This window comes from Pinus tabuliformis, chromosome 5_1 (genome assembly GCF_031772625.1).
Source record: "Pinus tabuliformis cultivar Carrire ecotype Pingquan chromosome 5_1, CPIR1, whole genome shotgun sequence".
NCBI classification, from domain to species: Eukaryota; Viridiplantae; Streptophyta; class Pinopsida; order Pinales; family Pinaceae; genus Pinus; species Pinus tabuliformis.
This window is the reverse complement of record NC_142305.1, coordinates 710294336-710582693: the sequence shown is the minus strand read 5'-3', so window position 1 is coordinate 710582693 and position 288358 is coordinate 710294336. Positions and strand designations below refer to the sequence as shown.

General features: G+C 36.6%; 2 pseudogenes; both read left to right on the top strand.

Moving 5' to 3' along the window:
• The first annotated feature begins 204955 nt into the window (after window positions 1-204955).
• On the top strand, window positions 204956-205954 carry LOC149166904 (uncharacterized; annotated as a pseudogene).
• A 3870-nt stretch (window positions 205955-209824) lies between these two features.
• On the top strand, window positions 209825-210863 carry LOC149166903 (uncharacterized; annotated as a pseudogene).
• The last annotated feature ends 77495 nt before the right edge of the window (window positions 210864-288358 follow it).

Here is a 288358-nt window from a genome sequence, read left to right as displayed (position 1 = left end):
GCCACAAGGCTTCCTTACTAGCTTCCACGGCACCACGATACTCTGCTTCTGCTGACGAAAGAGAAATGGCAGCCTGTTTCTTACAAGCCCATGTAATAGGTCCTGAACCAAGAGTGAAGACATAACCGGCAGTAGACTTCCGATCATCAAGGTCACCAGCCCAATCAGAATCAGTGAAACCAACTAACAGAGGAGCTGCTTTGGCACTGTAATGAATCCCAAACTGTATTGTACCTCGAACATAACGAAGTATTCTTTTAGCTGCTTTCCAATGACTTTCACGGGGGTTTTGCATAAAACGAGCAACAAGGCCAACAACAAAGGAAAGATCAGGACGAGTATGGGTTAAATACAAGAGTTTTCCGACAAGTTGACGGTATAAGGTAGCATCAACTTCAGGAGAAGTACAAGAGACTGAAAGTTTGACTCCAGACTGAAAGGGAGAAGGGGCTGGCTTACAGTCTTCCATGTGAAAATGACGAAGAATATCACAAGCATACTTGGACTGGGAAAGGAAAATACCCTCTTGGGATTGCAAGACTTGAAGACCGAGAAAATAGTGTAAGTGTCCTAAGTCTGTCATTTCAAATTTCTTTTTAAGGCTGGACTTCACATGGTTTATAAGGTTGGGATCACTACCAGTAAGAATAAGATCATCAACATAAAGAACAAGGATGATGAGAGAGTTGCCCACTTTCTTGGTGTAGACAGTATTGTCAGAATGACACCTAGAAAAGCCAGATTCTAAAAGAAAGCTATCCATTTTGGCATACCAAGCTCGAGGAGCTTGCTTGAGGCCATAAAGGGATTTCTTAAGTCGACAAACAAGGCTGGAGTCTGTTTGTATGAAGCCAATGGGTTGTTCCATATAGATTTCTTCCTGCAAGTCCCCATGCAAGAAGGCAGATTTAACATCCATTTGATGGACTTCCCATTTTAAAGAGGCAGCAAGGGAAAGAACAAGGCGGATAGAGTTCATTTTGGCAACTGGAGAGAAGGTTTCAGTGTAGTCAATGCCTTCAACCTGTGAAAAGCCCTTAGCAACTAGACGAGCTTTATGTTTATCAACTTTCCCATCTGGTCCATACTTGGTTCTGTAAACCCATTTGCATCTAACAAGTTTGCGTCCCTTTGGTAGAGGAACAAGATCCCATGTATCATTTGTCATCAATGAATGATATTCTTCATTCATAGCTGTTTCCCAATGTGGATGGCCTGAAGCTTCTGCAAAAGTGTCAGGATCATGATTTACTGGAGCTTGAGCCAGTAAAGAAGAGGCTCTTTCAAACTGAGAACGTGTACGTCGCTGATCTGTAGGATCACCGGCAAGATCACCTGCTGCATCCCGAGTAGCACGGACCCATCTTGGAAGTTGAGGATCCTGAGAAGGTGGGGAAGGATTATCATCCTCGCTTTCATCATCAGAAGAAGAAATGTTCTCAAAGATAGAAGAGATGGGAAGAGGTGGCACATCCGCCGGACTAGGCTCGCAGGCCGATTTATTTTCATCAAATTTTACATCTCTTCTAATGATAACATTTTTGGACTTAAATGGAATAAGTCTATAGCCTTTTACATCTTCAGAATATCCAACAAAAGTACATTTCTCACTCTTAGGTTCTAAGGCTTTATGCTTTTCATCTGGAATATGGGCCCATGCTTCACTTCCAAACACACGAAAGTGACTTACATCTGGTTTAATGGAACTCCAAGCTTCTTCTGGAGTGATATTCTCTAGAACCTTAGTAGGAGTGCGATTGATTATATAATTTGCACAATTAATTGCTTCGGCCCAAAAACTAAGACTGAGTCCTTTAGATTGCAGCATACAATTAGCCATTTCCTTTAAAGTGCGATTTTTCCTTTCAGCTACACCATTTTGTTGTGGAGTGTATGGAACAGTATGTTGCATTTGAATTCCATTTTCGGTGCAAAAGGTGATGAATGCATTTTTAACATATTCTCCACCATTATCAGTTCTTAGCTTAAGAATTTGATGTCCAGATTGTTTTTCAACGAATGCTTTGAAGGCCAAAAAGGTGGTAAATACTTCGCTCTTGAGTTTTAAGAAGTATACCCAAGTGCGTCTAGAGAAATCATCAATGAAAGTTAAGAAGTACTTGCAGCCAGAGAATGAAGCAACAGGAAGAGGACCACATAAATCACTGTGCACAAGCTGTAAAGGGGCTGAGGCGTGCCAAGAGGCACGTTTGTCAAAACTGTCCCGATGATGTTTTCCGAGTACACATCCGGAACAAACACCATCTTTGCAAGATACCATAGGAAGACCTGTCACCATGTTTTCTTTACATAGATGCTGAAGGGAGCGATAGTTTAAGTGACCATACCGCTCATGCCAAAGTTTGCTCACTTCATCATTATGAGCAACAAATACTGAGGGAAGATGGGATGACCCAAAGTTGTGAAACTTATACAACCTTTTGGAATCATCAGCAAGACCAGTAGCTAGAATCTGTTTAGGATCTTTTAGATCCTTGATTACAACATCATGAGGTGAAAATTCAACGATTTTACCTTCACCTGAATGAGTTATCTGATAGACAGATAGAAGGTTGCAGGATAAGTTTGGAACACATAATACATCATTGAACTGACCATTGTCTAGATGAACAGTTCCAGTCCCTACAACATTAAGAGATCTATCATCACCAACATATATATTTTTGGTGTTACAATCATTTAAAGAAGAAAACATGGCTTGGTTTTTGGCCATGTGACAAGAGGCTCCAGAATCAATGAGCCACTCATGAGAATGAGAAGAAGAAGAAGATACATTTAATGCATAACCAGACTGAGATGATTGACGATGACATGCAGAAAATGCCGTTCCGGAAGTTGAAGTTGAAGTAGGCTCCAGATGGATGTTATGTTTCTTCATTGCGGCTTCCAAGGCTTCCATCTTCTTAAAGCATTTAGATTCTAAGTGGCCATCTCGATTACAAAAGTTACAATGTCTATCAGTCTTCTTCCATTTGTTTTTATTGGGCTTATCATATTGCTGAAATGATCTTTCATCTTGAGGCTGAGTTGGTTTAGGACCATTCCTTTGAGGATAAGACTTCTTAGGATTCTTTGAATTTGGATACTGCTGGGCGGCTAACGCTTTTGTGGAAGAGTTTCCAAGATTAAGAAGACCAAGGTGTAAGAGTTTTTCTTGTTCTCTTATTAAGGAATCACAAAAGGAGTCAAAGGAAGGGGGCTTGTAGTCTTTGCCTTGACAAATGAAAGCTTCCCTGGTAGAATGGAAAGTGGAAACAAACACAGAGTAGGCTGGTCCTAACTTAGTAAGGATGGAATAAATAAGGTTACCATCATCTTTCTTAACTTTAACACCTTCCAAGAGATATCTAAGGTTCTTGAATTTTGACAAGAAATCTTCAATGCAAGAAAAATTATTAGGATCCAAAGTAAGCAGCTCATTTTCAAGTTGATGGGATCTAATTTCATTTTTAATCCCAAAAACTTTAGCAAGTTTTTCTAATGCTTCATGAGGAGTTTCAATTTCTGCAATGTGGAATCTAAGATCAGGAGAAACAGACATTCCTATCAAGCCTCGTGCTTGATCTTGTCGATTTTCCCATTTTTCGGCCTTGTCTTCATCTTTGGGTTTCTTCTCTTGGTCTGTGGCTATTCTGAAGAGACCTTTACTTCTAAGTAAATCTCCCATGTAGGCTACCCATTGGAAGTAGTTAGTGCTGTCAAGAATGACTTGGCATGGACTTTCCATTTTTGAAAAACAACTGAAGCTGAAGATGCTGAAAGTAAGTGGTCCAATGGATAGATCTCGAAAAAATAGGCGGTTTTAAAAAAAACGGCTCTGAAAAAGGCTTCCGGATGAAGAAGTTATGGCTTTTTGAAAAAAATTTGTTGACGTTGCCGGCAAAGTGCGCGAATGTGCGGGAATGAAAAAATCCGCCCCCACAAAATGGAGACTTGAACCCAAGACCTCTACTCTCTTAAAAGGTCTTTGAACCAATTGATCTATACAAAATATTTGAGAGAGAGAGAGAGAGAGAGAGAGAGAGAGAGAGAGAGAGAGAGAGAGGGGGGGGGGGGGGGGGGGGGCCGCGATTTGCGTGCTTGCCTTGGGAAGACTCTTTTCCCCTACAAAACACAAAACACAAAACCCAACACGAATATCCAAAGAAAAACGAACCTTACGGCTCGAAGTTAGCTTTAGCCAAAAAACTAGAAATTTAAAAAAAATCTCAAAGTTAGCTTTTAGCCGAAAAACTAAATATTTTCCTCAATGTTTCTGATTTTCCGAGATCACACTAAGGTGCAGGGAAAAGAGCATACGCATGAGAAAAATCCTTTCTTTCTGTTTCTGATTTGCCCAGATCGCACAGAGTCGCAGGGCAAAGAGCATACGCAGAAATGAAAGGTATAGATCCGGGAAAAAAAAGGTTAAATAAACCGAAACCGAAATAAGCAGAGAGAAAATGACAGTAAACTGCAAAAAAAAACACTGTATACCTCCCGATCTGAAAAATGACGCAGCTAGGGCTACCGGAAACCTTTTCGCGTGAAACGAAAGGGGTTCCTCACTGAAACAGATGCTCCGAATGCAACAGAGCAGTCCTCTCGGCCCGAAAGCAGTCAGAAACAGCAGATCTAGGAAACGACAGCCGCATGCAGTTCTACCGGCTTCAGATTTGGATCACCAACGGACGCGGCCCTCAAATAGCTCTGATACCATGTAGGAATTTACAGGGTAAGTTCCACAGAAGAATACCAAAAGGACACCGCTCACAACCAGATCTCAAATCAATACACCAGTATTTTTGACGTGGTTAAAACCCTCAGAGTGCAAGGAGGGAAACAGTCCACGGCCTGTCCCAACGTGGGTACAGACAATTTATTAATCAAAGAATGAAAATTTACATAAGCTTCTCTCATGCACGGATTACCCGAACAATGACCCTCCATGCGCTTTAAATAGAACTCATGGACCAATCGGGTGTCAAGCCACGGATCAAGTGTCGGTAATACCGAGGTGAGAGTGAACCGTCGGATCACTACATATCGTGACCGTCGGATTGTAAGTTACAAAATGTACAACGGTAAAGAAACACACTTTACCTAACTCTAACCTAACTCTATACTAGACCAAGTTGAACTTAACTATATCCTATGTGTCGGAATATCCTAACAGCCAGAAGGGCCTACTCAACTGTCTTCACCACTCCAAGCATAGCTTTCAGTTATGAAAATTTCTTTTCAGTGAAAGACTTGGTGAAGATGTCTGCAACTTGCTGCTCAGTGGGGTAGTACTGCAATGATATGACTCAGTCACGGATAAGCTCGCGGAAGTAATTCATATGAATCTCGATGTGCTTGGTCCTCTACCTCTGAACTAGATCAATTGATATCTCAATGGAGCCCCGATTGTCACAAAATATGATAGTTGGAAGTGGATACTGAATACCAAACTCGAAGAGAAGCCCCTGCAACCAAACAGCCTGTGTAGCTGCATTCGCTACACCTCTATACTCTGCCTCGGCTGTAGATAAAGAAATCATGGATTGATTCTTGCCAGACCAGCAAAAATTCCCTGAATGAAAGCTAAAAACATAACCAAAGGTGGACTTGCAGTCTGTACCATCTCCAGCCCAATTAGAATCTGTGTACCCAATCAATGAAAGTGGGCAATCTGCAGCATGAAAGATACCAAAACTGGAAGTACCTTTCACATAGCTAAGGATTCTATTTGTAGCTTTCCAGTGAAGTTCATCGGCTCCTGCATATATCTAGAACAAAATCCTACTGCAAAAGATATATCAGGTCGGGTGTGAGTAAGATACAAGAAACTCCCAACCAATTGTCGATACAATGTACTGTCCACCAAAGTTGTAGTACCCGCATCCTCAAATATGATCCCAGAAAGAAAGGGAGATGCTGCTGGCTTGCATTCTGTCATTTGAAAGTGGACAAGTAGATCTGATGCATAGTTAGACTGTGCCATCTTGATCCCTAAAGTAGACTGAGAAACTTCAAGACCAAGAAAGTAGTGCAACAGTCCCAAATCTGTCATGGAAAATCAATCATGTAATGTTGATTTTTCCGAATCAATAGTTGAGGTAAGGTTCCCTGTCATCAGTAAATTATCTACATAAATTACTATAAACAAAATGGAATCATCATGTTGCATAAAATAAACATTCGGATAAGATTTACATCGAATGAATCTAATGGAAAGCAGGAAATAATCCATCTTTGCATACCAGGCTCTGGGAGCTTGTTTTAGGCCATACAAAGATTTCTTTAATCTGCAAACGAGGGAAGAGTTCTGAATGTATCCCTGTGTCTACTCCATATATATATCTTCCTTGAGATCTCCATGAAGAAATGTACTCTTCACATCCATGTGATGAACTTCCCATCTGCGAGAAGCAGCAATGGCTAAAACTAGTCGAATGGAGTCCATTTTTGCAACAGGTGCAAATCTCTCTGTATAGTCTATGCCATGTACCTGTGAGTATCCTTTTGCAACAAGTATAGCTTTGTACTTTCTGATCTCAACATCTACAGCAATATTTTTTCGATAGATCCATCGGCATCGAACAAGATTTCTTCCTTTCGGAAGTGAAACTAAGTCCCATGTGTTGTTTTCCAAGAGAGCAGAGTACTCTTCATCCATGGCAGCCTCCCAAAGCAGGTTTCCAGCAGCCTCAAAGTGTGACTATGGATTTTAACCTAGTGTCATATAGAAATGTATGGAAAGCAATGGTTCGGTGGCAGCCAAGGCTTGAGGAGCCTCAAAAAACTGTGATCTAGTCCTTCCCGCATCCGCAGGATCATCGACTAGTTCACCTGCATCTTGCAGGGTTTTCTTTGGCCAAGATGGCAGCTGAGTTGGGAGCAGCCATGAATTACTCCTCATCCTTTGAATTAGACCCAAGAGGATTCTTTGATGGCTGCTCTGAAGTTCTTGAAGAAGTTTCAGACTCCTCCTCATCAGTGGCAACAAGCAGTTCCTCGGCAAGGTCTGCTGAAAAATCATGCAATGATTCTTCTTCAAACTTCACACTTCGAGCTACAAGGAACTTTTTAGTGTGAGAGTCTAGCAATATATATCCTTTGACACTATTAGGATATCCAAAAAAGATACATTCAACACTTTGAGGCTCCAAAGCCTTCCTCTTATATGTCAGAATGTGAGCCCATGCTCGTGAACCAAAAATGCGAAAGTGCGACACTTTCGGTTTCTTACCAGTCCAACATTCAAATGGAGTGGTGCCTTTGAGTGCTTTGTAAGGAGTGCAGTTCTAAATGTATGCTACATAATTAATAGCTTCATCCCATAGCTTAGGAGCTAATGATTTGGACTGTAGCATACAATTGGCCATCTCTTTTAACAACCGGTTTTTCCTCTCCGCGACACCATTCTGCTGTGGTGTATATGACACGGTGTGTTGTAGCTGTATACCTGCATCAATACAAAGTTGTTGCACATCTTTGTTGACATAATCCTCCCCATTATCAGTACAAAGTATCTTAATATTACACCCAGACTCATTCTTAGCAAGTGATTTAAATTCTGTAAGGAATTCAAATACTTCCGATTTTAATTTAAAAAAAATACCCAAGTAAAGCAAGAGAAATTATCTATGAAGATGAGTACATATCGAGCCTTACTAATTGAAGGTTGCGGGAATGGGCCCATGATGTCACTGTGAATCAGCCCAAGAGGTGAAGAAGCTCTCTGTGCCTTCCAATTGTCAAACTTTTGCTCTGGATGCTTGCCAAGAATGCATCCTTGACATACACCGCTTGTGAATTTAATAGCGGGCAATCCTTCTACCATGTTTTCCTTGATGAGTTGATGCAAGTACTTATAGTTTATATGGAAAAATATTTCATGCCATAACCTACTGATATCATTATATTGTGACAGAAATATAATGCTAATAGATTTAGGAACAAAGTTGGAGAAGAAATACAAACGAGAACTGTGATCTGCAATTCCATGTGCAAGCTGTGAACCCATGGAAATGTCGGTAATCACTGCGGAGTTCGGAGTGAACTACACCTTCCTTCCAGAGCCGGAATGAGTGATATGATATATCAAGAGAAGATTTGCGGATAGCGAGGGAACATGAAGCACATTTGTGAAGCAGCCCCCTTCAAGGTCTACAATTCCTTCTCCACACACCTTTGCGAGTGTGGCATCTCCCAAGTAAATTGGGGATCTGGTGCTTTCTTCGATGGAGGAAAATTCATCTTTTGATGCAACCATATGGTTTGATGCACCTGAATCAAGGATCCAAGCTGATGGAGTAGATGTGATAGCCATTAAAGCATGACCATCTCGTGCTCTCCCTCTCCCATCTCCCATTTTGTTATAATCCTTCTTCTTTGCATTCTCGGGCATGGTGAGATTGTGCTGCTGCAATTTCTTATCCATCTCATCGATTGTTTTCCTCATGCAATTTTATTCGGGATGAAAACCTTTGGAAAAGTAGCTGCAAAGTGTTCTTTCCTTCTTCTTCTTACCCTTATGCAAAGAATATCTCTCTGAAGATTGTACGGGTCTCTCCTTCTTCGATTCATTAAATTTACCCTTCCCTTTTTGCTTGTCTCTTCCACTGCTCTTTGGAGCATCAATAGCCATAAGTGCTTGGTTCTTTGAATGCTTGATAGCACCCATTTGGACTAACTTAGCTTGCTCTTGAGTCAATTCTGCAATGAAGTCATTCAATGGAGGAACTTTCCATTTTTCCTAAGTCAATTTAGATGCTTGAAAAGACAATACAATTACAGAATATTCAAGGCATAATTTTGAGATAATTGAAAGGATGAGTTGATCTTCCTCTTCCTTGACTCCACATGCATCAAGTTAAACAAGGAGGGATTTAAAATTGGTGAAGTATTCTTGCAGGTTTCTGAAATAAGTTGGACTGAGGGATATGAGTTCATTCTCAAGCTCATGCACTCTCATTTCATCTTGCTTGCCGAATAGTCCTTCCAATGTGGTCCAGACCGCATCGGGAGTAGTGGCTCTGCTGACAACAAAGAGGAGTTCTCTAGAAATTGATAGGCATATCAGCTCAATTGCTTCATCTAATTTATTGAAATACTTGATTTTCTTTGCTGCAGAAGTCGGTTCAGTCTCCGTTCCCATTGTTACCTTGTAAAGCCCTTTGCTTCAGAGGAGCAGAGTAATCTCTATCTTCCATTCGAAGTAATTGAAAGAATTTAGAACGATTTTTATGGGCTGAGAGAGATGATCCATTGCTGCTTGTTGCACCTCTTGATGATCTATACTTGCAAATAAAACTGTGTATAATCCACTAGATTCTAACTAGCTCTGAGAATTCTTGCAGAAACTCCGATAGATCTAGAATTCTAGTTAAATTAAACGCAAGTAATTTGTTGATATTCAAGAGAGGAGAGAAAGAATTTGCTCCATAAAAATCAATGTATTAAATTAATGAACAATAGTAATCCATGAGAAACCAAACCTCTAATCCCAAAGGGAGGTAGTTATATAGAAATTGCCGAATCTAGAAAACTAGGAAAAAACTAGTAAAAAACTAGAAAAGGCTAAGAAAAGCTAAAGGGAGGCCTAAAATAGCAAAAATGACTCAAGGCAACCTATGCTAACTATTAGCCATGAGGAAAGCATGAGGAGGGGCGCATTTACCAAGGAAGGCAACTTTAAAACATTCTAAAATGGTCCGGGGGACCAAATCCCTTGATTTAAGGGGGAATCTTCATGTGGGGCGCCAATCCTCAAATAACTCAAGTGGATGAGGTGTGAACATGCACTTAGATGTCTAAATGGTTTAGGAAATTGGTTGGACCAATATTTCCATAATATTAAGCCTTTAAAGGCCAAAAACAAGGGAAAGTTGGTACACCGAGCTAGTTTACCAAAAACCAAGTGTGAACATGATTTTTAGTGCATGTGGCTAAGTCAAGGATACTTAGGCTAAAAAATAAAAGTAGATGTTAGGATTATATTCCAACACATATAAGTTCGCTCAACAAATAAACAGTAAATTTTCAAATTATACCCAATAATACATAAAGCAAGAAAAGATACACAAAAATATGGTAAAACTTCTCTTTATTAATTCTTCCCACAGTTACAGACTCAACCTGCCCTGCACACTCAGCTGCAGGGGTCTACGCACTTATCTGCAGACTACTAGGCCTATGCGTACTCAGCTGCAGAGCCTTCTCCTACTCTACGACCCAAAGACACACTTTATACTTCCACTCAATCTCTTAGACTCATCATGCTTCTATTATATTCCTTCATTAATGTTTTCTACACTTAGAGCCTCGCTCTATTTATACAATCCCATGGTCCACAGACCATGGGTAGATCTTTCAAGCCGACATTACAATGCAAAAACAAGGGCAGACAACCCTGTGACTCTATTATGACTTCGCGCTCCACACCCACAAATAGCGGAGTCTTTACAAAGGACTTGGTCAAAACTTGGGCTTTAAGCCCCAAAACATGCCTTGGGGGGGATTCCACACCCAAAATCATCCTAGGGGCCATCCAGAATGGTCTGCAGGAGTTGCAGACCATGCGTCACAAGCTGGTACGCTGTCTACCAACTTGGCTATCGGCATGTCAGAGGCTGTCGATATGCTGTGCATGAACGCTTCCAGTACGATTATGCTACCAGATGGAGCACTGACCACGGAAAATGAGGTTGATAGCCCACTCTCAGCACCTTGAAGGGAATTGGACTGAACCTAGCAGCGCTTCTGCACGAAGCACTCCACCTCTTGCAGGATGGAGTAATTGCAGATTTGAGGGCCCGTGAGCACCGCACCCTCCAGGTGATCAACAAACAAAGGATAAACAATGAATAGATGGCCCTACAGCGAAACGCTGCCTTCACTGCTGAGGCTGAGGTGACCAGCCAGAGCAAGAAGTTCATACAGGTCATGGAGGAGGCATGCAGGATGGTCCCAGAGTTGGTCATTTTGGAGGAGGAGCCAGTTGAGGTCCGCATCGAAAATTGGCCACAGGGGTGCGTGACACTTGGAAAAAGATGGCGTAGGTTTAGTTGGAGCTGAACGTATCGATTATAGAGCTCCAATTGAGGGCCCAACCTTCAACACCGCCAGAGGTAAAGGAATAGTGGGCGACCGTTGTCACAGAAGCAGTCACGGCGGTGGCGAGTGCAATAGCAGACTGCACATAGTTATTCAAACAATCGTTTGAGGTCCTGACCAGCTTGCAGGGGGACCCAAACATCCAGAGGCTTGAGACGGAAGCACGCGAACTCTAACAATGCTCTGACAAAGTTAAGAGCACAGTGCGAACCGTTGCACTGACACAGAGGTTAGCCAAGTTGTAGGAAGCCAAGCAACTAAAGGAACAGGTGGATGTAGCACTGCACAAGGAAGCAGTGCTGAAGGCGTGACTAAAGCCCTGGCTGGAGGAAGCTTACGCAGTAACAGGAAACATTGAAGGCAAGCTTGCAACTCTACAAGCGACACAACAACGTCTTCAGGCTGACAGCGTAGGAGCAGTAACCAAGAAGATAGTTGAAGATGCGAAGCAGGTAGCAGCTGAGTGCACAACCGAAGTTGCGGTCATTCGGGTCGTGCTAGACAGGCTTCGCGCAAAGATCTTTACACCTACCGAGTGACTCAAGGGCGAGTCACGATGTTTGTGTTGGGGGCATATTGCGAGCGAGATCCCCCAAGGGCAATTTTGGGGCTAAAAGCCCATATTAAGTCAATTTTTGTAATATAATTGTAAAGACTCTGCATTTTGTGGTTGCGAAGCACGAAGATGTTATGTGTCAAAAAGGGTAGTCCGCCCTTAGTTTTGTAAAGTAAATTCAGCTGTAAGAGACCTACCCATGGTCCGCGAACCATGGGATTGCATAAAAAGAGTTAAGCCCTAAGTAGTTTAGGGAGAGAAATAGAATGGCCGATCATGTAATAGAGTGATAGCTTTGAAGAAGAAGTCTAAGTCTTAGGTCGTAGCGTAGATAGAGCTTTTGTAGCTGGGTGCACAGAGGCCTAGGGTAGAAGTCTGCAGTTGAGTGCACGGATCCTTGCAGCTGTGTGCGCAAGGTGGACAAAGACTTTAAACACTTGGAAGATATTAATAAAAGGAGTTATTCTGTAATTTCTGTATCTTTGTTCTGTTGATGTGTTTGGATATTTTATGTATGAATTTCCTTTATTATGCTTATATGATATGCGAATGAATGCAATTACATGGAATAATCGAACGCAATTACGAATATCTGCTTACGCAGTGTTAACTTTAAGTATTTGACGAGATAAGAAAATCACTTAGGATAATTAAGGAATCTACACGGCATGCTACCATAGTAGCGCAAAAGTACCTGAGCCACAGGTTAGGGCTACGCGAAGGTCGATCGTATACTTTCGCGAAGGTATTGAAGGCCGGAATAGAGGGTTTGTCTTGCAAGCCCCAGAGCAAAGCCACTTGCGCAAAGATAGGGATAGAAGAAATCAAACGACATCACAACCATCTCAGGGCACAGAAACTTGGTTCCAGCATCCCCCCATACTGCTTCGAGTGAGAATTTGCTCCGCGTTCCGCGCGCTGATGCCGAAAGGTCTAGTAGTGTAGGGATTTGTTTGGGTAATTAACATTGAACCTGGGTCAGCCCCCCTCAAGCAAAAACTTTGAAAGGATCAAGCATAGTTGAGGAAGAGAGTGATGCTGCAACTTAGTGACTGTCTGGAACCATATTTCAATATAGTTGTGATGCCTCTGGTCCACTTGCTAATTTAGATCATCTTATATGTATTCTTCTACCATGACCTTCAAGTCTTCCTCTTTTTGTTGATTGATCTCTTGAATACATGGAATATTTGATGGTAACCATGAGGGAGCTTTCTCACTCTCCAATTTTGTTGTCTGCTCTTCATCAAATGCAGCCCATGGTTCTTTGATCTTCTCTTTTGAGTCTTCTTCTTCTGGATGTGGTGCTTCAATGATATCAATATAATCTCTTTTTTGTAATACTCTTCATGAGCTATGGTGAATACCATTGAGCTCAAGAGGAGTTTTTTAGAAGTGTTGTACCTTAGTATTGTAAGTGGGTTGAGCTACTTCAATTTGTGGGTTTGGAAATGGTGGTACAAGTCATTGAGTGGAAGTGTATATTTGAGATGGATGTGGACGGGGTTGTGTTTGTGGTGGAGGTGAATGGTAAGGATAACATGGAGTTTGGTATGGAGGATACTGAGGAAAATACTGAGGATATTGTTGATGGCTCCCATAAGTTCCTTGCCAACCTTGTTGCCAAGATTGGTTTTTGGGTTGAGATGGCCAATGTTGCCAAGGAAAGGGTGTGTTTCGATTACTGTGAGGTGGATGTGCATAAGCTTGAAATTGTGAATTAGGCTCTTGCATCATATCAGGTTGAATAGGCTGCCATGGTCCTCTTGGAGCTCCATAACATAGCTGCATTAGTGATTGAATTTTTCCATTGTCCACTTGGTAAACTTCCTTCAACCTTGGTAATGAGGAGCAACATTTAACATCATGTTATTCTGCAACACAAAGTTCAGCATATTGTTTTTCTTCATTTTGCATTCTTAACATTTCTACTTGTTTGGTTAGTTTGCTAAGAATTTTTGTTTTAAAATCATCAAACAAATTTCCAAGTTTAGCTTGACTTACCGATCTGGATGTTGATTTACCTACTCTTTCCTTTCCTCTTGATATGTGTTTGTATGTTTCACAAATTTCCTAAAATGATAATTGATATACATCACCTCTACTTATGACATTAAGGAGATCAATCCACTCATCCCTAATTGTTCTAAGTAAGAGGGTTTTTAGTGTGCCAGATCCTAAATGATGGAGTTTTTCCAACTTAACATTATACCTGAACCTCTCTATTAGATCCTCAAGGCTCTCATCTTCTCTTTGATTCATTCTAAAGATTTCTTCCTTAAGATAATGATATTTATATTTTTCTAGAAATATATTTTGCATATCATTCCATGATCTTATTGAATTAGTCCATAAAACCATGAACCAATTAAGAGCTCTATCCTTCAAAGTTGCCGGAAATAATCTCAGTTTTTGAGTTTTTAATAAGTAACCATAAGATCTACAAACAATCTCAAATTCAAAGAGAAAGGTTTCCGGATCCTCTGACCTTAGACCATGAAATTTTGGAAGAAAAGAGGGAGGGATGTTCCTCACGTGCACTCTACCATCAGTATATTGAATGGGAAATCCGAGAGGATCTTCCTCATTATCATCATCTCCATCCATTTCTTCTACATTCTTTGCCATTTCTTATTCCTCTTCTACCTGCAAAAGTGGATGGTGATATGGCTCTTACCGTGCCATGTGATCAAATGGGGGGGGGGTGGGTTGGTGTTGGATAATTTTTTGTTTTTGTTTTTATGATTGAATGAAAACTATAATGCAATGCAATTTTCTACTTTTGAAATTAAATATGCCTAATGCAAATATTTTTTGTTTTTGCAAAAAGTAAAAATAAATGAATCAACTAGGGAAGAAAAAAATGCATACTTTGACACCTCCTTGGAAATGGCGCCAAAAAGTGATGAGCCTTGGTATTGCAACAAGAATGCTACAACTCCCAAGGCTACCGACTTTAATTATCAACCTGGGGTTCGTACAAACTTAAGAGGTGTCGACACTATATGTGCGGCATACAATGTGTCCTTCCTTTGCTGTCATGATGTAATGGAGTGCATGTACTGAAGTCAAATCCTAAACTAATTACAGAAAATGAAATGTTCAAAATGGAACCTTAACCTATTGCAAGAAAGAAAGTACAAGGAAAGAGACATAAATTCAATGCTAAATCACACCATTTCCTAATTAACTGCCAAGAAACTATGCTTTGCAATAATGCTAAATTATCATGAACCAAATTCTACTATCTAAGCATGGAAGTAAGAAGCATCAAACATCACTAATGTGCAAGTAAAGGGACTGAAATAAATCTATTTTTGTCTTTTTGCCTTTTCATGCAAAATCAAGTATGCAAACTAATTTCCTTTGGTGATGTGGCAGGTGAATTAAGGATGTTGGAGGTTGGATGGAAGGGTTAGGAGATGGTTGGATGGTGTGGGAGACCCTTGGGAGGCTTTTGGTGACTTCCTAGAGGTTTTCCATCAATTCGGCCTCAAAACAGGCCATTTCAGGAAAACCTATAGGATGTACTAGAAACCTACAGGATGATCCTGTAGGAATTACAGTGAACCTACAGGATACAACCGAGAGAAAAATGTGAGGTGTTGGAGGTGATGGAAGGCCTAGGAAAGGTGTGTGATGGGTGGAATGGACTGGGAAAATTCCTAGGATCACTTATAACTCAAAACCAAAGTTGGGAGATGGAGGGATTTGCTCAAGAAGTTTGGAGAATTTTCCTTGTGAAATGATGAAATTGGTGAGGGTTTAATGACCAAGAAAATCAAATCCAAATTGGATGGTACAAATTTTTTTATTAATAGGATTTCTTAGGTCCCCATTCCAAGTGGAATCACTCAAAAAGACCTATGTTAACCCATGCAAAAAAAAATAAAAAAAAACATTTCTAGTCGAAAATCTAGAAATTCGAGAACTAGTGAGCTAGTAAATCTAAAAAATGCCTAACCAAATCAAGTGAAAATGTAATAGGGTAATTTTTTCTATGAAATAGAATGTTTTTTTGATCTAATGCAACTAGAATCAATTCGATTGAAGCTCATTAGCATTTAAAAAATAGAAGAAATTTATTGTTCTTTGCTAAAAAGGAGGTCTAACAATCTAGATTTGGGAATAAGAAGAGTAATCCAAGAAACTCAATGATTCCTATGAACTTCCAAAGATTTTCCAAGGATGAAATAATTCTTGTGATCCTGCAAAATAACTTACATCAGCCATTTAACTCAATCCTACAACAAGAAATCATTAATTCTAAATGCAGAAATAGAAAGAAATAAAAACTAGAGATGCATGTGAATAAGCAGTGGAAAGAAGGAAATAAAATGATACAAAAGGGCTTTGAGGTTCCTAGGATGGCCAAGCCCAAGGAAAATCAAAGACCTATGGAGGAGAACAAGGTTTAGAAGTTGAACATGACACCAATATTCATTATTTTCATCAATAGAATTACATCCCTGCAAGAAAATATAATGGAGCTGCAAGAATACAAGCTCTCTTTACAATAACACTAATGAAAATCTCCCTCTAAAGGAAAATTTGACTTGTTACTTATACAAAATGATTAGGAATCATTCCCCATGAATGGAAGAAGCTTTCCCCACCAAAATCCCTTGATTAGTGGATCTAGTCCCCAATACTAGGAATTTGCATTAAATGGCAAGGAACACATTCCTAGATTTTCTCAATCATTCCCTAGAGGAAAATTCGACTTGGTAATTATAAAAAATGATTAAGAATCAAGCTTTCCCCACCAAAATACCTTGATTGGTGGATCTGTTCCCTTGATTGGTGGATCTGCGCCCTTGATTAATGGAACACATTCCTAGATTTTCTAAATCATTGGAGTTCCACAATTTGTGCCATAATTCCATAATATCTTGTTGAATTATTATTTATTATTGATCCTCTAGTAGTAGGGAACAAGTCCCTAAATCATCTCCTCCTCCAACTCTTCATAATCTTTCCAATATTCTCATAATATTCCACAAAAAATAAATAATATTAGGCACAAATATTCAATTATTCATAAACCTTCCTAATGAATATATTAAAGTTAAAAATAAATTATCTAATGCAAAAAAGGAGGTTTAATGTGCTGAAGGATGGTCATAGGCCTTAATTTATGTTTTAAATTAAAGGCATGGGCCTTAATTTATGTCTAGTTTAGAGGCCCATCACACATACCCTGCCCAATCAGTGCCATGTCAGCAGTGAAAACTGCTAAATGGGCTGTCCTTTTTTTGAAAATTCCCCTGTTTGGGAAAGTGAAAAAAACTTGTTTCTATAGTCATACAGAGTCTGTTTTGTGTGAAACGAGTTGTGCCAGATTCAGGATGACGAGCACTACGTAGTCGTCCAAGGTCCACACCAATTTGACAAGAATTTTGAGCTATCGTTTGAGCACCTGATCATTCCTCCCCACTAGAAGCCTTTTAGACCTCAAAAGATCACTTTTAGTTGTCCAGCAGGTGAGGGTACAGTTCCCTCACCTTTCCAATCTCGATCCATTCATCACTGACCTCGAACTTGTGATCTACATGATGCTTGTTGTGCCTTTCTTTGTACTTTCATTTTCTCTTTTCAAGCTGATCTTGCACTGTTTGATGTACCATTTGGAGTCGTTCAATAAACTCTTTGGCTTTTTCCATGTTACTATCAATAACAACATCCTTCTTACCAAGATGATACAATGCATTATTATGCAAATGGTAAACAAATTCCTCCACTTGATTCCTTTGATTCAAGCTTGAATGTACATCTTGAAAGTATGTATTTTGCTGAACATAACTTTCATGTAAAATAAAATGATGCTTGAGAAAAGTAGTTATACAAACTATAAGCCTAGAAAGTACATCATAAAATTGTCTCTTATACCTTTCTTATTCCTTTTAACTAAGTGGAATAGTAGAGTAAAAACTATCCAATTAAAGTGCCTTTGTCGCTGCAAATTAATCACCACACCATTGAAAATTTCTGAATGAAATGAAATGGGCTTTCCATGTTTCATAAGCACTGCGCCCATGGCATAGTCGCATACATCAACCTGAAACTCAAATTAATTTTTCAAGTATATAAGAGAAAGTATAAAGGTTGAATTGATATTTTGTCTCAAAGCATCAAATGCCTCTTGTTGTTTGCCTCCCCACTGAAATACCTTTTGCATATCTGCCAAAGAATGCAAATTAACTACAATCGAAGAAAACTTAACAAAATCTTTCTTCCAACATTGGGTTGCTCCCAGAAAACCTCTTATCCAAATGACTATCTTGAGCATTGACCAATCCATAATTGCATCAATCTTGGAGAGGTCTAACTTCAGCTCACCTTATACAATATTATGGCCCAAGTACATCAAAGAAGTTTTATCCAACAGATACTTAGACATATTCAATAACAAATGTTCTTGACATATGACATCAAGTTATTTTTCTCGCACATGACATGTTCGTAATGAATTTTTCTGAAAATGAAAATGTCATCCAAGTAGACTATCATGTCTAGAAATGGCTTCAATACATCTTTCTTCATATGCATGAAAGTAGTAGGAGCATGGAAAAGACCAAAAATCATAACAAGCCATTCAAACAAAACTTTCTTGGTTTTGAATGTCATCTTCCATATGTCTCCTTTAACAACTCTACTTTGATGATAGCCACTTCTTGAATTCCATTCAATGAAATTTTCTCCATTCTTCTTGGACACCAAAACAATAGGTGCACCACATGGTGAAGGAGATGGTTGGATGATTCTTTTGTTCAACAATCCTTGGATTTGTTTTGTTATTTCTGCACTTTCCCTTCTTAACATCCTGTGCATGTCAATGTTAGAAAGGAGACACTTTTACTGCAATGGTATTTCGTGTTGGATTCTCCTCTTGGGAGGAAATCCCTTTGCTTTCTGAAACACCTCATCATCATGGTTAAATACATCAACCAAATCAGATTTCAATTTTGAATTACAGCCATCAAACACTTCATAATCAACATCAACATTGGGCTTGATCATAAGAAGCACTAAATAATTGCTTGAATTCACTAGTCTTTTCATTTGCCCTGCATTAACTAATGAAATATTTAGTTTTTTGTGATGATCTCTCACAATATACTCCACACCATCTTTGAACAAGTGGTACTTGTTTTCATGATGATAGAATATTGCTTTTCTATCATAGAGGTAAGGACTACCCAAAACAATTCTTGATATATCAAGCGGTACAACATCTAATTCAACTTCATCAATGAAGTTTGTTGTGATTGCAAACCGAAGAATACATTTTCTTGTAACCTGTAAGTTTGTGTCCTTGCATATCCAACCCAATGGATATGGCTTGGGATGTAAAATGGTTTCAAGATTAAGTTTCTTGACTAAATCATCAGATATCAAGCTGGCTTGACACCCACTATTAAATAGTGTGTCGATTTTTGTATAGATTACCCTCACATGAAATAATTCAATCCTTGTTTCTTCATTTGGAGTACTAGTGTGACAATTTGATATACTAGTGTTAGCAATGAGTTCTTTTCCTTTTATAACCATGGTTGTAATTTTAGTTTCATCACCTGAATTGGATCCCAAATCCTCTTGAATGACGAAAACTGTGTTTCTTTTCCTTTATTGTTGAATTTATTTAGTTTCATCTCGGGATGAAGCTTCCAACAATTAGCTTCATCGTGACCCTCTTTGCAACAATGCTTACATATTGTTTTCTCTGCTTCCTTTTACCCTTCCTGGGTTACGAAGGTACTAATCAAATAGCTGATCTAGTTTATAACTCATTTGCTCTGGGTATGGAGGATCATCTTCTAGATATTTTTTGTGGTCATGATACGAAGGAAATAATGACTAAATCCTTATCCACGGATATTAGTCCAATTTGGGATCCTGAAAGTCGGCAAGAATTGGGTAAAATCCCCCGTTTTGAGTTCCTCTCCTTATCAGTCGAGCTGATGGCGGCCTTATTAGTCGAGCGTGCTTACACACCCTGCCGGTCCTCTCCTTATCAGTCGAGCCTACTTAAGCATCCTCAAATGGCAAGAATAGGAGAGAAAGATGTTCAAACCTCCGCCTCCTCGTAGGGCAAGAATAGTAGGGAAAGATGTGAAAACCTCCGCCAAGGATGCGTAATAGGGATCTCCTTAAGGTTCCATGAGTTTAGGTACTTATATGATTTCTTTTTATGCAACCATTACACCCTCAATTGACAAGTGTTTTCTTTCCTTTGAACCCATTTTCTTTTTATTTACCCTTAAATGGATTTTTACTACCCTCTTCTAGAGTGTTTTTCCATCTTTCCTCAAGATGAGTGGCTTGCACACAAACCTCATCTAGATTATTGGGATTAAACATAAGGATAATATACCTAAGGTAACTGTGTAAACCCCCTATGTATTTCAACAGCATGTCTTGTGATTGCAAATCTACTGTAGAAATTTCACCTGTAGAACAAACTGATATATGCAATGTCCTAAAGCATAATACTTGTTCTACTTCTACAAAACATTAAGCAAAAGCATAATCGAATTCATGAGTAACATCAAGTAGAAACATGCATAACTAATCAAGAGAAATAATCACACATGACACAAGATATATCTAGGGGAAAGCACCAGCATAAAAGCCCAACCATGTATTATCAATCAAGTGGAAATCCTCTTCACAATACAAAAAGAATTAGCTCTCAGGCTATTCAGTTCTAAATGAACTATGAAGATATGAAGATATGTCTCATGAACCAACCAAGCCCTATTTATATAGGCTTTACCTATGGTCCTTGCATAGTTTGCTTAGGAAATAACAACAAAAGCATATGCTATTAATTCCAAACATACCAAATTAACCAATGGTCTAACTACACAATCCTTGAGGACACTAGTTCCTCAACCATGCAAAAACTACTTACTAGGAATAGTCAAGCATATGATAGTACACTGTCCCACATCTAATCTCAACTGGGTCTCTAACATAATTGACATGCAACAGTTATCCATGAGTGAATCCTTAGTTATCTAAAATAATAGTTGTCCCATGCATGCAAGCATTAACAAACTATATTTTATTATTTTAACAACTTGTTAAAATAATCTAACTGGACTTGACTAGTTAGAACTAAGTCAACTGATTCTCTCATTATAGAACTCATACTTATTCCCTCAATCAGTGGGACAGCTCATGTGCATGCTCACAAAGATTTCAAATTCGAATTTCCTTAACTAATCAACTCAACTGAATTAATTAATTAATATTTCCAACTGTTGTTAAGACCAAAATTAATTTTTTTTCCTATAGATAGACTAGGGACTGCTATAAATAAGAAGGGACCCAGAAATGCTATTTTTTGAACTTTCTATTTTTAGCAGTTTCACCTCTCACCCAATGTGGCCAATGACCTCACTGGCCAAACTGCTATTTTTATACATGCTATTTTTAGCAGGTCTATTTTTAGCACATTCTAAATTTAGCATTTTTTGTTGCACACTCTTCAACACTCCCTCTCAACAAGAAAGGCTTCCTCTCGAACTCGATCCTGTAACTCTGGAATGTTCTGCATGCAACACATCTACCTGATCCACTTGCTCCAAGAACACTTGGAACAAAAACACTCCGAACTGACCACTCTGTTGGGTTAGGAAAATACTCTGATGTTGAAGCTCTACCTGCTGCTGACAAGTGCTCCCTCTCTGACATCTGCGCTATTGCAACATCTCCATGCATATCGCACCATTGCACACCTCTCTGTGCCACCTAGCATTGTGAAAAACACTTTTGCCTCTCGCATTGCTGCAACCTGCTAGCTATGCGTTATCCTAGGATTCCCTGCACTGTCGCTCTGTCTGTAGCTCCATCCGCATTTCTCTCTACCTAATCAGTCAGTTCCTGCTACTCCACATCGGGGCTCCCGTAGCAAGCTCTCATCCAAGAGGTTGGGTACCTCAAGGATCCTGCCCCTCCTCCTTGGAACAATCACTCTATATCACCCCACCTCCTACCTGGAGGTATGGCTGCATGTGATCCCTAAGCCCACCTAGCTCGAAGTTTCCCCCTACTAGAGGTCTCTGCATGAGTATATGTCTCTACTCGATCTCCACTTAGCTTCCCTTGTTGTGGCTGCTCCACAACCTCCTGAAGCTGCTGCACCAATTGTGGCTCCTCCACAATCATCCGAGACTTCTTCTGGCTCTGCATGTTGAGAGGTAATATACCCTCCCTCTCAACCACCAAGTCTCCATCAGTTGCCTTGATGCTCAAGGCTTTGCATGCATCTTGAACCTCAAGAGCATACAGGTTCTTGACCCATGAACCAATCTGCTTCACCCATCTAGTGATGACGTGTCTAAAGAAAACCTTTCCCTTACTGAAGACTACATCGTAGCCTCTATCTTACAGCATCGCGATCGACACCAAGTTTCTCTTCAGTCCTGGTACATACTTAACATCGGTCAAGGTGAGGCGAGATCCATGCCCCCTCTGAAAAATAACCGTGCCTACACCTAAGACACTATACTTCTCATCATTACCCATTGCTATGATTATCTACAGATCTTTCTCCTCCAAAGTACTGAACAAACTCTTGTCGTCGGTCATGTGGAAAGAAGCTCCCCTATCAAGAAACCAACCACTTCCCACCATGGATGAAACCATGCATGCGAAGAGTGTGAAATCCAACTCAAACTGTGAAGCAAGTGCCTCACCTTCAGATCCTTCCCTGGATCCCTTCTTGGATTTCCTCTGTGGACAATTTGCAGCATAATGGCCCACCTCATGACAATGAAAGCATCACACTTTCGATTTGTCAACCTTCTTCCCATCAGGGAAAATTTTAAGGACCCCACCTAAATTTATAAATATAATAAATGGGCGAATCTCCATGGTATATAGGAAAAATGGAAGGCGATTTTATCAATAATATAATATGTATATATAATTTTTTGGCGAATCTCTCACCAGGCATGGCGAATATTTTACTCAATTATAAAATCTTGTAATATCTTGGCGAGTCTTTCACTAAATAATAAAACTTTGTAAAGTCCTAGTGAATCTTAGCATAGGCTACATGCTGGTTTAATTCCCCCATTTAAATAGGCTACATTCTAGGTGAATACCATGGGTCAATACCATGTGCCATTTTGGTGAATACCATGGGTCAATACCATGTGCCATTTTTGTTTTTATTAATTCTAATATTAGGGTTAATAATGGTTTTTTGCATGGTATTAATAACAATCTAGTCCATGGTATTTGTCCCATAGTATTTTGGCCATAGGTTTCACCTAAATATAACCCATTTTTTGAGTGTTCGTAAATATAAGGTGACTTATGGAGTAAATATGAAAAAATGTTTTATTTGTTTACCATACCTCTCGTTTATTTATATTTTTATTAATTTACCATACCTCTTTTACAAATATGGTATTTGGCCCATAGGATTCACTTAAATAAAACCTCTTTCTTGAGCCTTCATAAATAGAACGAGGGTTATGGACTAAATATAAAAAGAGGTTTTATTTATTTACGATACGTCTAGTTTATTTATATTTTTATTTATTTACCATACCTTTTGAGTAAGTATAAAAAGACGTTTTATTTATTTACCATACCTCCACTTTACTTATATTTTTATTTGTTTACACCCTTACATGTATATAAGGTGACTTATGGAGTAAATATAAAAAACGTTTTATTTATTTACCATACCTCCACTTTACTTATATTTTTATTTGTTTACACCCTTACATGTATATAAGGTGACTTATGGAGTAAATATAAAAAATGTTTATTTATTTACCATACCTCTCATTTATTTATATTTTTATTAATTTACCATACCTCTTTTATAAATATGGTATTTGGCCCATAGGATTCACTTAAATAAAACCTATTCTTGAAAATGGGCGAATGGATTCACTTAAATAAAACCTATTCTTGAAAATGGGCGAATGGAAGGTTGTAAGTCCTAATTTCAAGGGCTAAATTTACCTTTTTTACCCTCTCCCTTAAAATAAGGTGGGCTATTTGAGGTGATTTGTAAAAATGTACTATGATACAAAATATTCGCCCACTAAAAATTTAAAACCCCTTAATTTCGCTAAAGGGCGAACATTTGCCCCTAAAATTATCCTTGCTTCCCATCATTGGAAGAACTGGATTCGGAAAGAGAAACCTTCTCCTTCCCCTTCTTCGCCTTACTCGCTAAGGCACAATTCTCCTCATCCTCCATGGATGAAGAACTGTCTCTAGTGCTTTGTCTGATCTCCTTCTGCATCAAATCTGACCATAGTCATACCCAATCTGGCAGTTTCTCCCTTCCATTCATCGAGTCCTAGTAGCTATGCCAGCTCTTAGGAAGGCCAAGGAGTGCTAGACTCACCATATCCTCATCCGATGTCATGACCCGTACACTTGCAAGTTCATCCCTTGCATGTGATGAGCTTGGTAAGATACATAGAGATCGTCTCATCCCTTTCACACTTGATCTTTCGAAGTCTGTCCTTCAATGCCAGCTTCCTCTGATCACTGCTATTCTGATATAAATCTTTCAATGTTTTCCACATTGCATGCAGAGTCTCCTTCCCATGGAGGCTCGAGACAATGTGATTTCGCACTCCCTCCAAGAGAATTCTCCTAGCTCTAGCCACACACTTCCTCCATTCCACCTGCTTCGTCTTGTCAGTAGGCTTAGGGATTTCTTGATCAATGAAATCCTTAAGGCCATTATCTTCCAAAACTACCTCCATGCTATCCTTCCAAGATATATAGTTTGAGCTACCATCAAGGGCATACTCAAGCTTCAAGCCATAGAATGCCATCGATGAAATAGATGTGATAAGAACTTGAGATCTATATCCCGAATAATAAACTTCGAATTTCTCCTACTAGTATACTGTTCTTGCTTGATCACCTGTGCACGGATACCATGTAGAAATTTCACCTGTAGAACAAACCGATATATGCAATGTCCTAAAGCATAATACTTGTTCTACTTCTACAAAACATTAAGCGGAAGCATAATCGAATTCATGAGCAACATCAAGTAGAAACATGCATAACCGATCAAGAGAAATGATCACACATAACACAAGATATATCCAGGGGAAAGCATTAGCATAAAACCCCAACCCTGTATTATCAATCATGTGGTAATCCTCTTCACAATACAAAAAGAATTAGCTCTCAAGCTATTTAGTTCTCAATGAACTATGCAGATATGAAGATATGTCTCATGAACCAACCAAGCCCTGTTTATATAGGCTTTACCTATGGTCCTTGCGTAGTTTGCTTAGGAAATAACAACAAAAGCATATGGTATTAATTCCAAACATACCAAATTAACTAATTGTACAACTACGCAATCCTTGAGGACACTAGTTCCTCAACCATGCAAAAATTACTTACTAGAAATAGTCAAGCATATGATAGTACACTGTCCCACATTTGATCTCAACTGGGTCTCTGACAGAACTGACATGCAACAGTTATCCATGAGTGAATCCTCAGTTATCTAAAATAATAGTTGTCACATGCATGCAAGCATTAACAAACTATATTTTATTATTTTAACAACTTGTTAAAATAATCTAACTGGACTTGACTAGTTAGAACTAAGTCAACTGATTCTCTCATTATAGAACTCATACTTATTCCCTCAATCAGTGGGACAACTCATGTGCATGCTCACAAAGACTTCAAATTCGAATTTCCTTAACTAATTAACTCAACTGAATTAATTAATTAATATTTCCAACTGCTGTTAAGACCAAAATTAATTTTACTTCCTATAGATAGACTAGGGACTGCTATAAATAAGAAGGGACCCAGAAATGCTATTTTTTGAACTTTCTATTTTTAGCAGTTTCACCTCTCACCCAATGTGGCCAGTGACCTCACTGGCCAAACAGCTATTTTTAGACATGTTATTTTTAGTAGGTCTATTTTTAGCACATTCTAAATTTAGCATTTCTTGTTGCACACTCTTCAACATCTACACCTAACATTAGAGACATTTTTTCTGAATTCTTGGGTGTAATCTTGCACATTTTGACCTTTACGTAGTCTAAAGTTTTGCCAATTCATGATGCCTTTCTACATATAAGCTAGAGGGTATATTTGTCTTTTAACTGCAACAATGAAATCAGACCAAGAAATTGAGATCTTACCGTGTTTTTTTATCTCCTCTTGTGTCTTTGATTCCCACCATACTAATGCTGCACCCTCCATCCTCAAGGAAGCTAATTGAATCTTTATGTCATCCTCTTGAAGGTTTTGAATTCTGCAATAGACCTCCAACTGACGAATCCAATTGTCAAGCTTCCCTACATTCACTTCACCATTATACATGGGTAGTTCAAATTTAACATCAAGTTTTAATAAGGGTGATTTACCAGTTCCTTTTGAGGTATGTTGATGAGTATGACTAAGGGTTGTGTTAGTGGAAGAGGGTGAAGATGCCCGTGAAGAAGAAGATGAAGAAGATGGTAGAGAGGGTGGAGGTTTACCTCCGTTTCCATTACCTCCTCCTCCTGAAGAAACTTCTCCTTTGGGAGGTTTGGAGCTTTCACCCTGCAGTCTGGTATTCCTCTCTTCATAGAGGACCTTTGCCATCTCTGTCATATGAAAGAAAGCCTTCCTGAAGACCTTTTCATCTTTTGTCATGTTTTTAGGTTCTCCTTCATGAGAGATACTCACTGGAGCCTCAACTGCAACTTGAGGAATAAATGGTGGTGGAGATTGTGGAAACCTTTCCCTCATTCCCCTTGACCCAACTTCAGGGCTTTCAACTAGCTTCCCTTCTCCTCTTTTGAGTTTTAACCTTGTAGGCATGACATAAAATTTAAACAGTTAAATCCTTCTTACACAAATAAAACCAAGAGCTCTGATACCAAACTTGATATGATTAAGAAAATTAGTTTTGTTGTGCTAAAATTCCTTTTCAGATTATATTAAATATGCTTGAGGATTTGTGATATTGTTTGCAAGTTTAAACATGGGTTTTTGAGTGTTTTTATGTAATTTTTATGTGCAAATTAACATAAACAAATGACTGAACAACAACAAATGATAGACATAAACATCACCATAAACAATATCACAACAACACATGATGAAGGAGTTCACCCCTCTTGGGCTACGTCTCCTTGGTCCAACTTCCAATGGCTTGGCCCTCTCTATTATTCTAAAAAATGTGAATACATCAGTTTAAAATGCTCATAATGCTTTGAAACATGTTCCAATGTCTCCAGGATGCCCAAAAATTCCTGTGTAGCATCTTTCTGCTCTTGATTTGGTTAAGAATAAAAGAAGTTATGGCCTTTCCCAATCTTCTACTAATCGCACTGCAAATTCCCCAAAATCCGACATCATCCTACAATTTTAGCCACAAAGCGCACTAACAGAGTGACAATTTTGCCGAAAACCAGGGGAAATTGTCGAATAGTTAAAAAGCTTGCTAATGTTTAAGGTCCGAAAATTGAGGTCACATGAGGGGCCACGTGCCCAGGGGCTAAGGCCAATGGCCTACCCCCGCTGGTCGGGCCCCCACTTCACCTCTGCAGTGATCACATGAGCGGTTATTAATTGTGGCTAGCCCATTCTCCGAACTTCGTGCCAACGTAATTCAAATATACTGTGTGATCATAGGAGTTAAGAAACACCCCAATGGTGTATTGGTAATTGATATTATTGTGTGTTGGGAGGTCATAGGTTTGACCCCAACTGCCTCTGCCCAGACTATAAAAAAGTTTTTGGTGGCCTCCCAAGCTGCCACGTGGCGGCCTCCAGTTGGGCCACATGTTAGCCCATGGTTGGCCACCCCACCAACTAATAAAAACCACATAGTTTCAACCAATAGATGAATGCCACTTGTCACCTGGTGATTTATTGAGGAGCTTGTTGACCAAGTCAATGTCCACATACCGTACCCAGTCAGCGCCACGTCAGTAGTACGGACTGCTAATTGGGTTGTCCTTTTTGTTGAAAATTCCTCTGTTTGGGAAAGTGAACAGAACTCGTTTATGGAGTCATATGGAGTCTGTCTCACGCGAAGTGAGTTGCACTAGATTCAGGATGACAAGCACTACGCAGTCGTCCATGTCCCACACCAATCCAGAAACTTTGAATTTTGAGCTATTTTTTGAGCACCTGATCATCTAGGGAGTTGTTGGTAGCTCCAGTTTTGTATAAATAAGAGAGACAAGGGACTCATTAGGATTCGATTTTTTGTTGTAGCCAAGAGGCCATTTGAGTTGAAACATTGTGACTATTATTGTTATGTTATACTTGACATTTTGATGATAATGAAGAATTCTACCTTGATCCAACATTGAGTTGACTCAGAGGGCTGAAGCTCTTAGGTTAGGCTCAACCCTAGGAACAAAAGTTCCTCTTTTTGTAGCTGTATTCTTAGCTTAGAATGATAGTTAGCTGCTGAAGTTTATTTAAGTTTTTAGATTAGATTAACAAGTACTTAAATTGTTGTTCAACCTTGTTTCCATTGGTTTGAAGAGGTAGATTAGTATTGCAGTTTAGTGGAGAAATTATACCAGAAAAGCTGGTGATAATGGCCCCTACATCATCTCCCTCATGGGATCATGAATAGATGACCCCACTCTCATAGCCCCAAAAATAGAGTTGTATTTTGATCATTGCATAGATTAGGTTTCATTATGAGCTAGATCACTTTTTATGATTTCTTGGAAGCACTTGCATTTTTTATCTTGTTTTCTTAAGTTTGCTGTAGCTTAAAAGCATTCCATATCATAGATCTAGTCCTTAATAGTAGATAGATCAACTTCCTCAAATTCAATTCATCTTTTCCATGTGGACATGTAGTGATGCATAAATGAAAAGAGAAATAGGTTTTGTTGCAGGGATTGTTGATCTACAGGAAGGGACTCATCCAACTAGCTTCACCTAAGTCTTCTCCACCTTCTACTGAGACATACCAGCCCATAGTCTGAACCTCTGTTTTCCAGCCACCGTGAGCAACCACCTTAGGAAAATCTAACCTCCTTGGAGTGCTGGGTTTAACCTTGGGAAATTTTCACCTTCCCTACACCTTCTACAACTATCATACACCACTCCAACACCTCATCTCACTATTCTTGCCCTCCAAAACCCTTCAACTAACTTCCTGTAGCAGTTTAGGACATCTTGCAGCAAATTAGGATATCCTGTAGTAGTTTCATGTAGCAGCCTGTTTTGACCAGAAATGATAGGATAACCTAGTATAGGAGTAGGTTAACCCCTCAGCTTGGAGTCCATACCCATGAGTGCCACCTAGACTAGCCTTCCCATTCCTTTCCCTCTTGCAAGAACATATAACGTTGGCATTTATATTTATGAAGTTAGCACTTAAAGACTCTTCTTCTTTGTAGATGTAAATGAGATAGTTAATGCATGCATATGTGAATTTTGAGATGATAGAGTAACTTTCCATTTCTAAGCAGTCCTAATTGTTAGATGATCAATTGCAAGCTTAGCATAGTTTCCTTTCTGCAAAGTGATTTGTGTCATTCCATAGCTAGATGATTTATGGCATTACATAGCATTTACCATTTGGCAGCTTTCATTCCATGAATAGAAAAGCATTTACTTTCCTGCATTAGAACTAACTTTACATTCACTGTCAGTAGTCAGACTCCTTTTAGTCAATAGAGGACTGGTTTGGAACCCTAATGGTCAAGCGCCCCAGTTGAGAAGTGACATGAGTAGAATGATGCATCTGTTGTGTATATAGCATTGTCACCTCCAAGTTTGTATGAAACCCCAGGTTGATAAAGTAAAGTTGGTAGCCCTAGGAGTTGCAACATGCTTGCTACAATATTGAGGCTCATTGGGGAGGTCGCTTCATTAATTGTTGCAAGATGATAATGAATACATGATGTGTTTTTTTTGTCAATAAAAGGAATAACTCCGTTAACTAGAGTGGAATGTCTCTCCATGATACATTCTTCTATAAGAACTCTTAATCATATAAGATATCCTTTAACATGAAAAAATATGAAACTCTCACATGCAGTGGCATACAAGGATCCTCCAACAAAATGGAAAACAAAGATCTCAACATCAAATCATCATCTTAGAAAAAAAAGAAAAAAAGAAAAAAAAGACATGCCATCAATGCATCTTATACCTCCACTTCCGGGGATGGCCTAAAATGCATAACTCTGTTGAAGAAACGGATAACACTTGTTGAATTCCAAGTGAAAAATCGTGAAATTTGACTATAAACTTGACCTATTTTTGACTCGGTCAAATTTTGGCTCCCAGGGGATCTCAAAGATTCTCTTCTACGGGTTAATTGAAATTCAACTACTCAGATGAAGAAACTGATCATGCCATCGCATTCCTTGCGAAAAGCTAGTTCAAATTAGTATAAACTCAACATATTTCCAACACCTTCAAAATTATGCCCCTAAGGATTCTTAAATATTCCTCAAATATTCCTCATAGAGAATATTATTCCAAATATTCCCTAACATATGCTCTAACAATATTCCTAGAATATTCTTGAAATTTGTCTCTTCATTGGCCTGTCTGTGCTCTCACCTCTCGTGTATTCTCCATTGTTCCCTTTGAACCATTTAAATGGTATTTTATAATAAAGTGTGAGGGTGAATAAGACAAAGTCCGTGGTTGGCATAGTCATATTAAGTTACTTGTTGTTGGAGAGGTTTTGGGTTCAAAACCCATGGACTCTTAATTTTTCTTTAATATGGTTTTAAAGCCCAATTTTGGTTTTAATATAGTTTTCAAACCATATAGTATATGGTAAATGTATGTCCATGTTGTAACGACTCCCCAAACCATGAGAATAAGACAAAAATGGAGGTTGCACCATGTCAAGGCCACTTAGGCCTAATTTGAGGTGCCATGTGGCACCATGTGATTGGTCCATGTGGTAGTCTCTCATTGGTCCACATCATCTACCACCTACTTGTCATTTGTCGACTTGTGGTGTTGCCATGTCTCCTACTTGTGGGTCCACCTGGTTTTTTGACTGGGCTACTACATCAGCATTGTGGGTCCACTAGGCTTGGTGAACTTTTTGCCATGTTGCAGCTTGGGGATTGCCATGTGGCACCTTGGGTTGACTTTCACTTTGACTTTTGACTAATTTGACCAAAACTTTGACTGGTCATAAATTTTTCATATGAACTTGGATTGAGGTGTTGTTTACATCGTTGGAAAGATTACGGCAAGCTCTTAGAAATGGTTATGGTTTCATTACAATCTAAGGAATTTTCCATTTGAGCATTTCCTGAGCCCTCTTTGACTTTTGAGCGTTTCTGGAGCCACCTGGATCATTCCTCCCCATTGAGGAGCTCTTGGTCCTCCAAAAGTATGAACAAAATCTGCAATATGTTGTACTCTCTTGTCTACACAACAAGTGCCCTAATAGGCCACACTTCCTTCTCCTCCACCTTTGTTATTTGGAGCCATAAGTGATGAAATTACACCTATAGTACATCTTTTCAAAATACATGTTCAGTTACATGACCTATGATGACCCAAGAAAGCCCCATACTTTCCAAGAGTTTATAACACCCTCTTTGGTCATGTTTACATCAAAATCACAACATAAATCAATACCCCATCTATCAACAAAAAAAAAGGACAAAAAATCGCCATCTTGCTTTTCTTACAATCATCTCACACATATGATTTGCAAAATGCGGCCGTGAAAAGCTACTATATCTAATAAAACCATCTCTCACTCAACAAAGTGAATGGGTCATCTCCCTGTAGTCGTTTTTCTTGTTGAAAAACTTCACCAACTAGTTCCTTCATATGTGATTTTTGGTCATGGAGTACCTAACATGTGGCTCCCCGATGTCCATCCTTGCTGTAGTGATTGCAATGATTCTTTATTTTCCAAAATTTCTGGACCATCTTGGAATGCTTGTTCCTAGTTCATCCCTGATGAGGAGAACTTCCTGTAGAATCTTCACTATCATTGGAATGTGGTGATGTACTCCCTTCATCCGTTGTTGGTTGGTCATTTTATTTTCTTGGAGCATCCTCAAACTTCCTTTTTGACATAATCAAGTCCTACATAGTGAGGAAATTCCTCCACTTTGAAGGGATTCATAATGCCTCGACCATTAATGCTGAGGCCCTTTTCTTGATACCCCATTTTCTTCAACAATTTTCATCCAATTCCTATAGTATGTTTCTCAAAAGAAACAAAATAATCATTATAAGAAGAACATGAAATTGAAGAATTCCTTTTTACCTTAGGGTTGTTATGCTACAACTTTTCCAAGGCCTCCTCCTTGGCTTGTAATTGATATCATAAACTTTCTTTCTCCTCCTCTGCTTCTTGTAGGAGTCTCTTCGATTTCTTGGAGCCATGTAGTCTTTGGTGCCCTTTTCATCTTTAGCAAAACATCTGCTGAAATATTTGACCTGAATCGGACCCCAAGTCAATAGGTCCATCACCCACAATTCCGAGGGCTGCAATCTTCATCTCATCACCTAAGTCAGGTACCAGGTCAATTGGTACAACACCTGCAAATACTACAGTTGTGATCTTCTCCTCATCCTTTGATTCAAAATCTTGGTCTTGTTGCATGTGATCCAGGTGGATGTTGGTGGCCACCCACCTATCCCATTAGGACCCCCACAACTATCTCTTTCAGTTTTTCAGTTTCCATAATTGTAGCACAATTTACTATTTTTAGCAGTTTTTCGAGTCCTAAACTTCCGAAGCCATTTTGAGGCCCTAAACGACGTTTTTCGAGAAAATCGGGAACAATATGGTTTATAGACCGATGTTGCTCTTTCCAAAGTTGTAGTTCTCGGATAGATATTTCTAACAAGATATTTTGCGCGTCAAACGAATATCGTATGCCAAAGTTACGACCCTAGGAAGTTGATGTACCAATTTACCCAAATGGGGCCCACAATTTTGCGTTTCATCTTCTAGGGTTAGGTTTTTGGATGTTTATGGTTTTCCATTATTTCTCAACAATAAATAGGCCTTCGAGTCTCATTGTGAGAGAGTTCAGAGACATGTAGCCGCCACATCTCTTCTCAGAGATAATCTACCATCGCCCTAGCTGGTTTATTTCCATTTCTGTTTGTAAGCATATTTCAGTATTTTACATTAATGAAATGAAGTATTATTTCTGCTGCATCTCTATATCTATGGTTATTTCTGTAATTTGTTGTGTTCATGTTTAAATCCGGATCAGTGGTATCAGAGTGGTCTACTTTTTTCTCTGTTTTTCTTTGCATGTCCCAACGAGGTCGGGATATAAGGAGTTAGGGCTTGAACTGGTCGAACCTTTGCAAGACCAGCCTCACAAATCTCGATGGCCTCCCATGGCGGATGAAAAGAAAGACGAGGTGCTGGAGATCCTATCAAAATCTTTCTTGAAGAAGCCCTTGAGCGGCAAAGGAATGCGATGATGGACAACTTTTCCCATATCCTTCAGCGGCTACCTAGAGGCAACGCATCAACTTCCAACAGCTACTTTGGAAATGCCACACCATTTAAGGTACAAGTTAATTTTGAAATCCCCATATTCGAGGGTCAAATAGATGCAGATGCCATAGATAAATGGTTAAATCTTCTAGAAGGATATTTTTATGTTCATAATTTTTCCAGTTGGGAAATGATTATTTTCGCTCTTCTCAAAGTAGCCCCCCACGTCAAGGACTGGTGGGAAACCTACTGTGAGTAGAAGGATGAAAGTACGAGCTCACTATTTTCAGCCACACCCACTTGGAATTCCTTCCGGGATGCCATCAAGGAGCAGTACTACCCTGTCAAAAGCTATGAGGACAAATACATAAAGTGGACCACGCTGCGACAAGGAAGGGACCAAGATGTGCCAGAGTTCACAAACGTTTTTCATACCCTTCGCACACAGTTGGGTATCAAGGACTCTGAGCTACATTTGGTACTCAAATACCATGGCTATCTACACAGATACATCCAAGAAGAGATGGAGTTCCTTAACATCTCCTCGCTTGGCACAGCGTACCGATATGCTGTCAAAATCGAGCAGAAGTTCAAACAAAAGAAGTGAGACTTTGGATCTGCGAATCTGAAGCAAGGGAAAGGCTTCCCCAAATTGCAGAACCAAGGACAAACCCAAGACAGGGCAACCCAAGATAGCTCGTCGCAGTCGCAAGAAAAGAACAACACCACGAAGTTGAAGAAGGACATAGGAAAGTGGTGTGAGTTCCATAAGAGCCCCACTCACAACACAAGTGAGTGTCGGACTAAGTAGTCACTGGTGGCCAAGTTGAAGGCTTCAGAATCAGATGCATGTTCCAACCCTGAATCATAACCGACAAGAGGAGTGGTAAAGGGAAGCAGATCATTGACGTGGAGTCCAGCGCTACTATTGCCACCACCAAGATCCAAAGAATGAGCCCGAAGATCCAGAGGAGGGGGAGCGTCTTTTCCACTCACAAATGTGGGTGAAGGGTTCGCCGCTGTAATTCATTGTCGACAGTCGCAGCCAAAAGAACATCATTTCAGTAGAGGTCGTGAAGCGGTTGGGCCTACTGACTACACCACACCTGCAGCTGCACAGTATCGGGTGGCTTTACTAAGGACAAGATCTCCGAGTTCGCCAACAGTGTCGCCTTCCCTACATCATCAAGCCCTTCACAGATGAGGTATTGTGTGATGTTGCACCTCTTGATGTTTGTGATGTACTATTAGGCCAACCATACTTATGGAGGTGAAATGCTATGTATGAGTCAAGGCCTCATGCTGTTATTATTACTTTGGGTAATTCATTATACAGGATACCAGAGGTAGCCCCATCTACCGCTACCTCTTTGATCGCTTCTAAGAAAGGTAGCAAGCTCATCTCCCAGACTAGGAAATTCATTTTCTATTTGGTTCACTCTCAAAGTAAGGGGAAGAACATCGCCACATCCATGACCCCCGCGAAGTGTTCCTCCATGTAGTAGCAACAATAGATGGGTACGGTCATGAAAGCAGACAATAACATCTTCTCCTCACCCACAAGGACACTGTTGCACTGTCAGGTCAAGAATTCATTCGATCTGACTCCTAGAGCACCTCTACCTAATGGGCCGATATATCACCGCTTCATTATGAAAAATGACAAATACAAGAAGCGACGTGGTCCGTACACCAGTACCAAGGCTGTGGGGAACAATGATTTGGAGCACAACATTCCCCAATTCCTTCGCTTGCACCGAGTGTTCAATGTGGACCGCCCTCTACCATTCTTCCCACCATTACTAGACACATCAGAGATTGCAGAACAACTCACCAGGGACCAAGTTCAGTAGATGGAGGAACTCAATGCAATGGGGACCATTACTTCCTAAGGGGGGAGGAATGATCCAGGTGGATGTTGGTGGCCACCCACCTATCCCACTTGGACCCCCACAACTGTCTCTTTCAGTTTTTCAGTTTTTTGTAATTGTAGCACAATTTACTATTTTTAGCAGTTTTTTGGGTCCTGAACTTCCGAAGCTGTTTTGAGGCCCTAAACGACGTTTTTTGGGAAAACCGAGAGCAACATGGGTTGAAGACCGATGTTGCTCTTCCCAAAGTTGTATTTCTCGGATAGATCTTTCTAATAAGATATTGTGCATGTCAAACGAAGATTGTATGCCAAAGTTACAACCCCGGAAAGTTGATGTACCAATTTACCCAAACGGGGCCCACAGTTTGGCGTTTCATCTTCTAGGGTTAGGTTTTTGGATGTTTATGGTTTTCCATTGTTTCTCAACAATAAATAGGCTTTTGAGCCTCATTGTAAGAGATTTCAGAGGCATGTAGCCGCCACATCTCTTCTTAGAGATAAACTACCATCGCCCTAGCTGGTTTATTTCCATTTCTGTTTATAAGCATATTTCAGTATTTTACATTAATGAAATGAAGTATTATTTCCACTGCATCTCTGTATCTATGGTTATTTTTGTAATTTGTTGCGTTCCTGTTTAAATTCAGGTCAACATGGTAGCGACCATCTTCTGCATCTCTTTTCTACCATTCTTCCTTGGCCTTAATTTTGGATGCAATTTCCAGCAATGCTCCTCATCATGCCCTTCTTTCTCACAATGAGTACAAGAGGGCTTTGCTTTTTTTCTCTTAGTTGTTGTTGTCCTCTTTGGGTAGTCATATTGCTTATGCTTCCCCCTTCTTTCAAGATGTACAACTTTCACACTAGCTTCATCAAGAGTTTTAGGTTCAAATAATAAAAAAGAATGGCACAAATAACTATGCAAAAAGCTAATGTATTTCATCAACGTCTCAAGAGAGTCTAATGGAACATTCAATGCTAATGATTGTTTTCTAAAATCCTCTGTAAAATTATGAATATTTTGACCTTTACTTTGTTTCAAATGTTTCCATTCCATCATGGCCTTCTTCCTGTAGCCCAATGGGTAAAATTTTCCTCTTAAAGAAGAAACAAACTCATACCAAGATGAAAGAATTTCAAAATTACTCTTACCACCTTTCTACAACTTGCTTTCCCACCATATGAGAGCAGTGACACTCAATCGAAGGGATGCTAACTGGATTTTTGTCTCATCCTCTTTGATTCATTGTATGCAACAATATACTTCTACATGTCTGATCCAATTATCTATCTTTTCTACATTAGAGTCTCCACTAAACATAGGTAAATCGAATTTGACATCCAACTTGAAAAAGGGTTTTTTATGAGCTTTTCTACCTTTAGAATGATGAGAAGAGGAAGAAGAACAAATTTCAATAGAAGATGGAGAGGTAGGTTCAAGAGATGGCTCTTCTCCTTCACTTTCATGATTTACCGAGGCATGATCATCTGGTCCTTCTTTCTTCTATGGTTTTGCCATTGTTTTCTCATATTCTGCAAACAATTAGTCCACTTTTTCTACCATGATGTAGAATATCTTGTGATAATTTCACTCTTCCTCCAACCGAGCATCCTCATTTTCCATTTCTCTTCTTTGTGTTGCACACCCCACTTCTAGATCAAAGGACTTAAGTGTTCCTTCACCTATTTGGAGATTTGCCTTGGTTATCATACACTTGCAATCCACATCAACATAATACCTTCTCTGGTACCAAACTTGATCCAAATATTCTCACTTCAAAGATGCATACATAATTTCATATAAAAGAGCATGTAACCATAAAAAGGTATCACATAAAAGAAGCGGAAATAAAATGCATCCATGAGAAGCAGAGACACAAACAAGTTTATAATGGAGTTCATCTAGGGTGGACTATGTGTTCGGGCCAGTTTTAAGAGTGGGGAGGCTGTTCCATTAATTGCTGCAAGATGATGATGAATACATGATGTGTTTTTTTTGTCAATGCAAGGAAGAACTCCCTTAAATAGAGTGACATGTCTCTCCATGAGACGTTCTTATATAAGAAATATCACTCATATAAGCTATCCTTTAGCATGAAAAAATATCAAACTCTCACATGAAGTGGCATACAAGGATCCTCCAACAAAATGGCAAACAAGAATCTCAACATAAAATCATCATCTCAACAAAAAACAAAAGAAGACATGACATCAATGCATATTATACCTCCACTTCTGGGGATGGCCTCAAAATGCAGAACTCTGCTGAAGAAACATACAACACTGTTGAATTCCTAGAGAAAAATAGTGAAATCTAATTGTAAACTTGACCCCTTTTTGACTCGGTCAAATTTGGGCTCCCTAGGAATCTCAAAGATTCCTCAAGGATTCTCTTCGATGGGTTCACTGAAATTCAGCTACTCAGATGAAGAAACTGATCATGCCATCACATTCACTAGTTCATTTGAGTATAAACTCGACATATTTATGACACCTTCAAAATTTTGCTCCAAGGGACTCGTAAATATTCCTCAATGATTCCTCATAGAGAATATTCTTTGAAATATTCCCTAACATATGGTCTAACAATATTCCTAGAATTTTCTTGAGATTCATGTATTTATTGGTATACCTACACCCTCATCTCTCATATATTATCCATGGTTCCATTTGAACCATTTGAATGGAATTTTATAACAAAGTGTCATGTGGTAGGCTCTCATTTGTCCACATTATCTGCCACCTACTTGCCATGTGTCGACTTGTGGTGTTGCCATGTCACCTGCTTGTAGGTCTACCTGGTTTGTTGACTGGGCTACTACATCAAATTTGTGGGTCCCACCAGGCCTTTTGACTTTTCTTCCATGTGGAAGCCTAGGGATTTCCACGTGGCACATTGGGTTGACTTTGACTTTGACTTTTGCCTAGTTTGACCAAAACTTTGATTGGCCATAACTTTTGCATACGAACTCGGATTGAGGTTTCGTTTGCACCATTGGAAAGCTTGAGACAAAATATTTGATATGGTTATGGTTTAATTATAATCCAAAGACTTTTATTTTTGAGAATTTCCTGAGCCCTCTTTGGCTTTTGAGCGTTTCTGAGGCCACTTGGATCACCCCTTTTCTGTATTATTCCTTTCATATAAACACTCCCATCATCATCTCTAATCTCTTTGACTGCCTCAGTTCCAGATAGTAATGGTTCTTCCACTCTTGTTGTTCTTTGTATAACTATATCTTTATAGGTAGCACTAACTTCTCCTCCCAAAATTTCTCTAGATCCATCTTGTAGAAGGGTGTCTCCATTAGTTGAATTTTGGGATCCTCATAGTTGTTGCCCAATTCCTTGATGAAGATAAAGGGGTAGTACCATTCACCAACTATAAAAATAGGGGATCTTTTCTTCAAGAAAGATGAATTGGAAGGGGCTAATTGTGCCCTCAAGTAAGCATTCTCGCCTCAAACATATGTAAGTTTGTCATGTTTACCATGTAAATATTTGGGGCTAATTGACCAACCATCCCTACATAGAAACATTGGAGGAAAATCATCAGAAGTGATGCACTTTGAAGTGAATCCACATCTCTTTCGAATTACTTGGATTTGTTGGTATGGATTGTTGGGTTCCAAAGATCTAGGACATAAGTCTTTGATACATCTACAAATACAAAACTTAGTCATGTATTCTTCTATGGAGTAAGTTTCCACCAATCTACACACAAGTTGAAATGCTTAACAACCACCCTTCTCATTCTTTTTCAGTTACCCAATTGTATAAATTTTTTATAAACAACAAAGGTCAACTGTTGATTGAGGAACACTTTATTTAATTATGATATATGCTAAATACTTTTGTTATGACTGGTATGCCTTTGAGCCAAAATAAAACTATCCCTTGAGTTACAAACACTAAAGGAAAGTTCCATTCTCTTCTATAAGAAACACAACTTGCTTATTTTAAAGATTGGAAACACTATTACAATCATAATGTTATCCAAATATTCTCCCCTTTAACAAAATAAAATTTCTCTCAAAATATTTCTTCCCTGTGGAGGGAAATAACCTAATCTCACTACAAAAAAATGATTTTATAGCTCACATTCCATAGGGTTTATCAATCTCTAATTTCTCATCTGAAACCACTATTGTTCTGAAAAGAGATGTCAAGGTTGATTAATCATTGGGAGGAATTTGATTGTGAAATGAAATTCCATAATTAGGCATAATGGTAGAGCCTTTTCCAACATTATATTATATAAGTATGATGACAAATGATATGGCATGGCCTTTATTTTGTCTGCCATATTTTTATAGGTCTATTGAATTTCCTGGGATGGAAGAGTGGCTTCCATGGCATGGTTGAGGTTCAAATTTTCCATTTCATCTAATGGCTTCACTACTTGAAACAACAACCTGGCTACTTCAAGCGTGCTTATGATTTGTCTATGTGATAACAAAGATTTTGTGGAGGTCGCTGAGTTTTGTTAAAATCTTTGAAACTTTCGTTGTCTCCAATCCTGAAGCAAGAGATGAAGAAGTTGACACATTTCCATTTTATGTTTGCTTAGAAAAAAGGCTGATAGTCAAAAAGGCTGATAGTAAAAAAGGCCAAGGAATGTATACATTAGTTAACATTTTAGCTCGTGATAAGAAGTTTTGTCAATTTCTTCGAATATTATGAAAATTAAACAAATATTCAATATATTTCTTTAACAAACTTTCGAATTCCTCAAAGATGATACAACTACCAATCTGTTACATGTCAACATATAACAAGTTTTTTAACTTATGGATCTATTTCCTCAACCAAAGGCTAGATTGAACATGTTTCCTTCCCAAAAAATAGGGAAGTACCAATATCATAGTTTTTTTGCATTCCAATGAGAAAAACATAGCCAAACTATGAAACAATGATCCACAATTAGGTCGGTGAAAAGTAAGGGAACCTTTCTTTCTTGCAGTGTCATGAAGTCTAGACAGTCCTCTAGTTATGATACACAATTAGGCCACTGAAAAGTGAAGGAACCTTTCTTTCTCAAAGGGTTATGAAGTCTAGGCACTCCTACACAATATTCAATCTGACCACATTGTGGACAAGTATCAGTAGGAAGCCCTAGAGGGTAAGCCCTCAATTCAGGATGGAAAAAAAAATCTTGCAAAACACTCAGATTCCAACGTAGGATGACATGGTGCAGACTGAAATAATGTTGGCCCATATGCATTCTAGTTTCAATTTACTAATTTTTTGTATTTTTCCACCTTTTTTTTTTGTATTTGACTTATACAACAAAGAAACAAAGTTCTTAATATTTTGTATGCTTTCACAATGTTTCAAATTGTTGAATTGGTTTTGAGTATTAACAGTATCAATGATTTTTGCTCTAGATATTGCATGTGACACTTTCACTGTTGTCATGGAAGAGTAAGAGTTTAATGCTACTCTTTCCCAAGCTACTGCCTTACTGTATTTCCTTTATAACATGTGATGCAATTGCTAATATATTTTCAATCATACAAAATACCATTAATATAAAACATTCTTCCCTTAAACATCTACAATTCATAAATAAAAACAATCATACAACAATAATTTTAAAATAAAACATTCTTCCGAAAGATTCAATGGACATCTACAATTCATAAATGGAAAAATTATTGATTCAGATAAAGCGTATCTATTTTCAACTTAGGATGGATGTGGGTTTGTAGAATCTAAACTTTTTATATTGAATAGATGGTTGAGATTTTATGGCGAGAAAATATTCTTCGTTTGATATGGGCATGGACTACAGTGATTTCATTTAGCGCTCTTGCCTGTTATAAAAGAATTTAACATATTTTTTAATAGTGAAATTAAAACACCCACTGATCGTTTACTCGTCCTCCCTTCGTCCCTTCATTTCAGAAATCAACCGTTTCAATTTCTCGTCCAAATTTTTGAGAATTTAACAAACATAGAAGGAAAAGGACTTTGGAGTGCATGATTGCATCAAAATACGTCACCTCCTTGGAAGTGGTCATCATATTTCTTTTGCACTATAGGCCCTCGATTAATAGTTGGAACCTAAAAAGAGTGGAATAATAAGGTATGAACTTTTTAGTAATTATAAAAGTGATTTGGACAGAGCATACTCCCTATACCTAAAAGATTTTTTGGAAGTCTGACCTTAACAGAGATGGGACTTTTTGTCCTCCCCACTTAGAAAGCTCACGAGAGAATTTTATCTTACCTGTCATGAATATTAATGTCAAAGATGTTTGAACAATATGATTAAATAATACAGATAAATAAATCCCACTTGTCAATAAACCTCAATGGACCAAACTCTCAACACATATTGATAAAAAAATATTTAACATTATGATATTCATCTAACATTTGGGTGCAAAATGGTACATCCTTTTACCCAAGGTCTCTTTTTATAAGTTCGATGGCCCATTTCACTGGTTCAACCTATGCAAAAATTTCATACACACTATAATCAACACATTAATAATTTCATAATTCAACATAAAAATATAACACAAACACTTAAATTTTAGGGTTTTTTAACTCAATTTAGAGACCAATATAATGTTGACCCAATCCTTTACATCAATACACCCACATGGTTTCCTATTACACTAAGAAAAACATTAATGGAATTTGTAATTAATGTATCCAACATTCTCCTTTCAATTTATCTAATCATATAAATTAGTACTACTAATTGTGTCATATCAATGCATATTCTATTTATTTTTCAATGCTAATTAACCAAGCATAGTTTTCTGTTACTAATAATTACTTCTAATGAAATTTAACACATTCTAGATTGTTCATTAACCAATTACATTTCAGAAAAATTCAACAATAAATGCATTAGAGTACTAGAGATCAAAGTAGGATAATAATGCATAGTAACACTAAAAATTTACCTTGGGAAAACCTTGACTAGGGAAAACCCAACAATCTTTTCTTAGGAGAAATTGTTCAATTCAAAAAAGGAGAATATCATTTTTCTAGTCAATATTTGGTTAAACTGACCACAATAACCCAACAAGTCAAAGTTGGTTAAATAAACTAATTTTGGCCTTCCTATTGCTGCCTCAAAAATTTGGTCAACAAGGTTGAATTTTAGCCTCTTGCAGTTCCTTCGAATTTTGCTCAACCTATGGTCAATTGCCCAAAAGAAATGTCGAGGAAAACTCAATCAAAAAATCAAAATATGCTACCACACATGTAATCTAGTCTGTTGGTTAATGCTGATCAAATTCAAGATAAATTCGACTGCCACAAAATATTATCTTCTACAGAAAAAAATGGCTTCTTTCCTCAACTCCTTCGCATATGCGAATAAAATATTATATGTTATGAGATGATCTGAATTACTCTCTGGTAAGTGGTGAGATAAAATGGAAATATATAGTGATAGTTTTCTCCCTTAATGGTGTGCCTTTAAGTGGGTTGACTTAACCTTTTGAGGGGCTAACTTGACTAATTTGAAATTTCAATGCTCGTTTAATTTCCCTCCATTTATTTAGCCAAATTTTAGCTGAGAATATCGACTGTAGTTACCTCAAATTTCAACACTCCCTCTTATCTAGGGAGGTATTCACTTTGACTTCTTCAGATGTCCACTTTGTTGAAAAAATTCTCCTTCTCTAGAAAAGATTAAATTAACTTGCTATGTTAATGTGTCCATCCACTTCATGTGGAAAACATCTTTCATCAACGCCATGCAAAGGAATCTAGTTTCCTACTATTTAAATCTCCTTTGCTAATGGATCTAATCACCCCCCGACCAAAGGCCTTCTAGGGTCCCACTGGCCAAATACCTTTTGGCCTTATGGGTCATCAAGACTAGTCCTATGTCACTAGCTCAACAAGTCGTCACTTAGAGCAAGGTAAATATCTTTGAATGAGAAATAGTGAACCCATGGGAAATTACCATTCCTGCATGCCAATTGAATGGTAATACACTTTCCCAATGATAAAGGCACTCACTCTACCCACTAGCCACGTACCTTTTGGCAATATGGTAAGAACCTTCTGATCTGTGGAGCACTCTTGGTCTTAATGCTCTCTAGGCCATTCTCTCTAGCTACATTACATGGCCCTTAGTCAATACCTTTAACCTATCAATATATATACTTAGGGAGAATGTCTACCTCTTGATGCTACAACATCAACACTCCCTCTAATTGAGGGAAGCATTCTCAACTACTGTAAGCTTGTCCCTAAAGTATACAAACTTCAACCTGGTACAGAGGTTTTGTGAGAATTTCAATATTCTCCTCATTCGTAGAAATGCGTTGGAGCCTCAATGATCCCTTCTATATCATGTCTCATATATAATGGTACTTAATGTGCTTTGACCTGTCGTCACGATCATCTCTTGCATATGATTAAACAATCCTATGAGTAGCTTCTGAAGCCACACTGATTCACAACTTGCTAAACTTGTTGCAATATACTCGACTTCTGTAGTGCTGAGTGTGACAAAGTTTTATTTCCTACTCATCCAGAATATCATAATATAACACAAAACTGAGGCATCATCCTGATGTGCTCTTCTTGTCTCCATCACTCTCTGCCCAAATTGAATATGTTTATCCCTACAACCGTACTTCATCATTTCAATTCTTATTTATATCATGCTAGTACCTCAACACATGTTGTGTTTCATGCCTCAACTAAACCATAAATTGACTGACTTCCTTCACTGGATCCATCACAACGACTGCTTTATGGTCACCCTGATTGGGTGCTCCCTTTGAAACTAAAACAAATCCTACTGTGGAAATCTTGGTTACTCGCTCTGCCACTACTACTTCCTAGTCACTGAAACATATCTGTTGTTTGGTATGGTCCACTCATAGAAAGGTCTACTGCTCTTAGAGACCTCTAGTATATGAGCATATAGTTTGATAATCTTGTAGTCCATCATATGAAGGATATTAATAGTATACTTCCCTTGAAAAAGGAAGTAATGCATCAAATCTAGATCCTTCATCTCAAACTCAGAGGTTAACTCCCTCTGACACTAAAGTAGGGCTTGATTGCTCCATTTATCATGAAAGCAATTCCTCCTGCCACTATTTCTCCCTCTATCATGTGATTCCTTCTAATCCTGTCAGAAGCAAGTTATATAATAATAATATCAACCAAGACTCAACACATATCCATCAATCTTAGAATACCATGCTTTAGGTCTTTACAAAGCTTTCTTCAATCTACAGACATGAGACTCTTTCTCATGTACCTCAAATCCCTGAGATATCTTTGTGTACACTTATTCTTCCTGAATTACTCTATTGAGAAAAGTGGTCTTTAAATCCATCTAATGTAACCTACAACCCATAACGTAAGAAATATTAATAACAAATCTAATAGAAGTGTACCTGGAAAATAGAGAAAATGTCTCTTCATAGTCCTATATCTATTTTTTGGAGAACCCTCTTGCCATGATTCTTGCTTTGTATTTGTCTATGCTATAATCTACCACATGGTTGATCATGCAAATACACTTAGAAATCACCATTGACTTCCTTTTAGGTCTCGCACAATTTCACACATATAATTCTTCATGGCATCCTTCCAAAACTATCTAACTAGGGGCTCTTCATGTGGCATGGTTTTAGATGTTTGTACGAATTTATCCCTCTCGAACACAAATCAATCAATCCTAGGAGAATCCTCTTGTCACAAACTTTGCTTCATTCTTCTCAATGCTTCCATCTGCTGCCAGAATCATAGGCTTGAAAGTATTCGTGATGTACTTGAAAACCTCACTAGGAGGCCATGGAAATAATGATTATAACTAAGAAAGATAAACAAAGGCAAGAGTTTGACTCATAATAAAGTAATAATAATCAAGGAAGAAAGATATAAAGTACTTATATTTTGATTTGAGGATTGTAGGGAATTCTCATCTCCGTCTTGATCCTGGATTTCTTGCAAAAATAAATGCAATCCGTCTGCAATCTCATCAAGCTAGAAGCGATCATCCTTGTCCTCATCATAAGATATTAATACATGTACCTTTCCTTTCCTTTCTTGCATGTATTGTATGAGCTAAGGTTTCTTTATCCTTGATTTATCTAGCCACACTTAGAGCTCAACAACAGGATAACATAAACACGAGATCTACCCTTAGATCTCTTACTTGTATTCAATGCTCCAAATATTTATATAGGGTTTACAAACCTTAAGCCTTCTAGTTATTGTACCAAGTCACCCTTTCCCTTGTAATACATATTCTTATTTATGCAATAGTCATATTCGAACTTATCATATTCATCAGAAAATGAATCAACAATAACACATGGTCCTGTCATACTATTAACTCTAGACCCTGACATTAGCATTCATGTTGATGATCTGAGCATCAATCCTTGAGTTAAAACTCATATTTAAATATGACAGAGATTTGATGAAACACTTAAACGTTGGCACAAACAAAAACTTCAAGAATATAACGTGGTGAAATTAATCTGAAAACCATAATTTCAAAATAGAAGACTTTTGGTCATTGATTTTTCCCTGTAAGAAGGTAATTTGATGACCTTTCATACTTTTTCCCTACAACTAATTCAATAGGTCTCATTCTAGGGTTTCACAAACCCTAAGGACTTTAATACAAGTTGTAGCTTCCAATTTCTCTTCTAGGTCTACCATATTTTATAAAAACTTCGTACCTTAAGATATATCCTTTTCTTACTTGATATGAAGGATCCTTTCTCCTCAACTCCCACTAGCCCTAGAGAAATTTTAAATAGAATATGCCTTTCAGGATGATAATACCTTGACTTTGTCTTAAAACTTGGTTTACCTTAATCAGTCTATCAACTTTGTAGCCAGAACATGTCTACAATGATGTCCTTCTCTTCATCAACTTTGAAATAGGTCTTGACTACCATTTCTTTTCGACCTTAGGTGTGTGGCCAAAATAGGCTAACCTTGGTTCCCTATTTACCAAACCCTTGTATTCTTGAGTGGATGAGAAGAATGCATGTATGTTCTCATGACCAATATCTTCTACACTTGGAGCTACAATACACTCTTCAACAAACTCATTACCCTTTTTAAAATTTAAAATATCATTGGCTCATGAGATGAAGGTTTATCTTCTGGGAAACCTTCATCACAAATATCATGAAAACTATATGGATAATAGCCATTCCCCCAATGCATGCAAAATACACTGATTAGTCTTGCCGAGGGTCTCTATTTAAAATTTGGTACTAATCTTAGTTTTCCTTCGCTAGCCTCTTCCTTGGCTTGAGGTAACTTTGCACCTTCTAGCCACCTTCTAAGGTTTCTCAACCTCTGTTCCTATCATACTAAGGCCTTTTGGCCCTCCCGAGTTCACCCCTGAGGCATTTTTTCCTTCTCATTTCAAACATGAGGCCTCATGGCCTCTTCTTGTGATAGATTTGAGGCTTCTTTCCTCCTTCTAGGGCATCAACCCTCCCTTCTTGAACATAATATATTACAAGGGTAACCAAGCCTACATCCTTCTTCGATAACATGATCGACCTTTCAAGATAGAATTATAGAGGTCAACTTCTAACTTGTCTCCTCTTATTGGAATTTTGTATTTAGGGAATTTACTCTTCGACAGTCCAAACTTATTTCTCCTTGTAGGGCACTACTAGCAAGTTGGCTCTAATACCTTGTTGATTTTTCAATGCTAATTAACGAAGCACAATTTTTTGCTACCAATAATCACTTCTAATGAAATTTAGCACATTCTAGATTGTTCATTAAGAAATTATACTTCAAAAAAATTCAACAATAAATGCAATAGAGCAGTAGAGACCATAGTAGGATAATAATGCACAATAGACACCAGAAATTTACCTTGGGAAAACATTAACTAGGGAAAAGTAAGCAATCTTTTCTTAGAAAAAAATGTTTAATTAAACAAAAGGACAATATGTTTTTTATTCAAGATTTAGTCAAATTTACCACAATAACCCAACAAGTCAAACCTGGTCAAACATGCCAATTTCGGTCTTCCTAATGCTGCTCAGAAATTCAGTCAACCCTAGTTAATAGGGTCAAATGTTGACTTCCTACAACTCCTCTAAAATTCGATCAACTTGTGGTCAAATTCCCAAAAGAAATTCCCCAAAAAACTTGATCAAACAATTAAACTTTGTAGCCACATGAGCAAGCTAGTCTACTAGTCAGCATTGATCAAATGCAAGATAAATGTGACTGCCATAAAAGATTATCTTCCTGAGAATTTTTTTTTGGCTTCTTTCCTCAGCTCCTTCGCATGTGTGAAGAAAATATTATATGTTATGAGATGATCCAAATTTCTCTCCAAGTGGTGAGATTGAATGGAAATTTATAGTGATAGGATCCCCAAGTGACATGTCTTTAAGTGGGCCGACTTGATGAATTTGAAATTTGAAATTTTATTTAATTTCCCTCCACTTATTTAACTAACTTGTAGCTGGTAGCCACCTCAAAAATAAACATATTTAATTCATCTAAGTTATCCTTTGAATTTTGAACTAAACTCATTCATTTATTATCATTTAACAAAGTTATCAAATTAACAAGAACTTTACCCACGACTAATTTTTTAAGAGGTTACATTTAGTACTAATTTTTATGCTCATTTCAAAAAGTGGTGATGTAACAATGCCCATTTTTAATTTCAATATTAAACCATTGTATTAAAAACTACATATCATGACTACAAAACCTAATAAAGCACTTTGAAATGGAAAAGTAATGATGCAACACACCCTTTTTTTGGGTTAAAATTTCAACATTTTTCAACCATGACATTAAAGTCCAAATATTATTAATACAAAAAATCCTTAAAAAATAACATTTTGGGTTAAAATTTCAACATTTTTCAACCATGACATTAAAGTCCAAATATTATAAATACAAAAAATCCTTAAAAAATAGCATCTAAAGTTTCTCTACTATTTTTTTTTCAAATGTTCATTTTTTAATTGTTTTAGTTTGTTTACTTTTTATTTTATTTTAGGGATTAAAATTACAAATTAATTGATATTATGATATTGATCATTGGTACCCTTAGAAATAAAAAAACATAAAATATACACTAAATATAAAAGTAGCATTACATATTTAAAAAATAAATAAATATATTAATTGTTTTTAAAAATAATTTAGGTTAAAAAAAATATAAATATAATTTTTCTAGGAAAGATTAAATTGAAAAATAAATAAATAAAACAACCACATTATTATTTTTTATTTATTATTTTATTTATTTATTTATTATTATTATTATTTTTTTTTTTTTAATTTTTTATTTATTTATTTATTTATTTTTTCTGTATATCTTAAGGAAAATAAGTGTAATATGCAACATTAGTTTCTGATTTTTATGCAAAAAGTAGAGAACTCTTATGGAGTGAATGGGATCATATAACTTAGTTATATCAAGTGCATGATTTAAGCACCAAAGCCTCGTGGAGGGGGAATTAAATTGTTAGTAATATATTGGTACATGATAACATAGTTTTAAGAAAAAAGGATTGGCAACAATTAAATAATTAAACAATTAAAAACAAATGTTATGATTAATAAAATATAATAATGGAAAAATGTGAAAAACCATTGTTATTATAAATAATATAACAATTAATAAAAGCAAACAATGAAAATAAGTATGATAATGAATGGAAAGAAAATATTAATTATGGAAAAATCCATATATATATTTTTTTGGAAAATAAAATATTAATGATGGAAAAATACATATATTCGATTTTTTTAGATAATTAATTTATGAGGACACATGGAAATTAGAAGTTGCTTATTATTATTATTATTATTAACAATTTTTAATTATGAAAAAATTAATTTTAAACCACAAAAATGAGTCATCCACCAATAAAAAATCAGAAATTTAAATGTTAAAGATTCAAAAAATAATTTTCATTTTCTAAAAAATAAGTTTAATATTTAATTTTATCAAAATTTTGATAAATTTTGGAAATAGTTTATAAAATTTTGCAAATTAATTAAGAGTGAAAACATGTTGACCCAAACTAATTAAAATGTATTCCTTAGTAAGTATAAAAATATTCAAGTTGGAAAAAAATAAATAATAAAAAAAAAAAATAAAATGAATAGTTACATAATATTAGAATTAAAATAATTAAAATGATTATTATTATAATTTTAAAAACTTATAAAAATATAAATTAAAAATATTTATCTTCAAATAGGAATATAATAAAATAATTTAAAAAATTCTATAAACAAATAGAAATCTAAAGACATAAATGAATAGTTAAAAAATATAAAAACAAAATAACTAAATAATTATAAATAAAATTATTATTTTTTATATAAATATAAATTAAAAATTAAAATATTTTAATTTTTTTAATAAATAAATATAAATGAAACTTTAATTAAAAAATTACAACACATTTGAAAAGGATAAATAAATATTAAGCATTTTTTATTAAATACATTACAAAATAAATAACAGAATATTTATTAAAAAAAAAAATTAAAAAACAAATTAAAAAATGAAAAACAAAATTGAAAAATAATTAAAGGCCAATTGCAGGTTCAGGATGAGATCTTACGATGTGCCCTTTAATTATTTTTCAGTTTGGTTTTTTAATTTTGAGTTTTTATTTTTTAATTTTTTTTGTTATTCATATATATATACGGGTTTGGAGTATGTTCTAAAACTATTTTTGTTTGGCTAAGAGCTCATCAATGTGGCGTGGCTTTCCTTGAATAATAATGATGTGTGTGGCTTTCCTTAAATAACAATGATGTGTCAGTCTGTATTCATTGAATAACAATGATGAGTTAGTCTAATCTACTTTTGTTTAGCTAAGAGCTCGTCGAGGTGGCGTGGCTTTCCTTGAATAACAATGATGTGTGTGGCTTTCCTCGAATAACAATGATGAGTCATGGTTTTCCTTGAATAACAATGATGTGTGCGAATTTTCTTGAATAACACAGATGTGTCAGTCTGTATTCCTTGAATCACAATAGCGGATAACAGTCAGTAATGGTTTTCCCCACTACTGAGTTATGATATATGTTTTTTAATTTTCTTATATATATATCCCAATCATTTTAAATTTTTGTTTTTTAATCGTTCTTTTAAGGAGAATGATTAGAGCTTGTATTAAGTTTGTCTCTACACAACAAATACTTGTATTATATTGTGATCTCCTTCTTGCATATGCCTATGGATGGTATTATCTACTATCACTCATTTTTATTGTTTTTGTTTCTTCAAAAAATTGTTTTTTTTTTTTTTAATTTTTTAAATTGGATGGTGAGACATGTCCAAGGTTTTGAACTTCCGATCACTTGGATACACAAGGGCTTGCCAACATGTTTTTTGCCAACTACCACCTACAAAACTTTGAAAAAATATTTTGTTTTAAATATTTAATTTTTTTCTTAAAATTTATTATTATTATTATTTATAAATCTGTGTTATGCTATTATTTTTTTGGAATAAATAATGTTTTTTTTTATAATTTTATTTACATTAGCATTGATTTTATAGACATCATTAAAAGGTTGTTGAGATTTTAATGCCTTATTGAAAAGGTGGTAAGTTGTCTTATGTTAGGATTCCAATTGGCTTATAATTTTGACAAAAAACAATTGCTCTTGTTAGAACCACTCTATAATTTAGAAGTTGAATTATAAGTTTTTTTTTTACTCAGAATATTTAGTCTTTAATGCCATGGTTAAAAAATATTAGAATCACCACTTTTTCATTTCAATGTGTTTTTTCATGTCTTTCATAATTATGCTATTTGTTTTTTAATGCCATGATTGAAAAATATTGGAATTTTAACCTAGAAATGAATAAGGGTGGTATTGTGTCACCATTTTTGCATTTTAGGATGTTTTTCATGTTTTTTACACAAAAAATTAGATTTTTAAGACCAACGTTCTCATTTCTAGACCACAATTCCCAATAAGTTAGTATCATTGTTCCTAGTTAAATAAGTTAAAAGTTTAAGTTTCAATAAACTAAGTTATTTATAAACAAATTCCCTCAAATAATAATTTCTAATTTGTTTTAATAGTCAAAATAAAAAGAGGGCAACACCTTCCTATTCTCTTAATAAATAATGTATATGTGTAAATTACAATAGAGGATGTGCATCCTTACCTCTAACTACCTTACCTCTTCTTCCATTTTTATCCATATTCACTTGGCACAAACCAACAATTCAACCTTAATTCTACCTTACCTCTTCTTCCATTTTTATCCATATTCACTTGGCACAAACCAACAATTCAACCTTAATTCATTTATGTTTTTAAATGAATATTAAATTTCAACATATAGAATAAGTAAATCGATCAAAGGCTTTAATATATTTATATTAGCTCTAAAATGACATGCAATATCCATCTTCATATTAGCCTCTCAATTTTATATATATAACACTTACACAATTTTCTTTCTTAACTTTTATTAAGCCAATAAGATTTTTTATTATGAGGTTCTTCCTCATGATACTATAGCAGATTCACCGTCCTAAAAGAATATGCCAATTCGACGATTGTCAACAATTTCACAGTCCTCAAAGAGTACATGCGCCACTTTACCCACTCCTAGAGAAGAGAAGTTCAATAGTTTCTAATTTCCTTCACTCAACGAATTCAAAGCTTAATGCCAATTTGGAACATGCTGGAACTTCATATCTTTCAAAACTTTTTTTTAATTTTCATCACGAGCATTGTAAATGCAACCACACACTACATTATCCTTCTCACATTCTCATCGAATCAGTACCTCCATCATCTGATAAATCCAATGCCTATGTTGTTTCTTCCTCCTGCTTGATTGAATTGGTACTCTTCTCACTCTGGAGAGAACCAGGGATGTCAAGTCGGATAGGAAGGACAAGTGACAAGTTGGTTTATGAAGATTAGAGGAAAATAAAGTAACTTTTCGAGTCTCATCAGAGAGTTCACTGTGTTCTTGGATTTAATGACAAAATCAATGTTTCAGATCATGTTGACATCATATTTGGCAAGGTTTTTCTGGTTGTTCTAGTCATAAAATTTTGGTTCACTACGACCATTGCAGGTCAATTGGATAGGAATCATGATCTTGTAAACCCGACTCTTTATCCCTATCATGAACAGTCAGTTCTCCACCGCGAATCCGAAATCCAAACAGGGTAAGGGGCATTGGGTGGGGGGTTCTTAGAGAATGTACACTGAGCCACTAGATAGACGTAATACCCAAACTTTGGATCCATTTCTCATCTATTGTAGTTGGGAATTAAGTCGGGTCACTTTCACAGTCATATGAACCATACTTTTGATCAATAAATAGATGGTCTATTTGCCCGCCCAGGATGGCCGGTGAAAGTCTTACCGACTTGAGTGAAGCCCTGTATTTTTTTTTTAATCTTGTTTTAAAAGGATGATGATGATTCTTGTGAAGATTACTAATTGTAGGCTGGATTGAAGATCTCGCCTCAGCGCATCTAAATTTGGTACCCAATGTCAATTACAATATTTTTTCCCAAAAAAAAAATTAATTCAATGAATAGACTTTAGTGATCATATATTTTGATACATGGCTGTCAGATTAGAGCCTAGCCTGTGACGATGCTATGCGCTAGCGGCTAGACACAAAATATAATCATGTGAATAGACAATTTCCAAGCCCGACTCTTAATGTTACAAGTATAATCATGTGAATAGACAATTTCCAAGCCCGACTCTTAATGTTACAAGTGGAGACACTCTCATAGTGGGAGTTCTTAACTATGCACGATACAATGTAACCATTCACTGGTTCATCTTTCTCCTCTCCATTGCTTCTCTTCGAGTTTCAAATTTGAATGGTTTGTGCAAATTTTCTATAGGCGAAGGGATCAATTTTAACAATATGCACGTATGTCTAAGGAATTTGGATTATAAAGATTGTTAAATATGGTATAATTTGACATGTCACCGTTAGAGTGAAAGCTTGGATTTTCCAGAGTGTTCATTCATTGTTGAGTGTTCATTTTTTGAATTTGAAAGAGGAACACATTTTTTGTTTTCATCATAAATTTTCTCTCTTTCTGATTTGAAATATAGACTCTCAACAATGCTAAAATCCAAAGTCTCACCCTCTTTTGGATTTGAAAGAGGATCCATCATGATCACAATTTTTTTGTCTTCCTAATAAATCCTCCTCTTCTTGATCCGAAATATGAAAACTCAACAATAAACATTCTGGAAAATCCAAACTCTCACTCTGACCATTAACGATTGACATGTCTTAGATAGAGGAGGAATGACGTGTTATAGAGTTTTGTGAACCCAACGTTTCGGACTATCAAGTGAGTCCATCATCACGGGATGCGACAATAGATATTCTTCAATCTTAATGATGTATCCATGAGCTATGTTTAGAGCGTATATATAGGTTATTAAAGAAGGATGTGAGAAATTAGCTCGGCCATTTTTTTTTATAATATCATATATTATTATTATTAATAATTAATTAATTAATTATTTTTAATTAATTATTTAATTAATTGATTTAATTATTATTGTGTTTAATTAGCTAATTAATAAATTAGATAGGTGGATTAATTAATTTCTTAAATAGGTTAAAGGGATAAATAGATTAATTAATTAATTTTATAATTTATAGGTTTAATTATTATGTTTACTAATTTATTTATATATAAAAATTAATTATTTTAAATAATGGTTCGCTTAATTTATTAATTTGTTTAAATTATTTATTTATTTTATTTATTATTATTATTAATTAATTATTTTATTTTGATTTTTAATTTTTTAATTTATTTATTTTTTTTATTAAAAGAGTCGATTAATTAATATTTTTTTATTTTTTTATTCTTTTATTAATATGTTTATTAATTTATTAATTTGATTAATTAAATAATTAATTGATGAGTTATAAATTAATTACTTAATTTTATTATTATATTTATTACTTTTATGTAAAAATTATTAATCACTTAACTACTTTATTTGATTTAATTAATTAAAAGTTAAATTAATCTTATAATTTATTAATATTTATTTATTTTCTTACTAATTAAAGTATTTATATTTGGTTAGTTAGTTTTATTTAATTTATTTATTCAATTAATTAATTAATCTTGTAGGATTGGTGAGATATTTTTTCTATAGTATTATCTATAATTCCTAGGGTTAATTTTTAATTGTTTAAATTTACAACTATATGTATTTTATTAGTTGTGTTTTAATATTATCAAGTTATATGTGAAGTAATCTATTACTGATTTATGTTTAAATTTGTCAAATGATTTAATGTTTAAGGAGGAAGATTAAGGCAAATTTTACACTGATTTTTAAGAGAGGAGGGAATAGGTTAATATAAGGGGTAAGAGCTAATTATTGTTTTTTTAAGATTTCAAGTAAAGGTTTCCAGGTGTTACTTAGTTTTAATCCATCATCGCGGTTAAAGTTGTTTTTCCTTTTTTCTATTTCAATGGCTTCTTTATTTTCTTTTTAAGATAATGTTCTTTTTTAACAAGTTTGGCTTCTTCCATGCAGATGTAATGAGAGGAAGAGTGAACATGTTCTGCTAAGGCTGATTTAGAAGTTCTTTTTCTTCTTAAGTCAGCAGTGTGTTATTTAATTCTAATATTAAGAGACCTACCTGTTTCACCTATCGTTAGTGTATCTTGTGAATCTATCATTTTTAAGTCTGTATAAGAATCAATATTTTACATCTAGAGTTTGACTTCTTGCTTCACATGTTTAACATGTCCCAAAAGAAAGCATAAATTGATCAATTCTAACATTATACAAACACGTTTAAGAGAATTTTGATGATTAAGATTGCTCATTTTAAAGCCAACGCTAATTATTCTAGAAATTCATCACATCCAGGCATGGAGTGTGCCAGATGCATGCAACATGGGCTGATGGACCCAAATTCATAACTCAATTGCCCATTCGCCTTGGAGGAAGTTACACGTACATATTCACCCTTGAAGACTAAGAATGCACTCTATAGTGGCATGTACACAACTCTTGGTTGAGAGATATAGTTTATGAAGCTTTGATTATTAATCCAAATCCAAGGATGACATATCCGTTTCCTCAGCCTTGCCACGAGGCTGAGCATATCATTCTCATTAGTCACATAATTGAATCAAGGGATTCATCATTTATATTCAAATTTCCACGTACTGCACTTATATCATAAATCTTATCTTTCAAAGTTTCTAAAGAGTAGATGACACCCTGCCTTATTATTTTTGATTGGATGTCCAACAAGATTGATTGGGACCATAAGTTTTTCTTTTCATGTTTGCATAGAAGGCTTTCTAGGAAAGAGGTATTTCATGGGTTAGTTAGATAATGTGTTCATAACCACAATCAAGTATAACCATCCAAAAAACATGGTTTGTTTCAAGTCAGATGTGATCAAAGATGGGTTGAATTTTTTTACTAGTTATTTATGATTACCCAAAGTGTTATACCATAGCAATTGTGGTTGGAAGTCTCTCCTAAACCCTTCTAAAAATTTATATTTTGCAAGATCATTCATGATCTATTTTTATTTTATTTAATGCCAACAAACACTCACACTCTTTAAGAAACAAACACTCACACTCTTTAAGAAATAGGAACTTCCTCCATATTGTAGTTAAGGTTACAATGTAAGATATATTGAGTTGTACATTTTTCTTTGGCTATGATAGATTTTGGAATATTATAGAAATTTGGTGGATAAGAATAAAGTTAATTGTTTGACTTAACTCTCATTTATTAATTTTTAGGATATTTCTAAATGGTTTTTTTTGTTCGATTGTAAATTTCAGAATATGATCATTTTTTATTTTCATTGTTTGAATAAAAAAGTAAAGTTAATTTTTGACTTCATTTCCATCCATCAAATTTTTATACTATTCCCAAATCTACAATCCAATTAAGTTAGGACATCCTTATCTTGGAAAAGAAATCCTATAGACAACAACAAAGCTATGTCAATTGACCTCTCTGCTACCAGTAATATTCATCAAAGTGAAGTCAATTGAACTTGACCTCTTTGCTATTAGGTAACTTCCATGATATTCCCATAATATGAAATTTGATAATTTCAACATTTCGAACCCGCCACTGTGGTTCATCATCAGGATGAGAATTATTCTCATCCTGATGATGAACCACAGTGGCGGGTTCGAAACGTCGATGCACTAAAACAACAGATGCGATGAATCCGGAAGATGCAACCACACAGAATGCAAGTCGCAGAAGTCTCAAATCCATAATTTCAACATTGTTTTTATCTTCCAACTATGTACAACATTGCATTTTTTGAATTAACAGGGGAATGGTGGAACAATAACCCTATCGATGTGGTGAATGAGGCAACACCCACGGGAGCTCCACCAAACATATCAAACACTTTTACCATAAATGCACAACCAAAAGATCTATATCCTTGTTCAAGTCAGGTATTCTAGGTTGTTTTAATCAATTTTTTTTATCAGGTTTTTGAAAGTGGGTATTGTGTTTTGGCTTTATCTTACAAAAGTGATTAAAGTGATTCATGAAGGTTGAAGAAAGTGCGTTAATTATTTTAGCTTCATCTCATAAATGTGACTCATCGAGCAAAGTGGCTAGCTCGCCCAGGAAAATAAACCATTATAACCTATATCTAATAACTTTGGAATTACTTTGAATTGTGAAATTCTCAATCAACCTTCTTAAATTATTAAATTTACATTAAAAAAAAATACTAATTCCATAAATTACTAAAATGAGAAAAAAATAATAATCTATAAAAAATACTTAAATTGTAATTTAAATTAAACATTCATAAACTTAATCACCTAATAAAATTATTATTTTATTTATTAAAATAAAACAGCTCAATAATTAGAGATGACACCGTTATTACATAATGGTACTATTTTCCTCGATGGACAATGGTTTTTTTACTATTCCATCCTCTAACGGGAATCATAATTTTATTGTGAGCTTTAATTTTGCTCTTTACAACTGTAATTTTTATTTATATTTTTTTTAAGTTTATGGGAGATGTTGTATGATTTAGTTTGAGAATAATAAAAAAATTACATTTACATTATCATTTCTTTTATTTTCTTAATTTTTAAAATATATATATATATATTTAATTTAAAAATAATTTTAATATAATTATTTTTTATTTTATTATTATTTTTAAATGTTTTAATTGAGAAGGAATTTTTAATTTAAAAAGTATTTTTAATATAAATATATTTTTTATTTGAGAAATTCAATAAGATAGATAAACTATTCAAATATTTTTATTTAATTGATTGTTGATCTAAAAAAAACTAACCTAAATTAACAAAATAAATGTTTTTAGATATTCTTCTTATAGTTGGTAAGTTGTTAGTGACAAATCCCCAAGAACAGTTGAAGTGAGGACTCAAAGAACCTCTATTGCTTCCCAATAAGTAGAGGTGAAGACTCCTTAGAGAATTACTCTTTGTTTTCAGGAAATGTAGTTATTCAAGTTAATTTCATTGATATTCTCTGGAAATGAAATTAGATTGTTGTAACATAACTTAAATGTAAAGTCATATGGAATACAAAGTAATATGGGTTCTTAGATATGTCAAATTCATGTTCCCTCAAAGAAATGCAAAACCTTACTGGAATGCTATTTGAGAACAAAAATATAAGAATTATATTATATCAAAGTTGGTAAGCAACTTGCCACAAAATTCTGAGAACAATTGGGGTGTATGGGTCTTTGGATTCTTCCAAGGGGTGTTTAGATCACTATTTTGTAGAAATTGAAGTGTTTTCTTTAGTATTTGGGTTATTTAGCAGGTATCTTGTTAGAAAATTCTTGGAACTTTGAGGTATATGGAATTGTTGGGAATTCATGTTGCGACTAGCCAACCTCCGAGCCCATTCGACTAATCGACCCCTAACCTCCAATGACATATTAGAAAACTTTCTATTTCCAATGTCTCCAATAACATATTATAAACCCTTTTATTTCCAATGTTATATATATATATATAAAACAAAATAACCAAAATACAAAATACTATCAGCGTGTCTTTAATACAAGTATATAACTTGTACAACTTTCTTTCACAATTAATATCAATACAACAGAGTCTTAAACACATTTGCTTATTCTAAGTATTGAACTTTATTATTCATTTAAAATAAATTATTTAAAATTAAATCATTTCCTCATGCTAAGTAAATATAGATAGAAATAGATGAAAAATAAAATAACTCAAAGGTAAGATGCACATCTTTTATATATTCTTCGCATATTATATAAATTATTTATATTATCATTTCAATAATAACATGCTATTTATTACTTTTATTTTGTATTATTAAATTCGGTGTAATTTGCATTTAGAAAAACAAAATATATTATAAACGATATATATATATATATATATATATATATATATATATATATATATATATATATATATAAAGGTTGCAACTATGGGCATATAGTTTGAATTTAAAATTTCCAATTAATATATTGCTTCTTACCTATTATATTATTATATAAAATTAGAGCATTTGTGTAATCTATTTATCACCAATACTTCTAAATGATCTGGTTAAAGACTTGTAATGATGATAATGAGTAACAATGATTATATGGAATATGTTGTGATTTACAATTGAGTTTGGATGATCAAATAAATTAAGGAATGGTATTATAATCTTAAAGGAATGTGTAAAATCCATCAACACCATTCTTACCCCTTAAGGTTTAAAACATAGAAAAAAAAATCAATATAAAATGAGCACAATATTTTAACACCTTAATTGGATTATGTTGGTAATTCTAGTAAACATTTCCCTATACTCATAAAGTTTACTTATTCGAAGTTTTGGAATCATTATAGTAAAATGCTTTTTAGCTCATATTTCAAGTTAAAATAATATATCACATATCATCTCCTTTACATGTTGGCGAAAAATTGTTGTGCACTCTGTTATAACCTAACTTAAGTGAAAACAACAACACAATCCTTAACCATCAGCCAATAGACCATAACATTTCGTCTCCCACCGTGAACATTTAAGGCTTAATCGAAGTTTCTCGAAGCACCTCTTGGCAATTTGTGTAATGGACACTTGAAATTCTCCTCACCGCCGATTGTGCTAATGATTTGACAACATCCATGGCTTGGGGAATGGTTAGGGTATTACCGCCCCCCCCCGCCCCCCACCCACCAAACCCTTGTTGGAGTCTTTCACTCAACCGTTCCTCAAATCGTGGCGCTACTCTGCAACTGGTTGTCGATCCTTCATATTCACGCACATAGATGCCTCTCCTCAAGTGAGGAATGCTCTACTACTTTCGATAGGTAGGGTTCTAAGTTATTCAGAACTTGTCTTGTGTCGAAACTACTAATCATTCTTATTTGTTGTCCACTAAGTTTATGTCTTAACATCACTAGTAGGTTTCAGATTTGGTTGTCAGAACGGTTGCAAGAATTTCTTGTCTTTTATCCACAGGTAATTAGCAACAACCCTGAGCGCATGTAACTATAATTTTCTTTGCTTTAAGTGAATTTTAAAGGGTTCTCCTCTCGTTATATAGGTTTTGGTTGGGTCAATGAGCAAGAAACTCTCTCACAGGTAATCTTGGTACCTCCAAAAGTTGAATTTTACACTAAATTTTTTCAAGGGTTTGATGATATATTTGCATGTTGATGAGACTCCCTTTGGTTTTATGGGTTTATAGGTATGAATTACCATTGCTCTAGTGGTTCAGTCCAATTCAAGTTCAGTTCTCCTCTGACGAGAGATTAATCGACAAGGGGTTATGTTGTAGTGGCTACAACCACCCTCCAAAATTTTTGCCTGCACCAATTTCAGAGCCTCCCTTGGAGAGTTTCACTTGATGATTGCACTCACTCGAGTTCACTCTGTGAGCTCGTGTGAGTCTTTACATTCACCTTGCTTTTTTATTACACTCAAGTCTCTGCATGTTGATGTTTAAGTCATGCTTGCGACCATGTTCTGGTTATGCTCAAAGTATTTGCTTTGTATGTGTTTGTTGTATTCACCATGAAGGCATCTGTCGCATTCACACACAGAGTCATATTCACTATAGCACAAGCATCGTCTCGATCATGAAAAATAAATCATGAGTGTCGTGCTTGTCGCTTGCACCGTCTATTAGTGATGTTGAACATGTGTGTTTGGATGGTTTGGTCGTTTCGTCGTCAAGTCATGCGAGTGTGTGTCTGTATGATCACCTATGCATCTTTTGACTAGTCACACACTTAGTCATTTTTGCTGAATTTCTAATGACCAAACTCCTCACTAACAGTCAAGCCATCACCTTGCTTTTGACTTGATCGACTGTTGACTAGAACAACATAGAAGCACTAAGCTAGTTCTTTCAAGCTGTGCTATCCACAAGGATTTCAATCAACACTCATGTTGGTCACCTGGACAGTTGACCAACTGTTCATCTAAGAAATTACGCACTGCTCATCAGTCATCTCAGCTCATAAATTGCGCAGAGATGATCAGCAGGGCTACCTCCCTACCTTAATCCAATTTTCCCAGCCAACAACTCCCAGCAGCAGACTGTCTGTTCCCTTCAGGAATTGCGCAGTTTCTGCTGCCAGTGACTGAGCAGCCAATTGGCAGTTTCCTCTGGGAATTGTGAAAGTTTGGCTACTAGTGACCCCAACAACCAACTGGAATTTCCCTCTAGGAATTGCGCAAGTCTGGTTGCCAGTGACCCCAGTAGCCAACTGGAAGTTCCCTCTGGGAATTGCCATCAGTCATCTCAGCTCAGAAATTGCGGAGAGATGATCAGCAGGGCTGCCTCCCTACCTTAATGCAATTTTCCCAGCCAACAACTCCCAGCAACATACTGTCTGTTCCCTTCAGGAATTGCGCAGTTTCTCCTGCCAGTGACTGAGCAGCCAACTGGCAGTTCCCTCTGGGAATTGCAAAAGTCTGGCTACTAGTGACCCCAACAGCCAAATGGAATTTCCCTCTGGGAATTGCGCAAGTTTGGTTGCGAGTGACCCCAGTAGCCAACTGGCAGTTCCCTTTGGGAATTGCGCAGATTTAGTTGCCAGTCTCTTGGCCATTTCCCTAAAAAAATTATGCAATCCCTGCCGTTGGCCCTTCATGCAGCCTAGCCCGTTCCTATGGATGATCGTGTAAATTTTGTTGTCCAATCCCTACTGACTGTTCATTCCAGAAAATGTGCAAAGCATGCCTGCCTTGCCCTTAAGCAACCCAGAATGTCCCTCCCAAAATTTGCACAATTTTGCCTCCCAACCGAGCCAGATCTTGCAGACAGTCACCATTGACTCAGAATGTTTGTCTCCATCCCTCAGTGACTCTTACATAGTTTTCATTAGTAGTTTCCTAGAGCCATCATCTTGCATCACAGCCCTGCTGCCTCTCCTAGTCACCTGCATCTGAACGATCATGTGTCATGTAGATTAGGAGGTTTTGGATTTGATGTCGTCTTGTCATGAGTGACTGCAGGTACAGGTACACCAACAAACATGTTAAGATGACGAATGGGATGAACGAAGGGAGCACATGCAAATGGACACGTTCACCAATAGATGAATGAACAAAGCATGTGAAGCAGACAAATGAGCGAAGCATGTGAAGCGAATGAACGCGACAAACATGCACCTTCACGAACAAGTGAGCCTATCAAGCCTTCCAACATGAAAGCAAGGAACAACATGCTAGAGCTTCATCGAGCGAACCAAGGACCATCGAAGACTCCGTGCACTTCACCGTGCGGAGGTGAAGCTATGATACACCATGAAGACATCCCTCACTCAGCAGCATTGTAGCTCGCCATGCACTCCAGTAGTAGCACGGATGTACCAACATTGTTATGTCAAGTCATGTTGAGTCAAGTCATGAGTCATGTTGCCCACATATCTACTATGGGCTTGTTGTCAATAAATGTGATGTGACGTGGAAGTCCAAGCGACCCATTTGTTGGAAATAGAGTCATGTAAGTCGGAAAGTCATGGAAGTCGAATGGTCATGAGGGTAGTCGAACAACCACAAGGGTTAGTTTCACCCTTGGCCATAAATACCCCCCTCATTTGTACATGAAAGGACTTTTCACCTCAGCTCCTCCAACATAGCCAAGAGAGTTTGTAATCCTTTTCTTTGAGGAGTTAGTAGTGGCTCCAACGCGCCATTGACGGGGTTAATGATGTATGGTGTAATGATGTGTCTTCGAACTTTCGCTTAATTTAGAAGCCTATCAATAGGCCAACATGTTTTCACACATGTATTGTATTTGTTGTAAGACTGATCTTTAACATTTGTAATGCATGTTGCTTTAACCGTGTGTTCAACATCTGAACTAATTCATTTGTTGTAATGCATAATCTATTAATGGAAATGTGTTGTATATGCTGTTAATGCTGTCCCATCCGTGTCGACTGCTCTATTGGACATTAGACAATCCTTTCACATGAAACTTGTTGTAACAACCGTTGCACTCGTCTCAGACTGATCCATGAGTGCTGTATGTGTTATCTTACCTTGTATGTTGTGATTGCCGCATCCGAGTGGACTGCTCTGCCAGAAGCTGTGTATGTCCTTTGTGTTGTGTGTTCCTAGCCGAGTTGGGATTGATCCCTTTAAACCTGGAGCTTGCCTTCACCATTTCCCCCTCACAATGAAAGAACCATTGACACAAGTACATTTACACTCGCTAGGCATGCAAACCTCACTTCTCGAAGACAAAGCGAACCACTCTCCTATGCTGAAAAGCAAGAGTTGAGGTAAATCCTTAAGACAATGGAAACCAGGCCATCATATCGGATGGGACTCCCACACAAAATGGTGTGAGTTCTAGTTGGGACTTCATACTGGGGTGATCCCTTGAATGTTGGTGGGTCTAGCATCGTCAACATTTCTGGTGCTAGAAGGAGGGCAATCAGTTGTACATGGCTGAAATTCCCCTCACACTCACTCATTAACCATCTGGTCAAGGCAGTAAGTCGCACTCCCTCTCTTATGACTCAGCAGTTGGTTACTCCTCACCTCCCAGAATTGAACAAGAGATTTCATATCAACAACTTTACTCCGTCCGTCCCAACACTCGCCAGTTCACGAAAGCAGTTGGACTGATCCTAGGCATACAATATCTTCCACACGCATCGAAGATGCCAAAAGCCACTCCCAGAGGGGTTGTTGTATCATCGGTGGAAGAAGAAGTCCTTGATACTCGTGAAGGATTGGAAGAAGTTATTGAAGATAGAGAGGAACCTCCAATATTCTTTGAAGAAGAAAAATGCACTCTTTTGGTCTTGGGATCAAACTTTGGTATAGGAGGCGGAGGGGAAGGCAACGAAGGAAGTGGAGGTAGAGACAATAGACAAACTCAGATCTAGAACCATTAGATTCCGAAGGAGGAAGAATACGAAGAGGACGAAGAGATGGCTGACCCAAATCTTGAATGGATGACTTAGGGACCATTGGCTCTCTTGGATTTTTTGCACAAGATGTCGAAGCGAGCGGAGAGAATGAACATCAAGTTTAACCCTAACAGCACAGTGAAGGCAAAAGACCACTTAGACAACTTCTACCTACAACTACAGACCCTTGAGGTACATTATGGCGGCGTAGCATGTAGATTGCTCCCATGTACCTTGGACAACTAGGCAACTGCTTGGTATCACAGCCTTCCACCAAAATCTATACAGAATTGGGGTTCTTTCAAACGTATGTTCCTTGAAAAGTTTACTATTGACAAGATTCCATCCATGCTACTTAAAGAATTGGGAAGCCTCAAGATGGAGGGAAAAGAGAAAGTGAAAGATTTCAATCAAAGGTTTACGCGTATCTTGAACAAGTTTGCAGCAGACACCAAACCTCATGACTCCATCACTATCGACTATTACACATCTGCACTGCCAACCACCATTGCACAATTTGTCAAGCAAAATGTGAAGCCAACACTATTAGAAAGATGTGAAGAGGCTATTGCTATTGAGAAAGACTTGTGTGCCATTGGAGTCATCAAGGATGATGAATCAATGAAAGACTCCAAGGATGCGAGCAAAAAGCCCCAAGCAATGACGAGCAAGGGCAGAGACAAGGGAGCAACTGATATTGAAACCCTCACTCGCTTGGTCAAGAACTTGACCACCGAAATGTTTGAACTCAAGCAATGGAAGATGAATACATTCGCTAATAGTCATTAGATAAAGACAGGGAAGTAGTTCATCAACCGACTCATCAAGCAATAGCTGGTTCAATTCCAAATTTGCGCAGAAGCCTATGTTCCAACTCGATCACTGCACTGATCCTAAGTAATGTTTCTTCCATGAAGAAATATTTCATCCCGAGAACTCTTGTTCAGATGGGAAGTGAGTTGTTACCTCTGTCTGTACCCATATACTCGATGTGGATGGCAACATAAAGGAGAAACCGAAGGACATTGATGATAACGAAGAGGTTGCACCAGATGAAGCACCAAATTCTTGGCATGTGGTGAATGCATATCAATGCTCGCAAGTAGTCTTGAAGACGAACACCGAGAAGCAGCTCCAAAAGAAAAATGATCACTACAATATTAGGGATAAAGGGGTTCCCCCGACACTTGAGGAGATGTAAGAGAGTGAGACGACTAATAAAGAAGGTCGATCCACACAGCGACAGATAAGAACACATCCGTGAGCAGCAAGTTGTAGAACAGTCTGCTAGACAACATGAGCATCCGTTCCACCCCGGACATCTCGGTGGGTCTACCACCTCTGGATTACAACACAGTCGATGAGATGAAGAAAAATCAAACGAACATCAGTTTGTTCGAGTTAGCCAAAGTCCAAATCCAGTGAGATATCTTGATGTGCACATTGGGACAAATGAAAACGGACAGCGTGACCTCTACCAGCAAGGGAACATGCACACCTCCCAGATCACTATCGACTATGCTCAATACACTCTAAATGGAAGAATAAAACTCAGGTTTCCCCCCATTCCTACTTTCATTCGAAGTTTTCAACTACAATGTCCACAACTATTTGGTTGATTCTGGCATGAAAACCAATGTCATGCTTCTCTCCATTGCTAAGAAGATCAATGCACGATGGAGCGAAACATTTGCGAGAATCATCCAACTTGATAGAACATCAGTACCAACCATTGGTGAACTACGAGACGTGATCATTCGACTATCCCATGACAGTCGAGTCCACCAGTGCATCAACATAATAGTTGTAGACATATCGGAAGCATATGGTCTACTGCTTAGCAGAGACTGGTCCAACAAGCTAGATGGATACTTTGCTATAGATTGGTCTCACTTATGGCTTCTGTACAAGGGCAAATGCAACCAAATCTGGGTGTTATCCGAGAGGTATATGAAACACAATGTCACTCCCCTTGACGGCGAGAATGAACCATTGGCCTTCACAGAACTCATGTTTGGCAACTGCTTCCTAGAAAAGACATTGGAGTGTTATCTCACATGGCCAACCCCAACCTCATCAGACAAGCAGTTGGGCATCCTTCCTCGCCCAACTGATGATAATGAAACTTGTACAGTTTGTTTTTTTTGTTAGTGTAGAAGTAGTAGCAACAACAGTAGTAGCAGCAGTACCAGTACACCAAACGGTCCATGTACAGACAAGTTATGGACCATGAGTCTTGATAAATCATGAACGCATAATGACTCAAGGACCAAGTGCATCTTAGTCATCCAAAATAATGAACTATGGATGATTTCAAGCTGTTTGAAGTTCATAGTCACAAACAATGATGCTGAAGCACTCATGTTGAGCACACGAAATACCAACACTATGAAAAAATAGAGCAACTTGGGGATCCACTATGATCCGAAGATGGCTAATCTTGATACAAGTTACACACTACAACAGTGACCAATTTTTGACTGCTTGATCAAACAATACCGGGATGGGCCTGCATGAGTAGATGATGACCTGAGTACCCACTACATGCGAAAAATCCAACATGAGATTCTAGGTAAACGAGAAGATAAACCATTACAACAAAGAACATGTAACACATACACGTTGTTTGTACTCCTTTTACCGAATATATTGATTAACATTTTAAGTGTTTGGATTACTTGCAAAGCTCGTCATCGCAATTGGTTTTCTGATTTAAATCCTCCACATAAGAAATTTGGCAAGATCTACTTACGCATTGAATTTAGAAACCTGAATCCTTCCCGGAGTAAAAATAATTACCCCGTGCCATCATCTGAGCCCATGTTGCACACAATACCTGAGATAGTGGCATTGTCTTCACTTGAAGGTTTTCTAGAATTCCACTAGGCTCCGGTAGCGGAGCCCGGTGGGTCGGCACTTGTCCACGAGAAACTTGACTCACATACCTATCATTTGCAACCACTTGGTGGGAGGATTGATAATCTTCCTATCAAATGGCCAAGTCCTCAAACATTAGTTTGGTAGGTTGGGCCATGCCTGTGCCTTGTACATAGTCTTCTTGCTGCTTGTTGTTTCATTTGGTTTTTTTTTCTTATTATCTTTGCTTTTTCTTTGTTTTATTCTGATTACTATTTTTGTTCACGTGCATTTTGTTTGTTTGATATATTACTATTTTTGTTTCCAGAAATAAGTGTTGCTAACTACTAAGTTCTGGCTTTTGAATAGAGTATGTGGCTGAAATTTTGTGACACTGCAGCACTTGGCTAGCCTTGTGTCCATTTTCTCTGTGCTTGGTTACAACCTTTGGCAGATGAAGTCCTGGTGGAAAATACGAACCGTTTGTAAGGGAAGCTTTGGTCCAACTGTGAACCTGTGCCCACATTGGGAAGCCACATGCTTGTACTCAACCTTCTACTTTGTGTGTTGAAGCTAATCCAATTAGTAGAGACATAGAAGGGGAAAAATCTAAACGAGCAAACCTATGTCAGAGGTCTTACATGCTTCTCTGAAGGAACAACCTCTTTTGCTCTCAATAAGTTGGGATCCCTCTTTCACCCCAAAAATAAATAAGTTTCTATGCACAATTCTCTTAAAAAATAAAAAGGTGAAAGAAGAGAAAGGCTTCCTGCACAGAGAGTTGAACCATGCAACTCCACCAGGGTATTGAGCAGGATCGCTGGCAGTGGAGCAATGCGTGTGTTCTTGCGTGACTCCACCGGGGTACTGTCCAGGCTTGCTGGCAGCGGAGCAACACCAGAGATGAAAACTTATACTCTGAAAATCTTCAACTCACGAACTAAACTACCCTTCCTAGATTCAAAACATTGAGATCTAAGCTGAACTTTTGATTGTGTTTAACTGAGTTGGAAAAGGGTGAACCATGTATGTCCATGGGATAAGTGGGGAAACTGAAGTAACCTGCACAACGATTCAATACTTCCTGAAAGACCAAGGCCCTATGCTAGCAATGAATTGAAACAAAGAAGCTGGAGTTCTACCAGTGTGTCGCCAAGTGTTGTAGCAGCTACAACCACCCTCCAAAATTTTGGCCTGCACCAATTTCGAAGCCTCCCTTGGAGAGTTTCACTTGATGACTGCACACACTCGGGTTCACTCTGTGAGCTCGTGTGAGTCTTTACATTCACCTTGCTTGTTTATTTCACTCAAGTCTCTGCATGTTGATGTCTAAGTCATGCTTGCAACTGTGTTCTGGTTATGCTCAAAGTCTTTGCTTCGTATGTGTTTGTTGTGTTCGCCATGAAGGCATCTGTCACACTCACACACAAAGTCATATTCACTGTCGCGCAAGCGTCGTCTCGATCATGAATGATCAATCACGAGTGTCGCACTTGTCGCTTGCACCGTCGATCAGTCATGTTGAACATGCGTGTCTGAATGGTTTGGTCGTTCATCATCAAGTCATGCGAGTGTGTGTCCGTATGATCACCTATGCATCTTTCAACTAGTCACACACTTAGTCATTTTTGTTGAAGTTCTGATGACCGAAATCCTCACTTACAACTGGACCATCACCTTGCTTTCAACTTGATCGACTGTCAACTAGAACAACGCAAAAGCACCAAGCTAGTTCTTTCAAGATGTGCTATCCACAAGCAATTCAATTAGCACTCATGCTGGCCACCTAGATAGTTGACCGACTATTCATATCAGAAATTGTGTAGTGCTCATGATAAGGCTTCCTACTGCCCATCAGTCAGCTCAGCTTAGAAATTGCGCAGAGATGATCAGCAGGCTGACCTCCTGACCTTAATGCAATTTTCCCAGCCAACAGCTCCCAGTAGTAGATTGCCTATTCCCTTCACGAATTGTGCAGTTTCTATTGCCAGTAACTAAGAAACCAACTAGTAGTTCCCTCTGGGAATTGTGCAAGTCTGGTTACCAGTGATCCCAACAGCCAACCAGTAGTTCCCTCTGGGAATTGTGCAAGTCTGGCTGTTAGTGACCCCAGCAGCCAACTGGAAGTTCCCTCTGGGAATTGCACAAGTCTGGCTGCTAGTGACCTCAACAGCCAACTAGTAGTTCCCTCTGGGAATTGCGTAGATCTGGCTGCCAGTCCCCCGGGCAGTTCCCTAAAAATATTTTGTAATCCCTGTCTACTGACCCTTCAAGTAGCCCAACCCGTTCCTCTGGAAAATTGTGCAAATTTTGCTATCCAACTCCTGCTGACTGTTCGTTCTAGAAAATGTGCAGAGCATGCCTGCCCTGCCCTCAAGCAGCCCGAACTGTCCCTCCTAAAATTTGTGCACTTTTGCCTCCCAGCCGAGCCAGATCTTGTAGACAGTCATTGTCAACTCAAAATATCTGTCTCCATCCCTAAGTGACTCTTGCACAGTTTTCATCAGAAGTTTCCCAAAGCCATCATCCTGCATCACAACCCTGCTACCTCTCCCAGTCAACCACATTTGAATGATCATGTGTCATGGTAGACGAGAAGGTTTTGGATTTGATGTCATCTCGTCATGAGTGACTATAGGTACAGGTACACCAACAAACATGTCAAGATGACGAACGAAGGGAGCACATGCAGATGGATAGGTTCACCAACGGAGGAATGAACAAAGCATGTGAAGTGGACGAATTAGCGAAGCATGCGAAGCGAATGAATGCAACAAACATGCACCTTCATGAACAAGTGAGCCTGTCAAGCCTTCCAACATGAAAGCAAGGAACAACATGCTAGAGCTTCATCAAGCGAACCAAGGACCATCGAAGACTCTGCGCACTTCGCCATGCGGAGGTGAAGCTATGATACACCATGAAGACATCCATCACTCAGCAACATTGTAGCTTGACATGCACTCCAGTAGCAACACGAATGTACCAACATTGTCATGTCAAGTCATGTTGAATCAAGTCATGAGTCATGTTGCCCACATATCTACTATGGGCTTGTTGTCAATCAATGTGATGTAACATGGAAGTCCAAGAGTCCCATTTGTTGAACATAGAGTCATGTAAGTGGGAAAGACATGGAATTCAAATAGTCATGAGGGTAGTCGAATAGCCACAAGGGTCAGTTTCACCCTTGGCCATAAATACCCCCCTCGTTTGTACATGAAATGAATTTTCGCCTCAGCTCCTCCAACATAGCCAAGAGAGTCTATAATCCTTTTCTTTGAGGAGTAAGTAGTGGCCCTAGCACCCCACTGACGGGGTTGGTGATGTTTGGTGTAACGATGTGTCTTGGAACTTTCACTCAATTCAGAAGCCTGTCAACAGGGCAAAAGTTTTTCACACATGTATTGTATTTATTTGTAAGAATGATCTTTAACACTTGTAATGCATCTTTCTTTAACCATGTGTTCTACATCGGAACTGATTCATTTGTTGTAATGCATAATCTATTAATGGAAACATGTTGTATATGCTATTAATTCTGTCCCATCTGTGTCAAATTCTCTGCCGTACATTCGACAGACCTTTCACATGAACCTTGCTGTAACAACCATTTCACTCGTCTCGGATTGTTTCGTGAGTGCTGTACATGTTATCTTACCTTATATGTTGTGACTGTCGCATTTGAGTGAACTGCTCCACTAGAAGCTGTGTATTTCCTTTGTGTTGTGTGTTCCTAGCCGAGTTGGGACTGATCCCTTTCAACCTGGAACTCACCTTCACCTTTTTCCCCTCACAGTGAAAGAACCATTGACACAAGTACACTTACACTCACCAGGCACGTGAACCTCACTTCTCGAAGACAAAGTGAACCACTCTCCTATGTTGACAAGCAAGAGTTGAGGCAAATCCTTAAGACAATGGCAACTGGGCCATCATATTGGATGGGACTCCCACACCAAATGGTGTGAGGTCTAGTTCGGACTTCATACCTAAGTGATCCCCTGAATGTTGGCGGGTCCAGCACCATTAGTAGATTACTATAATGGGTTTCCTACTCATGGACATGATTTCTACTCTACACCAAACTCCAGTCTTCCATAGATATGGTTTCCTCCTTGTCGAATGAATTTATCCTAGCTATATAGTTAGCAGGGTTGATGCTCACTGGAAAGTCATCGTGCTGCTTGTTTTTTATCATACAGGTTGGTTTTTAGATTACTCAAGTTATCGAGTTTTACTAAGGTCTTTATTTAATGGAAATAGCAGAGACCAAACACTGACCCCTACATGTAATTTCCTCTTACCAGGTGCCTAAAATCCTATATTATTCAAATATGAGAATCTAGTAGGGTTTATGCAATTTATGAAAAAATGGTTTCTTTTGTAGTTATGAATAGTTTTTAAGTCGATTTTTTTTGCGGGTCCTATTTGAAATGAGACATTTCCTCCTATGTTAACTTATCCTCAAGTTGTTATGAGCTATTACATGTCCTAAGATGATGTCAAGGCGTTATGCCTCTTTTATTTAATTTTCCCGTAATTATGGTTGTCCTGGAAAATTCTTCAACTATGATTAAAGTACTTTGTTTTTATTATAAGTTACTTGTTAGTCTTGGGTTCTATGGTGTAGTTAATATGTAAATGCATTGTGGCAAGCAAAATGAAAACATTATATCAAGATTTCAACCATAAAGACATAATGTCTACAAAAGATAGACCATTTTGAAAGTAATGGGGTTCCTTCTTAGAACGTTTTCCAGACAGTTATCCCCTAATATTAATTGGTGTATTTTTTTTTACTCTCATGAATATTTGATTTCTCTCTTTCGAGTAAAAGATACTCCTGTGGCTAGATTCATTCTCTAGTCAACAAAATGTGGTTCACAACTCCCCTTCTTGCAAGCAATGTGTCTTCCTTTCTTCTTGTTAGTATTACATATATATTTTGGGCATATTATCTTATGTTTTGTAGTTCTTGCTCAATCACTCGACATTTCTTCTTGGTCCATGCTAGAATTATAGGTTGAATTCATCACTATATTATGTAAACAATGCTTAGATTCTTGCACAGTTTCACATGCATTTCATTCTACTGAGCATTTGTCTTATGTACAACTTTGCCGATTAAATATTAATTTAGAAATATGTACAGTTCCAAAGTTTAAATACTAATTCAGAAATTTATGTAAATTTGTGGTAATATGACTTTCTTTCTCTTGTCTTGAGGAATGATGCTTACATATGTGGTTCTTAGATATAATTTTATTATATTAGCACTATAATAGTCTATTTTAACATGTACTAGGGGATGTTCCTAGGTTACTGTTGTCTCAACCCTGCCCAATAACTAACCCAACCTTCCTTTGAAATGTTATTCCAGTCTCATTCGTTATAGAATCCATCTATCACTATTATTATTATTGTTTCTCTGGATTTTTCAAAGTACATTATAGTCCCATGCTTAAACCCACACTCGTCTAAAGATGCCATGAATTCAACATGTTTCTCATCATGAATCAGGTTTTCAGTCTAGGATTTAATTTACATAACACGGTCATGATTCTTTAGTCAACCCTATGTGTTCTTCCTAAAAGAAATGATATTTAACATGAATAAAAAAATGTCATAATGCTCATGTTTTCCTATTCCATTGTCTTACAAAAAATTTCAGATACCATTTATATCAAGTCACCATTTACAATTCATATTCCATATAATTCCATCATCCATAATAACAGCTATGTTCTGAGAAGGTAAATGAAATAAACATTATAGAATATTTATTTGTTAAGTTAGACTATCAAGGAATCCAACTGGGAGAAAGACCACTCCTCCTAACCAACGATATTAGTTCTCTCCACCAAATCTCCCCCCAGAGCCTTTTCAACCTTAGAACAACGGATGGACAATGACCTTATGACCTAATAAGGTATGTTTCTCTGGCATCAAGAACCCTTAGTCCAACCAAGATTTTATAGACTCTTAAGTTTGTCCTAGGGTTTCCACTCGCTCTTAGTCCAGCTCGAAAGCACCCTAATTAACAAATTCCTGCCTTCCTTCAACAACATCCTATTGCAGGTCCATAAGTTTACAACTTCATTATCCTCACTTGGACATCCTCCAACCAGGTACCAAGTTTTCAAGGTTTCCTCAGGTTTCTCTCCTCTCACCCTCTTGGCTTCCTTCTCCCAACTAAAATTATTCATCTCTAGGGAGGAGAATAATTGTCCGCTAAGTTTCCGGTAAATGAAAATTTTGGTCTAAGGTCTTTTTCACGTGAATTCCAAGATTTTTCATATATTTATTTTATATAGAATTAGAAAAAATTTTAAATATTAAAGTTTCCCATTTAGCATTTCCTCATAACTCATGATTGCCAAGTATTTGCAGTAAAAGTAAATTAAATATTTACTTTTCACCGAGGGATGTTACATCTACCCCCTCCTCGAGCAAAACACCATCCTCGATGTTTCCGGTCTTCAAGATAAATTGGAATATAACTCGCAAATGAAATATTTATTTCTTATTTTCAGGTAACCTCTCCTGGCTAGAGTGCTTCCATGACACTTTGTGCATCATATTGCTTTCATAGCATAATTGATATTTGATTATGAGTATGCAAAGACTCCACCGGGAATATTCCGTCTAGTCGTCCTACATTCACAATCATTATCATTAGTTCGATCTATCATTATTTAAGAAACACATAAATACTCATTTTATCTTTATTAAAGACTTCTTTATACTTACCCAATAGCTAAGCCAACTAAGAAGGACCAGTTCCATTATACATTCCAAATCATGGAAGTACCAATTCTATCGGCACTATATACTTAGTGGTGATAACATTTCAGAAACCATTTACCGTTCCTTTTCTTTTATGATAGACCACAGTTAGTGTATTATTGTACTAGGTAATATTACTTATGCTTTTATCCCAACTTCAAATGATACATATGCATTATTTATACATGGAGTAGGGTTTAGGTTAACTTCTTTTTCTTGCCATATTCAAGGCGATTACATGGTTTCTACTTTGTTCAAGTAGACTTAGTTATGCCCTTCTGGAGCTGCTTTTCTTTACACAAAATCAAGAGTCCATATTGCAACATTTCTTCAGTTTTGGCCCTTTGTCATCCTGCGTTGCAGGTTCTTGATCAGGGTTATACATGGTTCTTGATCAGGGTTCCTGTATTTAGTTGTGGGGTTCTTCCCTTTATATTTATTTGCACATTGACTCAACTCATAAAACTAAGTTTGTATTTTTTTTTCAATTTATTTCCATGGTTATGGATCCACCACCCAACCACATTTTTTTTAATTACTTTTCACTAAGTTATTCCTAGTTACAACTCTTGCTAAGTTATTCTAGGGGACCTTATCAATATTTAATTGCTTATACTTGCAATATCAAATTAGTCAATATTTAATTGGCTTGTCACCACAATTTGTACCTCACACAACTCTAGTGACCATTGCCTTTTTGTTGTTGTTAATTTCAATAAATTTACCATACTGTCTTGATCTATGCGAATAAGGTCATACTGCCTTTTCTGATTAGTGATCACAATATAAGAATCCTTCTTAACATGTAGTATTCTTTTCCCATCCCATTCATAATTAGTCTCCTTTGGCTCCAATGACCCTTGTCAATCCTTTTTCCATTTCCATGGACTCGTCCATCCTACATGGTTGTCACATATTGTTTCCACTCTCAATTTAGCCTTAATCAATACCACCTTATCTATGTTCATACAAACTACTCTTTTACGAATTTCTTCAGTACTATTCTATGTGCCTTCTGCTTTCTACCTCAGAATATCATTATCTATATCACTTTAAATTTGGTAGTCTCACAATGTTTCATTCATTTGTGATCTCAAAATTTATTATGCTATCTTTCTTGGCTTCTAACATTCTGCAGGATTTTGGTAGAGTTCTTTATTAAACAACTAGATATTCTTCAATAACATATAGTTATATGCCTTCGCACATTTTTTTTTTCATATTTTATTTTGAAGGATGTCACTGACTATGTCTATGCCATTCTTCTTTAACTTATTCCGATATGTAGAAATGAAGTTTTAAACCATGAATAAGCCAATTGTGTAGAAATTCCTTATAGATTCAAATTGTGGATTGTAATATGCTAAAACAATTGACTTGAATCTACTCTACTCATCAGCGGAAACAATAAATGAACAATGAAATCATGAAGCGGAAAAAGGAAGAATTCAATCACACATAAAACAATAATTTTTTGGGGAAGGCCACAAATAAAAACCCTTGCTATTTGTATATTTGATTAATCAGAAAATATGAGAATATTACAATTCTTTTCTCAAGCTTGAGAAAACTCTGCACTATCACAATCTATCTCACTGCTTCACAAACAAGCTCCAGCAAATACTTAGCCAAATCTGCTACTTTCCAAGTTCCTATTTCCTTGTAGAGTTTCCTAGCGAATTAGCCCATATTTAATTGCGAAATTCCTCATCCATAACTGTGCAATCCATCATAGACCTTCCTCTGATTTCATGCACCACCTATATAATTCAGATGATTATACAACTAATAATACACTGTCCCTAAACTCTAATCTCAACTAGGTATTTCTTTGATCTAACCTGCATGAGTTAATTATGAGTGAATATTTAGTTTACTGACTGAGCAATGCTAGTTATACACCACTATTGTAGGTTACACCCAACCACTGGATCTCCCACTAATTCCTCCATCAGTGGGAACTAGTTTAACTGAATTAAATAATTACAACTCAAAAGAACTCAACCTAGCCCCTAAAATTTAGGAACCACTCTACATGACTCTAGATAGACTCCCAACTCGAATTAACTGAGCCAACTAACTCAAATTAACTTACTTAGCTATTACAAGTTTCTATGAGAATTAGAATTATACTTTAATTCCTAATTTAATTCAAGGACAAAATTAAATTAGGATTTTGTTGTTTCATTTTTCAAAACTCTCTCTCAACAAGAAAGGGATTATCTGCTACCCCGATCCTACCTCTGTGAAAACAAATTTTCATCTTGACAATGCCTTTGTTAAAATATCTTCATCTTGCTCCTCTGTAGGAATGTACTCCAGCAACATGATTCTCCCCTGCAGACAATCTCATAGATGGTGATACTTGATGTCGATATGCTTGGACTAATCATGAAAAACTGGATTCTTTGAGAGTTTGATACAACTCTGGCTGACACAGTAAACCACTGTAGGATCCATCTACTAACCATATAATACAACAATGATCTTATTGATCTGTAACTAAACGTTAGTTTTGCTGTGCTAATTTCATTTATAGATTTAAAAACACATGCTTGTCAATTGCTTCATGTGCAGGGTTCTCTTATGCTGTTTGTGATTGGAAACATGTAAATTTTATGTTAAGTTTATGTGAAATTAGGAGAAGAATAGCATGAAGTAAAGTACTAATTAATAATAGTAAGAAAATGAACAACAAACCATCAAGAAAAAAACTTAACACAATATTTTGATAAAGGAGTTCACCCCTCCTAGGCTACATCTCCTTGGTCCAACTTCCATGGCCTGGGCCTCAGTATTTGCTCAAAATGGAAAAAAGTATAGTTTACATTTCTCTATAGCTTCTAAAATTTGCTTCAATGGACTCAGAGCATTCCAAAACCCCTAAGCTGACTCTCCCTCACTCTGCAAATGGACCACAACTGTTTTGGGCATGACCTCCTCCCTAGTGGCCTTGAGCATCCTAAAAATTCAATGTGGAAAAATCACATACAGAAGTGTCCCATTGCCCCTAAAACCCATTCCATTGTGTTCAGAAAGTCGAAATTAGCTAGGAACACCTTTTCTTGAGCCCAATTTGGTCCAAAAATGCTCCAGTTATGGCTCAAACAATATTTTCCTAGAAAAGCTCCTCCAAAACTGGAATAACTCCAGTTACGACCGCTAAATTTGGTGGAAGGGCCGAAATTAGTGGACCGCCAAATTTATCGCCGAATTAAATGCGGGTTAATTAGAGTTAATTTGGGTTAATTAGTGATAATCCAGATTAGTTAAGCGCTAATCCAAAGTTAATCAATCATCGTGCGATTTTCCCGCTAACTGTTGGAGCTGACTGTTTTGGGTGGAAACATGTCACATGGTGGAATTAAAAGTTAATTGTCATGGTTTGAAGCCTTCGGTGGTTTAATAAAATTAACCACGTGGTAATGGGTGTGATTACATGGGGAGGGTTGGCCCTCCCTAACCGCCAACCCAAAACATTTAAAAACTTAAATATGTGTGAAATCCATTATGTGGTAAGAACTGTCGTGTAGCGGAGTTTCTAAGGAGATTTGGCCATGGAGGGGAGGTCACAGGGTTGAACCTCGATGCCTCCACAAAATTTTATTACACTAATGTAGGGGCACATGGTGGCCTCTAGGCTTGCCACATGTCGCCTTTTGATTGGACCAACTCAACCACTACTGCCCAATGATGTGCTACCACATGTCAACATATGACTCGCCCACTTGTACAAGAATATTCGAAGGAATATTTTGAGGAATATTCTCCTTGCTAACTGGGATATACGGATGTCCAGTGATCTTTTTTTTCAAAATTTTGCCTGTTTGGTGAAACAGTTAGCGAGCTCTAACTTCCTCATACGAACTCGGTTTTGAGTGAAATGAGTAGCGTGGGATCATATCAACGAGACAGACATGGCTATTTAGGTTTTGATTGATTCCAAGCACTTTTATTTTTGAGCTAATTTTTGCCCCTAATCTAGATTTCGATCACTCCTTCCCACTGACGGGCTTTTGGACCCACAAAAGCTAATTATCTGATGAGAGATGAATACTCTTCTCCTTCCCAAGTTATATCAATTTATTATACTTGAAAAGTATCCATGACAACCACTTGGGTACATTGACATGCCTTGTATTACAAATGGCTATGTCCCTAAACCACTATTCTCCTTTTGCTGCTGACCCAATCCAACACTTGTTGGACACTTTTTGGCTGCAAAATACCTTTGTTGTACCACATCGATCCCTTGGTTCTTGGAAAATTGATACAATCTGATAGCCTTCCCACTGAGAATCTTGGTGTCAACACATATAAATGGTCTACAATGGCTGCAATTTTTTGGCATCTCGTCCACTTTCGATTCTTGCCTCTATCATCCTACAGTTCAACATGCTACTCATGTCATGATTGAATAATGAAAGCTAAGCATGAGCATATTTCTCAAGAATGAACCTTCCAAAATCCTGTGACATCTTGTCACAAATACAACCATTAAATGGAAATACACATTATGCAAGAAATGCAAATCGACAACCATTTCTTTTTCTCCTTCAAAGAAACAATTTTCACATATTTTGGTGTGTTAGTCGATGGTTTACTAAACAAGTTGACAAAACATACTTCTTCAAGAAACTGACTTGACTTGAGAGCCAAACATAAGCATGTACATCAACTTGATGATTCTTTGCATAAAAAACAAGAATTTCACATCTCATAAAATAATATGTCAACATCTCCTTTTCATCTTTGAAGATAAAATCAACTCTTCCAAGTCGATATAACATACATGTGACAACAATCAACACAAGTCGACACTCATGCATGTATCCAAACACAATGAAACTAGCAACAATTCCACTGTTCACACACACACAAACTCTCATGCATGTGTACAATTCTTCAACTCTCCCTCAAGTACAAACACAAGTACAATAAGCCCAAAAACATGTATGGGTACATAAGAGCTGAATTGACAAATTTTCTGCAAATGAAGTGAGTAACATACCCCATTTTCACACACCTTCTTGGCGAATATATGCAACATCAAGAATGACAAATTTGCTGCAAATGAAGTGAGTAACATACTCAAATTTCACACACCTTCATGGCGAAAATATGCAACATCAAGAATGACAAATTTGCTGCAAATGAAGTGAGTAACATACTCAACTTTCACACACCTTCATGGCGAAAATATGCAACATCAAGAATGAAAAATTTGTTGCAAATTAAGTGAGTAACATACTCAACTTTGACACACCTTTATGGCGAAAATATGCAACATCATGAATTCTTTCAAAAGAAATGCATTCACATACAAACTTGTAACCACAAATTGCCTTCTTTGCTGCATTAAAGTGAGTCAAACATAACTCCACTTTCAACATCTTGCATCATACAAGTTGCAGCATACTTTCAACAGAAAAGTAATGCATTCATAAGGCAAAGAAATGCATTTTTAAGGCAAAGAATTTCATCTATCAACAAAATAAAAGCAAGCCTTATTTGGATAATAAATTAAACCACCTCTTACCAAACCATTTCAATGGCGATTCTTTCAGCTGCACATCATCTTGTGAATCATCTTGACCCACATCAATTATGGAATCTCCTTTTCCATCTTTTCCAAAGTCTCTCTCCACCTTCTTCAAATGTCATGGATGAGTTGTTGGATACAAGTTCCAACATTTTTCTATAAGATGACCTTGCTTATGGAAATCAGTGCAAAACAATTTCATCTTCTTTGCAACATGGTTTCCATTATCTAATGGACCTTTGGTTTTTTTTTTCGCTTTTGTTTTGAAAGTTTCCTATATGTGGCCATTTTCTTCCAACATATTGAAACGTTATGGTTATTCAAACCACAAAAAGAACATTTCGATTCGCTCCATTTCTTATGTGAATATTTACCATGTTTGTCATCATCAAAAGAAACTTGATTAAAGGCAGATTTATACCTTGCACATTCACTTTTGTCACCTTCTTGAGGAGGTGAATTTGATGAGGTAGTGTCTCTCTTTGGAATACCAACAATGGTTTCAATGACCTTAGAGCTTTCATCATCCTCTTGTTTTCCCTTTCCACTAGTTGCATGCTTATGAGCATCTTCTTGCAAAGAGGGTATCAAACTTTTGCATTCCTCATGACCACAAACTTCACCAGCTTGAGGGTATGAACATGTAAATAAATTCCCTCTTGGAACACCTTCATGAGCCTCATTGGCTTTGGAGATTTCTCCATCATGTTTTCCATAACCAAGACCCAAATACTTAGGCCTTTCCTCAACAACAATTGGCTCAACTATGCCTTGTGCATGTGTGCCTAACCCTTTACCTTCATAGCCCACTTTCATCAACAATTTGGACCCTATTTCTCTAGTGTGTCTTTCAAAAGCGCCAAAACATTAATTTTGAGAGGAAACTTAAGATAAACTTGAATTTCATAACTCATGTTCATGCACATACTTGGCTAGGGATTCCTTGGCGTCATAGAGTAAAATCTCCATCTCATGCATCTTTTCAAGAAGCTCTTGCTTCTCCTCCTTCATGGCCATCATCTCCTCTTGAAGTATAGTGTTCTCCTTCCTATTTTTAGTCATCTCTTTCACCATATCTCTCATGATGAAAAACTCCCACAACATCTCTTCATAAAAGAATATTGCTAAGGAAGAGAGATTAGAGACATCACTTATTGACGTTGCCATTACATAAACTTGCACACTGTTAATTCTCCTTGCAAAAATCTCAAGAAATAAAGCAAATAAACCTTTCCTCTGATACAAACTTGATCTATAACTGAATGTTATTTTTTCTGTGCTAATTTCATTTGCAGATTTAAAAACACATGCTTGTCAATTGCTTCATGTGCAGGGTTCTCTTATGCTGTTTGTGACTGGAAACAGGTAAATTTTATATCAAGTTTTATGTGAAATCATGAGTAGAATAACATGAAGTAAAGTACTGAACAACAGTAAGAAAATGAATAGAAAAACATCGAGAAAAACACTTAACACAATGTTTTGATAAAGGAGTTCACCCCTCCTAGGCTACATCTCCTTGGTCTAGCTTCCATGGATTGGGCCTTTGTATTTTCTCAAAATGGAAAAAAGTACAGTTTACATTGCTCTACAGATCCTAAAATCCATTTCAGTGGACTCAGAGCATTCCAAAACTCCTAAGCTAGCTCTCCCTCACTTTGCAAATGGACCATAGCTGTTCTGGGCATGACCTCCTCCGTGATGGCCCTAGACATCCTAAAACTTCAATGTGGAAAAATCACATATAGAAGTGTCCCATTTCTCCTGAAACCTATTCCATTTTGTTCAAAATGTTGAAATTAGCTAGGTGTGGTGAAGTAAAATTATGCATGCGGACACAAACAATTCCTCTAGCCTGATAATGGGTCTAGCCACAACTGATACATTCTATGGAAGATTTCCTTAGGTTAGGACCAATTAAGAGGGACTACCTCTTAGTACGCTTATCCTGTTTGATGATGTACTTGCTTGCTCGCTCCAACTATCTCTCGCTTCCTTCTTCAAAAACTTGAAACAAGTAAACAACAACAAACAACAATCGTGATAATAGACAAATTGTAATTCAACCTACTTAACAAGTCAAGAAACATTAAGTCAAGAAACATTAAGCCATGAACATGTAAGATGAAAAATCATGTAGGAAATCAATTGATAGTTGCATATATGTTGAATCAAGAAGATATTACAACCATTTTCTTGACGTTGCCATTCTCCTCCGACAAAACCAGGTTCCCACACACTTCTGTTAACATTCCATGATGGCCTCAACAATAATAGTTTTAAGGCTCTTCCCTTTAGGCTTCAGACTAAACCAGATTCATACTTCTCCCTCACACAACTAGAGAGCTACAACTATGAATAACTTACTAGTTACTCCAAACTTAATTAGCACTAGCACACCAATATTAACACTAGCTTTTGCTTGGGAAAAGGGGAGGTTTATATAGGATGAATGGAAGGGAGATGGATCATTTTCTCATGGGATAAGGCCTTATCTCTTGAGGTTGTTCCATCATTATAGAGGAAAGGAGCCTAAAATCACATCCTCGACCCCATCCGGCCAAACCATTTACCAAACTTCCGTTACGAAGCTTCTAGAACTGGAAGCTTCGGCTCTTTATTTAAAAAACTTTCCATAAGAAGACCGATATGACTAGAAAAAAGCTTAGTCGCTCCAGTTGGTGCTAGGGATAGTGTTAATCCCTGTATATCAGCACGAGGAGGAAAAAGGCCATTAGCACCGGTCTTGTAAACTGGGAAAAATAGAAGTTTTTGGGGAAATGGTGCAAAAGGGAATTGCTCTGCTCATGAAGAGGGACACAATGGGAGTTTCTTCATGAAGGGTAAGCATGTAGGGTTCACTATAGAGGTCCTCCAGGATTAAGGAACGAGGAGTACATGGACAATGACAAAATGCTGTGTAACAGATGGCCCCTAAAGTGTGAAGGCCGAACTAGAGTGGGATGAAATGCTTTATGAATCAGTGTTGGGAACTGTAGTCTGCCATCGAAAAACCTGCAAGAAAGTACAGATACATATACATAACTGAGAACTCTATCAAATGATACATGAATCATGGCACAGACGCATCCATCCAGAGAATGATCATGTAAATAGATCCAGGTATGGGAACATCCATTTGTCAAAGAGGATCATAATGAAACCAAGGTATGGTCGCAGCCATCCATCTGAAAGAGACATGCATATCAACATAACCATGTCACATCACTTCACAACTTGAACTTTTGTGATCTAAGCCCAGGGTATTGCGCTCCAACACGACCTGATCAAAGTACAAATTCCAACATGTGAATAGATGTGTTGATGTTGAACATGCTAGAAGGTCACTTGATTACCAGTCAATGATGTAAACTGTTAACAAGCGCGAGAAAAACCACCAATAATGACAATGGTCCTCAAGATACTATCAAGACAATCCATAGAATGTGAATAGAGGAACTAAAATTGAACACCCATGAAATCACTCGATCGAAAGCCAATGATGTGAACTTGCTATCGAGTGTGAAGAACTTGCCATTAGGGCATGCAATCTCTAAGGTACTGGAAGGGAGTCTCTCGGTTAACTTCCTGGATAATGAGTTGAAGTAAACTGGAAGTGACCATGTCGAAGGAGGGCCATAATGTATCCCACATCATCAACATGAGACAAAAGGATGCAAAATTATTTTGGATGATACAGAGAATAAGAGGTAAATGTAACTACAGAAGGAAAAATCTTGAACATATCGACGACATGACTGGAAGTTTGGTAGCTTTTGGATCCATAGGATCGGTGGTCATGACGATGTGGTAGAGATCAAATGGGAGGAAAAAATGAATGGCCCAACCCAGGAAGGTCAATGATACAAAGGAGGATACCCCAACTCGACACGAAGCAGAAAGTGTCATGTTCAAGAGTGAGCTACCGACACAACTGATTAGATTTCCAAATTTCTCCCCACCATTTCTGGCAGGTACCCTAATTATTTTTTAATCACAACCTTGAAAGGGATAGCATATGCTTGCGCTGTAAGTTCATCCTTCGGACGAATCTGACCTAGTAAGTTTAACGAGCCCTAGGAAGGAGAAGCTCATGTTCGTCATGATGACAAATCCGATGTCGTTTAATATTTTAACGAGTCTGACAAAGGTGCAACTCGGTATCTTTTTCATGTTTAGAGAGTTTGAAAAAGACATGGAAAATAAAACTCCACATGGTCCCTTTTCGTACGTTTGTGTCTCTTGAGCCCGAAAAGGTAGAAAACAATACTTGAGAGAACCGCTTGACTATTTCAGTCAAGGAGTACCTTTTTCGTAAATAGTGCATCCAAACCTGAAAAAGGGGTAAACTTATACTGGGTACACGACACTTCACATCCATTAACGAGTTCGAAACAACAGGGGCTCATCTATCTTTTCGCTTTTAAAGGGTCAGAAAAGAGCTTGAAAGCGGACCCCCCATTTTATTCTCTTTTACAAGTCAAAAGGGAAAAATACTAAGCAATCTTTTCATATGAGTTTAACGAGTCGAGAAAAGAGTTGAAACGTGACTCGTCATCATCGTCGAACATCCATCACCTGTCGCTGTGCAAAAAAGGTAAAGTGCATTACCCAATTCTTCAGGCAAAATAGGTTAAAATGTTTAAACAATCCAATAGTTTCATGAAAAACTGAATAAAAAGGAGGAAAAGTAAATATTTTTTATCTTTTACCATTTTACCTTGCTAGGAATACTTTTTACTCACTTTTTCCCTAATTGTTCCTGAGCCGATTGTGGGAGATCTGGGAGATCATCCACCGAGCCGCTAGTTACAAGTAAGAGTCAAGGCCCTGAGCTTCATTTTCATGCCTTTTACTCCCATTTTTAACCATTTTTAGGTTTTTTGAGGGAATATGTATCAAAATTTTTTCATCCTCGGTCGGCGTGACTTCCAAGCACGGAATCGCACTGGCCAAGGGTAATTAACATGGCCTATCGCACTGTCGGTGCAAATATTTTTAAAACAGGTGTGCTGGTGCCATGAATAGGGAAAAACACTAGTTCCTCATAAAACCATCATTGAAACTTGAAATTTATGGGCCAAGCATGATTGTTGACTCAAATCTATGGCTTTTATAGGAAAGAATCACGGTAGACTAGAAAGAACAGGAACATGAAGATGTGGACACCTAGGCAATGAATGATCCAAATTGCCTGGAAGCTTTGAGGGCTTGTGGGCTCCTCAAATTATTTCTCACGCCAGGGATGTGGGCCCATCCTGAGTTGCTTCGGTACCTGATTAGTCTCTGGGACATAAATTGAGAAATATTCATTATTGGTGACTAGGAGCTGGAGTTAGAAACTTCAGATATATATTCATTACAGGACTGTCTCAAAGAGGGGAACTAGTAGACTTATATGGGCCACGACCGATTGGGGCAAGCATATCCACGTTGCTCGTCGAACATTTCCCTGAGGCCCTCAAATCCAAGAATGGGAAGATTGAGATTTCCACTATTCAGGATCTGAAACTGAGTGCTACTATTGACCATCAACAGAGTGGTGAGGTCCCAGGTAGTGCACGAGACTAACAAGTCGAAGTTCTTGTATGCCATCGACTGCACAACACCGACGATCTTCAACTGGGCAGAGGCCATGAAGATCAACATAAAGCGCCAGCTGACCAAAGCTAAGGCGAGGAATCTGAAGTAATTTTGCTTCGGATTTGTACTAGTGACCTTTTTATTGGAATGGGTGCCACTGTTCCAATACCAATTGACTGAGATAGATCCTCCCATGCCACGTGGCTCGCAAATGGCCTGCTGGAGTCGTTTGATGTCCAGGATCACTGGGGGCCAGCAAATTTCATACATACCTACATTCTTTTCATGGCTATGATAATAGAAGATCATCGTGGAGGATTGGCCACACAGTGGCATTGACTTCCGTGGAGATCCAGATATGCCGCTACCAGATGGAGAGGATTTTGATGATGAAGGTAAATAAGCAATTGTTTAATTTTGAGATTTTTTATTTGTTTTTGGTATATATATGTGTTTATAAAATTTTGTTGTGTTAATGCAGACGTTGGACCAGAGTTCCCTACTGGGATGTCCCCAATAGCCAAGCACGTCGCCCGCCCGATTGATGTTGTCACTCCTTATCAGGAGGGGAGTGACAACGAGGAGGAGATCATGAGGAACCTTGAGGGGTTGACTTGTGGTATCCCAAAGTGTGTTCTGGTGGGAGACATTCCTCCCCAGTAACAGAGACACACGGTGGGAGTATCAGATCAGATCCACCGATTGCTGACTCGTGTTGCACGAGCTATATCATGTTACCATGATCAACATGCTGATTAGTTTCTAAGTCCAACACTTACACTTTTTAGGCTTGCATGTTACGGATATATGAGGCTTGTGAGCCGCTGATGTTATTTTGGACACACATATTATTTTTTGGGGTTTTGATGTATCAAAAATTATCACCATATATATATATATATATATATGCTATATTTTCTTGCTTACTATGGTACAAATGGTTTGTTTTATCTTTTTACATGTTTTGTAAATGTCTATCCAACACATAATTAGCTAATGCATCTGTCAATGTATTCATGCACATAAGAATATGCTACTAGGTAATGTAATCAAAATGTCTTTCTAGTAGACGAATATGGAGATACATTCTCAATATTTGAGGGTTTTTGACGGAATATTGCCCGTTGAGTTGAAGGATGACAAGTTGTGAATCCAGGTTGACAACCAACTCTCGAATGTCAAGAGCAATGGCTTCTGACAACAGTTCGATGACCACACTGTATTAAGCAATGTTGTTAGTTGTACGACCTAAATAGATACCTTGAAGGTCAATCAACTCACTGTTAGGGTCATAAATAACCCATGCCGCAGATGATAGGTTCTGGGTACTATGGCAAGCACCAATAATGAAACCAATGTGAGGAGTCGCAAACATCTGCAAAGCAAGGAAAACATAGTAAACAAGAAATCTATTTGAAGACTAACACACCAAACCACACTGCACAAAAATGAATGACACACCAATGTACATAAGTAACCATGCAATATGACCTAAGCATAGTACTTCTTGAGGTAAAGCTCATTCTATGGCTTATCCAGAGGATTTCCTTCATAATGAATAAGCTCATAGGCCCCTTTTTGCAAAACACGTTTCACAATGTAGGGCCCATGCCACATGGGTTCAAAATTGCTTGCCCCTAGCTTATCATTAGCTTGGTCATACAGTAAGACCAAATCATCCTCAGAGAATGCATGAGGGGAGACCGACTGATCGAAATGGGGTGACCCATTTCTTTTGTGCTTTGATGACCAATGCAGTGACACGACGAGTCTCATTTAGTCATTCTAAATATAAGAGGCATTCTTCCTGAGGTGATGTTTTGAGGAGAAGTTCAACAACTACTTTGAGTGAAGGAATATCGCATTCGATCAACAATGTTGCTTCCAAACCATAGACTAGGTGAAATGGTGTGAAACCAGTTCCGTCTTTGGTCGAGGTTTGGTAAGCCCACAGAGCTGAAAAGGGCATGAGATGCCAATTTGACTTGTGCATCCCAATAGTACACTGAAGCATTGTAACGAAAACCTTGTTCATGGCTTCAACTTGGCCGTTGGCCTGAGGATAATATGGGGTCAAGCCATCGTGGCACAAGCCCAACGTGGATGTCAGCTCAGCCATCATGTAATCTCTTAAATGGGAGCCATGGTTTGTGACAATGGCTTGAGGTACACCGAACCTGGAAATAACATGATTAAAAAGGAATTGAGCTGTTGTTTTACTGTCTGTAGAGTATGTAGCATCACTTTGGCCCATTTGGTGAAATCATCCACAAAAATGATAATATAGCCATGCCCCCTGGCTGAATGAGGGTTACATGTCATATAATCAATGCCCCATTTGGAAAAAGGACCAACGATAATGACAGGGTGTAGGTGAGCGGGTGGGGCACGCATCTTGCGTTGGTAAATTTGGCATTCATGGCACTTGCGAACAACAAGGATGCAGTCCTTGAAAATGGATGGCCATAAATAACTAGTGCAAAGGATTTTTTGAGTGGTAGCACAACTAGACATATGACCACCACATGCCCTAGAGTGGTAGTCATTGAAAACTCTTTCAACCTCCTCGATTGTAAGTCATCGACGAAGAACTGAATCAACACCGACACGGTATAAAGTATCACCAATAATACGGTAGGGTTGGGAGTGATGTCAAATTCTTCAGCGATCATCCTTAGTCAACGCGAACTGAAACATGGACGTCTGGAGATACATGATGATATCACCATACCATGGATCAAGAGTGCTAATCAAGAAGAGAGTCTCATCCAAGAGCTGTTCATCTGCACCAGTAGGGAGAGACTTAGAAGGAAAGGAACAAATCAATTTGACGAAAACGAGTGACTTCTTAGATTTGGTAGTAGCAAATACCAAATCGAATTCTTACAGGATGACAATCCATTTAAAATATTTTCCCCCCAGCAACTGACGAGTCAGGATGTAGGTCATGGGGTTCATTTGGAAATCACCGTAGTCATGCGTAATAGGATGTAGTGTTGAAAGCGTTGAACAGCCTGGACAACAGCCAAAGCCAACTTCTCGACATGGGCATAATGTGTTTCAGTGTCGAGGAGATTACGACTAAGGTAGTAGATAACATGTTTGTTGCCTTCGTTGTCGTCTTGGACCAAGACCATAGAAATGGTGCTAGGGGCTGCAACTAGGTAAAGGAAGTAATCTTGATAATAATCCAGGGGATGCAACAAATGAGCATTTATGAGTATGGCCTTAAGATCATCAAAAGATTTTTGGGCCACCTCATCCCATACAAAGGGTGTTCCTTGTTTTAGCAACTAGGTAAATCCTGTAGCTAGCCCAACACAATTGGGTATAAAACGATGGAGAAACTTTTCCTTTCCTTGCAGGCTTTGGAATTGGTGCAATGAAGATGGAGGAGGTAAATTTACAATGGCCTCGAATTTAAGCGGATCAAGGCGAATACAGTCCTTGGAAATGATAAAGTTGAGGATTCATACAGATTTTAGGCTGAAAACACATTTATACGGGTTTAACTGAACGTTGTAGTGTCTATGGCGCAGAAAAATCTACCAAAGATGGTTAGGGTGATCTTGGCACTTACGAGAATGAGCGGGAAGGTCATCCAAGTAAGGTTGGACAATGTTGCAAATATCATGAAACACATAGGACATTGCCCGCTAAAACGTAACTCCAACATTTTTGAGGCTGAAAGGGAGATTTTTGTACGTGAACGTACACCATGGACAGATAAAAGCTATCTTTTCTTGATCAACGGTGCAATGTTGATCTGGTTGTAACTATAAAAACCGTCCATAAAGGAAAAAATATCGCTCCTAGCACATTCATCAATGATTTGATCAATGAAGGGAGTAGGATAGTTATCTTTAGGACAAGCACGATTGAGATCTCGATAATCAATGCAAATACGAATCTTGCCTTGTTTTTTTGTCACTGGGAGAATATTTGACACCCAATCTGTGAGAGGGATGGGATAGATCAACCATATTTGAGAAGTTTTTCAAGTTCACCCTTGATAGCGGCGATCTTCCTAGGGTGCATTGGGCAGAGCCATTGGTGAACGGGCTTTGCATTCGGATAAGTTGGTATTTCATGCACAACAATGCTAGGATCAATGCCAAGCATTTCTTTGTAGCACCATGCAAACACATCACGAAATTCCTGAAACAAACAAGTATAAGTCTTGATCTCATCCGGAGAACAAGATACCCCAATATGGACATGTTTAACGATACCAGGCTTGATAGAAATATTAATCGGCATCGTTTGGGTAATATTAACCAGATTTCCTTCCAACCATATTTCATGAGTCATGATCAGTGGCGGAAGAAGGAGGGAAAGAAACAGAGAAGAGGACTCTTTGAAAGCGGTAGATGTGACTGCTGGGTGAGGTAGGATTGAGAAACGATGATGAGTATCGATCCAAGGTGGTTCCTCAAGAGACATGACTTCCATGATACCTTCATCAACAAGGAAGGTCTCAGCTAAGGGATCAAATGATTCCAAAGTGCTAAGCCATGGGGATTGAGAATATGTATCGAGAGAGGTCTTCGAAACAAAAGAATTAGAGGATGTAGAACTTGAAGCCGAAACAATTTCCACGTAATTGATTTTGGCAGGACTAAGCGGCATAACCTTGCCCCAGGTATCAACAAGATCTAGTGAAGGTATGACCCAAGGATCAGATTTGACTGAGACCATGTTGACAGAGGCAACATGAGGAGGTGGGAGCGGAAAAATTCCCATTAAGGTAGAATCTTTGAAAATACCTGCCCCCACACTCTCATAGGGAGCACCAGTGTGCTTGACATATGGAACATTTCCATCCAAGGAGGAAGAGGCAAAGAAAGATAGCCAGTCGACAGTGACAATCTTCCCTTGATGGGGAAAACAAATCATGTGAAATAGGGAGGAGGCTACAACATGCATAGCATGGGTCCAGCTCCAGTTGAGCAGAAGATTGTAATTGAGATTGGTGTCAACAATCACTACCTTGACTTGTAATGTCTTTCCTTCTAGAGTAATGGCAAGGTTAGGTAAGACACCGAAGGGTCATGAATGGCACCCATCAAAAGCTTCCAAAGTGTTTGAGGATTGGTTCAAAGCAGAAGAACTAATGGCCTTCCAGCATATGATTGACATGATGTAGGTGGAAGCACCTTCATCGATGACAGTCTTGTGGATGGTCTTATAATTGATGATTACCTAAATGAGAAAGGCAATCTAGTGAGGGAGACGCGAAACATGGTTCTCTAGATCAAAAGATATCAAATTGGAATTGGTGGGATTGATACCCTTGATCACTGGAAACAAAGATTTCTGCTACGATGAGCAGCTTTGGAGCACCTCGAGAGTTGACATAGCTGATAGTGCCTGAGCCAATTCCTCAACAATATTATAGTGCTGAGTGGCTCGGGCATTAGGATTGTACGAGGATTTCTGTAGCACACCTTGAGAGGGTGGCCGTATAACGGAATCAAGGTTAGGGCGCTTGATATGAAGAGGGCCAGAACTTGGGGCAGAAGAAGAAGGTGTGGCTTCTTTCTCTTTCCCAGCTGTTGAAGTAGGAGTTTGGTAATCTTTAAATCTAGTAGCCACATTAATAGGCGTACCCATCATGAACACTTGAGACCCTGAGGAAGCAGATGATTGAGGTTGGTCTACCATTTGGGTTTGCTGAGACAGAAATGGCTCTTTGAGGATAGTGGGGGTCCCTTTGAGAAAACGACTAACTTTGGATCGTTAGGGACAATCCTTAGTGTAGTGATCTTCCTTGCAAATGAGGTAGGGATACTTAGGTTTTCGTTGTGAAGATTCACCAGTAGACGATTTGGGAGGACCCTGTTTTTGGGCATCGACTTTACCCTTGCCTTTGCCTTTCTTCTTACCTTTCAAGGATTTGTCTACTGCGGTAGACTAGAAAATGTGGACCTCTGAGGTTTTAGCAGGTCCAGGAGGATTCTGGGAAGAACTATTGGGAACAGCATTCGAGACCGACTTTTGTTTGGAAGAAGAATTAGCAGGGGTTTGGGACACTGAACCAATAACTCCATGAATAGGAGGTACATCTTGTGACTTTGATGTCATGGGGTTGGATGATGGCTGGAGAGCATCAGGTAATAACTCATACAAAGTGCCAGAGTGAGAGTAAACTAGATCTAAGTACTAGGAATGAGCAATGGCTTGTTCTTCAGTAACACATCCACCCATAGCTATATCGTGAGCAATTGGGGCCACTAATGATTTAGTGAACCATTCGGTGAGCAACTGATCAACAATCTCAAATTTGAGTAGGCAACGTCTACATCTCCATTCATGGATGTGATCAAAGATGTGTCGGAGTATCTTACTTAAGCGATGTGAGAAAATAGGTGCCAGTTTCATAGTGAACTGGTAGATGAAAATGCGTGAAGAAAGCCATGGCTAAAGAGTTAAATTCATGGTAAGTACTTCGAGGAAGCTCGATGTACCAATTGGCTGCAACATTTATGAGGGTTTTTTGGAAAAGATAGAGATGAATGGAATCATCAACGTAAGAGTTCGAAGAGCACCAGAGGTGATATGTCATCACGTGGGCTTGAGGATCTTCTTTTTCTTTCCCATTGAACTTTGGACAATCACTTGGTATCTTGGACAACACTGGAGGCCAGTATGGCGAATGAAGGATTGGATCATTCGTAAGGCGAGACACATCTCGCAACTCTAGTGTGGCTAAGAATGGAAATTGAGTATTAAAAGGCATAGGAAGTCGGTAAGTGGGTCTGAGTGGAGGAGCCCATCCCTGCTGGTAAGGATTTCGGCCCCACAGTGGGGGATTTTGGTCATATGGCATTTGAGGTTGCCCCCATTGCAAGTTACCTTGTCCATAGGGAGGATTTTGACCTTGAATACATTGGAATTGTCCAGTCATATGTTGCTGATAAGAAATGTACGGGTGAAAAGGCTATTGAGCTTGTTGCCGTTGGACATATGGATATTGTACCTATTGTCCCTAAACATACAGGTGGTGAACCTGTTGTCCTTGAACAAGAGGATTTTCGCCTTGGTGTCCTTGGGCATAAGGTTGATACACTTGTTTCCCTTAGACATAGGGACTTTGTACATGCTGCCCTTGACCAAAAGGATTATGTACCTGTTGACCTAGGACATTATGGTTTTGTACCTGTTGCCCTTGGCCAGAAGGATTCTGGACCTATTGACCTTATACATTAGGATTTTGGGCCTACTGCTATAGGACTTGACCCTGGCCTTGCCCTTAGAAGGGTTGACCCTGGTGATATGCATACAAGGGTTGCTATTGCCTGGGTTGGTTTTGCTGCTGCAAGGGTTAGCCTTGCGGTTGCAAATTTTGTCCCTGGGGCTATAGAGGTTGGCCCTGCAAGGACATCGACTGGGAGGTTTACGGAGCATAGTGCATATCTGCTGCACAGTTTGCTGCAACTATTGCAAGGGCTTCCCTTGCGGTTATTGCAATTGACCTTGCTGCATGATCATTTGCCCTTGCAGTTGCACAGATAGCCCTTGCTGCAACAAAGTTTTCCCTTGCAGTAACAAAGGTTGACCTTGTTGTTGTAGAGGATGTCCTTGCTATTGTAAGGGTACTTGAATAGTGCCTGGAAAATTTCCAAACTGAATTTGGCCATAGCCACCTTGGAAAGTGGATGAGCCAGGCTAAATGTACTGTCGAGACTAAAGGGTGTAAGGTTGATTAACCATTCCTTGAGAACCATATTGAATGTAAGGAGTTTGGTATTGGACCTGAGCCTCATAGGGTTGCTGATACTGGACATGGCTTGACCCAGATGGACCAATGGGATTTTGAACCTATTGGTACTGGACATTACTTGATCCAGTAAGATTAGCAGGGTTGTGAATAATGCCAGAAGAAGGCTGGTTCATACCAAGCATGTGAGCATGTGAGCCACTCACATTGGTGGTGCCTAACACCATAGAAACATTCAGGTTTTCCCCCCAGGCGGTGGCACAGCTTGGCCACTGACTAGAGGGATGGAGGAACTGATAGAGACATTCCTCGAGACTACTGGTTGAACTGGACGGGTGACTGGGACTGACGATACAAGAGGGTTCGGAATGGTGGGTTGCACTGGGACTGAGGTAACAACCTGTTGGGAGGTTGATTTCACAATGAATGGACCTGAAGTAGGCATGGCACCTAACACCCAAATAGGGTTATGGTAAAGTGATGAGGCACTAGGTGTACTTGAAACTAACTGTGCCAAAGACACATAATTAGGTGGCACACTGGCAGGAATACCCCCTGTATAGGGGAAGCCTTTAGGAGGAAAAGGATGTTCTTCCTCTTTGACAGTGTGTGGAGTAGAAACTTTTGACTCCTCCAGAGAGGTGACTGGAGCATCACCTTTGGGTTCCATATCTGGGAACAAATGATGACGAACGTTCGAAGAAGTACGAGGGGATAATTCCAAAGGAACACCCGGTTGATCGTACGGACTGTAAGGACGCTGCAGTGATATCACAACAAGGTCAAACAAAGGATTCAGAGGATAGATAACCAGTTTGGACGGGATTGTCCAGAGATTCTGAGCCAAGATCAGTAGATGACCCAGTGTCTAAAGTAGGTGGAGGATGAGATGACAAAGGTTAAATGCTTAGAACAATTCCGAGTTCAACACCTTGGTCCTCGAGTGACTCTAGTAACTCAGGAAATGGCTCCTTAGGCAATCTTTCAGATGGAGGAGAGGAAGAGGAACTAGGTGACTAGATGGTTAAGCCATGATGACCTTGTCTTAGTTAATAGAAAAGAGATAGATAAATTTCAAGGCTTTAAAATGTTCTTTAAGGGAAACTCACAATTTGGTCTAGAAAATACTAACAGGATGTTATCAGATTGTGGGCAATCAATTATCAACATGCATAAATAGATTGGTGCTATTTCATTTTTTAAGAGTTGAGAAAGAAACAAATATGACTCTATCGCTTTCGATTGGAAACGAGCTCGAAAGGACAAGTGATCGGATGATCTTTTATGTTTAATGAGTCAAAAATATCAAATGACTACTTTGGATGTTCTAGGTAAACAAGATTACCAAGCAACTGTGAACTGTAGAATACCCCTCGATGAACTGAGAAGTATGAGCAGGCAATCTCCCCAAATGCTGTGTTCAGTGTATGACGTTTGCGAGGCAGCCGAATCATCTTCCTATGGATAAAGGATTGCAGCCTAGAGGGGTCTCCCATTATATACTCGACAGTACGAGGAGCAAAAATCCGTACTAGCGCTGTCTAATGCCGAAGCCAACGAAAACTACTACATTTAAAGACGTTGGAACACATCTCTAGCCTAGACCTTTTAGATATGATCGTTAGATGTAAAATGTGCCTTAGGTTAATTGAGTTCATTTTAAATTTTATCTTGAGCTATGTCTCAGTTTTCAGGCCTTAGCGATGTGACTCAAAAAACCTTAAATGCAACTAAATGAGACAAGATCCTTTCAATTCGGTGAATTGCCTACACTAGAGAGGGTATAAAATACATAATAAAATGCAAACAACCAAGCAACTGAAAGCAAAAATGATCTTTCACTACTTCACTTTTCGAGAAAACAAACTAATGAAAAATGCATTCCAATTCCTAATTTCCTGACAAGCACATTTCTAACATTCCTTTCAAAAGAAAAAAAGTTCTTTTTATTTTTCAAATGCCAATGCAATCCTAGTCTGTAATGATGCTGACTATCGTAGCATAATGATGCAACAAACTAGAATTTCACACTTTTTCATGAAACAATGAAATGAATTCTTCACATACAACACTTCAATGAAAAAGTTTTCGAGACAATTAGCTCTTCAAGAAAATGAAAACATGAAAAGAGAGACTCATTCAGAATAATGAAGCATTGACTTTACCAAAAACAAGACAAGCAATGTAATCCATGCTGGAAAAGAAATGTTTAGACAAGAAAACAAAAACTTTTCAAACTTGTGTAATGGAGGTCAAAGTCGTAAAAGGACTGCAAACGAAATGCAAGGAGTAAGTACACCAACAACTTGACTCACTGAGTTCACAATCAGATGAATGTATAATGATCTAGATTCCCTAGTGTCACTAGCCATCCAACGACCCAAGAAATCAAGTAGGAAGATGATAAGCCAATAAGCAAACAAAACCAAATGAAAAGCAACTTTCTAGTCAAGGAGAAAATGACCTAAAAGTCTTACGGGGTTGAAATCATGAGAGCAAAACAAACTGGCCAAGATTGGGGACAAACCCTAATCTTCACTTATAGGCATCGACGCGACTGTCTAACTGACAACAAGCACCAAAGTTCGGTCGGTGTGACTGTTTCTCAGCATATTGCGTTGATTGGCGCGACTGTCAGTGGATTAATTGTGCTGAACAAGGGAGATAAGAAAAATATATATATATTTTTAAGGCAGGGACTAGATCTGCTACTATGAATTTCAAACTCAGACTGGTAAGTGGAAGAAAAGAAATAAGACCAAAGGGAAAAAGTGGAACTAGAAAAGTTCACACAAAATCATGAAATCTAAAACAAGACAAACAAAAGGATTGGTTCCCCAGTATGGTTGCCAATTTGTGGTGAAGTAAAATTATGAGTGTGGACACAAACAATTCCTCTAGCCCGATAATGGGTCTAGCCACAACTGATACATTCTATGGAAGATTTCCTTAGGTTAGAACAAATTAAGAGGGCCTACCTCTTAGTATGCTTATCCCGTTTAATGATGTCCTTACTTGCTCGCTCCAGCTATCTCTCACTTCCTTCTTCAAATACCTGAAACAAGTAAATGAAAGCAAACAACAATCATGATAATAGACAAATTGTAATTCAACCTACTTAACAAGTCAAGAAACATTAAGCCATGAACATGTAAGATGACAAATCATGTAGGAAATCAATTGATAGTTTCATATATATTGAATCAAGAAGAGATTACAACCATTGTCTTAACGTTGTCGTTCTCCTCCGACAAAACCAAGTTCCCACACACTTCTGCTAGCATTCCATGATGGCCTCAACAATAATAGTTTTAAGGCTCTTCCCTTTAGGCTTCACAGTAAACCAAATTCACACTTCTCCCTCACACAACTAGAGAGCTACAACTATGAATAACTTACTAGTTACTCCAAACTTAATTAACACTAGCACACCAATATTAACACTAGCCTGTGCTTGGGAAAAAGGGAGGTTTATATAGGATGAATGGATGGGAGATGGATCCTCTTCTCATGGGAAAATGCCTTATCTTTTTAGGTAATTCCATAATTATAGGGCCAAACCATTTACCAGACTTCCGTTACGAAGCTTCTAGAATTGGAAGCTTTGGCTCTTTATTTAAAAAACTTTCCATAAGAGGACTGACGTGACTAGAAAAAAGCTCAGTCGCTCCGGTCGGTGCTAGGGACAATGTTAATCCCTGCATATCGATGTGAGGAGGACAAAGGCCATTAGCGCCAGTCTTGTAAACTGGGAAAAACAGAAGTTTTTGGGGAAATGGTGCAAAAGGGAATTACTTTGCTCATGAAGAGGGACACAATGGGAGTTTCTTCATGAAGGGTAAGCATGTAGGGTTCACTGTAGAGGTCCTCCAGGATCAAGGAATGAGGAGTATAGGGACAGTGACAAAATGCTGTGTAACACTAGGAACAACTTTTCCTGAGCCCAATTTGGTCAAAAAATTATCCAGTTATGGCTCAAACAATCTTATCCTATAAAAGCTCCTCCAAAACTGGATTAACTCCAGTTAGGGACACTAAATTTGGTGGAAGGGCCGAAATTGGTGGACCACTGAATTTACTGCCAAATTAAATGCGGGTTAATTCGCGTAATCCAGATTAGTTAAGCACTAATCCAAAGTTAATGCAAACACCGCACAATTTTCCCCTAACCATTGGAGCTGACTGTTTTGGGTGGACACATGTTGCATGGTGGCATTAAAATTTAACTGTCGTGGTTTGGAGCTGTCAGTGATTTTGTAAAATTAATCACGTGGCAATGGGTGTGATTACATGGGGAGGGATGGCCCTCCCTAACAGCCAACCCAAAACATCTAAAAACTTAAATATGCATGAAATCCGTTATGTGGTAAGAACCATCATGTAGCGGAGTTGGTAAGGAGCTTTGGCCGTGGAGGGGAGGTCGTGGGGTCAAACCCTGGCCCCTCCATAATTTTTTATCACACTAATGTAGGGGCACGTGGTGACCTCTGGGCTTGCCACATGTCGCCTTCTAATTGGATCAACTCAACCACTACTGTCCAATGATGCTTTGCCACATGTCAACATATGACTCATTGATTAAGGGAAAACTAGTGTTGATTCGAATTGCTAATCCCACTAAGATGGGTAGCTATCTTAGAAACAAACAATGAAAGCTTTTCAAGAGTTCCTTTAAGTGTCATAGATGGAAGAGAAGAAAAAAGGACTAACTTGGATCTTCCGTTTTGATCCTAGCTTGCTTTCTCCTTTCCTTGATATAATTTGCCAATCCTCTCCTACTTGTCCCACTTCAAAGAGTACCCGTAGAGTCAAAGTAACAGCAAACCATAAAAGCATCTCTATCTAAAACATCAGAAACAATGCAGAATTAGAAACACATTGACCATACAATTGCATTCATAAACAATAAGATTCACAAATACAAGATTATATGGAGGAAAACTCAAAGAATTTTATTAATAGTAATGTAAGAGGATTACAACCCAGCTGTCTGATCCAGCATCGTCCTCCCAGTTGTAGAAGCCCTCTTCACCTCATGAACAAGCAAATCACTCAACAATGCAATGTCTCTTCTCACCAACAAACCAATAACACTTCCTTACAAAATACAAAATCCTAGCCTCCAGATCTCTCAGATGAGGGATCCATTTATAGATGTCTTGCAAGGGTGTGAGTCAGCTCTGGGTTTTTGATTAGTGTCATTCCAACTATAGTTCTTGGTTCCACTTGGAGATTTCAATGATCTCTTACTCATCCCTGGGCGATTTCAGAGGGGCAAGTGTCACAAGATAAGTTTATGGAAGATTCCATGATCATCCACCTTGCAAACTGTCTCTACCATTTGTCTATTCTCACTCATCACACACCACAGAAAGCCATTTTAGTATGCATCGCACCTGGCCAGTTTGACAGTTAGTATGCATCGTACCTTGCCCATGGAGCAGTCTGTATGGTCCAGTTTTGGCTAGTTATGAGTAGTTTTTCAGGTGGAACTTCTGGGAAATGATGTAATCAGTTGACCATGATCCTTTAGGGTATGAAACAACACTTTTAGGGACTTAAAGAGCCCTTAGTTTATGGACATATGAGTTTGGGGTTGTCGTGCCCAAATATGTTTATAACAGCTGCCCCCTAAAGCATGAGGTCGTAAATCTTCTCATGTCGGGTGAAATGCTTTATCATGAGGATCCGAGGTATTCGAACTGGAAGGTGACCTGTATAAGATGCAATAAAATACATCATCATCATATATTTTCATGATCTAGCTGAGGCGGGCATTCCCATGCTCAGCCTTATAAATTCATTTTCATGTACATAGGACAGACAATTGTCTATTGTTGCAGACTGGTGATTCTTCACATGAAGAGTCATCTTACCTGGCTTAGATGACTATCTGTGTAGCTTCTGTGTACAATTGATGTCTTTATTTTCCTGAATATATCGCAGCCTGGATGGATGAAACCAGATTCAGGGTCTTCAAAACTCGTCCAATCTTCACCCAATGTATAAGTCGATCCATGTGAAAAGATGTTCTAAAGTCGAACATGGGAAGACATCGCCTGATTACCAGTCAATGATGTATGCTGTTAACAGGCGTGAGAGGAGTCACCGATAATGATGATGACCCTCAAGGTACTACAATACAATTTATGTGGTGTGAATATATGAGCCGATGTCGAACACCACACAAAGTCTTTTCGTCGAAGGTCATTAATGTAAACCTGTCGCCGAAAGTGAGAAAATTGACATTGAGGCATGCAAGCTTCAAAGTACTGAAAGGGTTGTTTCTAAGTCAACTTCTTGGATAATGAGCTGATGTTGACAAGAAGTGACCTGTCATAGGAGGGCCTTGATGTATCCCACATATACGATGCGAAAAGGAGAAAATGATTTTTGTGGAGGTGAAAACGATTTGATGATATAAGGTTTAGGAATGGCGGTCATGAAAAAGGAAGGGTGGATGTAATGTAGTGGATGAGGCGTTTGCTGGATGGTGAATTCTCTGAATGACATCTCTTGAACATATTGGCAACATTGATATGGAATGGTAGTTTTAACCCCATGGATGGCACGGCGGACCAATGGTGACGGTGAACGGAAAAACCCAACCCAACTCAATCATGGTGACAGAGTGAAAGTGTCATGTTCAAGAGCGACTTGCTACCAATAGAGTTCTTCAAGTTTTCTTCCAATTTTTCCCCAGTCATTGCTAACTAGTACCTCTTTATTTTTGACAAGCTTGAGGAGGATAACATATGTTTGGTCTATAATTTTCCCTTAGGGCAAACTTGTCGCTTTGTGTTTAGCGAGCCTAGCATTAGTGAGACTCGTTCTTGTCTAGGTGGACAAGTTTGTCACTATTGTTTTAATGAGTTTAATGACAAAGATAACTCAGTCATTTTCATGTTTAGAGAGTTTGAAAAGGGATGAAAAGGAGACTCCAATAGTCCTTTTTCGTGGCATAATCCCTTAAGTCCGAAAAAGTGTAAAATAATACGAAAGGGATGACTTTTCGATAGTTTTAACGAGCCGACGAAGACAAGTGCTCGATATTTTTGTTTGATAATCCCTCAAGTCCAGAAAGATTAAAATATATGAGAGGGATGGCATTCCCTTTACTTTAATGAGCTGGAAAGGCCAATAGCTCGACAATCCTTTTAGATTTAACGAGTCTAAAAAGAGTTTAAAAGAGACTCGTTTTTGGGGAACAAGTGGTATTTCTGGGTAGCAGCTGGTTCCAGGTAAGTTTGGAACTTTTCAAAACATGGCAGTGTGAAGAGGGTGGCAATCAGAATCACTCGTCGCAGATGTTCTCAAAAGGGTAAACAATCAAGTGGAAGCATATGGAGGTGACGGAAGGAACACAACCAAAGTTCAAAAGGGCTGATAGCAAAGCGATCACAAGGGTTATTTACCAAAGGCGGGTTTATTTTTTAATGAGCTTGAACCTTGTGCCAACATGTGCTCGTGTAGGGTGATTTTTTAACGAGCTTGAACCTTGTGGGAACATTGCTCTTACCAGTCTTTTGATAATGTCTCTTGGTAGATTTATTTTTTAATGAGCTTGAACAATACTATAACATGTGCTCATTACCTTTTTATGCAAGCTAGAAATGACCAAACTACAAGGTTAAAAGGGTTGAGAACCTACAACTAAGAAAATCAAAGGTCGCTTTTCACTTGCATGCAACGGTTTGCATGCCCCCAGGTCTTTCAATAAAAAGGAGAGTTTCCAGGTTACCAAATGGAAGTCCCTGCGTTTAGGCAGGATTGTTTCTGTCAGAAAACAAAAACTCTTCCTTTGCTTTGTCCATCAAAATAAACGAAGGTGATTGCTGCGAGCTTCCAATCACATAACGTATGAAGGTGAATGCTGTGAGCTTCCATTCACAATCATACAAAGGAAATAATTGTGTCAGACTGATAACATAACCTATATGGGAATGTTTTTTGGTCCAAGTATTATAACCTTTTAATAAAATCTCTCTTTTCCTCTGGGTTCGCCTGCCAAAGTAGACTAGGGTGCATGCCCCCTAAACTTCATCACACTCACTGAACTACTCACTGTAATTAGGTGGATGGAATGAAGGTTGAAGAGACATTGTTGATGTGAAGAGACCATTTAGGGATGATGGTTGATTTATAGCTGTGTTTGAACCAAGAAATGAAAGCTGGTTGACAAGTTGCACCAGTCCACCTTCATGTGGAAAACACATCACTTGGAAGAATGTGGAAACAATAGCTTCCATGCTATATATATAGTCACGTCCAAGGAGTAGATTGTAATCTAGTGGACCTTGGACTACCATCACATTCAAATGAACGATTTTCTTTCTCAAAGTTATTGGAAACTCTGGAAGGATCCATAACGGTCGACTGGTTCCTTTGTTGAAGCCTGACAAATTTTGTTTTTCAGGCAAAAGCGATGGCGAACCAAGCACTTTCCAAGAAGTTGAGGAAAGGATACTCACTAAAGCCCCTTCATCTATGATAGTGCCAGACATGATCATTTTGTAAACTTGTACTATGATTCAGAATGGTACATTAGATGGAAGGCGAGGTTTTGCTAGTTGATTCCAATCAAAGAAAACAACTAGACTGCTCAGAGGAGGTATCGGATAAATGTCCGGATAAGTTTCATGAACTGGGGGGGTCTCTTCCTGTTGTGAAGGAATGGGTGGATTTCCCCCAAGTTCATTAGACTCTGTATTGATAAAAAGAATTTGAACGGTGTCGTTCTCATTCTCCTTGGAAACTATATCATTTGAAGGTGGATTTTCTGAAGGCAAGACTGGATCAATTGCCATCTCGACCAGTTGACTTTGGTTCGGTATGGACTCAGAAGGTTCACTTTCAATGATAGGTGATTCGATTGACAATTGAGTTATGTCAATCGGGTTTTCAACTAGCGAAGGACTTGGCAAGAGTTTCTTGTATCCAGGTGGAAGTTGCTGCGGTGAAGCAGGATGGTTATCCAAAATGCTTTTGGATTCATCTAGAAAAGGACAATGGTGAAGAGTATGATCACCTTCACATAACCTACACAGAACTCTGACTTTTCCTTTTTGTCTATTGACTTCGTTTTCACTAGTTGATGGTGCGTTGTCAACCTGACTGTCAGGGGTTGATGACACTGAATGGTGCAAATAGGGAGACCATTCTCTCAAGATTCGCGGAATGTAAGGGAAATCTCGATGGTAATGTCTCTCCTTGCAAATTACGCATGGAGTCTTTGGTTTGGAATTTTTTGTGTGTGGATTTTCGCCAGATGATGTTTGGTTGTTCCTTTGTTTAGCTGGCTTCTTCTTCTTCTCCTTCCCTTTCTTTTTCTTCTCAACTACTTGGTTTTTAGTGTCACTAGTTTCACCAAGTGAAGAGAAAGAAGGGGAAGGAGAAACAAACGAAGTATAAGGTGAAGGGGTAACTTCAGTATCATCTGGTTGCTGATTAGATTGTTGAGGAATTATAGTGTTTTGAATGAAAGAGGTCGAGAAAAGCCATACTGGCAGGTTGATTGTGATTCCTAGAAGGGACAATGTAGCCATATATGGAGAACCAATATCTCCCCAAGAGGAGAAAGGACTAGGATTCCCTCCAAGGGGGATTCCTTGATTGGTAGACTCCATTATCTCAACCTCATATCAACAAAGGAATAGGGATGTTATTCCGATTAAAATAAATTTTAAAGACACTTTGACGCAACTTGCTTTTTCAATTTTTAAGAGTCGAGAAAAAGCTAAAGGTGACTCTAGTCACCTTCGATTTTTAATGAGCCTGAAGTGACAAGTGCTTAGATGGACCTTTTCTTTTAAGGAGTCGAAAAGGAATGAAAGTGACTACTCTAGAAGTCTAGACAGAGGGTTTACCAAACTGATCGTAAAACTGCAAAATACACCTTGGTGATAAATGATAGAGAAATTACCAAGGACTTATGTACGACAATCAATCTTCCCAAATGTTGTGTTCAGTGCATTATGATCGATAGGGTGGTAGACACGACTTCCTAAGGATAAAGGATATCAGATTATTGTGGTCTCCCAATGTATACTCGACGGTACGGGGAGCACAAGTCCATATTGGCACTTGTCGTATCAAAGAGGAGGAATCACCCAACCTTCGATGAAAATGATGGTTACCAGGTTTTACGACACCGGAACATGTCTCTAGCCTAGACTTCTAGATGTGTTGTGTTAGGTTCTAAAGCATTTTTATGTTCATTGAGGTTTATTTTAGAGTTGATCTTGCTTAGAAGTTTGTCTTTCAAGGTTCACCACGTGATGTAGATGTGAAATTCCTAAATATGCAATCTAAAATGATAAATAGTCATTTATGTTCTTTTAGCAATGAAAATTCTAGCTACAAAGGAAAGAAGATAATGATTTTATTTCAGCAGAGAGCATAGAGTACACACTAAATGCACTTTCCTAAATCAAATTTCGCATGCAGTCAAAATGCAGATGCACATGCATGTATTTTTTCTCTGCTTCCTTAATGTGTGAATGCCAAAAAAGAAAGCTAAGTATAGATCTGAACTATTTTCTTTCAAAGTGACATTTCTAACAATTTGTTTTCAAAGCAAAAGGAAGACTAAGACGACACTTTTCGATTTCGAATTGAAAACTATTTTTCGACACTTCAAATACTAATAATTTAAAATCAAGTACAATGACAAAAGTACAATCAACTATCTAGAAGAAAAAGACTTTACGACACTCTTCTTTTGATTTAAAAATGACAATTACGACACTTGCATCAAAAACGACAGTTCGATTAGACTACTTTCGACAAAGGAAGACTGTAAATGATTGACAAATACACAAAAACATTTACAATTCCTAACTGATGGAGGCTGGAATAATGCGAAGGAAGAAGGTTATAGCTAGAAGGTACTGATCATATACAGTAAAACTACTGAATAAAGCTGAAAACAATGAGGAAAAAACCAACTTTCAGAGAAGAAAGTAGCATCACTCAATCATCACACTTGCAACACAGGGAAACAGGGATGCATCTCACCTGCAACAAACGGGAGGTGCGATGCATCCAGGTTGTACAGTTACAGATAGTGCGATGGGCTAGGGAGTGAAACTGAGCTTGGTTTTTGCTCAAAATTTGCAGCTAAGTTCAGTGATTTAGGTTGAGTAATGATGGACAGTAATATCAAAGCATAAGGGTAAGATTTGATGAGGTTCTGAGCTACCACAAGGGCACTTAGAATGCTTTGTAAGTCAGATGTTCAATTCATCAACCAACCCAAAGATTGACTGAAGCAGTGTTTATCTACTTCGCAAATGCATAGCAAAGGCGTTTCAAAGGCTAGCTAGCTAACTTCAGGCTTCGTCTGTAGTTTATAAAGCAAACAATAAACAAACAAAACAAACTATTCATTCCCTAGTGGAGTCGCCATTTTGTTTCAGGGAAAACTAGTGTCGATTCAAACTAATAGTCCCACTGAGATGGGTAGCTATCTTAGAAACAAACAATGAAAGATTTTCAAGAGTTCCTTTAAGTGTGATAGATGGAAGAGAAGAAAAAAGGACTAACTTGGATCTTCCATTTTGATCCTAGCTTGATTTCTCCTTTCCTTGATATAATTTTCCAATCCTCTCCTACTTGTCCCACTTCAAAGAGTACCTATAGAGTCAAAATAACAACAAACCATCAAAGCATATCTATCTAAAACATCAGAAACAATGCAGAATTAGAAACACATTGACCATACAATTGCATTCATAAACAATAAGATTCACAAATACAAGATTATATGGAGGAAAACTCAAAGAACTTTATTAATAGTAATGTAAGAGGATTACAACCTAGCTGTCTGATCCAGCATCGTCCTCCCAGTTGTAGAAGGCCTCTTCACCTCATGAACAAGCAAATCACCCAACAATGTGATGTCTCTTCTCACCAACAAACCAATAACACTTCCTTACAAAATACAAAATCCTAGCCTCCAGATCTCTCAGATGAGGGATCCATTTATAGATGTCTTGCAAGGGTGTGAGTCAGCTCTAGGTTTTTGATTAGTGTCATTCCACTGATAGTTGTTGGTTCCACTTGGAGATTCCAATGATCTCTTACTCATCCTTGGGCGAGTTTAGAGGGGCAAGTGTCACAGGAGAAGTTTCTGGAAGATTCCATGATCATCCACCTTGCAAACTGTCTCTGCCATTTGTCTATTCTCACTCATCACACCCCATAGAAGGCCATTTCAGTATGCATCGCACCTGGCTAGTTTGGCAGTCAGTATGCATCGCACATTACCCATGGAGCAGTTTGTATGGTCCAGTTTTGGCAAGTTCTGAGTAGTTTTTCAGGTCAAACTTCTGGGAAATGATGTAATTAGCTGACCATGATCCTTTAGGGTATGAAATAACACTTTTAGGGACTTAAAGAGCCCTTAGTTTATGGACATATGAGTTTGGGGTTGTCGTGCCCAAATATGTCTATAACACTCGTCCACCTGTACAAGAATATTCTAAGGAATATTCTAGGGAATATTCCAAATAATATTCTAGGGAATATTTTGAGGAATATTCTCCTTGCTGACTGCGTTGTACGGATGCCCAGTTAATTTTTTTTTTAAAATTTTGCTTGTTTAGTGAAATGGTCAGCGGGCTCTAACTTCCTCATACTAACTCGGTTTTGAGTGAAATGAGTTGAGTTGGGATTGTATTTCCAAGATGAATGCGGTCGTTTAGGTTTTTATCAATTTTAATAACTTTGATTTTTGAGCTAATTTTTGCCCCTAATCCATATTCTGATCACTTATTCATCTAGATAGCCTCATAGGTTGCTTGACTAGAAAGGGCGTACTATGCTTCTGCTGAACTGAGTGCAATTGATCTCTACTTCCTGTTGTACCAAGAATCTGCTGCTGAACCAATACTAAAGATTCCCCCTGATGTCCTCTTCATGTCGAATGAGCTCCTTGCCCAATCTGCATCTGTGAAGCCTTGAAACTTCATTCTCTTTTTCCATTTGTACTAATGACCAAACTGAGTGGTGCCTCTGAGGTATCTCAACACATGTTTAGCTTCCTTCCAATAGAGTTTGGTTGGCTTAACCATGGATTATAAGCTGGTTAACTGTAAAACACATGTTCGGTCATGTGTTCACCAAATACATAAGTGAAACCACAAGCTGTCTATAAATAGTAGCCTCCATTACTTCACCTGAAGTAGGACCCTCTTTCCTCCAACTACCTACTAGAGGAGTATCCATGGGTTTGCTTCTCTCCATGTAGAACTTCTTCAGTATCTCATTGGCATACTTTCCCTAAGAGATAAACAGTTCCTCATCTCCTTGCCATGCTTCCATACCAAGAAATTCATGTATGAGCCCCAGGTCCTTCATATAAAATTCTCTTGAAATATACTCATTTCGAGATTTTATTAGCTTCTCATCACCTATTAGAATCAAATAATCGACATATAATACTATAATAAATAATTTACCTTCAACCACAATATGGTAAAGGTTCGCATCTTCTTCACTTTTGGTGAAGCCCAACTCGGGGAAATAGCTGTTAATTATTGTGTACTATGCATGGGGTGCTTGTTTTAGTCCATACAATGCTCACTTGAGTTTGCACACATGTGAATCTCTGTTGAAGGTCTCAAATCCTTCTGGCTACTTGATATACACCTCTTCCTCAATCATATCGTTGAGGAATGTTGTCTTCACATCCATTTGATGTATCTTCCATCCCATCTGCGCTGACAGTGCTAGAATAGATCTGATTGATGAATACCTTGATACTAGAGAAAAGGTCTCATTATAATCAATTCCCTCCACCTGAGAGAACCCTATGGCCACAAATTTGGCCTTGTGTTTCTCCACACTCCCATTTGATGCTTGCTTTACCTTGTAAAGCAATCTGGAACTCACCACTGACTTATCTTCTAGTCTTGGGACCACTTCCCAAACAATGTTTCTAATAATGGATTCATACTCCTCAACCATGGCGTCAACCCATACTAGTTCTTGCATTGCTTCCTTGAATTAGGATGGATTAATCTATACACTCTCACTCATAAGATCCATGTAGCCAGTGTACCGATCTGGTCACCTCCTCTACCTGCGCTGTGATGTGGGTGCTTCGACATTCTCTCTAGCATCATGAATAAAAATTTTAGCCTCTCTAGTGCGCTTCCTTCCATCTCTGGAAGTATCTGCATGAGTGGGTGCTTCCATTCTCTGTTCCTCTACATGTGGATTCTCCACATCATGCTAAGGTTCCTCCTTTGGAGCTAAAAGCTCTCTTATACATGTAACTTAAGCTCCCTCTTAAGGGAACATCTCATGGCATTCTCTTCATCAAACTTCACATCTCTACGAGCCACTGTCATCCTACTGGATGGAAGGTACACTCGATAGTTGTGAGGTGTATTAATGTGCCCCACAAATATGCCCAAATCAGTTGTTGGCTCTAACTTTTTCCGTGCATCCTTGGTAACATGAAAGTACAATGATGAACCAAAGATCCTGAAGTGTGCCACATCTGGCTTCTTACCTAAAATAGCTTCTTTTGGGGTGCTCATCCTGAGAATTTGATGAGGGCTTCTATTCTATAAATAAACAGTTGTGTTGCATGCTTCAGCCCACAATTGCAATGGTAGGCCCTGATCATGTAACATCGCCGTGCCGCTCCCATAATGTTTCTGTTCTTCATTTCAGCCACCTCATTTTGTTGTGGGTTATGAGGTGTTATTAACTCCCATCGAATTATTTTTGATGCACGAAAGTTCTTGAATTCATTTGACACATGTTCTTCGCCATTATCTCTTTTGAGAGCTTTAACTTTCCTGCCAGTATCTTTCTCGACAAGTGTTTTAAATTCACAAAATTTAGCGAACATCTGATCTTTCTTCTGCATGAAGAAAATCCAACACTTATGAGAAAAAACATCAAAAAATTACATAATACCTGTTCTTGGCCATGGAGGCTGTCGAGAATAGTCCACACAAATCTGAGTGAACTTGATCAAGGATCACTTGTGCTCGAATATCTTTATCATGAAATGAAGCTTTGGTGTAATTCCCTAATATACACCCTTTGCATGTGTCTCTTTTCTCTAGTGTACCCTTGGGAAGTCTTGTAGAAATTTGCTACATTATCTTCAAAGCTCCATGGTGCAAGTGACCCAATCTTCTATGCCACAAATCACCGATGTCTAGGCTTTGTACCTTATTTTCTTTAGTTCTTAAAGCAACGCATTCTTCTACATCCAATTTGTAGAGGCTCTTCACATGAACCCTGATCCTCTTCACTTGTCTTGAGGCTATTTGATGAAGGAAAGCCTTTCCCTTAATAAATATCACATCGTAGCCATGACTCTCCAACATGGAAATTGAAACCAAATTCTTCTTCAAACCCGAAACATACATGACATATTTTAATGTGAGAGGGGAACCAGACTTCCTCTAAAAGGTAATAATATCGATGTCAGTCGCGCTATACCTCCCATCATCTCTGATATTGATGTGCATTTGGAGGTCCTTCTTCTCCAAGTTACTGAAGAATTCTTTGTTGCCGGTCATATGGAATGAGGCTCCACTATCTAGGTACCACACACTACCCATCACCAATGTCAGCATGCAAGCGATGAGGGTGAAATCCAGTTCGAACTGTGAAGCAAAAGCTTCACCTGCTGATCCTCCTGAATGCTTATTCCCAATCTTCTTGTGCGGACACTTTGTGGCATAGTGTCCCAGCTTGTGATAATGAAAGCATTTAATCTTCGACATGTCCTTATTCTTGCCACCCTGACTAGAGTATGATTTGGAATGGAATGAATTCCCATTCCTTTTCTTCACCTTTCCAGCTAAGGTACAATTCTCCTCATCATCATGCTTGGATGAGGATCTGTCTCCGGTATTCCATCAGATCTCTTCTTGTACCAAGTTGGACCACAATCACTCCCACTCTAGTAGCTTCTCCCTCCCATTAATTGAGTCCTGGTAGTTGTGCCAACTCTTGGGAAGTCCTAGAAGTGTTAGGAACACCAGATCACCTTTAGCAACTGTAACACCGATACTTCCAAGGTCATCCTGAAATTGGGTGAACTTGGTTAAGTACTTTGGTATTTTATCACCCTTCTCCATCTTGATATTTCTGAGCATTTCCTTCAGTGCTAGCTTCCTATGGTCACTGCTATTTTGAAACAGATCCATCAACACCTTCCACATTGCAAATGGAGTTTCTTACTATGGAGATTCAAGGACAATATGTTCTCGAACTCCTTCTAGGATAATCCGTCTCGCCTTTGCCATACAATTTCTCCACTCTGCCAGATCTTGAGCATCAACTAGCTTAGGAATATATTTGTCTATGAATTCCTTAAGGCCATTGTCTTCCAACACTGACTCCATCCTATCCTTCCAAGAAATATAGTTCAAACTACCGTCAAGGGCATATTCAAGTCTTAATCCGTAGAATGACATCTTGTTGACTCTAAAGTATGATACTGCAAATTTGGTTTCTCCTACAAAATAAAGCTCATATTCTCCTCTTCTATAATGATTTTTGCTCTGATACCATGTAGAAATTCCTTGTAGATTCAAATTGCAGATTGTGATATGCTAAAATAATTGACTTGAATCTACTCTACTCATTAGCAGAAATAATAAATGATCGATGAAATCACGAAGCAGAAAAAGGAAGAATTCAATCACACATAACGCAATAATTATATGGGGAAACCCATAGCTAAAAACCCCTGCTATCTATATATTGTAGTAATAAGAAAATATGAGAAGATTAAAATGCTTTTCTCAAGCCTGAGAAAACTCTTCACTATCACAATCTATCTCACTGCTTCACAAACAAGCTCCATCCAATACCTAGCCAAATTTGTTGCCTGCCAAGATCCTATTTGCTTGCACGTTTTCCTAGGGAATTAGCCCATATTTAATTGGTAAATTCCTCATCCATAACTATGCAATCCATCATAGGCATTCATCTGATTGCATGTACCACATATACAATTTAGATGATTATACAACTGATAGTACACTATCCTTGAACTCTAATCTCAACTGGTCTTTGTCCGATATGACATGCATGAGCTAATTATGAGTGAATCTTTAGTTTGCTGGTTGAGCAGTGCTGGTTACACCCCACTACTAGATCTCCTACTAATTCCTCGATAAATTGGAACTAGTTTAACTGAATTTAACTCAGTTAAACATAATTAAATAATTACAACTCAAAAGACCTCAACTTGGGCCCCTAAAATTTAGGAACCACTCTGCATAACTCCAGATAGATTCAAAACTCAAAATAATTGAGCCAAATAAGTCAAATTACTTAGTTAATGTTATTGATATGACTTGAAAATATATGAAATGATACCAATATATCCAATAATTGTAAATAATCACAAAAAATAACAAGATCTGAATATAGATAAATGCCTCTTTATTGATCAAACCCTTAAGGTAGGGAAACACCATACATTCACTCCTTAAGGAAGGAGAACACTCCATAAGCCATATGCTTGTCCATACAATATTCCTTGACCTCTCTCAATGGGGAGTCTCTAGCCTCTATATAGGCCTCATACATACAATACCATGGGTCATTACCATGGTTCCCTCAATACCATCTATCTAATACCATGGGATTATTACATTATTGCTAACTACTTGTGGTCCCTTACATGATACACGTTAACCACCTTATTTATTACTATGGCCCATCCCATTATTACATTATTCCCTTGGGTACCTTCCTCTGTACCCCATATTATCCCCATAGGTATACTACATGACAGATAGAGAGGGGCGACAATCCACCTACTACACATCCACACAGAAGAGCTGCCAGGGTCAACTTCCATCTCAAGCGAGTGAGGCACCAGCTAGATCGAGGGTTCACCTTTCTCTGGGATGGCTAGATGCATGTGCATGGTACCAGTGGACTACTCTTTTGAGTAGATCTTATTATTTGTGTTCTTATTATGTTTCGGGGATGAAACATGTTTAAGAGGGGTGGAAGGTAGTATACCTAGGGCGATAATATGGGGTACAAAGGGAGGTACCCAAGGGAATAATGTAATAATGGGATGGGCCATAGTAATAAATAAGGTGGTTAACTTGTATCATGTAAGGGACCACAAGTAGTTAGCAATAATGTAATAAGCCCATGGTATTAGATAGATGGTATTGAGGGAACCATGGTAATGACCCATGGTATTGTATGTATGAGGCCTATATAGAGGCTAGAGACTTCCCATTGAGAAAGGTCAAGGAATATTGTGTGGACAATCATATGGCTTGTGGAGTGTTCTCCTTCCTTAAGGAGTGAATATATGGTGTTTCCCTACCTTAAGGGTTTGATCAATAAAGAGGCATTTATCTATATTCAGATCTTGTTATTTTTTGTGATTATTTACAGTTATTGGATATATTGGTATCATTTCATATATTAGCAGGTTAGATCAATAATAGTTAACTATTACAAGTTGCTATGATAATTATAATTACAATTTAATTCCTAATTTAATTCAAGGACAAAATTAAATTAGGATTTTCTTGTTGAATTTTTCAAATTACTGACAATCCACATTCAAGGAGATCATAGAATTTTTTGTTTTTGTTTTTCCTATCTCTTTCTAGGGAATTATATGATTAAATCCTCACTTTTGTCAATCTTGAAAACTAAATTTGCTCCCGATAGCCATGGAATTTTAGTCGCAATCATCAGTTATACTATTTAGCACACTTATATTTGATATGTATAAGTTATATTTCAAATTTAGTTGTAACAAGTGTTGTCATTTGGTATCCTCTGCATACGTAAATATATATATATATATATATATATATATATATATATTTTGTTTGTTTCACCCTCATCCCTTAGGGAAGTTTGCATTCAATTATATAATGTATTTATACTTTGAACTAGAGTATTCCTAGCTAAAAATTTCCCCCTTTTCCTACTCATAAGTGTATTGGCTAGGTGACACTCATTATGTTGCCCTAATCTATTTTTTTTTTCACAGCATATTACTTCTTTTTTCCTAATAGAGAATAATTAATTCTCTTATTATACCATTTCACACAGTAATCATACTTTTTATTTTATTTTCTCATTTATTTTGTTTTATTTTTGAGGAGGATTTCCTTACCTTATCCTCCGGACAACTCACAATCGGTGATCTGTCCTTTGGGTACAGTCCTAATTTCATGATATCAGTAAGCCGCAACCAAACATTGCAAATTCTTATTATTATTATTATTATTTCAACTCACCTCCTTCACGACGACCATGATTCTTGTCTCTTGATCAAGCGGACCTGGTTCTTTTCTACCTTAACTACCCATCAGTTGTTTAATTCCATTAGTTTTCTTATCTAATTCTTTTCCTTCCCCATGTAGGCCTTTGAAGCTTAGAAACAAAAAATAATATTAAAAGAAATCATTGTGATTACTCAAAGTATAACCTAGTGTGTTATGAGCATACTTAAAATCATCAAAGGTCACAAGAGATTTACATCACCAATTTTACCATATGACTTCTTGAAAATATTCACTCATAAGTTTTTATCAATTTTTTTTAAACTTAATTTTCATAATGATGAACTAATACTTTACTCTGACTCTTGAGCATACATACAAGAGTTTTTAGGATTCATAACTTATGTATCATGCATTGATCATTAGTTATTTTTTTTTTTTTGTTTAAATTATCTCATAACCAATATTACAATATCTTTTGGTTCTTCCAGAACCCTAAGAATGAAACCACTAATTCCTATGCATATGTAATGTTTATAAGATAATTTAATAATTTTTGTCACTAGTTCATCATTTAATTCACAGACGACATATTTTCTCTTATCCAAGGTTTTATCCACACGCTACCATTTTCTCACGGATTTTTAAACTTTCTTTCATGCACTACATGTTATTTATTTATCTACATAATTTACTTCAGCAATTACCAGAACTATTCCCCTTTTTTATTAACATTTCCTTTCACTAGGGGTACTACCAATTGTCCATATACCTTTCATGAGATGGAATTTCTATATAACCATATGTTTTTACTAATGCTACTGTTGCTAATACACTCCAGGCACCAAAAAGGGTTTTCTACTGATTCGTATATGGATTAATAAGAAAAGATAATCTATTTCATCACCCTCTTCCTCCTTGCCTATGATTATAATTTTCGACTAGATTAGTTTTTATTTTTATTTTTTATTATATATCATCTTTGTTGAGAAGCTACTCTATTGTTGGTTACCTCCAACAATTTTGCTACAAAAGACAATAGTGCCCCATATCTAGTCTCTTCTCTTAGGTGTTTAACAAGTGCCTCTGCCTTCCTATCGTCTTCATCTCTTTATGTAATATCGATAGTCATTTATTAAACTTTTCAACTCTACATTGGACCTTAGGCCTCCGAGTTGAACCTATAGCTTTGATACCACTTGTAACATCCATGAACACCATTCTTATCCCTTAAGGTTAAAAACATAGGAAAAAAAAATATAAAATCAGCACAATATTCTAACACTTTAATTGGATTATGTAGGCAACCCCGGAAAACATTCCCTCATACTTATAAACTTCACTTATTCGAATTTTTGGGATCATTATAGTAAAATACTCTTTAGCTCATATTTCAAGTTAAAAAATATCTTACATATATTCTCCTTTACATGTTGAATAAAAATTGTTATGCACTTCATTATAACCTAACTTAAGTGAAAAAAATAATACAATCCCTAACCGTTGGTCAACAGAGCATAACATTTTGGTTCCCACAATAAACATTTAACAATTAACCAAGGTTTAATCGAAGTTTCTCGAAGCACCTGTTGGCAATCTGTGCAATGGAAGCTTGAAATTCTCCTCACCGTCGATATGGTGGCCTTTATGGCTTAGGGAATGGTTAGGGTATGACCACCCCCCCCACAAAAAAAAACCCTTGTTGGAGTCTTTCACTTAGCCACTGCTCAAATCATGGAGGTGCTCTACAATTGGTTGTCCATCCTTCATCTTCATGCACACAGAGGTCTCTCCTCAAGTGTGGAACACTCTTCTACTTAACACAGGTAGGGTTCTAAGTTAGTAAGAACTTGTCTTGCGCTGAAACTAATAATCCTTGTTATTTTCTTTCCACTAAGTTTTTTTCTTGGCATCATTGGCAGGTTTCAGATTTGGTTGCCAGAATGGTTATAAGAATTTCTTGTCTTTTATCCAAAGGTAATTAGCAACAACCCTAAGTGCATGTAGCTATAATTTTCTTTGTTTTAAGTGAATTTTAAAGCTCTCTCACAGGTAATCATGGTACCTTAAGCAGTTGAATTTTACACTAATGTTTTTCAAGGGTTTGATTATACAATTGCATGTTGATGAGACTCAATTTAGTTTTCATGATTTGTAGGTATGGCATATCATTTCCTTGGTGGTTTGGTCCAATTCAAGTTCATTTCTTCTTTGACGAGAGATTAATCGACAAGGGGGTTACTATAATGGGTTTTCTACTCGTGGATGAGATTTCTTCTCCACACTAAACTCCAGTATTCCATATGTATGGCTTCCTCCTTGTAGAATGCATTTACCCTAGCTATATATTTAGCAATGTTGATGCTCACTAGAAAGTCATCGTACTACTTGTTTTTTATCATACATGTTGGTTTTCCGATTACTCCAGCTCTTGAGTTTTACTAAGGTGCCTAAAATCCTATAATATTCAAATACAGGAATCCAAAAGGGTTTATGTAGTTTGTGAAAGAATGGTTTCTTTTGCAGTTATGAACAATTTTTAAATCGATTTTGTCTACGGGTCCTATTTAGACTGAGAGGGTTCCTCCCCTGTTAACTTATCCTCAAGCTGTTATGAGTTATTCCATGTCTTAAGATGATGTCAAGGCGTTATGCCTCTTTTATTTCATTTTCCTGTAATTATGGTCATCCTAGACAATTCTTCAACTATGGTTGAAGTACTTTGTTTTTATTGCAAGTTACTTGTCAGTCTTGGGTTCTATGGTGTAGTTGATATATAAATGCACTATGGCAAGCAAGCCAAAAACATTATATCAATATTTCAACCATAAAGACATAATGCCAATAAAAAAATCCGGATAGACCATTCTGAAAGTAATGGGGTTCCTGCTTAGAACGTTTTCCTGATAGTTATCCCCTAAGATTAATTGGTGTATTTTTTTTTAATCGCCTGAATGTTTGATTTATCTCTTTCAAGTAAAAGATGCCCCCATGGCTAGATTCATTCTCTAGTCCACAGAATGTGGTTCACATCTCGTCTTCTTGTAAGTAACGTTTCTAACTTTATTTCTCTTAGTATTACATATATATTTTTTGCATATTATCTTTCATTCTATAGTTCTTCCTCAATCACTCAACATTTCTTCTTGGTCCATGCCTGAGTTATAGGTTGAATTCATTACTATTTTATGTAAACAATGCTCTTGCACAGTTTCACATGCATTTCATTCTACCGAGAATTTGTCTTATGTACAACTCTAAGTATTAACAATTAATTAAGAAATATGTACAGTTCCAAAGCTTAAATACTAATTCAGAAATTTATACAAATTTGTGGTAATATGGCTTTCTTTCTCTTGTCTTGAGGAATGATGCTTACATATGCAGTTCTTAGCTATGATTTTATTATATAGGCACTGTAGTAGTCTATTTTAATAGGTACCTGGGAAAGTTCCTAGGTTGTTGTTAACTCAGCTTGGCCGAGGAACTAACTTGACCTTCCTCTAAACTTTATTCCAGTCTCATTCGGTATAACATCCATCTATCACTATTATTATTATTGTTTCTCTGTATTTTTCACAGTACATTATAGTTCCATGACTAAACCCACACTCTTCTAAAGATGCCACGACTTCAACATGTTTCTCATCATTAATCAAGTTTTCAGTGCTAGGCTTTAATTTTACATAACATGCTCATCAACTCTTTAGTCAACCTAGGTGTTCTTCCTAAAATAAATGATAGCTAACAAGAATAGAAAATGTCGCAATGCTCATCTATTCCTATTCCATTGTCTTACAAAAAACTTCAGATACCATTTATATCAAGTCACCATTTACAATTTAGATTCCATATAATTCCATCATCCATAATAACAATTATGTTCTGAGAAGGAAAATGAAATAAACATTATAGAATACTTATCTATTAAGTTAAACTATCAAGGAATCCAACTAGTAGAAAGACCACTCCTCCCAACCAATGAGATTGATTCTCTCCACCAAATCCCCCCCGGAGCCTTTTCAATCCTAGAACAATAGATGGATAGTGACCTTATGTCCTAATAAGGTATGTTTCTTTGGCATCAAGACCCCTTAGTCCAACTAAGAGTTTACATACTCTCAAGTCTATCCTAGGGTTTCCACTGGCTCTCAGTCTAGCTCAAGAACACCCTAATTAGTAGCATCTTGCCTTCCTTCAACAATGTCCTGTTGCAGGTCCATAAGCTTACAACTTCATTATCCCCACATGGACCTCCTCCAACAAGTTACCAATTTTTCAAGATTGCCTCAGGTTTTTCTCCTATCACCCTCTTGGATTCCTTGTCTCAACTGAGATTATTTATCGCTAGGGAGGAGAATAACTGTCCTCTGACTCTCCGGTAAATGAAAATTTTCATCTAAGGGCTTTCCCATGAATTTCAGGACTTGTCATAACGTTCTTTCATATAAAATTAGAATAATCTTTTAAATATTAAAGTTTCCCACTTAGGATTTCCTCATACCCATGATTACCAAGTCTTTGCGGTAAAAGTAACTTAAATATTTACTTTTCACTGAGGGGTGTTACAAAATACCATCATAATTTATTTCTTTTTAAAGGAAGAAATGGTGAGATAACTTAAATTTATATACCATTCCCTTACTAGTTGGTTATTTAGAAGATTTGTTAATTTTTTTTATATAATTCTCATTCAAAATTCAGGATGAAAAAATTGAAATACAAAAGTAGTAATGTAACATAACCTTTTTTTGGGTTAAAATTCCAACATTTTTCAATAGTAGGATTAAAGTCCAAATATCAAGACTCTAAGAAAATCTTAAAAATCAACATCTAAAGTTTCTCTACTATTTGTTTTTAAAATATTTGTTTTCTAATATTTTTAGTTAGTTTATTTTTTATTTAATTTTAGGGATTATAATTACAAATCAATTGACATAATGATATTGATGATTGGTACCCTTGAAAATAAAAAATCATAAAATCCACACTAAATCTAAAAGTGGAATTATATATTTAAAAAAATTAGTAATTGTTATTTTTAAAATAATATACATTAAATAAATTAAATTGAAAAAAATTATAGACATTATTTTTTGGGGGGAAAGATGAATTTAGAAAAGAAAAAAGGAAAAATACAACCACATTATTGCTTTTGTTAGAAAAAATAGATTTTATTTATTTATTTTTCATTTCCAAAATGAAACGAAAATTATTTTTTGTTTTTTAAAGAAGATATTTTTATTGGAAAAAAAATATCCTTACCAACCTTGAAGAATGCATTAAAAAAAACAAACAAAAAACAAATCACCTTGAAAATGTAAAAAGGAAGAAGTGATAAACAAACAAGTGCTACATAGTAGCTAGTCCCTGTAGCTTAGTTTAAATATAGCTAAATTGAAGTCTAGACTATTGACAGTTGCGAGCTAATCAATTAAAAACTTGACAAAAAAATTGGGATGAAAGTGAAAACGTTGTTGCTAAAATGATGTTTTTTGGTGAGCACCTTAGGCTCTATAATTTTTTTCATTAGTAATATTTTAGAAATTAAATTTATTGATAATTTAACATTACAAATTAAATTTATTATTTTTTAGTATTATTTTGATTTACATATGTGTGTTTTATTTTTTTATTAATATATATAACTTTTTATGATTAATTGTATTAAAATTTGTTTTTAATATAACAAGGACTACATAGTAGTTAATACTTGCCTCTTAATTAAACTAAAAAATAATAAAGACGAAAATTTCATCACAAAAATAAAACAACTAATAAAATAGTATTTTGTTGAATGTCATTTCCAAAAATTAAGAAATATATTAACTAATATTGTTTATGTTAACATATATACACTTTAATATGTGTGTGTGTGTTATATTTTTTAATTAATATATATAATTTTTTATAATTAAATTTATTAAACTATAACATAATAATGATGATGATGATGATTAGCATCCATTAAGACCAATGTGGTCTATCAGACCTCAAGAAAAGAGAGACTAATTGTCATTCTTCAAAATCTTGTTTCTATGATTAAGGAACCGGGAAAGAAGCATTCCAAGATCACGATAGTTGGGATGGCTTAATAAGTCAAGAAGATTGGAGGTGTGGTTGATGATAGGGAATTGGGAGTGGATGTGGGCAAGAGCCAAGCAAACTAAGAGGAAGTGTTTTTCTTCCTCCACCTTCTTAGTATCACAAATCTGACAGATTCTATCATCCCAGGGAGTCTTGGGAGTAGACCACCACCCAGTCTCACTCCGAAGATAATGAAAGTTAGCGATGTTCATTTCTTCTTAGTGCTAGTCAACCTAGAGAGATAATTCTGGTTATCAAGGGTGGGGTTTATCGCCTCCTTATAGTACCTTAGCTTCCTTTTACCCCCTAGCTCCTTAGCATCCCACATATTGTCCTTAAACTTGGAGGTAATAGTATATTTGATACTGTCCTTGCTTCCTAGGATGGTCTCCTCCTTAATCCCCCAAAAGTTTAGCCAAGACTGAGCATCCTGATGCCACCCGTGCTTGAGGGGCAAGTGGGGGTTTTGACTAAAGTTAGAAGCAATTTTTGGGAGCCTTTTGGATAGAAAATATGGAGAAAAACTACAATTCATGAAGATGGAAATAATAGAAAAAAGGAAAAAAATAGAAAAAAAAAAAAAACTTAGTAACTTATAGAAATGGAAGTTACTAAACAACCCATAATAAGACCTCAACCAATCACCCTACAAATAAATAAATAAAAATAAAAATAAAATACTTTTTAAATATTTTTCTAACTAACCTAGCATCCTTTTGATATTTTATTTTATTCTGACATTATAATGCCCTTTATATAACTAATTAACTTATAATAATTCTTTTAAGTGAGATTATTTTATATTTATTCAATTTATTCATTTATTATAAGGTCCTTTATTTAACTAGATTTCCTTTAAATACTAATTAACTTATAAAAAATTTATATATTTTTAACTAAATACCCATTAGAATTTTATATATTTATATATTGATCCCAGAGATTACTTATTAATTTAATAAAATAATTTTGACCCTTGTCCTAGAGTCAAACTAGCCGTTGGTCAAGTTAGCCGTTGGAGGCTCTGCCCAGACTATTTAACTTGCTAGGCTGGATCTGTTTCTTCAACTTGTCCTGACGATGAACCACACTAGTTGGTTTGAAACGGGTCGACAAATGTTTTATCTTGTGATTTACGCCGAAGAATTTCTCTTAAACTTGATATGGATCACAGAAGCCTCAATTCAACAATAATTTGACTACTAATAGTATTAATATATTAACATCAAGACTATATTACTAATATAATATTAATTATATTTAATAAATAATTTAATTAAACAAAAAAATTACCTATATTAAGACTATATTATTAATATATAATAATAAATAATTTAATTAAATTAAATAAATTACCTTTTCTAACTAACCATTTAAATTATTTTATTTATTTATATTTTTAACCTTAACTTTATGATTTTAATATATATATATATATATTATTAATAAATAAATAAATAAATAACTTTTTAAGCTAACCATTGAAATTATTCTCGTCCTTAACAACCTATTTTATATATATATATATATATATATATATATATATATATATATATATATATATATTATATTAACAAGAATTATTAAATAATTTAAATAAATAATTAAATTATCTTCTTAAACTAACCGCTAAAAGTATTTTATTTATTTTTTAATCCTAACTTTTATCTTAATAACCTAATATTATAACTTTAATATATATATATATATATATATATATATATATTTATATTAATAATTATTAATAAATAAATTAATTAATTTTTAAAACTAACCATTAAAAATATTTTATGTATTAATATTAATAATAATAATAATATTAAATTAATGAATAATAATTTGACCGGAGTCCTAAGGTCAAAATTAGCCATTGGTCGATTTAGCCGTTGGAGTCTCTACTCAGACTATTTAACACGCTAAGCTGGATCTGTTTCTTTAACTTGTCCTGATGATGAACCACACTTGTTGGTTCGAAACGCGTGGACAAATGTTTTATCTTGTGATTTACGCGGAAGAATTTCTCTTAAAAATATGAAAAATTAAATTCTTAATGTTAATCTATGGGTAAGCGACAAAATTATTTGATAAAAAACATGCTAGCCAAAAAAATAAATGAATAAATAAAAAATAAAAAATAAAAATAATAAAAAACAAACCTAACAAAAATATAAATTAAAAATATTTATCTTTGAAGATGAAAAAAATGCTATAAACAAATGCAAAACTTAAAAAACAAATATTTAAAAAATATAAAAATTAAAATAATTAAAAATTTATTATTATTTTTTTTTATTATAAAAATTAAGATTTAAAATTTATATATATATATATATTTATAATAAAGAAATAAAAATAAAATTTAATTAAAAAGTTTACAAAATATAATTAGAAAGGATAAATATTGTTTACACTTTTTTTTTTTAATACAAATAACATATGATATGTAAAGTTTAAAATTGTAAGTATTTGATAGTTAAAATAAAAACAAATTTAATTGCTAATTACATTTCAATAGTTAATTAACAATAATTTAGATATTAATGATTTGGCGTATTGATTTGAAAAAACATTTTCACACTTACAATTGAAATTGTAATATTCTTATATTTATAATTTGGTAACTTAAAAATTAGCTTTTAATATGATTTAAATTTTCAATATTATAATTTAGATAATTATTACAAATATAATTTAAATAATAAATTTAAATACAAGAAAATTTATCAATTTGATTTTAATAAATATTCTAAATTTTTATATGAATAAGTGTAACTCAAAAATGTGAATTTGAAGTTGTTGAAAATGTATATTTTATAAAATTCACTTAAGAGTTAATTAACACAATTCCCTTGGGTATAATCATATCTATTAAAATCTCTCTCTCTCACACACATATATACAATTTTTTACTCCTAACTTAAGTTTGCACTCTCACACACACACATATATACAATTTTTTACTCCTAACTTAAATTTGCAATGTATATTTTTTTAATAATAAGAACATAAGGAAATCATAATTTTTATAACATTAGAATTTGAGTAATTTAGATTTAAATGTGTTTATAAAATAATTAAAAAAACAATATTATAAAATTTAGTTTAGTTTGGTTTGTTGTTTTTATTTATTATAATTTGATTTATTTTTATTGAAAAAATTTATAAAATGATTAAGTAAAAAAATATGTTATATTTAAAATCGAATCAATAAACAAATTATCATTTTTAAAAATTTAAAAAATGAAAAAATAAATTTATAATATTTTATAGAAAGCTATATATATTATTACAATTTTTTTTCTTGGTAAAATAAAATAAAATTAGTTTTTGTGGAGTAAATAAATTTTACAATTCGCTTAAAGGCAAGTATTAGAGTTTTTTTTTTTGATCTACCTGATCTACCCTTTATTTAACCACGTTAAGGACTTGATCGATGGTTTCTTAAAACCTAGTTTGAGTTATTTGAAATTTAAATTTAAAACACTCATCCCACTTTTTAAGCTCTCGATGGAGGGCCTAAAAAATAGAGTTTTAGCTTCTCTTTTGCAAATTTCTCTACAGCACAATTTTGTACCTGAGCGGACTCCAAGCAGAATTTGTCCTTAAGTGAGGGAGTTTATCATGTTGCTTAAGTGGTGGAGTTGATCATGTTCGATTCGGGAAGGAACCCTCTAGCCAATGGAATATCAGTTTGACATTTTTAAATTCATATGCTATTTTTTATCTAATTTATTTTAAACATGATGTTTGAAATTTTCTGTACAATTTCAAAAGGGTTGAATAAAAAATCAATAACATAAAATATATAGAACTAAATTTTTTCAAAAAGTACCATTATCCTCTTCAAAAGGGTACTCTTGGTTTCTCAATTTAATTAAAGAATTAAAAAAAATATTACAAGAACACATGTGTCTCCAAAATGCAATTGAAATGTTACTTCCCCAACTTCGAAAAAAATTACATAAAATCAAAATTAATATGAAAAACATAGTTCTCTCCGTGTAGATCATACTCATATAAATACTTTTACAATTACATATTTTAGACTAGGTTATGCTACATGAACACACCCATACCTCTTAAGTTTTGCAAAAATTTGCAAGGACATATTATTGCATTTAATTGCAAGTTTTGTAAAAAATATTATTAGGACAATATAACTCTCCACATAGTCTTTTTATTCCAAATCAAAGTTCACAATGCTTATATGAATGTTTAGGGCTGCAATTCTATAAACTAGGAAAAACTTGAAATTTCATCTCCACATTTGACTCAAAAATGTAACCCATCTTCACACACACACGCACATATTAAATTTTTGTTTTTAATTTTTTTTTTTTAACAAGACTGAGTAGAACTTGTATTAAATATGCGTATGAACCAAACAAATATACATGAAACTTTTTACATTGTGATATCCTTCTTGCATATGCCTATGGCTGGTATTATTTACTATCACTCATTTTTACTATTTTGTTTCTTTGAAAAAAATGTTTTATTTAACTATATCATTTTATTTTTTGAAAAACATAGTAATTTTTATAATTTTGTTTACATTAACAATGATTATATATAGACCATACTTAAAAGAATCTTGCTATTTTAATGTCTCATTTAAAATGTGGTACAATTAGTGCTTTTATAATTTTGTTTACATTAACAATGATTTTATGGACCATAATTAAAAGAATCTTGCTATTTTAATGCCTCATTTGAAATGTGGTCCAGTTGTCTTAGATTAGGATTCTGATTGAGTTATAGTTTTGTGGTCCAGTTGTCTTAGATTAGGATTCCGATTGAGTTATAGTTTTGACTTTAAAACAATTGCTTTTGTTAGAACCATTCTATAATTTATGATTTGAATTTTAAGTTTTTTTTAATCATAATATTTAGTTTTTAATGTTATGCTTGAAAAATATTGGAATTTTAACCCAAAAAATGATGCTACATCCCCACTTTCATTTCAAGGTATTTTTTTTTATGTCTTTCGTAATTATGATATTTGGTTTTTAATGCCATGGTTGGAAAATGTTGGAATTTTAACCAAAAAAAATGATGGGGCCAGCCCACGTGGTCCCACGCTTGCCCAACCTACGTGGACCTACACTAATACTTAGGCTCGGGTATAAAGTGATTGCAATTGATTTTGGTGGTTGATTGATAATCAATCCACGGTACCTTGCTTGGTCTCTCCTTATGACACCTGCCCTCCTCGGAGTTGACAAACCCTAATCCACTTAATTCACTTTTTCTCCGCCGGTTCGCGCCTATCCTATCATTTTTACTTGGTTACTTGCTCTGTGGTCTCGTTCTGGTTTTGGCTCTGCCTCTGGTTTCTCTGCCTGTGGTGAAACCCTGTTGAACTTCCGCTGATTTTATGGTAAAACAATGCTGCTCGACTCTGCTTAATCGTTACTGTGGGAGTCTATGTCTTCGCTTCAGGTCTTGTCGGTAAGTCACGGTTTCTCCACTGCGCATTCAACTCATTTCATGACTGTGTGAACATTTCTGGGTTTACTCTTGCAAATACTGTCCGTTCTGGTCCTTTTTGTAAATTCGTGGTGAATGCTGGTAATGAATGGTGTCTGGTCCGCTCAGTTATCAAATGCACAGTTCGATGGTATCTCAGCTTGGTTCTTCTCCGGCGCTCGGCTCTGTAAATCAGGTATGGTCTCGTTTCTTGCTATATTTCTTTGTCCTCCGTTTGTGCTGGGACTAATGTTCCGCAGCCCCTCTGTGGTCAGGGTCAATGCTTCGGTTCTGCTGGCTTGGGTCTCGGCTCACTACAGGTATGGCCTCTCCACTTCTACCATACACAGGTTTTGATATCTTTACAGCATCGTAACATAGTTTTCTTGTGCGAGGGTATTGTCTGGTTACAAACCCTAACCCTCCACCTTGTTTTGTGTTTGCAGGTGCGGCCGGTTCCCGTGGCTTCGCAAGGGTTACAGTCAATCCATCCCGGGTAGCTCTGTCCTTGTTTCACTTTCTTATAGTGGCTCTTCGGTCTTAGTTGTATTTGCTTTCGCCTGTTGTATGTAGGTTGTATGTCTGTCGAATCTGAGTGTGTTGGGTTATCTCCAACCCGTAGCCGTAACTTGGAGGGTTTCTGTGAGTCTTTGATAACTCGGTTCGATGAACCCTCGTTCCTCAGTTTTATGTAATTTGGATTATATAGGCATACAATGTAATATTCAGTGGCATATAAACTTATTTGTAGTTGGTTCTGGTGCTTACCCGGTTTCGACTGTGGTCTGGTACGTTCTTCTGTATTTGTTTGCTCCTTCCCGCCTTGTAATCACTCTCGGTCTTGGCTAGTCAATAGACTCTTGGGGATTGTAAAACTCTGTTATTGTATTTGCCTGAAATGAAATGAATACACAGTAATATACATGTAAATTCTGTTACAGAGGACATAAATATTGGAACTGTTTGTTTACTTGTGCGCTGAATTAGATGAAGGATAAATGTATGTATTTCTATTATTCTCATTCACATGCTCTGCTGCTGAACCCCTCTGGGTTATTTCGTTTGTCCTTTTGTACAATAGTTTGGGCAGTTAGTTAACTGCTTGGTAGTTATGCTATTACAGTTTGTTTGGCAGTTGCTATAGGCATATGTTTCTTTACTATTCATTTGTTCACTTGTCCCCTTTATACCATAAGGGTTTGCTGTTTACATGCTTATTGACACTAATCTACCTTTAACATCTCTAACTAAGACCTGTTACAATAGTTAAAATAAAATAAACAGAAATTAAGATAACAGAGTTTAATGCTGTAGTTGACCCTGAAAGAAATTAAACAAAAAACATAAAAACTCTGACAGGCTTGCTGTCCATTTTAATGAACTGTTCATCTTCCCCAATCTTCTTCAGAAACTGTGTTCGCCCTCTCTCGGTCTTCACCCTGTCGACCAGATGCTCCTGCATCAGGCTGCCGGGGTAAAAGAGAGATCTCATGGCTCCGTTCCATGAGTTCCTCCACCGAGTAGCCAGCTTTCCGAATCTGTGTCTCGTCGAGCCAGGAGCTGTCCTCCATTGGACGGTCCTTCCACTTGACGAGGTAACGCAGATACTCCTTCCTGCGCGTCTTCTTGGCTACCTGTGTGCTGAGGATTCCTTCGATTTCATGGGTCCGGACCGAAGGCAACTGTTTCTTCCAAAGACTGCTCTCGAACTGGGTGTCCCGTTGTGGCTGTACCATTCTATCATCTTCCGCCTGGGCATGATATGGGAACAGGTCTGCCACGTTGAATATGGGTGATATACCTATATCAGGTGGCAACTGAATTTCATATGCATTCGCTGAAAATTTGCGCAGAATTTTGCATGGGCCGATTTTCTTGAATTTCAGTTTGTTATACGTACCCTTAGGAAACCGTTCCCGGCGCAAATGCGCAAGGACTTCGTCCCCAATCTCAAAATTTACCTCTCGCCGCTTTATGTCTGCATGCTGCTTATATTTCTGCGTGCTGTCCTGTAATCTTGACTTAACTTTTTCATGCAGTTCGCTCATTGCTTCGGCAAAATCTTCTCCGTCTGCACTTCTCCTTTCTAGCTGTCCCAAATCTCGTAATTCATGTACTCCTCGCGGATGCATACCATACAAGATTTGAAATGGGCTAAGACCGGTGCTCCGATTGGGCGAATCGTTATAAGCGAATTCTGCCTGGGCAAGAGCTCGATCCCATAATCGCGAGTTTTCTCCTGTCAAACTTCGTAACAAGTTGCCCAAACTCCTGTTCACCACCTCTGTCTGTCCATCAGTCTGCGGATGATACGCAGAACTGAAATTTAACTGTGTGCCCAGCTTTTTCCACAGGGTGCGCCAAAAATGCCCTGTAAATTTCACATCCCTGTCTGAAACTATAGTTTTAGGTAAGCCATGTAATCGAACTACTTCTGTAAAGAAGAGGTGTGCCACGTTTGTGGCGTCGCTAGTCTTCCGGCAAGGAATGAAATGAGCCATCTTTGAAAACCTATCCACCACCACCATTACTGAATCATATCCCCGCTGCGTTCTAGGCAATCCTAGGACAAAGTCAATGCTGACCGAATCCCACGGCCTGCTTGGAACAGGTAGGGGTGTGTACAGCCCAGTGTTCTGGCTGTGTCCTTTCGCCAGTTGGCAGATTTTACACCTGGTCACATACCTCTGTACGTCCCGGCTCATCTTTGGCCAGTAATAAAAATGCCCGAGCTGCTCCAATGTCTTATCGATGCCAAAATGTCCCGCTAGTCCGCCACTGTGTTTCTCTCTTACTAAGTTTTCCCTCATCGAACAGTCTGGAACACATAGCTGTCCTCCTCGAAACAATAATCCTTCCTGTAAATTGAAATCTAGCCATGGGCTTGTATTCCTCAATACGGGATTCTGGCATGCTTCAAAAGCTTCTTTGAAATCCGCGTCCATCTGGTACAAATCCTTCAAGTACTCAAATCCCATCACCTGTATGCCACTTTCTTGTAAGAGCAGGGCTCTTCTGCTTAAAGCATCCGCCACTTTGTTGGCTTGCCCACTTATGTGCTTCAACACAAAAGTAAAACTTTGCAGGTACTCCACCCACTTGGCATGTTTATGGTTCAGTTTGTGCTGCTGTGTTATGTACTGTAACGCAGAATTATCAGAGAACAAGACGAACTCATTGCCTAATAAGTAGTGCCTCCAATGCTTCAAGGCTTGAACCACTGCATAGAATTCTTTGTCATATGACGAATACTTCTGCCGACTTTCATTTAGTTTCTCACTAAAGAACGCCACTGGTCTGTCCTCTTGACTGAGTACAGCGCCAATAGCTGTCCCGCTTGCATCACACCGAACCTGAAAAGGTTTGCTAAAATCGGGCAGTCTCAAGATTGGCCTCTCCGTTATTTTCCGCTTCAGAAGTTGGAAGCTGTTTTCTGCCGCCTTAGTCCAACAAAAAGGTTGGCTGGCCTTTTTGATGGTCTCTAGCATTGGTGCGCAGATTTCACTAAAATTCTTAATGAACTTTCGATAAAAACTTGCTAAACCGTGAAAGCTACGTACCTCGAATAAATTCTTAGGTGACGGCCAACTTAGGATCGCTGCAATCTTTTCTGGGTCCATCTTTAACTCATTCTCTGCCACTACAAATCCCAGATAAATTAACTCCTTCTGCAAGAAAGTGCATTTCTTCAAGTTTATCAGCAGTTTGTTCTGCTGCAGCTTCTCGAATACCCTTCGAATATGCTGAAGGTGCTCTCTTTTCGTCCTGCTAAAAATTAAAATATCGTCCAGATAGACTATCACGAACTTTCCAATAAATTCCTTTAACATTTCGTTCATTAGTCTCATAAAAGTACTCGGAGCGTTACTCAACCCAAATGGCATGACCAGCCATTCGTACAGTCCTTCGTTAGTCTTGAAGGCTGTCTTCCATTCGTCTCCCTCTCTAATTCTGATCTGATGGTACCCACTTTTCAGATCTATTTTTGTAAAATATGCTGCCCCACTAAGACAGTCCATCATGTCATCCATTCTAGGCAAGGGAAACCTGTATCGAATGGTGATCTTGTTTATAGCCCGCGAATCTGTGCACATTCGCCATTCTCCACCTTTCTTGGGTGCAAGGACTGTAGGTACTGCACAGGGGCTTAAACTCTCTCTGATCAGTCCCTTATCTAACAACTCCTGCACTTGTTTGCGTACTTCTTCATTGTCCTTTGGACTCATTCTGTACGCTGCCTTGTTCGGCAAGCTTGCTCCTGGTATGAAATCAATGTGGTGGCTGATGCTCCTCTTGGGAGGCAGCTTATCAGGTAGCTCATCAGCCGCAATGTCTTGAAATTCTTCTAACAGCTCTTGTACTTCTTTGGGCAATTCTGATTTCTCTAAGTTCAGTAATACTGGCTTCATCCTCCTCACAACTGCAAAATTAATTTCATTTTCCTCAACCTGCTTTATGAACTGTTTTCCTCCCATTAATAGCGCCTTTGTTCCGCTTGATTCTGCTGAATCTTCCTCTTTGATGGGTACAAGTGTGTGTTTGACCCCATCCTTCGTAAACTTATAACAATTAGTTTTCCCATCGTGTGTCACCTTCCTGTCATACTGCCATGGTCTTCCGAGCAGTATGTGGCACACGTCCATTGGCATAATATCGCAGACCACTGTATCGTGGTACTTGCCAATGTGAAACTCTACCTCGCATTGTTCATCAACCAACAGCTGGTGGCCTTTCTGCAGCCACGACACCTTGTAAGGTGTGGGGTGCTTCAGCCGCTTCAACCCCAGTTTTTCCACCATCTCAGTGGCAACCAAGTTATCTGTACTCCCGCTGTCTATTATCACCTTGCAGCATTTTCCATGCGATTTACAGACTGTCCGGAACAGTGCCTTCCGCTGTGTTGGTTCAGCCACTTCCTTGGTTGGCTTTAACAGCACTTTATTCAAAATCAAAGCTTCTCCTGTCTCCGCCATGTCTTCCACCTCCCGGGGCTGTGCTTCAGCTTCTTCAGGCTGTGCCATCAGCGTTCCCCTCTGACCGGCCTGTTCAACTTCTGGACACTCAAAGGATCTGTGCCCCCATTTATGGCACCTGTAGCACTGGACTCCAGTCCCTCTTCCGCGGCCATTCCCTCGTCCTCTCTGGTATGACTGACCTCCTCTGGTGCTATCTCCTTTTTCTGCTGTCCCTGAAGTTTTTGAACTGCTGCCTTCTTCGCTGTTCGCAGCACTCTTTCCTCTACCGTAGGATTGTCCCCGTCCTCTGCTATTTCCTCTCCCTCTTCTGCTGTTCTGTTTTCTGTTAATCTTTTCCTCAGCCTTTACAGCGCTCTGAAAGGCTTCTTCAATATTCCGGGGAGAAAGAATACTGATTTCATCTAATATCTCCATCCTCAATCCATTTACGTACCTTGCTGTCTTTTCTGGGTTATCATCAGTATAACCAGCACGTAAATTTACTCGGTAAAATTCTTCCGTGTACTCCTTAACAGTCATTCCCCTCTGCTTTAAACTCTGCACTCGCCGATATAATTCCACCTGGTAGTCTTTTGGCAGAAACCTGCCCTTCAATTTCGCTATCATCCTTGACCATTGTCGTATCGGCGACTTATTCATTCTTTTTCTGTCCGCTTGGACACTGTCCCACCACAAGAGCGCGTGTCCCTTTAGCTTAGTGGCAGCGAACTTAACCCTTTTATCCTCACTGACTTCTTCGTTTTCAAAATATTTGTCCAGTTCGCTTATCCAGTCCAATAGGACTTCTGCGGACAGACTGCCATCATAATTAGAAATTTCTGTTTTTGGTTTGCTGCTGGCCAATAAAACCTGTCGCAGCAGTTTCAATTCCGGAGCTTCCTCATCAGACCCGTCTGCAGCAGTTACCACTTCCTCCTCACTGGTATCTCCAAGTTCTGGGTCTCTTCGTCTACCCGCTTCCACTGCTTCCAAGCGAGCTGTAAGAACTCTAATCTGTTCCCTCAATCCTTCATCTGCTCCCCTACGTGCACCTCTTCCACGTCCTCGTCTTGGCGCTTCCATCCTCTTCTATCTCAACAAAAAAAAACGGCTCTGATACCAATTGATGGGGCCAGCCCACGTGGTCCCACGCTTGCCCAACCTACGTGGACCTACACTAATACTTAGGCTCGGGTATAAAGTGATTGCAATTGATTTTGGTGGTTGATTGATAATCAATCCACGGTACCTTGCTTGGTCTCTCCTTATGACACCTGCCCTCCTCGGAGTTGACAAACCCTAATCCACTTAATTCACTTTTTCTCCGCCGGTTCGCGCCTATCCTGTCATTTTTACCTGGTTACTTGCTCTGTGGTCTCGTTCTGGTTTTGGCTCCGCCTCTGGTTTCTCTGCCTGTGGTGAAACCCTGTTGAACTTCCGCTGATTTTATGGTAAAACAATGCTGCTCGACTCTGCTTAATCGTTACTGTGGGAGTCTATGTCTTTGCTTCAGGTCTTGTCGGTAAGTCACGGTTTCTCCACTGCGCATTCAACTCATTTCATGACTGTGTGAACATTTCTGGGTTTACTCTTGCAAATACTGTCCGTTCTGGTCCTTTTTGTAAATTCGTGGTGAATGCTGGTAATGAATGGTGTCTGGTCCGCTCAGTTATCAAATGCACAGTTTGATGGTATCTCAGCTGGTTCTTCTCCGGCGCTCGGCTCTGTAAGTCAGGTTGGTCTCATTTCTTGCTATATTTCTTTGTCCTCCGTTTGTGTTGGGACTAATGTTCCGCAGCCCCTCTGTGGTCAGGGTCAATGCTTCGGTTCTGCTGGCTTGGGTCTCGGCTCACTACAGGTATGGCCTCTCCACTTCTACCATACACAGATTTTGATATCTTTACAGCATCGTAACATAGTTTTCTTGTGCGAGGGTATTGTCTGGTTACAAACCCTAACCCTCCACCTTGTTTTGTGTTTGCAGGTGCGGCCGGTTCCCGTGGCTTCGCAAGGGTTACAGTCAATCCATCCCGGGTAGCTCTGTCCTTGTTTCACTTTCTTACAGTGGCTCTTCGGTCTTAGTTGTATTTGCTTTCGCCTGTTGTATGTAGGTTGTATGTCTGTCGAATCTGAGTGTGTTGGGTTATCTCCAACCCGTAGCCGTAACTTGGAGGGTTTCTGTGAGTCTTTGATAACTCGGTTCGATGAACCCTCGTTCCTCAGTTTTATGTAATTTGGATTATATAGGCATACAATGTAATATTCAGTGGCATATAAACTTATTTGTAGTTGGTTCTGGTGCTTACCCGGTTTCGACTGTGGTCTGGTACGTTCTTCTGTATTTGTTTGCTCCTTCCCGCCTTGTAATCACTCTCGGTCTTGGCTAGTCAATAGACTCTTGGGGATTGTAAAACTCTGTTATTGTATTTGCCTGAAATGAAATGAATACACAGTAATATACATGTAAATTCTGTTACAGAGGACATAAATATTGGAACTGTTTGTTTACTTGTGCGCTGAATTAGATGAAGGATAAATGTATGTATTTCTATTATTCTCATTCACATGCTCTGCTGCTGAACCCCTCTGGGTTATTTCGTTTGTCTTTTTGTACAATAGTTTGGGCAGTTAGTTAACTGCTTGGTAGTTATGCTATTACAGTTTGTTTGGCAGTTGCTACAGGCATACGTTTCTTTACTATTCATTTGTTCACTTGTCCCCTTTATACCATAAGGGTTTGCTGTTTACATGCTTATTGACACTAATCTACCTTTAACATCTCTAACTAAGACCTGTTACAATAGTTAAAATAAAATAAACAGAAATTAAGATAACAGAGTTTAATGTTGTAGTTGACCCTGAAAGAAATTAAACAAAAAACATAAAAACTCTGACAGGCTTGCTGTCCATTTTAATGAACTGTTCATCTTCCCCAATCTTCTTCAGAAACTGTGTTCGCCCTCTCTCGGTCTTCACCTTGTCGACCAGATTCTCTTGCATCAAAAAATGATGTTACATCCCCACTTTTGCATTTCAAGGTGTTTTTTTATGTCTTTTGTAATTATGATATTTGGTTTTTAATGCCATGGTTGGAAAATGTTGGAATTTTAACCATAGAAAAAGATGATGCTACATCCCCACTTTTTCATTTCATGTGTTTCATAATTATGACATTTGTTTTTTATTTCCATGATTGGAAAATGTTGCATTTTAACCCTAAAATGAATAATGGTGGTGTTGTATCACCATTTTGCATTTTGGGGTGCTTTTCATGTTTTTACCACAAAATATAGATTTATATGACTAGAGTTCTCATTTTGAGGTCATAATTCTCGATAACTTGGTAACTTTGTCCCTAATTAGTGGATAAGTAAAAAATTTAAGTTTCTTCATCATAATATTAGTCAATAATACATTATTTGTAAACAAATACCCTCAAATAATGTCCAGTTTATATAAATTGTTATTTGTAAACAAATACCCTCAAATAATGTATAGCTTGTCTCAATAGTCAAAATAAAAAAATGGCACCATATTCCTATTCCCTCAATCGATAATGTATAGATATAGGCTACAATAGAGGATGTGCATATTGAGCTCTATCTACCTTACCATTTCTTCGATTTCTATCCATATTTACTTTGCATAAAGAAACAATTCAACTTTGATTACTTTAATTTGTAATGAATATTAAATTTCAATGTATAGAATAAGTAAATTGATCCAAGACCAATGTATTGATAATAGCTCTGATACGACATGATGCAGGGGCACTAGAGATTCCAAGCCATTAAGTCTTTAACGTCGAAAAGCTTCAAAAAGGGTCTTTATTTTTTAGAAGAATTTATATTCTTCTATAAAAATAAATTGTATTTTATGAGTTTGAGATATTTTATAATTTTTAGAACTAGAAGAGCCATATTTTTAGAAAATCTAAGGACAAGAAAGATTTTATCCATAAGGAAAAATCAAATATTTTTTATAAAGCAAATCTTGAAATATTTTTTTATAAAGCAAATCTTCCTATGGATAGATTGAGTGATTTTAGAATTTAGAAAAATACGATTTCTGGAGTGATTTTAAGATTTAGAAAAATCTGATTTATGGAGTGCTTTTAGGATTTAGAAAAGTTATTTCATTTCTTAATTCTACTTATTGTAAGCCTATGGGAAATGAAAGAATAACCAAATGAATGTAGAATCGGGCCAAGAGAGGAAGATAGTTTTTGAGTATTTGTGTATGCACATATTTTAATTAATGAAATAGATTTTCATATTTTCTGTATATGAATTATGTACATGCATGCTCGCTTGAAGAATTATAGTTTGTGTGCAAAATATGGAATTAATATGACATTGAGTATTTGAATGGGTTTGTTGTTTAAATACAATTGAATAGCAGAGCTAGCTAGAATTCCATTTTGAATTCTAGCTAGATCAAGCTTAAATTTGGGTAGAATCCATAGAGATCCCAAACTCTGTAAAAGTCTTTATGACATAGAAGTGGAGCTTGTAGGAAAAGTCATATTTTTCCTGCATCAAAGTGGTATTAGAGTAGGATATGCTATTTGAGAAACATAGATGTGAGTGAGAAGGCTTTTTGTAGGAACATAACAGATAAAAGCTTATGCCAAGGATGGAAGAGAAGATCTATTGAGCTTTGACAGGTTATTGGTCTTGTTTTTTTCTTTACAATTAATTAATGTGCGGGTAGCAACCATTACAATAGTAAAGTTATAACAAAGGGAGAAGGAGCATACAAAGATCTCAAGTGAAGAAATTTGTGATAGAACCCTAATAGTAAATTAACATTGCTGAAGAGGAAGAGAACAAATAGAAGTTCTCAGTAAGTGAGTAATGTATACGAAACACCTAAGACAACATGGAGTGCTAAAAAAGAAGGTCCAAGTTAAATGAACCATTGGCCAAGTTTAGAGGAGATAGCTTGGTGAGGTGGTTTCTAGATTGCAGCTCACAAGTGGGCAAGGAGAGTTCACAAAATGAGGAGGTGAAAATGATCATTGATAGGAATTTCAAGGGTTCATGGAGAAGTCACAAGAAGGTGAGAGAGAATGCCAAAGTAGTTGGCATGAAGGCAACAAAGGATGAGGAATTTGAGAAAGAGATGACTGAGATGAACACACAGTTGAATGTGCTTATAGAGCTACTACAAAAAGAAGCTAAAGATCATAGATGCAAATGGGTGCTACAGAAGAAACTGAAATGACACAAGTTGTAGGTGAAGCTAAAGAACAAGTTGAGCATGCAACAAAGGGAAGAATAGCACATGGTAGCAAATATAGAGGTTTTCATTTGCAAACCAGAGCAAGGACTAGTTCTTGGTGAAGATGAAGATGAAAGAGATGATGAGATCCAAGGATCTCATGATTTTAAAACTAATGAAATGTTTATAAATGTAGGTCATGCAAGCGTAGATGATGGAGAGTTTCCCCATGAAAGAAATATTGAGGAAATTCCAAGTAATGGAATTGTGGATGAAGTTTTTATGCTAAAGGAAAGAGATGTGGACTTTAAGGAAGAAGAATTTTTTTTGGAGGAATGGTTAACAAAGAACTCAAGTGATGGGTTTACAAATTCAGTTCAAGGTAATTATGATGGTTTGTGTGAAGAGTTGAAACTTCTTGAGGAGATATTATGTTAGGTTCCTATACTTCCAGCGTACCCCCTTATTCTTATTAGTGTAGCCCCTTATTGTATTGTTGTGCCCGTGTAGTCCCCATGTTGTTATTATTGTGCCCCATAGAGGCCCACTATTGTTATGGTTGTGCCCCTAGAATATTATTGTTATGTAGGCTCTGATTATATTGGACCCCTTAGACTCCTATATATTATAGAAAGAGGTCTTGTCATTTATATCATCCAAGAATTGTTCACTTGTGTAATGTAAAGGAGGTTTCCCCCTTGAAGAGGCTTATTTTGAAGTTGTTGATCTATTTCTTCTTCTATTTTGTGAGTTGGTTTCATAACATTTGGTTTGTTAAGCATGATTTCATAGAATCTAATGTTGGATTGAAGACCCACCATATTCCAAAGATAGATATGAGGAATTTTGATGGCAAGGATCCGATAACTTGGATACTACAAATGAAGCAATATTTTGATCTACATGATGTGCAACTGCCACAAAAGGTACATATTTCAACTTTATATTTAGAACCGAATTAGTTTGTATAGTATAGAGGGCTTTGTTCTCATAAACCACTTGTCACCTGGTCAATTTTCATGGAGGAAATGATAGCACATTATGAGGATACAAAGAGAAACACCTTATTTAGCCAATTGATAAATCTCAAACAAAAGGGTTCAATGGCAGAGCACATTGAGGATTTCCAAACATTGAATACAAGGGTAAATTATATTCCAAAGAAGAATAGGATTGAAGTCTTCATAGGGACTTTAAAGGATAACATCCAACATGAGGTTCGCCTTTGGGAACCTGATTCATTGGAGAAGGCATACAGGTTGGAAAGAAAAGTTGAAAGCAAAATTATGGCAATAAGTATACAATTCACAACTATAAAGACGAAAGTGTTGTTGTTCCTAGCCTTCCCCAGCCTACAAGGTTGACACCACAATAGTTGGAGGAAAAAAGAGCAAAAGGGCTTTGTTACAGCTGTGATAGAAAATACACTAAAGGCCATAAGTGTGTTGAGAAGAAATTATTTTACATAGATTGTGAAGAGGAGGAAGAAAAGGAACAAGAAACGTCAAAAGAAGAGGATATACATAAGGAACCAACCCTAGAGAAGGAAGAAATGAATCTGACCATATCTTGTAATGCATTGGTAGGAATTACCACTCCTCAAACTCTCAACATAGAAGGACATATCAAGAAGAAAAAGGTTCAAGCAGTGAAAGATCACATCGAGCATCAAAAACAAGTTCTCCAAATCTTAAAGGATAACCTCACTTTGGTGCAAAATCAAATTAAAAATAGGAAAATCAACATCGCACCGAAAGATGTTTTGATGTAGGGGACTCTGTAATTTTATGGCTACAACCATACAAACAAATGCCCCTCAAGGAAGCTAGGAAGGATAATAAATTATCACCAAAGTACTATGGTCATTACAAGGTGTTGCAAAATATTGGTACTATGGCATACAAATTGGAGTTTCCTGCATCTTCCTAAGTGCAACGAGTTCTCCATATTTCATGCTTAAAGAAGGTTATAAGTGACAAGCTCCCATTTCAAACAATATTATTGGAACTTCACGAGGAAGGAAAAATAATGTTGGGACCTGAAGCAGTCACGAAATCAAGAACCGACAGCTACGAAATCGATCAATTTCAGAGTATCTCATCAAGTGGAAGAACTTAACCGCTAAAGAATCCACATGAGAGGATGATAACTTTATACAGAAGCATCCAGAACTACTCAAGCATTGAGGACAACACTTTTTAGAGGAGAGGGGCATGTTAGGTCCCTATACTGCTGGTGTACCCCCTTATTGTTATTAGTGCAACTCCCTTATTGTATTGTTGTGCCCATGTAGTTCCAATGTTGTTATTATTGTGCCCCATAGAAGTCCATTATTGTTATGGTTGTGCCCCTACAATATTATTGTTATGTAGGCTTTGATTATATTATGACCCCTTAGACTCCTATATATAGAAAGGAGGTCTTGTCATTTGTATCATCCAAGAATTGTTCATTTGTGTAATGTAAAGGAGGTTTCCCCCTCGAAAAGGATTATTTTGAAGTCATTGATCTATTTCTTCTCCTATTTTGTGAGCTTGTTTCATAAAAAAATTAGTAAATCAGAAAATGCATATTCAACTTGTAAAGTTGAACATGCAAGAAGAGGAAATTGTCTCAAAAGGAAATAATGAGGAGGAAGTTGCAACGCTTGAGCCGTGGATAGTGAAGTGAATATATAAACTAGAATGTGACAAGAGTATTGAAACTCTTATGCACAAAGAATATGTGCAACAACAAGCGAGAGGTGATAGCATGTTTTAGTAGGCAAGGACAAACTTGGATGAAGAAATTGATAGGTTATGTATACTGATGAAGATGATGATCATGATAAGGCATAGTAAGAGGAAATGACATCCAATATAAAAGTACAACTGCCTGAGTATTTTTGCATCAACAAGGCAAGTGGAAGAGAACAACATATAGTTTGGAAGCTTGGAGAAGTTAAGGAAACATCAACAGTAGGATAACAACATGCTAAAATGGATGCACAACTACAACACAAAGTTTGGGATGCTAGAGGATTCGGAAATTGATGACACATGACCATGAGGTCATGAGATTTTTCTATCCTGGGAGTCTGATGAGGGGCATTAGAGCTTCCAAGCCATTAAGTCTTTAATTTGAAAAAGCTTAAAAAGGGGTCTTTATTTTTTAGAAGAATTTATTTTCTTCTATGTAAATAAATTGTATTTTATGAGTTGAGATATTTTATGTATTTTAGAGCTAGATGATTCATGGTTTTAGAAAATCTATGGATAGGAAAGATTTTATCTATAAGGGAACAACAAATGTTCCTTATAAATCATGAGGGATTCTAGGGATAGATTGAGTGATTTCAGAATTTAGAAAAATATGATTTATGGAGTGATTTTAAAATTTAGGAAAATCTTATTTATGGAGTGATTTATGGAGTGCTTTTAGGATTTATAAAAGTTATTGCATTTCTTAATTCTACCTATTGTAAGCCTATGGGAAATGAGAAAGTGACCAAATGAATGTAGAATCAGGCCAAGAGAGGAAGAGAGTTTTTGAGTATTTGTGTATGTACATATTTTAATTAATGAAATAGAGTTTCATACTTTCTATGTATGAATTATGTACATGCATGATCGCTTGAAGAATTCTAGTTTGTGTGTGAAATCTGGAATTAATATGAAATTGAGTCTTTGAATGAGTGTGTTGTTTAAATATAATTGAATAACAAAGCTAGGTAGAATTCCATTTGGAATTCTAGCTAGATCAAGCTTGAATTTGGGTAGAATCCATAGAGATTCCAAATTCTATAAAAGTATTTATGACATAGAAGTGGATCTTGCAGGAAAAGTCATATTTTTCCTGCATCAAAGTGGTCTCAATATGAAGAACTGTGGGTTATGGCCCACGAATTGGTTTAGATCTTTCAAATCCTCTATCATGCACAACTATATGTATAGTCTCACATCGGTCTAGGTGCTGTGTTAATTTCCATATCTCTTACATTGTGGCTTTGGTCATACTTTCACTTGTAAAGTGATTGTGCCCCCCCTAAAACAGATATGCAGTTCTCTTACTCTCAGAAAACATACTAACTAGGTCATGCAAACACAATTTATATATAATAAATAAATGCATGCAGAGATAAAGTATGCACACACATTTATATCATGCAAGAATCTAATTTCATTACATTAATTGCTAAACTGTTACATAACATTTATTGGTGCCTTGGCTGGCCAGATCTTCATTCTAATAGTTGTCCTTCATACATACACAACTTTACAATTTATATTAGAAAATTATAATATCGTAAATTATTTAATATCATAGACTATTCCAAAATCCACTATCTTCTCCCCAAACCTCTCAACATCCACAAAGCTCTCAACATAATCTTCTTCACAAAACTCTCAACCAATACAAAACTTTCAACCAATTCCTAAAATTTTATATATTTAACTTACACAATTTTATTTCCCAACTTTTATATATATATATAAATAACTCGTACAACTTTTTTATAACTAATATCAATACATTAGACTCTTAAATGCCTTATTCTAGGCATGGAAATTTATTATTCAATTAAAAAATATATATAAAATAAATTATTTAAAGTTGAATTATTTCCTCATGCGAAGTAAAAATATAAGAAAATATAAATTCAATAATTACATGCTATTTATTATTCTTATTCTTATTTTATATTATTAAATTCCGTCTGTTTTATATTTAGAAAAACAAAATATATTATAAACACTTTGTATACATAAGGACTGCGACTATTTACATCTAGTTTAAATTTAAAATTTCCAATTAACATACGACAATTAACGCAATTTGATATATTGTTTCTTACCTATTATATTAGTACATACAAATATAACATTTGTGTTATCTATTTATCACCGATACTTCTAACCGATCTAGTTAAATACTTGTAATGATGATAATCAGTGGCACAATGACTATATGGAATATTTTGTGATCTATAATTGAGTTTGGGATGACCAAGAAAATATTCAAGGAATGCTATCTGAGATCGCAATTTATTTCTTTAAAAAAAAGGAAAAGGTGAAATAACTTAAATTTATATATTTTATTATTAACCAGTCAGTAGAGAATATGAATGAAATTATTTGTAAATATATTTTATTATTAACCAGTCAGTAGAGAATATGAATGAAATTATTTGTAAATAGATTCTAAGCACTAAAATTTTAAATATTTGTTAATTTTTTTAATGTAATTTTTTTATTTAAATTTAATAATGAAAAATATATCAATATTCTACAATGGTATGCTATTTGGGAAACTAAATCAACACTAATGCAAATATTTCAGAAAAATTAAGCTACACCATTTATGTCTATTAGATCTTTTACAATTAATCAACCAAAAAAGGGTTTCCATCTCAAACAAGAAACCCAATGCTTCCCAAAAACATGACAACAAACCACAAAAGCTACCACTAAGGCACAAAAAACATCTGGAATATCATACATCTTCAGAAGGAGGCCCAGGGTCATTTCCTTCTGGGAGTTATTAACAGTCAAACCAGTCTCGAGTTAATGATAACTAAGCAAAACCTCAAGTGCTTTTGAACTCGCTGTATCTCATTAAATTGCACAATAATTTCGTTGCTAGCTTCATGTTTTTCCTCCATTGTATGTCTAGCATGGTCTTCCAGGGCTAGTAGAGTGAAATGGTATGATAATATTAGTTCTTTTTTCCCTAAAAAATTCCCTAGATTTGGAATCCAAGGCTCAATTTCGGCCTAGATTTCATCATTCCAATGGACCGACTTGTCACCATTCACCTATCTTTCTATTTCACGGAGAGCAGTCAGAATTTTAAGTTAAAAGTAATTTTTTTTTTTTTTTTTAAAGAAATAAGGAAACAACATATAATTCGAGAGGATATATATTTTTTAACAAATTTATTAGAGTAAAAACAAATAACATATAATTCGAGAAGATATATTTTTTAACAAATTTATTAGAAATAAAAATACAAATTAAATATTTTCATTTTCTTTTATAATTAAAATTTATATTCAAAATAATTTTATAAAAAATTATTATGGCTTGTTTTTTGATTTTTTGGATATTTTAGTTGGATGTCTAAATCTTTCATTTTTTTCATTTGCTAGTCTTTAGATAGTTTATTGATTGACTAGTTTCCCAACTTCAATAGGCATTCTCCTTCACCAAGGACTTCTGAGCCATATTGATGTTGTATGAAAGGTACCAATCTAATGAAATGAGAAGGGAGTGAAACTCAAAGACTGTGAGGAAGTCCCCACCAAACTTTTCAACATTCACTAATAGAAAGTATAACATCCCGCCAACCATCTAACGTTAGTGTGAAAAGGTATATGAATATTGTAGCTCAAGTCCTCCTTTATAATATTTATAAGTTAATCCACTTACCTATCTCCTCCTTTTATAATATTTATGGGTTAATACACTTACCTATCTCTTGTATAAATGCATTCATTTTTCTATTTTATTGTATTACCTATTATTCATTACCTTTATGTCCCTAATATAAGTGTATAAGTAATTCTTTATTTACAAATATATTATTGTGATTTATCCTCACGTGGTTACTCTAGATGTCCCCTCAATCTCCTCATCTTTTCCTATTTGATTGGGTGCACATATAGTTATGTTGTAGTGGCTGCAACACCCTCCAAAATTTTGGTCTGCATCCAATTTCGGAGCCTCCCTTGGGTTTTTACTTGATGTTTGCAAGCACTCGGGCTCACCCCGTGAGCTCGTGTTGAGTCTTTGCACCCTCCTCGCTTGATTGTTCAACGGACATCCTTTTGCATGTTGGTCACAATGTCACGCTTGCAGCCATGTTCTGGTCATGCACAAGGTCCCTCTTCATGTGTACAAATTGTATTTGCTATGTAAACATCCATTGTACTCACACACAAAGTTGTATGCATTGTCGCGCAAGTGTCGTCACGGTCGTTCAATGATCTATCACAAGCATTGCGCTTGTCGCTCGCACCATCGATCAGTCACACTGAGTATATGTTGTCTTGATGGTTTGAGGCGTCTTGTCATCGAGTCATGTTGAGTGTGTGTTCGCAAGATCATGTATGCACAAGTTCACTCACTCACACACTTAGTCATTTTGTTAAAATTCTGATGATATGATCACCCTCCAACAACTGGACCCTCGTTGAGCTGCATTGTGTAGTGTCAGCACTCATTGAACTCGTACTACTACCCATAATTGCATAGAGCTTGAGGTTGTCTCCCAGGAAGCCTGCACTACACAATCCTGGAATCGACCGAACCGACTATCACCCAGAATAACGTAGAAGTTTCTCAGCAAGCCATCTCAATCTTTGTTGCCCACAAGCAAATCAACCAACCCTCCAACTGGTCAACTGAAGAGTTTGACCGGGTAGTGACCCCGGGACTCACTCCCCCAAAAATTTGTGCAAAAGCTACAGACCTTGCTCACTCCTCTAATTGAAGAAATTGTGCTGACATGCCAAATAGATACCTTGTGTCTGTCCATGTCTCCCTCAAAAAATTGTGCAGTTTTTCCAGCCAGTCACCCAGATAGCCGACTTGCTGCTCACCTGGAAAACTGTGCAGTTTTCATGAGCAGTCACCCAGTTGCTCGACATCCTACTCAGCTCAAAAAACTGTGATGGGATGTCTAGCAACCCAGCATCCCCCTTAGCTCAAAAACTGCGATGGGATGTCCAACAGCCTAGCATCCCGCTTAGCTCAAAAAATACGATGGGATGTCTAGTAGGCCAACCTCCTAGCATTAGTGTAGTTTTCACTGGCAGCAATCCTGCAGCCCGCTGCCAGCCCCTTGAAAAAATGAGCATTTTTTCTCGGCAAGCCTCCTGCAGCCCGCTGCCAGCTCCCCGGAGGAACTACATAGTTTTTTCTGCCAAGTCCCTCTGCTGCCTGCACTGCTTCCTCCAAAAAAATTGTGCAGATCTGCTGGCCAGCACGAGCCAGATCCCACAAAAAGTCACTCCTGATCCAAATTTTCCATCTCAGTCTCTTAGTGACTTTTGCGCAACTTTCATCAGCAGTGCCTGGAGCCCACAACACAACTTGAAATTTGCCTTGCGCAATTTCATACCCTTGTCCTCTCTCTTGGTCACCTGCATCTGAAAGTGAACGATAATGCATAATGGTAGACTAGGAGGCTTATGGATTTGATGTCGTCTCATCATGAGTGATTGTAGATATAGATACATGGATAAGACATGATGCGACGGCGAAAGAGATGAACAAGGAGAGCACATGCAAGGAGATTTTCTTGTGAATGGGTGAACAAATGATGCATGTGAGGAGATTTTCTCGTGAACGGACGATGCATGTGAGGATATTTTCTCGTGAACAGATGAACATGTGAAGCATGCCAAAGCACAAGCAAAGGAATGATGTGCACATGCAACATCAAGCGAACACCAAGACCATCGAAGACTCTGCACACCTTGCCATGCAGAGGTGAAGCTATGATACACTAAGAGGACATCCATCACTCAGCAGCACTGCAGCTCGACATGGACACCACCAACAACATGAACATACCAGCACTGTCATGTCAAGTCGTGTCATGAGTCATGTCGACAACATCACTACTGTGGGCCATACTGTTGTAAATCAATGTAATGTAACGTGGAATTCCAAGAGACCCACGTGTAATCTAAAGAGTCGTGTAATTTGAAAAGTCATAAAAGTCAAACAGTCATGAGGGAAGTCGAATAGTCACAAGGGGCAGTTTTACCCTTGGCTATAAATACCCCTCATTTGTACATGCAAAGGAATTTTCACCTTGGCTCCTCCCACATAGCCTTGAGAGTCTGTAGTCTTTTCTTTGAGGAGCGAGCAGTGGCTCCAACGCCCCTTTCACAGGGTTAGTGATGTATGGTGTACCAATGTGTCTTGGAACTTTTGCTTAATTCAGAAGCCTAATAACAGGGCAACACGTTTTCATACATGTATTGTAACTGTTTGTGAGACTAAGCTTGAACAATTGTAATGCATGTTGCTTTAACCCGTGTTAAAAAATTGAACTCTTTTGGTTTCTCTAATACATATATTTATGAAAATGTGTTGTATGAGTGTTAATGTTGTCCTACCCGCATGGGTTGCCTCACCGGACATCAGACAAAAACTTTCCCATAAACTTGTTATAACGACCGTCGCACTCGCACGGACTGCTCTGTTGGGTGTTGTACATGTTATCTTCTCTTGTGTGTTGTGACTGCCGCATCTGTGTGGACTGCTCCTCCGGAAGCTGTGCATGTCTTGTTGTGTTGTGTGTCTTTGACAGAGTTGGGAATTTTTCCCTTTCGACTGGAGACTCACTTCCACCCTCTCTCTCCACGGTGAAAGGACCTTGACACAAGTAACACTAGCACTCACCAAGCACGCGAACCTCACTGTTCAAAGATGAAGCATACCACTCTCACGTGCTGACAAGCAAGAGCTAAGGCATATCTTTAAGATAATGGCAATCGAGCCATCATATCGGATGGGACTCCTACACCAAACGGTGTGAGGTCTAGTTGGGACTTCATATCGGGGAGATACCTTGAATGTTTGCGGGTCCAACACTGTAAACATTTTGACGCTAGAAAGAGGGCCAGATGACAAGTTGAGTCCTCACAATCTGTGTTGAATCTTTGCACATCTATCATGGAGTTTTTTATAGTTCACCCTCTGAAATGTCTATCCAACGGACATATCTTTCATGTCGAGAGGGAGTTCTGGGATGACTTGTCACAAATCACGTATGATGGTGAAGGCGAAGTGGCTTGGCCTGAGCACTTAGATGACTTCCATGCACTCATGGAGAATGTGGAAGGTTTTAATGAACATAGGTCTTTTTGTTTCTCACACACACACTTCACGACCACCCATTGCGATGGTGTAGAATACTGCCTCATAACTCCGTGCACTCATTCAAGCAGTTCAATGATCTAATTGAATTTGTTTTTCACCATTTTGATCCTAAAGCACTTGATAAAAAAATGTTAAAACAACGGAAGGCCCCACATGAATTGCCTATGGATTTTTTGCAGTGCTTCCGTCTATTCATGTTTGAAGCTCCAAAAAGTCAGATGAAATTCCAATATCTCATGGAAAGATTTGAATATTGCCTTACCAAATCACTCTGTCCCAAGATGAAGTTGAAGTTCAAAGCCCACTTGGAATACTTCTATGATGGAGCTAATCACAAGCGAACACAATCATTGTCATAAGTGATTGTCCATCTTCCCCTCATCAAACAACTCCACCATCGCAGAGTGATGTGGGAGAACATGTGCACACGTCTGTTCAACTGTCACATACTCGTACCCTCACTATCAATATCTGCGTAGATTTGGTTGGGAAGCCCATGGGTTGTCATACACACTTATTACCTCAACCTCCGTCTCCACGTTCTGCTGATCCTCTGGATTGCACTATCTTGTGTTCTTCCATTTTGGACTCTACACTTGTTGTGAATGAGGATCAAGCCATCGACGGATTTGATGTTACACAACCAACCTACACTGTCATTCATGAAGAGTATGATTGAGCATCTAAGCATGAACCTGCAGTGAAGGATGACCTCCTTCTGTTAGCACCTCCTCCGCTTTTTCCTAACATCGTTGGTGGTTCTGTTATCCCTGATTATTTTTGTGTTAATCCATCCATGGATGCATCTACTTCCAATCATTCGAAAAACACACCTGATGTCAGTCCATCATTTGATAATGGAGAGGAAAAATCGTTCATTAAAAATCCACTTGATCTTTCATCTACTTTTTCAGAAACACAGAGGGTGAACATTCTTGCTTCTCATCTACCCCTCTGTATGATTCATCAAATCATGAGGATGCCGACAAACATCCTGAATTTTCTAATCATGGTTGTTGTGATCTCTATACTTCTTCATCTGATCACGATGTTGATTCACTCATTGTTAATCTGTCTAATCCACTGGTATCTGATGATTTATCTATTGACGAAGTGGAAACCTCACAGGCTGTCGAGGCACTTTAGCCTAAGTTGATGGTTATGTTAGGCCCTCACTGTCCTGAGGTTAGTTCCACTTCTGATAATAAAATTTGTGAAACACCCGAGGCTCTTCATCACTCATCTGTATGCACTAAGATTAATACAACACACAAATTTCGCTTCCTCCATCAGAATCACATGATCCCATCGTCTGTGCACTAGAGGAATCATTCGCCGTAAGCACACTTGCAAGGCGTAAGTCATCTATTTTTCTCATGTTTGCTTGTCTTCCACAGTCAAGAGAGTGCATATGTTTATCATCTATACGTAGTGTGTCACAACACCATGGAAAGTCCACAGAGGGTTTGTCTTGCACTTTCACTCTTTTCTTTTCTGTGGACCCGTTTAAACTCAGAGTGTGTTGGTCTTCATTGTTATGCCTTTTATGTTTTCTAGTTTGCATGACTGTGTTTCTTGTGGACCATGCCTTCACCAACATGGGTTAACCAACGCGTCAGTGGCTACATTGGAAATATCACTTCACATAAGTAGGCCCTTACACTGTTAACGTAGGAGTAGGAGTAGTGTTTGTTTTCCTGCTTCTTGTTGTTTTTTGGTTTTCTTGTTTGTTTGCTCGCTGACTTGGTTCGGTTTGTTTGCTTGCTCGCTTTGCTTGCTTGTTGTTTTGTTTGTTTTGCCTACTATTTTTGTTTCATTTTTTTCTTAGTATCATGCTATTGTTAGTTTTGTAAATAAGTGCTACCCTCTAATGAGTTCTAGCTCTTGAATGAGTATGTGGCTAAGATCCAAAGAGTCTTGTGACACTGCAGCACTTGGGCAGTCTTGTGTCCATCTTCTCTGCGCTTGGTTATAACCTTCGGTCGATGAAGTCTTAACAGAAAATATGAGCCATCTGTAAGGGAAGCTTAGGTCAAACCATGAAATTGTGTCCACACTAGGAAACCCCATGCCTGTACTCAGCCTTTTGCTTTGTGTGTTCAAGCTCATCCAACTAGTAGAAATGGAGAAGGGGAAAATACAAACGAGCAAACCTATGTCAAAGGTCTTACATGCTTCTCTGAAGGAACAACCTCTTCTGCTCTCAATATGTCAGGATCCTTCTTACGCCCCAAAAATAAATAAGTGCCTACGCACAATCCTCTTTAAAAAAATACAAAGGCGAAAGAAGAGAAAGGATTCCTGTGTAGAGAGGTGAAGCATGCAACTCCACTGGGGTATTGACCAAGCTCACTGGAAGTGGAGCAATGCATGTGTTACTATGTGACTCTATTGGGGTAATGTCTAGGCTTGATGGAGTGGAGGAACACCAGAGATGAAAACTTATACTCTGAATTTTTTTAACTCGCGAGCCAAACTACCCTTCCCAATTTTGAAACACTGTGATCAAGCTGAAACTTGTTGTTGTGTTTGACTGTGTTGGCAAAAGGTGAACCATGTCTGTCCATGGGGTAAATGGGGAGGCTGAAGTAACCCACACATCAATTCAATACTACCTGAAAGACCAAGGCCCTGTGCTATCAATGGACCAAAATAGAGAATCTATAGTTCAACCAATGTGTTGTCAAGTGTTGTAGCGGCTGCAACACCCTCCAAAATTTTGGCCTGCATCCAATTTCGGAGCCTCCCTTGGGTTTTTACTTGATGTTTGCAAGCACTTGGGCTCACCTTGTGAGCTCGTGTTGAGTCTTTGCACCCTCCTCGCTTGACCGTTCAATGGACATCCTTTTGCATGTTGGTCACAATGTCATGCTTGCAACCATGTTCTGGTCATGCACAAGGTCCTGCTTCATGTGTACAAGTTGTATTCACTATGTAAACATCCGTCACACTCACACACAAAGTTGTATGCACTATCGCGCAAGCGTCGTCGCGGTCATTCAACGATCTATCACAAGCGTCGCACTTGTTGCTCGCACTATCGGTCAATCACACTGAGTATATGTTGTCTTGATGGTTTGAGGTGTCTTGTCGTCGAGTCATGTTGAGTGTGTGTTTTCAAGATCACGTATGTGCAAGTTCACTCACTCACACACTTAGTCATTTTGCTGAAGTTCTGACGACCGGATCACCCTCCAATAGCCGAACCCTCATTGAGATGCATTGCGCAGTGTCAGCACTTAGTGAACTCATACTGCTGCCTAGAATTGTGTAGAGCTTGAGAATGTCTCCTAGGCAGCCTGCACTATGCAATCCTGGAATCAATCGAACCGACTGTCACCCAGAACAATGCAGAATTTTCTTAGCAAGCCATCTCAATATGAATTGCTTGCAAGCGAATCAACCAACCCTCCAGCTGGTCAACCAGAAAGTTTGACCGGGAAGTGACCCTCAGACTCACTCCCCCAAAAATTTACACAAAATCTGTAGACATTACCTGCTCCACTAACTGAAGAAATTGCGTTGACATGTTGGATAGACTCCTTGTGTCTGTCCTTGTCTTCCTCAAAAAATTGTGCAGTCTTTCCAGCTAGTCACCCAAACAACCGATCTACTGCTCACCTGGAAAGCTACGCAGTTTTCATGAGAAGTCACCCAGCTGCCCGACGTCCCTCTCAACTCGAAAACTGTGATGGGATGTCCAGTAGCCTAGCATCCCACTCAACTCAAAAACTGTGATGGGATGTCCAGCGTCCCGCTTAGCTCAAAAAATACGATGGGATGTCCAACAAGCCAACCTCCTAGCATTTACACAGTTTTCACCAGCAGCACTCCTGTAGCCCACTACCAGCTTCCTGAAAAAAATGCGCATTTTCTTCTAGCAAGCCTCCTCCAGCCCGCTGCCAGCTCCTCGGAGGAATTGTGCAGTTTTTGCTGCCAAGCTCCTCTACTTCCTAGACTGCTTCCTCCAAAAAATTGTGCAGATCTGCCTGCCAACCAAGCCAGATCCCACAAACAGTCACTGGTGATCAGGATTGTCCATCTCAGTCTCCCAGTGACTTCTATGAAATTTTCACCGGCAGTGCCCAAAGCCCGCATCCCAGCTTGAAATCTTCCTTGCACAATTTTGTAGCCTTGTCCTCTCTCCTGGTCACATGTATCCAAAAGTGAACCACAATACATCATGGTAGACTAGGAGGTTTATGGATTTGATGTCGTCTCATCATGAGTGATTGCAGATACAAGCACATGATAAGACATGACGCGACGATGGATGAGATGAGCAAAGAGAGAACATGCAAGGAGATTTGTTCGCGAAGGAACAAATGAACGATGCATGTGAGGAGATTTTTTCACAAATGGACGATGCATGTGAGGAGATTTTCTCGCAAATGGATGTTGCGTGCGAGGAGGTTTTTTCGTGAATGAACGAACATGTGAAGCATGCCAAAGCACAAACAAAGGAGCGACGTGCACATGCAAAATCAAGTGAACACCAAAACCACCGAAGACTTCACACACCTTGCCATGCAGAGGTGAAGCTATGATACACCAAGAGGACATCCATCACTCAGCAGCACTGCAACTCAACATGGAAACCGCCAAAAACATGGACATACCAGCACTGTCGTGTCAAGTCGTGTCATGAGTCATGTCATTCACATCACCACTGTGGGCCGTACTATTGTAAATCAATGTAATGTAACATGGAAGTCTAAGAGACCCATGTGTAATCTGAAGAGGCATGTAATCTGAAAATTCATGAAAGTCAAATAGTCATGAGGGAAGTCAAACGGTCATAAGGGCCAGTTTTACCCTTGGCCATAAATACCCCTCATTTGTACATGCAGAGGACTTTTCACCTTGGCTCCTCCCACATAGCCTTGAGAGTTTGTAGTCTTTTCTTTGAGGAGCGAGCAATGGCTTCAATGCCCCTTTCACGAGGTTAGTGATGTATGGTGTACCAATGCATCTTGTAACTTTTGCTTAATTCAGAAGCCCGATAACATGCCAACACGTTTTCACACATGTATTATAACTGTTTGTGAGACTAATCTTGAACACTTGTAATGCATGTTTCTTTAACCTGTGTTAAACAATTGAACTCTTTCAGTTTCTCTAATACATATATTTATGAAAATGTGTTGTATGAGTGTTAACGTTGTCTTGTCCACGTGGGTTGCCTCACCAGACATTAGACAAAAACTTTCCCATAAACTTTTTATAATGACCGTCGCACTCGCGTGGACTGCTCCACTAGGTGTTGTACGTGCTATCTTCTCTTGTGTGTTGTGACTGTCACATCCATGTGGACTGCTCCTCTGGAAGTTGTGCATGTCTTGTTGTGTTGTGTGTCTCTGACAGAGTTGGGACTTTTTCCCTTTCAACTGGAGACTCACTTCCACCCTCTCTCTTTGTGGTGAAAGGACCTTGACACAAGTAACACTAGCACTCACCAAGCACGTGAACCTCGCTGTTCAAAGACGAAGCATACCACTCTCATGTGCTAACAAGCAAGAGCTAAGGCATATCTTTAAGATAATGGAAACTGGGCCTTCGTACCGGATGGGACTCCAACACCAAATGGTGTGAGGTCTAGTTGGGACTTCATACCAGGGAGATCCCCTGAATGTTGGCAGGTCTAGCACCGTCAACAAGTTATTACTATTATTAATTATTAACTCTCATTAATACATATTAACCACTTTTATTTTCCCACACTTCTATTTGAATTTGAATTTCTTGTTCCTCTTTTTTCACCTTCATTAATGGATGCACTAATCATTAATTTGTAGTTAATTAATTTTTTTTTTCTCTATATTTTACTCTTAGATGTTCCCTCAATCTCCTCATATTTTCCTATTTGAGTGGGTGCACATATAATTATTACTATTATTAATTATTAACCCTAATTAATATATAACAAAAATTATTGTTTTCCCACACTTTTATTTGAATTTGAGTTTCTTGTTCCTCTTTCTTCTCTTTCATTAATGGATGCACTAATTATTAATTTGTAGTTAATTTTTTTTTCTATTTCACGTGCATTCTTGCGTTTTCTCTTCTATGAATTTTAATTAAACTTTTTTATTTCTCTTTAATTATAAATGCATGAATTTATATGCTCATTTAATCAATTAACCGTGCATTTTAATCTTTCTCATATCAAATAAAATACACATGTTAAATCAACCATATTTTCATATGCTTAACTAATCATATTTTAATATTTTCTCAACGACTATAACATATACAAAATGTGTCTTGCTTCTCCACACCCTTCAAAATTTTCTCCATGCCCTTCCAGAGTTGTCTTTTAGTAAGTACCAAGGGTGCCATGTTCACGCATGCCCTTGAAACATCTAATTTCTATATTGGCAGAAAGGTGAAAATGTTGAGACTATGCTAACTCAAATTAATCACTACCTTGTTGAGATACTAATAATAAATAAAGACTAAGGATGTCACCCTATTGAAAACCCATTAGATATACCTCATGAGAGACCAAATTTGCAAGATACCCTCATGGCAACATGCCACCTCTAAGTAAAAATGTGTTGGCTACCAAACATACTACCCTTACATTTTGCAAGTAAAATGGGTCCCTCTTTTTATTTTTGCTTGTATTTTGGGGTTCCTTTATTTTTATAGCGTAGAATGATAATTAAGAATTTTTTAAAATCATAAGCTTAGTCTTGTGTGATGAGTGTGGATTTCTTTTAGACTTTGACATGATTTTCCCTTTAATGATACATAATGTGATGATGATCTTAGAAGAATTTAAACACAATTTACAAATCCTAATCCTAATTAGTTGATATGTACGAGTGTTGTCTAGACAATCCAATATTATCTTCATACTTTTATTCACACAATATTATTTTTATTATTATGAATAAACTTGACAACATTGTGGTTTTCTTGGATCAAATATGGGGTTGTGATTTTTCTTTTTATGATAAGCTCCTATACCCTAGTTTTGGATTGGAAGTGAGCTTATGATATGGTGCTTTATATGCCTTATGCTTTGATTGATCAATCACTTAATTATGTTCTAGGACCTTGTTGTAACATGTAACATACATATTATATGTTGCTATTACTCCTGGCCATGTCAAAGGGTTCAACCCTAAGTCTTATAACTTTGGCTTGCATTATTTATTTTAATAACTATAATTATGATAATTGTTACTACGGATTGGAGTGATTTAACGTGGCCCCATTTACAAGTGTTCTTTTCATTATTAATTTTGTGATGGTAAAGTTGTGATGCATTTAATACGATGGATTCATTGTAATGGTTTAATTAATATTTAGGATTGTGTGTTGTCAAATGGATCATATATCTAGGTGATGACATGTGATTACCATACCGACTTGGAAATTACACATTTTAACACCTGGACCTAAGTCATGTGATCGAATAGGTCTGGGAAAATTTCATTATGACTATTATGTGATTGATATCATTTCACCCCAGCACTATCATTCCTTTTCTGTCGGGTAATCATGATGCTTCTGGTCCCATTCCTGCATACTTTGCATTCTGGTTTAGTCTTTCCTCTGTGCATTTGGGATATCTGCGATTAGGGATTTTCCTTGAAAATTTACTATACTTGCATTGCATTGTTCCTAAGAAAAATCAATGTTAACTTTCCACAACAGTATCAAAATTTCTCCTGTGATTCGAATATAGTTGATTGGGGTGAAATTGTTGAATCCTATGAGGAGTATCTAACCATGTTTCAGGAGGTTGGTTGGTGGGATGTCGTTTAATTCTTCAAGGGTTACAATGATGAGGTGGTTAAGGATTTTTCCCTCCACTTTCAATGGAGGAGAAGCCAGGGTCAATGATGTAGAAATGTAGGTAGACACGGGCTTCATTGCTGAAGAAATTTGTCTTTCCATAGGAGGTGAGAGTTGGTTGAAAAATTGTCCAATGTGCAACATCCGTTGGAGAATGTTGCTAGCATCCAATAATTGCTCGTATAATGTGATATGCCAGTCAGCTTCCTTAAACCCGAGTGGTAAGGCTTACTATATTTTGTTAGGTGCTTTATCATTTGTGAAGGTAGATAAAAGTTTGTCTTTATGTACCACGCACGCCTGTTAATGGTATTCCTTGGTTTCAAGCTCAATCTCCCATTTATTTGCATAAGTGCCTTTCCAAAATGGCTAAGGCTTACTAGGGTGAGTGCAAGAATCCATAAAGGTTCATGTTTCATCACAGTTTGATATATATTCTGATAAAGCACCATTTGGTAACGTCTAGAGATGCATGAGACTCATTCCTGCTCTGAAATGACTTTGTTAAACCTCATATTAGTGACCAACAAGGTCCTCCTAGGGTTTCAACTAGTTTTCAACCAACCAGTCTGATGCCCTATGACTCTTATGATATTCATAATTATGGCCCAAGTGAGACATGCCATTCTCATGATTCAAAGTTATTTGATGATGCTAGGGCTAAAACCCCTTATTTGGTGCCTATTCATATTACACAAAGCATGGGAATAAAATATGAGTTTCACCATGTTGAATTAAAAGAGGAATTTAGGTATAATGTAGAACTAGCTTTCTCAGGCTATAATCTTCATTCTAAACCTACAAATGGACAAGGAATTAGTTATCGAGATCCTCAATATTGAGAAAAGAGTAAAAAATTAGAGAAAAAAATATCTAGGGCAAGGTGTAACAGGGGTAAAAATGTTCGTGCTAAACTAGTATTTATTGACATTGAATCTCTTGATGAGCCCTTGCTAAAGAAGAAAAACCCCACTCTAATTGTAACTTTGAATTTAGGGGTAATAATGATAACACTCAGGATAATGGTAGTAACTCTGATAAACATCCCCAGTGTAATACTGACCCTGATAAGTCTTTACACAAAATATACTAGAAACAATGATATTTGGTTATGGTAACTCACCTTTAACACTAGATTAACCAACTTGTACAGGAAAATAATTAGCTCAAAATGCTCAATCAAATAAGGGATAATCAAAATGATTAAAATTATTTATGGTCTGAGAAGAAAGCACAAACAATGGACACTCACATAATCATTAAATCACCTAATTTCAAAGTGGTCATTACACCAAATTCACATGATCCAAATTCTGCTAAATAAATATTTTGTTAATTGTCTATTTTTTATAGGAAGAAGGATTTTCATGGTATTCAATAGTGATAGTAGCCTTATGTTATTAATAAATATTGATTATTGATCTTGTTTTCTTAATTTGTGAACACGTTTTTCCTCTTTTATAAACACTAGCATTGGTTATCATGAGGACAGTTGCAATGAATGTGTCTCAACAACTTCCAAATATTCTGGGATATCTTGTCAGTTATTTTCTTGTTCTTTTTCATATAGTTTTGATATGACCTATCTAGTCATCTAGATTAGATAGGATATGATATAAATTCTTAGGAACCACCTTGTTATGTTTTAGACATCCTATTTTTTCATTTGTGCATGGATGATCATGTATATAAGGCCTTAATTTTTGAGTGAAAGAGAGGAAGGAGAAATGCCAAAAAAATTATGGCCGTGTTAGACTTTGATATTTTGTAAATGTTTTGGTTTGAACTATTTCAACTAATTAATGCTCATATATATGACATTTTAATTTCCATGGTCGCTTTTATTTTACATATTCTGAATTTTTTGTAACTTTGCTTTTGAAAATCCTGAAGAAACAATGTTGTTTTTCTATGACTTTGATCTATGAATAAACAATGACCTAAATACATTTTTCATTTAATGTGTATTTCTTTTCATATATATACATTTGTTCTAATTAACCTTTCAAGACCTATTCCTTAAAGGATAATTATGACCTATACATTGCTCAAGTCTAAGTTTCTATGAACTATTTCTGGGGATTTGGATTGTTCGAGAATGTTGTTTCCATATGAATTGATCTACTGCACATATTTTAATAGTTTTTGGGTTACCATAGTAGTCTTTCATCATTTTTTTACTAAACTATTTTGGGATTTAAGTGTTGAAGGATTAATTGTCTTACAAGAATTGTTATGGTTATTTATTTTTCTTGTCTTGACCAATAATAATAATAATAGAGAATTTTAGAGAATTTTAGATATATGCATTCATTCTTGATCTAAAACATGAAACAAGTTCATATTACTTTATTTTTGTTTAAAAGACCAGAGGCTTGCATTATAGTGGTATTTTTCTTTTATATATCGCATTAAGAATAATCGATATTCTAAATTATAATTGCATTTATAATTTAGACCTAGTATTTAGTTTACATTTCAAATATTCAACATTACACGAAGAGAATGTTATTCATTCTTTTTTATTAGTACCAGTTACATTAGTTTTTGGTGTCTCTTCTTTGTATCATATTTCTTATATAATTTTGGTACCATACATTGTATTCTAACATGTATATTGATACATAATTACTATATATGAATACCTATTTATTACCTATATTACTGTATTATATTATATTAATTATTTTACATGTAGTTTGATATATTAATATAAAATAATAGTCTCATGTATACATAACATTAGATAGTTATAGGATTCCCAAGGCTCTTTCCTTCAAAAGAGGAAGAGATCCAAAGGCTAATGAATCCTTTAAGCCTATTGGAAGTGGATACTCAAACAACTTGGGCTATTTAAAGATCCTCAGTTCAACCCACATCCTCTTTGTTGAGAAATGGTCTAGAAGCCCACATCAACAAAATGACGCTAGAAGGAGGGCCAATTCGACTTTAAATGGTTAAGGGTAGTCATAATAGATAGATTTTTTTCTCCCCTATTGTCACCAGAAGTTAATCAAACCCTATCACAACTGAAATTTCCTCTAGTTCTCAGCCTGATCTTATTCCTCAACAAATGACCAATGAACCCACAACTCCAACCCATAGCTCAAATCTGATCTGAGATTTCCAAGTGTATCCAAAGGTATTAAGTTCTTTCAAGGACTCAAGTGAGATCAGAAAGAGAAATATCTATTGAAAGATGATTGTCTCAACAGCTTGTTACACCCACATAATTTCATTTGGAAGAAACCATAGTGATGGATCCTTAGGTTGGCATTTATCAGACCACTAACTCCCCTTCTGACAGGTTACATGATATCATGACTAGTAGAATTGATTTAATTCAACATTTTCTAAACCACATGCTAGTTAATCTAGCCAACCTACTCACTTAGGAGGATCAGGTTCACGTCCTTCCCCACCTAGCTCATCCTCCTCTCTTGAGGATTCCTCCAACAAAGAATATTATTCATCTTTTGAGTCATCTGATTCTTGGGGATCTCCATGTATGGCTAATAATCAGGGAAATAACCAGGGTAACCAGGGAAATAATCCTGCTACTTCATGGATATATAAAGATGTCGTGGATGTCCTAGGATGCTTCATGCATGTCTTATTTTTCCTTTATTATCTTTTATTAGATGAAATTTAACCCAGGGCTGTTACAAACCCCTCCCCCTTAAGGGAACACCATCCTTGGTGTTTTATGACACTTATGACTAGTAAACTGCTAAAAGAAAAATATACTTCCTATGGAGCTTTATAACATAGCTTGATACCGTATTTACGATGACATTCGATTGAAAGAAAAATAAACATACCGCTTATTATAGCTTTATAACACAACTTATTACAGTATCTACAACCATACACATATATACATACATATACTAAAAGCTCAATTGCTTGAACCAACAAATAATTAAGGATACAAATCCCGCATCTGATCAACCATCTCCCATATAGATTTGTCGTGGTGAAAATGGCAACAAGAAATGCTAAAAATAGAAATGCTATAAATAACATTGCTATAAATAGCATTTCAGGTACCAGTGTTGGACATAGCAACAGGGAATGAAAATTGGAAGTGCTAAAAATAACATTGCTATAAATAGCATTTCGGGATAGATTCCAATTTTAGTTAGTCCCTGAACTAAAATTGAGAAGTAAAATTCGAATTTGATCTTAGCAGTTGTTTGTAAAATAATTAATTAATTCATATTGAGTTAACTAGTTGGAGAAAATCAAACATGAAGTCTATGTGAAAACATGCAACAGTTTCTCCATTGATTGAGGAAGTTATCCCTTGATTAAAGGAGATCATGATGAGTTGTACTTTGAGTTGTAATTAGTTAGCTTAGTTATCTAAGTTAAGTCCAGTTAGATTAGTTCCAATAGTTTATGGAATTAATTATGAGTTTAGTTAGTTAATTGATCTGAATTGGATCCATAAAGAATTGTCAAGAATCATGACTGTATTAGGTCGAGACAAATCTCTAAAGAATTCCAAAACAATGATCAAAAACACCCTGAACTAGTGGCAATGGCAGCTAGCATGGAACGACAAGGACCTTGGTCAAAGCGTGCTAACCGAGGCCCATGGATACCGTGTAGGAGGCCGAATTGGCCCTTGGAGCCCCAGATCAGGAAAATAAGGAGGTTTTTGATGCGTGATTAGTGCTTATCACGCATCGTTGGGCAAACAGGGCCATACTGGAGGAAGCCCGAGCACACAAATGCATGGGGAGCTGGATAACCACGGGCGAAAAGGAAAAAGCACTAAAAGGACAAAGGTGGGACCCGCCCTCTGGAAACCAATGGTATTGATCGGGGCGCCCTCAAATGGTAAGTGGTTTTGGACGAAAGCTAAGTGATTCCATTAAATGATCGATGCGTGGCAAGTGGAGGTAAGAGAAAACCATCATTGATCACGCGCTATTGGTCAAGCAAGTCAACTACGCGAAACGTGTGTATGGCGTCGGATCTGGAAGCCAGAGATCAGACGGTTGAGATCGCGCCTGATGGAGGAAGCGGAACCGACGAAGGAATGAGCCATGATTTAGAAGGATTTGGAGTTTGTTTTGACCACCACGATGGAGGAAGATTTCATCCACGATGTAACTGAAGAAATGAACCGACGAAGTGAGCTGGTGCCATTTAGAGGAGGACATGTGGCCACTCCCTGAGCGCTGATGATGATGACGAACAGGGAACTCCAAGCATAGCTGCAGAAGGTGAATCGACAGAGGTAGAAGAGGAATCGAACAGTCTTGGAATGGATGGCTAAAAGCCATGAACAAAGATAGAATACACAGCGAAGGAAGTCAGTCAGTTAGAGAACCCTGAGAGGAGGACTGAACACAGAGAGACAGAAAATAGAGAAGGAAGGAAGTAAAGTAAAGCAGAAGAAGACAGAGGGTCGAGCTGACCAAAGGAAGCATCGAGCACTGGAGGCTTGAGAGATCCAAGCCATCCCATAGAGGATTTGTCCGGACTGAGCACCACATTGGGCTCTTTCAACTGTACGACCAGAAGCTCACAAAGCTGGTAGGAAAATAGAGTCTATGCACCCAGTGGCTTGGGAAATCCAAGAAACCACCCTGCCAAGCAAATCTAATTCAGGAGAACTCACTTTGAGTCCCTGCATTGTAATTCTCTGCTTAAAGACATAATAAAACAAGGCCACCACTGAAAGTTGGACTGGAGATGTAGCCCTGGAGGATAGGTTGAACTCCTTATTAATTTCTTGTGTTCTTGTATTTTCTTACTATATTTCTCTACCGTCTTTCCATTTAAATGTATGTATACCGGAAATCTGATCGATCCGTTGCTTAAATAACACAGAACACACACCAGCACATGAGTCTGTAATACCTTTGTTTAATAAATCTTTAACTGATGTCACTCATAGGGTGAATATTAGATCAAGTGGTATCAGAGCTCTAGGCTGTAAGGTTAGACAAGCTTGTGTTGGTTTAGTTGTGAATGCTCACTAGATCAAAGCTCAAATTAGGAGAAGGAGAGTTGGTGGAAACTAATCCTGAAATTGGGAGAGTCTATCCTCGGAAGACAATGTCAGAGGAAGGTTTTGTGGGGCCAGACCCTCAATTCATAGAAATTTTCCTAGCTATAAAGTCTATGGTAGAAGAAATGTATAGGGACTTTAGAAAGCATAAGGTTGAAGACTCCTCAAGTTCTAAACAAGATAAAGAAGAATATGAATCTCACTACCAAGACCACTCCAAAGGAAAAGGGAAAAAGGAAAGCTTTCTCACACCTCCTAATAGCCCTGTGCATAATAAGAAAGCATCTTTGATTAAGCTAGATGTTAAATTTGATTTGCCTATATATGATGGAGAGATAAATGTTGAAAATTTGGACAATTGGATTAGACTAATTGATGTGTATTGCAGGGTACAGAACATAGACTCAAACAAGAGCAAGATTCAACTAGCAAGCCTATGCGTAGGAGGCACTGCCTTGGTTTGGTGGGAAGGCAGAACCCAAGCTGATATGAAAAGACATGGTAAGACCATCTCTGTCTCGAGAAAGGGTTCATCAGGCCTAGCACATCACCATGTGGGTCACAAATCGTTTTGGTGAGAAAGAAAGATGGCTCGTGGAGAATGTGCATTGATTATCGAGCATTGAATAAGATAACAATTAAGAATCGTTATCCCCTTCCTCGCATAAGTGATATTTTAGATCAATTAAAGGATGCTGTTTATGTCACCAAGCTAGATTTGCATAGTGGATACCATCAGGTCAGAGTTGCAGAGCAAGATGCATGGAAGACTGCTTTCAAAACAAAGAAGGGATTGTATGAATGGCTGGTTATGCATTTTGGCTTAACTAATGCTCCTGCTACTTTCATGAGATTAATGAATGATGTACTTAGACCTTTTCTTGATGATTTTGTTATTGTGTATCTAGATGACATTCTGATTTTTAGTAAAATGTGGGAAGAACATTTAAAGAATGTTAAGCAGACATTAGATGTTTTGAAAAGAGAAAAACTTTATGTTAAACTCTGAAAATGTGAATTTGGAAAAACATCTCTAAACTACTTGGGTCATATAGTAGGGGGAGGTGAATTGAAAATAGATCCCTCTAAAGTGGCAGTCATTGTGAACTGGCCTAAACCCAGGTCTGCTACAGAAGTGAGAAGCTTCTTAGGAGCAGCACAATATTGGAGGAAGTTCATTTCTAACTTTTCCTCAATTGCAGCTCCCTTACATGCTTTAACAGGATTGAATAAGGTGTTTTAGTGGGGAGGCAAACATTAGAAAGCCTTCGACACCTTGAAAGAAAAGATTAGTACAACACCTGTACTAGCACTGCCAGATCTACAAAGACCATTTGAGATCCAAACTGATGCTAGTGACTATGCCATGGGAGCAGTGTTGACACATCATGATAAATCCATATGTTATCATTTTGAGACTTTTAATCCTGCAGTAGTTGACTATCCTACATATGATAAAGAATTGTATGCATTAGTTCAAAGTGTGAAAAAGTGGAAACATTACTTAATGGGCAAAGAGACAGTAATACATACTGACCATCAACCACTTTAGTATCTACACTCCCAAATTAAGTTGCAGCAATCAAGACATTACAGATGGATGGGGTTTCTACAATAGTTTCATTTAGTCATCGGATATAAAAAGGGCATACATAACAAGGTTGCAGACATGTTGTCAAGATCCATTATAAATGCATCTACCATACTTAAGCATAATTCTGTGCTACATGAAAGCTACATAGAACAATATGCTCAAGATATGGACTTTAAAGATGTATATGCAACTTTGAGTCAAGGAAAAAGAGTAGAAGAATTGGACTATCATATGAAGGACCGAATCTTATATCATTGTGAGAAACTCTGCATTCTACAAACTGAGAGGATAAAGATAATTAGGGAAGCACACATTTCTTTGATATCAGGTCACTTTGGGGTAAGTAAAACAGTTGCACAGCTGCAAAGATTCTGCTATTGGCCGAAAATGAATGAGATAGTTTCTAGATATGTAAGAGGGTGTGCTATGTGTGCTAAAAGCAAGCCCAGTAACAAAAAACTAGACTTGTACACTCCATTGCCAGTTCCTTCTCACCCTTGGGAAAGTGTTTCCATGGATTTGGTTGGAGGACTGCCTAAATCTAGGAAAGGTCATGATTATTTATATGTTGTTGTGGATAGGTTCAACAAAATGTGTATTTTGATACCTTGTAATAAACATATTACAGCTGAATAGACTGCAAAATTGTTCTTTGAACATGTATGGGTTCATTGTGGATTACCCACTTCCATTGTATCTGATCAAGACACCCAATTTGTGGGGAAGTTTTGGTCGAGTCTGTGGGAACTGATGGACACCAAACTAAAGAAAAGCACAACTTTTCATCCACAAACAGATGGTCAGACAAAAGTAGTTAATAGGATAGTGATCCAATTACTAAGAGGATATTGCAATAAACATCCTAAGCTTTGGGATGAACACTTGTGTTATGTGCAGCATGATTACAACAGAGCAAAACACTCTTCTACACAGAGATTTGCTTTTGATACCTATTTTCATTTCACACCAAGGTCTCCTTTGGATTTTGTCTTTGGTAAAGATACCATGGTTGATGGACATAGTGATGTGGACAAGGCAACTAGGTTCATTGAACAGATCCAGGAGATCCACCAGGCAGTACATGAACAACTAGAAAAGAGCCAAGCCAAGTACAAGGCTAGGCATGATAAGCATCAGATGGAGCATAGTTTTCAAGTTGGAGACCAAGTCTGGCTGTATATCAACAAGGACCGGATGCAAGGTGAAGGTAAAAAGCTAAAGCCTATTAGGTATGGACCTTACTTGGGAAGATTGGTGAAAATGCTTTTCGCCTTGATTTACCAGCTTACATGCACATCTACTCAGTTGTAAATGTAGATTGCTTGAGATTGTTTGAACCTTAAATGATTGAGGGCCCTGAAGAACAAAGTCAATTTCCTTCTATCGATGACCTGCTACCTGAATATCTTAATGAATTGCAGGAAGACACAGTGCTGGATAGGAAGGTGAGGACGACGCGTAGGGGAGATGTGGAGTACCTCAGGATTGGGCTCAAAGGTTCGAAGCCAAGCAGTGCAAAGTGGATTGAGATTGGACAAGTGAGAAAGCAATACCCTCACTTAGTCGATGCTTGAAAACCAACTTTTGGTGGTCCAAAAGCTTTTTCAGTGGGAAGGCCGTGATCCGAATTGGATCCATAAAGAACTGTCAAGAATCATGACTGTATCAGGTCGGGACAAATCTCTAAAGAATTCCAAAACAATGATCAAAAACACCCTAAACTAGTAGCAATGGCAGCCAGCGTGGAACGACGAGGACATCGGTCAAAGCACGTTGACCGAGGTCCATGGAGACTACCCAGGAGGTCGAGTTAGCCCCTGGGAGCCCCGAATCGAGAAAATAAGGAGGTTTTTGATGCACGATCACGCTAAGCGCTGGGCGAATAGGGTCGTAATTGAGGAAGCCCAAGCACACGGACACATGGGGAGCCAGAGAACCACGAGCAAAAAAGGCAAAAGAACTAAAAGGACAAAGGCGGGACCCATGCTCTGGAAACCAGTGGTATTGATCGGGGCGCCGTCAAACAGTAAGTGGTTTTGGATGAAAGCGGAGTGATTCCATTAAATGATCGACGCGTGGCAAGTGGAGGTGAGAGAAAACCACCGTTGATCGTGCTATTGGTTGAGCAAGTCAACTGCGCAAAACGTGCGTATGGTGTCAGATCTGGAGGCCCCAGATCGGACGGCTGAGATCGCGGCCGATGGAGGAAGCGGAATTGATGAAGGAATGATCCGCGATTTAGAAATATTTGGAGTCTGTTTTGACCACCACGGTGGAGGAAGACTTCATCCACGATGTAACTGAAGAAATGAACCGACAAAGTAGGTTGGCACCATTTAGAGGAGGACATGTGGCCACTCCTTGAGCGCTAATGATGATGCCGAACAGGGAACTCCAAGCGCAGCTGCAGAAGGTGAATCGATAGAGGTGGAAGAGAACCGAAAAGTCTTGGAAAAGATGGCTAAAAGCCATGAATGGAGACAGAATACACAACGAAGGAAGTCAGTCAGTCAGAGAACCCTGAGAGGAGGACTGAACAGAGAGAGACAGAAAATAGAGAAGGAAGGCAGTAAAGTAAAGCAGAAGAAGACAAAGGGCTGAGCTAACTAAAGGGAGCATCGAGCACCAGAGGCTTGAGAGATCCAAGCCATCCCATAGAGGATCTTTCTGGGCTGAGCACCACATTGGGATCTTTCCACTGTAAGACCAGAAGGTCATAGAGCTAGTAGGAAAACAGAGTCTGTGCACTCCAGTGGCTTGGGAAATCCAAGAAACCATCCTGCCAAGCAAATCTACTTCAGGAGAACTCACTTTGAGTCCTTGCATTGTAATTCTCTGCTTAAAGACACAATAAAACAAGGCCACCACTGAAAGCTGGACCAGAGATGTAGCCCTAGAGGATAGGGTGAACTCCTTATTAATTTCTTGTGTTCTTGTATTTGCTTACTATATTTCTTTGCCATCTTTCCATTTAAATGTCTGTGTACCGACAATCTGATTGATCCGTTGCTTAAATAACACAGAACACACACCAGCACATGAGTATGTAATACCTTTGTTTAATAAATCTTTAACTGATGTCACTCATAGGGTGAATATCAGATCATTAATACATGCATGCATATAACTATGGCACTTCAGATCACTGAATATTCTCTCATAAATAACTCATGCATGTCAGTTCAGTTAGAGACCTAGTTGAGATCAGAGGAAGGGACAATGTACTATCAGTTGGAGGAATTTTCCTATATAGGAAACTCATCCATGCAGAAGGAATTATCTCCTTCAGGATTGCGCAGTTACTTTTGAATTTAGTGAGCAGTGTGAGAGGCCAATTCACACAGGTGGCAGCGTTGGACCCCAGGAGAAACTGCGCAAGGAAATAGGAGGCTTGGAGGGCAGAGGAAGAGGTTTGTGAGAAGCCTTTGACTGTCTATGAGCAGCAGAGGGATTGTACTGAGAGCTGGGTAGCTTTTGAGCTAAAGCTTTGTGTAATCTAGATATATTTCCACTTGTACGATAATATAGAGATCGGGGTTTTTCGCTGAGGCTTTCTTGAGAGTATTCTTCTGTGTTTCATGTGTGATTAAATCTTCTTCTTTGTTATATGTGTTCTATTTGATCTTGCTCATATTTGATTAAGCTTCCGCAAGTTTGTTGTAGAATTAGATCTTGTATTTTGCTTTAGTATATTGCATAATCTATTGATCTACAATGGGAATTTCTACATGGTATCAGAGGAAAGGTGATCAAAGGAGAGAAAAGTATACAAAGAAGTGAGAAATTTGAAGTTTGAGGTTCCTGAATATAGAAATCGAGTTCTTATCACATCTCAATTTCACCAATGGCGTTTAACGGTTTAAGACTCGAGTATGCCGTTGATGGCAACTCGAATTATATAGCCTAGAAGGATCACAAGGAAGCAGTATTAGAGGATAACGGTCTAAAGGACTTCATTGATCAAGAAGTCCCTAAGCCCGCAATGGCTAATGCTACAGAATTGGCGGAATGGAAGAAATGTGTGGCTAGAGCAAGGAGAATCCTTCTGGAGGGAGTTCAAGACCACATAGTCTCGAGTCTCCATGGGTAGGAGACATCGTTTTCGATGTGGAAAACATTGAAAGATCTATGTCAGAATAGCAGCGATTAGAGGAAGTTGGTGCTGAAAGACAAGCTTCGAAAAATCAAGTGTGAAAAGGGCAACACGATCTCTACATATCTAAACAAGCTCACCACCTGCAAGGATGAGCTTAGAAGTGCAGGAATCACGACAACCAATGATGACATGGTAAGTCTTTCTCTCCTCGGTATTCTTAATAGCTAGCATAGCTACCAAGACTCGGTAAATGGAAGAGAGAAACTACCAGATTGGGAACGACTTTGGTTAGATCTGATGCAGGAAGAGATAAGAGGAAGCACTAGAGATGGTTCTTCATCCAAGGAGGATGAAGAAAATTGTGCCTTAGCGAGTAAGGAAAAGAAAGGGAAGGAGAAGGTTTCTCATCCCAAATTGAGTTCTTCCCATGGTGGGAAGAATTTTTACAAATCTAAAGTGGGATGCTTTCATTGTCATGAGGTGGGCCATTTTGCTACAAATTGTCCATTGAAGAAATCCAAGATGGGATCCAAGGAAGGATCTGAAGGTGAGGCATTGGCCTCACAGTTCGAGTTGGATTTCACCCTCTTCACATGCATGGTTTCATTCATGGTGGGATATGGTTGGTTTCTTGACAGTGGAGCTTCATTCCACATGACCGACGATAAGAGTTTTTTCAGTACCTTGGAGGAGAAAGATCTCTAGATACTCATAGCGATGGGTAATAATGAAAAATATAGTATCTCAGGAGTAGGCACAATTGTTTTTCAGAGGGAGCATGGAGCTTGCATTACCTTAAATGATGTGAAGTATGTGCTAGGATTGAAGAAAAACTTGGTATTGATCACAATGCTGGAAGACAAAGGCTATGATGTAGTCTTCAGTAAGGGAAAGGTTTTCCTTAGACACGTCACCACGAGACAGGTGAAGCAGATCGATTCACGAGTCAAGAACCTATATTCTCTTGAGGTTCAAGATGCATGAAAAGCCTTGAGGAGCAAGGAAACTATTGGAGACTTGGTGGTTGAGAGGGAGAGTACATTATCTCTCAACATGCAATGCTAGAAGAAGTCTCAGACAGTTGTGGAGGAGCCACAATTGGTGAAGCAACTTCAGGAGGTTGTGGAGCAACCACAACTGGAGAAGCTGAGAGGAGACTGAGTGGAGGCATCCACTCATGCAAATACCTCCAGTAGGGGGAAATTTCGAGCCAAGTGGGCAGAGGGATCACATGCATCCATACCTCTAGGTTGGAGGTGGGGCGATGTGGAGTGACAGTCCCAAGAAGGCTAGAATAGGGGCAGGATCATTGAGTTACTCAACCTCTTTGATTAGACCTTGCTACGAGAGCCCTAACGAGGAGTAGCAGTACTGGTTGAGTGGGTAGAGACAGATGCAGATGGAGCGGAAAAGAGAGCTAGAGTGCAGGAATCCCATGACAACACAGAGCTAACAGGCTGCAACAATGCGAGAGGCACAGGAGTGTTGCACTAGTGCAGGATGGCACAGAGAGGTGTGCAATGGTGCGAGATGCATGGAGTATTGTAGCAGCTCAGAGGTCACAGAGGGAGCACTTGTTAGCGGCAGAGGGAGCTTCAACATCAGAGGATGTTTCTAGCCCAATAGGGAGGTCAGTTGGGAGATATTTTTATTTCTAGAGTTGCTAGAGCAATAACACTTGGGAGAAGTGTTGCATGCAGAACATTCCAAAGGTTCAGGATCGAGTTCGAGTTGAATGCCTTTCTTGCTGAGAGGGAGTGTTGAAAATGGCAACAAGAAATGCTAAAAATAGAAATGCTATAAATAGAATTTCAGGTACCAGTGTTGGACATAGCAATAGAGAATGAAAAATGGAAGTGCTAAAAATAGCATTTCAGGATAGATTCCAATTTTAGTTAGTCCCTGAACTAAAATTGAGAAGTAAAATTTGAATTTGATCTTAGTAGCTGTTTGTAAAATAATTAATTAATTCATCTTGAGTTAATTAGTTGGAGAAAAGAAAACATGAAGTCTATGTGAAGACATGCAATAGTTTCTCCATTGATTGAGGAAGTTATCCCTTGATTAAAGGAGATCAAGATGAGTTGTACTTTGAGTTGTAATTAGTTAGCTCAGTTATCTAAGATAAGTCTAGTTAGATTAGTTCCAACAGCTTGTGGAATTAATTGTGAGTTCAGTTAGTTAATGCATGCATGCATGTAACTACTACACTTCAGATAACTGAATATTCTCTCATAAATAACTCATGCATGTCAGTCTAGTCAGAGACCCTGTTGAGATCAGAGGAAGGGACAGGTGTACTATCAGTTGGAGGAAATTTCCTATATAGGAAACTCATCCATGCAGAAGGAATTATCTCCTTCAGGATTGCGTAGTTACTTCTGAGTTTAGTGAGCAGTGTGAGAGGCCAATTCACAGAGGTGGCAACATTGGACCCTAGGAGAAATTGTGTAAGGAAATAGGAGGATTGGAGGGTAGAGGAGAAGGTTTGTGAGAAGCCTTTGACTATCTATGAGTAGTAGAGGGATTGTACTAAGAGCTGGGTAGCTTTTGAGTTAAAGCTTTGTGTAATATGGACATATTTTCACTTGTATGATAATACAGAGATCAGGGTTTTTAGCTGAGGCTTTCCCCAGAATATTCTTCTGTGTTTCATGTGTTATTGAATCTTCTTCTTTGATATATGTGTTCTATTTGATCTTGCTCATATTCAATTAAGCTTCCGCAATTTTGTTGTAGAAGTAGATTTTGTATTTTGCTTTAGTATATTGCATAATCTGTTGATCTACAGTGGGAATTTCTACACATCGAGCCCAAAGTGTTTCCACTACACTTTAACTTTCTCAATTTCTCGGTTCCAGAGCATGAGTTGTTTCTACTACAATATGCACTGGTTGAAACTCTCCCTCTAGTTCAACCTGTAATAGGGACCAATCAATCACATGATTAACATCCTACCCATATCTCTTAAGTAATGAAACATGAAAAAAATCATGAACTTTCACTGTTGGAAATAGTTCAAGTCGGTAGGAAACTGGTCCAATCCTCTTCAGGATCTCAAAAGGTCCACAATACTGAGGTGTCAACTTGGAACACTATCCAATCCTCAAGGAGATTCTCTTGGCTTGATGTGAAAGTACACATGCTCCCTGTTGAGTCATGGAAAAGGTATATATATATTATTTATTTCATCATCCTTTCCTTTAGTTATATCCCTTTTATATCAAAATGATAATATATCATAGGATTATGGTAAAAATAAGGAAATTATCTATCATCACGATTTAGCTAACTATTATCATTGCTTATGCAGGAAAAGGATGAAATGGAACAACTACTATTCCCTAGCCAGGAAACAACGTATAGGCAGCAAGCCAAGGATGGAGCACGCAGTTATGGATAAGAACAAAGGAGATCACAGCATCAATGCATAAGACAAAAAGTTAACTGAAGATGGAAGATTGCACAAATATCTTACCCTTCCTACCACTTGGCCATTATAAAAGGCAACGATTGTAAAGAGAACGGGGAGGGGAGATTATTCATAAATTACTCTTGTATTTTTACTTTGATCGTTGACTCTCATTGTTGAAATAGAGTACAAGCTAGCTATAACTATTTTGCAAATGATTAATATATAATACAGTTGCTATTCCTTCTCTCATATTGAAGTAATCCGGTGGTGTTCACTGGTGACTAAGGGCCTGGCCCTGGTGGATTCACTTGCTGTTCCTCTATCATTCTTTTACAATTTCTGTCGTGCGATGGTTTGGTTTGATTTCCATTTATTGTAATCGCATTGCTTTGCTATTTCGTATTCTCAGACTTACTCTGTTTTACATGCTGCAGAAGTATTGGTTCAAGTTGTTATTCAATTACCAATTTTAGTATTCTTTTATTATTATTTCGGATTTAGTCATTTGAGTTCAACATTCTATTTTCAATCTAGTAATTTAGTTCAGCATGCTATCTTGATATTCTCCATTGTAAAGAGCATTGGCTATTGCTGTCTACATTCTCAGATCGAGATCCTTGCTGTTTAGATTAGAAAATATTTTTGGAATATCAATCAGTTAAAAGAGAAATGAGTTATTATTAATGTATTCTTGACTTATACTTGAATGAATTTTTGGTTTGGTTTCGTTAGCAAGTTAAGCTTTCTTTTAATTGTAATTTGAGTTCACTAGCTGTATCCACTTATTCTTGTATTTGAAAGCATTGTACTACAATTTAGAAACATTACTCTTGAGTAAATAGCCGCCACACACTGTGTACACTCTTGAAATAGAAAGTCTTGCCCAGATTGATAACTAATGTGAAGATAATTAGGAGTTAAAAAGACACCTTTTATACCTCAACATTTTGGCGCCATTGCCAGGGAGAGTGTAGCCATTTCTAAAGGAGTAGTGTGCATCTAATGAGTGCATGTTAGGAGAGAATTGGGTATTAAAAACAGAAGGTAAGAACCTGCGTACGGAGCATGTAAAAGCCCTGCTCCTCGCCCGCTTTCCAACAGAATTGTTAAGAACTTAGGGTAGAAGTAAATATTTGAGTTGTGTGTATGACTAAGAAGAAAAAACCTGAAAACAATCCAAATCCACTACCCAAACCTGACAAAGCTAAGGGACCGGTGACCCTTGGTCGATCAACCTTCATAGATGATATCATTAAGAAAGCCAAATCTCAGCCATCAGTAGGCCCTAGGAAAGTTGCTTCCAGACAACCTACTGGCTTCCTTTGGGCCACAAATTCACCATCTGTAGCCTTTGCTGAGGTACACAGCAAAACAGAAGAGATTGAGCATATTTTTCAAGAAATTGAAAATTCTTGCCCAATTTCTTTACAAGAAGGGAATTCTAGTAATCTCTGTGAAGGAGGAGGAGAAACAGGGGAAGTAGAGGAGCCAAGATCCCCTCAGCTAATAATTCAACTAGGAACACTCAGCACCCCAGATAAAGGGAGTGCCGTTAAGTTCATTCAAGAAGAAACCGGGGAAACTGAGAAGCCAAGATCTCCCCAGATAGTAGTTCAGCAAGGAACACTCATTGTCCCAGACCAGGGAAGTGTTGTTAAGCTCATTCCCATCCCTTCTATCCATCTTAGGATCAACTCCCTGGAAATCCCAGAAGGGTATTGGCATATATTTGATCAAATGGCCCAGAACAAACAAAATCCTCAGACCTCCACGCTGCAGTATCCCATCGTGGACATAGCAGTTAATGCACCTATGAAAACTATTCCTCTCTAGAATATTCCTACCTTTCATGGGCTAACATCATAGGATCCAGATGCATTTCTATTTGAGCTTGATGTATTTTTCCGAGGGTATAACTATATCACCGATCCCAAAAAATTAAAGTTATTTCCCTCCACATTAAAAGGAGCAGCCTTACGATGGTTCATGGGATTAGGCGTGGGCACTATAAACGACTGGGATTAGATGAAAACTACTTTCCTAAAGAAATATCAGGACTATTGCAGATCCAGGGAATTAAAGGATGAGATATTTCAAATGACAGCAAGACCTAGTGAAACACTGGAGGAATATGTAGAACGCTTTCAATACAATCTCCAGAGATATCCCTATGCATCTTTGCCCTTGCCTGATAATGTGTTAAAAACTACACTAATTAAAGGGATGAAAGAACAATGGATTGAAACATTAAACATTATGGGTAAAAGTGACATATATCAGGAAAAAATTGCTGACATCATTAATTTGTGCCTCAGGTGTTCAAGAGGTAGCACAAGACTGAAGCCAGTAGAGCGTGACATGATCAAAAGGGATAAGTCTCTGGTAGAGGAATAACTCACACAGAAATTGGCAATCTGTCAGAAGATTTCAAAACTGATATCCTAGGGACTCTAACAATGGAGTTGGAAATTATGCAAGCCAAACAAAAGCAAGTAGAAGCAAAACAAAACTTGGTGATATTCTGTCCTAGATGTAGAAAGAAGCATAGCCACAAAGAGTGCCCGCTAGATATGGTCCAAATCTGTGCCATTTGTATAAAAGATCACTCAACAAAAAGCTGCCCATCACTCCTAGGATTGAAAGAAGTCTACAAAGAAGCAAAAGAAGAAATAAAACTGATTTACCTACTAAATCAGTGCCCCTAGTGGCCATCGCGACAAATAGGTATGCCCGTTGATCTATCCTCTTCTTTTCAGCCTCCTCAGTATAATGCTCAGAAATATAATGGAATGTGGCAGAATCAACCACCTTTCCCCAGTTGTCCACAATAGCCATTCCCTATGCCACCATGGCCAAATCAAACAAATCAAACCAATTGGCTTAACTTTCCTTACTGTCCGCCATTTTGGCAAAATAACGTATATTCAACACAATGGTCACCCTCCACCTCGTAGAGTCAAAAATGGCAGTCGAACTGGCAGAAACCTACAAATTAGCCAGTAGGAACGATCCCCCTATCTCAACCCACACTGCCAGCACCATACACATTGCAACAAAACCCCCAGACCAACTTAAGACCGCAACTCCCAGCCTAACCCAACCCAAACCCCAACAACAGATAGGTTCAATCTATGCAAATTATTGAAGGACCAGAACCAGAAACTGAGTTAAGGGAATGCAATGACCTTCAATTGAGATCCGAGTGTATAATAGAATCAAAGGGGGATAAAAATGTTCAAATTGAAAATCTGTTACCTATAGAACAAACACCACAAGAAGAGGATCTGGTTAGATAGAAAACTCATGAACAAGCAACCACCTCTTCTCCACCATTCCCAAAATGACTAATCATACCTCACCCAATAGAACACCCTAATTTTGATCTTCTAGGAGAATTGAAAAATTTGTGTATAAAAATACCACTCCTCCAGGCTATTCAAGATATCCCAATTTATGCAAAAACCATCAAGGAGTTATGTATGAAAAAGCCAAAGAGGAAAATAACAACAAATCCAACTGTCCATGTAGTCGGTACCTTATCTGACTTACTATCAAGAAGAGAAACACCTTTAAAATATGAGGACCCATGAAACCCTATAGTTACTGTGCAAATAAACGGCTACTCCTTTTCTAATGTACTAGTCGACTTAGGAGCAACAATCAATATTCTTACTACAAAAACTTGCCAAAAGCTCGGAATTACATCCCTAGACCCAACCACAACCTTGCTGGAATTGGCTGACTGCTTCGTAGTCAAACCAGAAGGCACATTACAGGATGTAATGGTGTCAGTAGATTCTCGGGAATACCCAGCAGACTTCCTCATCATCAATCCTAGAAACTGATTAGAGGGACACCCACTCATTTTAGGTAGACCTTGGCTGGTGACCACGGATGCCTATATCAACTGCCGAATAGGTAGCATGACTATAGCAAGAGGAAGAAATGTAAAGAATTTAGCCTTATATCCTCCAGCTCAACCAAGTTTAACAATAATCAAAACCAGAAAGCAACCTGTATCATATCTAACTAAAAACATTAGATCACCGCTAACCATAGAAGATGCTCTCGAATTTAAAGATCAAACAGAAGATGACATCATTAATAACTTCATTAACCAACCAGAAGCCGGATCCCATCTAAAATGTCACATGATCGAAGCAACATTTGAGAATGAAGTAGAAGAAGATCCCCTAAAAGATACTAATGATCAATCAATACCAACCACCTCTGTTTATAATAGCAAAACCATAGAAATTGAGCCAGGAAAAACTTTGAACATTAACAAAAACCTGACTGCTGACCAAGAGCAAAAGCTAGTTCAACTCCTGAGAAAATATAAAGAAGCCTTTGCATGGGATTACCCAGACATGAAAGGAATTGATCCCCAGTTGTGTACGCACCACATCTATACAAAAAAGGATGCTAGACCCGTTCACCAACCCCAACGAAGATTAAATCCTCATCTTAAGGATATTGTGAAAGTTGAATTGCAAAAACTTTTAGATGTAAACTTTATCTACCCAATATCTGACAGCAAGTGGGTCTCTCCATTAGTAGTGGTGCCGAAAAAGAATGGAAAATGGCGGATATGTGTTGACTATAAAGAACTGAATAAAGCGACATAGAAAGACCACTTTCCCCTTCCATTCATTGACGAGGTCTTGGACACATTGGCAGGGAAGTAATTATTTCCTTTCCTAGATGGCTTCAGTGGATACAATTAGATTCAGGTTTCCCTTGAAGATCAAGATAAAACTACCTTTACTTGCCCTTGGGGAACATTTGCTTACAAGGTCTTACCCTTTGGGCTGTGTAATGCACCTGCCACATTTCAGAGGGTTGTACTCAGTATTTTTTCAGATTTGATAAATGAAGGGATCGAAGTGTATATGAATGAATTCACACCTTATGGGGATGACTTTGAGCCAGCATTACAAACATTAGAAAAGGTGCTGCAAAGATGCATTGCCACCATGCTTTGTTTAAGCCATGAAAAGTGTTATATGATGATGATTGAGGGGCTCATCTTAGGTCATTATATCTTAGCAGCTGGAATACAGGTAGATCCGGCTAAAATTCAGATAATTCTGTTAATACGTACCCCTACCACACAAATAGAGGTACGCAGTTTTTTGGGATTTTCTGGTTATTATAGAAGATTTATAAAGATTTTTTCTTAGATTGTTGCACCATTATATGCACTAACAGGAAATATTGATTTCATTTGGACAGATAAATGTGACAGTGCTTTCGAGGATTTAAAAAGGCTTGTATCAACAGCCCCGGTGTTAAGGGGCCCAAACTGGGATTTTCCATTCCAGATTTCATTTGATGCTTTAGACACAACAACCAGAGTAGTTCTTGGACAAGAAGAAGATAAAAAGCCATATGCAATATATTATATCAGCAAAAATCTATCTCCTACTGAATTAAACTATACTATGACTAAAAAAGAATTTTTAGCTGTAATATATGCTGTAAATAAATTTAGACATTATATAACTGGATATCCTGTAGTTTTATATATAGATCACTCTGCCATTAAATATCTAGCAAATAAACCTGTTACAAATGGAAGAGTGACAAGATGGTTGATTCTCTTGCAGGAATTTGACATCACAATTAAGGATCGACTTGGAAAAGAGAACCCTGTAGCTGATTTTCTCTCACGAATGCCAAAGCCAGCTGACGCAGCAGCAGTTGAGGATCAATTTCCTGATGAACATTTATTTGTTGTTACTGTCAGAACACCATGGTATGCGGACGTTGCAAATTACTTGGCAGTAGGAAAATTACCCAAGCACCTAACGCCTAATGAAAGAAAACAAATAGTGCAACACAATACCTGATTCTCTTGGATCGGGGGCTACTTATTCCACACAGGGGCAGATATGCACATTAGAAGATGCGTCTGGGAAGATGAAGTGTTTGACATTCTAAAAGCATGCCATGAGGGGCCGTGTGGCAGACATTTTGTAGACCGTAGAACCAGTCACAAAGTCTTACAAACAGGTTATTACTGGCCCACTATCTTTAAATATGCTAAAAAGTTTGTTCAAGCCTATGATAGCTGCTAGAGGGCAGGACACCCTGGACAATCTGATGAGATGCCTCTGAACCCACAATTAGTAATCGAGCCATTTGAGTGGTGGGCACTAGATTTTATTGGTCCTATTAACCCATCATCTAATCAAAAAACATACATACTAGTTGCAATAGAATATGTTACTAAATGGGTTGAGGCAAAGGCACTACCAAGAGCTATTGAGGATTCAGTGATACATTTTCTTTTCCAATTATTTGTGCGATAAGGCCTGCCGAGAGACATAACTATAGATGGAGGACCATGATTCGTAGGTAACAAGATTGCTGCAACATTGAAGAATTACCATATTCTCCACAAAATTACAACTCCATACCACCCACAGGCAAATGGTCAAGTAGAAAGTACTAATAAGGTAATTGAGGCAATACTTACAAAGACAGTTGCATCACATAGACGTGACTGGGCTTTCAGATTTCCAGAAGCCTTGTGGGCATACCACACAACATGGAGAAATACCACGAGATATTTTCCATATCAACTAGTATTTGGTAAAGAAACCATATTCCCAATTGAATTCGAGATACAAACATTAAGAATAGCTCAGGAGGTGGGTTTGAATTCAAATGAAGCTCAGATCAATAGATTACAACAAATCAATGAATTAGATGAAACCAGGCTATCTACTCTTCAACACACTGCACTAATTCAACAACAGAGGGAGAAATGGCATGATGCCCTTATTAAAAAGAAGATCTTCCATGAAGGAGAATGGGCACTCCTATAAGATTCTAGGTTCCAGGATTTCCCTAGAAAACTCTAGACCAGATGGTTATGACCTTATGAGATACAAAAAGTACATGATAATGGCACCATTACATTGGCAACCATTGATGGATCTAGCTATTCTTTTAAAGCGAATGGTCATTGAGTGCGATTGTATCGCAAACCGCTTGCTAGGGAGTCCTTTTGCCAACAGTTACGGGAAGATTCCACCATGCAAATTCTCGCTGAAGAGGATAATCCATCCTCAGCATCAATCTAGTGAACAACTAATTTGTTTTTGAATTTTGTATATATATTTTTCTTTCTATTTAAATATTCTTGTATAAACTGTATTTTTTGTACAAATTTTTGTTTTGTTCCATCTAAGGAATAGCTGCTGTCCCTCTTAAGGAACAACAACCGTTCCATTTAAGGAACAACTACTGTTCCTTCTAATGAAAATCTACTGTTCCATTTACGGAAAACAGTCCCATATATATACGATTTTGTTTTGCTATTCCTCTTAAGGAATAGTTGTTGTCCCTCTTAAGGAACAACAACTGTTCCATTTAAGGAACAACAGTTTTTACATGTGTTTTCTTTTTGATGTTCCTCTTAAGGAACAACTGTTGTCCCTCTTAAGGAACAATAGTTGTTCCATTTAAGGAACAACAGTTTTGCGTGTGTTTTGTTTTTTGCTGTTCCTCTTAAGAAACAATGGCTGTTCCTCCTAAGGAACAATTGCCGTTCCATTTAAGGAACAACAGTTTTGCGTGTTTTCTTTTTGTTGTTCCTCTTAAGGAATAACTACTGTTCCTCTTAAGGAAAAATAGTCATTCCATTTAGGGAACAACAGATTTGCGTGTGTTGTTCCTCTTAAGGAATGACAGTCTCGCATGTTTGTATTTTTGCTGTTCCATTTAAGGAATAGCTGCTGTTCCTCTGAAGGAACAACAACCGTTCCATTTAAGGAACAACAGTCTCGCGTGTTTGTATTTTTGCTGTTCCATTTAAGGAACAAATGTTGTTCCTCTTAAGGAAAAACAACCGTTCCATTTAAAGAACAACAGTTCTGTTTACATTTGTTTTGCTGTTTCGTTTAGGAAACTTTCGTTGTTCCCTTTAAAGGAATAATAGTTGTTCCATCTAAAAAATAACAGTTTGATATGCAAGTGCTTTACGTTGTTCCATTTAAGGAACAATTGTTTTTCCTCCTAAGGAACAACCGCCGTTCCTTCTAAGGAACAATAGTTCCGTCATTTTTTGCTATTCCCCCAAGGATCAGCACTTTCGCTTACGCTCATTTTTCCGCTGTTCCTCTTAAGGAATAGTAGTTTTGTGTGCAAATTTTTTTTTTCCTCCTAAGGAACAACAGTTTTGTGTGTCATTTGTCTTTCTGCTATTCCTCTTAAGGAACATCGGTGGTTCCTTTTATGGAACAACACCCTTTTTGTGTGCATTTTTTTGTTGTTCCTCCTAAATAACAACACACTTTTTGAAGAGTTTTTCATGTGAATATTGTTTCACTCTTCATGATACTTTGAAGGAAAGAATACAAACATATATGCAAGGATACAAAATTTAAAGGTTACTGGAATAAGCAAATCAAAGAGAAATTATCATCTTTAATGAGATTGCTTTGTATTGATTAGAAAAGGGGAGGACACAACTATCTATATCACTTTGCTGTCCTTATTTTCACTATAACTCAAATTGATTGATTACTTTTACCATGCTGGTTCTTCCCTAATTCTCATAATTCTCTTTTCTTATTATCATTGAATAAGAATAAGGGCATATTTTCTTCTATTGATATGTTCAGACTTCTTCCACCATCCCTACTCTTAAGGAGTGTTGAGCCATCCTCTATATATAAATAGGAAGTGCTATATGAAAGAAAAGAAAAAAGAAGGAAAGAATATATATATATATATATATATACTAACAATTCTATGATTTGTCAGATGGAAGATAGGGGGTCTCATCATGAGCCAACCTACCATGATCATAAGGAAGCAGTGAAGTGGAATTCCCACTATGGCCACCACACCAGGGATATGATCCAATGGACACATCAGAAAAATAAAAGTCCTTGGAACAGGAGGTCTCATCACGAGCTGGCTTGCCCACCTTTCACTCCTTCCTAGTGAATGGCATTGTGATCCATCTGGTTACCAAGCCAGCACAATGGCCTCCACTCTGACATCACAAAGCACTTTCCTAAGTATACATAAAGGACCATGGTTCCAAAGGGTGAAAAAGCAACTTTGTCAAGGTTATAAACACCTGTGGGCAACAGAGCTCTGCTGATGGTATTGGAGTCATATTTTTCAACATCAATAGTAATTATAACCCTTTTCTTATTTCTTTATCTTTATTTCAAAAGAGATTATGTTCCCAATTCCTTTTGAACCTTTATGCATGAAATATTGTTTAAAAAGTCAATCATAACAGTTTAAGTGGAATAATGACCGCATAACATTTTACCCACGTCAGATGTCCTTTCCCCTTTTCAAATTACTCCATGGAATCTCTATATTTATTCGTAATTCTCATGCTATGCATCGATTTCAACAACTCGATATTTTTTGTGATCTTGTCATAAATATGTACAGCTTACCATTTTTACCACTTTATGATTGCCGTTAGTACGACGTTCCTACATTTAACCAGTTGAAGGCAACCTATCATTTTTAAGGGGGGGGTAGGTGACTTCCAAAGCACTTTTGTATATGTGTCAGTCTTTTATTTGGTTGTACCGGGATACATGATATCCCATAATAGCAAGTTCTTAACGGTATTTATGTTAAAAAAGTATTATCCAAATTTAACAATTTGTTGTTCCATTGCTAGCTCTGCGCATTGCTGTGTTACCTGTGTTAAAGCTAACAATGTGCAGAATTCAGACAAAATGGGAGGACGATTAGTACGCAGCGAGCCATAGAAATTAGTTGTTTCCGATGTCGCTCGAGAAATTCTATTACGAGCCGGATGGGTCGCATATTTTACACAGCTGCAGCAACCTAATGAAATCGTGGCTATTGAATTTTTAAAGAATTTTCAGGATGATCATTCTATAGTAAGAGGAAGGAAAATGATAGTAATGGATGCAGTACTAGCGGAGGTGTCTGGATTACCAGCAGTCGGACCCATATGGACGCATAAAAAATTGAGGCTACAAGATGCAATTGCTGCCTTTCGGGATGAAGGACAGAACCTGATTATGAAAGGCAAAGGAGTTCAACCGTCATCTCTGGGAGAACCATGGAAAAAGATGGCTAGAATTGTTCAGAGCTATATCACATGCGATGGAAGAAAAGATGTGGTAAGACCACGCCACCTCAAATTATTAGCAGTTTTAAAACAGAAATGTTCTATAAACTTGCCTGCATATTTGAAATTCTTGTTGCATGACACTGCTCAAAGCATAAAGAAATCTCGGCATATAGAAACTGTTGTAAGTCATCATTGTTTAATTAGTTTGATAGTAAGCTACAATCTAGCCCAGCAGCAAACCAGTTGGGAAGAATTAGTGTTTACTATGGGGGGGTAGCCTTACCTGCCCTAAAAATGAAAAGGACTACCAACACAATAAATAGGCCACAAAAACGTAGACAATATGCTGATACAAGTCAAGGAATAACTGAAAACCTTCTTGGTAGCAGTAGCCAACCTTTAGAATTATCTAGCCCTGAAAACGAGTAACCTTTACAGTTGGAAGGAAGAGATAATCTAGAGTTAGAACTTGAGGAGGAAATAGAGCATACTAGTGAAGAAGAGAGGGATGAAACAGAACTTCCCTTAACTCCTAGCACAAGTCCACCACAAGATTTACTACATGATTCTGAATTGGCCCAAATTTTGACCAATATGAGTGAATATATACACCCCGAAAGTCCGCTCAACCTCAATATTGAAGCAGCACAATCAGAAGAAAACTCTGCCCACAATCAGAGTATATCAGAAGAAATAATTGGTGAAGCAGAAATAGGGGTAGAAGCCACCCAGGAAGATGTGGACCAAAGTAGGGACACCCCTCTAGAAGAACCTAGTCAGGTCAATTTAAACACAGAAGATGTGGGCCAAACGGAGGAAATAGAAAACAGTCAGGGTAAAGACACAGCCCTTGGAGAACAAAACCCAAATGAGCAACCGAGCTCGGTAAGAGTAGAAATGGTTAGTGAAATAGTTGTTCCTCCCAGAAAGAAGAAAAGCAAAATTAAGAGGTTGAGAAAGGAACAGCAGAAGCTACAGAATTTAGTGAAAAAACTTAGACAAAAGATAAGGACATTAAGAAGGGGGAAAATTTCAAACAGAACCCTGAAAACAGTGAATGTAGCCATTCAAATTGAATCCAAAGATACAAGGGTTACTGTGACTCAAACCAAGCCCATATTCATTCAAATTGATAAGGAACAAAGTGCAACAATTAAAGAAGTGGCTGCCCAAACAGAGAATGTACATTTTTGTAATGTAGCTATTCAAACGGAGGCAATATCCTCCAACAATGCGACCACCCAGACAGAAAGACTGACTGTCCATAATAAAAGAATGCAGACTTTAAGCATTCCATCCCATGATAAGAGTATTCAGACTACAGGTCCTTAGTCTCATAATAACAACACCTAGACAGATATCCAAGCGAAAGACATTGTGATAGGCAGCGATCCTGGTATAACAACTCTTCAAGAGAATCTGGCACAGGCTCGGATGACCATAGAAAGGCTTGAGGAAGAGACTGTTCCCCAATAGAGGTACTAGGAATTACAAAGGCAATTGCGGGAAATCAATGCGTCGAAAAGTGAGGCCTTCGAGAAATGTTGGAGGGTAGAAGAAAGAACTGAGGAAATAAAGATCAGACTGGAGGCAGTCATGCATCAAAGGGATACTCTCTGTTCCCTATACACAAATGTTTTAGCATGCAGGTCCCCTGCCAAGAACTATGCTTTATTTTTGGTAGATAGGTATTTATAGTTAAAAATTAAGGCTGTCAGGGTAGGGAAATCCATAGAATTGAAAACTGTGGAAGATTTCATAAATTGCTGTAAACACCATGGAGTGAAAGTTCAACAATTACTCTGTGAGTTTTATTTGCATAATTTTGTATTGGAAGAAGAAATGGAGAAGAATCCCAACCCTTTTGTGGGGGATATACAATTTCAAGCTTTCATTTCGTTTGTTGTTAACCAGTTGAAATGGTTCAAAGCCCATAATACTTTCCAGAGGCAGGAAAATGGGTTGGACCTTTGGGTCAGGGGTGAATCGAAAAACCCACTGCAAATGCTAGCCAAACATAGAAGTTTGATGCGAAAGGATGGGGTAATCTAGGTATTGGGGCCCATGCACAAAGAAATTGTCCAACAAGGGGTAGAGTATTTTCTCTCTATCAAAGACAAATCCATGGCAGCAGCTAAATTTAGATGGAAAGTTTCCAATCGTAATGTGCAGGAAAAAGAACCATTTAACTATAAAAACTTTAAATTGGTCGTAGATCGCTTTGTTACTTATAGCAACCTCATCTTGAGGGAAGGCCCATATTGGCTAGGCTGTCGATTTCATAGTCCTATTGTCTAGTATCCTGCAGAAGAATATAAAGCTATATATGAATTACCTGAAGGACAGACCAGACACATTCTGGAAACCTTGGCCAAAAATCATGGGTTCAGGCCACTTCATGACAATCCTTCTCTGGCCTATTCCTTGACTGCTCTGCATACAAACTATATGGTTTTCATGAGGACATGAAAAAGGGTAAGCAGGGGAGTATGTTGAGTCATGGAAAAGGTATATATATTATTTATTTCATCATCCTTTTCTTTAGTTATATCCCTTTTATATCCTAACATGATAATATATCAAAGGATTATGGTAAAAATAAGGAAATTATCTATCATCACAATTTAGCTAACTGTTATCACGCCTTATGCAGGAAAAGGACGAAATGGAACAACTATTGTTCCCTAGCCAGGAAACAACGTACAGGCAGCAAGCCAAGGATGGAGTGCACAATTATGGATAAGAACAAAGGAGATCATAGCATCAGCGCAAAGACAAAAGGTTAAATGAAGATGGAAGATTGCGTGAATCCCTCAGGATCTCTTGATCTTGAGGGATCGTTGTTACTATCTTACCCTTCTTACCGCTTAGCCATTATAAAAGGCAACGATTGTAAAGAGAATGGGGAGTGTAGATTATTCAGAAATTACTCTTGCATTTTTACTTTGATCATCGACTCTCGTTGTTGAAACAGAGTACGAGTTGGCTGTAACAATTTTTCAAATTGTTAATATATAATACAGTTGTTGTTCCTTCTCTCATACTGAAGTAATCTGGCGGTGTTCACTGGCAGCTAAGGGCCTGGCCCTGGTGGATTCACTTGCTGTTCCTGTATCATTCTTTTACAATTTCTGTCATGTGATGGTTTGGTTTGATTTCCATTTATTGTAATCGCATTGCTTTGCTATTTCGTATTCTCAGACTTACTTTGTTTTACATGCTGCAGAAGTATTGGTTCAAGTTGTTATTCAATTAGCTGTTTTAATATTATTTTATTATTATTTTGGATTTAGTCATTTGAGTTCAACATTCTATTTCCAATCTAGTAACTTAGTTCAGGGTGCTATCTTGAGATTCTCCACTGTAAAGAGCATTGGCTATTGTGGTCTACGCTCTCAGACCGAGATCCCTATTGTTCAGATTAGAAAATAATTTTGGAATATCAATCAGTTAAAAGAGAAATGAGTTATTATTACTGTATTCTTGACTGATACTTGAATGAATGTTTGGTTTGGTTTCGTTAGCAAGTTAAGCTTTCTTTTAATTGTAATTTGAGTTCACTAGCTGCATCCACTTATTTTTGTATTTGAAAGCACTGTATTGAAAATTTAGAAACATTATTCTTGAGTAAATAGCCGCCACACACTGTGTACACTCTTGAAATAGAAAGTCTTGCCCGGATTGATAACTAATGTGAAGATAATTAGGAGTTAAAAAGACACCTTTTATACCTCAACACTCCCCAACCTGAAACTCCTTGAATTCCCTGTTTTGATTTGCATAACTCTTCTGCCTATCCTGTGCTTCCTTGAAATTCCTCTTAAAATAACTTGAATTTCCTATTCCATCTTAGCCAACATATTTGGTACAATCAATAGCCTATTTGCTAGATCACTCCAGTTGATAGGAGTATTACAACCCTTCTCATAAAGAACCTCAAATGGACTCATCCTCAAGGATTCCTGATACCCATTATTATATGCAAACTCCACCAGTGGAAGATACTCCTCCCACTTCCTCTGTTGATGCATGATGTACATCCTTAACATATCCTCAAGAATCCTATTAACCTTCTTTGCCCGTCCATCTGTGTATGGATGATACATTGTACTAAAATCCAACTCCATCCGCAAGCTTGCAAATAACTCCTTCCAAAGCTTGGAAGTGAACCTGACATCTCTATCTCATATAATCTTCTCGGGAACAACATGAAATGTAACTATTTCCATCATGAAGATATCAACTACCTCACTAGCTGAATTTGTAGACTTAACTGCAATGAAGTGAGCTACATTACTTAATCTGTCAACCACAACCATGATGGAATCATGTCTCTTCAATGTCCTTGGAAAAATTGTAATGAATTCCATGGAAATGAAATCACATTTCCACTCTAGAATCAGAATGGGTTGCAATAAACCAGCTAAATGGTTACACTCTGCTTTTACTTGTTGACAATCTAAACATCTAGCAACAAACTCAACCACCTCTTTCTTCAAATTCAACTAATGATAGAACTTCTTAACTATTGTCAATGTATTTTGATATCTCGGGTGACCTTAATATGACTTGACATGAAATTCCCTCAAGATAAGCTTCTTGAGCTCACTGTCGTTTGGCACATAAAACCTATTCCTAAATTTTACCAAGCCATATGCTGTGAGATGATACTCCTCATCCTTATCACCTTCACCTTGCTATTGTAACCTATGCCTCAACTACTGGTACCTGTCATCATGCTGCCCTCCCTGCAAGATACGTGTTATGCTTTTGACCTGCGAGAAGATACCAGAATACCAAATATGCGAATAAATATACCCAAAACATAGAACAATGAGAAATAACAACATGTATTTTATTATTTAGAAAGGAAAGCAATGTTCACTTGCCTCTTCGAGGGGGCAACCTCCAATAAAGCCGGCCTCGATTACAAAATAAGACGCTCGTTAATGGGGAGTCTCTATCCTTTATATAGGATTCATACATGCAATACCATGGGTTAGTATCATCTATATAATACCATGGCCCATTTGCAACTATCTGTGGTCCCTTCTTTAAATGTAGGTCAACCACTTACAATTATTAATATAGGTTTTATTTACTCTTTAACTAACTATAACTATGACTCAACCCTATTACATAAATAAGGGGATTAGGGTTGGACCCTAACATGCCCTCCCACATAAAAATAGCCTTGTCCTCAAGGCTGAAGCTGCGGAAACTGCTGAAGAATAGTGGTGGTTCCCAGGTCGCATCTTCTGGATAGGTGTATTTCCACTTGACGAGGACTTGATCGTGTGGCCACGCAGGTGCCATTCTCGCATGTCAAGAACCTATTCATGTTGGAGCCAGATTGAACCTTCTTCATCCAATTCCAGTAGACTGGTTTGACTTCTGTAATTGTTCCCAACCACTTTCTTGAGGCATGAGACATGGAAGACGGGATGGATTTTTGCAGTGGGTGGCAACGCTAGCTTGTAGGTTACTTCTCTGATGCACTGAAGTATTTGATACGGTCCATAGAATTTTGGAGATAATTTCTGACAACCCTTGTCTTTGAGTGATGTTTGCTTATTGGTTGCATCGTCAAGAATACCTGATCCCCTTCTTGAAATGTGCACTTTGAACGATATTGGTTTGCTTGTTGCTTCATGCGATTTTGAGCTTGATGGAGATTCTCTTTGAGGTGGGCAAGCATGCTTGCACGGTTTTGTAGGAGTTGATCCACTACTTGTACCTTAGAGCATCCCTGAATATAAGAAGTAGGTGAAGGTGGGAGTTGACCATAAACTGCTTCATATGGAGTCATCTTGGTGGTGGCATGATAGTTAGTATTATACCACCATTCGGCTAGAGGTAACCACTGTACCCATAGATGTTGCTTTTCCGAAGTGAAACATCTGAGGTAGGTATCCAGACATTTGTTGACTGCTTCAGTTTGACCATCATTTTGGGGATTATAGGAAGTACTAAGTTGTAGTTGGGTACCTTGTAGCCTGAAGAGTTCCTGCCAAAAGTTACCGGTGAAGATCGGGTCACGATCAGACATAATGGAAGTGGGCATGCCATGCAATTTGAAGATCTGGTCCATGAAAGATTGAGCCACCAAAGTGGGTGTAAAAGGGTGGGGTAGGGTGCAAAACTGAGCATACTTAGAAAGTCTGTCCATAACCACCATGATGACTGATTTGTTGCTTGACTTCAGAAGACCAGTAATGAAATCCATAAAAACCTCCATCCAGATTGAGGCAGGGATGGGCAATGGCTATAAGGTGCCTGGGGATTTGACTGTTTCTCCTTTGTGGCACTGACACACGTCACACTCAGCTACAAAAGTAATAATGTCCTTTTTCATGCCTATCCAAAATAATGAACGTTGAGTGCGAGCATAAGTCTTCTGAAAGCCTGAATGGCGTACAGTGGTAGATGAGTGAAACTCTGCCAAAATGCAACTTTTGAGGGTGGATGTTGGTGATATCACTACTTTGTCCTTGTAGCGAAGAATCTCATCTTGCCAAGAGTAGCCCGCTGTGGAATTTGGATCTGCCTAAAATTTATTAATGAGTTTGGAGAGAGAAGGATGTGAAAACCATTCCTTGCGAGCCTCTTCAATCCACTCTGGAATGGGAAGAGAGATTGCTAGCAGGGTGCTTTCCTCCTCAAATTAGCGTGATAAAGCATCCGCTACGACATTTTCGTGCCCTTTCTTGTAAATTATCTCATAATCATATCCCAACATTTTTGCTAGCAATTTATTTTGTTGTGGTGAGGATAGGTGTTGCTCCAAAAAATATTTAAGGCTTTGATGGTCTGTACGGATTTGGAAATGCTGCCCCAATAAGTATGGTCACCAGGTATCCATTGCATGTAAGATATGTAAGATGGTCATCATCTCCTTCTCATAGGTAGATTGTCCCAAATTTGTCCTACTTAGTTGTTGGCTAGTGAAGGCCAAGGGTCGACCTTCCTGCATTAAGGTAGCCCCAATACCCGTACCTGAAGCATCACATTCAATCACAAAAGATTTGGTGAAGTCGGGTAGTGCCAATATGGGAGTGGAACACATGGCATGTTTGAGAGCTATAAATGCCTATTGCACTTCATCATTCCAAAGGAATGAATTTTTGTTGAGAAGGTGAGTGAGGGGTCTAGCAATGCGACCATAATTGTGGACAAATTTGTGATAGTAGCTGGTGAGACCCAAAAATCCTCTCAAACTCTTCAAGGTCTTTGGTTGAAGCCAATCCTACATTGCCTAGATCTTTTTGGGATCCACCCTGACACCTTCACGCCCCACAATGTGGCCCAAATACTCGACTTCTTTCATGCCAAAAGAGTACTTGGACAATTTGACAAATACTTTATGCTTTCGGAGCAATTGCAAGAGCAGTTCTACATACTGAAGATGTTTTTCCCAGGTGAGGCTGTAGATGAGGATATCAACAAAGAAAACAAGGACAAATTTTCTAAGATATGGTTTGAGCAGGTGATTCATGAGGCTCTGAAAAGTGGATGGGGAATTATAGAGACCAAATGGCATGACCAAGAATTCATAACGGCCTTCATGAGTTCAGAAAGCAGTCTTTGGAATGTCTACTTCTTTCATGCGAATTTGGTGATAGCCCAAGCGAAGGTCGAGATTAGTAAAGAATTGAGCCCCATTTAGTTCATCCAACAAATCATCAACAACCGGGATGGGAAATTTAGCTTTGACTGTCAGCTTGTTGAGGGCCTTGAAGTCTGGACACATACGTCATTCCCCATCTTTCTTGAGCACCATGGCCACAGGTGATGAATAAGGACTAATGCTAGGACGAATGACACCGGCTTTTAGGAGTTCCTTAATGATTTTTTCAATTTCATTATTTTGGGTGAAAGGATATCTATATGGGCACACATTTGGTGGTTGTGCCCCTAAGACTAAAGTAATGCTATGATCATGTTCCCCTCTCGAGGGTGGAAGCTCATGAGGCTTGTTAAAGACCTACAGATGGTCATTTAAAACCTATTGCATCTCAGGATGAATATGAAGAGAAGTGGGCTCGAAGGCCTGGATGGCATTAAATTGGGCTATAACTCCATGGTGGCCCTTTTTTAACAACTTTTCCATCCTATGCGAGCTGATGATAGAAGGAGCACCTGCCTGGAGTCCGTGGAGGGTATGCGTGTGGTCATTCTACTTAAAGCTCATATATAACTCCTAGAAATCCATTGTGATTGGGCTAAGTGTGCGGAGCCATTCAATACCCAAGACAATGTCACACCCACCCATGTTGATGGCAAACATGTGGGTCTTTAGGTGATAATCCCCCATCTGAAGTTTGACATTTTCATAGCGGCCTTCACATTTCATTGTCCCCCCATTAGCAATCTGGACCTGGAAATTAGAGATTGCTCTGACAAAACAATGCACTGCTTTGGAAACTCTTTGATGGATAAAGTTATGTGTATTGCGAGTATCAATCAATATTACTACAGGATGATGTTTATTAAAACCTCTGATTTTGAGAGTTTGGGGAGAAGAAATTCCTGCCAAAGCATGGAGTGAGATAATTGGTTCTTCTGGTGTAGCTGGGAGCTCCTTGTTTGGCTAGTTGTCCTCATCTTCCTCCTCTGGTCCCTCAAATGGTGGGGCTTCCTTAGATGAACTATGATCAGTAGAATTAATTTGAAAGAATTTGGGTTCCTTGCATTTATGCCCTAGGGAGTATTTCTCATCACAGTAGTAACACAATTCTTTCTTTCTTCTTTCCACCATTTCCGCTGGTGACACCTTTTGAACCTTAAGTGTTTGGGTAGTGCTCGGAGCTTGGGTGGGGTGTCCCTTGGCTATGAAATTTGGACGATTCGATTGAGCCACTAACGTGCGTTATACTTCACGAGCTATCGTGCAAGCTGCCAGCCATGTGACTGGGTGGTGCATCCGAATGTGGGCTTCTATGGCGTCTTTGAGACCACTGATAAAAAATTCCAAGTAGAATTCATCTGCTAGATCTCCTGTGTGGAAGGATAATGCTTCAAAGGCTTTAATATATTCTTGCACTGCGCCTGTCTTTCGGAGCTTAGTAAGACAACCCAAAAAGTTAGATTTATGGTCAAAGCGATCAGAAAGGGATTTTGAGTATATCTGCCAAGTCATTGGCCTTGCATAGCATCATTGATGCCATTGCCACCATTGCCATCTTTATTGGTCCAAGTACAGGATTCCCACACTTAGCTTAGTCTCATCATCTCTGATGTGATTCAATGTGAAATATTGCTCCATTTGTGATAGTCATATGGCCAGATGAGAGCCATCAAATTTATACATGTCCAGCTTGGGTGGTCAAGGCTGGGACTATTGGTGGTTTCCATAGAAGTGAAGAGAATGGCTAGATTCACCCTCATGGTTTTCATTAAAAGCATATGCCTCTGATTGTACCCTTGACTTGCCCTTTGTGATTGTGTCATTTAAGGACTGGATCTGCTTCGTTAATTCCTCCAACTTTTGTTCAAGGGTGTCTATCTTCTCATTGGCCATAGCTTGAGCTTTGGTTTGTACCATGCACAAATCCAATGCACTTGTCATTACTGTGAAAAAAATTTGTGACCACCCGAAATTTTGACACTGACAAGTGAATGGTACCACCTTGATCAGCCCATCGACCTGATTCTTATGGGCGAAGTATCCTATAAGTGTCCTAGGAGGGTCTCAGACCTTTTTTTTTCTTACTTTGAAATGAGTTTTACTCACTTAGGAATACTGTAGTAGCCGATTCCTAGAAAAGTTAATTCTACCCATTGTCCTATGATAATCATGCCAAGGTATAGGAGCCACAAGCCTCCCTGCACAAATAGTCAGATATGTCGGCGAAACCCTCAAATGTAGAGTATGAGTAGGAATGTGGTAGTGATCAAACCCATGCTGCTAGATCTGAATGAAGGATCTGATTGTTGCGGCTGTGACAAAACCCAACTTGCTAGATCTGATTTGGCAAAGATGATTTGCAATCTAGAGAGAGAAAAGGAAACTATGGTCTCAAGGAGTGTCAGGTGCTACAGATCATAATATACATAAGGGTCCAATAGTAGTACTTGACCCAATCTTTCAGGGCACTAACTAAGGAGGATCAATCGTACCCTTAGCCATACTACCTGACTACCCTATCATATGCGCGAGTAATCTCCCTGAGTGCTGTTTTCGGTGCACTGTAGCAGCAAGACGGCCGACGGTTTATCTATGGCGAGGTTTTAGGTGAGCCTAGGGGGCTTTCGATATACCTAGAGGGTACTTGGAAGACAGTCTGTGCACAATTTTGTCTAATGCACTACTACTCGAAGGGGTACCCTCAGGGGTTACAAGGGAGTCCAACAAGCATGACCACCTCTTGTATTTCCTGCATGCATGCCTCCCAAAATCCACAGGTTTATGTGCTCAACGACAGATCTCGTGGTTTAAAGATGCCAGAATGCGTCTCTAGCCAAAATTTTTTTGCTAAAAATGGAGATCCCACCGACCCTGGAAAGTGCTCTGATACCACTTGTTATGCTCTTGACCTGCGAGAAGATACTAGAATACCAAATATGCAAAGAAATATACCCAGAACACAGAACAATGAGAAATAACAACATGTATTTTATTATTCAGAAAGGAAAGCAATGTTCACTTGCCTCTTTGAGGGGCCAACCTCCAATAGAGCTAGGCTCGATTACAAAATAAGACATGGCGCTCCTCAATAGGGAGTCTATATCCTTTATATAGGATTCATAAATGCAATACCATGGGTCAGTACCATGGTTTTTATTAATACCATCTATCTAATACCATGGCCCATTTGCAACTAACTGTGGTCCCTTCTTTAAATGTGGGTCAACCACTTACAATTATTAATATGGGCTTTATTGAATTTTTAACTAACTATAACTATGACTCGACCCTATTACATAAATAAGGGGGTTAGGGTTGGACCTTAACAATACGCTCATGCAAATCTATCCCATAGAACTCTGTTGCAATGTGATTCACCTACACTCTTCTATTGAGAGAATATACAAACCTATTCTCCTTACCCTTGATGTACCTAATCTCAAAATCAAACTCACTGAGAGTAGCCAACCATCTAGCTTTCCTAATATTCAGATTAGGTTGGTTAAACAAGTGCCTTAGTCCACTATGATCACTCATCAGAATAAACACTTGCTAAGAAGATAATGTCTTTACATATTCAATGCATGAATGATAGCTACCACCTCAATATCATGAGTAACATAGTTATGTTTGTCCTCATTCAACTTCCTTGACTCATAGCACACAAATCCAACATTGCAGCGGTTCCTTACCACTACCTTTATTCTACTACTCTCCAGGCTGAGATCCATGTCCCTTCTCAGTTGCTCTAAAATTCTTGTAAGGAGCCACATTTTCTTTCTCACCTACATCATGAGGTATTCCCTGCTTCATAGGCCATTTTCCTTTAGCCTTCTCATTCCCTTTCCAACCATGTTTATGCTCAAACTTATGCTTCAACAACTCATAACAATGCTTCAATTTCCCAATGAATTCCTCCAATGACTGAGGCTCATCATACTCAATCTGATCCTTGAATGCTAATAGAATTCCACTGATGAATCTTTGAACCTTTGTCTTCTCATCCTTGATGTAAGACACATAACTCAACAACTCCAAAAATTTAGTTATGTAATCTTCATCTGTCATAAACCCCATCTTCAACTCATAGAACTCAGCCTTTCCCTCATAATATTTGTTGGAAAAGTACTTCTTTCTGAAGAGTCTCTTAAACTCATGTCAGCTCAAATACTCTAATATGATGCCTCTTACACACTTCACATCTTCCCACCAAATATCTTTTCCCTTGATACTGAAAATAGTTATCATGACTTTCATGTTTTACGAATAATCATGTGGCTCGAAGAACTTCTTCATCCCAAGAATATATGATCCTTCATCTTTTAGTTTCTTTAGCTCTTCCTCAAATTTAGGACGCTTGAATTTCTTGAACTCATCCAGAAAGTACCCCTTATTACTCCTACTGTAAGGATGATGGCGATGATGACCATGATATCTATCTGAAATAGAACTAGAATAGAACCCATAACCACTACCTCTCCCATCAGGTGTATATATCCATATGCCACCTCTGATTGTGTTATCCCTGGCCAACTTGTGCCCTAATCAAGGCCTGCTACCATATTCCCCATTAGTCCTTTCCTCCTATCCATAAATGATCCCTGCCTATCTTTGTCTCTTCAAATCTGATAAGCTTTGAAGGATAATTGCATTGACCTCAACTTTCTTTTCCTGAGCTCTCACAAGCCTTTCCTGTGACTGAATTATCCTGACATTATCTGCCTTGCAACTTCTGATTTCTTCCTACATACTTCTTAATGTATCTGCTATGTCAGGAGAGTACTCTTCTCCTTATTGCTCAATTGATCAGTAAGGAGAGTCACATGAACTGAAATCCACCATTCCACTCGTCATCCCTGATCTTCTTCTTCCTGCAAACATGCCATGTTAGATAAACCAAATAGAAACATAATCAAAATCATACCTTAGTGATGGTAGGTGAGGTTATTTTTTTAGTATAAATTAGTCCATATTAGCACGATATGAATGTATATACTCATATTTACACCAACATATCAACTTATTGACATCATACATGATAACTCAAACTGCAACACCAACAATATACATGAAAACCATAACCACTACAATGCATGAATATGACTAACATGCATGCATTACAATCACATCCCACCCATCCAATCTAAGTGTTTGAACTTAGGAGCTCTGATACCAATCTGTAACCTCCCCTGTCACATTCACTCACTTTTACAAACTCCCTAGGGTAAATGTGAGGTGAGTAATACTATGACATGACCCGTCTTCCAAATTCCAATTATGGAAAGTGGTTCGACAAACTGACAAATTTACTGACATGATCCCTTAGAGATCACATACCACTCAGAAGGCTGCAAACCACCCTAGGTGGTAAATCCTTGAGTTGGAACCATTTTTCACTAACCTGACACCCCAACCACATGCTCAATAAGGAAAGAGTGTGGTTATAGGCCTCCAGTTGCATGCATAGTCCCGCTTTCATGCGGTTATGGCTAAATTCCCTTGTTTTGTGCCCTTGGTCCTAAGATCTGAACCACTTTTCTAGGCTAGCCTCTCAACCACTACCCTAAAATTCTTGTAACTTTCTAGAATCATATTTAACATGACAAAAATGCCAAGAACTTAGACTTGAAACCAAAATTTGACCTAAACTTCCTAGAACATACTAGACATTTCATCAAACATATGGTAGACATGTGAGTTATAGGTCATGAATGCATATATAATCTTAAATATCTGAAATTCATCTGGGAATCACCAATAAGGTCTAATACCCTCTCAAGTAGCTGCAACAACACTTGTTATTTCATGCATTCATCAACCATTCAAATACTTATCAAATCATGAACAAGAGCCATAAATAGAGCACACCATAGAACCATGCTTATAACCAACATATAACCAAAATATTAACCATGAAAAAAACCCATCAAATCAACATAATAACAAGTATAAGTGCTCATAAATAAAAATAGGAAAATATTTCTTATTAACATATGAAAAATACAACCAAGTTAGGGAGTTCCATGTACAACCTAACCATAGATTGAGTTGAACCAAATCTTTGTTTCAACCAATCACCCCTATGCCATATTCTAAGCATTAATATTGGATATCATGGGATAAACCAATAAATAATCAACCATGGAATCCAGAGGTTAAACCACCTCCATCCTCAAGTTACCGTGATCTCACCTAAACCGGTCCTGAGACCAATAAACCAAATCGAGATTGGATGCCTCAGAATTTCTTCACCATACCTCAAGAAATTTGCCTATCTCCACCCCCAACCCTTGGGAATTTCCTAAGACCACCTCAACCAGTTCCAAAACCTCCCGTTAATCTAAATCTCAATCAAGAATAAATATCCTCACACCATGACTATCCAAGAAATGGAAAGACAAGGTTGAAACTACTTTAAAAGGAGGAAAAATCCATGTCAATGACAGAAAATGAACCAAATAAACAAATTCATGAACAATACATTCACACCTCAGTTAGGAAATGACACATGCAACATGATTCCTGCAAAATATTATTGTTGAAGCTACTGATCCAACCTTCTCCTTTCTTTCCTTTGTTATCCTTTTCTTGCCCTTTGCTTTCTTGTTTGATTTCTCCTCTTGGAGCTTTCTCTCTCTAACATTATTCTCAAGGAAAAACTGACAAAAACTCAACCAACAAAAGTTGTGAATTGTTTCTCTAAAGCCTTTTTATTATTGATGTCTCCCTTTTCATCATTTTCCTTCTAATTTCCTTAGCATGCAAACCAATGTCTCTTCACCCCCCTTTTCTCCTATTCTCCTTTATTTCCGATAATTAAATGCCAATTATTGCCTCTTTTCCTTTGCCAATTTTCATAGTTATAAATAAACCAAAGTGATTCCCACTATAGTGTTTTCCCAACATTTAACTTGGAATACATGTCTCATGACCTTGGTCTTATTTTTCCTTTATTGTCCTTTATACATGAATGTTAACCTTTACACCCTCTCTCTTACACCTCTCTCTCTCTCTCTCTCTCCATATTATCACTATCTCCCTCCCTCTCTCCTTCTCTCTCCACCCCTCTCCCCACTCCTCTCTCTCTCTAGCTCATCCCTCCATCCATATAATGGATAATTTTCACTCTATATAATCAATGCTATATGAAATGTCTAAAATATTTTACATTTTTTATTATTATGAAATGAGTTCTAGATTTTTGGCATTGATAAGTCATGGTATTGGCCCATGGTATTGTAACAAAACCTATTTATTTATTAATAATATCCATGGTAAAGTGGGGGTGGATATCTATGGTTAAGAAACTTATTATATTGTAAGTTTATTGTAAGTATTAAGCTTTTATGTGCTTATTAATTAAATTTAAATATGGTTATGGAATCATTATTAGCCCCTGCCAAGGCATGACTCTAACAATCCATATGTTTGTTGATCACTATTAGGTTAGCATTATGTTAACTTTGAAAAATAAATATTTATTTTTAAATATTATTAAAAAAATAATATTCAAACATTTGATTGGACCATAACTTGAAGGCCTTATTGTAGCCTTTGCACAATATAATTAATTCCATATGGATAATTTTCTTACATATTTTATGCCATAATTTATGGATATGGTTGCAATATTCATGCATGATTTTAGATATTTGTGTAGTGATTTTTATTCTTAGGCTTTGATGGAAAACCATCAAAAAACAAAATACTTGAAAATAACTTTTTTTTTTTCCAAGGAAAAAGGCACAATTTTCATTAAAAATATTAAGAAAATTACATGTTGTATCATTCAGCATGTATGAGATGCATTCACTGTAGGAAGTAATTTAGAAGAGTTGAGAAACATATATACAAATTACATCATAGTAGCAGAGGGAAATTATATCTGCAGAGATAAACAAAATACATAGTAATGTCCCAAAAAATACTGTAATAGCATAAAACAAAATAAAAAAGGAATGATCTGTGTGATCATTCTGAGTGATTCCCATTCATCTCTATGAACGGACGGTGGAAGAAACGGTAGAAAACACCCTCTCTGAATTCCTAAATTTTCCATTGTCCCCTATTCAGCTGCGCGACCTCTTTGGAAAGATGATCAACAATCTCATTCCTTTCCCTATATATATGAGAGCATACAATAAAATCAAATTGTGTTTTTAATGTAAAGACATCATCTAGCGAGTCTCTGAGTGTGTCCAAGTGACAATGATATACATCGTTTATCCAATTTATAACAAGCTGTGAATCCCCATATATCTGAATCTTTTGACAATTTTGTTCCCTCGCGAAAAGGAGAAGGTGTTTTAGATTGTTTAGCTCGACAAAATTATTAGTGCCCCTACCTAGTCCAACTTGGATTTTGTAGGACACAAGATTATTGATGTGCAGGATAGCCACCCCCAACAACCCTCAGCTTGGGCAAAGCCATCAAAATACCCCCACGGATAACTGGTATCGATACATTCAGGTGTGATGGCCCGAGGTGGTTTGCTGTCAGGGTCTTCTAGAATCAGATTATATATGGCCACCGAATTGGTACAGGAGGTTAACCAGTTGATCAGAGCATCTAGGAAAATATTTCTGTTCCAGTTGATCCAGATGCCCCAACAAACGATCAGGGGCAGATTTCTGATTTTGTGAGAATGAGCCCTAGACCACCAATTATGCCATGTGTCCCCGATGTTGAGGCTGGACCAATTTGTCTGCAGATTCAGGCTAGAGATTATACTTGACCAGAATTGGGTTGTCATCGGACAAGAGAGAAACAGGTGGTTCGTATCTTCCACGTTCGATTTGCAGAAACAACATCTTGAGGGCCCATGAAAATCCCAATGCATAAGGTTTAACTCTGTTGGAGCCTTATCTATGAGTATGCACCACATAAACAGTCTAGATTTTGGGGGAGCTTTTAATTTCCAGAGGTGGTGCCACCACCAGCTGATATCACCATTTTCCCGGGCAGTCATAGTGGCTACATATCTAGCTTTAGGAGTGTATCTGCCATGGGGGTCCGTGGCCCATATGAGCACATCTTCCTGATCATTTAACCTGATATTGGCTTCCTCAAGAGCCCCAATGTACCGATCCCAGTCCCTGAACCATCTTTGCAGAATGTTTAAGACCCTGTGATCCATCCAGCGCTGAGGCATCCACTAATCAAGTCTAGCAACTGCGATTTGAGCGATATTTGTGATACCTGAACTGGAGAGGTAATTATGTAGGTCCCTTGGAAGAATATGTGCATTCTTGCACTCGCCCCAGGCATCCGTGCCTAAATGCACTTGATCTCCTTTCCCCATTTTCCATGCTAGCCCGTTCTTTATGATAGAAAAGGATTGGGATATAGCCTTCCAGATAATGGAAGCTCCAGTCGAGTTTATAATAGGGATGTGAATCCAATCCATTATTGAGAGGGGATGAATATATTTGTAGAAAATTACCTCCTTCCAAAGGCTTCGAGACTTGATGATATGCTGACCCATTTCTGCCGTAAGTGCCATTGCAAATTGTTGAAGGTTTTTTATGCCCCATCAGCCCAATTTTTTGGGCTTCCCAATCCTGTCCCAGCTTACCCATGCAAAAGTCCTCCCTATTTTTTGACCCTGCTAGAGGAAGCAATAGCAAATTTGTTGTATCTTGTTTAGGATGCCTTTGGGGATCCAAGCCAGATTCATCCAGTAAACAAGGATAGCCTCGAGGATGGATTTTATCAGGGTGAGCCTGCCTGCCCTGGAGAGCCAACGTTGCTGCCAGATGTTGATTCTGTTTTCAATTTTTGCAATGAGCCAGGCCCAGTCAACTATACGATATCCATTTGGTTTCAGTTTGAAACCCAAATATTTTAACCCAGCATCTAGATTGTGTCTAACAAAAGCAAATTGTTGGGTTGCATATCTTTCCTCGTTTTGAAGGCAGGTCACAAAAATGATCATGGACTTCCCATAATTTGGTTCCATACCTGTTGCTTTGCAAAAGAGAGATAAGATGTTCTTGAAAGCATGTGAGTCACGAAAAGAACCATTTAGAAAAATAAGTACATCGTCTACAAACAAAAGGTGGGAGAGAGTGGCCATATCTGATATCGGACACCCCCTAGGTCTCTCGCCTCACGAGCATTTTTAATCAGCCTGCTTAGTCCTTCCATGATGAGAAGGAAGAGTAGGGGGGAGATTAGGCACCCCTATCTAAGCCCTCGTTCTGCATGAAAAAAACCAGAGGCAACACCATTGATAAGGATACTATAGGAGGCAGATGAGAAACAACACATAATCCAGGATATGAAAGAGTGGGGAAGCTGATATGAGTGAGAATGAGCTGGAGGTAAGACCAACTAGCCCGATCGAAGGCTTTGGAGAGGTCAATCTTAAGGATGATGGACTTTTTATTCTGTTTTTTGATCGAATGGAGGGCTTCCTGTGCTGTCCCTATAGCTTCATGGATCTGGCACTGACTGAGGAAAGCAAACTGTTCCATGGAAATCATCTGAGAAAGTATGGGTTTAACACGAAGGGCAATAGTTTTGGAAATGATTTTGTAGATGTTGTTGCAGAGGGAGATGGGGCGGTAATCATCAAAGGTTGAGGGATTGTTAGTTTTGGGGATGAGGGCCAAGAAGGTCGCATTAAAGCCTTCATACATTCTGCCTGTGCTTCTGCAATCCTCAATAGCCTTTAAGAGATCAGTACCAAAAAGCTCCAAGAAAGAGCTATAGAATTCCACTAGCCACCCATCCGGGTCTGGACTTTTGTCTTTTTAAAAGAATTTCAGCACAACTTCAAGTTCCCCTCTTATGACCGGAGAGTTTAAGGCCTCCACCTCTTCAGGCCCGACAAATCTAGGTAGTGCTTCTACTATTCGGATGATTTCCGGGAGAGTGACACCACTAGGGGCCTTATATATTTTAGAAAAATGACGGACACCCATATCGGCCAGCTGCGCATATGTGTTTGCCTCTCTGCCATCTTGGTCATGTAGCTCCCAAATTGTGTTGATTGACTTTCTTCCCTAGGTGAATTGGTGAAAAAACTTGGAATTTTCATCCCCTGCTTGTAGCCATAAAGCTCTGCTCTTTAGCCTCCAGTGCTCTTCTTTCTGTCGCAACAGTCTAATTCTTTTTGATTCCAGGTGGATTAAATGTGCCTTCGATTCCACCGAAGCATGACAAGCAAGCCCAGAGGCTTCCAAATTTTTGAGGGCAACCTCTATCCTATGGAGATCGGCCTCATCTTTCCTCCATTTTTCCTTTGCCCATTCAATGGTTTTTGATTTTATGCATGCCAATTTTTTTGATATAACCTCAGTTGGGGAGATAAGATCGTCCGACCTATAGTGAATCCAAGAGTCAAAAACTAATTTACGGAACTCAATGTCAGGTAACCATGTCAAGTTGAATTTGAAGGGCACCTGGGGTTTGTAGTTGTCATCCCTGATCTCCAAAAAAATTGGGGAATGATCCGAGATCCCACCCGAACCCACCCATTGGTGAAAAAGATTCAGACTGGAAAGGAGAGGGGCCTTAATAAAAAATCGGTCCAGCCTCCTAGCCAACACCCCTTCACCCATTCTTCTATTCCTCTAGGTCGGCATAATCTTGGCAGAATCGATGTTCAGAAGCTCGTGTGAGTCCAACAAATTTTCAAAAAAAACTGAGAGGTGATCACATTGGGCCCGACTACCCCATGATTCTGCCATTCCTAGAGAGAAATTTAAATCTCCCCCTATAATCAAGTTTTCAGTTTGCATGAAGTCGGCTTCCATAAGTCTGCCCCAAAATAGTTCCCTATTGTGACATGGGCCATAAATGTTGATGAGCCTGAAGGGATGGTTGAGGTCTGAGGATGTAATGTTAGTGCCCAGGAAACCCTCACCCCTCAAGCGTTGTGTAATTTTATAGATCTTTTATTGAAGCCCATGGCACAGCCACCCGAGCAACCCCTTACATCTAGGAAGTGGAAATCCAAATTTGGTAGGAAATTTAGAAGAAAAATTTTAACCAGACTCCCTTCTCCCAGCGTTTCTTGCAAAAATATGACATCGAGTCTCTCCGAAAGACATAACCTCTTAAGAGCCAGTTTTTTGTCCGGGCTGGCTAGGCCCCTACAGTTGAAAGAGAGGAACTTCATGGGAGAACGTTGTGTGGGTTTCCCTTTGCTCTAAGGACCCAATCAATGGGGGTTTGAACCCTTGAAGCCACTTCAATATCGACCCTCTTAATGGCTTTAGAGAGTTTGGATTGTCTATCGCAGGGGGTTTTAAGGGGATGGGAGGGAGGGGATCCACTTCCAACCCATAGGTCAGGGGCTGAGAGGCAGGGAGAGAGAAGAGGTAATATCAATGGGATCCACTGAAAGTCGGGCTACCCCCCCGAGTAGGATCGAGTGGCACTGAGCTAGTAGAAGGATTGGAGGCTAGGAAAGAGGGAGGGGCTGATAAAATAGGGCATACCAGGGAACACAACTTGCTAACCTCAGAAAATGACCCAGACAAACACATAGAAGAAGAAACAAATTCTGAAACCATACAATCATTTGAAAATAGAGGAGGAGGGGGGGAAGGAGTACCCGCGAAAGCCAAATCTCTGGCCCGTGCTCTGGTGAGAGGAGCCGTTGAGGTCATTGAGTCTGGTTGAGAGGATGGCACCTTTAATCCCTGCAAGTGAGGCTTCGATTCTTCAGGAGGATCTACTAGTGAATGGAAATCCGCCTCCATCGTTTGAGTGCTAGTCGATACTAGTGACTTAGGAGGTTCCTGTTGCTTCCCGGATAGTAAGGGGCAGTCTTTATACAAATGTCCCACCTCGTGGCACCTTCGACAATGGAAGGGGATGCCTTCGTAGTCTAGAATCTATCTTCTAGTGATTTCACCCATCTAGAGTAAATAACTCTCCACCAGGCCCTCTCTGGTGTTAAGATGCACCAGAATGCGAGCTAAAGCCATGCAACTAGTGTCTAGTTAAGCCCTGTTGTGGTCAAGATACACCCCTAAATCATCTCCAATAACTCTGAAGATCTCCTCTTCCCAAAACTGGAGTGGAAGGCTCGGAAGATGGACTCATATTGGACCAGTGCCCAGGTTTTCTTTCTCAGGGTCAAAAAGTGGTGATCATCTCTTCAGCATCACCGAGGTCATTTCAATGTGCCAGTACCTCGTCAGAACCCAATCCACCTGGTCCGACTGTGAAAAGATAAGGGCGAACCACCCCCAAGACAGGGTGATGATGCCAGGTAGCTGCACCAACAAATTCCCCCATACCTCCGCGGTCCATTTCCTCAGCCGAGCAGGTGTATAGTTTCTACTCCTAACCCTTCCCACAAACATGGTGCTCTCCGTTAGGGCCGCTTGGGCCATTGAAATGCCCTCCCCGAACACCAGGCGACGATCCCCTTCTCTGACTTTTGAGTGCTTGGATTTTTTCTTTTCTCTCTGTCTTTGTTGTTGTGCTGCCTGGGCATCCTCTGCTTGAGGGTTCTCGTTTGAGTCTGAGGACTTGTTTTCCTCGGTGCCAGTGTCTTGCCTATCTATGCCGTTGAAATACCCATAGGGGTGTGCTAAATAGCAGATAGGTGAGAGGAGCAGATGGGCGCTGAACCGAGGAGGCGAGCATGTGATGCAGCAATACCCTGTTCAAGAAGAAGCAAGCCACCACTACCCACCACAGTGACTCCCACGCCCCCATGAGAGTTCGTAATAATTGGTTGTGCCTGAGACCAATCTTGGATCTCAGATGGTGAAGGTATGTAAAGAAAGGGAGACTCAGAGCCCTTTCCCAGACTAAATAATCCCTCCGAAATGGCTGTTTCAAGTTGTTTTTTACCCATCTCCTAAAATGTAACCTCTATTTCATTCATGAGGGTGGAAAGTTCTGTGACCTGAGAAGCTGATAAACGGTTACCCTCACGTACAGACTCAGCTGATGACGGGTGTATGTAATCAACCTAGATGTCTTCTGGGGTCAATGAGTCTGAGGAGTAGTCTAGGAGATCTTCTTCCATCCAGACTCCTATTGTTGTAAAAAACTAGGGACTGTTCAGAGAAAAAAAATGGGTAATGAACCCTCCTGTCTGCCGATCGGTGTTGAAAAGGAGAACCCTTGGAACTCGATGACTAGCTGGAAGGAAACCCTTCACAAACAACCAAGGCAAGAGCCATAATCGTTCAGGTATAACCCCCGATGAGAAAAAAGCCTTCCAATCGTTGACAGTGTCACAAACTAATCTCATGGAGACAATAATGGTAGACAACCCCTCCAAAAATTTGTAAAGACCAAATAAAACAAAGGATAAACCACCTCGAGACCGAGCACCGATTAGTGTAAGAACCGCATCGGGTGAGGGGACGATAGAAATTACAGTGCCTCCATGTAGACCCAAGGAAAAATGAAAACCGGAAGCTGTCATCAATGATAACATTGTCCACTCATGGATTTGCATGAAAAAACCTTGATAAAGACCTAGCACTGCCATCGAAACCAACCGTTGACATCCATAGCTCGAAAAAAAACCGTAACCTTCCAGCATAAACATAATCATACATTACCATAATCACATATTAATTTCATACTAGGCTATAGAATATATTTCTCAAAGCAACGATCCAAAATTATTAGAAAAACTAGTTAATCCTTCTCTTTCGAACCTAAGACCATGAATGTGAAAATAATTTATACTCAAGTAAATAACATATCTACCATCAATTACTTCCGACCATAATTTAAGCAAGTCTTTGTATTAAAAATAGATATAAAGAAGATGTAAAAAATATACTTACAAGAGTTACTTCCCACCATTATTTATGTTTTCTTCAACAATTATGTAGGAGTAAGACTATAAATTTATTACACATCTCAATTTATTACTTATTTCCAAAGCAAAACTATAGGATGATTTGTCTATAAAACATCATTAATTTAGCAGTGATTAATGTAGCTTATAATTATTTATGCAATTTTTTCCAAAGCATACTTACTAACTTGAGTTGGAGGGGCTAACCTACCCTGCAAAACAAAATTACAATGTAACCAATTGAATTTTATTGTTTTTATTAATTTTGACTTTTTAATATTAAATGAACCAAGATTTAAAAATTTACCCACAACATGTCCACCATGCTCTCCTCTAGATTAGTTTTATCCTTTTATTATTTTTAATTAAGCCCCTATACTGTGTTGTAAAAACCTCTCATCAGAAGAATAATAATTTTGTTTATATATAAGTCTCTCATTGAAATTATATATATATATATATATATATATATATATAGATATTATTTCAATGAGAGACTTATATATTTATATATAAGTCTCTCATTGAAATTATTTATATATATATATATCATATTTTAGTAAAATTTTAAATTAATGTAATATTAAAAATTAATATAAAAATGAGTTTCTTCATAATCATTACTACTCACCAAAATTTATGCGAGAGTAAAACAATAAATGTGTAGACTTACTAGTGGTTACTACCCATCAAAATTTATGCAATTAATTTATCTACTTCACAACTCAATTTATTAGTTCTTGGCAAAGCAAGACTATAGCATTATATTTGCCTCTTAGCAATTTTTAATTTAACAGTGACCAATGTAACTTATAATTTTTTATGCAATTTTTCCCCAAACATAATTTTTAATTTGATTTGAGTGGTAAAAACTAGAATGCCTTATAACAATTGTTTTAATTTTTGCATTTTAATTTAACTTTAAAATGATCCAATACTTCTATAAATACATATTATTTATAATGTTATATTAGTAAAAATTATTTATACTCTTTAAAAAGTTTAGAAGATGTACATAGGGCATAGAATAGACTGTGATGGGGCGTATTGTTAAGTCACTCCTTGATGTGAAGGTCATCAGTGTGAAACTACATGGGAAAAAATCTAGTTATGTTAAGGCTAGTGTGGCCCAGGTCTCATGGGATCCCCAAGGAATTTTGGCAACTTAGATACCTCACAACTTAGATACCTTGAATAGGAGTTTCTCAAGGCAAAAGTTAAAGGTGTAATCATCTCTCGCGATCCCCAAAAAATTTTAGCAACTTAAATACCCCACAACTTAGATACCTTGACTAGGGATTTCTTAAACCAAAATTTAAACTTGTAATCATGTCTCAATGTATGATGATAAGGATTATAAAAAAATATTAAATATAAAATTAAATAAGTAATATAGTTTTTTTCTATTAAGAGATTATTTATATGTAATAATAATAGTTACTAAAAATAATAATGAATATATGTTTTTACAAATTATAAGTTTTCCCAACGTTGAAAAAGATAGTTTTTTTGTTTACTACGTGAATGATTTTTAAGAAGTTTTTACAGCCTAATTATATTGTTTTATTTTTTTACGTATGAAAATTATTTCTTCATTTTTTTTTACGTATGAAAATTATTTCTTCATAATATTTAATTATTTGATTGATTTATTTATTAATGTATGTTTTATAGTATTTTTAAAATTAGTTTTTATATTAATTGGAATTAAAATGATATTTTTTAATCAAAATTATTTTTAATATATATATATATATATATATATATAATTTTTTAAAATTATTATTTAATTTTAGTATGAATATTTTCAAAGTTAATAATTTAATGGAGATGAATATTTTTGGTGAACTATATGTTGTTATTACTAGCAATTGTACTAGATGTTGTAAAGAAAACATCAAAAGGAAATAACATATAGCATTAATTAATGTTTCTTTGACAACTGTTGAAAGACATAAAAATATTAACAAAAGGCAAGGACCATGCTACAATGAAATTTTACTCAATACTGTTTCTTTGAGCTTTACAAATCATGAGGCCTATGTTGAAGTTAAAGATGGATGGATTTATTTTCTCTTGAGAATATACTGTTCTATGTTATATTTTCTTTAGGTACTCTTCTTGCCAACCTGAAGAATGTTAATATTGTACTATAATGAACCTAGATTTGGACAAATCCTACTTCCATATTGATGAGGGTTTTATATGGATGTCGTTAACAATTTTATGTTGATTTGATTTCATACTCACTGAGTTTTTATTTTTCTTTGTGGGTTCTTGACCTATTAAATATTGTTTAATCTACTAAGTTTTCATTGTATTTCTACGTGTCTTTAAAGGAAGTGATTTATATTTCATTAGTTGAGATGAAGTTGGTCACTTTTGTTCTTTGTGCATAGAGTATAAAGTATATGGAGAGGTGGCTTTTATCACTTCAAGAGCAATAAATAGAAGGCTATTGAGAAAATAATTCCAACACTAAGAGAGATTCAGTAGCAGTTGTGGAATTGGCGAACATGTCTTGCTTTGTGGTGTTGTCTACTGGGCATAGCCTTCTTGATATTGTATAGAAGAAAGTAAATTTGCATTTATATTATACTACATTAACCATGAAATTGCCAAAATTCAGGGCACACTTGACATCACATTTGTAGAGAAAATTATAACATATTATCACACTTTTCTTATCAAATCTAAATGCTCCTATATGCAGCAGTGTTGGCTTTCATCACTTCAAGAGCAGTAAAAACAAGTCTATTGAGAAAACAACTCCAACACTAAGAGAGATTTGGAAGTAACTATGGAATTGGAAAACCTTTCATGCTCTGTGGTGTTGGATATTTGGCATAACTTTCGTGATATTTTATAGAATACGACAAACTTGCATTTAGCTTATACTACATTAACCATGAAATTGCCAACATTCAGGGCACACTTGCATCACCTTTGTAGAGTGAATTAGAACATAGTATCACACTTTTCTTATCATATCTAAACGCTCCTATATGCAACAACTACTTTGTGCCTCATAGTTTAAATTTGTGCAAGGAGGAGGAGTGTCAAGGTGCAAGCTATAATAAGAAGAGGGGAAGTCAGGATCAAGCAATGTATGAAGAATCTTGTTTGGGACTTGAGATTCATGTCAGAACATCCTTATTTATGCATCACACATGCTTTGATAATAAGTTTCTTGATTCTCTAAGGTGATTTAGAATAGAAAAAGTCAAGCGAGCTATAAGCTCCCTATTTGAGATAATAGTATTAATTAGAGAGACATGATCTAGAAAAGTACTATGTTGGTTTAGTTTCTTGATAGCTAAAATTATCTTTATGAGTGACCTTGTACTCCCTATACTATGTTCATCAGGCTTAGGGATATGTTAGTTGTATTACTGTACATGAAGCTCATGAGCATAACTTAAGCACAAACCTATTGTTAACATTGCTTAATAGAGATGCTTGTTAAAGAGACCATACTTGAGGCTTATCATAATATCTGTAACATATGCACATACATTATTAGATTATCTTTGAGTTTGCAATATTTATTATTTGATGGAAAAAAATTCCCCCTTAGGTATTAAGTACATTGTAAGTGATGACCTAGACTCTTCACGAAACTCGCTCGTGAATTGGGGCTAAAGTAGCCAAAGCACAGTTGTTGAGATGCAAGCATTATCAACACTTGTCCTTCAATCAATAACATGGGAAAAAAAAATACAATTTGACAATTTTTTCTGAATTTGATTGAGCTACAATTGTTTCAAAATTTGAATGACCTACAGGGACAAGGGAAGGGTACCAGTGCAATTTTGGAATTTCTAACGCACTAGCAGACTGCAAACAAATCCTGCTTCCATATTGATGGGTAACCATTTTGTGTTGATTTTCTTTCATACTCAATGAGTACATTTTTTTCTTTGTGGGTTCTCGACCTATTAAAGATTATTTAATCCACTAAGTTTTCATTATATTTCTAAGTGTCTTAAAATGAACTAATTTTCATATTTCAGTAGTTGATATAACTTGTTCTCTTTTGTTCTTTTTGTAGATAGTTTAAAATATATGGAGTGATGGATTTCATCACTTCAAGAGCAGTAAAAGGAAGGCTATTGAGAAAATAATTCTATCACTGAGAGAGATTTGGTAGCTGCTGTCGAATTGGTGAACATAGTTTTCTTGGCGTTGTATAGAAGAAAGAAAATTTGTATTTATCTTATATTACATTAGCCATGAAATTGCCAACATTCAGGGCACACTTGCCATCACATTTGTAGAGAAAATTATAACAAAGTATCACACTTTTATTATCATATCTAAAATGCTCCTATATGTACAATGGTGGTTTTCATCACTTCAAGAGAAGTAAAAATAAGTCTATTGAGAAAAAAAACTCCAGCACTGAGAGAGATTTGGTAGCAACTGTGGAATTGGAAAACATGTCTTGCTCTATGGTGTTGGTTATTGGGAATAACTTTCTTGAACTTGTATAGAAGATTGTAAATTTGCATTTAGCTTATACTACATGAACTGCACTTGTCATCACATTTGTAGAGAAAATTACAACACAGTATTAGATCTAAATGCTCCTATATGCAACAACCAATTTGATAAGGGAGTCTCAACATCAACTGACAAGGTTCGATTCCATATGGGATTTGATTACAAGTTGTTTAGTTGAACTCTAGAAGCTTGTCTGATTGAGAGGGCGTTAATGCATTGTCACGACAATAACATGCATGGTATCATGCTGGCTCATGAGTCATTGTTTCCATAGAGAATGCGTTCAAGATATGTGTTCTTATCTTTCTCTTTAAAAGAAGAATTTGCATTCAGATATTATTATATTTAAAAGAAAAGAAAGTAGTCATTGCCTTGAAAAGAGTGCATATTAATATCATTTGTATAGCTTATACAAATTAAAAGATAAGTTATGCGTGTATGAATTCCTGAAAATATTGCATAGCCAGATTAATTATGTGAATTTCATGGTTTACATGTAGGAACAGTTAAGTCAACCTTGTTATTGTTTTAAAAATGTTTGGCAACTTAAGGAATCTTGAACCTTTAAAGTTTGCGAGATGTGAATTTGTGCTTAGATTTACTTTTACAAACACTCAAGTTGTACTATTCATAGTGTAAACCTCTTACATTTTTCATATATGGAGCCTCTTCTAAGAGAAGGGATGAATATGCTCTTCATGTAGCTTCTTCCTGCAATCCAAAATTGTTCAACAACAACACTACTCTAGACAACTGTATAGTGTGAAATGTGACATATATTACTAAGAGGAATTGTTCAACAACAACAACACTACTCTAGACAATTGTATAATGTGAAATGTGACATGTATTAGTAAGAGGAGAATTGAGATGTCATAGGATGTTGAGATCTTGTTGCAATGAGGCACATTTCCCTTTATTAAGTATGTTTTTCATAAGGTCATACATAAGTTTGATTTGCTAGCTAGCCCAACCTTATTATATATTACTTGATAATCTCTCAGACACAAATTCATCTTGTACGCACTAAATTGGCCATAAATCTTTAATGTCTTTTGAACTCAATTCTCTTTTATTGACCATCTTATCTTTGGGTATATTAGGCACCTAGAAGATCAATAATACATTGAAACCCAAATCTCTTTATGCTTAAGAAATCACAAATTTATATCATGGTGTGTTAATTAATGCTTGGTATTCTTTTCTTACACTAACGTTTTTTATTTTTTATTTTATTTTATAATTTGATTTATAAGCATGAAAGTTACACAAAACATTCATATTATGGCGTTAGATAACATATTCCACATATCACATTGTTAATCAATTTAATAATACTTTAATAATTCTAAAATTAACAATATAAATTTAAGTAAGATATTTAATCTAAATTTTATGTAGAGAATTAATTTAAATTCATTCACTTATATATATATATATATGGAAATGAATCGATATAGTTGTTAATGTAAATTGAAAAAAAAAATTACACTTGTGTAAAATAAGTTAATAACCCATGAAGTTTGTGATTTGTTAATTACGAAAGACTTTATCCTCATTTTCAATTAACTACTAAGTTATAGTAAATTTTAAGAACTTCAAAACATATCAAATAAATAAATAAAATTTATGTAAATATTTATATTAAATAATTTATTACGCCCTTCTACATTTCCATGAAGATGTCAACATACTGAGAGACTTAATTGGTCTCAACACTTACCAGATCTAGAATTAAAATAGATTTAGACTAATTTTATTAGAATTTTAAAATATATTTATATAAATATTAAAATACACATATTACTAAAAGTTAATTTAATTAATTTTAAAACGTTAATTTGATCAATTTCTAATTAACTAAGAAATAAAAAAAGCGTTACACTTTCACAATGCATATACATATTGCAAAATTGATTTAACATAATTGTTGAGTTTAGTTAATTTCTTTTAAACTGAAAAGGTGAAAAAAATAACTTTTATAATATTTTTTTCCTTTTATATAAAATAAATTATATATCTTTAATGTACAAAGATTTTTTCTTTTTGTGTTTCTTTATAAATTTGGCTTTGAATGGTTGAATCCATCAGTGACAACAATATCGAGGCGACGAGCACTTTCCATACCTTTTTTGGTTGTGTTCATCTGCTTGGCTCTTTGCCATTGTTTGCTTATGTATGTCTTTCAACTATTTATGCCAATGGATCTGTACTTTGTAGATTTGGTGGAAAGGTTATGCTGACGGAAAGCAAGTGAAATGAAAGCAGGATGGATCATAAGGACATGATGTGATGTCTATCTTTGCTGGAGAGAGGAGGACTAAAACCTCAACTAGAGAAGGCATTGAAATTCCTAAGATGTGAATCTACAAATACCAAGTTTTGTTACTACAACTACAATGAAATGCCCAAAATGTGAATATACAAATACTAAGTTTTGATACTACAACTATAGTCTACCACAACCTCACTATTTCTGCAAGACATGTAGACACTACTGGACCAAAAGAGGAATTTTGAGGAGTCGAGCTTATTCATATTCATCGTTCCCTAAGTCATAGGGAAGATATATGAATATATTTCCCCATGTTATTTCCCAAATCAAATACTTATACCACCTTAACAATGAAATAAAAAAGAGAGATATGTATCACATTGCTAAAAACAAGTGTGATCAAATAATAACATCTCTCAATACAAATTATTTTCACTTCTAACCATTGTACCGTATTTTCATCCCGAAACTGAGACGACTCAACCAATTTAGGCCCGCACTTTGAGGAATATTCCTGTTGGTGGAAGTTGCAAAAAAAACAAGAGAATCAAGAGATCGCTCCTTGACCAATCTCTTAATGCTTGTGACAGTGTATTGACATCCATGACTACTCATGGGGAAGATCACAATAACAGTAACAATTTCTAAAGCTATTGCGCTTAGACAGTGATAACATTGAAGCCTGTCAAATTCGATGTACTATGGTCCTGATAATAATGATACTAATGATATAAATACACAAGATTTTCTGTTGAATTCAAGAGGTTGTCGGTGAGGGGTTTACTTTTACAAATTGTAGTAATTATGATATTTTGGGGCTAACATTTGGTGGTTGGCCTTCAGTAAATAATTATCTATCGCCCGTGTCCTCCGTGGCTAATGTTTGGGCAACTAACAACAAAGCTTCATCCAATATCATCTACTACCTTTCCAGCTCCAGGGTTTAATGATAAATCATTGAAATGGATTGATCATGAAGCAATATTGTGTCTCTCTGGTTCAAATTCTAATATGGAACCACACTAACAAATATGATGACCAAGACGGGTTCAAAATCTTGTTTCTTTCACTATGGACAGTGGATTAAGATTAAGATCAACAATGTGAGGGGTTGTACAAATCAAGATTCAGTTGAAAGTTAAAACAACGAGATCTAATGGTGGCAAACTTTCAATCATCTAACATTGAATCTGATAGTGCACGAGTACAAAGTAGCAGTGAGAAGTGGCAATGAGGGGAGTTCTTCCTAGAGGGAATGCCTTATGGCATAAATATACTAGAAGTTTTGGATGAACACTTCACCCATAGTGTTATTAATATGCAAGAAGTTTCAGGTGAGCACTTCACCCATCTTGTTCACCAGAAACATTCAACATATCAATAATAACACACAATTTAACAAAATTATTCATCTTTATTAAATTATTATTATTATTATTTTTAGATATTTAAAATTATTTTCTCATTTTATTAAAATTAATATATTTCAAAAAATATTAATATTCTGTTTTATATATAAAACATGGTTTCCATTGAAATTGTCTAAAAAAAATTATACCTAGATTCTCATAGAATTGACTTGCTTCGGCTGCTCCTTTACCATGTAATTTTGTTTTTTGATATTTTCAAATTATCATTAACCTGACTCTTGAAAATGTCTTTTTCTTTTATCACACACCCTTTCCCTAACATCTTACTACTCACCATTGCTACAACCACACATCTTACTACTCACCGCCATTGCTACAACCATGTAGGTTTCCATTTCTATTTTAGAGGACCCTTCCTCTCTAAGCTAGGCAGCTTCTCATTTTTAGTATGATACCTCCCACTAGACATTTTTAAAGGATGATGTGTATCCTTGACATCATCAATTTCCAAGCTCTCCACTCACATGATCAATGTTGATGGCCATTGCCATCGTGAACTTAAATATGATCAGCCACATGTCCTTCACTCACATGATCAAGGTTGATGGCCCTTACCAGCTTGACTTTACCTTGCATGGTTCATACGGATTGTACTGGAGAAATACTCTCGAAAGGCCATCCGCCATTAAAACTTCAAAAACAAAATCTGAACACGTGACACTCTTGATGAGAGATCTCTGGAGATTATTACTTTCTGGTTAAGATTATTGGGGGATTATTATGGTCTCGGTAAAATTATTATTATTTGAAATGTAATACATATATGACTCTAAAATTGAACTTAGGTTTGGGACAGATGTGATTTATATAAGTTTAATAATTTAATTTTTTTTTTTCAATTAAATTTTAAATAAAATTTATAAGAAGTATTATATAATTAGGTTATGTTTTACAGTTTTTGATTAGAATTTAGTGATTTTTTGGCTAATATTTAATTTGTTGTTTTTAATTAATTATATATATATCTATATATATATATAATATTTAAAAAAACTTTAAAATTATAAAAAATTTACAACTCAAATTTATGGTCTCAAAAAATTTCTACAAATTATACCTAGAAACCTTCCAAAACATAAAACAAATAAAAACAATACTTTATAAAATATGAAAAAAGGAAAAACAAAAATAACTCAGGGTTACCATTATTTGCCTCCATCCCTATCCATGGGAACCAGACACACGGACAACATCAACGGCACACCAACCCTGCTATATATCGGATCTCAATGTGGCCCATGTACACGTTGACCTAGGACATTTGCCTACACTATACCACATCCAATTCTTGAAAGGATGAAAATAATTGTTTAAGGATGTTTATCTGCGAGGAGGGCCCCATTGGCCTTGAGAATAAATGACTCTGAATTATATAACGACTACTCATCCCAGAAAACTAACATTTTTTTGTGGAGTCGTCTAACGAGGCGGAGGAATTGCCCGAATGGCCAAAAGTGGCCGGAATCTGGGAAAAAAAATTTCAAAAAATCTTGTAGAGAGAGTGTTTGAATCGTGTTTTTTATGGTGGAAATGGATTCAACACCATCAAAAACGTCTAGGACACCTAAAATTTTAAAGTTTAACAGCTATAACTTGGATTTACAAAAATCCTTGCCAGATTTTCTCTAAATATGACTAGAATTTCCATAACTTTCCAAGCAATTCCTCCAGCTAGTTAGACTATGGCTTTTTTTGCATTGATGAACCTGTTCATTGATTACCTCTGACAATGGCGCTCAATTATATAGCCAATAAGATGTTGGTATTTTAGTCATGCTTAACTACTTTTAGTTGTTTGCTATTTATAGTGTAAACCTCTTACATTTTGCATATATTAAGCCTCTTCTAAGAAAAGGGATGAATATGCTCTTCATGTAGCTTCATCATGCAATCCAAAATTGTTCAACAACAACACTACTCTAGACAACTGTATAGTGTGAAATGTGACATGCATTACTAAGAGGAATTGTTCAATAACAACACTACTCTAGACAATTGTATAATGTGAAATGTGACATGTATTACTAAGAGGAGAATTGAGATGTCATAGGATGTTGGGATCTTGTTGCAATGAGGCACATTTCCACTTATTAAGTATGCTTTTCATAAGGTCATACATAAGTTTGATTTGATAGCTAGCCCAACCTTATTATATATTACTTGATAATCTCTTGGACACAAATTCCTCTTGTACACACTAAATTGGCCATGAATCTTTAATGTCTTTTGAACTTAGTTCTCTTTTATTGACCATCTTATCTTTGGGTATATTAAGCACCTAGAAGATCAATAACACATTGAAACCCAAATCTCTTTATGCTTAAGAAATCCCAAATTTATATCATGGTGTGTTAATTAATGCTTGGTATTCTTTTCTTACACTAAAGTTTTTTTTAATTATTTTTTAATTTGATTTATAAGTTACACATAACATTCATATTATGGTGTTATATAACATATTCCACGTATCGCATTGTTAATCAATTTAATAATACTTTAATAATTCTAAAATTAATAATCTAAATTTAAGTAAAATATTTAATCTAAATTTTATGTAGAGAATTAATATATAGATATATATATATATATATATATATATATATATATATATATATATATATATATATATATATATATATATATATATATGGGGAAATGAATCAATATGGTTTTTAATGTAAATTGAAAAAAAAATTATACCTGTGTAAAATAAGTTAATAACCCATGAAGTTTGTGATTTGTCAATTACCAAAGACTTTATCCTCATTTTCAATTAACTACTAAGTTATAGTAAATTTTAAGAACTTCAAAACATATCAAATAAATAAATAAATTTTATGTAAATATTTATATTAAATAATTTATTATGCCCCTCTACATTTCCATGAAAATGTTATCATAATGAGAGACTTAATTGGTCTCAACACTTAGATCTAGAATTAAAATAGATTTAGACTAATTTTATTAGAATTTTAAAATATATTTATATAAATATTAAACCACAGATATTACTAAAAATTAATTTAATTAATTTTAAATCAATTTCTAATTAACTAAGAAATAAAAAAAAGCACTACACTTTCACAGTGCATATACATATTGTAAAATTGATTTAACATAATTGTTGAGTTTAGTTAATTTCTTTTAAACTGAAAAGGTGAAAAAAATAACTCTTATAATATTTTTTTTTCCTTTTATATAAAATAAATTATATATCTTTAATGTACAAAGACCTTTTTCTTTTTGTGTTTCTTTATAAATTTGGCTTTGAATGGTTGAATCCATTGGCGACAACAATATCGAGGTGAAGAGCACTTTCCATACCTTTTGTGGTTGTGTTCATTAGCTTGGCTCTTTGCCATTGTTTGCTTATGTATGTCTTTCAACTATTTATGCTAATGGATCTGTACTTTGTAGATTTGGTGGAAAGGTTATGATGACGGAAAGAAAGTGAAATGAAAGCAGGATGGATCATAAGGACATGATGTGATGTCCATTTTTACTGGAGAGAGGAGGACTAAAACCTCAACTAGAGAAGGCATTGAAATTCCTAAGATGTGAATCTACAAATACCAAGTTTTTTTACTCCAACTACAATGAAATGCCCAAAATGTGAATCTACAAATACCAAGTTTTGTCACTACAACTATAGTCTACCACAACCTCGCTATTTCTACAAGACATGCAGATGCTACTGGATCAAAAGAGGCATTTTGAGGAGTCGAGCTTTCATCTTCATCATTTCCTAAGTCCCAGAGAAATATATAAATATATTTCCCCGTGTTATTTCCCAAATCAAATACTTATACTGCCTTAACAATGAAATACAAAAGAGAGATATGTATCACATTGCTAAAAGTCAGTGTGATCAAATAATAACATCTCTCAATACAAATTCTTTTCACTTCTAACCATTGTACCGTATTTTCATCCCAAAACTAAGATGACCCAACCAATTTAGGCCCGCACTTTGAGGAATGTTCCTGTTGGTGGAAGTTGCAAAAAAAACAAGAGAATCAAGAGATCGCCCCCTGATCAATCTCTTAATGCTTGTGATAGTGCATTGACATCCATGACTACTCATGGGGAAGATCACAATAACAATAACAATTTCTGAAGCTGTTGCACTTAGACAGTGATAACATTGCAAGCCTATCAAATTCGATGTACTATGGTCTTGATAATAATGATACTAATGATATAAATACACAAAATTTTCTGTTGAATTCAAGAGGTTGTGGGTGATGGGTTTACCTTTACAAATTGTAGTAATTATGATATTTTGGGGCCAACATTTGGTGGTTGGCCTTCAGTAAATAATTATCTATTGCCCGTGTCCTCCATGGCTAATGTTTGGGCAACTAACAACAAAGCTTCATCCAATATCATCTACTACCTTTCCAGCTCCAGGGTTTAATGATAAATCATTGAAATGGGTTGATCATGAAGCAATATTGTGTTTCTCTGGTTCAAATTCTAATATGCAATCACACCAACAAATATGATGACCAAGATGGGTTCAAAATGTTGTTTCTTTCACTATGGACGGTGGATTAAGATTAAGATCAACAATGTGAGTGGTTGTACAAATCAAGATTCAGTTGACAGTTAAAACAACAAGATCTAATGGTAGAAACTTTTCAATCGTCTAACATTGAATTTGATAATGCACATGAGTACGAAGTGGCAGTGAGAAGTGACAATGAGGGGAGTTCTTCCTAGAGGGAATGCCTTACGACGTAAATATATTAGAAATTTTGGGTGAACACTTCACCCATCTTATTCACCAGAAACATTCAACATATCAATAATAACACACAATTTACCAAATTATTCATCTTTATTAAATTATTATTATTCTTAAATATTTAAAATTATTTTCTCATTTTATTAAAATTAATATATTTCAAAAATTATTAATATTCTATTTATATAAAACATGGTTTCCCATTACACCTAGATTCTTATAGAGTTAATTATGTTTTTTGATATTTTCAAATTATCATTAACCTCACTCTTGAAAATGTCTTTTTCTTTTATCACACACCCCTTTCCTAACATCTTACTACTCATTGCCATTGCTACAACCATGTAGGTTTCCATATCTATTTTAGAGGACCCTTCCTCTCTAAGCTAGGCACCTTCGCTTTTTTAGTGTGATACCTTCCACTAGACATTTTTAAAGGGTGATGTCTATCCTTGACGATCATCAATTTCCAAGCTCTCCACTCACATGATCAATGTTGATGGCCATTGCCATCTTGAACTTACGATCGGCCACATGTCCTCCGCTCACATGATCAAGGTTGATGGCCCTTGCCAGCTTGACTTTACCTTGCATGGTTCATACGGATTGTACTGGAGAAATACTCTCGAAACGCCATCCGCCATTAAAGCTTCAAAACAAAATCTGAACACATGGCACTCTTGATGAGAGATCTCTGGAGATTATTACTTTCTGGTTAAGATTATTGGGGGATTATTATGGTCTCGGTAAGATTATTATTATTTGAAATGTAATACATATATGACTCTAAAATTTAACTTTGGTTTTTTGTTTGGACAGATGTGATTTATATAAATTTAATAAATTTTTATTTTATATTATTTTTTAAATTAAATTTTAAATAAAATTTATAAAAAAAAATTATATATAAAATTTATAAAAAAAATTATATAATTAGATTATGTTTTAAAGTTTTTGATTAGAATTTTGTGAATTTTTTAACTAATATTTAATTTATATATATAGATAACATTTTAAAAAACCTTAAGATTTTAAAACTATAGAAAATTTTCGAAAATTTTCTCCTCTATTATAAACAAATTAAACTTAAAAACCTTCTACAACATAAAACAAATAAAATAATACTTTATAAAATATGAAAAAGAGGGAAAAACAAAAATAACTCAGGGTTACCATTATTTGCCTCCATCCCTATCAATGAGAACCAGACACACGGACAGCATGAACGACACACCAACCTCGCCACATATTGGATTTCAATGTGGCCCACGTACACGTTGGCCTAGGACATTTTCCTACACTATACCACATCTAATTCTTGAAAGGATGAAAATAACTGTTTACGGCTGTTTATCTGCGAGAAGGGCTCCATTGGCCTCGAGAATAAATGACTCTGAATTATATAACGACTGCTCGCCCCAGAAAACTGACATTTTATTGCACTGAGGAACCCGTTCATTGATTACCTCTGACAATGGCGCTCAATTATATAGCCAGTAAGATGTTGGTATTTTTGTCATGCTTAGCCACTTTTAGCTGTTTGTCTTGGGAAGCAGACCTTGTGTTAGGCCAATTTAATTGGCTTTTGCAATGTCATCCTCCAACTTCTTCAGCACCACAAACCCTAGTGATGGATATTGTCAGACATAATTTATAGAGCTCTGAAATTAGAAATCATTGATCAATTATGTGGCCCACAGATAGCGACTCGTCATTCATTCGTTTTTGCTAACATCGAGAATGTGTGGAGCAACTCTCTATTTAAGTTAAACGCCCATGTTGCTCTAAATTGTTATAAGGGAGCGGGGGGCTTTGTGGTTTATCAGTTCTGGATTGTTGTTGCACAGGCAGGTTCCATTTATAGCGCATAGCCACTCGGTAATTTTAGGAGAAAATTCTGTATGATGTGAAGCATTTAAAATTGTATTTGGATTCGAATATAAAACGTTAGTTTGGTTCAGGCTAGCAAAGATGTCATGTATTGATGAATCTTTTAGTGGATGTTTTCGCAGCTATTTTTATTTTGATGGTCAATTTAGGGAAGATTTCATAATAGGATGGATATTGTTTATTTTTTCAAGTCTATAATAGTAGGGTTATCTTCAAATCACAATTATGGATCACTATTTCTCCGAAACCCATTTCAAAATATTCTAGAAATTTCTTATTCATCTTTTAGAAATCGATATAAGTTCATTTCGAAATATTTTCGAAAAGTTTTTAGCTTTTAATGTGAAGTTAAGATATATATGTTGTGTTGTGTTTTTTTTATTTTTATTTTTAACGTATCTTTTGTCCTTTTTGATCGGGTGTTTTAATATTTTTGAAGGCTGATTTATTGCATATGTTTGGGCGATTACTATTTCCAACCTCATAGAAAAGTTATTACGCCTGACCTGTCCTCGATGGTCAGATATAACACATCCCAGTGATGACTAGAGATAAAAAGAAAAACGACGTGTTATATGAGGCTATCCGCAATAACTTTTTTATGGGTTTGAAAATAGGAATCGCCCATGTTCGTTTCATTACAAAGTACTCATATAACTTTTAATACAGATGACTTCAACAACTTCTTCAGCAGCTTGTGATTACCATTCCACGGCTGCTTCTCTCAAAAGTATGAATAACGGCACCATGCCGCCGCCGCCTTCCACAGAGATAAAAATTAGCTCAAGCAAGAGCGCAATTACACGTAGGTGTGTGTGCGCTCCTACAAGTCATTCGGGATCCTTTCGTTGTCGCCTTCATCGGTCCACGAATGCTTCTCTTGTCCAAATGCCAAAGGCTGCGCCCAAAACAGAACCGTTGCAATGAAAGCGACCCTCGCAAAATAGCTGTGCCATATAGTCATTTTCTTTAATGACAAAAAAAACACGTCTCAGCGTGGAATGTGTATTATGGTGCAGATAACATATTTGGGCCCAATCAAAAAAAAATAAATCTCTCTTTTTTTTTTAATAAAGGTTCAGAACTTCTTCAAAATGATGGTTACGCTTTGACCATGGTATCGGAAAGGCTCTTTCTGTATTGAGACCGTGCATTTTTACCGGTGCTTTGTATTTGTATGTTGCAAAGCTTAGACTTGTTTTTCTATGTTTCCAAATTTTTGTTATATTGGTTCCTCTTTACAAATATTTTATCAGCATTATAATTATATTGGTGTATTACTTTAATTTAGTGATGCAATTATTTCATAATTACACTCATAGAGGTGGTTTATATTGGAAATGAATGATTTTTGTTTATACATAGTCGAATAGCACAATATGAAAAGTTTGCCATTTTATAACTTTACTTCTCTCTTTAAGAAATAATTTGTGCAAAGTGGCTGTAAGTGTAATTTATTAAAAAGTTATTCATCAAAAATGAGATTGGCATTTTTTTATGTAGCCTCGGTTCATTTGGTGTGGTGATTGAAATTTAAGTTGGCTGATTAATAATAAGATTAAGTATGTTAGATTTAAGATTTTTGTGATCTATAATGTAGATAGAGATGTCTTTCTCATTAATCACATAATCAAAATTTAGTCTTTCAAACCAATTAATGTGATCGATTTTGATTAAAAAACATCTATCTACATTTAGATCACAAAAATCTTAGATCAAACATACTTAATCTTATTATTAATCCAACTTAAATTTCAATCACCATACCAAAAAAAATCTATCAAAATTAAGTATATTAAATTTTGTCATAGATACTGCATATATTTAAAAGAAATGTTTCAGTAAATGATTGACACACTTTTACACACTCTTCCACGCCATATAGCATTACCCTATGATCGCTGCCCATAGCATTATCTTAAGTTTTAGGGTTTATTACTTAAAGTTTTAATAAAATTAGATTTTATAAAACTTTAGGTATGATAACTTTATATTCTTATAATTTTAAGTTTTTACTGTCCAACCTTATTGAGTTTTATAATTTTCTGTTTTACGCACTCTTCCACGCCATATAGCATTACCCTATGATCACTGCCCATAGCATTATCTTAAGTTTTAGGGTTTATAACTTAAAGTTTTAATAAAATTAAAGTTTTAATAAAATTAGATTTTATGAAACTTTAGGTATGATAACTTTATATTCTTATAATTTTAAGTTTTTACTGTCCAACCTTATTGAGTTTTATAATTTTCTGTTTTAAGCTTTTATAACTTTATATTTTATAAAATGCAAGACTTTAAGTTCGGTAGTCCGCTGGATCCTTTCTGCATATATCTCTCCTTCCCAGAGTGGAGTCGTCCGACTCTAGATAAAATTATAAATATTACCATGAAATTCAATACGCTGGATCTTTAAACATTACACACTTTTTTGGGCATTAATTCCTTTGATTCAAAATACATTGCGTTAATTCCTTTGATTCAAAACACATTGATTTCCTTATTGCTTCATAAAGAGAAAAAGGTTCTGGCATTGATTTTCATTACATTAATTTCTTTGATGATGTGGATTTACGATTTAATTCTCGAAGACATAAATTTAGATCCATATATGACGCGCTGGTGAGGGCGGTAGGCTTTTGCACCCCCAGCCAGGATCGATTCCTGTCGGTGCCGCGCGCTGTTGCTGCGGTATTTGATTCAGTGATGACGTATGTGTTCTGATGTTGACGTATTCTGCTAGCTTCGGCGATATTGTATGATGAAATCTGCTCGCTTCAACGATATATGATATATTATGATTGTTCAGCGAGATTCGCACCCCCACTGAAATATATCCTGAAAACGTTTTGACGGTTTTTTTTACTGCGACAGCACACAATATTTCTTTATCTCTATATTTTCCATCGAGTACCTTGTCAGAATTATTGCCACGCTCTCATTTCAGAACGAAAGTTGAAATGGATGTGGAATTTTGGTTTGTTTTCCAACATCCATTTCTTATATATCACCGTATGCAATTATTAAACATTGAAAATATCCAAATTGTATATCACCTTATGAATTTATTAAACACTAAAAATATCTAAAGTTAAATTAAGATGAAAACGTTGGTTTAAAATTGTCTCAAGCGTTTTTTTAATTTAATAATAATAGTAGTTTTAAATTATTAACAACAATGAATTAATAAATTATTAGACATACCCTTTTATAATGTATTAATATAGAGTTAATAAAATTAAAAAAACTATTATAAAATTAAAAATTAAAAATGATTAGATATACCCTTTTAAACATAAATTAATGTATAAATAATGTATTAATATAAAGTTAATAAAATTAAAAATGCTATTATAAAGTTAAAAATATTAATGATGTTACATTAATAAAAAGATACATTTTTAATAATTTGAATATTATTAATTACATTAATAATATTAATATAATTTATTCAATTTAAATAATAATAATAATAATAATTAATATATATATATATATATATATATATTTTAAGTGTGGACTTTCTGTTATGTGTAATTGTTTAATTTTATATATAGATAGTTGAAATTTTATTGGTCTCACTCTCACTGAGTTTGTTGACCATGACAATCCTACCAAAACAAATGTGCTAGAAAATACATATAGAAGCCAACAATAAACTTTGAGGCCAAAGATGCCAAAAAACTAATAAATCAAGCAAAGTGCCAGTGATCATTATCAATTATCAGAATTAATAGAAGCTGGGTTATCTAGCCCTGTTCCTCAAGGAGGAGAAGGAGGGTAACTACGCTTGAAATATTGTTCCAAATGCGTAAGTTAGATTTCTAGTCTATCCAATTGCGCCATAATTTTTGTTTGCCCACGCCACACCACAACCACGCGTTCCCTTAAGTGACATTGGAAATATTGAAGCAGAGTGAGAGCTACTGCAAAGGCTTTGTGATCCTTGCGATAGTTCCACTTAACTTCTTCAAGTTGTGCTTTCGAGGAATGTTTCCCTTTGGTCGAGGAAGCACGGGAGGGTCCACCAACTTTTTGTGAAAGCCAGTGGGAAGCACCACGACCATGAGCACACACAGTCCCCCTTTTCAATGTAATAATAATAATATTTCATTTGTCAATGTGTTTCGAACCAACCAATGTGGTTCATTGTCAGGACAAGTTGAAGAATTAGATCTAGGTTGCATGTTAAATAGTTAGAGCAGAACAACGACTATATTGAACAGGTAGGCGAGACAAGCTAACGACTATATTTGACTAGGAAACGGCTAGTTGAATTGGACCAAAGGATAGGAGAGCATAACTATATTTAATTAAAAATTAAAATTAAATATAAAACTAAATAAAAATAAGTTAAAGTTACAGATTTAAATAATTATTAAATCAATAGTAAATTAGTCATACTATTATTAAATTAAAAGGGGTTTAAATTAAATAGTTAATGGGACATATGAATTTACATTAAATATACATAAAAGGTATATAATTAACTATTTCATATTTATTTTAATTTTAATTATATATATATATATATATATATATATATATATATATATATATATATATATATATATATAATTTGTACGTTAGTTCTATGTTTAATTATAGAGGTTAATAAAAATTAAAATCCTATTTGTTAGAATTGTTATATTTGTTAGATTGATCTTATTAATAAAGTTATTAAAATAAACTAATTTAAGTCTTATATAATAAGAATAATTCTTTTATATTTAAATTTATTTATTTGTTTATTTATTTTTTAATATAAGTTAATAAGTCAAAAAACATATTATCATTTTAATTTAATCCTAAATGTAGATTGGATTTCAATATTAAAATAATTATTTTTCTTTTTTATAATTAAGTTAAAATTTAGTATATAACTAATTGCTTAAACTAAATTTAAATAAAAAATTGCTATTTAAATATCTTATATTGTATAAACTAACCCACCAAAGAGGATCAAAGAACCATGGCAAAAGAGAGTAGGTTAAAGGATAACAAAGGGAAACTAACTTATATGAAAACTAGAACAAGCTATAAAAAGAGGGAGGGAGGAAGGGAAGAACATGACTAGGAGGCGAGGGTTGGGACCCAACAACTAGTGATCTTCTAGCCGTCCTCTCTATTGAGATTGCTCGGCCTTTTTTCAATCTCAAGGGCTTCCCTAAATTTTCGGTGATGGAACTGCAAAACTCTAGCAATAACATTGGCCTCCTTGATACAAACATGATGTTTGGTTTTCTCTGCATGCTCTACTAGTGTAGAAGACTTGGTTCTCCTATGTTTAAGGTCAGCTGTGTGCTCACTAATCCTTTGATTAATGGAGCATCCAGTCTCACCAATATAGGGGGTCCCACAGGAACAAGGAATAATATAGACACCCTTCATGTCCTTAGGGTCGATAGGATCCTTCACTGATCAGAGGGACTTACGAATGGTGTTAAGGGGTCTAAAGGTCGAGGGAACATTATGTTTCTTAAGAATCCTCGCAATCTTATCAGTGGTCCCTTGCACAAACGGTAGATGGACCCCTGGGACCCGTTCTTTAGGTTCTCTTTTAGTTAACAAATTTTTGGCAGCTTTGAGGAAAGCCTTCTGACCCAAGTATCTACTATAACCATTTTCAACAAAGACATTAAGGAGATGGGATTTCTCTTTCTCAAAGCTCTTTTCATCAAAGATCCTTAGGGCACGAGTAGCGAGGGTGTTGAGAATGCCCAACTTCTAAGCCGGGAAATGGTGGGAACTGGCATGAAGATACTGCTCTGTATGTGTTTTCTTTCGAAACACTTGGTGGGAGAGGGAACCGTCACTATTCTTTGAAATAAGAATACCAAGGACATATATATATATATATATATATATATATATATAGATATAATAAAAATTAAAATAAATATGAAATAGTTAATTATATACCTTTTATGTATATTTAATGTAAATTCATATGTCCCATTAACTATTTAATTTAAACCCCTTTTAATTTAATAATAGTATAACTAACTTACTATTGATTTAATAATTATTTAAATCTGTAACTTTAACTTATTTTTATTTAGTTTTATATTTAATTTTAATTTTTAATTAAATATAGTTATGCTCTCCTATCCCTTGGTCCAGTCCAACTAGTCGTTTCCTAGTCAAATATAGCCATTAGCTGGTCTAGCCTACCTGTTCAATATAGTCGTTTCCTGGTCAAATATAGCCGTTGGATGTTCTGCTCTGACTATTTAACATGCAACCTAGATCTGATTCTTCAACTTGTCCTGATGATGAACCACACTGGTTGGTTCGAAACACGTCGACAAATGAAATATCATGTGATTTATGCTGAAAAATTTCTCATAAACTTGATATGGATCACAGAAGCCTCAATTCAATAATAATAATATTATTATTAATATTAAAATTACTATTAATATTAAGGTCATAGAAAATAATAATACTAATACTAATAATAATAATAATAATAACAATAGGATTAATATTAAAACTAATAAAGTTAAAAAAATTATTATAGACTTAAAAATATTGATGATGTGACATTAATAAAGTGGATACATTATTAATATTTTTAATAAATTATTTATAATTTTAACATTATTAAAATTATTCACACATTAATATAATATTAATAAAATTACTAAAACATTTAATAACATTAATAAGAGTTTAATATAACATTAATAATATATTAATCTACACATTTATAAAGTTTTAACTATAAATTAATTTATACATTAACACATGTTAACTATGGTTGACTATTTTTGACATGGTCAACTATAGTCAACATGAGCACCATATTCAACAAAATCAACTTGACTAACAAGGTGAACCATACTTACCTCGGGAATCATGGTCTATTGATAAGTGACCTATAGTGAACCATAGCGAACTCTATTGAATGATAGTGGATGACCATGGTTGACCATGGAGGCTTATGATGGATGGCTAAGGTTAACAATTTTTAAACTATGGTCAACCATTTTCAACCATAGTTCAATCTATTTAGCATGGTTGGCATTTTTCAGCCATGGACAGTTGTGTTCAACCACATACAACATAGGTCAACCATGGTCACACATGGTTATATTTACTCAACCATAGTCACCATAATCAACTTTTAAAAATCATGGTTACCCATGCTCAACGTTAATAAAAGTTTAATATTAATCCTAAGATTTATAATATTAACCCTAGACTTTATAATCCTAGGTTTTATATTATTAATTATAGGATTTATAATCTTGGGGTTTAGAATATTAATCCTAGGGTTTAATATTAATCATAGGCTTTCTAATATTAATCATAGGGTTTATAATATTAATCCTAGGGTTTATAATCCAAGGGTTTGTAATATTAATCCTAGGGTTTATAATATTAATCTTGGGGTTTATAATCCTAGGATTTAATATCTGAAAATTAGGGTTTAATATATTAACCTTAGGGTTTATAATTTCAATTTTAGGGTTTATAATCATCAGGTTTATGATTCTTGGATCTCTAAGTTTTTCTCAGGGCTCACATTACTTCGATCACCAATTAAGTTACTTCCTTGGGACCTACGGTTTATAATATCAATATAAGGGTTTAATATTAATCCTAGGGTTTATAATTTTAATCCTAGGTTTTATAAATATAATCCTAAGTTTTAATATATTAATCTTAGGGCTTATAATATTAATCCTAGGATTTATAATCCCAGGGTTAAATATAATGAACTTAGTGTTTATAATCTTAAGGTTTGTAATAATAATCTTACAATTTATTATATTGAGTTTTAAAATGTTAGAATTTTGTAATAGGATTTAATATTATGACATTGGAATAGTACACAAATCTATCCAACGTTGCATTGCAACAAAAATGGTCTGTATGTGACATGAGTCTGGTAATCACTATAACAATGTTACGATACATTACAATTTATTCAATGTTACATTGTGATATTGCAAAATTGGGTTTTAATATTAGGGTTTTTAATATTGAGTTTATAATATTAGGGTTTATAGTATTATACTCAGGGTTTATTATTTTGAGTTTTATAATGTTAGGGTTTAATACTATGATGATGGAATGATACAAAAATCTATCCACATTAATGACCCATTAATAATATATTAATCTACACATTAATATAACATTAATGGTACATTAATGATATATTATCCTACACATTTATAAAGTTTTAACATAGGCATCATAGTCCACAATGATCAACATGAATACCATGGTGAACCATAAAACACAAGCTTGAGGTTTTAGGGAATTATTTTTTTGAAAGTTTATCCACTATTTTTCGTGATTTAATTAGGGTTTTAAAATTTAATTTAAAATCAAAAAATAAATGGTATATATAATAATTTAATTTAATTTAAAAAATATTTAATTTATAATTAATTTATCAATATAATACTACTTATTTAATATATAATAATATAATAATATTTAATTATAACATTAATTTCATATCATAACACTAACACACACACACACACACACACACACACACACACACACACACACACACACACCTACACAGATAACATTATTAACACACTAACGTAAAATTAATAGAATTAATAAAATATCTAAATAACATTAATAACAATTTAATATAACATTAATGACACATTAATACTATATCAATTGACATATTTGTAATTTTTTAACTATAAATTAATCGATACATTAACACATGTTAACTATTGCTAACTATTGTTGACATGGTCAACTATAGTCAACATGGACATCAGAAATATTCAACATGGTTACCATGGTGAACCATAATTACCATGGGAATCATGGTTTATAATCCTAGGGTTAAAGATATTAAACTTAGGGTTTATAATCTTAGGGTTTATAATAATAATCTTACGGTTTATTATATTGGGTTTTATAATGTTAGGGTTTTGTAATAGGGTTTAATATTATGACATTCAAATGCTACAAAAATCTATCCAACATCACATTGCAACAAACATTGTCTCAACGTGATAATCAATTTGACAATCATTATCACAATGTTACATTACATTGCAATTTATTTAATGTCATATTACGAATTTACAAAATTGGGGTTTAATATTACATTTTATAGTATTAGGATTTATAATATTAGAAAACTAAAATGAATGATAGTGGATGGCCATGGTTGACCATGGAGGCTTATAACAGATGACTAGGGTTAACAATAGTCAAATTATGGTCAACCATTATCAACCATATGATGGGTCCCAAAATTGTATAATTTATTACGCCCATCTGTTTGTTTCTAGACACAAGAAATATGTATTTGACCCTCCTTCTTGCACATTATGGAGTTAATTCAAATATTAATGTGTCTTTAGGAATTCAATTTCCCCTTGCTTATTATGTGCCTAATATTATTATTTTTTGTAGAATATTGAGAGAATATTGAGTGAACTCTAAAAGATATATAGAATGAGAGAATCTAGGGACTTGTTCCCTACCAATAAATGAATGGAATATTATGAAGTTATTGAGCATATTTTGGAGCTCCATTGATTGAGAAAATGTAGGGATGTGTTCCCCACCAAAAGAGGATCTCAAGCTTGGCTGGATTACAAAGGATCTGCCTCCTTGGAATTTGAATTCAATGACGGAATTAGATCCATAATTTTAGGGAATTGGAGGGAAACAATCCCCCTCTTCAAGGAGGTTGCCCCTCAAGTCTTTTTGTATAAATAAAGGGACATATCATCCCAATAAAAGTTCGAATTAGTGGAGAATAGATTTTGAGGAGTATTAGGCTTCTTTGCCTAGTATTTTGTTATGTATTATTTTGATAGTGAATGAAACCTATCTTATTTTCAGTATGATCCATCTTTAGAGGGTTGAGTTCTCTTGGGTTAGGGCCCAACCTAGAGGTTGTAGCCTCTCTCCATTATGTATTTTATTCATGCATATTATCTCTTGTATCTAGCTAGCAATATTTCCTTTCCTTTCTAGTAGAATTTGTTTATGAGAAAGTTGCTTGTGCAGGTCTGTTAATCACCTCTCTTGTGGGAAGTGTGGTTGTAGATATTGTGTTGGAAAGAAAATAGTTTAGTTAATTTCTTGTTGTAATAGTTAGATCTTGAATTAGTTTCCTTTTTCATCTTTGTTTTCTGCAATTAAATCATTTTTTTGGTAGTCTTTTCAAGCATCAAAAGAACAATATATCTTGTGTGCAGGTTAAGGTATGGGTTTGCAGGGCTGATCATCATAATTTACACTTTTCATTCCATCACCAACACTTTTCTTATTTTTCCAACAACCTCTTCAAGAAAATTGTTTACAAATATCACTTTTTAGATTTGTTAGAGGCCACAATGTGCATCTTTCCTTGTGCAAGATGGGTTCTTGAGCAACACTAGTCTTGACAAGGGCTTCATAAACCCTTCCCCTACCTTATCCCACAATCTATTTCCTTCAGAACACCTTCTAAGCCCACATATTTCTCTTCAATTTTATGCTATAGAAAAACAAGACAATCGTGTAACACTCCATCTTGATCTTATAACACTATTAAAAAAGCCTCCAAATGCATTCTGATTTTCCCCACAACACTCCTAACCACCCCTAGGCACTCCATAATGATAATAAGACCATAAAAAATGAATAAAATGGATTCATAGACCTAGTAGGAACTTTTCTTTGGTTAATAAAGTAGATAGACAATCATTCCCAACAATCTTGTAGCAAAACAATAGTAATTTTCTGCTATTTTTTAGCACATTTTAATGATATACTTTTGAGTTGATTCTACTTGGATTGAGTTGTAAAAAAATCCTAATTAGTAAAAAAAAATTACTCCATATCATTTGCACTTGATCAGGTTAGACATTTGGTAGGTTAACTAGCTCACTAGTTCTAGAATTTCTCGTTTTTGGAGTAGTATTTTTTTGCCATTTTTTAGCACATGTTAATAGGGGTATTTTCAAGTAATTCCACTTGTATTGGAGTCTTAAGATCTCCTAATTAATAAAAAAAATTACTCCAACTCATTTTCATTTGATTTTCTTTGGAATTTGGAAATCTAACTCGAGAGAGAGACATCGTGTAACAATTCTATAGCAATTTTCTTTTGAGATCTTCGTTGACTAAATTCACTCCAAATTCATGGTAGAAGTATATTTATAGCCTATGAATGCTCTGAGACCACTTTGGTTGAGATGAGTCTTGGTTTAGTCACCAGTTAGCTCTTACATCGCTTGCTTCTTGAATGCTGATTTCTGTAATTTGTCTAGATTTCCTTTCCACAATTTACTTTATGTAAAGTGGGGTTTCCATCTTGCAAGAGTAATATAGGGCTTTTCCTTTCTTGTAAAAAAGAATAGATTTCCTTTAATTTCATTTCCTTTCTATCAATATATATTATATTTTATTAGTTTTTATTAAGCTTTACATTTTCGTAAATAGAATATATTTCCTTTCCTTTCTAGGAAAAGTAGAATACGTGTGTTTATTGTTATTGGTGGCTTACCTAGATCTTTGCTCATTTGAAGTGGTTTCAATGCCTTCTTTAACTTGCATCAAAGGGATTCAGACTAGGAAGAGGAAGGTGTCTATTGCACATACAATGCCAACCCCTCTTAAGTTTGTACGAACCTCAGGTTGATAATTTAAGTTGATAGCCTCACAAATTACAACATTCTTGTTGCAATAATGGGGATCATCACCATAGTTGACTTTATTTAGCATTCACCTTCATCAACTATGGATAGTCATGTTCAATCATAGGCAACGTAGGTCAACCTTGGTGAAGCATGATTATATTTGGTCAACCATAGTCACGAGAATCAAGTTTTAAAAACCATGGTAACCCATGCTCAATGTTAACAAATGTTTAATATTAATCCTAGGGTTTATAATCTTAGGTTTATATTAATCATAAGGTTTATAATCCTAGGGTTTTGAATATTATTCCAAGATTTTTTTTATTAATCATAGGTTTTATAATATTAATCCTATGGTTGTAATCCTAGGTTTTATAATATTAATCATAGGGTTTAATATTAATATTAAGATTTATAATATTAATCCTAGGGTTTGTAGTATTAATCTTAGGATTTAATATATTAAACATAGGGTTTAATTTATTAATATTAGTGTTTATAATTTCAATCTTAGGGTTTAATTTATTAATCTTAGGGTTTATTATATTGGGTTTATAATTTATAATAGTGGGGTTTAATATTAGGGTTTATAATATTAATCTTAAGGTTTATTATATTGGGTTTTATAATGTTAGGGTTTTATATTAGGGTTTAATACTGTGACATTGGAATGGTACACAAATTTGTCCACATAGTGGACACATTAATAATATATTAATATACACATTAATATAACATTAATGACATATTAAGAATATATCAGTCTACACATTTATAAAGTTTTAACATGGGCATCATAGCCAACAATATTCAATAAGGCTACCATGGTGAACCATAGAATGCAAGCTTGCATTTTTAGGGAAGTATTTTTTTGAAAGTTTATCCACTTTTTTTCCTGATTTAATTAGGGTTTTAAATTTTAATTTAGTTAATTTTAATGTAATAATTTGTAAATAAATGTTATATATAATAATTTAATTTAACTAAAAAGATAATTTATTAATAATTAATTTATCAATATAATATTACTTACGTAATACATAATTAATATATTAATATATTAATATTTAATTATGAAATAAATATCATTCATACATTTACATTATTATTAGTACATTAACATAAAATTAATAAAATATTTACATAACATTAATAAGAGTTTAATATAACATTAATGACATATTAGTATTAGATTAATCTATATATTTGTAAAGTATTAATTATAAATTAATCAATACATTAACACATGTTAACTATGTTTGAATATTGCTGATATGGTCGATTATATTCAACATGGACATCACAGTCAACAATATTCAACATGACTACCATGGTGAACCATACTTACCTCGGGAACCATGGTTTAAAATCCTAGGGTTAAACATATTAAACTTAAGGTTTATAATCTTAAAGTTTATAATAGTAGTCTTACGAATTATTATATTAAGTTTTATATTGTTATGGTTTTGTATTAGGGTTTAATATTATGAAATTAAAATGGTACAAAAATCTATCCAACATTGCATTGCGACAAACGTTGTCTCAATGCGACAATCATTGTCACAATGTTATGTTACATTGCAATTTATTTAGCGTTGCATTGTGACATTACAAAATTGGGGTTTAATATTAGGGCTTATAATATTAGGGTTTATAATATTAGCTAACTATATTGAATGATAGTGGATGGATATGGTTGATCATATAGGCTTATAGTATGCCCTAGGGATAATAATAGTCAAACTATGGTCAACCATTGTCAACCATAGTTAACTCTATTTAGTATGGTTGACCTTTGTCAACTATGGACAATCATTTTTAACCATATGAAACATAGGCCAAACATGGTCAAATATTTTTATATTTGGTCAACCATAGTCACTATAATTAGCTTTTAAAAGACATGGTAACTCGTGCTAAATGTTAATACAAATTTAATATTAATCCTAGTGTTTATAATCCTATGTTTTATAATATTAGTCACAGGGTTTGTTGTAGCTATTTCATCTTTGTGTTCTTTGAAAAAAAATTCAAAAATGAAAAAGATATTGCAAGAAAAGAAAAAGAATATATATATATATATATATATATATATATATATATATATATATATATATATATATATATAAAATAATAAGAGAGAAAAGAAGGAAAAGAAGAAGTATGAGATGTGGGATTCTTTCAATCAATATTTTGTAAGGATTTTATATTATATTTTTGCTGTAAGCCTAATTTTGTAGGCTTAAAGTCAATTGTCGAAATATATATGTATTTAAAAAGGTGTTCCATCCCACATATACAAAAAGTGGTAGAAAGGATTAAAAGGTGTGTAAGTTTCTAAGCGCATCACCACAATTTCAAATCAAACTTCGATAAGAGAAAATCTCGATGGCACAAAGCAAACAAAGGTTATGGTGAGCAGTGCCCCCAAGGGTGGTAAGCAGATTCAATGGACCCTACTAACAACAACAAGTGAGCGCGAGAAGGAAAGCTAGTTTATCCATCCTCATCACCCCTCCATGTCACCCTCATTCCATCCACAACACCTCGCTATCCCCACGTCATCTGGAACCTCATGTTTTCCATACTTTTCATCCGTATTGTCATCACTCTCATTTTTCTTTCTTTATCATAAGAAAAACCCCATTTTCCCATTATATATATACATATATATATATACATACATATAGATATATATATATATATACATACATATATATATATATATATACATACATATCTATATATATATATATATATATATATATATATATATATATATATATATATATATATATATATATATATATATATATATATATATTGTTTGGTTGTTTTCCTCCCGTTTCTAGTTCATAATTGCAACAAATTTGTCCCAAAGAATCCATGTAATAATACCACCTAGTTTCCTCCATTTTACATTAAATAACATAATTTAAAATTGCCAAGATTTTGTTTTTATCCATATCAACCACTCATATACCTCTAATGGATATGGAAAGGGATATATTTGATTCTGTTTGTCATCTAAATCTCATGGAAATTCGTCAAAACTTGTTGGTTAATCAAATTGAGTCAGAAGTCTTCTTATGAGTAGTAAAATCTGGTCTTTGCACTGCTATCATTCCCCATACATACCCTTTCCCTGCATCTATCAGTTAGCTTACCTATTAATTATATATATATATATATATATATATATATATATATATATATATATATATATATAGATATATATAGATATATTTATTATTTGGTTGTTTTCCTCCCGTTTCTAGTTCATAATTGCAACAAATTTGTCCCAAAGAATCCATGTAATAATACCACGTAGTTTCCTCCATTTTACATTAAATAACATAATTTAAAATTGCCAAGATTTTGTTTTTATCCATATCAACCACTCATATACCTCTAATGGATATGAAAAGGGATATCTTTGATTTTGTTTTCCCTCTAAATCTCATGGAAATTTGCCAAAACTTGTTGGTTAATCAAATTGAGTAAGAAGTATTCTTATGAGTAGTAAAATTTGGTCTTTGCACTGCTATCATTCCCCATATATACCTTTTCCCTGCATCTATCAGTTGGCTTACCTCATCTTTATACCCTCAATGAAATTATGTCATGAATTCAATGGGTGAAAACATTTTACAAGGCTCTTCTTTGTTAATTTGTCAAGCTTTAGACTTCTTAGAGTCTGGTAGTTATATGGAGTTCACTGATGATTCCCTTTTATTTGTATATCAAAGCCTTTCCATAGAAGAAAAAATAGGTTGTTTGGTCTAATTTTACCTTCAAATTATATGATTTCTCTAGAGGCTACTGAGTTTCTTATAACTTCCTTTTCTAAGAATATCAAGCCAATCCTATCTTTCATTATGGGTGTACTGTAAAAACATGATACAAGAGTGATCAATTGCCAAGATTTAGGTTTCTTTCATTTGTTGATGCAACCAGACATCATATTGGATATCGTAGCCTATTGAGAACATGTTATTAATCTTCATTTACAGAAATTTAGAATCATTTGTTGTTTTCGATACCCCTCCCCACGTGTTTACTTATTCCTCTACCAACATGTAGATCAATTTATAGGGTTGGAATTAAATATTGTGGATCCTCATAAGCAGAAGCAAATTGCCATCAACTAGACTGATATAGTTAGGAAGAAAGAAAATAATGAAGTGTTTTAATTTTATATGTCATATTTTATGTCAGTAGTATACATAATCATAAACAACCTTCTTTCCCAAAAATTCTTCCAGAGGCTCAATATTTGTTGCAGTTAAGAAAAGACCTTAAGATTGGTGACATGTATATATTTGATGATAATTTTGAGATAAGATTGTATGGGGGGGAAATCTCACCATATAAATGCCATACATTTGAACCAATTAGGATTTTTTCTCTAGAATTCATCAAGCGGAGCTTGAATGTAGATCAAATCTACATTGTTCCATCTATAAAGGGGTTTTTGTTCAAGGTTCCTAGAACAATAGGCCTATTCATTGTAAATAACACACAACTTGCAGAAGATATTGAGAGAATGATGCAAGAATTGAATTTTGAGCAAGGGGAAGATGCAATTATGATCCACACGAAATAATTTCAAAAAAAAGAGAAAAAATATAATGTGCTCCATATACTCATGAAGCTAGGCCAGAAATAGAAAATATGGAAAATTATGGTATATAGGAGTCATAACATGATTTGAATGTGGAAACCCCTCTCCCTAGAGAAAAAAGATTAAAAATAAATGCTAAATAAACCATGGAAATTAATGTGGAAAGTTCTCAATCTAGCAAGAAAAGTAAAAATTGAGGGAGGAGAGACATAAGTTTCATAGCTAATGGAGAAGCCTTCAAGTGATATTGGATTCCAGATGCAACTGGGAGGTATAAGGTGTGAACCCTCATCTCCAATTCCTAATGAGGAGGAGTTGTCTTCCCTAAATAATTTGAAAGAAAAATTTCAACAAATTGAAGAGAAAAATGTTAAGGTTGAAAGAAATGTCATGACACAATTAGAAGCCCAACCAATCTATAGCTATCAAACCAGGCTCCTCTCAACCATGGATCTTGACAGGAACCAATTGAAGTTATATTTCTCTCATCTAGTGTCCCAATCCATTTATTTTGGTGTATATTTCAAGATTGTAAATCTACCTATCAATACTAAAGATATTCCACTACTAGACAAAATAAATATGCATGACAAATAGGGGAATTGATTTATTGTGACCCTTGTGAGACTTCTTTGGAAGAAAAAAAAAGTAGTTGTTCTTGTGGGAAAGGCGATAGATCAACTCAATATTGAAAAATAAAATTCTAGAGCTCTTCATACACAAAATGAGGAATTCAAGAAATCAATTATCAATCTAGGGGTAAATCCAAAAGATAGGGAAGCCATCCAAGCTCTGATTAAAGATGTATAAACTAAAGTGAAAATTTTAAGAAAAAAATAAAAATTCCTGCAGTAGAACATGTGCAGACACCAAAATTAGCTCAGGTGGAAAAGGAGAAAGAGATATTGACCAAAGAATTATTAGACATAAATCAAGAAGTTGTAGCCCTCAAACAAGATAATACTGAACTGCTGCAAAGAATAGAAAAACATGTTTGCATAGTAGTGGTATTAGTTGATTCAGAGGACCCAACTAACAAGTTAACCAAGGTCATGATAATTGAAAATATCAGAAGATGAGTTGAAAAAGCTGCAGAAGGATCTGGATGACAACAAGGAACAACTGAAACATAAGGAGAGGCAATTAAATATGGCAAGGGAGAATGCAAATCAATATAATGCTAAATATAAGTCAACATGTGATGAGGTAAAGGCGTTGAAAGAGGCTTGAGGGAAATATGTCTTTAATTCAAGCAAGGGGAATTATATAGGATGACATAATTCAAAAATTTTGAGTTGGTTGGGAGCATATGATTGTCATTGTTGAAGAAAAAAATATGATTAAGACCTATGAAGTAATTATTTACACAAATAAAGACCAAGCACAAGAAGGTGCACAGTTGGTAAAGAAGATCATTAATTATTTAAATGCCAAATCCTCCCAAGAACTCAAAGCAGTGAACATTTTAGACAAGACAATTGTGGTATTAGAAATAAACAAAATGGTTGAGAGAAATATGTATAGAAAGCAGGAAGAGAGTAGGTTGGAAGAATTTAGAGAATCAGTTACATCTTTTAATTCAAACTTTGAAAAAAGGATCATAGCAAGGCTTCCAACATGCTAGGACTAGCAAGGGAACCTTCTTTCCTGGGAATAGTATGAAACGTTGTTAGTGGATGTTAGGATATTCTGACACATAGGAAATAGTTAAGTATAACTTGGTATAGTGTAGAGTTAGGTAAAGTGTGTTTCTGTACTATGTACTTTTGTAACTTACAATGCAACTGTCACTATATGTTCTAGACATGAAGTGATCCGACGGTTCATTCTCTCCTCGGTATTGCCCACACTTGATCTATGGCTTAACACTCGATTGGTCCATGAGCTGTATTTAAAGAGCATGGAGGGTCATTTGTAGGGTGACCGTTCATGAGAGAAGCTTATGTACATTTTATTTCTTTTATTAATAAACTGCCTGAAGTGGCCACGTTGGCTCAGGTCGTGGACTGTTTCCCTCTTTGAGGGTTTTAACCACGTCAAGAATATTGGTGTATTGATTTGTGATCTATTTGTAAGCAGTGTCCTTTGGTCTTCTATCTGAGGAACTTACCCTGTAAATTCCTACATGGTATCAGAGTTATTTGAGGTCCGCATCCATTGGTGATCCAAATCGGAAGCCAGTACAACTGCATCCGACTATCATTTCCTAGATCTATTGTTTCTGACTGCTTTTAGGCCGAGAGGACTGCTCTATTGTGTTAGGAGCATTTGTTCCAGCAAGGAACCCCTTTCATTTCACGTGAAAAAGTTTCCGGTAGCCCTAGCTACGTCATTTTTAAGATTTGGAGGTATACAATCTTTATTTGCAGTTTTAGTTATTTATCTCTCTATTTTTTATTACCAGATCTATATCTTTCATTTCTGCGTATGTTCTTTATCCCGCGACTTTGTGCAATTTGGGCAAATGAGAAACAGAAAGGAAGGATTTTTCTAATGCGTATGCTCTTTTCCGTCGTGCCTTAGGGTGATCTCGGAAAATCAGAAACATTGAGGAAAATATTTAGTTTCCAGCAAAATATAACTTCAAGCCATAAGGTTTGTTTTTTTTTGTATGTCCGTGTTTGGTTTTTTGGTTATTCTTTTGTAGGCAAAAATAGTTTTTTCAAGTAAGCACGCACCCTAAAGCTTCAGTGACTAAAAAAAAAACCAAACCCCCCTTCCTCTTTTCCAAAAATTACTAACCTTTTAAACTAGCTCACTTGGTCAAAAGTTACTTTATGAGAATAGAGGTCTTGAGTTCAAGTCTTTCTTTTTGTTGAGTTACTTTTTCAAAAATCACATGTAAATTATGTTTTATAGTTACTTTATGTAAAAGTGTTCTCACCCATTATAAAAAGTGAGTCACTTATAATTCTAAAGTCTCTTTATCTTTTATTTAAGTTACAATTTAGTGGGTAGTTCATAAGCCGTTTTCAGAGCCGTTTTTTTTTAAATCGGCCTAATTTTTCAAATCTTTCTATTGGAACACTTAGTTTCAACATCTACAGCTTCAGTTTCTATTAAAATGGAAATTCCATGCCAATTTATTCTTGATAGCACCAACTACTTCCAATGGTGGTCCTACATTGTGGATTTACTTAGAAGCAAAGGTCTTTACAGAATAGACTCAAGCCAAGAAACTAAACCTAAAAAATGAAGATAAGGTAGCTAAATGGGAAAATAGGCAAGGTCAAGAACGTGGGTTGATAGGGATGTCTATTTCTCCAGACCTTAGATTCCATATCGCAAAACTTGATAACCCCTAATGAAGCAATGAAATAGCTCACTAAAATTTTTGGAATTAAAAATGAAATAAGAGCCCATCAACTTGAAAATGAGTTGCTTACGTTGGACCCCAATAATTTTTCTTCCATTGAAGATTTTTTATCCAAGTTCAAGACCCTTAGACTTCTCTTGGAAGGTGTTAAGGTTAAGAAATAAGATGGTAGCCTTATCTATTCCATTCTTACTAAGTTGGGACCAACGTACTTTATGTTTTTCTCCACCTTCCATTATACTAGAGAAGCTTTTATTTCTCAAGGAAAATACTACCAGTCCCTCTCCTTTGATACCTTTTGTGATTCTTTAATAAGAGAACAAGAAACACTCTTACATCTTGGTCTTCTTAATCTTGGAAACTCTTCTAAGAAAGCCTTAGCTGCCTAAAAACAACCAAATTCAAAGAATCATAAGAAGTAATATCTTAAAAAGAATGGTCCTAAACCAAACAAGGGTCCTAAGCAATTTCATACTCAAATTGAAAAATAAATTCAACAAAATGATAAGGCAAATAAAAGCAAGGGGAAGAAGACTAATAGATATTGCAACTTTTGTAATTGATATGGAAACTTCGAATCCAAATTCTTTAAGAAGATGGAAGTCTTGGAAGCAACAATGAAGAAGGATAACATCCATTTGGAGCACTCTTCAACTTCAACTTCATCTTCAGGAATAACACTTTCTACATGTGGTTATAAAGCATCTCAGTCTAGTTATGCACTAAATGTATCTTCTTCTTCTCATTCTCATGAGTGGCTCATTGATTCTGGAGCTTCTTATTAAATGGCCAAAAAAAACCATGTTTTCTTCTTTAAATGATTGTAACACCAAAAATATATATCTTGGTGATAATAGATCTCTTAGTGTTGTAGGGACTGGAACTGTTCATCTAGACAATGGTTAATTTAATGATGTATTATGTGTTCCAACCTTATCCTGCAAATTTCTATCTGTATATCAAATAACTCATTTAGGTGATGGTAAAATCGTTGAATTCTCACCTCAGGATGTTGTAGTTAAGGACCTAAGAGATCCTAGACAGATTTTAGCTACTAGAATTGATGATTCTACAAGGTTAAATAAGTTTAACAACTTTGGGTCATCAACACTTCCCTCGGTATTTGTTTCTCATAATGATGAAGTGAGCAAACTTTTACATGAGCGATTTGGTCACTTAAACTATCACTCCCTTCAAAATCTATGTAAAGAAAATATGGTGACAAGTCTTCCTATGGTATCTTGCAGAGATGGTGTTTGTTCTAGATGTGTACTTGGAAAACATCATCGGGATATTTTTGAAAAACGTGCCTCTTGGCATGCCTCAACCCCTTTACAACTTGTGCATAGTGATTTATGTGGTCCACTTCGAGTTGTTTCATTCTCTGGCTACAAGTATTTCTTAACTTTCATTGATGATTTCTCCATATGCACTTGGGTATACTTCTTAAAACTCAAGAGTGAAGTATTTAACATGTTCTTGGCCTTTAAGGCCTTTGTTGAAAAACAATATGGACATCAAATTCTTAAGCTAATATTTGACAATGGCGGAGAATATGTTAACAACAAATTCATGAACTTTTTCACTGAGCATTGAATTCAAATGAAACATACTATTCCATATACTCCACAACGAAATGGTGTAGCTAAAAGGAAGAATCACACCTTAAAGGAAATGGCTAATTGTATGCTTCAATCTAAAGGACTTAGTCTTAGTTTTTGGGTAGAAGAAATTAACTATGAAAATTACATAGAAAATCACATTCCTACTAAGATTTTAAAGAATATCATTCCAGAAGAAGCATGGAGCTCAATTAAACTAGATGTAAGTTACTTTCATGTTTTTGGAAGTGAAGCATGGGCCCATATTCCAGATGAGAAATATAAATCTTTAGAACCTAAGAGTGAAAAATGTATTTTTGTTCGATATTCTAAAGATGTCAAAGGATATAGACTTATTCCACTTAAGTCCAAAAATGTTATCATTAGAAGAGATGTAAATTTTGCTGAAAATATATCAGCCTACGAGCCTAGTTTGGCGGATGTGCCACCTCTCTCTATCCCTTCTACTTCTGAAAATATTTATTCTTTAGATGATGACAACGAGGATGATAATCCTCCCCCACCTTCTCAAGATCCTCCTTTAGCTCAGCTTCCAAAATGGGTCCGCTCTACTCGGGATGCAAGAGTGGCTCTTGCAGGTGATCCTATAGATCAATGACGTACACGTTCTCAGTTCGAAAGAGCCTCTTCTTTACTGGCTCAAGCTTCAACGAATTATGATCCTGACACCTTTGCAGAAGCTTTAGGCCATCCAGATTAGGATGCAACTATGAATGAATAATATTGTTCATTATTGGCAAATTATGTACATGGGATCTTGTTCGTCTTCCAAAGGGACAAAAACTTGTTAGATGCAAATAGGTTTATAGAACCAAGTTTGGACCAGATGGAAAAATTAATAAACATAAAGCTCGTCTTGTTGCTAAGGGTTTTTCACAAGTTTAAGGCATTGACTATATTGAAACGTTCTCCCCTGTTGCCAAAATGAACTCTATCCACCTTGTTCTTTCCCTTGCTGCCTCTTTCAAATGGGAAGTCCATCAAATGGATGTTAAATCTACCTTCTTGCATGGGGACTTTCAAGAAGAAATCTATATGGAACAACTTCCTGGCTTTATAAAAACAAACTCCAGCCTTGTATGTCGGCTTAATAAATCCCTTTATGGTCTCAAGATAGACACTTGGGCTTGGTATGCCAAAATGGATAGCTTTCTTTTAGATACTCACTTTTCTAGGTGTCATTATGAAAATACTGTCTACACCAAGAAAGTGGGTAAGTCTCTTATCATTCTTGTTCTTTATGTTGATGATCTTATCCTTACCGGTAGTGATCCCAACCTTATAAACCATGTGAAGTCCAGCCTTAAAAAGAAGTTTGAAATGACAAACTTAGGACACTTGCATTATTTTCTTGGTCTTTAAGTCTTGCAAACCAAGGGAGGTATTTCCTTTTTCGACTCCAAGTATGCGTGTGATATTCTATGTCACTTTCACATGGAAGACTGTAAGCGAACCCCTTCTCCCTTTCAGTCTGGAGCCAAACTTTCAGTCACTTGTACTTCCCCTGAAGTTGATGCTACCTTATACCATCAGCTTGTAGGAAAACTTTTGTATATGACCCATACCCGTCCTGACCTTTCCTTTGTTGTTGGCCTTATTGCTCGGTTTATGCAAAACCCACATGAAAGTCATTGGAAAACAACTAAAATAATACTTTTTTATGTTCGAGGTACAATTCAATTTGGGATTCATTACAGTGCAAAAACATCTCCCCTATTGGTTGATTTCACTAATTCCGATTGGGCTGGTGACCCTGATGATCAAAAGTCTACTGCAGGTTATGTCTTCACTCTTGGTTTTGGACCTATTACATGGGCTTGCAAGAAACAAAGTGCCATTTCTCTTATTTCAGCAGAAGCAGAGTATCGTGGCGCCGTAAAAGCTAGTAAGGAAGCTGTTTTCAGAGAAGTTTTTTTTGAATCACCCTAATTTTTCGAGATCTTTCCATTGGAAAACTTAGTTTCAGCATCTAGAGCTTTAGTTTCTGTTAAAATGGAAATTCCATGCCAAGTTATTCTTGACAGCACCAACTACTTCCAATGGTGGTCCTACATTGTGGATTTACTTAGAAGTAAAGGTATTTACAGAATATCCTCAGGCCAAGAAACTAAACCTAAAGATGAAGATAAGGTAGACAAATGGGAAAATAGGCAAGATAAAGCACGTGGATTGATAGGGATGTTTATTTCTCCAGACCTTAGATTCCATATTGCAGAACTTAATACCCCTAATGAAGCAATGAAACAACTCATTAAAATTTTTGGAATTAAAAATGAAATAAGAGCCCATCAACTTGAAAATGAGTTGCTTACATTGGACACCAATAATTTTTCTTCCATTGAAGATTTTTTGTCCAATTTCAAGACCCTTAGACTTCTCTTGGAAGGTGTTAAGGTTAAGAAAGAAGATGGCAACCTTATCTATTCCATTCTTACTAAGTTGGGACCAACCTACTCTGTGTTTGTTTCCACCTTCCATTCTACTAGAGAAGCCTTTATTTCTCAAGGACAAGACTGCAAGTCCCCCTCTTTTGATGCCTTTTGTGATTATTTAATAAGAGAACAAGAAAAACTCTTACATCTTGGTCTTCTTAATCTTGGAAACTCTTCTAGAAAGCCTTAGCTACCCAGTAACAACCAAATTCAAAGAATCCTAAGAAGAAATATCTTAAAGAGAATGGTCCTAAACCACACAAGGGTCCTAAGTAATTTCATTCTCAAAATGAAAAATCAATTCAACAAAATGATAAGGCAAATAAAAGAAAAGGGAAGAAGATCAATAGACATTGCAACTTTTGTAATCGAGATGGCCACTTTGAATCCAAATGATTTAAGAAGATGGAAGCCTTGGAAGCAACAATGAAGAGCATAACATCCATTTGGGGCACTCTTCAACTTCAACTTCATCTTTAAGAATATAACTTTCTACATGTGGTTTTTAAGCATCTCGGTCTGGTTATGCACTAAATGTATTTTCTTCTTCTCATTCTCTTGAGTGGCTCATTGATTCTGGAACTTCTTATCACATGGCCAAAAACAAAGCCATGTTTTATTCTTTAAATGATTGTAACACCAAAAATATATATGTTGGTGATTATAGATCTCTTAGTGTTGTAGGGACTACTGGAATTGCTGATGATTCTACAAGGTTGTATAAGTTTAACAACTTTGGTTCATAGACACTTCCCTCGGTATTTGTTTTTCATAATGATGAAATGAGAAAACTTTGGCATGAGCGATTTGGTCACTTAAAATATCACTCCCTTCAAAATCTATGTAAATAAAATATGGTGACAGGTCTTCCTATGGTATCTCCCAGAGATGGTGTTTGTTCTGGATGTGTACTCGGAAAACATTATCAGGATAGTTTTGAGAAATGTGCCTCTTGGCACACCTCAAACCCTTTATAGCTTGTGCATAGTGATTTATGTGGTCCAATTCCATTTGTTTCATTCTTTGGCTACAAGTATTTCTTAACTTTCATTGATGATTTCTCCAGACGCACTTGGGAATACTTCTTTAAACTCAAGAGTGAAGTATTTAACATGTTCTTGGCCTTTAAGGACTTTGTTGAAAAACAATCTGGACATCAAATTCTTAAGCTAAGATCTAACAATGGAAGAGAATATGTTAAAAACAAATTCATCAACTTTTGCACTGAGCATGGAATTCAAATGCAACATACTATTCCATATACTCCACAACAAAATGGTGTAGCTGAAAGGAAGAATCACACCTTAAAGGAAATGGCTAATTGTTTGCTTCAATCTAAAGGACTTAGTCTTAATTTTTGGGCAGAAGTAATTAACTGTGCAAATTACATAGTAAATCACACTCCTACTAAAGTTTTAAGAATATCACTCCAGAAGAAGCATGGATCTCAATTAAACCAGATGTAAGTCACTTACGTGTTTTTGGAAGTGAAGCATGGGTCCATATTCCAGATGAGAAACATAAAGCTTTAGAACCTAAGAGTGAAAAATGTATTTTTGTTGGATATTTTGAAGATGTCAAAGGATATAGACTTATTCCACTTTAGTCCAAAAATGTTATCATTAGAAGAGATGTAAAGTTTGCTGAAAATATATCGGCCTACGAGCCTAGTTCAACAAATGTGCCACCTCTCTCTATCCATTCTACTTCTGAATATATTTCTTCTTCACATGACGACAGCAAGGATGATAATCCTCCCCCACCTTATTAGGATCCTCCTTTAGCTTAGCTTCCAAAATGGGTCCATGCTACTCAGGATGCAATAGGTACTCTTGCAGGTGATCCTACAGATCAACGACGTACACATTCTCAGTTCGATAAAGCCTCTTCTTTTACTGGCTCAAGCTTCAACGAATTATGATCCTGACTCCTTTGTAGAAGCTTCATGCCATCTAGATTGGGATGCAGCTACAAATGAAGAATATTGTTCATTATTGGCAAATGATAAATGGGATCTTGTTCCTCTTCCAAAGGGACGAAAACTTGTTAGATGCAAATGGCTTTATAGAACCAAGTTTGGATCAGATGGAAAAATTGATAAACATAAAGTTCATCTTGTTGCTAAGGGTTTTTCACAAGTTGAAGGCATTGACTATACTGAAACCTTCTCCCTGTAGCTAAAATGAACTCTATCCGCCTTGTTCTTTCCCTTGCTGCCTCTTTCAAATGAGATGTCCATCAGATGGATGTTAAATCTACCTTCTTGCATGTGGACTTACATGAAGAAATCTATATGGAACAACCTCCTGGATTTATAAAAATAGACTCCAGCCTTGTATGTCGGCTTAAAAAATCCCTTTATGGTCTCAAGCAAGCCCCTTGGGCTTGGTATGCCAAAATGGAAAGCTTTCTTTTAGATACTGGATTTTCTAGGTGTCATTCTGACAATACTGTCTACACCAAGAAAGTGGGTAAGTCTCTTATCATTATTGTTCTTTTTTTTTGATGATATTATCCTTACTGGTAGTGATTCCAACCATATAAACCATGTGAAGTCTAGCCTTAGAAAGAAGTTTGAAATGACAGACGTAGGACACTTGCATTATTTTCTTGGTCTTCAAGTCTTGCAAACCAAGGAAGGTATTTCCCTTTCCTAGTCCAAGTATGCTTGTGATCTTCTATGCCACTTTCACATGGAAGACTGTAAGCCAGCCCCTTCTCCCTTTTAGTTTGGAGCCAAACTTTCAGTCACTTGTACTTCCCCTGAAGTTGATGCTACCTTATACCGTCAGTTTGTAGGAAACTTTTTGTATCTAACCCATATCCGTCTTGACCTTTCCTTTGTTGTTGGCCTTATTGCTCGGTTTATGCAAAACCAACACGAAATTCATTGGAAAGCAACTAAAATAATACTTCGTTATGTTCGAGGTACAATTCAATTTGGGATTCATTACAATGTAAAAGCATCTCCTCTATTGGTTGGTTTCACTGATTCCGATTGGGCTGGTGACCCTGATGATCGAAAGTCTACTGCAGGTTATGCCTTCACTCTTGGTTTTATACCTATTACATGGGTTTGCAAGAAACAAAGTACCATTTCTCTTTCTTCGTAGAAGCAGAGTATCGTGGCGCCGTAGAAGTTAGTAAGGAAGCCTTGTGGCTTCGTTAGATCCTGTCAGAGTTTGGCTTTCAGCAACAGCATCTGACTACACTTTGGTGTGATAATCAAAGTGCCATTCAACTATGCAAAGATCCAGTCCAACATTAGTGCAGCAAACACATTGAGCTACACATGCACTTCATCAAAAATATCATTCATGACCATGTTCTTGAAGTGCAATGTTGTTCAACCGATGATCAAGTTGCAAAAATCTTTACAAAGGCTCTCACACAAGTGCAGTTTACTAAACTTCGATTTATGGTTGGAGTTTAGGAAGTTGTCACTAAGGGGGGATAGGCTTTAATGCCTTCTTCCTTCTCCTATTGTGTCATATTTGTACATCCTTCAATCCTATCCCAAGTTGTTCTTAAGGGGGGATGTTAGGATATTCAGACACATAGGGAATAGTTAAGTATAACTTGGTCTAGTGTAGAGTTAGGTAAAGTGTGTTTCTTTACTATGTACTTTTGTAACTTACAATCCAATGGTCACTATATGTTCTAGACATGAAGTGATCCGACAGTTCATTCTGTCCTCGGTATTATTGACACTTGATTTGTGGCTTAACACCCGATTGGTCCATGATCTATATTTAAAGAGAATGGAGGGTCATTTGTAGGGTGACTGTTCATGAGAGAAGATTATGTAATTTTTATTTCTTTTATTATAAATTGCTTGAAGTGGCCACGTTGGCTCAAGCCGTGGATTGTTTCCCTCTTTGAGGGTTTTAACCACGTCAAGAATACTAGTGTATTGATTTGTGATCTGTTTGTGAGCGGTGTCCTTTGGTGTTCTATCTGAGGAACTTACCCTGTAAATTACTAAATGGTATCAGAGCTATTTGAGGTCCGTATCCATTGGTGATCCAAATCAGAAGCCGATACAACTGCATCCGATTGTCGTTTCCTAGATCCACTGTTTCCAACTACTTTCAGGCCGAGACGACTACTCTATTGTGTTAGGAGCATCTGTTCCAGTGAGGAACCCCTTTCATTTCATGTGAAAAGGTTTCCGGTAGCCCTAGCTACATCATTTTTAAGATCTGGAGGTATATAGCCTTTATTTGCAGTTTTAGTTATTTATTTCTCTGTTTATTTCGGTTTATTTATCTCTTTGCTTTTTATTACTAGATCTATACCTTTCATTTTTGTGTATGCTATTTGTCCTGCGGCTCTGTGCGATCTAGGCAAATCAGAAATAGAAAGGAAGGATTTTTCTAATGTGTATGCTCTTTTCTGTTGTGCCTTAGGGTAATCTCGGAAAATCAGAAACATTGAGGAAAATATTTAGTTTCCAGCAAAAGCTAAGTTCAAGCCATAAGGTTTGGTTTTTTTGTATGTCCGTGTTTGGTTTTGTGGTTTTTGTTTTGTAGGAAAAAGATATTTTTCAAGTAAGAATGCACCCCAAATCTTTGGTGACTAAAAAAAAAAAATCCCCCTTCCTCTTTTCCAAAAATTACTAATCTTTTAAATTAGCTCACTTGGTCCAAAGTTACTTTATGAGAATAGAGGTCTTGAGTTCAAGTCTTTCTTTTTGTTGAGTTACTTTTTCAAAAATCATATGTAACTTATGTTTTAAAGTTACTTTATGTAAAAATTTTCTCACCCATTATAAAAAGTGAGTCACTTATAATTCTAAAGTCTCTTTATCTTTTATTTAAGTTACAATTTAGTGGGTAGTTCATAAAGTACCATTGTAAAAGTGACTTTCACTTATTTATAAAAGTGGGCCACATAAATTTTTTTTTTTAAGTGAGCTAATTAGATTAAGTTTGGAGGGGGCTTGATTTTTTTTAAATATAACATTATCATTCACTTCGGCACATTCACACACTTCGTTGGCATCTTCAACAACATTTATTCAAAAATCCATAACTTCTTCTTCCGGAAGCCGTTTTCAGAGCCGTTTTTTTTTAAATGGCCTAATTTTTCGAGATCTTTCCATTGGAATACTTAGTTTCAGCATATAAAGATTCAGTTACTATTAAAAGGAAAAGCCCATGCCAAGTTATTCTTGAGAGCACTAACTACTTCCAATGGTGGTCCTACATTGTGGATTTACTTAGAAGCAAAGGTCTTTACAGAATAGCCTTAGGCCAAAAAAATAAACCTAAAGATGAAGATAAGGCAACCAAATGGGAAAATAGGCAAGATCAAGCATGTGGGTTGATAGGGATGTCTATTTCTCTAGACCTTAGATTCCATATCATAGAACTTGATACCCCTAATGAAGCAACAAAACAAATCACTAAAGTTTTTGGAATTAAAAATGAAATTAGAGCCCATCGACTTGAAAATGAGTTGCTTATGTTGGACCCCAATAATTTTTCTTCCATTGAAGATTTTTGTCCAAGTTCAAGACCCTTAGACTTCTCTTGGAAGATGTTAAGGTTATGAAATAAGATAGTAGCCTTATCATTTCCATTCTTACTAAGTTGAGACCAGCCTACTCTATGTTTGTTTCCACCTTCCATTCTATTAGAGAAGCCTTTATTTATCAAGGACAAGACCACAAGTCCCCCTCTTTTGATGCCTTTTATGATTCTTTAATAAGAGAACAAGAAAAACTCTTACATCTTGGTCTTATTAATATTGGAAACTCTTCTAAGAAAGCCTTAGCTACCCAACAACAACCAAATTCAAAGAATCCTAAGAAGCAGTATCCTAAAAATAATGGTCCTAAACCAAACAAGGGTCCTAAGCAATTTCATTCTTAAAATGAAAAATCAATTCAACAAAATGATAAGGCAAATAAAAGCAAAGGGAAGAATACTGATAGACATTGCAGCTTTTGTAATCGAGATGGCCACTTCGAATCCAAATGCTTTAAGAAGATGGAAGCCTTGGAAGAAGCAATGAAGAGCATAACATCCATTTGGAGCGCTCTTCAACTTCAACTTCATCTTAAGGAATAACACTTTCTACATGTGGTTGTCAAGAATCTCGGTCTGGTTATGCACTAAATGTATCTTATTCTTCTCATTCTCATGAGTGGCTCATTGATTCTGGAGCTTCTTATCACATGGCAAAAAACAAGCCATGTTTTCTTCTTTAAATGATTGTAACACCAAAAATATATATGTTGGTGATGATAAATCTCTTAGTGTTGTAGGGACTGGAACTGTTCATCTAGACAATGGCCAATTTAATGATGTATTATGTGTTCCAACCTTATCTTGCAACCTTCTATTTGTATATCAGATAACTCATTTAGGTGACGGTAAAATCGTTGAATTTTCACCTCACGATGTTGTAATTAAGGACCTAAGAGATCCTAGACATATTTTAGCTACTAGAATTGCTGATGATTCACAAGGTTGTATAAGTTTAAAAACTTTGGGTCATCAACACTTCCCTCGGTATGATGAAGTTTTCAAACTTTGGCATGAGCGATTTGGTCCCTTAAACTATCGCTCCCTTCAAAATCTATGTCAAGAAAATGTGGTGACAGGTCTTCCTATGGTATCTTTTAGAGATGGTGTTTGTTCTGGATGTGTACTCAGAAAACATCATCGGGACAGTTTTGAAAAATGTGCCTCTTGGCATGCCTCAGCCCCTTTACAACTTGTGCATAGTGATTTATGTGGTCCACTTCGAGTTGTTTCATTCTCTGGCTACAAGTATCTCTTAACTTTCATAGATGATTTCTCCAGACACACTTACGTATACTTCTTAAAACTCAAGGGTGAAGTATTTAACATGTTCTTGGCCTTTAAGGCCTTTGTTGAAAAATAATCTAGACATCAAATTCTTAAGCTAAGATTTGATAATGGCGGAGAATATGCTAACAACAAATTCATCAACTTTTACACTGAGCATGGAATTCAAATGCAACATACTGTTCCATATACTCCACAAAAAAATGGTCTAGCTGAAAGGAAGAATCGCACCTTAAAGGAAATGGCTAATTGTATGCTTCAATCTAAAGGACTTAGTATTAATTTTTGGGCAAAAGGAATTAACTGTTCAAATTACATTGTAAATCACACTCCTACTAAGGTTTTAAAGAATATCACTCTAGAAGAAGCATGGAGCTCAATTAAACCAGATGTAAGTTACTTTCATGTTTTTGGAAGTGAAGCATGGGTCCATATTCCAGATGAGAAACATAAAGCTTTAGAATCTAAGAGTGAAAAATGTATTTTTGTTGGATATTCTGAAGATGTCAAAGGATATATACTTATTCCACTTAATTCCAAAAATGTTATCATTAGAAGAGATGTAAAGTTTGCCGAAAATATATCAGCCTACGAGCCTAGTTCGGTGGATGTGACACCTCTCTCTATCCCTTCTACTTCTGAAAATATTTCTTCTTTAGATTACGACAATGAGGATGACAATCCTCCCCCAACTTCTTAGGATCCTCCTTCAGCTAAGCTTCCAAAATGGGTTCATGCTACTCGGGATGCAGTAGGTGCTCTTGCAGGTGATCCTATAGATCAATGACGTACACATTCTAATTTCGATAAAGCCTCTTCTTTACTGGCTCAAGCTTCAACAAATTATGATCCTGACACCTTTGTAGAAGCTTCATGCCATCCGGATTGGGACACAGCTACGAATGAAGAATATTGTTCATTATTGGCAAATGATGCATGGGATCTTGTTCCTCTTCCAAAGGGACGAAAACTTGTTAGATGCAAATGGGTTTATAGAACCAAGTTTAGATCAGATGGAAAAATTGATAAACATAAGGCTCGCCTTATTGCTAGAGGTTTTTCACAAGTTGAAGGCATTGACTATACTAAAACCTTCTCCCCTGTTGCCAAAATAAACTCTATCCGCCTTGTTCTTTCCCTTTCTTCCTCTTTCAAATGGGAAGTCCATCATATGGATGTTAAATCCGCCTTCTTACATGGGGAATTGCATGAAGAAATCTATATGGAACAACCTCCTAGATTTATAAAAATAGATTCCAACCTTGTATGCTGGCTTAAGAAATCCCTTTATGGTCTCAAGAAATCCCCTTGGGCTTGGTATGCCAAAATAGATAGCTTTCATTTAGATACTGGCTTTTTTAGGTGTCACTCTGACGATACTATCTACACCAAGAAAGTGGGTAAGTCTCTTATCATTCTTGTTCTTTATGTTGATGATCTTATCCTTACTAGTAGTGATCCCAACCTTATAAACCATGTGAAGTCCAGCCTTAAAAATAAGTTTGAAATGATAGACTTAGGACACTTGCATTATTTTCTTGGTCTTCAAGTCTTACAAACCAAGGAAGGTATTTCCCTTTCCCAGTCCAAGTATTCTTGTGATCTTCTACGCCACTTTCACATGGAAGACTGTAAGCAAACTCCTTCTCCCTCTCAGTCTGGAGCCAAACTTTCAGTCACTTGTACTTCCCTTGAAGTTGATGCTACCTTATACCGTCAGCTTGTAGGAAAACTTTTGTATCTGACCCATACCCATCCTGACATTTCCTTTGTTGTTGGCCTTATTTCTTGGTTTATGCAAAACCCACATGAAAGTAATTGGAAAGAAGCTAAAATATTACTTCTTTATGTTCAAGGTACAATTCAATTCGCGATTCATTATAGTGCAGAAGCATCTCCTCTATTGTTTGGTTTCACTGATTTCAATTGGGCTGGTGACCCTGATGATCAGAAGTCTACTACATTTTATGTCTTCACTATTGGTTTTGGACCTATTACATGGGATTGTAAGAAACAAAGTGCCATTTCTCTTTCTTCAGTAGAAGCAAAGTATCGTGGCATTGTATAAGCTAGTAAGGAAGCCTTGTGGCTTCGTCAGATCCTATTAGAGTTTGGCTTTCAGCAACAACATCCTACTACACTTTGGTGTGATAATCAAAGTGCCATTCAACTATGCAAAGATCTAGTCCAACATCATACCAACAAACACATTGAACTACACATGCACTTCATCACAAATCTCATTCATGACCATGTTCTTGAAGTGCAATATTGTTCAACTGATGATCAAGTTGCAAACATCTTTACAAAGGCTCTCACACAGGTGAAGTTTACTAAACTTTGATTTATGGTTGGAGTTCAAGAAGTTGTCATTAGGGGGGGATAGGCTCTAATGCCTCCTTCCTTCTCCTATTGTGTCATATTTGTACATCCTTCAATCCTATCCCAAGTTGTTCTTATGGGGGGATGTTAGGATATTTTGATACATAGGAAATAGTTAAGTATAACTTGGTCCAGTGTAGAGTTAGGTAAAGTGTGTTTCTTTACTATGTACTTTTGTAGCTTACAATCCGACGGTCACTATATGTTCTAGACATGAAGTGATTCAACGGTTCATTCTCTCTTTGGTATTACCGAAACTTGATCTATGGTTTAACATTCGATTGGTCCATGATCTGTATTTAAAGAGCATGGAGGTTCATTTATAGGGTGACCATTCACGAGAGAAGCTTATGTAAATTTTATTTATTTTATTAATAAATTTCTTGAAGTGGCCGCGTCAGCTCAGGCCGTGGGTTGTTTCCCTCTTTGATGGTTTTATCCACGTCAAGAATACTGGTGTATTGATGTGTGACCTATTTGTGAGTGATGTCCTTTGGTGTTCTGTCTGAGGAACTTACCCTGTAAATTCCTACAGTGGAAGCTAAAAGCAAGATTAACTCTTCACATAAGAAGACTGCAATGTTAAAAGGATCAACAATAGTCAACTAATTGCAAAGATAATTTTAGCTGCTTTGGTTAGTTAAGACCTCGTTTATAGACAAACCAAGCTATACCAAATTAACCAATTTGAGGATGGCTTATAATAGGATGCTCCAGTGCTGAATCCCTAATTTAATGCTTTGGAAGAGGTGTTAGAGTCTCATCACACCATAAAATATTCAAGTTATTAAGCTTGGGGCTTCATTAAAATACGAAGAAGTATTAAAATGACAAGGGTCCCAAATTTCTAAATAGTTCATTTTTGGAAAATTTGAAAACATTTTATTTTGTAAATTTTTAATAGCCTTGAAGTGTTTTAGTATTTAAATGTTTTGAAAAAGAACTTAGTAGTTTAAAGGTAATCAAGGTAGTTGAATATTTTCATAACTTACCCTCATGTAAACTTAATTTAAAAGAAGACAAAGGTACCAGTGTTGGGGTTTCAATTTTTGTCCTGGAGATCAAATTTTGCTGTGTAATGTGAAACTAAATTTTCTTAGAAAACCAATAATTTTTTTCAAAGTGATTCCATACGTGTGTTGGATATATCATGTTTTTCGTATCTCTGTAAGTCATTTATTATGTTTATTCTTCCATGGAAATATGTGTAATGAATTTACTGGTTTCTTTTCATCAACACATTTACTGATATTGTGATAATAATAGAAATTACCTATATATTTTTATTTAAAGAAAGTTTAAACTGTGCTTCACATTTTTCATCAGTTCACTTTCTTGGATTCCATTATTTCAACTAATTTTTTATTTGAAGGATTTCGTCTCAGCCCTCTACATTGAATCTTTTTCTTATTATTATTTCCTACCATACTACAACTTCAGTGAGTTGTATCCATAGACATCATGGCCATCCTGAAGGGTTTTGTCATTTTCTCCAAGAACTAAAATTAAATTGCAATTTAAAAAAATATCTTTGGGAAAAATGTTTTCAATTATAAAAGAAAATATTTTAATTTATTTTGAACATATGTCTTAGGCACTAGCCTCGTCTCAGCCAAAGGTTGTCTCTAGGGTTACAATAGGCGTTATAATCCTAGGGTTTAGAATATTAATACTAGGTTTAATATTAATCATAGGGTTTATAATATTAATCTTAGGGTTTATAATATTAATCCTAGGGTTATAATCCTAACTTTTATAATATTAATCATAGTGTATAATATTAATCATAGGGTTTAATATTAATCCGAGGGTTTATAATATTAATCCTAGAGTTTATAATATAAGAGTTTTTAATATAAATCATAGGGTTTATAATATTATTCTTAGAGTTTATAGTAATATGATGTAATATATTAAAATTAAGTTTTAATATATTAATATTAGTGTTTATAATCATATGGTTTAACATATAAAATTTACGATTTAATATATTAATTATAGGGTTTAATATTCCTAGGGTTTAGTATTATTCCATTATGTTTATAAGCTTTTGAGTTTATAATATTAATCCTTTGGGTTTATAATTTAATAATTCCTTGCGTTTAGTAATCCCTTGGCTTTATAATATTAATATCTATTATGTATAATAATATATTAGGGCTTTAATCCTAGGGTTTATAATATTAATTCTAAGGTCTAATATTAATCCTAGGGTTTATAATCGCTTGCACTTATAATATTAATCCTAGGATTTAATATTATTCCCTTAGGCTTATAATCCCTTGGGTTTATAATATTAATCTTAGGGTTATATTCCTAGGTTTTAATATTAATCCCTTCAGTTTTTAATATTACTCCATCACGTTTATAATATTAACAATCCCTTGGGTTTATTAATCCATTTGGTTTATATTAATATTGATCTTAGGTTTATTAATATTTATCAATATTGATCTTAGGTTTGATATATTAATTTTATGGTTTATAGTATTAATCCTAGGGTTTAATATTAATGCCTTAGGTTTATAATCCCTTTGATTTATAATATTTAATTTTAAGGTTTATATTCATAGGGTATAATATTAATCCCCTCGGTTTATAGTATTAATAATCCTTTGGCTTTATTAATCCCTTGGGGTTTTAATATTAATCCTCTTGGTTTATAATTTTAATAATCCTACAGGTTTATGAATCCCTTTGCTATTTAATATTAATCTCTTGGGTTTATAATATTAATAAACCCTTGAGTTTATAATATTATTCACTTGAGTTTATAATATTAATAATCCATTGGGTATATAAAATGAATCCCTCAAGTTCTAATATTAATAATCCCTTGGGTATATAATATTAATCCTTTAGGTTTATCAATCTCTTGGGTTCATAATATTAATCCTAGGGTTTATAATCCCTTGGGATTATAATATTAATCCTAGGGTTTAATATTAATTCCTTAGGTTTATAATCCCTTTGGTTTATAATATTAATGTTAGGGTTTATATTCTTAGTATTTAATATTAATCCCTTGGGCTTATTAATTTCTTAGTTTTATAATATTAATCCTTTGGGTTTATAATATTAATCCATTAAGTTTTGAATATTAATAACTTGGGTTTAGCAATCCTTTGAGTTTATAATATTAATAATCCCTTGGGTTTATAATTATAATATTAATCCACTGGGTTTATAATATTTTTTTGTAAGTTTGGTAGGACTACATCTTTATCATGTCCAATTTCTCACCCCAATCACAGGGGGGTTTATAATATTAATCCCTTGGGTTTATAATATTACTCCCTTGTATTTATTAATCCCTTGTGTTTATAATATTAATCACTTGAGTTTATAATATCAATAATTCTTGGGTTTATTATATTATTGATAATATCAATAATAGTAACATATTATTATAATATAATAATAATAATTATGATTATTATCATAATTATAAAACAATAATAATATTTTATAATATAATAATAATATTATTATAATTATATCTTTATTAATACCAATATTATATTAATATTAAATCCATACTATATCAACCACATTTACTAATGTGGTTGTGCATGTGATTGATATTAATGTGGTTATGCTAGTTATATTCATGTATTAGTTTAGTTTAATGATACAATTAAGATGCGATTTTTTAACTTACAAATTTAATATTTTGAAATTACAATTTTCTAATCTCTAACTAAATTTTGAATATTTTTTTTAAATAACTTCAAAAGTGATTCATGATTGATACAAATAAAAGAACATAAACAACCTACCTAAGCTTCGTAATATCAACATTATTATCCAATCATATGCCAGATTAAATATATTGACACAAAAATTCTTATATTTTAAGATAAATTATAAGGGAATCAAAAGTTGAGAAGTTGAGATAATTACTTGCTTGATTGTGATCATGTTCAGATCATCTTAGCTTAAATTTTGAGCATGGGTTTCATAGATGAAAATATCATTCAATGGCTTGCCTTCTTCAACATTACTTTTGCACACTTTGTTTACATTAGTATATATTCATCTGTATGTCTCAACACATGAATATTGAGAAGTATAAAGAAAATATATGTAAGATGATTTACACTCATTTATTTAATCAAATTATATTTAACTAAGATATTGTTTTTATTTTTATGTGGACAATTTATCTTGGGGTGTACTATCTAAGAAGAAATCAAAGGAGATTTGGATGAAAGAAGGGCATCGAGAATGGATGGGATTTGATCAGGTGATTTTCCCATCAAATATAATAATTTTTTTTATGCCCATCAACATTCTTTGTTCAAATTATCTAAACAGACACTAGAGTTGCATAAATCACTGAATTTGAAGAGCATTTTAGATTTAAATTTCCTACCCTAACATCTAGTAAATTTTCTTAGCTTCCGAGCCCACTGTAGATCAGAAACTTAGAAAATCTTCTAGACAAGCCTAATAGAGAGAAATAATCACATTGTAATCATAGAGATGAGATACTTTAATTCTAGCATCAAATGCATCATTCTCTATAGTGCCTTTTATACTATATTTCAGAATTTCGTTTAGGGAAGTCTCCTCGTTTTGTTAATATATATGTATTTTGATTTCATGTTTTCCCTCCTTTTGTAATGCTATATATATGTATTTTGATTATAGAGTTACATCATATTTTGGAATTCAATGGATAATAGTTAGGTTAATTTATTTCAATTAGTTACTAATTATAAATTTTTGAGATATTTTTGGAATTTACAATGAAATATATTTAAATATTTCCCTATTAAATTTCAAGATATTCTCAAAATCTATAATCAAAATTAACACATCCTTCATATTCTCTCCAATAAAGACTAACAATTGGTAATGCGAATGATTAAGGTATGATAACGAAACAATACATAATTTAATGATGAATATTTTGAATAATTTTTCTGGGTCTTCCACATTAATCTATAACAATGAGTTTTGTGTGTTTGATTGTGAGTTCTTTGTACAATAAGTTCATCATTGTTTTTTGTAGCTTTGCTTGATATGATAGGAATAGGGATTGAAATTTATTTTGGGATAGAGTTAACATTCCACCTTTTGACCCAATTTTTCTCCTCATGCACACAAGCACATTCAACATGAGTCACTCTAACATTTGTAGCGATACCTTTCAAATCCTTTATAATTATAATGAGGATTCTTTTTTCTCATGTTGAAGTTTCTCCCTAGACCCCTGATTATAGTCTTTTTGTAGAGCCTAGTTCTATAATTCCATTTATGTAAAATATATCGAATTAAATACATGTATGTACCTGATTTTCTCGTCTTATGTCAATCCCTCGCTGACATTTCTCCCTAGAAATTATGATTCCTTTTTTTCCATTACCAAACCGAAAAATTCCTCCTTAGGTATCTAGGATCAACCTTTTTGGTTCCCAAATCTAGAAGAATTGAAGATTGAGGTCTTCTAGCCGTTGTGCCCAAAACTCCAGGAATAATTCTTAAGTTTCTAAGTTTTGAGTTAAGTCCAAAGCCCCAAGATCGTCCCTCAATTTTTCTCTAGCGATCACCTCCCTCCCCCATGGCTATCCCTCTATATTTTTCTCTTATCTCCCATCCAAAAGAAAAAAAACACCCCACGACTTCACACTCTTCACCTCCCTATATTGAAGAGGTTTCTTCCTCTCCATGGAAAATCCTCGTCACATTATAAAATCCTTTAAGTCCATCCATCCTCCTAACATCATGATGAATGGATCTTTATGGACCTTAGGAGGTCATCCACCCTATACATTTTAATATCCAACTACCATTAAATCCACCACTTCATGAGTTTTAATATATATCTGCCACCATTAATGGACCACCCTTGGGAAATGTATTTACAATAAAAAATTAGATTTGGTTGATTTTTTTTTTCATGGGTTTTAATATATATATTTGTCACCATTAATTGGCCTCTCTTGGGAAATGTATTTACAACCAAAAATCAGATTCAGTTGATTTAAATCAATTCCCAAGTTTTATTTGAAATGGGTTTATTAATTAATGTGTCTTTAAAGGGGTTTAATTAATGGGTTTATTAATTAATGATTTATTAAATGAGTTTATTAATTATAATTTTAGTTTGGTATCCTCATTAAATTTTATCACAAAATTCTAGACTTAACACATTCATGAATGTCATAACAGTTAGGCATTTAATTTAGTATTAATTCATTTATCCATATTTAGACATTCTTCATAGCCATTTAGTAGGTACAGTAGTGTAGTGCATACGATGCATGCATATGTAGCTATCATATGCATGCCTCATATGCATGCTAATAATCATATTCTATCCATAATTTGAAATGGGTAATTACATACACTCCTAAAGAAACTTCATTTAAAAGTTAGGGTTTATGTCGTATATCAGTAATTATTTTATTGACTAACATAGTCATGTAAGGATTTCATTCCGTGATTGAATTTCAATTTGTAATGCGAGGACACTTAAAATTTGTATTTTGAACACCCATTGGTTACACCTTAGTATTCATACCTTATCCCAACAGAGTTCCCAAGCTATTCTAGAATCATCCTATCCTTATTAATCTCTTTCACCCCCTTCCTATCTGTCCTCTACTAGAATATGTCATGGTGTTAGATATATTGGCCTAACCATCCATAAAACCCTAAGGGTGGGAGCATCGACTACATCAAGCTAACTTCCCCAGTAGGAATATGGAAGTCATCATCACACATCTAGGGGAGCATGACTCACACAGTCCTCCCATGACTGTAGGTTTTAGAGGATAAATGGTGGGCATCATCTCCACCTCTCCTAGTAGGACTAGGGTCAACACCCTATCATGGAATCTCCCTGAGCCTCAATTGCTCTTGGAGTTTTGTCATCACATGGTCAGTTTGATAACAATATCATATGAAATATAAACACTTGTATACACATTATAATATATGCATCAATATATTCAAAACCAAAATAAACTCAAATAATTAGTTTCCCACATTCATATTTGTTGACATCTATGATATCGATCTTTGAGTTCATATAACATGTTCGGCTATGTCTAACCAATATACCCATAGTTATCTTTCACATTAAGTAGTCAAGTGTGGTAACTATAATTATATCCATATAATCAATAATATGAAATGTGTTATCTTTAACATAATCACATATTCTTATAAGTAAAAAATAATATGTATACATTTAATTCATAATATAATTCACAATGGTACCCATGTACCAATAATGTGTACATATTTAATCAAGCATACATGACAAAACATAACCATTTGAAATAACATTCTCATGTGTAATTGTTCATAGTTATAGATGAATTCAAAATGATAGTCTCATGTATCTGGGTAAATAAAGTAAGGAAATACAAAATAAAGTTTCTAACATCAAAAATCCAAACAGGTTGGGATAATTATGGCATATAGTCTCCGTGTTTTCACAGGTAGCAGAGCTAGGACTATACTTGTCCCATTGGACATCAAGTTGGTCCACTAGGTGGTTCATGAGTTATTGAACCATATGTTCCACTATACGTAATGGTTTGACAGAAACAATTTTGTCATCTGATACCTGTAGTTCCTTCCATTGAAGGTTATGAGATTCATGAACTACGTAGTTTCTTAGTACAAATACATGAAAAACATTATGAATTTTATACAAGTGGGGTGGAAGTGCAAGAAGGTAGGTGACGGGTTTGATTCTTTCCAAAATTTTAAATGACCCAATAAACCGGGGTGACAACCTTGTTCCCTTTCCAAACTAGATGGTGCTTTTGTTTGGTCCTATACAGATGAAAACCTGATCTCCTACTTCATAATTCCTATCCATCCTATGAGCATAAACATAGATTCTTTGTCTATATTGAGCTTCTTTTAATTGTTGCCTAAGTTTTTCTGCCTATTCTTCCATCTCTTGAATTAATTCCAGTCCCACAGTCACTTGGTCTTTTAACCTATCCCAACTTAGCTATGTTTTGCAAGGTCTTCCATATAACACTTGAAATGGAGGCATTTTGATTGAGCTATGGTAACTATTATTGTATGTAAATTCAACCAAGGGAAAGTAATTTTCTGTGTGTGTTTTTTGGTCCATAACATACATCGTCAAGTCCATAACCTTTAAGTGAATCACGAAGCCCTATCTGAAATGATATTCTTAGGAGCTCCATGGAACTTGATAATTTCATTTATAAATACCTGAGCTATGTCAACGATTTCATAAGTATATTTTTACAGTTATAAAATGAGCACATTTCATTGGTTTATCCATCCTGATCAAAATTTCATTATGTCTTTATGGAGTAAGAGGTAGCCATATGAAAAAATCAATAGAAATAACTTCCAACTTGGTTATAGGGATGTTTTGTGGTTGTAAGAGGCCAACTAGGTGATGATGGTTAGCCTTCACTTGTTGACATTCAAGACATTTTGCAATGAATTGGACAATATCGTGCTTCATGCTTGCCCAAAAGAACAGTTTCCTCCCGTCACCATACATTTTCTTTACACCAGGATGCGCGTGGTAAAGTGCTCTGTGTGCTTCCTTGAAGATGGTTTTTTGGATATCTCCAATATCAGGGATATACGTCCTTCCTTGGAATTGTAACAATCCATCATTCTCTAGTTCATATGTTTCAAGATTAGGTTCTCTTGTATCTTTACTTTGAAGCCTAAATCTTACATTTCAATACCAATTATCTTCTAAGAGATGTTCCTGCACTCACTCTCTCAAGTATACCTTAATGGGTATAAGGAAAAATACCCTTGGTCTTCTAGTTAGAGCATTTTCCACTACATTCTCCTTCCCTTTGATGTATGAAATTACAAAGCTATATTCTCTTAATAATTCACTCCATCGTCTTTTAATAACATTCAAGTCCTTTTGGGAAAGTAAGTATTTCAAGCTTTGGTGATCACTTTTGAGCACAAATCTCCTCCCTACAAGGTAGTGCCTACATTTATTTAAAGCTAGCACTACAATGATAAATTCTAAATCATGTGTGATATAGAGTTCCTCATGAGGCTTTAAATTCCTTGAGGCATATGCTATTACTCATTTTTATTGCATTAATACTGCACCTAATCCTTGCTTGAATGCATTGGTATACACAGTAAAGCCTTTGTCCATGTCAGGTACTCACAAGATTGGTGCACCAATCAACAATATTTTAAGCCTAGTGAATGCAATATCACATTCCTCGGTCCACTTATATCTAAAACTCTATGTTTGATGGTTGTGATAGGCTTTGAAATCTTTGAGAACCTTTCTACAAGCTTTCGATAGTATACTGCTAAACCCATAAAACTATGCACATATTTTTATATATTGATGAATCCATGATTGATTTTACTTTGTTAGGATCTATCGAGATCCCTTCACCAGATATAATATGACCTAGGTAATGAATCTTCCTTTGAAAGAAGGAACACTTAGATATATTTCCATACAAATGGTGCTCCCCGAGGCAAGATAATACTATCCACAAGTGTTCTTTATGCTCCTCATTGTTGCTGGAGTACATGAGAATATCTTCTAGGAATACTTGTACAAAGAAGTCAAGATACTTTTGGAAAACACTATTCATAAGATTCATGAATACTGTGGGTGCATTGGTCAACCATAAGGCACCATTGTGGACTTGTAATTCCCAAAGTGTGTTTGGAATGTTGTATTAGGAATATTGCTATCTTTAATTCTTAATTGATGATAACCAAACCGTAGGTCAATTTTTTAAAAGACAGAATCCCCTTTCATTTGGTCAAAGAGATAATCAATTCAAGGCATTGGATACCTATTATTTACTATAGCCTGATTTAAGTTTCAATAATCTATACAAAGCTGCAAGGAACCATCCTTATTCTTGACTAAAATTACAGGTGCAGCCCAAGGTGAGATACTAGGTCACATAAGTCTATGTCTAATTGTTCCCTCAACTATATTTTCAATTCTTGAAGCTATGGAGATGTCATTCTATAGGGTGTTTTAGAGATTGGTTATATATTAGGTTTTAATCCTATTGTGAAATTAAACTCCCTTTTAGGAGGTAATCTTGGTAGTTCCTTTCGAAAAACATTGGGGAATTTGGGAAACACATGATATTTCTCTAGGGATGGTCCCTTTTCCTTGCTTACTTACTTTACTACATATAATTACAACCCTTTTATTAGGAAACACTTCATTTGCATTGTTGATATGAAGTATAAATATACCTTCCTTTTAATATCATGGATTTGGATAAACTCTCCATTATTTATGCAGATGATTCTCATTGCATAACAGTCCACCCACACTTGGTGATCTTCCAACCAATCCATCCCTATGATGAGGTCATAATTTTCTAGGCAGTGACATATACTTTTAACTTAGTCAAACAGACTCCTAGGTCAACCAAACCTTCCTCAACACTTGACTCTACTGACTTTAGTTCTCTTGAAGCCATTTCTACCTATCTAAAATTGTTTTGCTTGTGTGCTGCAAAACCAAATTTATCTAATGCATATGAAGAAATGAAACTATCAATTGCAATAGAATCAAATAGGATTTTGAGTTTTATGTTTTTATTTGTACCTGATGGCTCCACTGCAGCGAGATGATGTTTTACTTGTTTGTTGTTGAATGCTGCATGGATTCTATGATTTCCTTTGGTATTTAATGATGGTTCTTTTCCTTCCCTATTTATAACACTCGAAAAAGCCTCTTTGTAACCACATTGGAAATGAGGTCCTCCACATCACCAACAATTAACTTGTGGTGATGCCCTTGCACCATTATGTGAGTTTCTTTAAAGGAGTTCCTTCCTCTCATGTTTCTTCCTCTGTTGAAAGTTCCTTGAGAGTTTCACTGTCTCATGTTAGATCCTAATGAAACCATAGATACAACATATTTTGCCATTGGAGCCCTTGCTGCTACTCCCCTTAGACTAAATTAACCACCATAAGTAGGCGACCTTGAACTACCTCTCTAGAAGAATTTTCGGGGGGGTTTTCCCTAGAAATCCTGGCTGTGAGGGTCCGATGGCTTGTTTTTCCTTTTGATCCCTGGGTGTTCCTCTACGTATTGATAACATTCAACTGCCTTTACTATAGAATATGGCCTCCACATTATGACCATGGTCCTGATTTGGGGGTTTAATCCATATATGAAATGCTCAACCTTTTGTTCATTAATATCTTGATAGGGGACATATTTTATGAGTTCCATAAACCTCATCTTATATTCCTCCACTGTTTTGTTAACTTGGACTAACATGTGAAAGGCTATTGCTTACTTTTCTTGAAAACAGGGTGGTAAGTATTTTGTGTGAAATTTTTCCTCGAACAACTCCCATGGGATTTTTCGATGTGAGATGCAACTATTTTTCTAAATTTCCCCACCAAATCAAAGTGCTTCCCCCTATCTAGAATATAAAGATATTTTTCTTAGAGGTGGAGGCACATTCCTTTAGAACAAAACACCTTGTCATTCCTTCCAATCATGATTCAACACGTTCTCCAACTCTCCCTCTTGAAAAATTTGGTATTTTAATATTTTGAATCTCCCTTGAAATATCATCATGAGGTTTTCTATGATTTGACTCCTTAGATCCTTTTTGTTTTTTCCTTAAAATGATGTCATTCTTCCTTGGTACTAGATACTGGTAGCCCTTTAGTGTTTCTAGTATTGCTTCCAATGAGCACATTATAATGGAAAGCTCAGGTGTCATAGTAATTGGTGCTAACGACATTAGTGGTGGTGGTGGCAGTGGGGTTACCATCGGTCAGACTTGTCATTGACATGTCTTTACCATTACAACTTTGCCTTGAAGAATAAAAAAATGATTATGAGTATATGAGATGTAAAATTAGTCTAGAAAATATAACATCATAATCTCAATCTCATATGCCTGTATAAGTTTTCTACTATTATTACTTGTAGGTAGGTGTTAGTGATATTGAAGTCAAGGAGGGTGGTATCGTTACCTTCTTGTCCTAATTTGAAGGGTAATCTATTCTTATAGGTAACAATGTGTAACAATACTTATCATACTATGTAGGTATTTATAGTTCATCAAAGGTTATTTATTAATGGTTTTAGCTCAATATTTTCAATATTTAGCAAATGCCATTCAACAACCTATCTTTAATAATGTGGCCATGTTACAATCTATCCATATGATTCCTACATGACTTCTTCCTTATGATGTTTAGCCATCTTGTGGGTTGATGTTTTTGAGAATATATATATTCGAAATGTAGTCCAATTTTACAAATAAACAAATGTATGTGAATAAAGGTATAATCTCAAGTCTACCTATAGACATATGCATATATTGAATTTTAGATTTATGTGTAAATAGAAAAAATGTAGGTATATGAAATACATTGTATATTGAATCCTTGGTTATGATATACATAATCTAACAACTGTTATATGTACCTAGTTTGACACACAAACTAATAATAATACATGTAACACATGTAGTATCAAATTTATATATAAATAAGCATGCAACTCTAACAAATTTATATCAAATATAAAAATATATTCAACCTTATATAAACCAATTATGCCACTTTAACAAAATATATCACAAATGTTTACATATATAAAATGGAAACATGTGATGTATAATCCATACCATAATTATCACATGTAAATGTATGACATATCACCCATGTAATAATTATCTATATAAAAAAATATTTAATAGAATATTTAAATGTAGGATATGTAAGAGCCACATATAATAATAAACATATAAATTAATGTTCAAACCTTGTATATGAGCAATGGAAAACCAATTCAATCCACATTGTGTGGTATAAAGTCAAAATAAATACATGTGAACAATGCAATATCAACAATCCTCGTTATATATGGTAGACTATGTAGAAATTTTTCTTTCAAGTTAAGCAAGCTATGGCAATTGATGACTTTAAAGCATGCTCCTAGAGGAATAAAATATATCATAATTGATCTAGTTACACTCATGAATAATATTATTTCCACAATGTTTATGATAATCAATTAAGACAAGGAGATGAAATTAAAAAAAATGTACTATTGAAGATTTGGATGCAGGCAAAATTATAATTAGAATGTGAAGAAATGTGGCACAGGGAAACATATTGGTTGATTCAGAACATGAATAATAGAATGAAGAAATTATGGTAATAAATGGTTTGAAGGAAACAATAATGAATATGTTAGAAGCAACTACAATTGAAAATATAGAATATGTAAGATGGGATTATCTATTTTTATGATGATGTTGACGAAGCAAAGGGCGAGGAATAATTTATTTTTCTGTGAACATTTGGGTAGGATCAATCTAGAGTACTTGAAGATGACATATTCAAATAGACATAGAATGTAGTGATGGGCTAAGGAAATTGGAAATGTACTCACAACCCCATTTTATAGGGTCTCCAAACCAAATAATTAAAAATAATGACAATGAGAAAACCAATAATATTGACTTTGAATTATTGTATTCTATTAATTTCAAGTATCAAATAATGAAAGGCAAGAATGAGGTTGTATATTTAAGAATCAAAAAATCAATATAAAAAAATATGAGTGAAGAATTGTTGTAGAAGGAAAGAGGGAGCAGGAAGGAGTATATAAGGAACATTATAAAGAATGAGAAAAACAACACAAGGAGAGAGCAAATCTAAGAGTAATATTTAAATTTGGAACAAATTATAGAATGGACATTAATAGAGACATGCCATAAAAGGATCATGAGAAGAGACAATTGTGCTGAAGAAAAAAGGCTTGATATAACAATTTCCACTAGGGGTTGGGTTGCCACTACAATTGATCAACATTTCAGTACCATTTTATAGGAAGGATTCCAAATTCTTCTTTACCTTTGAAAATAGTACAGACAATAGGTTAAGTACTTTGTATGTGTCAATGAAGTACTTGGTGAGACTTGGTATTGCACTAAGAATGTTGCAACTCCCAAGGGCTCCTCAACTCAAATTATCAACCCAAGGTTCATACAAAATTCGAGGTGACAGTGCTATATGAACAACAAATAGGATTCCACTCATCCCACCCTCAGTTATGACATTAGATCAAAAGGGCTCAGAGACCATTATTCCTACTGAATTAGAATGAAGGCTTGTTGATAAAGGTACAATTGGAAATTACTTCTAGCTATGAAAGTGGAAATTCCATTGACTCAACTTATAAATGCTAACTAATCAACTCATGAAAGGACAAAGGCTAATCTACTTGTAGAAAGAAAGCTATTTTATCTTGAAAAATCCATCAAACTACCAAATTTACTTGCAAGAAGGAAACTATTTTGTCTTTCATAATTCATCAAAGTATCAATCAGAATTGCATGTACCATCTACCTAGTTCACACTTGCTTGTGATCAATAGCCTACTTGCATCATACTGGTGATAAAGAAACTAACTCTACTATGTTTTTGCAGTGAAGAAAAGGAAGGGTTGGAGTGTCCAAGGAGCTTCCCCTATCAGGCCAAGCAGTAACTCCTCAAAGAAAAATTGATTCATATATCATATTCCTTCAGGTGGTCTTTATTATATATACATGAGGGAGAGACTGTTCACTTCATCTCCCGATGACTGTTCATATTACTTATTATTTATTTATATTATATTCACCCAATCCTAATGATTCGGTGTCAACATTCCCCCCCTTAATCTGAAGGGATGTTGGTGAGTCCAAGCATCATTCTGAATCATTTAAGCTTTTCTCTTCCATGTGCTTTGGTGAAGATGTCGGAAATATGCTCATTAGTGGAACAATGATGGAGATGGATTGTTTTGGCCTCAACATGAAGTCGAATAAGATGATATTTGGTATTGATGTGCTTCGTTTGATCATGGAACTTTGGGTTCTTGGCCAAATTTATTGCAGAGGTATTTTCAATCATGAGTGGAGTTGATTGTACTTGTTTTACCTACAAATCTTCAAGAATTTTCCTGAGCCACACAATTTCTTTTGTTGCTTCAGCTGCTGCCATGTATTCTTCTTCTGTTGTGGAATCTTCTGGAACTGATTATTTGCGTGATCTCCAGGAGATAACTCCTGATCCAAGACTCATAGCATATCTTGAAGTAGATACCCCAGTTTCTTTGTCTCCATCGAAGTCTGAATCAGAGTGTCCAATCAAGCTGAAGTCGTCCACCTGTGTATACTTGATTCCAAAGTCTTGAGTTCCCTTCAAGTACCTTAGAACTCTTTTTGCAGTAGATCAATGTCCCTCACAAGGCTTTTGCATAAACTTGAAGAGGATTCCAACAACAAACGAAATGTCTGGTCTGGTAGTAGTTAGGTAGTTGAGACTTCCTACAAGTTATCTATACTTTGTTGCACCCTCAAATTCTTTTCCTTCAATAGATGTGAGCTTTAAGTTTTGTTCCATTGGAGTAGTAAGAGGATTGCATTATTTCATGCCAAACATGTTCAACAGATCTCCAATGTATTTCTTTTGAGAAAGAAATATGGACTTCGGATGTTGGGTTACTTCAATACCAAGATAGTAATGAACATAGCCCAAATCAGTCATTTCAAAACTTTTCCCCAATTCCTTCTTTATGGATGAAATGTAGCTTTCATTGTTCCCTATCATCAAAAGATCATCTACATATACCAGAAGATATACAACTATTTTTCCAACTTTCTTGACAAATAAAGTTGCATCATCAAGATCATAATGTTTGAAATTGAGTTTCAGAAGATGCTCAGTTAGTTTTTCATACCAGGCTCGCGGTGCTTGTTTGAGGCCATATAAGAACTTCACAAGTTTGCATACTTTATGTTCATGTCATTTCAGAGAAAATCCTTCAGGTTGGGACATAAAAACATTCTCTTTTAGATCTCCATTCAAGAAAGCAGTTTTTACATCCATTTGATGGACCTTCCAACCGTTCTGAGCTGCAAGGGCAAAGAGTGTCCGGATGGTAGCCCATTTTGCTGTGGGGGAAAAAGTCTCCTCATAATAAACTCCTTCCTTCTGTGCAAAACCTTTTGCCACAAGCCTAGTGTTGTGCTTGTCAAGTGAGCCATCAGCTTTATACTTGTTCTTGTAGACCCACTTGCAGCTAGTTGGTTTGGTTCCTAATGGAGGATCAACCAGCTTCCAAGTGCCATTCTTTATGAGGGCATCATACTCCTTTTGCATCACTTATTTCCATTCATCATGAGAAGCAACTTCTTTGAAGGAAGTCGGTTCAAAATCTGTAGACAAGTTTAATTCACTTTCATAAGAAACATCCATATCAACAGGTGAATTAGAGTCATCTACATCACCTCCATTTTGTCGGTTTGAGTTTCTAGTTCCTGTCTTTCCAACCTCATCAGGATGAACACTTTCAAGTTTATTTGTTAGCCACTTGGAGGGACCTTTCTCAGATGATCCAGGCTGCTCCATTGATTGAGTTGGTACTAAATCAAGGTTGAGTCTCCCAATTCTGTCAATCACATCACTTAAAGCATCATCTGTTGTTGGAGTTTTATGTAGGGGAGAGTGTTCTTCAGAAGAAGATTCCACATGTTGATCTAGTATAGGAATCCCCCCTTCAAGATGTGGAATCTAATTATCAAATTCTTGAAATGATTTTGATTTTGTGAATCTATCCAAGCGATCAAGTTGCTGCTCAACAACATTGTCAGTTTTAGATGATTCAAGAAAAATTACATCTCTAGATACAACAAACTTTTTATTTACTTCATCATAGAGACGATATACTTTGGAGGTGTTTCAATACCCCAAGAAGATACATTTACAACTTCTAGCACTAAGTTTGTTTTTATGTACCTTTGGTATCAAGGCATAACAGGTGGAACCAAAGACCCTGAGATGCTTTACCAAAGGAACATGTCCATACCACATTTCATATGGAGTCTTGTTTCTAATAGCATTAGATGGACATCTATTCTTTATATGTGCAGCACATAGAACAACATCAACCCAAAACATTATCTTTACATTTTTGAAGATGAGCATGGATCGTACCATATTTAAGATTGTCCTATTCATTCTTTCAGCTACACCATTTTGTTGGGGATTATAAGGCACAATTGTTTGATGTTTGATTCCATGTTGGCGAAGATAGTTTTCAAATTCATTTGATGTGTATTCTTTTCCATTATCAGTGTGAATAGACCCAATATGAGATTGTGCATCATTTTCAATCCATTTATGGAAGTTCCTGAATGTTTGAAAAGCATCATATTTCTTCTTCAATAAATAAACCCAACACATTCTAGTGTAGTCATCAATAAATGTCATCATATATTTGTTTCCATTTGCAGAAGGAACAGGCATTAGACTACATAAATCTGAATGAATGAGTTCAAGTTTTCTATGTGCTCTTGAATGTGAATCATGAAAAGACTGTTTGCTATGCTTTCCTAGAATGCAAGCATCACATTGCTTAAATTTCCTAGGAATTGTAGGAAAACCAACAACACCATTTTTCTTCAACAAGTGGAGGCTGTCATAGTTCAAATGTCCAAGTCTAGCATGCCATAATAAACTTGATGGAAGTGTACCTTCTTCATGATGAGAATTGTATGATAAATGTTGTGCACGAGTAGAGGTACCTTGCAGCTTGAGAAGCCCTTCTTCTTCTATTCCCTTCATGACAAGTGAGTGGTTAGATGCTTTTCTTACCTCAAGCTTGCCATCAAACATATGAATGGAGTGACCTTGCTGGTGGATGTGGACCAAGGATAGCAAGTTTCTCTTGAGCTGTGGAAGATATAAAACATGATGCAGAAGAAAGTCTGGAAGACTAGGAACTTTAAGCCTAATTGTGCCAAGCCTTGATGGCTTGATTTTTGATTGGTCTGCAAAGTATATTACTCCATCAACATTGTCAGTGAATTCTTCAAAAAAATCTTTTCTATGAGTCATGTGGTAGGTCGCTCCTGAATCAAGCAACCAATCATTTTTCCAAGAAGCAAGTGAAGCATTAAATAAATCTTCATTTACTCCAATATTACATTGTGCCACAACATAGTGAGTGGATTCAGGTGCTTTACCTTTGTCTGTATCATCAGTTTTACCTTTCTGTTGGTTTCTTTGCTGCTCAATTTTTTCCCATGGTAACTTGCATGTAGAGGCATCATGTGATCCATTTCTTTTGCAGCGTATGCAGTGCAAATCTTCCTTTTCTCCTTGAGAGTGTCTGCCCCCCCTGCCTCTGAAATATCTTCCTCTTCCTCTTTGACCATGTCTTCCTCTTGAAGAATCTTGAGCAGGATGCTTTTATTTATGAGCAAGGCACACAACTTCTTCAAAAGATTGAGGGGCTATCTTCTTTCCAAAAGCTTTCTCTCTTTCAGCAAACTTTTTCGCAAGAGAGTCAAAGGTGATATCTTTGAGATTTCCATTTGCTTGCAATGACTCAAGATAATTGGAGTAAGTAGGATAAAGTGCCTTGAGAAAAGAAATAAGAGGAATATACAATTCAACCTTAGTGGATTTGATATCATGCATTATAGACTTTACTTCAGATGAAAGAGCAAGAGGATCATTATTTTACAGTTCAAGAGTGGAGTTTAATCATGAGTTGAACGACTTCAAGTGCAGAATGTGAGTCATAGAGTTCTTTCAACCTTTGTAAGGCTTCAAAAGCAATTGAAAATGGCGAAATATGGCGACTCACCTCTTCATTTACAGATGCTGTGATTAATGCATAAGCTTTGTTGTTCTTGTTTTCCCAAATGATGAGATCTTTGTCTGAGGTAAGTTGTTTTGGTTCTTTGTCACCGTCTCCAACACACACTCCTTTCAAAAACTCATTGAAAATGAGTGTGTGTTTTATCATTCGGGACCAATCATGATAGTTCTCTTTGCTAGTGAGAGCTATTCCCACTATGGATATGATTGAATGCATACTGTAACAAAAAAACTTTTGTTTCAAAACTTTTACTCTTAATGGGAAAAAAATATAGTTTTGATATGACTGGACAACAAACTCAAATTGACAGAAAATGTCAATACCCCAGAGATATATATCGCACTATTCAAAATATATATCGGTTTCTTTTTACATTGATCACCCAATGCAGCCCTTCAATAATTTTTAAAATTACAAAGGCAAAAGAAAAAACAATGTATTAATGAACACTGCAACATTTCCTAGCACTCCATTATCAAAGCAGTATTCCATCAAACTTTGTGGTCTCATTACATGCAATAATCAATCCTTCAACATTTCCTGGTAAGAGGAATTTGCTCAATTGACAATCAGTGGATACTCGTTCATCAAAACATTCTCATGCCGCTGAACAACACCCATGATAGTCACTATACTGCCTTCCTTGATGTGTCTGGAGTGAAACGTAAACAATCAAACCATATGAAGGAGCAAGCTATGGCTCAAACTGATTCAAATTTTGAGATTGAAACTTATCAATAATATATACATCAAATAATGTCATTACTTCAGATGCCTCTGATAGCCATAGACCACATAGAAATTAACTAGAAGATGTAACATTATATGAAGCTCTTCAAAAATTTTAACACACAGCTGAATATTGAAATCAATTATTACGGATTTATTGTTGAAAGCACAATGGAAATGTTCTCATCGAGCTCCCCGAATAGAAGTGAATGCAACATACCCTCATAGATCTTTGATTCACGCACCAGAGGCTTTGATTCACGCACCAACAGGTTTCACACAGTAAACTTGGTCATGGAGATGATTCATGCACTCAACGCAGTAGTGTGGAATGAGAAACGGTTCAGCAGTCCATCCCGACACACGACAGAGATGGCCTTTAGTCCACTCAGAATACAATTATGCAGTGGGCATAGAATAATTATGCAGCAATATAATTATGCAGTGGGTGCAGAATGGGTCAGAATCACTTATGGCAGACAGAGCGCACAAGGGCAGTGGACAGAGAGCGCAGTAGGCAGAAGGGAGTTACAACTATTTTGGGAGCTGGCTCTGATACCATGTCAGGCCAAGCAGTAACTCCTCAAAGAAAAATTGATTCGTATATCATATTCCTTCAGGTGGTCTTTATTATATACATGAGGGAGAGACTGTTCACTTCATCTCCCAATTACTGTTCATATTACTTATTATTTATTTATATTATATTCACCCAATCCTGATGATTAGGTGTCAACATCCCCTAATCATAAAATCATAGTTTGGGGTCGTTATTCATCTAGACTAAGTCAAAGTTGTAGTGGGGATCAAAACTAATGAAGGAAAGTGATGCTACAGGTGGCTTGTAATGCTACAAGAAGGCCTGTAATGCTACAGGAGGGCATCCAATTTTTGAAGGTGAAAATGCTATCTTGAGGGTATGGGGAGTGTTATAGACATTTTTGGGCACTGCAACCCCAATCATAAATGTCCATAAACCAAGGGCTCTTAAGTCCCTAAAAGTGTTGTTCCAACCTCTAAAAGAACAAGGTCAACTGATTACATCTTCCCCTAGAAGTTCTCCATGAAAAACTACTCAGAACTAGTCAAAACTGGACCATCTCACCTGCTCCATGGTCAAAGTGCGCTACATCCCACCTAAATACACACGGGAGGTGCGATGCATACTGAAAATCCCTTCTATGGGGTGTGATGGGCGAGAGTGGACAGATGGTGGGGTTAATCTTCAAGGTGGAGGATCATGGAATCTTCCAGAAACTTCTCCTGTGACACTTGCCTCTCTGCATTCGCCCAGGGATGAGTAAGAGATCATCAATCTCCAAGTGGAATCAAGAACTATTAGAGAGAGGACACTAATCAAATCTCAAAAGCTAACTCACCCCCCTTGCAAACATCTATATATGGATCCCTCATCCCAGAGATCCGGAGGCTGGAATTTTGTATCTTGTAAGGAAGTGCTGCTGGTTTCTTGGTGTAACATCATAGTGTTGGGTGATCTAAGATTTTCATGAGGTGAAGAAGGGCTTTCTTGCTGAGAGGATGATGCTGGGTCAGAACAATTGGTTGTAATCCTCTTTGCTATTCTTGATTATTAATAAAGCTATTCAAGTTTTCCTCCACATTCTTGTATGATTGATGATATATGCATTTGTGTGGTCAATATATATCTGGTCCTATATTGTTTATGATAGTAGATCTATGTTCTTGGATAGTGTTATGTTGCTTTGATTCTACAGGTGCTCTTTGAAGCTGGGTAGACAAGGAAGCGAGTGGAAAAGATCTATCAGAAGGGAGAGGAATCAAGCAAGGAACCAAGCACAAGACAGAGGTTGGTCTCCTTTATTCCCCTCTTATCTACTTCTCATAAAGGAAAACGAAAGTGGTTTTAGTTTGTTTGTTTCTAAGGTAGCTACCAGCCTTAGTGGGAATAGCAGTTCTACATAGACACTAGATTTCCCGATAACAAAATGGCTACTCCACTGGGGAGCGAATAGATTGTTTGTTTGTCTATATTTGTTTACTTTATAAACTTACAGATGGAGCCTAAAGTCAAGCCAGCTAGCCTTCGAACTGCATTTGCTATGCAAGTGCAAAGTAGATCAATGCTGCTTCAGTCTATCTCCGGGTTTTGTTTATGAACTGAACAATCGATTTACAAGCTCTCTAATTTCCCTTGTGGTGGCTCTAGTAACCTCCTTAGATCTACCCCTGTGATTAATTTACTGATTACCACTTGCTTGGCCTAAATCCCTGAACTGAGCTGCAAACTATGACCCGGAACCCAGTTGAAGTCTCATCCCTGGACCATCGCACTGTCTCTTCTTTGGAATCTGGATGCATCACACTTCTTGAGTGTAGTAGGTGCACTGCATCTCACTTTCCCTGTGTTACAGGTGCGCTGATTAGACTAGACCTCTTCTGCTCCTAGATTTTGGTTTTTGTGTTCACTCTTTTCAGCTCTATTCAGGAGTTTTTCTGTTTGTAGTCAGTATACCTCTGTTGAAACCCCCTTCCTTAGCATTATTCCACCTCCATTGTACAATGAACTGTAATTTTTTTTATGTATTGTGATCCATTTTCAGTTCTCTTTACAAAGAAGTAGCGTAATTGAACTGTCGTTTCCTGATTTGAAAGTGTCGCAAGTGTCGTTTTTAGTCATAGAAGAGAATCCGATTGTTCTTGATAGTCGATTACACTATTACTCTTGTATTTGATTTGAGTTAGTAGTTTTTCAAGTGTCGAAAGCAAGTTTTCAATTCCAAATCGCAAAGTGTTGTCATTGTCTTCATTTTGTCTTGAAAAGAAACTTATTAGTAATGTCGCTTTGAAAAATAATTCAGATTTGTGCTTAGCTTTCTTTTTATCATTCACACATTAAGAAGGCTGAAAAACAAATACATGCATGTGCATTTGCATTTAGACTGTTTGTTGGTTTGATATAGGACAGTGCATATAGTGTATGCTCTCTGCTCTATGTTGAAAGAATATCATCTCTATTTCCTTAGTAGCTAGGATTTTCATTGCAAAAAGAAGATTAAACGATTGTTTATCATCTTAGATTGCATTTTAGGAATTGTACATCTACATCACGCGGTGAACTTGAAAGGAAAATTTCTTAAGCAAGATCAACTGTAAAATAAATTTAATGAATCTAAAAATGCTTTGGAACCTAACGCACAACATTTAGAAGTCTAGGCTAGAGACGTATTCCGGCGTTGTAAAGCCTGGTAACTGTTGTTTTCATTGATGGTTGGGTGATTCCTCCACTTTGAGATGATAAGTGCCAGTACGGACTTGTGCTCCCATGTACCGTCAAGTATATATTGGGAGACCACAATAGGCTTTATCCTTTATCCATAGGAAGCTGTGTCTGCCACCCTATCAATCGCAATGCACTGAACACAGCATTCGGGAAGATTGACTGCCGTACCGTAAAAAGTATTCTGCAGTTTTGTGATTGGTTTGGTAATCCCTCTGTCTAGATTTCCAGAGCAGTCTCTTTCATTCCTTTTCAGACTCCTTAAAGGAAAAGGTCCATCTGAGCACTTTTCACTTTAGGCTCATTAAAAGTCGAAGGCGACTAGAGTCATCTTTTGTTTTTTCTTGACTCTTAAAAATTGAAAAAACAAGTTGTGTCAAAGCATCTAAAATTCATTTAATTTGGAAACATATTTCCCCTTGATTTTTAGTTGATCGAGTAATCCGCAATCGTGGAAGAAATTCAATTGAAACCTCGTCGTTCGCGGAGACTTACGAGTCAACCGTCTTTGTCTCTAGAATCGAAACTGTTACGAACAAAGCGAACTCGTTTAACCGGTTCCAAATCCCCTGGTAAAGTTAGAACAAGTGTTCCAACACCATCGGAGACTCCGGTTACTCCAAACATTTTTGGTATCCCTACCTTTATGGAAGAAGCTCAACAACCACCAAAGGATAGTAGAATTGATCCTAGTGTGAAGGTAAACACTTGTATTACTGAACTAGCTCCATCTACAGCTGATTCAGAAGGTGTTATTCCCCAAACATTTGTTGCTGCAGATTCTATACCTTCTTTAGCACCAGAAATATTTTACGGACCTGACGGTCTACCTCTTCCACCTGGTCTGATTGCTATAGAAGAGATTGTGGAGGATCCTCCATCTAGTACTCCATCGCGATTTGGAGTTGGGATCACTCTATATCCTTCTTCATCAGAAATTAGTCTACCATCATCAGAAGCTCCTGTAGAATCACTAGGCAATATTTTGGATAGACTAGAAATGTCTGAACAATCGTCGACATCTAGGACTGTGTCATCCGACACAACAACGACAGAACTTCCTGCTGTCACTCCAACAATGTTCGTCGGCATACCATCTGTCCCAACTAGCTCTCAATCGCTAGAAGGGGCCCACTCAGGGCTATTTCGACAGTATGGTCTGTTCCTGTTTGTTCATCCAGAATAGTATCTAGGAACTCTTATGTTGAGTCTCAGCAAATTGATCCTTCAGGGTGTCAATTTGGGCAGTCCGGTCCTTAAGGACAAACAATTCCTTTGAGTACCGGATTACCACCGTATGGGGGGCAATATACCCTTTCATTGTCTCCTCCGGGAGGACAACCATACGAGAGTTCACAACAAAATTCAGGTTATGTTGGAATTACATCTAGCGGTTGGGTGCCAATACTACCTCAACAACAAAGAGTTGTATATTCGATGCAACAATGTTTAGCTATGTCAAATATACCAACTACGCCGGCTATTGTGACAGTGTCGCAAGTACAAGTGTTGCCTGTTGTATGCCAACCTCAGGTTTCTCAGGTTGTAATGCAACAGCCTCTTGTCCCTGCGACTCAACCACAATCGCCAAATAGTGGAATGACACAGGCCCGAACGGGTACAATTACCCCTCATCTTGGTCAAACGGCCAGTATTGGACAACAGCACATGGCTTCACAACCATGGCTGGTGCAATACCAACAACCGCAATTCCAACAAGTATACTAATGATCTGAGCAACAAATCTTTGCAATTAATGGGCAGCCGTATATTCAAAATAGTCAAAATCAACCATTCTACAATGGTTATGCCCATCAACCTTACCAAAGTTACCAGCATCAAATGCATTATGCTGGTATGAAAAGACCAACTGCTCAGGCCATTCCATCCTATCCTGGGTATGCTTCACCAAACTTGAATCAACAGTTACCCTTCATGGCAACTTTAGAGTTACCAGATCTAAATCGGCTAACGGATGATCCAATTCCTTACGCCCCTTGGTGGACAGTGATTCCGCATAAACTTCCGTCAGATATTCCTAAATTTAATGGAAATCCGGGTGAAGACCCGTCAAATCATGTGATGACATTTCATCTGTGGTGTTCATCAAACACCCTAAATGATGATTCAATTAGGCTTCACCTTTTTCAGAGGACGTTAATTGGTCCGGCAGCAAAATGGTATATCGAGTTACCGAGAGCTTCGTTTGACAACTTCAATGCCCTAGCCACAACCTTTTTAACCCATTTTCAGTTACCGATAAGGTACGAAATAGGAACAGAACTTCTTACCAATTTCAAGCAAACAACGACCACTCACATATCCGATCATATTCATGATGGGCGACGTCGTCGTAGAATGGTAAAAATGTATGTTCCTGATCAACTTTTAGCTGAATGGTTTATTAAGTCATTATTACCTTCCATTACAGAAGATGTGGCAAAAGGAGGAGTCGTCACTGAAGAGCAAGTTATTGCTCGTGCGCAATATTTAGACTTGATTTATACTTAGTCTGGCACGCTCTACGATAAAATCCCTGACGCTCCTAGACCGAAATTTTCCATCCCTCCTCCTCCTAAATCGAACAATGAGTCTCATGCCGGTGATGGCGTGATTGGTATGACAAACACGAAATCGACAAAGGCTACATCTAAAAAGGCCTGTAAGATTTCTAGTCAAAATTCAAAAGAAGAACTTCTCGCCTCGGAAGTAAATTCCGTCTTGATTGATAAAGGCAAAGAAACCAAGCAACCAGGAGGCAAGAAGAAAAACAAAGGGGAGAAGAAGAAACAGGAGGAATCATCAGCTGAAAAATCTTCTACAAACCCTTCTAGAGATAAGAAACCAAGTCGTCCATGTCTTATATGTGATGAGGATACTTGGACAAGAGATTGTCCATATAAAGCTGAGCTTAGAAAATTTTTCAAGAATTCAAAAACCTCGGCGGTATTGACTGATTCGTTTCCAAATCCAGGAACAAATCTAGTTGCTAATGAAAATGCTTCCTCGTCCCAAGTGCTGATGTTGTCGGTTTCAAAATAGCAAAATGATGCTTTGATATCGACAAGAAATAAAGATTACGGGAATCCACAGCTGTCGAACAACAAGGATAAAGATCAACCTAGTAGTTCGACAACAACTTCGACAGAAGTTGCGCCGCCCATCATTCCAGAGCTAACAATAAAACTGCCAAAGGGAGTAGTACACAAGTCGACATTTAATCCTCGTGCCAAAGCAGCACAACATTATAATATAGTGGAAGATCTGGCCCAATCGCCATCTGCTATGTCGACACTTGAGGTACTGCAAAATTGCCCCTCCCAAAAGCAGGCTTTATTGGCAGCAATAGGTGGGATAGACCCAAAGGATTCTAATCTTGTGTCCTTTAATCACAAAGGATACGATCCTCAGTTACTAGCTCAACTAGCTTTCCTCATTCAAGTGAAAGCCCTCAACAAAACTATTCATTGAACAATTATTGATGAGGGGGCGTCTACATGTATTATGTCAATGAGTTGCTGGAAAAATTTAGGATCTCCAACCTTGTCGCGATCTTTGACGACATTAAAAGCATTTGATGGACGAACATATACCCCATATGGGATTCTAAGTAACTTGCAAGTTGAACTGGGAGGGAAAACAGTAGAAATAGATGTTGAAGTAATCAACGGAAACCTCGATTACAACATCCTACTGGGAAGGCCCTGGATATATGCTATGGCTGCGGTCGTGTCAACATACCTTAGGAAGATTGCATTTCCTTTCCAAGGAGGAATTACAATCGTTGACCAACAAACATTTCTCCCCAATAGTTCCCAAGTTACGGGAAGCATTTCGATGATCTATGGAAGCCCCCATTCGCTTCAAAATATCGGAGTAGGCCTACTAAAAGACCCTATATTAATGGGGACTTTTGCCCTCCCGCCTCCAATCAATCTGGTGGAAGTGGCGACTGTAGGAGCCTGCAATATGATATCTTTGATTCAAAAGATCTCAGAAAACAATATTAACATGGATCATCTGCAGGTATTGCCTCCAAGCCCAATAGAAATATTGTAGCAATCAATGTTTTCGGCATGGGAGGCAGACCCAAATCAACGCTCATCAAGCGTTTGGATAGATAGGTCTAAGGAATATGGCACCCCTTTAGATCCTTGGTCGCAAGTGCATTACACTGATGAAGGAATTGTTCAATCAATGATAATTGAAGGGGCGCCATGGGAAGATTACCACCATCGTTCCCATCTTTCGGATTGTCAAGAAGATACTCCTGATGACCTTCATCATCCTTCAGTTTTTGATTTCCTATCAAATACTGTAAACACGGTGGATTCCGAGCGAAACTTGTCCAATATTGAAGAGACTATCGCCATAATTATCTCGACCAAAATGGATGTTGTAGAGAATATTTATATTGGCAAATGTTGTTCTCCTTCAGAACTGGAAATATATAACGCTCTTTTTCGTGAATTCAGAGATGTCTTTTCTTGGTCATATGATGAATGCCAGGCATTGACTCGAGTATAGTTGAACATGAAATAAAGATGTATTCAGATGTCAAACTAGTATGACAACGGCTATGGCAGGTGCACCCCAAGAAAGCCGCTGCCATCAAGGCAGAAGTTGAAAAACTTCTCCATTCTGGTTTTATTTACCCAGTTCCTCTAACCGATTGGGTATCAAACATTGTTCCTGTGATGAAAAAGCAAGGAACAATTAGAGTGTGTGTCGATTATAGGGATGTAAATCAAGCTTGTCCAAAAGACAACTACCCTACACCCTTTATTGACCAGATAATTGATGAATGCGCCGGATGTGAAATATTTTCATTTATGGATGGATTCTCCGGGTATAATCAAATAAATATTCGCCCACAGGACCAGTCAAAGACCACATTTATTTGTCCGTGGGGCACATTTGCATATCGCAAATTACCCTTTGGTTTAAAGAATGCAGGGGCAACATTTCAGAGGGAAATGAATTATGCCTTCCATGACATCAAAAACATCCTTCAACCATATCTCGACGACCTTCCGGCTCATTCGCGAAAGCAGACCGATCATCCACAACATTTGAGAGCGATATTTCTACGTTGCTGGCACTACAAGATATGACTCAATCCACACAAATGTGTGTTCTGTGTCAGTTTTGGTCGTTTGCTTGGTTTTGTAGTCTCAAAGGATGGGATTCATCTTGACCCCTGTAAGGTTCAGGCAATCATAAATTTTCCTCCACCTTCAAATTTTCTTCAGATTTAGAAACTCCAAGGGAAAGCAAACTTTCTGAGGAGGTTCATTCCAAATTACGTCGAACTTGCTAAAGGTTATACACGTCTATTGAAAAAAGAAGTACCCTTCATCTAGGATCAGGTTGCGCAAGCTTCCTTTGATGCTTTAAAAGAGTCCCTAATGAAAGCATCATTAATGTATGCTCCTGATTATCAAAAAGACTTTAACCTGTATCTGGCTGCAGCGGATACAACCATCGCAATGGTTTTAGTTCAAGAAGACAATGGAATTGAACATCCTATATATTATTTGAGTAGGAACTTAAATGATACAGAAAGAAAGTATTCCTATGTTGAAAAGCTAGCTCTCGTAGCTGTTCAAGCGATACAGAGATTTCGACATTATGTCCTCTTTCGAAAAACTACCATTTTGTCAGATTGCAACCCCATGACTTATATATTGTCGCGACAGTTGCTGGGGGGAAAATATTCAAAATGGATAGCAATTCTTCAAGAGTTTGATCTGGAATTCGTAAAATCCAAATCAAAGAAATCCCTGGTTTTTGCGGAATTACTATGCGATCTCCCATCGTCGTCCAACGATGAAACATCCGAAGAAACCATCGTGGATGAATATTTGTTTCTGATATCTTCAATTAATTCGTGGTATGGAGATATAATCATCTATCTCCAAACCCAAAAATATAGGTCTAATACCTCCCGCTCGAAACAAAAACATATTCGATACCAATAAAAAGACTACATGATCGTCGGTGATACACTTTACCATCATGGTGTTGATGTAGTTTTGAGGAGGTGCCTCACCCATGAGGAGGCTGAAAAAGTCTTGAATGATTGCCATTCAGGCGCGTGTGGAGGGCATCAATCTGGTTACGCTATGGTGCAAAAAATTTTATGAGCAGGATTCTTCTGGCCAACAATGTTCAAAGATTGCATAACTGCAGTCAAAAGTTGCCATGCATGTCAAATTTTCGATAGCAAAACTAGAAAACCACCCGCACCTCTGCAACCGATAGTTGTTGTCGGGCCATTCGCCAAATGGGGCATCGATTTCATGACATGTAACCCCACCTTGACCGGGGGGCATGGGTATATCATAGTCGTAGTAGACTATTTTACCAAATGGGCCGAGGCGATGCTTACATTAGATAACACTGGTGAAACAACTGCCCTTTTCTTTTTCAATCATGTAGTCGCTAGATTCGGCGTTCCACAGGCTATAGTCACATATCATGGATCGCATTTTCGCAATCACATGATGGTCGAATTGGCTGCCAAATTTGGGTTGTCCCACGACAGCTCTACTCCATATTACTCGCAGGCCAATGGACAAGTTGAAGCAATCAACAAAGTCCTGAAGTGAATGCTGCAAAGGATGATTGGAGTCCACAAAAGGAGTTGGCACCTGATCCTGTACTCAGTCTTGTGGGCATATCGAACATCGGTAAGGAATGCAACTGGGTTTACACCCTTTCAACTGGTGTATGGCCTAGAAGCAATCTTACCAGTTCAGTGTGAAATCTCGTCTCTCAAACTCGCAGTCGAAATTCTCCCCGGAACTTCAGAAGAGGAGGGTCGTTTCTTGGAACTAATCCAATTGGATGAAACCCGTCGTGATGCCACTTTGGTTAACGAAGCCATAAGAAACGAGTCAAGGTGCAGTTCGACAAAAATGTCAAACCCCGTGTCTTCTCAGAAGGTGACTTGGTCTTACTTTACGACCAGGAATCCGATAAATTGGGAGCAGGTAAGTTCAAGTCTTTGTGGATGGGCCCCTATATTGTTAAGTGTGTATTAGCAAAAGGAGCCTATGAGTTAATGGATTACGACAGGATTCCACTGGCGCAACCCCGTAACGGGTTGTACCTTAAGCATTACTACACATGATTCAGTGTGGTAACCCATATGCTTTTGTTACATTTTTGTTTTCGCTAAGAGTAATTGTTTTGGTCAAGTAATCCACTTTTTTCATTTTTCGCAGATGTCGAACCTATTGGAATCTTTTGTTTGATATGCCGACGGAGCGAGTCGTAGTTCGCGGAACCTATCTTCCGCAGCCTGGGCCATTTTTGATCCAAGCGACGAGTTAGTAAGTTTCAAAGGGGTATGTATTGGTTGGTCAAAAAATAACATCGCTGAATATAGCACGTTGATAGAACTCCTCTCTGATGCCATCACACATGGCATGAGCCGACTTGTTGTTAGGCTAGACTCACAACTCGTCATACTACAACTCACTGGTATCTACTCCGTCCGAAATCGAGCTATCTATCGCATGTTCCCAAGGGTCAAGATTTTGGAAAGGCAATTTGATTTTATTCAATATCAACATATTTCCAGAAAATTAAACACATTAACAGACTCATTGGCAAATTATGTGTTAGATAGACATTTGCAACATTTATAAAAAGAAGCATTTCATCACTATTTGCATCAGGATCATGTAACTTAACCAAAATAAAACTTCGAAAATCAAAAATATATATATAACTGTTTATGGTTTACACATAATGTTCTGTAACCAAGAAAAAATTGGTCAAATGACCCAAAACTCAAAACGCTAGGGGGCACCCTAGTCTAATGATGCTGGTGATAACAAGTCACCGCCTGTGCAATCATATGTAAAAGCCTAGTCCACCGACTCGGCACGCCGGTAGTTTGTCGCTGCAACCTCAGAGGTAGTTCGTCAATCCTCACATTCGGAATACCAAGGGTGAGGCCTTTGACCTGATCCTGCAATGCCGAAAGAGTCTTGACCACATCAAGGTCACGAAGGATAGCCCTTCCCACACCCTCTCCTGCTGGAGCAGCAGCTGGCACTCTCAGGCGTACTACTGGCCGAACTGGTCCAACATCTGCATGAGCACATGAGTTTTGATTAGTCCTGATAGAAGAAAGCACAAGAACATTATAAAGAGAAATGATAAACAGAGATATGGTCAGAGAATTTACCGATGACACCCCACTGCTCGCCAGCTGGCAGTACCAAATCCGGATCACCCCGGAAATCCATACCAGCATATGGATACTCGGAAAAAACCATCTCCTGATGGTTGAACCACTCAAAAAAGGTATCAGAAAAGGAAACCTGGGACTGACCAACATGTCTAGCCATAAGGTCGACCCATCTCTGCATCCGTGGCTCAGTCGGTGGACGTAAACCAAGTGAAACATACTGTGGCTGCATCAGCGGGATCTTTTCCAAGGCGAAAGCTGTCAAGATAGAACCATATCCAAAGTTCTTCAATCTTCCATTTTTCACCTTGGTCAGTTGTTCTTTCATCACAGAGAGTACTGCATCACACCAATTGAACACCTTTGGTTCAAGGCATTCCAAGGCGTACTGCATATAAGACCTGTTGGCCACGTGAAGTGCCACACTACCAGCCAGTCTAGCAAAAGTGAACAGAATGGTCCTCAGGGACCTGTCAGTGACATCTCGGATATTGATCTTTCCATCCTTACTTGGCTGAGATCCCTCTCTGCAATACCTGCAAATGTAATCTCTCACAGATTCACCCCCACGGGCCGAACCTGATAATGAGATAGGGGCACCCCGCCTCGATAAGCCGGTCAAAAAATAGATGTCCACGACAGTCAAGGGGATGGAATTGCCCCTAATCTGGAACACCTGGGTGGTAGGATCCCATGCATCGAGAAAATATTGCAATAGGTTGATTTGTTGCCTCATGCAAGAGATGCGGAAAAACTTGAACAGGCCACAGTTCCGTAGTGCATTTACCGTAACCAGATCATGTAAAGCAAGCATGTCCTCTTCTTCATGCTCATGTTCTCACCATGTAACAGGAATTTTTCTCCAATAAATCTCTGAAACAAACAAGAGAAGAGTAAAGATCCTGATTTGGTGAAAAACAGGCAAAAATTTCCATGAAAAACTATGCATAAATTGCCCTCTTTGCGCCCATTGCACCCCCAACAATGTTCTAGGTGGGATGCATGCTGACTCGCTAATGGCCAAGCCAGCATGCATCGCACCTTTCAATATAGAAGAGGTGCGATGGAGCCAGGGTGAGTTTTTCAAACCCCAGAGACTCAGAAAAACCAGAAAACATGCTCAGAATTCAAGAAGGAAAGGATGACATTAAAGAGCTCAGGTTTAGCTCCTACCTGGTTCAGACGGCGCCGAGAATCGTCCATAGAATCTCTCAGAATCATCTAGTGAAAATCAAGGGGCACTGCACCTCCAAAGCTCCAACAAGCCAAAGTTCAAATGAAATGGTAAAATGAGAGGTAAAAAGCACTTTTAAATTACTTTTCACGTAATTCAAGTAAAATATTAGTGTTTTAACTCATTTTTCAAACATGTATTGTTTGTTTCTAACTAGTTTGATGAAGCAATTGGGCAGGTAGTACAACCTTTGAAGGAACAAATTTATCAATGGTAAAATCAAGATAATCAATGACCATTATATCGAGCAGTTTTAACGCGGAATTCAAGCTCGTTAAAAAATAAACATAAGCAATGAGAAAATTTTCCCCTAGAGTTTAAGCTCATTAAAAAATGAACCATTTTCCGGTAAAAAACCATTGTGAATGTATTATCATCAGCCTTTGAAGCCTTGGTCGTGTTCTCATCATCACCTCCACTCTGTATTGGTCGATCATTCACCTTCATTTGATTGTTTACCCTTTTGAGGAACAGCTGCGAAGAGTGATCCTGTTAGCCATCCTTGTGACACAGCCATGACTGGAAAATTCCAAACCTTACCTGGAATCAGCTGCTACCCAAATTTATCACTCGTTCCTCGAAAAATGAGTCTCCTTTAAGCTCTTTTCAACTGAATCGTAAAATATGAAAAGATTGCCGAGCAATTGGCCTCTCCAGCTCGTTAAAGGGACTGAAAGAGCTGTCCCTCCTTTAGATTTTAATCTTTTTGGACTTGAGGGATTATTACACAAAAAGATCGATCGCTTGTTTTGTTCGGCTCGTTAAAAGTACCAAAAATTCATCCCTTTTGTATTGTTTTATACTTTTTCGGACTCAAGGGATTATATGACGAAAAAGGATTATTGGAGTTTTATTGACGTCCCTTTTTCAGACTCTCTAAAATTGAAAAGGACCGAGTTATCCTTGTCATTAAACTCGTTAAAATCAAATAGCGACAAACTTGTCCATACAGACAAGAACGAGTTTCACTATCACTAGGCTCGTTAAAAAATAGCGATGGGTTTGCCTGAAGGGAAAATTATAGAACAAGCATATGTTATCCTCCTTAAGCTTGAAAAAAATAAAGAGGTACTGGTCAGCAATGACTGGGGAAAAATTGGGAAGAAAACTTGAAGAAACTTTATTGGTAGCAAGTCGCTCTTGAACATGACACTTTCACTCCGCATCCAAGTCGGGTTGGGTTGTTCCATTCACTGGTCATATCACCATGGGTCCATCACACCATCCATATTTTGGGTTAACGCTACCAATCCATCATGTCAGTGTCACCGATATGTTCAAGAGAAGTCGCTCAGAGAATTCACCTGTGTCTCACCCACTGCAATACATTTACGCTCCATTTTTTCATGACCGCCACCCTGAACCTTATATCACCAGATCGTTTTCACCTCCATTAAAATCATTTGCTCCGTTCTGTGTCATTGATGTGGGATTCACTAAGGCCATCCTATGACAGATCGCTTCTTGTCGACATCAGCCCATTATCCAAGAAGTTGATCTAGGAACAACCCTTTTAGTACTTTGAAACTTGCATGCCTCAAACAAGTTTCTCACTTCTGGCGACAGGTTTACATCAATGGCCTTCGATTGAAAGACTTTGCGTGGTGTTCGACGCCAAGTCCCTTATTCACACCACGTGAATTGTACTATAGTACCTTGAGGGTCATCATCATTATCGGTGATTCCTCTCGCGCCTGTTAACAGCTTACATCATCGGCTGGTAATCAAGCGATGTCTTTCCATGTTCGACTCCAGAACATCTCTCACATGGATCGACTTGTACTTTGAGTGAAGATCGAACGAGATTGAAGACCCCGGATCTAGTTTCATCCCTCCGGGCTGCGATATATATTCAAGAAAATAAAGACATCAAATGTGCATCATTAGTGCACAGATAATCATCCAATCCAAGGGATGATGGCTCTACCAGGATCATCAGTCTACACTCAGACGATTGTCTATCTTATGTACATGAAAATGAATTTATAAAGCTGAGCATGGGAATTCCCACCTCAGCTAGATCATGAAAATATTATGAAGATAATGTATTGTATTGTATCTTATTACAGGTCGCCTTCCATCTTGAAAAAACTTCAGATCCTCATGATAAAGCATTTCACCCGACATCAACAGATTAACGACCTCATGCTTTAGGGGGCAACTGTTATAGAAATTTTTGGGCACTGCAACCCCAATCATAATTGTCCATAAACCAAGGGCTCTTAAGTCCCTAAAAGTGTTGTTCCAACCTCTAAAAGAACAAGGTCAACTGATTACATCTTCTCCCAGAAGTTCTCCATGAAAAACTACTCAGAACTGGTCAAAACTGGACCATCTCACCTGCTCCATGGTCAAAGTGTGCTGCATCCCACCTAAATACACACAAGAGGTGCGATGCATACTGAAAATCCCTTCTATGTGGTGCGATGGGTGAGAGTGGACAAATGGCAGGGTCAATCTGCAAGGTGGAGGATCATGGAATCTTCCAGAAACTTCTCCTGTGACACCTGCCTCTCTGCATTCGCCCAGGGATGAGTAAGAGATCATCAATATCCAAGTGGAATCAAGAACTATCAGAGAGAGGACACTAATCAAATCTCAAAAGTTGACTCACCCCCCTTGCAAACATCTATATATGGATCCCTCATCCCAGAGATCCGGAGGTTTGGAATTTTGTATCTTGTAAGGAAGTGCTGCTGGTTTCTTCGTGTAACATCATAGTGTTGGGTGATCTAAGATTTTCATGAGGTGAAGAAGGGCTTTCTTGCTGAGAGGATGATGCTGGTTCAGAACAATTGGTTGTAATCCTCTTTGCTATTCTTGATTATTAATAAGGCTATTCAAGTTTTCCTCCACATTCTTGTATGATTGATGATATATGCATTTGTGTGGTCAATATATATCTGGTCCTATATTGTTTATGATAGTAGATCTATGTTCTTGGATGGTGTTATGCTGCTTTGATTCTACCGGTGCTCTTTGAAGCTGGGTAGACAAGGAAGTGAGTGGCAAAGATCTATCAGAAGGGAGAGGAACCAAGCAAGGAACCAACCTCAAGACAGAGGTTGGTCTCCTTTATTCCCCTCTTATCTACTTCTCATAAAGGAAAACGAAAGTGGTTTTAGTTTGTTTGTTTCTAAGGTAGCTACCAGCCTTAGTGGGACTAGCAGTTCTGCATAGACACTAGATTTCCAGATAATAGGGAGGTGGATGAAAGTTGAAGCAAATGGACAGAGGTTGGTTTGATCCCCTAGGAAAGCTAAGGACATCCTAGAGGCTTGTCTTGCACTAGGATGAGTGCTATCAATATACTAGGAAAAATGACTTATAAAATAGGGTTTTGGGACAAAATTTGGAAGTAGAAAGAGAATATGAAGGAGCTCAAGATGGAAGTGGTAAATGTGCCCTTCCTTATAGATCAACTAGCCCTATAATTAATCACATTCATGCATCCATTTATCATTAACAAAATGAAATAACTTATGATGGAAAAGATGAGTTGAATTTAAATAACATTTAATTTATGCCATACCATTAATCTAATCACTAAACTGAATTCTAAGATACGGAAAGCAAATGTAAAATAGGACAACTAATTCTAATCTAGTTCCAAGAAATCGTAGACACAATATTTTTGGATTGTGGTTGTGAATTCTTCCACTGATTCTCCCACAAGGGAGGTGATGTAGAGGTTGTAACCACATGATTATATCAATTAATATATATTGAAATGAAAGAAACTATGAACTTCTCGGAATCAAGAGGAAACATAAGTACAAGAAGAGGGACCAAAGCCTTTGGGTTGGGCCCAAACCCAAGGGTATTATCGCTCTGAAACTAACTTAGATGCAACTTAAAATCCAACTTCTCATTATCAAAAAGTTTAGGTATAATACATCACATACAAGCTTAAAGTAACAATGCCAAGGTTGACGCTCAATAACTACACCTAGCTGAAAAAAACTTAGAATCCTAATGAACTCTTCTTCTAGTTTATTAATGAAAAAGGGTAGCTGAAGCAACTCCCTTGAAAGTAGGATTGGTTCCCTCCATAATCTTGAAAATGGTGGCTCTTGTCCCTCTTGGTCTTCACTTGGACTAGGAGCCACTTGGCTGCCAATGAATTCGAACTGGTGAGAGAGGATATTGTGATCCCAAGCCACGTTTTGAGTTAAGGAGGTGGACAGACCCCCTATATTTTCTCCTAGTTGTCTCCATCGAGCCCCTGCATAGTAATAGCTTAAAAAATGCTTCATTTTCTTGCAATTAAACCACATTAGGCCACATACTATGACAAACAACTTTTACTCCTCTTACTAAGAATAATATAACAAGAATGTGAATTAATGTAAGAGAAGGATAGTTTTAAGGCTAGAAGATGGCATAATGATCTTAAAAATGTACTTATTGATGGAACTCATCACTACCTTAGAATGGATATTATGGAAATATTATATCTCAAGATACCCTTTTTTTCTTATTAAGTTACTTAAGAAAATTCTTACATGCCAATGACAGAAGCCTCTCCATGTCATTATTCCTCTTCATCTATGAATTTCTTGTACAAATAGTTGGTTCAATATCAGAGAGTCTCAGTTTATTTCACCATTTAGGTCATGGCATAAAATATTTTTCCTTACTGTGAAAAATGAAATTTGGAAATACAAATAATTTACATGTTCCCAATTTCAATGAAAAATGATACATTTTTTAGCTTACATAATAAAAATGCTCTGTGAGTAAATTCTCACCCAATTTGTTGGAATTTAATAACACATTGGATGACACGATGTACACCCTATTTTCATAATTTAGGGTGATTGGTATTGCATGCACGTCTAAGGTTTCATTTTCAATTCATTATAGCAGTAAAAAAATATTTGTGTAATTGTTAATATGTAGTGAATAAAATGAACTAAAGTTGGGAGAAGATTATATTTTTAATGAAGGTGATAAATTATAAGATCAAAGAGAAAGCCCAAAAGAGGAGTGACCAAACTTCCCTTATGTTCCAACTCACTTTATTTCAAGTAGCAATCACAATACTAACATTGTGGGATTTCTATGATGTCCCTAGATAGATTTTCCATGTTTACTATCGTTGGTATATTTTATTTCACTAGCCTAGAATTTGGCTACCAAGGACTCAAATTTGATTTCTAATCCTATTGGAAAAATCATAGTGGGGAGTCACAATATCCACATGTGAACAATTTCCAGAAAATTGAATCTTTATTGAGATCAAGTCTTCGTAATTGGTAAATGGAAACTCAACTCACAAGCACTTAGGATCAGTATAGGGGACACAAACGTCAAGAAGGATGATTTTCCAAGGATGGTTTATTTTGATCTCCAAGAGGTGCCTCCAAATATTCCATTTACTCCAAAATAAATCATCATGCCACTGATGAGGCACCACAACTAGTCAATGCAATCTTAACTTGTATATTATGCATTGCAACTAAGACTTGGAAATTGAACGAGACACTCATGCGAGGAAATGCACCACGTTAGAAGAGAAGTGAAAACCAAGAATTTAATGGCAGGAGGAAGCAACATTTTAGAATCATAATTATACTATGAATGTCTCCCTTGCATCATGGTTCACATACTTCGGTCGGTTAACTAATTGATACATAATACTAACCACACAACTATTTGACCATCTAATACATAATGATCTTCCCATGTATTGAGTATGTTGGTAATAACATAACTACTTGTTGAGTTTCATTCAACCAATGATTCATAACTATGAGGTGAATCCATCCAGATTTTCATATTTGAGTAAGATTTTTTTTATAACACGACCATTTATAACATTTTTGAATATGTGAATTTCAGTATGGAACCAATACCAAAATCTACGTGTAGGTAAAATTTAATTTACAGGTGCACACATAAATATTTAGTATTCATCTATAGAGCATGGAATTATGTAGGGCCTATAATGTCCAAAAGAGTTTGAATCTAGGTGTAATACCATGAGTAGAGCCCAGTTCTATAGTTTCTTTTACGTAAAATATATCAAATTAAATACATGTATGTACCCAATTTTCTTGTATAAGGTTGATCCCTAGATGGTGTTTCTCTATGGAAATTTCGAGTACTCTGCTTCCATTATCAAACCGACCAATTCCTCCTTACCTATTTGGGATCAAACTCTCAAGTTCCCAAACCCAGAAGACTTCGAGATCGAAGTCTTCTAGCATTAGTTCCCAAAACTCCAAGAACAATGCTCAAGTTTCTATGTTTTTAGTTGAGTCCACAACCTCAGACCTGTCCCTTAGATTCATTCTAGTGATCACCTCCCTCCACTATTTCTCTCCCTCTGTATTTTTCTTCCATCTCCCATCCAAAATAAAAACAAAATTTCTGCCCCCCAACTTCACCCTCTTCACCTCCCTATATCAAAGAGGTTTATTCTTCTCCATGAAAAATACCTATGTCCTCATAAAATAATTCAACTCCATCTATCCTCTTGACATTAAAATGAATGAGTCTTTATGGCCCTTAAGCAGTGATCCACACTTTGGATTTTAATATCCCAACCATAATTAAATCAACCACTTCATGGGTTTTAATATATATCTACCACTATTAATGGTCCACTCTTGGGAAATGTATTTACACTAAAGAATAAGGTTAAGTTGATTTATGTTTCATGGGTTTTAATATATATATATATATATATATATATATATATATATATATCTTTTGACCTCTCATGGGAAATGTATTTATAACCAAAAATTAGATTCGATTAATTTAAGATGGTATGGCCCTTAAGCAGTCATCCACACTTTGGATTTTAATATCCTAACCATAATTAAATCAACCACATCATGGGTTTTAATATATATCTACCACTATTAATGGTCCACTCTTGGGAAATGTATTTACACTAAAGAATAAGGTTAAGTTGATTTATGTTTCATGGGTTTTAATTAATATATATATATATATATATATATATATACCTCTCATGGGAAATGTATTTATAACCAAAAATTAGATTCGATTAATTTAAGATGGTTTCGAAGTTTCATTTGAAATGGGTTTTTAATTAGTGTTTTTTTAAAGGGGGTTTAATTAATGGTTTTATTAATTATAATTTTAGTTTGGTATACTCATTAAATTTTATCATAGATTTATAGAATTAATACATTCATGATAATTAAGTATTTAATTTATTACTAATTCATTTATTCATATTTAGAGATTATTTATGGCCATTTAGTAGGTATACTAGTGTAGTGCATGCGCTGCATGCATATGTAGCTATCATATGCATGCCGTAATGCATGCTAATAATCATATCATGTATGTAATTTGAGATGGTTCATTACAATTTTCCTAAATGTTCTAGCTTGGGCCATTCGATAGCCTATTGGGGCTTGTACTTTGTAGTTGACGCGTCAAATCGAGGTTCAATTCTTTACTATTCATTTGTTGTGGTGCTAGTGGAGAGGGTTGGTATTAAGATCAATGGATTGTAGAGTAGGTCCCATGACTATCAATCGTATACGACAATGACTATCAATCGTATAGAGTATGCTTCAATTGGGCTGAGTCTCAGAACTATTTTGACAGTATATATATATATATATATATATATATATATATATATATATATATATATATATATATATATATATATATATATATACATAGATATATTTGTGTGTCTGTGTGTGTGTTTGTCTAAGTATGGAGATGCCAATATTTTGATGTAATATTTCAAAAAACTTTTGTCATAATTTAATTTTTAAAATAAAATAAAAAATGTGTTAAATAAATGATATATTAATATACATTTTGAAATAAAAAATAAAATTTTAAAAGATTAGGTTATTAAATGATATTTAATTAAAGTCAATGTAGGTGTTATTTTTTAATTTAATCAATATAGATTAAAATAAATTGATTTTTTTCAAAGGGGTGAAAAGAAAGTGAGGAGCTATTCACCAATGGGCAAGGTTCAATTCTCTTATGGGTGGCTTACCCTCTAAGCCATGGGGACACCTTGAGGTAGATTATGGTCTCAACACCCTTACACATATAAGTGGATCAAATCCAACCTCCATTTCCTTCTTTTTTGAAACCCAAAGAGGTTGGATCCAATGGTGAAAATTGAGGATTTTTTCATCATTGTGCTAGGTTCAATTCTCATACGAATTTTTTTATACTATAAGCCACAGGGATATCTTGATGTAGTGGTTGAAATTGTTGTTGGACCTAGAGAGATTTTATTATTGGTCTCATGACCTATGCAAAGACAAGTAGATCAAATCTCACACCCATGTCCTTCCTTTTTGATATCCCAAAACAATTGGATCTAATGGTGCAAATTATTAGTTTTTCATCATCGGCAAAGTTTATATTAATAGTCCTATGACATGTGCACAAAAAATTGGATCAAATCCAACAATCATATCCTTATTTTTTGAAATGCCAAAGGGGTTAGATCCGATGGTGACAAATGATGAGCTTTTCACTATTACAAAATATTCAATTCTCATTAGGTGTGCTTGCCTAGAAACCATGGGGACATCTTGAGGTATTGGTCGATGGAATATGGTTACATACAAATAAGTTACACTAATGGGGTCTTGATGTATGCACATATAAGTGGACCAAAACCAACCCTTATGTATTTCTTTACATTCCTCTGAAGGTGTTGTTTCTAATGGTTAAAAGTCAGGATTTTTTTTTTTTTTACCATCGAGCAACGTTTAATTCTCATGAGGGCTTCTTACCCAAGAATCCATGGGGATACCTTTAGGTATGATTAAATGTTGGTTGCACCGAAAGAGATTTATTTAATGCTATCATGACCTATGCACACATAAGTGGATTAAATACCACCTCCACATTCTTCTTTGTGTTCACACAAAGGTGTTCGATTGAATGGTGAAAAACAAGGAGTTTTTCACCATTGGGTAATTCAGTTCTTATGAGGGCCTCTTACCTTGGAAGCCTTAGGACACCTTCACGTAGTGGTCGAATATGTAGTTGCATCATGAGATATTATATTAATTATCTTGTTATCCATGGACATATAAGTGTATCAAATCCCATCCCATTTCCTTCTTTGCATCCATTCAAAGGGGTTGGATTCAATGGTGAAAAGAAAAGTGTTTTTCACCATTAGGCAACATTCAATTCTTGTGAGGGTTTCTTACACTGGAAACCATGGGGACACCTTGAGGTAGTTGTTGAATGTGTGATCTCACTCAAAGATATTATATTAATAGTCTCGTGACCCATCACACATAAGTGTATCAAAGCCCACCACTGTGTCCTTCTTTTCTTTTTCCAAAAGGAGTTGGATCCATTGGTGAAAAGTGAGGATATTTTCACCACTAGGTAAAGTTCAATTCTTGTGAGGGATGCTTACCATGGAAGCCATGGGGACACCTTGAAGTAGTGGTCAAATGTGGGTTGCAACCAGAGAGATTATCTTAATGGTCTTGTAACCTATGTTCACTTAAGTGGATTAAAGTCCACCTCCATGTTATTCTTATCTAAAAATCAAGTCCTAATAGCGTGATTGGATTTCAAGAGTTTCATTTTGTAATATGGCCAAGGTTTGAAACTTGAGGTGGTAAGAAGAAGATAGGAAAAAGAATTCTAGCCAATCCATCCATTTTAATGATTAGTGTGGCAAGAGATGATTTAATCCCAAAATAATTTTGACTAACGATATAAATAAATAAATCGATTGATATTTAATTATAAAGAAAGTATAATTTATATTTACTTAAAAATCAATAGAAATAATGTATTATGAATGGTAGGAACTTCTTCATACCATTCACCTTCATAAGCAATCATTCCTCCATAAACATTAGCATAAAACAATCATGATCCTTGGCAACCCTGTCAGACAATTGCACACACACACACACACACACACACATATATGAACACTAGAACAAAACAATCCTAATGACCATGTCAGTCAACAACATACATACATACATGCATATATGCATATATATAAACATCAACATAATCATAGTCACAACACAATTACTAGATATCATAAGGTCTAGGTTAAGAGAACTCCCTTGATCCATGCACAACATTGAGAACAATAGTTCCCAACCTAGCCAAGGCGTCTGACACCTCAAATTCATTTACTTTACCTTTCCTATAATTGTTTTTCCACAATCCATTTACACCAATGGACCCAACCAATCCAACCAACTTTCATACTCTTACCTTCAGCTGCCCTTACATGCGTCGAGCTTCATCTAGGTCTCACATTACCCATTGGGTTTAATCTAGCTCTTTTTGAGCTCCATTAACTGCCTCTTTCTAAAAAATTCCCAAGACCCTCAAAGCATAAAAGAAAAGAACAAAAGAAAACAAGAAGAAAAACATGAAAACCAATAGAAATAAGACACCACAGATAAATTGGAATGATCACGCACTAGACACAATCAAGACC